The 243,793-nt window shown below is 31.0% G+C and overlaps 5 protein-coding genes and 1 non-coding gene across 6 annotated transcripts in view; all 6 read right to left on the reverse strand.

Moving 5' to 3' along the window:
* Window positions 1-32,734, reverse strand: part of LOC107439718 (prolyl 4-hydroxylase subunit alpha-1) — a 40,393-nt gene extending 7,659 nt beyond the window's left edge. The window contains exons 1-11 of the mRNA XM_087160899.1: window positions 32,568-32,734; window positions 27,811-28,014; window positions 25,576-25,727; window positions 19,113-19,277; window positions 14,064-14,224; window positions 11,580-11,631; window positions 8,853-9,062; window positions 6,945-7,126; window positions 5,714-5,784; window positions 2,996-3,149; window positions 64-126 (exon numbers count right to left, since the gene is read on the reverse strand). Of these exons, the coding sequence (XP_087017025.1) occupies window positions 64-126; window positions 2,996-3,149; window positions 5,714-5,784; window positions 6,945-7,126; window positions 8,853-9,062; window positions 11,580-11,631; window positions 14,064-14,224; window positions 19,113-19,277; window positions 25,576-25,727; window positions 27,811-28,001 (1,401 nt within the window). The 5' untranslated portion in view covers window positions 28,002-28,014; window positions 32,568-32,734. The remainder of the gene's footprint in view (window positions 1-63; window positions 127-2,995; window positions 3,150-5,713; window positions 5,785-6,944; window positions 7,127-8,852; window positions 9,063-11,579; window positions 11,632-14,063; window positions 14,225-19,112; window positions 19,278-25,575; window positions 25,728-27,810; window positions 28,015-32,567) is intronic.
* Window positions 32,735-60,137: 27,403 nt separating this feature from the next.
* On the reverse strand, window positions 60,138-60,265 carry LOC122271657 (U11 spliceosomal RNA). Its single transcript, XR_006226540.2, has one exon. It is a non-coding gene; the product is annotated as a U11 spliceosomal RNA (small nuclear RNA).
* A 5,794-nt stretch (window positions 60,266-66,059) lies between these two features.
* Window positions 66,060-146,768, reverse strand: LOC107445316 (prolyl 4-hydroxylase subunit alpha-1). The gene is made up of 14 exons (XM_087160900.1): window positions 146,627-146,768; window positions 138,207-138,401; window positions 135,901-136,052; window positions 132,856-133,020; window positions 128,309-128,472; window positions 127,309-127,360; window positions 126,250-126,413; window positions 124,741-124,914; window positions 119,988-120,052; window positions 105,377-105,530; window positions 102,399-102,458; window positions 99,933-100,001; window positions 67,965-68,061; window positions 66,060-66,599 (listed from the first exon to the last, which is right to left on the reverse strand). The coding sequence occupies exons 2-14, from the start codon at window positions 138,392-138,394 to the stop codon at window positions 66,529-66,531; spliced, it is 1,575 nt and encodes a 524-aa protein (XP_087017026.1). The 5' UTR covers window positions 138,395-138,401; window positions 146,627-146,768; the 3' UTR covers window positions 66,060-66,528.
* Window positions 146,769-150,542: 3,774 nt separating this feature from the next.
* LOC107437101 (prolyl 4-hydroxylase subunit alpha-1) lies at window positions 150,543-201,802 on the reverse strand. The gene is made up of 14 exons (XM_071182125.2): window positions 201,653-201,802; window positions 176,274-176,465; window positions 172,882-173,033; window positions 169,151-169,315; window positions 166,030-166,202; window positions 164,156-164,207; window positions 161,795-161,985; window positions 161,051-161,224; window positions 158,773-158,843; window positions 157,969-158,122; window positions 157,022-157,084; window positions 155,159-155,227; window positions 152,551-152,647; window positions 150,543-151,096 (listed from the first exon to the last, which is right to left on the reverse strand). Exons 2-14 carry the CDS (start codon window positions 176,453-176,455, stop codon window positions 151,026-151,028), a joined length of 1,614 nt encoding a protein of 537 aa, XP_071038226.2. The 5' UTR covers window positions 176,456-176,465; window positions 201,653-201,802; the 3' UTR covers window positions 150,543-151,025.
* On the reverse strand, window positions 188,620-189,231 carry LOC147810876 (uncharacterized). Its single transcript, XM_087162133.1, has one exon. It carries the CDS (start codon window positions 189,229-189,231, stop codon window positions 188,620-188,622), a length of 612 nt encoding a protein of 203 aa, XP_087018259.1.
* A 3,139-nt stretch (window positions 201,803-204,941) lies between the features above and the next one.
* Window positions 204,942-241,641, reverse strand: LOC107437103 (prolyl 4-hydroxylase subunit alpha-1). The gene is made up of 14 exons (XM_087160901.1): window positions 241,451-241,641; window positions 238,308-238,513; window positions 231,263-231,414; window positions 229,269-229,433; window positions 226,404-226,567; window positions 225,267-225,318; window positions 223,554-223,738; window positions 220,917-221,090; window positions 216,842-216,912; window positions 215,466-215,619; window positions 213,611-213,673; window positions 212,202-212,270; window positions 208,887-208,983; window positions 204,942-205,127 (listed from the first exon to the last, which is right to left on the reverse strand). The coding sequence occupies exons 2-14, from the start codon at window positions 238,493-238,495 to the stop codon at window positions 205,057-205,059; spliced, it is 1,605 nt and encodes a 534-aa protein (XP_087017027.1). The 5' UTR covers window positions 238,496-238,513; window positions 241,451-241,641; the 3' UTR covers window positions 204,942-205,056.
* Between the last annotated feature and the right edge of the window lie 2,152 nt (window positions 241,642-243,793).

Raw genomic sequence — 243,793 nt, forward strand, 5'->3', positions numbered from 1 at the left:
TAAAATGCATATTAGTTATTTTAAAAACTTAGTTAATTGATTTTTAAACAAAAAGTATCTTACGTAAAATATCCAGGTTGCCATTCTGTTTCCTGAGAGGCGGAACATTTCAATTCTGTCACCAACCTTGGGGGCAAAATATTAAAATAAAATACCAGCAAAAACATAAAATATTTCGATTCTATAAAAGTCTGATCATAGGGAATATCAGCTTCTAATTTTTTTCATTCACATGTATTTATTTATTATTATTATTTTCTTTAAAACTATTATTCAGATTGTCTTAAAATTAGTTCTTAACTGTTAAATAAATAATCTCAAGAAACTGAAGCATTAATATATTACTTTAGGAACTTCATTCGCTTCAAAAATATACAAATTGGAAATAACATTCGACATGTTTCAACCGTTCAAAAACAGGCGCCCATTTTCAAGACTTGTCAGAAGTGAATAGAAGAAACAAAAGTGATTTGAGGAATAAAACAAATCTTCTTTTCACATTGACGCCTGGCAAATCTTGAAAATGAGAGCTAGTTTTTGAGCAATTGAAACATGTCGACTGTTATTTCCAATTTGCATATTTTTGAAGCGACTGAAGTTCTTAATAAAGTTATAAATTTAAACTTAAACTGTATCAGCACCTGAGGCCGTTTGCGGCCCTTTTCTCATTCATCTTCAGCTTGATCTTTGTGGTGCTTCGATGAGATTGTGGAATGCAAATGAAGTAAAGGAGTAGGTTCTGACTGTGTAATTATACGCAGTAGGATGATAAGACTATATTGTAAAAGTATGGACTTTAGCTAAGCTGATATGAGGTAAATGAGGTTATGTATATTCTATTGATGTCGGGAGTATGATGCATCACTGCAATTTTGTGCTGCTATTGGTCTGATGTTCTGGTCCTCAGTTAAATTTTCTAATAAGAATATTACATTGAAGTAGAGCAAGAGGTGGCTTTTTCGTAGAATTTGTTATTTAATTTAGCTATAAGTTTGTCTATTGCATCTATTTTGAGGTATCATTTCTTACAAACCATCTGGCTTTTGTTATCCTTCTTAATATTTTATTAGGGCAGACTATTAATTTATTTAGCAGAGTTTGTGTTATATTTGTAAAGACTGGTGAAGCATAAATTAAGTTATAAGTATGGCTGAAAGCTCTTATATAGCAAGACCGAAAAGAGCAAAAACTGGAACGAAAGACATTTCATTTTAGAAAAAGACATTTCATTTCTACGAGAAAAATAAAATATTTGTAACTATTAAAATTTCTTTTATAATTTTAGCATTTATATTAAAAATGCCTCTTTCCCAACATAAAGTCGAACTCCATTTTGCTCCCTTAGTCTAATTTCAGGATGAATGGGAAAAAGGCCGTAAAACCTCAGACGCCCAGTTCCACTACAACGAACGAATGAACTCAACAGAAAGTAGATATTGTTGAATAGTTTTAAAAAAGGAATAAGTAAACTGGAATGTTAAGTAAACCCGAAAACTAGCTATAACTGAAATGGTTTTACTACCATCCTTTCCTCTTTTCAGTCTCGCTTTCACTCCTGGTTATAGGTCTAAACTGCTTTATTTTTCATTGATACAGGTTTACATAGATGTATCATTTTTATTTAGATTTCAGATTGTAGGTTTGATTACTACATTATTTGTAGCGATAAATGCATTTAATTATTAGGTGGAAAGATAAGCAATTTTCAGTGGCTCCAATCAGGACTGTAAATCAATTTTCTTTTAAACAATAAAGACCCAAATTTCTATTTTATTTTTTATCAAACATTAATTATAAATAAATTTTAGCTTTGGATGGAATGTGTCGAAAGAATGAAGGATATAGGTATGCTCATGAAAATCACGAAAGAAAAATAAACACGAAAAGAAGAAAATGATAACTAAGATGGCTGGATCAGGTTGAGAAAAACCTGAAAAAAATAAAGATAAAAGACTGGGTAAAAAGAAAAAAATCTGGGGAGAGTGACGCGGAACAAAATTCACCAAGGGCTGTAGAGGTGAAAAAGAGAAAGAATTATAAACAATTAAAAATTAAAAAAATTTTTTATAATTTATTTAAAAACACAGTACTGTTTATAAGGGAATTGTCACTGTCTGCTCTTTTTTGGGTGCTGCTTTGTAATATATTCTTAATTTCAAATTTACCAATGTGACTATTGATTTTTACATGAGTTTTCCGTTGTCTTTTTTTGTAGCGTAGCTGTCGATTGTTATGATTTTTAACCCTTAGACTACCATTTTTTCGTTTTGTTTGGAATCCTTTTTAAATCTTAAGTTTTTTCAACAAGAAACATCTTAAAAATAATTATAAACAGTTATAGACACACGAAATCAGTTTCTAGATACTAAGGTCTCTTATGGCGTAGGCTAGTTGAACCTAACATTCCATCAGTTCAAGCTGATTCCAATACACCATTTTTTTTGTCGCTGAAGTAAGATAGGTAAGTGCATGGTTACATTTTTTCCCCGAAGCAGATACAGAAGACGGTATTTGTTTTTGATTTCTAAACTTAAGAATCGAAATTAAAACGTTTATTTTTAATAACAAAATGCATTCAAAAGCATTTCGACTCTTCAAGTTTGTCTCTTCTGTAATGTTTTTTTTTAATATTTGTATTATTGTAGTCATTAATCTTTTTTAAAAAGTTAAGTTGTTTATTTATTTATTTGCCCAGAAGGGATTAAGAATTTCAGACTTAGGACAGTTTAGGTAAAATATATATAAAAAAAAAATTGCACTTAACCTTTAAATATCAAAGTGAGAAATGCTAAACAGAAGCTTTAAAAACACCAGCATCGGAAATACCTAGTAAGTGTAAACCGAGCAATAGCCCATATATCTTTGCTGGGTAATTGCACCGTATTATCCGGTTCACCTATTAATAATAACCTAACCTATTAATAATAACCCAGTTTTTTGGTAAATATGATTAAAAAAATACAATAATTACAAATTATAAAAATACAATATTCACCTGAGCGAAATCAAAGTGTGGATCGTAATGGCCACCGATTCCGTAGTTGATGATGTGTATTGGTTCAGCAGTCCTGATGGAAATACCAGTGACATCTTGTATTCTTCTATTAATACGTGCTATAACTTTGTGCTCATAATCTTCTAAAGTACAGCTGAAATAAAGTATATCTCATTTTATATGTTCGAATGCAAACTGGTGAAATGCTTTGTAAAAAAGTTTTTGAAGTGTTTACAAAGATATTTTGCGATCGAATTAAACACTGCTGTGGAGTCATGGATCGACGAGTCAGATTTTATAAAGATGTGATCGACTTCGATTAATTAGAAGTTAGATTTTCAATAGTTAAAAGAAATCTTTGACCGTACACTGTCTATCATAAATTAGGAAAAAAGCACAAGTTTTTGCTCTGTAGCTGTAGAGGCTGTTGGTTGCGTCAGCTCAGATAGAATGAAAAACTGAGGTAGAAGGATCGAGGATGGGAACGAAGATCGAAGGAAGGAGGACGAACCGAAATAGTTCCTGCGCGGATGAATATCGGCGGAGGAGCATCAACCGGCGGCCAAGGCAGGGAGTGAAAAGGCTGAAGTCCAGTATTTAAGCAGATGACAGTTTACCTTCGAGAGAGGTTGTTGTGCAGCGTCCGAGACTTCGTCCCGATATCCCATTTCTTCCCGGTGACGCCCACCTGCAGTATGCGACATTTACAATCAAAAGTTTAAGTTTTTAATTGTTCTTTTTAATAACAACTTTTAATGTTTTTAAAGAATAACTTGTTAATTGGAGTTTGTGAAGTTTCGTAGATGGTTTGCTATCTTTCAATATTAAAGAGGATGTTTCTTTGCCATATTGTTTCATTTTTGAAAGTCTTACATTCCCATCACCGAACCATATAGTAGCATTGAATCATCACCTATTGCACCTGTAAAAGGGTGCACATGAACGTCAAGATCACATGATCTATACACGTGAGAAATCACGATTCCACGTGGAAACACATTCAATTCTGTGCGTTCACCCAAAGAGATAATATCCTACACAGTCACTGCCTCTTTGGTAGGTTTCTCTTTCACAGATGTTTGATGGCTGATATTGGGTTCCAGGTTTTCTTCAATTCAAAAAAACGTCTATTATCGCTTTAGAGGTTAAACCAGGACTCATCTGTGAAGAGGCCAGCCTCCATTGGTCAGCCGTCCAGTGGACATGTCGCTACGCAAATGTTCTTTTCTATGGTGTGACGAGATTGGTACGCAAATGGTTTCTTGCCTAGCGAACAAAACACGTTCGTGAAGTCTTCTACGCACAGAGACAATGACACCAATCTTCCGATGGATGGACTAAGAGAGGATCTGAGCTGACTCGGAGTTACAGTTCTATTCCTTCATGCGCATAATAATGATCAGTAATCAGCATTCATCGTAGCTGTCCTTTGCTGAACCTTCTGGTTAGAATACCTTTGGTTATAAATTATTGACGAAATCTATGAATCACGGAAGGACTTGCTTTTAGCCAACTGGCCATTACTTTGTCCTGCCTCTAGTCTTCCAATTAATCTCCATTGCAGTTCTTTTCGCAAATGATGCCTGGAAGTCATTATTACGAATTTTCTATCTCAAATTTCTAATTTCCGAAACACAGCGAAACTCGCTGGCTTGCGTTCAAATAAATAAATGCTCATCACAGATGACGTCATTCCATTGCAGCGCCAATGATTTGCATACTATAGTTTTACTTAGGAACACTCATTAGACAACATATTCAAATTTTATTGGGATTGACTTATTTTTGGAAGAGATATCACTATTTTTGTAATTTTTCCTTGATTTATGATTGCCAACTATTTAGACAAATATTTAAAACTGTCAACTTGGAACAGCTATGGAAACATGTTTGAAAGTAATTAGATACTTTTAAACTATCTATAATTGAAATTATCTAGGAATAGTCTACAAAAAGGAGCTATTGATGAAAAAAAAACAAAGAACTATTTATTTATAGCTTTTGGGACTAGTTTCTGGTCAGGACCAATGAAAATAGTCAAATCTCATTCAAATTTCTATTTTTACAACATGCTTTTTACTTGTTTAAACATGTTTGGATGCTTTGTAGCTAATCCAAATAGCTTAGAATACATTTAATAACGTTGGAAAATTTAAGGAAAGCAAACTAATATGTAGAAATTAACACATATTGTGTGGCCCGCCAACTTCTTATTGAGGCTGATCGGCCTCAGTTTTCCCTTTAAAAAGTAAGCAAATTGTTTTATAATCCTTCTGTTCAATTGTTTTATAATTAATAATTCAGCTATTAATTGTTATTGTATAAGAGGTAAGAGGTTATTGCTCAACTTTTTCACATTGCGGCCCTCCGGGTGATCAGTGACCGGAATTCTGGCCCGTGGGCTCTTTGCAGTTGGACAGCCCTGCTATATATGATACTCTAAGCCGTGAACGAAGAACTGCGTGATCACGTACATATGATAATTGTTCTGAAAAGGTTAAGAATGTCGAAATCATTAAAAAAACTCAACTTTAAAGTTGTTTCTGAAACTTTTATGTCCAAGTACAGTAGTAAAACATGGCAGATAGAGTTACTTGAACATATTGTAAATCGGTATGTATCACATAACATTAAGAAGTCTTTTCAAAATTTAAGGGTTTTAACTTATGCGTTTTTTGCGTAAGCAAATGAAATGAAAGTTATCAGTTGTGTACTCACCTTTTGCTTATTCTATCATTGGTAACTTCAATTTGACCAGTGATTGTGTCCTGAACAACTGCTCTTGCCAGCTGTAAATTAATAATACGTATTATTACGTATTAAGACAAAGTATAAATTGATAGTTGAATGAAAAAACTGAGGAACAATTATTTTGTTGCAGTTGCGCAAGTACTTAATCTTACCTAATTTTTGTGTCGAAAATTTCAAATTAAAAATTAATAATTTTTTTATATATTTTTTTTACAGTTAAAGTCACTGATTTATTTTAAAATGATATTTTTAGATTCGTTTTTGAAGTTATACTTCTTATGCGACTTCCAACAAGGTTGCGTTAAACGTTTAACGCTGCATTTTTATTGACCGGGAAATCACGTGGTAGGATTCAGTTTTCCCTCATTCATTTCCATATTGTTTTGGTTCACACTAGCATAAAAGTCATAAAAGTATTGTTTTTCTATAAATATTTTTTTAGTTTGATTTGATACACATGCAATTTAATAGGATAGTATTTTTTTTTTTTTCAAATTTAGTGGATAACAATTGTAAAATATGAGTGAAAACAATCCCACGGACAATGCGACGGATTTAAGGTTATGACAAGGTACGTCTCTTGTGAATATCAATTGATTGTTAAGTTTTCTCTTTTGAAGTTACATTATGACACATTCAAATACATTATTAATACAAATACATTTTCCATGGCGAGACGATGAGGCAACCACAAGCACTTCCACTGGTTCAAGAGGTCCACGAAGGAAAAATGCACAATATTACCGTTATTACAGAGCACGGAAGCGAGCAGAGCAGAAAAAAGAGTCGTTGAATAGAACTAGTGATCCTTCTACGACTGCTGATTCTTCTACAATTAACGTAGCAGGTTACGAAGTTTAACTTCTTCTACGCGGATGGACTCCACGCACTATTTTTTTTCTTAGTGTAAATGTTTATAAAGAACGAATAGATTTACATACATGCATATACACTTGCCTGCTCCCTTAAAAACAACACCTAATACCAAAAAAAAAGAACATGGGACCGTAACATATTGCAAATACATTATCGTCTCCTTCCTAACATCACACCCTACGTACTAGAGGGGTGAAGACACATAGTATTGACTCGAGTGAAGCAATAACAAAGTACCTGATATCTGTTAAGAAAATCTCATGCAACAGAAAGCAAACAACAACAAAAATGTTCCCCAGTGTAATTCTTTTAAAAATCATACCAATGGCGTTGCAATAGCTTTGGTAAGGTTTATCTCTCTTTCTGTTATGACCTCGTGAAAAATGACTATTCTTGGATCGAAAGAAAGCACTTCAACTTTAATGGGTCCCAATAAGAAGTAGCCATTTTTGTTGGTTTCATAATAGCAGTGCAACTTACTTTTTACCTCTTGCGTTTGAAGGTCTGAAATAAAAGTTATTCTTTAGAAATTATAAATCAATCATTTTTACTTTATATCAATAAAAAGAAAGTTTAAGCGATTGTAAGAATTAAATCCGTTTTGTTCTTTAATGTGAAACTGCATTCTTCGCCTTTCCGCGGACTACATCTACATTTTACAAAATAAAATTAAGAAACAATTTAAAACAAAAATAGAATAGAATAGCAATGAGAGGTAATACATATACTCATAATTTTATTTTTCAAGCAGTTATGGGTACAAGATACAATCATCCCCAAAACAATTTTGTTTCCATCTTGGTCATAGTACGGCGCACTTAGAGACCAAGACTTTGCTATAGGATTTGCTGTAATGGACCAGGACATATATATATATATATATATATATATATATATATATATATATATATATATATATATATATAGAATCCCTATTTGATTTCAATATTGGGAGAAGACTGGAGTGTTTATACTTTATTTGTATGAAAAAGGTTTACACCATTTATTTATTTCTAATCCTTTATATGTTTCCTAGATTAAAAAACACTTGAAAGTCATGAACAAAATTATAGAGATTTGATATAATTATTATTGATGAGAAATGGTGGAAGTAAATAAAATTTACTATCAGAACTTAATTTAACTTAGAACAGTTGACTGTTTCATTTCAAAATTAATTAATAGTTTCGCCAATGTTTAAATAAAATTGACAGTTAAAAAGAGTCAATGATGAAAACAAAATGATGGAAATAGTTTAGAAGTTTAAAAAAAAACGTGACAATTTTCCAGTTTAATGTTTAACGAATTTTGTTTTTAAAATGAGCAATCCTGGGGCTTGGTAAGCTTACAGGGCAAGTAGTGTCTTTAAAAATGTTAGAGTCAGAGTTATATAGATAAAAAATTTGCTTTATTGAAGAGAAAACGAGATCTTAATCATGAGAGAAGTTCAAACGGTGTTGTTGCAGGATTATGGATATCAGAAAGAGAGAATGATGTTTATTTAGCGTTAGAAATAATCCAAAGCAGCTCCTTGGATTTTATACTTTTTAAAGTGGTATTGAATTTTTTAAGTGGAAATCAAATTGAGAAAACATATATTTTACAGCCTTTTAACATTTCATTTCTTCTTAGTAAGAATAAATAAATAAGTGTAAATATTTTTGAAATTAAAATGGATTAAAGAAAAAAATCATATGGCTTATTTCATAAAAGTAACTTACATTTTAACGCCATTTTTCAATGGTAAGTATGTTTATCACTGCCAATAAGAGGCTATTAAAAAGTAAGGAATTTAATGAATTTTTTATTTTATTTACAAATGAATTTTATAAACATTACAAACTGCAAGAAGACCTATATATTTATATGACTTTTTATACATTTCCTAAACCTTTAATATGGTCATCTATTTTATTCAAACGCACTTCATCACTAGTGAAACTATTAACACAAAAATTGGGGGTGAGCATACTGACCATGATGTATGGGTGTGAAGAAAAGCTACACCTAACCATTATTCAGTAGCATCGTGAAAACTTAGCTATAATTTACTTAGGGATTTTTTTTCTTCAGGTTAGCAACCCTGTCAATGAAATTAAGACCAGGCACAATTTTAAAATCATGGTTGGCCGATTAAATAGGTAGTTAATCAATGGTATACAGGGATACATTTTATGTTTATTATTGCCATGCAAGAGTATATAAAAAGATATATTCAGCAAAAAATTACTTGCTTGTACAGTTTCTCCCCTGCATAAATTTTCATACGCATTAAGCATTTCTCTTTCAGTCCAGGGTCTACCTTCAATGTCAATCACTTTATTAGATTTGGGATCAGGATTTTGAGAACCAATTTCTTTTAAATTCTCCAAATATTGCCTTTCAGCAAACTTTGCTTGATAATATGCCAGGTTATCGTAGAGTCGAGTGTAATTAGGATCTGAGAAACAAACAGAAATTTATGAGCTGTTAAACATTATTTTTTTAATTACAATGAAGCATACCATTCTCAAAATTGATTTAGTAACTGTGCAAGAGAAAAAAAATTAGCAATTAAACATTATTTTCTTTAATTACAATGAAACATAACATTCTCAAAATTCATTTAGTAACTGTGCAAGAGAAAAAAAATTAGCAATTAAATTATATTTTCTTTAATTACAATGAAACATAACATTCTCAAAATTGATTTAGTAACTGTGCAAGAGAAAAAAAATTAGCAATTAAACATTATTTTTTTTTAATTACAATGAAACATAACATTCTCAAAATTAATTTAGTAACTGCACAAGAGAAAAAGAAATTGCCACCCTGAATAACTTTTGTTTCTAATGATCCAATTTCCACTAAATAAGTGCCAATCGTAATGGTTCAAAGGGATGATTTGAAAATGCAATTTTTTGGCTGGTGATATTTTAAGTTACAAAAGCAAACACAAAAGCTTATTTTCTCTAAATAAAAATTTTTTTTTTTTGAAATGGAGTTGAATTTCTGAAAATCAAATCTGGTCGGAATCTGGAAAATAAGGTCTCAGTAGTTTAAACAGGATAGTGATAGAAACTATGGGTCCTTTTATGTTAATTTTACTTTTTTCCTATTTCGCTGCGTATCGAAACGCTTTTAAGTGAATTGAAAAATTGCAAACAATTTGGTACCTGCAACTCGAGAAGAAAAAGTTCGCTAAAATCACATGTTTGTGCGTGGTATAAAAACTTTGCAGCTATTAGGCGTGTCTTATTATCACGCGGAATCAATTTTCAGATAAGATGTAATTAGATACCTTGTAAGTGACATCAAGGGTCGATGTCGAATCTGATTGGCTACTGAATCGTGGCATAAACAAATGCCACGATTTACCCACACATGACGTATCCAGTTATACAACTTTTTATCTAAATATAGTTCTATATTTTTGTTGCCCTTTCCGGTGACTTCACATTATTAGATACATCCGAAAATCATTAGAAGTTTTATTCATCATAATATAGATAAATAATACTCAGTTTCATTCAACATCGAAATTGATGCTATTAAAAACAGTCAAATTTAGCGCAATTAAGCAAATTTTCTTCATAAAACTAATATTTCAACCTGAAACTAATATTTTAACCTGAAACTTATTTTTTATTTCAATTATTGTTGATTTTATTGTTTTGTCATTTATAGAAAGATGTTTTACGTGTATTTATTTTTTTTAAAAAGTCGCATATTTAAAGTTTAATTTTTTAAGATTTAACAAATTTCGTTCAACTTTTTTATATTGCGAAAAAAATATTGCATTCTTTAAAATGATGTTTGGGACCATTAGATATCGATTAGATATCCATTTTACATAGATATCGATTGCGAATAGCTCCATCCCATGTTTTGAGGGTCAGGAATCTAAATCCGGCAGAAAAAAGAAAGAAACGTTAATTTATTGAAAGTACATTTTTGGGTGTGAATTCGTTACTTAAAATACCGTGCGTAATTATTAATTAACATATATTAGATCATCTATTTAAACTGTATTAAGATAAAGTCCTGACACATGAAACTCTGACCATTAGTTTAACAGCTATTCAAAGTGTCCCCGTTTTTTTTTTCCTTCTCTTTTTTTCGAACTGTAGTACCATTGTCTTGTTTCTTTTCCATCTTACTTTCAGCGGAAGTATCCTTTAAACTGGAACGTGGAACATATACACACATCGAGAAGATTATAAATTAAACATATGCTTCAGTCGTCTAAATTTGTATGACTTATAAGAAAACAGCTAAATACTAAAGCTTAAAAAAAGTAACGCCTACTTTTTACTAATAGCTTTCCTACGAATGAGAAAAGTAATCAACTTGTGGTAATTAAAATCTTATTATAAGGTAATTAAAGTTTAAATTTCTTAAGATTTAACACTCTTCGAACATAGATAAAATTTTAAAAACAGCCATAGAATATAGAAAATTTTTACAATTTTTATAAATTTCAGTGAGTATTGAGTATATTTTGAAGTATTGTAATTTTATAGTAAAAGCTCCTTCGTCAATTTTGTCTGTATCGACATCAACAACGTCAATTATTGCAGCACTTTCCTCTTGATGTCTATTAATCAATCATAGATGAATTATAATCAACGAATTATAGAAGAATTTTAAAATTTCGTTAACTCACTTATGCACCTCAATAATAACTATAATTTTTTTTATTGAAGTACATTTAAAAAACATTAAAACTTTTGCATTACCTATACGGAGAATTAATTTTTCACAGCTTTTCCATTGTAACTCATGAGATAATTTTTTCGATTTAATTGACTTTTTCTTTTTCTTCTTTTAATTTTACAACTACAATCTTATTCACGATTCATTTCAGAATCTTAAGAGAAAGCTAATGAAACATTTTTTACAAGTTATCACGAGCTTATGTTTTTTGAAGGTTTAATAAATTGAAATCACAGTTAAAAGCATAATAATAGAAACTCACCTAATTTTGTTATTTCTTGAGTTAAACTCAATCCATAAGAAAAGTTGCCAACCTGTTATTGAAAACATAGAATTTAATACATGAACAGTATTACGCATTCGAGAATATATATAATATATATATATATATATATATATATATATATATATATATATATATATATATATATATATATATATATATATATATATATATATATATATATATATATATATATTCAGAGCATACTTAATAATATAAATACATGAGAAAATATAAGAGTACTTTGTAGCTGTGTAATCCTTGTATTCCATAGTTTATGTATTCGAATAATACATAATGGTATGGGTGCATAATATCTCTGACACATTATTTGAATACTTGAAAAATATAAAGTCTTCATGAAAATATAGACATACTTTATAACATGATTAAGTTCATAACTTGACGTATTTAATTAATGCAAAATAATAAGAAAAAGTGAACAATATGAATATATAATAACATCAAAGCATAATTCTATGAACGGATGAATAGTATTATGTATTTTCGAAAATATAAACCTATTTAGTAAGTCATATATTCTATAATTTAACGTAAAGTATTCAATGAATGTATAACAATTCGAGAATATGATTTATATGCATACAAAAATATTGATGCAAAGTGAAAACTGAACTCCCATGAAAGGTCAAAGCCACATGTACGCATCACAGTTTTCTTGACATTGGGCTCTGGGGGTGTAAGAGATGTTCTGTTTGGGTGCTCAACAGAACGTAGAACTCTTAGTGTTTAGTCCCAAGGATCCTTGGTACCAATTTTATCGACCCACTGATGAAGGGAGGAAATGTTGAGTCAACCTTACCCGGACCAAGGATAGAACCCCAGACCAGCAACATTGAAGGATAAAGCACTACCGCTTAGCCACCAGGCTTCATGCAAATTTAGTAAAAATGCAAAATTATATGAATACATGAATAACATTATGTACTCAAGAAAATACAGACAAAGAAAATATAGATAAATTAAATTGAGAAAGCCATGTATTCAATAATTTATGTCTTCAATTTATACATAATGATATGAATACATAATAACATAAATTCATAATTATATGAACACTTAAATAACATTAAGTATTCATGAAAAACCTACTTCATACTACTAACCTACTAAACGTACTTCACATACAGAATACATGATGCACTCATTTAATACATTATAGTAAAGAAATGAATAATGTTTATACATCATAAAAACTACGCATAATTAAATAAATACATGATTACTTCCATGTAATTAAGAAAAAATAGACCTGCTTCGTAAGCTATGTATTCCATAATTTGATTGAACAAAAACTATTACGAAGAAATGAATTAAATGCACACATAATAGTATAAAAACGTAATTATATGATTGCATGAATAACATTCAAGAAAATATAGAGCAAATCGCAACTGAATGGAATAAGTAATGTATTCTATAATTTTATTAGTCAATTTATACATAATAATATAAATACATAATAACATAAATTCATATTTATATGAACTTATGAATGTTATTAGGTATTCATGAAAATATAAACCTACTCCATCCGGCTGAATAAGCCTATAATTTGATTTATTCACTTAGTACATTATATTAAAAAATGAATAATGTTTATACATAATAGCAACTACGCCATAATTAAATGAATACATGATAAATTTTACGTAATCACGAAAATATAGATCTGCTTCGTTAGCTATGTATTCCTTAACTTGATTGAATATATAATATTAATAAGAAATAAATTAAATGTGTGCAAAATAGTACAAATACAAAATTTTATGATTGCATGAAGGACATTCAAGAAAATATAGACTGAATCGTAAGTGGAACAAGTCATGTATTCTATAAATTTATGCATTTAATTTATACATAATAATATAAATACATATTAATATAAATACATAATAATATAAATATATAATAATATAAATATACATAATAATACAAACACATAATAACATAAATTCATAATTACATGAATATTTGAATATTATTAAGTATTCACGAAAATATGAACCTACTTCATAGACTGAATAAGCCTATAACTTGATGTATTCAATTAGTATATAATATTAAAAAACGAATAATATTTATACATAATAACAACTAAGGCATAATTTAATGAATGCATGATTAGTATTACGTATGTAAAAAAATATAGGCTTGATTTGTAAGCTATGTATTCCTTAACCTGATATATAATATTACGAATGAATGAATTATATGCATGCATAATAGTATAAATGCAAAATTATATGAATAATAACAACATATACTCCAACATATACTATTTTTTACGCTCAGTAAGCTATGTATTCCATAATTTTATGTACTTTATGATAGTACATAATAATGTGAATACATGAATAATATGTATACATGAATAATATGGATACATGAATAATATGGATACATGAACAATATTATGTATTCAAAAATATATTGACCTACTTCGTAAGCTGAGTATGCCATGTATTCTAAAACTACTAATTTATCAATCTCGTGTATCTCTTCTTCGTCTAGTCGGTTCAAAGCTTCATTCATCCACATTAACGAGAAATTAGACCAATGTATGGTGTATGCGTGCTTTCCCACTTCATAGCAATCTGCAGCTATTGAAAAAGCAATATTTAATGTTAAAGGAGGACACGCTGTGGTAATTTATAATTACATAATGAAGACAGATATGAAATAAGTACATTGCAAAAAGCTGCAATTGGAAATAAATTTTTGTTTTAGCTAAACACAAAATATAAAGTTTTTAGCTGAAACAAAAGCACATTTTGTCTAAATCGTTTCTTTTTCAATTTTCTTAGTCACTTGCATTAATCCGTAGCAATAAAATAACTAGAAATTTTTTAAATATTCAGTAAAAAATATATATACGTAATGACGATTAAATATGTAAATATGCAAATATGTAAAGAAAAAATTGTGATCACATTATTACGATCACTTTTTATCTACTAGTAAATTTTTTTACTTAGATAGAATTGTTTAAACGTCACAACATATCAAGCCAAGAGTTGGAAAAACTGCATTAATTGATGTTTATGCTCCTGTCGTCTGCTGAGGCTGGATTGGTTATCAAAATAAATGCACAGTGGTGAAAATAAAAAGGGTGGTAACAAGTTAGGGTGAACAAACAAATACAAAATCTCAGCATGAAAAACAATCAACTCCATGAAGCTCCAAAATTATCGTTAGAGCTAGGCAAAACTCTACCTAATTGCTATTAACAACCGTTAAAAATTTATAATAGTTATAAAAGTAGAAAATTTTTCGCAAAAATATATTATGACGTCTGAAAATGGAGCATTCGACAAGTTTTGAAATCAATAGTATGCTGATGTGTATGCTGATATATATATATATATATATATATATATATATATATATATATATATATATATATATATATATATATATATATATATATATATATATATATATATATATATATATATATATATATATATATATATATATATATATATATATATATATATATATATATATATATATATATATATATATATATATATATCTGAAATGTAACTACAGTTCATCAAAGTAAATTGTAGACAAAATACAAATTATTTTGTCTGCTTACAAAAAATGCATTTCTTTTGTCATTATTATACAGATAAAATTAAAAGGAGCGTGCAAATTTTTTCCGTCTTCTAAAAGCGGAATTTATTTTTATATATTTTTATATCTAAGCATTTAGCGGAAAATATTTTTAAAAAATTCTTCAAAAGAATTCTTCAATATCTTATATATATATATATATATATATATATATATATATATATATATATATATATATATATATATATATATATATATATATATATATATATATATATATATATATATATATATATATATATATATATATATATATATATATATTGAAGATATTGAAAAATTCTTTTGAGGACAGAAATAATCTGCAATTTTTCTTTAGAAAATCTGTAGTTTTTTTTTTTTTTAAATATTTTCCGCTAAATGCTTACATATAAAAATATATAAAAATAAATTCAGTTTTTTGAAGACGGAAGAAATTAATACTTTCCTTTCAATTTTATCTGTATAACAACTGCAAAAATTCGATTATTCTGCGAAATTTTGTAAGTTGGCAAAATAATCTGCATTTTGTCTATAATTTAATTTGCAGGTAAGATTTTCACATCAATAAATTCGCACAGCATTTTTAAAACTTTTACAGATTGAACTGCAATTTTATGACTTATATTTGATGCTACAGTCTAATTCAATTTTTTAATGCCTCATTCTCTAATATTGCAGTTATATTTTCCATAAGATGTAAAACAAAATTGGATTGCACCTATTTGTCCCTGTTTTTAGCTCCTGTATAATACTCATATGCTGAAACCAACCAACATAACTTCTAGAAAAATTCGAAAATTAAAGATAAATAAAATTAAATCGAAAATTAAAGTAAAATTAAAGATAAATAAAATTTTCAATAATTTCCAACATCCTCATAAAAGACTTGTCAGTACTTTTTTTACATAAAAAAAACAAGCAAACAATAATCGCAATGAGTTATAAAACCCAATTGTATCAATTATCTAGTTTTACTCAGAAGAAATGTAATCACGAGGTTATGCAATGAAATTTCTTATGAAGTAATGAATAAGTTTTATTAATTTTAGATAAATAAGATCAATTTTTTATGGAGCTATGAACATTTTTAAACCAATCTCATTTTAGTAAATACCATTTAATACGTTAAACAAATATGTTTTTGAAATGTGGAACGGAATTTGATAAATGCTAAAAGAAAAAGAAAACACATAAAGTTATTATTTTATCTTCTAAATACGAACATTAATAATAGCAAAGTTTCCTAAACTCTGAGATTCTAAATTTAAAATTCGAAAAGCAATATTTTGTGAATTTCATGCAACCAAACTTAATTTTAAAAAAATCAAAATAAAAAATAATATTTTTAAAAACCACGTTTTTGTAGTGGAGAATAATAATTAAAAAATAAAAATTTGAAAAACGAAAAACGTAGAACGCATGAAATATATAACAGTAATGTTATATTAGTGTTTGTATGTGTGCTCATGAGGATATGTGTATGTATATCTGTAATTGTAATTGTACCTGAATGTGGATGTGTATGTGGAATATGTTTGTGTATATGCATGTGTATGTGGATGTATATGTGGATGTGCATGTGTATGAGTAAGAAAATGTGTATATGTATGTGCATATGCACTGTTATTGTATTTCATGCTCCCCACGTTTTTCGTTTTTCAAATTTTTATTTTTTAATTATTATTCTCCACTACGAAAACGTGGTTTTTAAAAATATTATTTTTTATTTTAATTTTTTTGTAATCACTTCCAAAATCTCAATTTTTTCACTCACTGTACACAAAACTTTTCAACTGACATGTGACACTAATTTGAAATAATCGAATCGACAACAATCGTGAAAAAATTCAATTTTCTTTAATTTTAATTTTATTTGACATTGTATGTCTTCTTTCTCTTCATTTTCATGCATGGTCATCTAATTCTGAACTATGTGCCAAATTTGAAGTCTGTAGCTAGTCGGAAAGTTAGTTTAAAATCGATTGCAAAATTCCACCCGAGCAGACATACACGAAGGCAAGATAATATAAACGTGGTAAAAAGGCATCTAATACAAAATATCTGTTAATGTGGCTCGAAGCTTCGAAACAACAGTTCGAAAGTCAAACTTCGAATATTTTGCTTAAAATTTATGATTTTTTTTTCAAAATTTATTATTTATCACTATTTTTTCGCTCATAAAATCTTTCGAAATGTATTAAAAGAAATATTGATGTTTTTAACCATATCCTTTTTTGTTTGCATTTGCGACGTACTTTTGAAACTGAAAGATTACTGTTTTCGATTTTTCGTTTACCGTATCTCATAGACGAATTATAGGTTAGAGTAACTTTGTTGTCAGGCTAATCGTAGTTTATTATTTTTTTAATTCATGTAACGCAAATACTGATTTTTTCCATCAGAAACTCCTCCAAGAAGGTTAAGTTTGTCCCAATGCTTGTTCCAAGAGTTCTCTTGTCATCTTGGTTCGATTTAAAATTAAAAGACTACGGAGTTGAACATTGGTAGTCGCAATTTCAAAACTTTCAACGTCGATTGTGAAATAAAATAAAATATATACTGGGAAAATTATGAGGGGAGGAAATTTATTCTTTCTTTTTCGATATCGATTTCTTAATGTCAACAGTTTCTTAGACTTTCAACTGTATTCAGAAAAAAATTAAAATACTATAAAAGTATTTTACCATATGTATCAAAGAGCTAAATATTATAAAATTTATTATTCTTAATACAATAATTAAAAAATAATAATCTAGTTTAATTCGTTGAGTTTTTTTTAAAAACTTTTTTTTCCCATTTTTATTAGCTTACTTCTTTCTAACAAGGGAAACTAGGGAAGTGTGACTCGCCAATTTTGAACTAAACTGGTGGGATGTATGCCTTATGAGGAATAATTTTACGGGGCAACATTCGTTTCGGCCCATAGAAGGTCCTGTGAGAAATAAAAAATAATTCAATATATAGAAAAATCGTTATTTTATTACTTCAATGCAGACTATTAGTTATTGTAATTGTCTCATAATCTAATTAATTTGTAATTAATTGGGTAATTAATTAATTTGCTAATTAATAAATTAACTAACATTCGTTTTGGCCCATAGAAGGTCCTGTGAGAGATATAAAATAATTCAATATATAGAAAAATCGGTATTTTATTACTTCAATGCAGACTATTAGTTATTGTAATTGTCTCATAATCCAATTAATTTGTAATTAATTGGATAATTAATTAATTTGCTAATTAATAAATTAATCAGAAAATTAACAATTAATTAATTGTTAATTAATTATTAATAACTAATTGATTTGCAATTAAATACTCCAATTAATTTGGAAAGTTTTTTGAAAAAAAAAAATTTAAAAAATTCGGTGTAAATTTTTTTTTTTTTTTAAATTAACCTAACACGTTTTTCAGAAAAACTACAGACATATAAAATTTTCGAAATCAATTTTGACAATAAATATGCATTATATAGTACGTGAAAGTACCACAAAATTAATTGGAGTATGAGACAATTACAATAACTAATAGTCTGCATTGAAGTAATAAAATACCGATTTTTCTACATATTGAATTATTTTTTATCTCTCACAGGACCTTCTATGGGCCGAAACGAATGTTGCCCCCTAAAATTATTCCTCATAAGGCATACATCCCACTAGTTTATTTCAAAATTGGCGAGTCACACTTCCCTAGTTTCCCTTGTAAGTTACATATTTCTAAGTAAAAATGTCATTTTTGGACATTATTTAAAGAGTGGATCTCAAGAGGATAAGGTTTTGAATCCTGGTGCTGAGTACCTTACATAAGAGTTCAATAATTTAAGTGAAAATAAGCGAATTAAAAAAAGAGATACAGACACTTACCCGTCATTTCTGGAGATTTGTATAAGCCTTTTATATCACCATTAGCTAGAGTAGTGGCGTCCAATAAATAAAATTGCTGCAATCTCATCAAGGCTTCTGCGGCCCCTTCAAAATCCTCTCGGTTCGGAAAAAGACTTTTTCGCAAAAGAAGGTAAGTCAGTGCCTCTAAGACACAGAGAAATATTGAGATATAAATGAATTTGATGGCAACAGTATGAAAAATAGTAGGGAGTCCTTTATTAAGCATTTTAAATCTCAAAAATTGCAACCCAAAATTAACAATTTTATCTCTTTAGTCTCGAATGTCGTATTTGACCAGCATCCAAGTGATACCCTATGTGTTCGAACGTCGTATTTAACCCATATCCACGAGATGCCATCTCCTTACGAGTCCTGATTTAGTCGGCATACACGTGATGCTTTGTGTGTACGAGTGCCATACATTGCCGGTTTCCACACGATGCTGTGTGTGTTCGAGCGATAATTTAGCCTGCACCCAAGCGATGTCTTGTGTGTACCAGCTGCATATTTAGGTTGTATTCACGAGATGTTCTGTGTGTATGAGTACCGTATTTAACCAAATCCACTCGATACGTTGTGTGTACGAGTCCCGTATACAGCCGTTTGATAGCCGGCCGAATTTGCTTCTAATAGCCTGAGACTAATATCAATCGCCCAATAATGGAAACACTAATAAAAGTATATTTTGAATGAGCTTAATATGCAACAGGTTAAGCGTGCCTAACGTTTAGGAGTGTAGTATTTATTAGGTACATAAGTAAAATATTTATAACTAGGAGGCTTCGCCCCCTGCTCGTTGGCGCTCGCTAACCCTCGGAACTGCTTTCGTAGTTCATTTCGGATTGCATCGCAATCCGATGCTCGCTTTGCTCGCTCATTGGATACGTTCTTAACGTCTAGCTTTTGTATACTTTTTTGAACACTGAAGTACCGAAAACTTTTCACTGTAGAAAATTCTAAACCAGTGCATTTCAATATTAATTTGAAATTGAAAACAGTTTGCATATTTTTCTTAATCACACTATTCTAAATTTCAGTTGTTGAGAAAAGTAACTTTTGTAAGTTTTGTTTTAAAGTCTTTCCCACCAGAGGGCTAAAACCATGTGTTGTAAAACAATATGAATTAGTACTGAACGCCGGATGTAAAGCAAGATAATTTTGTGAGAAAGTTTTTGATAATTCGGTGAGAATTCACCCGATTAGATATATGAAACTCACTACGTGCTCTTGCGCGCCGAAGCCTATCAATTAAAACGTATTAGCGTTTTATATAATATAGATTAGCCATATGATGCTCACTACGTTCTCTTGCGCGCCGAATCCTATCAATTAAAAACGAAAACTGTTGCCAACGCGAGAAAAGAAATATCATCGGTTTTATTGATACATACGTATTAGCGTTTTATATAATATAGATACTTCACATGCATTCAGTGGCGTAGCTACCTAGGGGCTAGGCGGGGCAGTGCCCCGGGGCCCTCAAGCTCAGGGGGCCCTCGAATCCTTACCAGAAATCTCGATCGAACTGAAGTTTTGGAAATTTCTCCCATTTTCAAAATAAATATGACAGGTTGCAACCCCACTTTAATCATGACAACTCAGTTGAGAGAAATTCAAAAGTTATGCCTAGGGAATTTCCCTAAATTCTTTCTGTAGGTTGGCAGTGTTGTCAATTTGACGGATAGTGATATGTGCGTTTTATTATTCATCGATGTGCGCTTTATTGTGAATTCGAGTTAAGATTTTTTTTTCGAGAACGGTTAAAAAATTAATGCTGTATCAGGAGTAAGTAAGCAAATGTCAATAAAATTTTTTGTACTGGTCAATATAGTGGTTCAATTTTATTTGATTTTACCACTCATATTGATGTCCGTTAAGTCAATAAATCGTGTCAAATCTATAGATTTCGGCTACAGCTCATTGTATAACGCGAAATATCGTGAAAAAATGCAATTCACCTGCAGTAGGTACATTAATTCAGGTCCGCTGGCAGGAGATCGTTCATGGTCTCTGTAATGCTTTTCCTATCCAATAAATAAGCAGACCAGATTTTTAAAACAATAAAACTTAACTTTATTTAAAAAGAAGAGAAATAGGCATTGTTTTCCAGTAAGAGCTTCCAGCTCTTAGAATACCCTATTATATGAAGCATACATCTACCTTTCTCTCTCTTGCATCCTTCCGACAGGGTGACAAAATGCTCCAAGTGCGCCTTCAAAGGTCGCCAAACAGTTGCCAACCATTACAGCTTCCACCGTTAAATGTGCTAACACTAATGGGGATAATTTTTTTCCCGGGGATTCCCCAACGACACTTGTAGCGTATCATTGTGTTTCTCTTTCCTTTTATTTTACTTTTAACGTCGTCAGTGAACAGTGACTACCTACCTACTCGAGCACAATCTAATATTGTATTGTTTAAATAAATTAGAAAACTAAAATCATGGATAAAAAGAAGAAACCCAGTGGTGCATTTAAACGCAAACAACGCCAAGAAAGAGAAGATAGTAAACAAAAATTGCCCAAAATTGACAAGTTTTTTAGTCAGCCTTCTGCAAGTACATCTGGCCAAAATATTTCTTTTGATAGTGACTCAAATAATGTGGTAACTGCAGTGTTGGTTAAGAAGCCTACTGAAGAAGATTCGACAATTATTGCAGTTGGAGATACCTCCGCCGCCGATCATGTGGACGTGAATGATGTTTGCATGACACACATAAGAGCGGAGGGTTTGGAGGAACCATAGACCTCTACATTTTTGGAAAATGTGTACGACAAATCTTCTTATTACTTGGGAAACTTCACGAACAAGATATTAAGTGATAGCGAAAAAGGGGCTTTTACAGCCTTCAGGACCTTTTCCAACAGACATCAACCAGAACAATAGGTGTTTTTCAAAATCGTACTACGTTTCGTATTCTAAATACGGGCCAGTTAATCGTTTTTGGTTGTGTTATTCCAAAATACTAGACGCTGCCTATTGTCAACCCTGCTGGTTATTTGCTTCACAAAGGAATAATGCTTGGTGTACGGGAATTCGAGATTGGAAGCATTTATCAGGAAGAATTAAACTACACAGTTGTTCGAGTGGCCATTCGGAAGCATGTGCTGTGTATGAATTTCGGAAGGAAAAAAAACGATACTAATACTATCGACAAGGAACTTGAAAATGAAATTCGCAAAGAAACATCATTTTGGAAAATGGTTCTTCAAAGGTTATTCGATATCATACTTACCCTAGCAAAGAGTTCTTTGGCTTTGAGAGGATTTTCAAGAAGACTTACGTCAGAAAGGATACCACGGAAATTTTCTGTCCTTTGTAGAGCTTGTCGCTCGATATGATCACATTTTGCGGCAAGTTTTGGATATGCCCAAAGGTAATAATAATTATTTCTAAGTTTTTTTTATCGTTTTATTTTCTTTATAATTATTAACTGTTTAATATCAGGACTTTTTTGAAATTGTGTTTTTTTATGTTTTTAGGATCTACAAGATATCTGAGTGTAACAATTCAAAATGAAATGATTGAGAGCTTGGGGACCAAACTCGAAACCCATCTGCTAGAACAAATTAGAGGGTCACCGTTTCTTGCCATCACAATGGATACGACACAGGACATATCGAAGGTAGATCAGCTAAGCATTGTTGTGAGGTATGCAGTAATAACCAGATCGGAAAATGGACAGTCAATTGATATAGAAGTAAAAGAATTGTTTCTAGGCTTTTAAGCAGCCATCAAACACGGCGCAGTAGATTTAGTCAATCAAGTGACAACATTATTTATTGACAAAAATAGTGATTTAAAAAAATGTGTGGGGCAAGGCTATGATGGAGCCAGTGTGATGAGTGGTGTGTATAATGGTGTACAAAAACATATTAAGGATATCCAGCCTAACGCAGAGTACGTACATTGTGCCACTCATAATTTAAATTTGATGATAAATGATGCTGTAAGCAGTTGTGTGGAAATACAGATTTTTTTCGCAACGTTGCAAGACTTGTATATCTTTTTCGGAAACAGCATCAAACGTTGGGATCCACTGTCAAAATTCACTGGCGAATCGGACACCACTCTAAAGAAAAATAAATCCGACTAGATGGTCCAGTAGAGTCAATACGATATCTGCAATAAAACTTCGTTATTTTGATATTATCAAAGCATTATCAAAAATAGTTCTAAAGAGTCCTAATAAAGATGAGCGTAGTGAAGCAGAGAGTAGTAAAACAAAAATGCTAAATTTCGAGTTCGTGTTGCTTTGCGAATTCATGCACAGTGTATTGAACGACATCAATTATGCATCCAAAACTGTACAAAAATGCGACATCAATTTGGGCGAGGCGAGTAAAGTTTTAGCAGAGACCAAAGTAAAGTTGCAAATTTATAGAAATGATTTCGAATTATTCAAGTGCAAAGCTAGTGAAACTGCAGGAAAATATGGTATTGATACCCATTTTCAAGAAAAAAGGCAAAGAAAAGTTAAAAAACATTTTGATGAATTAGCTGCTGATCACCGATTTCCAAACCGAGAAAAAATATTTAAAATTGAGATTTTCAATAATGTACTAGACACAGCAATTAGATACCGTTTTATTGGTATGAGTGCAGTCTGTCATATATTCGATTTTCTAACAGCAACATTTTTATTACATGTTGATGAAGCAACTTTATTACAAAAGTGTGACGAATTCCAAAGAAAATATTCAGATATAATAGGCTCTAGTTTTTCACTTTAATTTATTAATATTTACCACCTAGTTTTACCTTCACTAACTCAAGCATGGACTGTTCACCGATTATGTAAGGAAATAATGAGCAAATATGGAGTGCTAGAATGAGACCTAACGGAAGTATTTACAGCAATGTTATTATTCTTTACAATTCCTGTCACTTCTGCAGCAGCTGAAAGGTCATTTAGCAAATTAAAAAAAATAAAAAAATATTCAAGAAATAATATGGGTCAAACTCGACTCCGACATTTATCGCTAATAGCAATTGAAAACAAAACCGCATCAAGCCTGGATTTAAACGAAGTCATTGATACTTTTGCGAAAACTGAAGCTAGGAAAAAATTGTAAATATTATTGCTATTTAGTCAGTTGGTAGGCCCGACCTTAATATAATAAACCCTTGAATCTTCTCTATTTCTTTTTATTAGCCAAACCTACACCAAGTATTAATTGTAATTTATGTTGTTACTGTTTAATATTTTTATTACCTGCCCTGCAGTGCGCAAAAAAGAGCTTACGTAGCTTAGCATTTTTAAAGTATTTGTATATTTCACATTTTTATTTGATAAAACCTAATCAGTTTACATAGCAGTGGGGCCCCATTTTTTAATTTGCCCCAGGGCCCTTGGCTACCTAGCTACGCCACTGCATGCATTTCGCGGAACGTTGCACCGTTCATTTCACACAGACCACCTTTTGTGATATCTAAATACCGATATCATTCTTCCGCTGCCATTCGACAACGCAGAGTAGATGAAGAGGCAATAGCCGCAAGGCAAATACGTCAAACAATACTTACATCGAGTTTCGAAATTCTAATTTTAAAATGAAAGATAAACAGAAATTTGTAGTTTTTTCATTAAAATATCGACCCCACTTTTTCATTTTATAATTATCGTACGTGCCCTGCATATACCTTAAGAAATGAGATTAATTGCAGGAAATGAAATTTGTTATATATTTTCAATCTTAAACTGATTAATTTAAAAAAACGATCAGCACATTTTGATAGCTATGCAAAAACATATATGCAATTAAAAAACATATAATTTTCACTTCAACGTTTAAAAATTACTTTTGTTGTACTTAATTTGTTACATAAGCCCTCTACTGTCTTTTATATGGTCAATTCATAACGTGGCTTAGGTTGTTGCAGAATGATTCATTGGTGAATGGGTGCATTAATTAAAGAAACCATATTTAATAACAAACAAATTTAATAAAAAAACAATAAAAATATATGATACGAAATGGGGCCATCCAATTCAATCCATTGCCTGCCACATAAGTGATTACAGAATTATTGTGAGTGATTACAACGCCCTCTTCTGGTCAGGCAGAAATTCGAAACATAGGTTAACTTCTGATATTATGCAAGTGTATTTTTAACACATAACATAGTGGTAAAAAAAAGGCTTTCCAAAGCATTTTACTATTTAAAATAATATTCGATAACAACTGCAGACAACAAGGCCCGATTTTAGCAATCACAGAAGATAGACAGACAGGTGGTCATTTTACAGAACTTTTGCACCCCATTATTATATAGGGTAAATTCGGTTCTTGAAAATATAGCCCAAGTTAGACAGTTGGTCTACTTAGCAGGTTTTTTGTACCAATTCTTAAGTTTTCCCGGGTGTACGAGAAACATGAATAAACAAAAAGTTGAAAATAGTAAACACATTCTGAAAAACAAATGATGACTTATTAATTACCTCGGCTCTTAGAATTATCAATCAATTTCATCGTAGTGTTCCAGTCTGAAGACAACTGCTTTACCAACAGAAATGCATTCACCGGATTGGATAAAAAAGTTACGCTGTCATTTTTCGCTGCATTATGCAGGTTAGCATACATTTGATTCAACCTAAATATAAATCTTTTTTTATTTACAGTGAACAACCACAGATTTTTTATTTCAGATTAATACGATATGCTAAATAATACAAAATTTCAGCACTCAGTTTTACTAGGCCAACTTGAAACGAGCCAGATCTAAAAGTAGCGATATTTTTAATCTTGAAAAAGAATTTTCACTCTATTTAGTATAAACTATGCGTTACCATAATTGTTGAATATACTGTAGCTCCCGACGACGATGAAACATTGACTAAGTCTCACGAGTATTATAGAAAACGATAAATTTATAATATGGTAATATCACGATCAATATTGACAATTCTAAACATTAAATATGATAATAACGAGAGTATCACTTATAACGATAAATCTCGAATATGATGTTATAATAAATGTTGCTATATTTTATTTAGAAAGTTGAAACATTGTTCAATGTAAAAATAATTCAAATTAGATAAATTGGAAAAACTTTCACAATATATAGAGAAGCATCATTATTTTGTGACGATGTGTAGCGATATTAATTGACCAAACAAAGGTTCGATTGAATTTGTTTGGCCTAGATAAGTTGTTACGCTTTAAGATTTTATACTATAGCACATTTCTAATAGGTTTAACGAATTACATGTCATTTATTTGAATTCAAATTTATTTTAATGACCTAGAATTTACTAAAAAGATGTAATTTTCTTTTAAAAAAAGTTGTTATATGGATTTGAATGATTGTTTTGAATTCTTAGAATTTTGTGTATTTGCAATGTACCTAAGTTAGTAGCGAGCGAAGCCAGCTTGGTTTGCGAAGCAAACCATATAAGATTGCGTAGCAATTTTCGGGGGTTGGCGAGCGTTAGCGAGCAGGGGGCGCAGCCCTCTAGTTAGTCTAAAATGTTTTGATCTGTTCATTCGTATTGAAGAAGCAGCCATACCACGAGAGAAACTTATCAACGCTGATCCAGTTTCCCCTCCATAACTAATTTAAAATTATGAGTACAGAAAGAGTGTGTTCAAACAAACCTAGAGTAGGCCAAACGCTTAAAAAAAATTCAATCGCTGTACTTTTTTATAGAGTTAAATTATTTAAAAATAAAATCAACTTACAAGCAAATTATTTGAAGAGAACTTCCCATTGCAAAATCCTAAGTTATCCTCTCATAATTTGTTTTTATTTCGATGTTTAGAAAATTTCGTTTCAGCATCTTTAACTTAACATGGCTTACTCTAGGTTTACCAGAACTAATTGTTTTATACTATAACTTTAAATTATAAATTATTTATGGAGATGAAGGAAAATTTTCAATGAAAAGTTTCTTGTATGGTCTAGCGCCTTCTTAAGCCCTTGACATACGAAGACGTCTGGGAGACATTTGTTTCTTATGTCAAAACAATAATTGACGTGTCTCAGAAGTTTTCAACACAGAGAAGCTATCTTGCTCCGGACAGCAAGTAAATATTTTAAAGTGATAGTTTATCAATTGTGATTCTTGGTTTAATAAATTCAATGTAGTAGATTTTTATCCACCACTGTTTCTAAATAATTTATAGGCTTATACAATTCACCACTTTGTTAAAGTTATGTCAAACTATACCTGTTACAAAGCAAGCAAAAATACTAAAATATTTTCAGGATTTAGTTCGTAGTTATTTACCGTTTTTTATATCATTATTTTGGAGTGTCCGGAGCAGTTGGCATCTCTGTGCATAATTCCGTTGCGAGTTGTTGTTTACGGTGCAATCAAAAATCATTTCTATATCAAGAAATGATATGTCAAGTGATTAATAGAGGTTGCTTCTTGTTTTGTCTTGCTTTTGGTGCGTGGGCCGCGAAGCTGCCCCTATCCCATTCATCGTGGAGTATTTGTCATTTTGTTTGGTTTCGTTGAGGTTAGCAGGCAATGTGATTGGTAATAGCGGTTTCTGGAAATTGCTGAATTCTTAAAAGCAAATATTTTTGAATTTTTAGTTGTTTCAAGCTGCTACCCGCTGTATGAGCCAATGGGTTAGGTGGTGTTATGTAATTTTTCCAATAAAATATTTGTGGTCAAATAATCCACATTAAAATGTTCAAAAGTAATAAATAAATTTTGACTTACTTCTTTAATTTATTTAGCCTCTTCTCTTCCAATTTAATATACTTGTCTAAAGACTCCACAAGTATTTTCTCAGTACTCAGCAAATTCTCCACGTCAGCCATGGAAGTGAATACTTCACAACTGATATTATTGTACAAACATAGAAATATTAAGCCAATACCCACCGACAACAATTTGAAGCACATCTCCATATTGTAAAAGTACCTATGAAAGAACAAAACAATGTCATATTATACATCATTTGGCAAAATGCAAAATTAACTCCACAAGCCACAGAGATAAAAATGGTGTTTAAAAATGTGTTTATTAACCCTTTCGCGCCGACTGTCACAAATACGTGCCAGCATAAAACCGTATCAACCAGGGTAAAAAGATAAAACTGGTAATCAAAGTAATTCTATAGCAGTTTATTTGTGGGCGGAGTTATAATTGCTTGATTTATTTAATTCACCATTATTTTGTTCAAAATAAAACTATTTAGTTATACTTTGAATTAACATTGATTATAATATATGATTATACTAACAATAATTAAAGAAAAAGCAAAGTAAGTCTGTCAAATTATAAACGACTACTTTTAAGTTACTGTTTTTTATTAAATTACATCCTGATTCTGATTTTGTACAAATGCTTTTCTGAATCACCCGTCCCCTAGGGGTTAATCACAATTTTTTTTTCACCCGAATAAAACCTAATGTGCTTTCAACTTCTTGTATTATTTACTACAAGGGAAATATGCAGACTGAGAGGTTAGAGTTCGCCTTTCAATGAGGTTAACAGGTTTGAATTCCGGCAATGGCTGGTCGGTACGGATTCCGCACCCGACTCTTCCCGACCTCAAAGCTGACGTAAAATATCCTCTGTGGTAGACGAATCACAGGTTAGAGTCCCCTTGCCATCAGGCTAACCGTAGGAAGTTTTCGTGATTTTCCTCTCCAAATAACTCAAATACGTGCTAGTTCCATCAAAAAGTCCAACACGAATGCAAAATTTCTCTCAATACTTGATACAGGAGTTTCCTTGCCTTCTGGAGTTCAAATTCTGCATTCTGGAGAAGTATTTCAAATGATTGCAGAAGTTGAAAAAATGTATTAGAGAAAGTGAAATAACCAAAACCAGTGAAAACATTAGCGGAAGGTCTTAGGAACAATAAGGAGCTTTCTGTACTCAAACTAACTAACAAAGAATAAACAAAATCTGATATTAATGTCGAAGATTTATTGCTCAAATTACGAAAAAATTATTGCGTTCAAAACAAAATTTACAGATATTTTTAAAATAGTAAATATGATCTGTTTTTTATTCTTTAACACCGTAAAAATGTTCCCTCGAAGTAGATAAATGTTTTGCCCTCAAATTTCTTAGGATCATTTTAAATTTATTTGTTTTTAAGTGTATTGTTCCTTAAACAATTTTTATACATTTTCAAATCATTATTTGATATTTTAAGATGAACTGCATTTATCGTTTTACTGCATCGATTGTTCGTAATGAATGATTCCATGAAAAACGATCAATCGTGGTTCTACAGAAGTTGTAAAGAAAATAAGACAAAATTCAATCACTTAAGTTAGTGACGAACACTTTTTTTTCATAAAGTAGATATTCTTATGTGAGAACTGTGACCAGGCAATGTAGGTGACTAGTCCCCCTAAACGTCCAAGTGGTATCTTAAAAGATGATCCGGGAATTCATTAGTTCTTTTCAACTCATCCATTAATTAAAGAAAAGCATATAAAAATATACATGTCCAAAGCAGTTTATGTCTCTGCAGTAGCTCCATGGATTCCTTAGTTCTTTTAAACTCACTATCCATTAATTAAAGAGAGGCGGATCAAAAATTGATATGTCTATATCAATTATGTCTTCTCTATCTCAGTGGAGCTATTAGTTTTTTTTTAATATTTACATTATTCGTTAATTAAAGAAATGCATATCGAAAACAGACGTGTCCATAGCAGCTTATGTCTTCACACTAGCTGCGTGGACTCATTAGTTCTTTTAAGCTCATTATCCAGTAATTAAAGAGAGGCATATCAAAAATTGATATGTCTATAACAATTATGTCTTTTCTCTAACTCAGTGGAGTCATTAGTTCTTTTAAACTCATTATCCGTTAATTAAAGAAAGGCATATCAAAAATGGATATGCCTATATCAATTATGTTTTCTCTCTAGCTCAGTGGAGTTATTAGTTCTTTTAAACTCATTATCCATTAATTAAAGAGAGGCATATCAAAAATTGATATGTCTATAACAATTATGTCTTTTCTCTAACTCAATGGAGTCATTAGTTCTTTTAAACTCATTATCCGTTAATTAAAGAAAGGCATATCAAAAATGGATATGCCTATATCAATTATGTTTTCTCTCTAGCTCAGTGGAGTTATTGGTTCTTTTAAACTCATTATCCATTAATTAAAGAGAGGCATATCAAAAATTGATATGTCTATAACAATTATGTCTTTTCTCTAACTCAATGGAGTCATTAGTTCTTTTAAACTCATTATCCGTTAATTAAAGAAAGGCATATCAAAAGTAAATATGCCTATATCAATTATGTCTTCTCTCTAACTCAGTGGACTCATTAGTTCTTTTAAACTCATTATCCATTAATTAAAGAGAGGCATATCAAAAATTGATATGTCTATAACAATTATGTCTTCTCTCTAGCTCAGTGGAGTTATTAATTCTTTTAAACTTATTATTCGTTAATTAAAGAAAGGCATATCAAAATTTACTGTTAAAATATATAAGCAGATTTACTCAACACTGTCCTTAAAAAAGACGAACAAATATAGTCTTAAGCAAGCAAAAATTAAAAAGCTACTTTTCAACCACCTTGCTTTTTAATTTGCAACTTAGCAATCTTATGTTTTGTCTTGTAACTACTCACTCTTACAAGACAAGACAAAACAGCCGATTATTTCATCACCTTTTTTTTTTTTTAACAAAATATATCAAATTTTATGTTTTGTTCTGAATTTTGGGTTTGGCCATTATCTGTTGCATTTTATGTAATCTGTCTCTTGTTTTTTTGCTTAAGTTCTCATTGCAGGATGAATGGGGAAAAGGCCGTTATTCGTCTCAGGAGCCCAGGCAGACCATAAATTTGGTTTTCTAATATATTAAATAACTAAAGCAGAAGTTTACATAATAAATAATAGATTAGTCTACGTATAAATTTTTCGAGCTTTTTACGTAAAAACAAATAAATGCATTTTTGCAACAGTAGTCTTTGGATTAATCTTGATGAGCAAAACAATCATAGAATATTTAAATAATATTGAAATCTCGATTCGGTTCAGAATCTCCCAGTTGTCTTATTATAAAACCAAATCAGCAACATGAAAAATATATATTCAAAATTTTATCACAAATAACGTACCACTTTTAATACAAATGCTAGTTTATTTATATTTATTACCTATTCAATTATCATTAGTGCTCCACATCTATCTCTTTAATGCTGAGATCAAACCAGTAAAACACGTTAAATACCTCGGCGTCACGATCTCATATAACTTGAGCTGGAGTACTCATATAAACGACATAATCAAAGTCTTCCTGCATAAAAATTCAAAGCTTGATCTAGCAAATAAAAGAACTATCTATATACAAGCGATTCGCCAATTCTTACGTATGCTTGCCCAGCCCTCACTACTATAAGCAACAACCTAAAAAAGAAGCTATCTACAACCGAAGGTAAATTTTTACGCACAATGACTGGCGCCCCAAGGGCGATTAGCAATAGATTACTCAGAAAAGACTTAAACATTGATGATATCAATTGCTTTATAGCTAAATTGACCACAAAATTTTACAGCGACGCAAAAAACATGCACCACATCAGATTTCAATAAATTGTTCGATATTGATATAATCCGTGATAATTCGAATTTCAGCCCAATTACCGCCTTTTTATGCTCAGACTGCATACTATCAAAATACTATTAACTTTATCATACAACTCTACTCAAGTGGATCTCCCCATTCCAAAGATGATTTTCCCTTCAACTAAAGATTTGCTTCTTTAAGGACTTGACTTGTTGTTACAACATACTACAACTTCAAAGATATTTAGGACCTCCTAGAATACGACAAAACAGAATCGATGAATCGGTTAGTGGCGCTTCGCGCCAAACGCCGAGATAACCCCAATATCCAGCATTAGCATTAGTGTATTCACTTTAACATTTTTCTTTAGGTAAAGGGCCACTCCGGCCTTAGGCACATTCTTAAGTTCAATGCGCAAACCAAGTGTAATAATGATTGTATTCACAGGTTTCCAACATTCCGCCCTGTGTGTTTAAAATGTATTTCAGTGGTAGCTAAGATTTCATTTTAAGTATATTTTCATTTATCTAATTTATTTTCCAATCAACCATCCGAAATGATTTAAATATTCATATGCAACGACACTGAGTTCCAGTTCCTTCGTGGTAAGGATTTTAAAATATTGGCAAAATTACCGAAAACTCAGAAATCTTTGATTTTTAAAAGTCTACCACTCCATAAAATATTTCACAAAAAACATAGTAGTTGCCAGACCTGCAAAACACCGTTAAATCATTTAAACGTAGCTCTTAACTTAACAGCGCTTCTCATTAGTTACATACTACTGTTAGTCCAGTGGGTAGACGGTTAAGAGTTTAGTAAACAAAAGATTATCAGCCAGATTAAGTTTCTTCACTTTTTATTAATTTTGAGATCATTCATTTGATAAGAAAGCATGAATTGTATCCAGAAATTACTTACCTATTTTATATAGTTATCCGATACTTATAAACAACCAGTACACTTTAGAGAATTTAAACTTTTCAAAAGCACATATTCACAAAAAAAAATCAATCCAGACAATAGCAATAAAGCTTAATCCTAAAAGAAAAACTAGACCATAAAATAAATGATATCAAGTTACGACCAGGTGCAAGCACTAAAAGCATTTTATAGGATTATCATCTTCCAATGAAAAATGAACAAAAGCCGAGATTATTTTCTACACGCATCTTAAAAATCTCTGTTGTACCTATTTTAACGAACTGGAAAATCAATCTAATCAATAAAATAAATAAACTCAGCTCAAATATTTTTCATAAATGTAGATATGTTTAACACGTTAAATGCCATGGCGGTCACCGGCACTGAGTTTGTTCGTAGCTCCACGAGGGTCACCGGTGACCGGCGAAGCCAAGATTAATAGAAACCCACAATTCGAGTAAATTTTTAATATTTTTATATTATTATCGTTACTAAAAATGGTTTGAAGAAATTAATGGAATGTAGAACACACAAAAGTAGTTTTATTTATATATGTTACCGGCAAAGTATGAAACACCGGCATCATATAGAATGCCTAGGCCAGGGATGGCGAACCAAGGGCACGCGCGCCATTTATGGCACGCCACATAATATTTTGGGCACGCCACCGATCACGAAGTTCACTGTGAAGCAATTTACCAATTGAATTAAAATTCACAAAAACTAACATACAAAATTAAAAAATTATTAACAAAAAAAATTACAATTAATGCCAAAAAACAATTAATTACCATAAAAAACAAGCTAACAATAAATAACAAAAAAAAAATTAACAGACCTGCTTAAAATAACATCTTACAACCTAATTAAGTTATTTGTCACCTAATCTGCAACAAGAGAAGTCACACTGATGTTACTTTAAGTTGAATTAAGCGTATAACTGAGACATTGCGAAATGTATTCTTTTTCATAGTAAATAAAGAGTTTCGAGTTGATAGTATTTAGTGTTATTATTTTCCCAATAATCATGAAGTCAAAACTGTTTGACGGCACGTCTGTGACCAAATTAAAAATTTTTTTAGAAAAAATGGCACGTTGGTGCATAAAGGTTCGCCCCCCCGGGCCTAGGCATTGTATAGAATATCGGATGTTTTTAGACAAAGTATGAAATTTGAGAAGTATTACATACTTTCCCTAGGCATTGTATAAAATTCCTAGGCATTCTATAGAATGCCAAATGCTATTTAGGCAAAGTGTGAAATAAACGTCCTGATGAGGTTATTATGTAAATGATGTGCATGTTACTGTGAATGGCCGAAATCGGTGGTTGTTGACTTTCACCGAGGAATGCTGACAATCACATAGTCGCTTTGGTGAATGTCTGAAATATTTATTACATCCGATTTGATATTAATTCATTCGTGGATATAATTACATTTATTCGATATTTTAATACTTACTGACCATAGATTAGAAGAAACATCAGTGTTTGGAGTATCGGGCAAATGTATACCGGGCAATGGCACTTGACCTTAAAAAAACATCAGTGTGGGATATACCGGGCAAATGTATACCGGGCAATGGCACTTAACTAGACCTAGTATGACTAGACCTTTGTTGAATGTCAAAAATATATTCTAGGCCTAGTGCCACTACCCGTTATACATTTGCCCGGTATATCCTACACTGATATTTTTTTAAGGTCAAGTGCCATTGCCCGGTATACATTTGCCCGATACTCCAAACACTGATGTTTCTTCTAATCTATTGTCAGTAAGTATAAAATATCGAATAAATGTAATCTATCGTCAGTAAGTATTAAAATATTGAATAAATGTAATCTATCGTCAGTAAGTATTAAAATATCGAATAAATGTAATTATATCCATGAATAAATTAATATAAAATCGGGTGACGTTTTGAATTTGTCATTTTTGAATGACATTTTGACGAATTTGAATGACATTTTGTATTTTATACTTTACCGGTTTCTCATTTGGCATTCTATAGAATGCCGAGGCAATGTGTGAAATATAAATCATTTCATACTTTGCCGGCTAATTTTAGGCATTCTATACAATGTCGGATTTCATACTTTGACGGTAACATGTACACAGAGATGCCAACTTGCTCCGGACAGCGAATGAACATTTTCAAGTGGTAGTTTTTAAATTGCGATTGTACTTTCTTGACAAACTTCCGAATTTTATTTTATGTAGTTTCTGCAGGATCGCAATAAAACCAGTCAATAATTGTTACAATAATAAAAAATATAATAAATAATTTTAATTAATAAGTAACATAACAAGCTTTAACGAAACTATAAGCTGATAATAAGTAATGGAATAAAAGTGTTAAGTTTGATCAAATTAATAAGTTAATAATGAGTAACATAATAAACATGGTAAGTTTTAATTAAATTTGTCAAGTCAGAAAAGGACAGTTATCTGTTTTTTCACAATCAATATTTAAAATTACTTTCATGTAACAAAATAAATATTTTTTTAAAGAGTAAATGCATTCAAATAATGTGCAAATGTGTTACATATTTTGTAATTTTGAATAGTTATTATTTTACTTAAAAGGTTTTTTTTTAAAAACTGTAAGTAACTTTTATAGTCACACCATTTTGGTGCTACTGAAACAATATATAGGCGAAATGCTAACCAGCTAGCAGTTTTTCCGCTTTAGCCTATATGAATTGAATGACTCGCATTTCCACATTGCTTACCACCTGCTAGTATATACAGTTCAGCGGCTTTACATTTCCTGTGTTTATTTTTGAAAACATAAATGGTACTAGTTTTTTTTAACTGCTAACTAATGTTATTAGCACTAGAAAGACTGAAACTTAATATATACCTATATTGCCCAAAAGCAGTCAAAAGACTGGATTGTGAAAGAATAACTAATGTGTAAAGAAATTTGTTCAAAATTAATTTTTTATATTATTTACAGTTATATAACAAGTTATATTATTTACAGTTATATAACAAGCATTAACAATAAAAAAAATTATATGTTGTGCAAAAAGTCCCAAATTCTAAGAAATTACGTCATTATATACATCATTGTTTTTCTAATTGAAATTAAAAAGCTGTCAAAATGACTTCCTCGCGTAGTCTAGTCTTAAACTTGCTTATAAATAATTCAAAATATGAGATGGAATATGACAAACTAAGATTAACATGAGGGAGATAAATTCTTAGACCATCACAGATTTTAGACACTACTACTAAGTGATAATGCGAGCTCTTGAAATATATCGACTTTTGCCGTCTAAAAAGTTTTTTTTAAGGAAATGAAGCCTATGCATTGACAATCAATTTGAAATAATATTTTTCAAATTGCGACTAAATAATTATGTAAGTAGCATGTATTAAAGTATCTCCATAGACAATTACATTGGAATCACATTTTTCAAATAACAACTAAGTAAGCAGGCTTAAAAAAAAACGTCCCACAACATCATTACAATATGTTTGCTACTTTTTTTTCAGTGTTTTTTTTTTTTTTTTTTGATGCATCGCCTATTATGTTTCAACACTCAAACTCCTAAATTCTATTTACTGAGTAGCAACTTTTGTTAATTATAAGATTTCACTAAATTCCTTGAGGCATTCTGGTGTTGCCATGGATCGCCACCAAGCCTACCTTTTTGAATCCTCCTTTTTTGCTGAGGGGTCACGTGCGCGCACTTAGAGTCTAGAGTATTCTCCGGATGCCCCCTGACGGTGGCGGGACGGGGACAAGCTTTGATCCCACAACAGCTCGTTGTGGACCAGAGAAGTCATGGAGGTTAAAGCTAAACAATTTCCATACTAACCGCTCGGTTACGGCAATGTAGTCAGTATGGCACACTGGCGGCCTTTATTTTGCCTACAAGCTGATACCGATCGAAGTTAAGTTAGGTTGGCTTCAAATGTCGCCTAGGGATCGAATCCCAGTTCACCATAATGACTGTTTAGTGTTTTAACCACTGAGCCATTTGAGAAGTATATTTGGGTTAAATTCTCAAAACTGATAGATTTTTTTAAATATTAAATTAATTTCTTTTAAAGATAAGGTGAAATTTGTAAAAAGTTTAGTTGGAGTATAATTAAACTATTGCAACAAAAAAAAAATAGTGGGTGGAGTTAAGAAGAAGTTAAACTTCGTAACCTGCGACGTTAATTGTAGAAGAATCAGCAGTCGTAGAAGGATCACTAGTTCTATTCAACAACTCTTTTTCCTGTTCCGCTCGCTTCCGTGCTCTGTAATAACGGTAATATTGTGCATTTTTCCCTCGTGGACCTCTTGAACAAGTGGAAGTGCTTGTGGTTGCCTCATCGTCTCGCCATGGAAAATGTATTTGTTGTTGTAGTTCATTTACGTCGCGCTAGAGCTGCACAATGGGCTATTGGCGACGGTATGGGAAACATCCTTGAGGATGATCCGAAGACATGCCATCACAATTTTGATCCTCTGCAGAGGGGATGACACCCCTGTTTCGGTAGCCTGACGACCTGCGCACTGCGAAGTCGTGCACTTTACGGTAGAACAGTTTAACGAGGACCAATACCGCACATCCTCGGTCCCTACGCAGACTAATCCAAATGGTCACCCACCCGCACACTGACCGCAGCCCGTGATGCTTGACTTCGGTGATCTTGCTGGGAACCGTCTCTTAACGATCAGTCCACTGCGGGACGAAAATGTATTTGTATTAATAATGTACACTACCGGTCAAAAGTTCGCGAAAATTTTGAAATCTACAAAGAAAAGGTCTAAATTCAAATGTTCATAGAACTGCGAAAAATCATTCAAATTGGATGAAAATTTGATATGTTCTAAAGTGAACCCTCTACAGTTAGTTACATATGATCAAATTGCAATACCTCGTTTTATGCGAACTGAATCCAGCTTTTTATCATGGATTGTTTTTATGGTGAAAAAATGTGTTTAGTTTGAACACTTGCCAAACTTGCAAAAAATATTTTTTGCACTTTCTGTTAATGGAAAATAGTTATTAGAACCGTTCTATGTAAGCCCTCAAAATTTCAGATCGATTTGATTTTGACGAAGTTATGGAATATTGAAAAACATGTGTACTTTTCTCGATTTTTGAGCATTCCACATATGCAGTCTTTTGGTCTATACATCTTCTACCAAAGGATTTTTTAATTTTAATGTTTTCTATATTTTCAAATAAATAATATTTATTATAATACAAATATTCTTATGCATTATTGTATTTAGTAGTGCTTATACATATTGTTTATATTTATTGCTTATATGTATTAGTTTTGTTATGATATTTTTACTTTACATTAAATTAAAATAAAAAGTTATAACAATAATTACATAAATAATTCTTAAAAAATAATAACAATAGCATAAAAAATTTGCATTTTTACTAAATTATTTTATTTACAACCGGTCAAATATTTAACATATTCTTATTCGTATTTTGTAATTAAATAAATTAACATTTAAATCTTAGTTTCCTCAAACCATTCACCTTTTGATATTATTATAGCCTTACATATGCGTGGCATTCGTTCAAACAAACCATTATTCGCATCAAGTGATATAGAGTTCCATTCCTGTTGTAAAATGCCCCATAACTGCAATTTATAACTAATCGTTGCAGGAACAAACAAATTTTAGATGAAATGTGACATCTATGAGATATTGTTTTAATTATATTCATAATAAATTCTTTGTAATAACAATAATTACAATAATGATTAAGAATATTTTTTTTCTAATAAATATTAATTACTTGAAAATATAGAAAACATTAAAATTAAAAAGTTCTTTGGTTGAAGATGTATAGACCAAAAGACTGCATAGGTGGAATGCTCAAAAATCGAGAAAAGTACACATGTTTTTCAAAATTCTATAACTTCGTCAAAAAGAATCAAATCGATATGAAATTTTGAAGGCTTATATAGAACGGTTCAAATAACTATTTTCCATTAAGAAAAAGTACAAAAAAAATTTTGTGCAAGTTTGGCAAGTGTTCAAACTAAACAAATTTTTCACCATAAAAACAATCCATGATGAAAAGCTAAATTCAGTTCGCAAAAAACAAAGTATTGCAATTTGATCATATGTAACTAAATGTAGAGGGTTCACTTTAGTACATACCAAATTTTCATGCAATTTGAATGATTTTTCGCAGCTCTATGAACATTTGAATTAAGACCTTTTCTTTGCAGAATTCAAAATTTTCGCAAACTTTTGACCGGTAGTATATGTGAATGCGTCATAATGTAATTTCAGAAGAAAAAAAACCTAACAATCAATTGATATTCACAAGAGACGTACCTTGACATGACCTTAAATCAGTCGCATTGTACGTGGGATTATTTTCACTCGTTTTTTACAATTGTTATCCACTAAGTTTGAAAATAAAAAATACTACCCTTTTAAATTATATGTGTATCAAATCAAACTAAAATATTTATAGAAAAACAATACATTTATGACTTTTATTATTTTTATCATAGTGAGAACCAAAACAATATGGAAATGAATGAGGGAAAACTGAATCCTACCACGTGATATCCCGGCCAATGAAAATGTAGCGTTAAACGTTTAACGCAACCTTGTTGGAAGTCGCATAAGAAGTATAATTTCAAAAAAAATTTTTTTTTGGTAACGTGTATTAATTGCACTCAGTTTAAACATTAAGTAAATAATGGAAAAGAAGTATTGTTGGATTTACAAAAATTCCAAATATCTAACAACAATCAAAACCTAAAATTTTTTTTTAAAATATAATTTCCAAATGTGACAAATGACAATAGATCATTGTTAATAAAATCATTGTTAGTCAATTTAACAATATAGTTCTTCCAGTTACATCAAAACTTCGTAAGACTTATTTACGCTTATCAACTTCTCTAAAAGTTATCTGCAACCATGCTCAACATTTTTCTGGTCCAACAACCTGGTGAAAAATGTAAGTGTAATATTTCTCTATCTTATCAATGGAACTCCAGTACATTAGTTATAAAACTACACTATTATAAAATTATACGACATAATGAATTAAAGAGCAATATAATATAATAAAGTAAAATTCTGAATGGAAAGTTTTTGTTTTATTTAAAAAAAAATCTGTTGTAGTTAAAACAATTTAGACTAAAAAACTTTTTAAAATTTATTTTTGTAAGGGTTATGATGTGTTTAAGAAAACCGTGAGCACTAGTGGGTAAATGAATAGCGACACTATTTGTAATACGTATCTTCGATAACGGCATACTTTAAAATAAATTCTGCCATGTTTGTCATAATGGAAGCAATAAAAATATTATAGTGAAGATCAGAAGTTATTATTTATGGGAGGGAAAAGGGAAAAATATAATGAAAATTAGGTGAATCATTAATAAGGGAGGCGAGATTAAAAACATCATAGACTATGATGTCAAAAAGAGATAAGTAATTATCAAAAACACGATCTTGCTTTTTCGAGCAAAGAAAAGGTTTTCATTTTTTGAATTTCAGATGCCTTAAAAAAGATTTGTCAAAACTTTTTAAATGTTTTAGATTGTGTGCTGATTAAATATCGAATTTCGACTACTTTTGCTTACACATTTTTACTTTGAGAAGAAGGCTATGGGGTATCGTATACAAAAAGAATTTATTAGAAAGGTATCATAAGTGTCATTTGCAAATCAGGCTGAATTTTTATCTAAAAAAAGTGTTCGGAATAAAATAATTACGGAAACACAAATATTGACAAAAAAATCTTCAAGTAAGATAAACAATAAAAACAATTGTTTTATAATCATTTTCAAATTTCTAAGAACAATCACACAACTGAGTAACTGAATAAACTTCTTCAATATCCACACATTGCTTATAAATTCTGATCAATTAAAATAAATATTTGTGCAACCAATAAGCGGAATATTTTCTTAAAATTAAATAAATAAACAGAACCCCTAACTGTACAATCAAAGTACTGTGCAATCAAAATCATGATTTAATAAATCATTTATTGATTAATAATTAATTTTGAAATGCATTCAATAATGTTTATTTTTCTCAATAAATATTCATATAATACTAACCATAATATGAAATTTTTTTAAAATCTTTAGATAATGTTCCATTAGATTCCTCAGACTGATTGTGTGAACGGAGTGCCTACCCGTGAAGCCGGCACTCCTTTTCTTCATCTGAATTAGTGCCCTTAGGGAATTGAGACACTCTCATTAATTAAAGGAAGATATAGCAAACTTAAGTTTGTTCTAGCATCTATCTATATTAGTAGGTTACATGGAGGTTTCGCTCGTTGGAGTATCCATAGTTAATGTTACATGGAAACAATTGGAAAATTTAAATACTTTCATTTTAAATATTAGGTTACTAGATTTAACATTTTGATTTATTTCTTTTTATCTTCAAGGATATTGTGATTAATAGGAATTAAGAAACATTTACTCATTACCTTTACGCAGAAGTTGATTATTTTTTATGGCAACTTACACCATCGATGCTTGTTAGATGTTGCTGTGGAAATTTTAAAAATTAAGTTGCAGGATTTAACATCTAGATTTCTTTCTTTTAATCTACAAAAATATTGTAATTCACAGGAATTAAATTTATTTTTTTTTTTTTTTTGCTTTTTTTCCAGCAACTTTTCAAATTTTCTCGGTTGACGTTGCCTTGAAAACTTTATATATTTTGATTTTAGAAATTAAGTTATTTCTTTTAATCTACAAAAATATTGCGATTTATATTATTGTGATAAATGAATTAACAAAATAATTTCATTTTACTTCCTCCGGCAAGTTTTCAAATTTTTTGGGTTGAGGCCACGCTGAATTGTATATGCTGGTAGTAACTTAAAGACTCTCATAATAGTAACCAATCAGCATTCGCTAGAAGTTTAATACTTCCAGCAAATGCCTTACAAAATAGTTATATAAGTAGTTTTACAAAAAGTTGCTACAAGATCATGTAACTAAAATGAAGATCATTAAATATTTTTAATTAAAGTGGTAGATTTAAACTTCTTTTTTTTATAGACATTATGCTTTTTTAAAGTCAAATTTCTTCTCGTTTTTCCTAGTCTGAGTTTAACAAAATGACAAATCTCAGTTGGGGGAACATCTCTTTCACCATATTAGAATGGCTATATGTTTCCATCATGGAGTAAAGAGAATACGTTTTAGCCAGATTCAAAGGAGATGCGCTTGAAGTCTTAAACACAGATTACGAGAAAAAAAAAATACTTTGCACCATTTTTACTATTGAACCCATTAAGAAATCTTTCCGCACAATTTGAATAGCGCTTTTAAAAAGAAAGTGTCGATTGTCAAACCTATGTAACGCTTACTTTATTCTAAATCCGGTTGTCGGTATTGATTTGCATTCTATGAAAAGTAACGCCTACTCAAAGTTTTCTCTGAGAAAGAATGTAATAAAAAAATACCTTATAGAATATGGGGGTAAACTAAATCCGGTTGTCGGTATTGATTTGCATTCTATGAAAAGTAACGCCCACTCAAAGTTTTCTGCGAGAAAGAAGGTAATAAGAAATATCTTATTGAAAACGCAGCACGAGTGAATAAATATTCATTTTCCTGAAATATTTTCGTATCGTAATCTATTGCGCGAGCTACAGCAGCCAACTCACCAAGTGAATTTTGAACTTGCAAGTATGTGGAGGAAAAAAAAACGTGTAGTGGTTTGCCCGGGGATGGCTACGAGTTAAACGTTTCGAGTTGCCCCCCCCCCTCTTTGTGTTTTTTTTTTCTTCTTTTTTTTAAAAAAGTTTTTCGTGGGACGCTCCCCGGAAGTTGCCGAGACTAGGCGATTATTCTACCGCTGATCTTGCTCAACCATTTGAATTTGAACTCATAGTTATCGAGTGAGTTGTGAATATTTACGTCAACAGTTTTGGTGGGCGTATTACGCAAATTGAGTTTATTATTTATGTTTCCTGATTGCTAAATAGCAACAATGTAAATATCATCCTACAATAGTGTTTTTTCAGTGTTTATAAATCACTGCCTTTCAGTGATAGGATAATGATTACAAACTATTACTGTGAATATTTTAAACCTGTGATGCATCTAGTACTTATAATTTTGCGAAACAATTGTGTGTTAATCTCGTTAATTCAGAGCATAGTGCTCAACAGTGTTGTGATAGTGTATTAGCATGCAATAGTGATAAAACCAGTTTTTTTGCCGTTGCACAAGTGGATTACATCTTAATTACAGACCACATAGTGCAAGCTATACAACTATTTTGAATTAACTAGTATCAGGTAGATAATGAAGTTTATTACTTTATTCACCTCAAAAACATTAAGTTTATTTCTCCGTGCAGTGTTTACTGCACACTGCAAGTTTCAAGAAAAAATAAACTATCATTACTACTTGCAATTTAATTTTGCAAAACCTTTCTGCAAATATATACAATATTGTTAGTACCACAAAAAACGATGATATTGTATCCAGCTGGGTAACAGTTACAGTTGATCTTATAAGACAACAATTAAAACACCAAATGGATGTTAATAAAACTTTATCTCTGCAATTAGAAGATATCGAAGCCTTTTTTGAAACAGAGATGGACAATTTACATCGAACTATCAACAAACTACAAGCCGATAATGAGATCGTGAGAAATGAAAACAGACATTTATTGAAAATAAGCAAACAAAAAGAACCAACAATCACAACTCCTAATACTCCCAGAGCTCCAATAGAATCATCATAAAAGAGAAACGAAAGCCGTAAGAAAGCCACAACAAAAAATAAAACAGATGATCAACAAGCAGTAAAAATAACAAAGAATCTGATGCTGATAAACAACAAGCCGCCTACGAAAGAAATAGATCCTCCAGCTGTAAAGAAGACAAACCAACAGTGAAAAAAAAAATAAGCTGCAACAAAAAACTTATATTGACAAGAAAACCCAATGTAACAAGCAGTATCAGACAACAAGCAGTGAAAATAACAAGGAATCTGATGCTGATAAACAACAAACTGCCTATGAAAGAAGTAAATCCTCCAGCTGTGAAGAAGACAAATCAACAGTTAAAAAAAAATAAGCTGCAACAAAAAACTTATATTGACAAGAAACCCCAATGTTAGCTCTGCCACTACGGGAGATGTAGGGACAATTCAGCAACCGTCTAACCAAAGGCGTGTCAACGTGGAGAAACGGATAGAAGCACCGGACCTGGGGGAAACTCATCAAAACAAATCAATGACGAAGAAGAAGAAATGGATGATACTGATGATTTCCATGCAAAAGGACAAATAAGCTGAAAATTCCACCTATTATTATCAAGGACAGTGATGTAAAATGAATAAATTTCAAACAGAAATTGCAAGAACAGAAAATAGCAAGCTTTGAAGGAAAATACATCGGTGAATATCTTAAACTGCACTTTTTCGAAGTTGATATGAGATGTCACGCAGTAGACATACTGGATGAATTAGAAGTAAAATACCACACATTCCAAATTAACGCAGAAAAACCACTCAGAATTGTAATAAAAAGCATTTCGATAGATATAACATCAGATGAAGTTCACCAAAATGTAATAAATTACGAATACGCGCTTAGAACTTTCACTCAAATGCAAACATATAGAAAGCAAGGAAGAATCAATCTTCCGCTGCTCATAGTCACCCTAGATAAAACTGAAAGCAGCAATTATTTAACCAGATTCCAGACTCAATTTTTTTTTATTTAACCAGATTCATGGACCTCTTTGTCTCAGTATCAAGCTACTGAGGGCGCAGTGATTTTACACACTGCCATCGATGCCAACAATTCAACCATGTTCAAGCATTCTGTCAGCAGCCTCCAAAATGCCTAAAATGCGGCCAGGAGCATCTGACCCATCTATGCCAAAAAGCAAGGGATACACCAGCAACCTGTGCAAATTGTGGTGAACCACATACAGCCAACTTTAAACAGTGTCCCAGATATCCAACTACCAGAATCATCAACAGTAATAGAACCAGCAACCTAAGCAACAGAATGCTCCTGTCAGCCCTTGCTTGCTTTATTTAGAAAAACTGGGCACCTTGGGCTCGCAGCGGCCCCTATCCCATACATCATGAAATATATATACATTGAGGTAAAACATTTTGAATTAAGCAACATTGGGGTAGCTGTATCTCCTGTCAGTTCATATACATATGCACATAGATGTATTCTGATGTCTGATACATATTCTGGTACCTGAATTAAAGAAGCAAGATCTCACAGATTTATAGCTCTTTGCAGATTTTATATAAGACAATGAAGGCAAGACAATGAACCCTTAATTTTGGGATTTTTTTAAACCTCTTTATGAATTTAAAAGCTATGCAAATATATAAAAACGAGACTTTACTTGGAATTACAACATATAACCACAATCCAATTAATGTAGAAAATTTCACATTTATTTCAGTCATAAAATTGAAAGTAAAGTTGTAAAATTGAAAAAAAAAATGCTTTACATTTCCTTTTTTACAAGTTGATAATAGAGTTTGAAAACATGATCATATGATGTTTTTATTCTTATTATTTTATCACTTTTTTGTTTTGCTTTTTTGTCTCCTTATTTCTTGAAGCTTTTTTCTGTTTGCCATATTTTCACGCTTTAACTTTTTTTTCAACCTCTATAAATTTCCCCATTTTTCTGAAGTTAATGCAAAAGGCATTTTTTTTTTTAATTCGACCGTGGTTCTTTCAAAGTAATAACTTTGCCCATCTCTACCTGCTACCTATCCTTACATATATATTATCGGATTAACAAGGGGAAAAAAAGTAACGTGTAAACATTTTAGCACATTTACTCAAATTCACAAAAATGCCTGGTTAACTGGTTTTTCCAATGAATTCCTCAAATGATGATTCTTGTGCAATTTCGCACAAAATTTAGGTATAGGATATAATATTATAGATAAATATAAATTCGTAATATAATTATTATATTTTTCGTAAGATAATTAAATATAAACTAAGTTATTTATTATTATTTTTGTAAAATATTTATAATCTACCTTTTCTGCCAAATGTCATGAACAATCAATATTTCTCCTTAAAATGTGAAAATTTTTTAAATTTTAATAGCATGTTCTTTGAAGATATGAGAAAACTGAAATTTTAATGATCTTATGTGTTTTCCTACTTACAGAATGAAGTTGGGCGCTTAAATTGAGGTCTGAGAAAAATAGAAAGTTAGGGTAACTTCTCATGGTGAACTCTTATTAGATAACCGGTTAAAAGTAACACTTCCATGTACAGAATTTTTCTTAAAATTTACCAAACGGGCATTTTATTGAAATGTAATAAATTAAATCTTCAATAAGATGTTCAGCAGGAATTCAGTAAACATCAGAGCCAATCGCAGCACTAAAAAGAAAAAAAATAACGGCATTCGCATAAATGCCAACTTTTAATCCCTTACGTTATCATTTTTCCCAGTGGTATTTAAACTTCATTTATAATCATATGATATCATCATCTATCGATAATCTTACATGGAAGTCATGTATGGATGTTGTAATATATGAAACGATAATCACTACCTGCACTAAAAAAAAAAAAAAAACTATCCTGGAATCATTTATCAAAATATTCCAATTTTTCTTTGATACAGTGTAAAAAAAAGCACTAAGTCCAAACAAAAATAGTTTTATCATAAATTGAAACCTAAAAGCAAATGCACGAAACGCAATCGGAATTTATTTCGTAATGACACCTGTACGCCTAGCCTTCTTGACTTATACAAAAATAGTTCTCTCAAGTATTTTCTTAAGAGCACTGGACACTTCAACCCCCTTATATGGTCTTCCTCTAACTACGACCCAGATGACCCTAAGTGCAGGAGACGGCCTAAGGCCATTCTCCATTACTATAATAATCTCCAAGACATCGTTTGATGATTTTTCTATCCCCCTGACTGGCTCCTCTATCATCATTACCCTTTTCCACCTTCTTGGGTTGGCCCAATACTTCGCGGAATTACTGCGGCTCATTCTGATTCAATTTACTAATACAACTACTAACAATGTTAATCACTAACTGCTTATTTTTCAATAATTATATATAAAAAATAAATAATGATTTATAATAAATAATTAATTTTTATTTATTTATTTATTTATTTTATATGTTATTACCTGTCTGTGTTATCCGTGTTCTATTTTCTTTTCCTTAATATTATTTAACTACTAACATTAAGTTTACTAACCCAAATAATTTTAATATCAATGGCCTTTGATTCAGTTTGTAATCATATAATTTACGGAGGTGGCCTTTTTGGCCAGGTACTCCGGTGCACCAATTATTAGTTTCCGCAGTTTGGGTTTACCCTCATCGTGGTCTGATCGGACTACTTACGAAAACCGTGTGGAGGCTTTCAGTTATTGGAGGCGTTGCATATGGTCCCAACATTCAAAAATACTTCTTAATGCAACGGATGGAACCTCTTTCCTGGCTTCCATAGAATATATTTTCAGAGAAAACGAAACATTTGGGAGTTTATCCCGAGGAGTCGATTATGCTCTTTTATGCGAGGAAAAGTAGCGCCCACTTAATACAAAAAACTAAGCTCGGCATTGAAGGGGGATATTAGGAAAGAATAATAGGAATACTTCCTCCTCCCCCATCCAAATCAGCTAAAAACGGGTACAAATATTTTCTTATTGGTTATTACTGTCTTCCTCTTCAATTGATTTTATTCTAATAAATAATAGAGTTCATAATTAATAATTATTGGCAATATACTATTTTTCCATTTTATTACAATATCAAGAGGAAGTTGTTTCAAAGTGTTCTCCGCATATAAGCTCCATATTATCAATGTTTCACAATGACTCGGATTTGATTATTTTTAACTGCTAATAGCTAATATACGAAAAAAATAATGAAAAATGTATCTGAAGAAAATTTTCTTATAAATACACTGACACGCCTAAGACTGCTTGCCCTTCCTACCCTTTTTAAGGCTAACCAATCATTGTGATTTTTTCCCACTCTGATTGCCTACCTGAAAAAAAAGGCGGTGTTAAGCTGTGAGATAACCAATCAAGTAGGCAGAAAAAGAAGTTGTGATGTAGAGGCTAGCTTAAATTCTTGATTAATCCTTCCACGATTGAATATCGATTTGAGAACTGATTTTTAAATTCTGTATTACGTTATTTACGATTTTGTTTGTTAATTATTATTTGCTAAATATTCGAAGTATTCAGAGTGTTTCTAATTCCAAACATCTTTATTCACGGCCTCTGTGAAAAAGTCCAGTGAGATTTGATCACACTTCACTGCAAGTGATGAGATTATTGCAACTTGATGGACTTGTCTCACCGAAATGGTAGTTGAGGCCAAAGCGCAATATCTTTACCTCAACCAACATGTCTTGTTTCCTGTTCCCCCGGATCGGCAGTTGAAGCTTGGGACCGGTCGGTGATAGTTTATATAATATCTCGTCTGAATTTCTTTAACATGTACTTATTTAACCAGTCTTTAATTAAATAATTGTTAATGTTATTAATCCAAGTCATTAATTCGCCCCATTTTTTCAGATGATTTGTTTTTTTAATTATTCTAAAAAGGAATATATTCTTGCATTACTAAATTCGATGAAGTCAATTAAGCCATTGTGGTGACCGAAACGTGTAATGTCTCCTGCAACCCGATCGAAATCTTTTTCAATCTTAACAATCATTAGTTATTCTTATTGTTAAATTTACTTCACTCGATTTCATGTTACTCCAAATAGATGTTTTTTTTTTCTGTGTATACACGTGCATCACTGGATATTTACACTGGATTATCGCACATAATTACAAGGTATGATATCTTATTTTTCAAATTTATTCTTGCATGAGTCATTAAATAATAAGTGGATGGTCTGTTAAATTTAATATTTAAATTAAATTTAAATTAAATTATTTTAATTTAAATTTAAAATAAATATAAAATTTAATTATTTCATTTTATTTCCTATTTGCATAAATTGTGTATCTTAAAAATGCGATTTATTATATTAACTTTAAGCGTGAGAAATTCTTTATAATTATTATAATTATTTACACTAAACTTATTTAGTATTAAACCAGAGCCGTTTTTATGTTTATAGGGGCCCTGGGCCTGACATTATCTGGGGGCCCTTTATGAGTAAATTTAGGGAATAAATTTTAATTTTGAATAATTAAAAATTATTTTATTTTAAGAGTTAAAAACAAAAAAATTAATTATAAAAGCTTATATACATTATTTTTAACGAAAATTTAAGGTAACAATACTTTTCGCGCTTTTTGAGAGGCGAATCTTCTATCACACCATCAAAATCAATTCCCTGTAAGATATACAGTTTGCTTTGCAGCTCAAATCCTGTAAGACTTAGAAACATCAAATTATGAAGGTGTGTAGAAACTATGCAAGGAGTTAGAAAGAATGCAAGTTTGATTATTAGTTTTTTTTTTATAATCGTTGAAAAACTGACTCAATTTTGATCCAATGTTTAACTAATTTAAATTTTGAAACCAGTTCAGAAGACAAGAAAACTCCTGGATCAGTTTCCAGAGGTATTGAATTGTTATGAGAACTAGGAGGAGTTTATGACCCCGACAGATTTAACATGCACCATTCACCATTTTATACATGGGTATTATTCGGCCGGCTGAATTCGAACTCCCATTCTCACGAGCAGGACTCCATAGCTCTACCAACCAAGCTATCGTGACCAAGTTATTAGTTTATTTTATAACAGTCATTGAACAGCCCACCCAATTTCGAGTTTACGACTACTAATGCTCAACTCCGTAGCCTTGTAATTTTGAACCCTATCCATCATACAAGAGAACATCAGGAACAAGTATTGGAGGAAATTTTTGCCGTCATGTAGGACGTTTTGATGGAACTAACCCGCATTTGCGTTACATAGAGAGGAAGAGCACGAGTACCTCCCACGGTTAGCCTGACGGCAAAGGGACTCTAAGCCATGATCGGCCTACCACAGAAAATATTTCACGTCAGCGCTGTGGTTGGTAAAAGATTCATATCGGCCAGCTATCACTGGGATTCGGTGCACCTCATTCAGAGAAGAATGCTCTATCCCTTGAGTCTATCTTCATTGAGTAATAACTCTGGGGTAGGTGCCAATTTTATTGATTTGCCTAAATTTAGTCATCTTCAAGAAGTAAATGGTAATTCTATCGTAATTTTTATAGAAATAAAATGGAAATAAACCGTTTTTCCTCATAATCTGCAATGAGTGCAGAAGCAAACACGAGGGTTAGTGACCAAAATAAACAGGGAGCGTAGGGTTCTAGTTTTTTTTAAATAATTGTTAAATTATTAGTTTTTAACATGCACGCTTAAAAAAAAAAAGGAAAAACTTAGACTGTCATCAGCTGGAATAGAACCCACGATCTCACAGTTTTGTGTTAAATTTCATAATCATCAGCCTCAAATATACACACCTCCCTTACGGATATTTTTAAATTTTTTTTTAAAATTTAATAAATTAAGTCATTTGGATACTTGACATTCTAGAAAAATGCTTTCCAAATTGCCATTTTTAACGTTTATAGCAAGTATCTTCAGTTCATTTAGAAGTAAACCATAATTCGGCTTATCTTATTTATTTTCAGCTTATGTATATACACCAAAAAAAAATTCAATACTAGGTTGGATATAATACAAGGACTGAAAATTTAACTGTCGGATATAAAACCTTATTTAAGATTGATAATGATGAAACGATGAAAAATCTACATCCCTTTAATTAAATATTTTAAAAATAGTCTGCTTTTAGATTATAATGTTCGTAATTACCTTAACTAACTTTAATCGTAATGTCGGGGTTCCGCCGATAGAAGACATTTATTATATATCAATGGAACATACTAAAGCTTTATATCAATTAGCAATTAGTTTTAGAATTACAATTTTATAATAATTATTTTTATTATGTAATGAAAGGTTTTAAAAGACAAATATTTGTTAATGCTTAATATTTAATCAAAGAAAAAACATAACCCGCATTGAAATCTAACGAATAGCCCCTGATAAATTTTATGACAAAAAAAAATGAAACTTGATTAATTTCCGGATTTTAGACACACCTTCTAGTTTTACTATTCAATCAAATTGGTATCGATGTCTTTCATCCCACCTGTCTCACTAGTGATTCAGCATATTTTAATATCATTGTTGTTTCGTTCTTACTTAATATTAATTTGTTTGCGACAATTATTTTTTTAATACATTTTTGCGAGAAGTTTAAAAATATAATATTGAGGGCATTAACTGAAAAAAAATTTTTTTTTTGTATGCTTCTTTCACTTATATCATCCACACCCACAAGCAACTGTTTGCTCTAAATACTGCGATAATATAAAATGAGATAGCCAAACAAAACGTATGGAGTTATTTAAATTCATGTTCAAAGGTATTAATTGTTTTTTAAATTGACATTTTCAGTCATATTTTAGGTATTTAAAACTGCAGCATATCACATGAAAGTATTAAATACATCATTTTTGCAATAAAGTAAAATAAAAATGAATTCTGATCCTTAGGGACAGATATAAAATAGTCTCATGATCGAATGATGGAGCATAATTATCTTTTAAACAAATCAAATTTTTTTTTTTACCTCTTAAACTAATAATTTGCTTATTTTCAAATAATTTATTAATACTCAAATTGCTTAAAAGATGATATGATAACGAGGTTTTTTACTTTATTCTGTCATTTATTTATATTTTTTTCATTTTTTTAAAAATTTTATTAAATTAAATCCACACGTTTAAAATAAAAACAAAGATGTCAAAATTTCATATATAGTTTCGATTTACAATTTTAAGAAATTGTTTCGACTTTGATTCGGAAATTTAAAAGCCTTATTAATTAAAAATTTGAGGAGCATTATTAAGTTTAAACTCAAAATAACAACAAAAATCAAGGAGTTAAAAATAGAAACAAATATGATCTATAAGCAGTAAGATCATAAGCAAACTAAATAAATTAATTTTGTGTACGAAATATAATATTACATTAAACATATTTCATATTTAAGGGAAACATGAAAAATTTGGTCAGGCAGGAGTGTGAAACAAATTTTTTCTTGTGTTTAAACATTTGTTTAGCTGATGATCATCTGATTTCAATGCTCTATTAAACAAAATACTATGTTGTTTCTGTCTATTAGCAGTAGGTAAAAGTAAAATAAAATTACATTTGTTAACTCAATTTCATCCAGAACAGACCAAATCAAGAGTTTTTGGCAGACAGGCCAGTCAAAGAGGGAATTGAATAGTGGCCCGCCATTTAAATAAATAAACAAAAATATTCCCAATGTATATATAAAAAACTGCACAAGTCTTTCACGTTTTCCCTAACCACAACCAAAATTGATATAATAGAAACATTTGTTTACCTCTAACGTGAAAGATTTGTCTTAATATCCTACGAAAATTTGATATAGAAATTCCAATTCATGGATTCTCTTACGATTAATTTGAAAAATAACAAAATAAAATCAACTACAAAAATTAAGTAAATTAAACAATTAGGCTAGTTGAAACATTTAGGATGCTCAAGTCAGTGACTCAAATGAATTCTAGCAAGACCCTCCCCCTATTTACAGCCCTAGAAATTTTTTCTTCCTAGAAATTTATGAGCAGAAATAAGACGAAATTCTGTTTCTGTGGATATCTGATATTTCCAAAGTTAGGGGGAAAAAAACCAAGGCAATATAAAGAAGCTAAAAACATTTTCTTAGAGTGTAAAGTGAGAAGGCTATTTGACAACTCTGTGGGTGATAGCTACGAAAGTGGTGATATTTTCATTAGCGGAAAGAGCGTTTTATAGCTCTTTTAGTTAGAAAAGTGAAGAGTAACAATTATTTTATACTTGTAAACACTTCGATTAGATTTTGAAAAACATCTGACAATGTAAGAAAGAAAAAAAATATATATATTATGGGCTTCAGAGGGCCTCAGCTCTGATTAAAACTTTAAAAAAAGAAGAAAAAAGTGGGGTTTGGAGCCCCTCTTAAGTTATAAATAATAAATGAGTTAAAATTAAAAAAAAATCAATGCAATGAAATTTTAGACTTTTCGGGGGGCCCATTCTTAAAAACGGCTCTGCTACGCACTCAACAATTTAGCAAAATAACAATTTAGCAAAACTAGGTTAATTGAACTCCATTCAGAAAGCTAAGAGTCCAAGATTAGAACTGTTGCAAGGCCTAGAACTCGGAAATCAACGTCCCTCTCATCTCCTCGCACGCGTAGCCGGAGAAGCTGCCGGTGTGCCGGTTCTAAAATCGTTATGGCTCTCTCGCCTCTCTTCTACATCGCTTCTCTGGCTGCGTTGAGCGAAGATTTAAACAGTTTAGCAGCTGTAGCTGATAAAATTAGTGATATTGCGAGTGTGAATCAAATTAACTCTTGCACTAAAAAATTTTCAAAATGAATCTAGCTCACAGTTAGAACAACAAATTGCACAGCTCAGCAGACAGGTTACTGAGCTCCCCACGCTTGTTCATTCACGTGGCAGAGATAGAAGTAGAAATCGAGATAACGGGCGAAATGATCGTCACGGCCTATCCCGCAATAGACAAAATAAATACAAAGATCTTGTGAACAACATGTGTTTTTATCACACAAATTTTGGAACACGAGATCAAAAATTTTTATCACACTGTGCATTTCATAATCAACAGGAAAACTAAGTTGGCGATCTTTGAATGACCGCGACCGCCCGGTTGATAGACTCTTACTGGCCGACTCCTCGTCTCATTTAAAATTTCTAATAGATACGGGAGCAGATGTATCGGTAATTCCCAAATCTTTTTCGTCTTCTAAGAAACCTGATAAGTTAGTTTTATTCGCAGCCAACGGTTCTCAGATATTTACTTACGGTACTAAATTGTTATCAGTTAACTTAAATTTAGGGAGAGAATTTAATTGGCCTATGACGTTACTCAGCCGATAATAGGCGTCGAATATCTCGCCAATTTTAATTTACTTGTAGATGTTCGTAATAATTGTCTTATCGATCGCCTAACAAATCTTAAGTCATCCGGTTGGTGATGGTTGTATATAATGTGTCTCGTCTGAATTTCTTTAACATGTACTTATTTAACCAGTCTTTAATTAAATAATTGTTAATGTTATTAATCCTAGTCATTAATTCTTCCCATTTTTTTCAGATGATTTGTTCTTTTAATTATTTTAAAAAAGAATATATTTCTTGCATTAATAAATCTGCTGAAGTTAATTTAGCCACACAAGGGAACATTTTCTTATAAATCATTAATTACTAATTTGTAAAAACATCTGAATCGTGCTCATCCAACAGTACTATAATATTGAAAGGCAAAAAGAATGCTCATCCATAGAAATCAACGACGTTGAAATAGGTAACAACGACACAGAAATCAACATCACTAACGGAAAAAAAAACGAAAACTACAACAAAGTAAGATTTTTCAGTTTGCATCTAAAAAGTTGTGTTTCGATGAAAGGCGAAAACTCTTAATGATGACTTCTGATGAATTGATGACTTCTTAATGAACTTGATCATTACTGACTTTCAACCATTTAGTGTGGTTGAATATGAAGGTTTTGAAAAATTTGTAAGACCACTGAATCCTTCTTACAAGCTACCGATCAGAAAAACTCTTTCCGTTAGTTTACTGTCAAAGAAGTACGAGCAATGCTTACATGAAATGAAGCAGGTGATGGCAAACATTAAGAACATTTGCTTAACTACGGATTGTTGGACATCATCGATATGGGATTCTTATTTAATCACAACTGCTCACTTCATCGATGATGAATTCAGGATGAAATCCATTCTGCTGGGAATGGTGGACTCTCACGCTGAGGAAAATTTGTTTCTGGAAATGGGGAGAATTATTGAAGAATGGGGTATAAGGAAGAAAATAAATTGCGTTGTTTCAGATAATGCATCAAATATGAAACTGGTGGTTGAAAAAATATCTCAAGAAGGAATCGGGTGCTACGATCACACCCTAAACTTGATTGTTCAGGAGTCGTTAGAGATTTTGAAAGAATTGCATGATAAATGCAAAAAAATCGTATCCCATTTCAAAAGAAGTACGACCGCCAGTGAACGCTTGTTAAAATGCCAAACTTCGGCAGGCTCAAAACAACCCAAAAAGTTACTTCAGGACATGCCAACTCGTTGGAACTCTACCTACTTCATGTTTGAGCGATTAATAGAGCTCCAAGATGCAGTGAAAACATCTATTGCTCTTTTAAATAAAGATCTTCCTGTCTTAACTTTTGATGAATGGGGAGTTTTAAAAGAAATGTGCAGTATTTTAAAGTCTTTTGTTGACGTAACAAAAGAAAGGAGTGGGGAAAATTATTTCACTGCTAGTCAAATCATCATCATTACGAATGGTCTGATTAGCGTTTGTGAAAAACGATTGAGAGATGTCAATAGTGAAAATTGTAGGGCAGTTTTGGAGACCCTGATAAAGGGACTGAAGGAACGAAATAGAAATCTAGAAAAACATAAAATTATTTCAGTGGCCACTATTTTGGACCCAAGATTTAAATGTTTGCCATTTTCAGACGAACAATCAATCAGTTTGGTAAAAAGAACTGTTCTAACAATGCCCATGAGTGAAATGAATTACGTCGACAATGCTGAATGCACAAATTTCGATACAATTCCCATCTCAACAACATTCGAGGAATTGTCGATATAGGGTGACTTTGATGGGAAAGTGGCCACTGCCCAGCCACGAGGAGCAATTCAATCTCGGGCAATTGTTGAATTGCAAAGATACTTGGACGATACGATTCTTCCACGGCAACAAAATCCCTTACGGTGGTGGAAAGAAAAAGAGAGTCTGTACCCTCATCTCGCTAAATTGGTACGCAAAAACTGTGCACTGGCTACTTTAGTGCCTTGCGAGAGAATTTTTTCTGAAAGCGGGTATATTCTTTCAGAACGTCGAACTCGACTTAGTGGCCGTAAAGTACAGCAACTCATGTTTTTAAACATGAACACTAAGTATATGCAAGCTTAAATCATAATTTTTTGTAATCAATTTTATTTTCATTTGTTTTAAAATTCTTATTTTTAATCTAATATTTCAATTTGACAAATATGTTTTTAAAATACAGCTTTGTTACTCAAAAACATTTTGAGCTATCTTGATTTTTTTTTAATACATCAAGAAAAATTAAATTTAAGAAAATATGTAATTAATTATTACTGAAGAATTAATATGTAATTAGTACTAGAAATCATTTCAAGTGGTTTGCAATATGATTTCTTTAACTTTTTTTTAATATTTTTTATAAGTCATATTAGCATATAATGTGAGCATTTTTTTTTCTGCATTTCTCATTCATTCAATTATTGTTTCTAAATTCAAAATTGTATATAATTTAAAATATATGTAAATGTTCAATTAGAGGTGTTTTTTATTAAACAATGATAATTGCTTTTTATTTTGAATTAATATGTAATTAGTACTAGAAGTCATTTTAAGTGGTTAGCAACTTGATGGTTTTTCCTTCATTTTATATTTTTTAAAAGTTGTATTAGCAAATAATGTAAGCATTTTTTCTGCATTTCTCCTTCATTCAATTTTTGTTTTGAAATTTAAAATTGTATATAATTTAAAATAATAGTGAATTTTCAATTAGAGTTGTTTGTAATTAAACAATGATAATTGCTTTTTCTTTTGAATTAATGTGTAATTTGTATTAGAAATCGTTTTAAATGTTTTTCTACTTGATTATTTTTTTTTTATTTTAGATTTTTTGAAAGTCAGTTTATACCAGAAATATTATTTTTTTAATTTGAAGGTTGGATCAAATTTTTACTGCAAATATAATTTGCTTTATAATGTTCTGAATATTTTGATATTTGGAATAAAATTATTATTTATTTTTTGTCATTTAAATTACTTATTTTTAATGGTATTCAATCGCACACATAATCGAATGGTTTTATTTTGTGCAATGGATCTCATTGTTTCAGATTTTTGCAAGTTTACAGGATCAGTGGAAAATTTTCCTTAGTACCATAAAGTTATGTTATAGTAATTTTTTTTTTAAAATCGTTCAATTCTAATTTTTATTAATACTTTTTATTTATTCATTTTTTTTTTTAAAAAAAGAGGTTTTAATGAAAAAATAATTGGTCTTTAGGCCATATTTATAAGCATGACAGAACGTTTCATTAGTATCAACGTGTGGTGAAAAAAATAAACATAATATGAACATAAATATGGTTACGAAATATTTATATCCTTTCCATATTTACTTTTTTTTTTATCATTTAGCAAACAATAAGCATTTTTCTTTACAATTGGTTCATTGAAGCAATATTAAACTTTTTTTTTCTTTTCTTTTTTTGTACTTATGCTTAAATAAGGAATAAAATAATGAGATACAAATTAGTGAAAACAGTATAAAATGGTTTCTTTATTTTTATTTATTTATTTTTAAAAGTTATAATACATTTTTCTAGTACAATAAGAAAGGTTGTAAAGGAAATTAAATTTCCCTTTTATTTTGAGTGAATAGGTTTTCTTTACTGGCGTAGTATACATGCAGGCAGAATCCAAAAAAATATATTCGGCCGTATTTTGATAAATGATTTGTAAGAAAAATAAACTTATTTTTTGTTTTCTTTTAATCTTTATTCCATTTTTATCCTGTTTAGTTCGAAATGCATCCGTACCCTATGGGACTCTGGATACATCTCTCTTAAGAACACCTTACATTCAAAATATATTTTAAAAAGAATTCAAGTGGAAATAATTGTTTTTTAAACCATTTTATAGTATTTTTGGCTTTTAAGTTAATAATTTTTCATTCAATGTTTCAAAAGCATCACAATAAAAGTTATGCCATTTGTGTCTCTTAAAAAAAATTATTATTATTATTTTATTATTATTATTATTATTTTTTTTTTGCTATTAACAGCTTTCACCAATAGTTTAAGAAGTAATAAGTGATTTCATTCAAACTGTTGTCAATGTTGCAAATTTAAAAATCTTTATTGAAGAATTAAATACTTGATTATAAAAAAATTTAGTTTTAAAATAATAAAACTAAAAGTTTTTAAATAAATAAATCCCATTCCATATCCATTTTATATTTAATTTCTCTATTTAATATATCTTTTCGCATAAATGTCAGGTTTTTCATGTAAGTTATTATGTTTATAATTGCTGGTATTCAGCAATATCTATTTGATGCAGTAAAATAGTATGACTAGGACGAAATTGTATAATAACCACAGAAACCAAATTGTCGTTTTTTAATAAGTAGCAGCGCCATCTATTTTTGACATTTTCAGATATAACTCAGAAAAAAATCAGGAAAAGTAACAGCAGCACTATTAAAAATGTATTTCAATAAGAAAAATATTTTCTCGAGGAGAATAACTTATGAAAAACTGTTCTATGCAGATAACTGAATAAACAATTAAAGCGAATTTTGTCACAACCATTAAATTAATGAAACTTTAAAAAATCAACTTCAAGCACTTCTGCGAAAGAGACATAAATTATTGCATACAATATTTCCTATTATTTATTTCTATAATTTTCGTTAAAAAGTCATTGAAATCTTAAGTAATTTTTTTTAAATAATAATCTTTAAAAAAAGAAATTACGTTGTCGCCTATTTTGTAGGGAGAAAGTCCAAGATCGATGTGAAAGCCATGGCAACGAAAAAAGCCAAAATATTCAGTTAAGTTTTGGTGCTTTGGAGATAATTTGTTTTTGATGTCACTTTTTTTGGTTTTGAATTCTAGGCAGTGTTTCAAAAAGTGTAGTACGCGCACCCCCAGGGGTACGGGAACAGATTAGCGGGGGTACGCGTTCTTATGCGAAATATCTTGCAACAAACGAAAATTTCAAAAAATTTTATTTAAAAACAAAGTTATCCATGAAAATTTACGATTACGTATTTTTCTATTGGCTATTTTTTGCAGAGTTAGCAGTTAATAATTAGTGGGGCCAACAGCCAGTTGCAATTTTTTATAGTAAAAAATACATACTTTTTTTTATTAGTGGTACACAAAAGTCATAAGTTTGGGAAACACTGCTCTAGGGCATTCGTCTACAATACAGTTCAATCATTACTCATAGATTCTTAATCACACATTTATGCATGCCAAACAAACATATTGATTTATTGTAATTTAATGAAATAAACATGAATAACTATTGCATAAGGCAGTTAAATTTTTTATATCAATTAATAAAACTAAGGAAAAGTGTTTTTCTCCCCCTTCCAAACAGCAAAATTTAAAAGAAAATGTTAAGTGGCGCCATCTGTTGGTTATTACAGCAGATCCTGGTATATGAAATTAATGCTACCAGCCCAAGATAAAATAAACGCAAAATTATGGAAATGTCGAAATTCCTAATCGTAACAACAAAAATTTTTTTTATGAATTTTTGTTTTCATATCATGCATTCTTTTCTCTCATAAAGAAGAAAAATTTTCATAAAATATTGAAAAGCTATGAAGAATTTCATGAATACGGTGATATTTTTTGTCTGACAACATTACTAAAAATTTACTTGTGATTAAGTTTGCAGTTTACTGTACATTTAATGAAGAAAATGAGTATTCTTTAAAACTAAATATCGAATTAATGCACTCATTCATCGTTTTTAAATGCCAATAACTCAACAACAAAAATTTAAAGATTAAACTTTTACTGTAATATCAATATGAAAATATTAGTAACGAGCGAAGAATTATGAGTTTTAAATTAATATTTTAACTGACATAAAGGCTTTTCTCATGTTATTTTAACATTTTACAAGAATTAAATAAGGTCCCATATTGATTATTAAAAAATCATACTACTATATTGCGTACTACGATATACATTGGTTATTAAAAATCATACTACTATATTGCACAGTATGATATACATTGGTTATTAAAAATCATACTACTATATTGCACAGTATGATATACATTGGTTATTAAAAATAATCACTTATAATAAAAATGACTACTCAGTATAACGATTAATTGTTTTAATTAACTACATTAAAAATTTATGATATCGATTAATTTGACAAAAAACTAACTATGTCAATTATTTATTAACGCGTTTAATCGATTAGTTTATATAAAATTTTGATAAATTGCATCAATTAATTAATAGAAAATATCGATTAAATCTATATCGAAATAATCACAGTCACTTTTGGGTTCCAGTAGCAGAAGTAACATTAGAGATGCTAACTTGCTCCGCTTTGCGAAATAGTATTTTCCAGCGGAAACGAAATTTAAGTTACTTTTAGTTTAATATTTTTTCCACCACTAAATATGAAAAATCATATAACATGCAACGTAAAAGCATTAATTATTTGGTTTCTGTTATTTAAAGTAGGCGTAACTATGTTTATTTTACAAGGTATACTAATTAATTCGTTATCACTTTATTAAAACTTTTCAACAATTAGCATTTCTGTTACAGTGACTGAAAAGTAGCTTCGCTCGAAGTTTTTAACTTCCAGCAAATGCTTTAAACATGAAAGTGACAAGCTTAAACCATTCTATATATTAATTATTATGAGGCGCCAGAGCAAATGGCTACCAACTGCCTCAAGACCCAAAAATTACGTACCCAGAATCTCTTGCTAGCGATTCTGCACAGCTCCGTTGGAACTGTGTGCCATTTAGCAGGCAGATACCCTTTTTTAACTAAAATAAGATTTGAAAAAATTAGAAAACTATTTTATTTATAAAAAACTGGTAGATTTAAATATTTTATTTTGTTATTTAATGGTATTTAAAGCAATAGTGCAAATGAGAACTTAAGCCACAAGTCCTGTTTTCCAAGTACATTTTTCATAAAAATCTACAAGGTTAGTGTAATTCGATATTTTCTTCTTCTCCTCGACTAGCCATTATGAATAAAAATAACTCATTAATTCCTTTTAGCAGAGAAAATAAAAAAGAAAATAACACCTTTTTATTGTCAGGATCACTTTACAAATACACTGTATTCATATTTTATTAAGCGCTATAATTTATATTTTATAAAACGATCTAGTTTTTTGATAAAACAGACTCAATTTTTTAATTTTTTTTACAAGAATTGTGTTTGCGAAGAAATAAAAATAATTTATTAATGAACCAATCACAAAAAATAACGTAACATTTTAATACTATGTTTTATTGAAACGCTATTTTGAAGAATTAATTCTATTTAACTTTTATTGTAAGAAAACATAACCTGTTTTATTTTAGTGATATTTTCTATGATATCAATATTCTCTATAAAAGAATAATGTAAGCTTTTTTATAAAGATTATTTTTTTAGAAATTAGCAAAGACATATTATTTACTAGAAAAAAAATAGAGTATTCAAAAATGTTATCACGCTTTAAAGTAATAGTTTCTTGTAAACGAAATAATCAGTATTTTTAAAATAAAGTTTGAAAGCGTTTGTTTCATTACTAGAAGCATTCATTATAAAAAAAATATATATTAAATTACTTTTCTGCATAATTTTATGAAATAACTTTTTTTTGGAATGAGATGAGATTTTAAACTTTGTGAAAAATTGATTCAATTCCTTAATATATATAAAAGTCGGTAAATACTTCATTCATTATGGAGGTCATAGATAACTTGATACCTTTTCAATATAAGAATAATAAATGCAATTAATAGAAAATTCACAATTTTAAAAATATATTTTATTTACACGCATTGCGTACAGGTTATAATGCAACTATCATACGTAACATAAATTTATAGATTCCTAAATACTGTTATATGAGTTTGGTAATTAAAAATAAAATTAAAAAATAACATAATTAAAAAATAACATAATTAAAAAAAATTTCAACCTTCAATTAAAAACTTCCTGTTGTCATATATTAATAATAATTATAATTTTTAGCAACTTTTTTGGGCACAAATTTTTAATTCTCGAACTTAATACTATCTTTTATATGAAAATATCAGAAAATTTATAAAAGAAAAACTATATTTTAAAATTGAGACATTGGCGACCACATAGGTTAGATGTATGTGCTGAGTTTAAATAAATTATATGTTATAAAACTCACATTTAAGATTTAGATCAGTTTATTATCAGGTCATAAGAGTGTTTTTTAATAAATAAATGTAGTGATTGTTTGATTTACAATTGTAAGGTCCTGGGTGTTTAATGTTAAGTTATACATTACTTTAGAAATAATATTTGAAATATGCAAAGCAGGGCGGCATTCATTTCAACTTAAAAATCATCAACTTAACTTTCAATAACTATAGATAAAAAACAAAAGTTTGATAAAAACTTTAAAAGAAATACTTTTAGAAAAATTCTTACTAAATAATATTTAAATAAAACACAATCACTTCGTCTGAGTGATTCTGTAAGAAATTCTAAACTTTGCAATTTTACAAGTTAGGTGAAAAGTAAATATCTACAATAGTGGTAGGGAATTAAGGAAATTCTAAATCTAAAGATTGAGTCCTAGAACGTAAACATCTGATCATTAGATCAAAAGTTAGTTTTAGATTTTTCGTTTATTGCTCACTGTACACTATAAGTGATGTTTTTTTTTCTTTTGAAATTTTGATTTTAATGCCCTTACTTCAATCTCCTTCGAGTTATGCTTACTTTATAAATTTAATCTCAACTTTATTTTTCTCTTCACTTTTAAACTGTAAAAGACTTTTTCTCCATTTGTAAATTGTGAAAAAAGTTATTAATCTGATTGCGTAAACAGTTAATTTATTAAAATTGAACATTCTCAATTAATTCCTTTTAATAGTCATTTATATTATTAATAATAATTATTTGCACGAAATTATAATAGAGGGAAGTTTGATTAGAAATTTAAAAGTTCTTGCTGCAATAATTAGGGAATTTCTATTGACAAATTCCAGTAATTTTTTTTCCGGAGCAAAATGCATTTTTATTTAAAATGGAACAGTACTGACTTAACATTTATACGATAAAACACTCTCTAATCGCTAACACCGATGACAGAAAAAAAATTTCGTTTTTTTTTTTTTCTTTTCCACAAAAAGTTTAGAACTTAAAATGTTGTTCTTTCATTATAAAGCAATAGCATAATATTCTCGTATCATGTAAAACTTGATAAAGAAGTTACTTATCTACCGCTTTACAGTTATAAAATGAAATGATTATTGAATTCTACTTGCATTTTAAAATGTCAATGTCTCCATCGTTCAATGAATTTTACGATTATTTTTATAAAACTGTGTATAATGAACATTTCAACTGAAATAATTAGTACAAAATAGCTGCTAATAATTCTCTTAAACATTTATAAATATTATACATTTATAAATTTCAGCTTTTCGCATTATTGCTAAATAACCTCTACGTCGAAAAATATTTAAGGAATTCCATAATAACTGAAAAGTAAATAAAACTTTAAAAAAATTGTAAATGGTTATCGAGCAGAACCATTAAGTTTAATTAATGAATATAGAATTAGTAGCAAAGTCACTGCTGAACAATAATTTTTTTTAAATCTTTTAAGTAAACAAACTTTATTGTAATAATCATTTCATTATTAAGGATTAGAGGTTATTGTGAAATTATTAATTTTAATAAGTGGATGAGTAGGTAAAGAAGTTCACTACTCGAGATACGCGTATACATTTAATGAAAGTTATGAAAATACAGAAGGGGGCTATGGAGGTAATAATATATAATTTTTTTTATCTTAGTTTTATTACGATCTTCTAAAAAACGCTAATAAACACAATTATGTTAACAAATACAAACGATTATGTCGGAGCTATAACAAAAAAATATGCAGAAGAATCTAATGAAGATCAGCTTATTTGAAACTCTGAAATGTGACACCCATATATAACTTGGTGAATGATAGATACGTGATACCGAAAACAAAACAAAAACATAAGCACACAGCTGCTTGGCGATTTGCGAGACGCTTGCGAGACTCTCCTCCCGCCGATAGATATTTTCGCCAACCCCTTTACAATCTACGGTATGTTTTGTCAATACGCCTACACTACCGGAAATCTCTGATTTTACATGGCAAAATTTTGTGGGCGTTTTATTTTTTCACCATTTCTAATTTTAGGGTTGATGAACATTAATCCGTAATTTGTGGTCAAAATATTTTCTAAATATTATCTTTTTTTGGTGGGGGGGGGGGGGGGGTAAAATTTGGAAATGACCGTATTTTTGAGTTTAACTTTTTTTCAGTCCAAAGTATAAAATTTCAAAATGCCTATTTGAAAACTCAATAAAAAAATACTCATATTTGAAATGCGCTTCATGGAATAGAATATTTGAAAATTGAATAAAAACGATATAAAGTAAATTTCCCATAAATTGTTTACCTCTAATGTGTGCGTACGGTAAGAAATCAAAAAGAATTAGGATTAAATGACGGAACTCTCAGTACTTTAACGGAGAAATACATAAGAGAATAATTAATGGAGGTTTGAAATTTATATATAAAAAATAATCACTTGCGGCATCTAGCTAATATATAAAAAAAATTTTTTTGAACCCTTTGAGAGGAGAAATCCTCTCCCTAATAAAATCATATTATATATGTTTTTTTTCTTCCATTTTTGATTTTGTGTCAGCTTTCACATTTCGTTTAAGTTTTTTCATTGCCCCGAACAATTCATTCCCAGTCTCTGAACAAAAGGATATTTCTCTTAATCCCCTATTCATGTATTGACCACTACGGCTTTTCATGTCCTGTCTTTCAGATTTTTTCTCTCTCTCGGCTGCTATGGTTTTTCTAGTTTAGTTTCAGACCTTTATTTTTCCTTTTTTTCGTTGGCATCCGTACGTTTTATATTACAGATCCTTTTCGTTTCTTCTCGATCAGCAGAGATGCCAATTGCTCCGGACACGCCGAAATAATTAAAAAATCGGTAAATAACTACAAAGTAAATTTTGAAAATATTTGACTATTTTTGCCTGCTTATTAAAACGTATAGCATGGTATAAGAACTAGAAATTGGAGAATTCTATAAGTCTACGAATTATTTAAAAATAGTGGTGGATAAAAATCTACTAAATTGAATTTACAAAGCCAAGAATCACAATTGATAAACTACCACTTTAAAATATATATTTGCTCTCCGGAGCAAGTTGGCATATCTGGATCAGGTCTGGCAACTCTTGAAAATGGGCGTCTATTTCTGAGCACAGGAAACATGTCCACTGTCATTTCCAATTTGTATATTTTTGAAGCGAATGAAGCTTTTAATCTAGAAACACTAAATACATTGTACATTAAGAAGTAAAAAAAAATTGTCTTTTACAATACCAGTGAGAAGCACTTAGCTCTGTTTGAAAACAGTAGTTTTCGAAAAATGGATGGTTGTAAGCAATGACAAGCTTCCTAAAACAAGAAGAAATTTAGAAAACTTCCGATGTATTCCTCCGCGTTTTTTATTTAATTACATCCTGATTCTGATTTTGTACGTATGCTTTTCTGAATCACCCGTCCCCAAGGGGTTAAGTCTCCTAAGAAGTTTTATTATTGGGATTTGCGTTTAAATGTAGAGTAGTTTTACCCTTTAAGAGAGTCTTTTGTAATTTATAAATTTTAACGGGTCGTGAGCCCCTAAAACGAATTTAAGGAAATTAATATCACAGTATAAATTAAGTTACCTTATTTGGATATATTTGTGCAAAATAACGCCGTTTGTTACAATTTGGGAAGTATCACAGTAAGCTTGCGGAGTCCTCCAAATTCATTTATTGTTTGTTTCGTTGAAAGATAGATTAAAAGAACGCGTTATATTGAAAAGATTACAAGTATAATAATATTGAATGGCGCGTTTTTTTCAAGCTCAGGCGTAAAAATCAGTCGGAAGTAGTAATCCGAGAGTCTTATAGTGACACAGTATAAAATTGCCGTTCAAAATAGAGAGTCTATATTGCACAGTATTAAATTACCGTTCAAAATAGAGAGTCTATATTGTACAGTATGAAATTACCGTTCAAAATAGAGAGTCTATATTGCGCAGTATAAAATTACCGTTCAAAATAGAGAGTTTATATAGCACAGTATAAAATTACCGTTCAAAATAACTAACAATAATTTTTATTGCCTTAATAATTTGAGAAAAAGAGAATTGTTACCATGTTGCTAAGTTATCTCTCGCTATTTCTCCCAATATTACCTGCAAACTTTTCATTTAATAAAAAAAAAAAATTAAATATTTTGTGTAGTGAAATAATGCTCTATAATCGAAATTTTTTAAAGAGAAAAAAAAGATAAATAAACAAATAAAAGAGAAAAAAATTAAAATTTAATCTAATACTTCGAGATATTGGAGTGAGTCAAATTATCTAAAAGCATTAGCGATACATTTAAAAAAAGGAACTATACTCTTGTTAAGTTCGTTACATTTATTTGCATATAATCATTATAATTTTTATCAAATAATTTGCAACATTTTAGTGTCACACTAGCTTGTAGAGATGTATTTAAGAATACAAAACTCATTTTATGGATGAATCAGTTTTATTTATTAATGGATGACGAAATAATGTTAGGGACTGTCCACAAATGATGTCCCGCTTCGAAGGTAGGGAGGGTTAGTTTAATCTATGAGTAGAGGGGTGGAATTGGATATCAAGAAGTTTGACAACATGCATATTTGTTTCGAATAGTAACATTTATAATACAGCAGATAATTTAATTTTATACAATTTATTTGCATTGTCTTTCCCTCGCTTCAATTTAAAAATAAATACACGCGCGGTGATTATTGTTGGTATGCTCATAAGTATTACGTATATTTGTAAATGTAATATAGTCTAGAGTAAGACTATATATATAGTAAGAGATCTGATCAATTGTGAAGATTAGTAACAAGGAAGGGAAAAAAATAAGGAATTGAAATATTGATAAGAAGTGAGGACATCGTTTATGGAGGGAAAATTTCCTACTAGATAAAAAAATAAAAAAACATCATTCAAGTTGATTCGTAGAAAATTTTCGAATAAATTCATTGCCATGAGCATAGAGCCGTTTGCTTGCAACTGAAAATAAAAGAAGAACAATTATAGGAGTGTGAAACAATATGAATTTAAAAACATTTATTGGAGGCAGTTCTTAAGAGACGGAGAAATTTAAAATTCAATACTAAATTCAATATTTTTAATATTTACGTTGAAACAAATTTAAGCTTATGCTTATCCAGGAATACCGATTCCTTGTCTCTTCAAAGAATTCTTTCAAATGCGAAAAGCTCCCAAAAGCTTTATTTTATTTTCATAAATGTTTTCCTCTTTAGGGTTGATAGAAATAGGCAAGGTTCCGGCAAAATACTTCTTCATTTATAAAGCAATCCTGTAAAAGTATTAAGCGCAAACCTATAAATTTTTCCACTATCCGATTTCACCACTTTTATAGTGTCGATAACATAAACTTTATTAATTTTTCAATATCGATGGAATGGATATATTTTAAACCAATGTTTACATAATTGTGGGAAAGCGTAAAGATTCTCCTACCCACAAAAATGGTTTTAAATAATCAAACTAACTTTTGGTAATAAGCTAAATGAATTTCCTTTTATGGATCAATATCAACCCAACAAATATTTTAACATAATATTACCAGAAGGATATGGTTAAATTATGGATAATTGTTAAATTAAATGCTGTATTTACTATACTGAGTTTGTCCCTCAGTGGACTGATCGTTAAGACACGGTTCCCAGCAGATCACCGAAGTCAAGCATCACTGGCTGTGGTCAGTGTGCGGGTAGGTGACCACTTGGATCAGTCTGCGTAGGGACCGAGGGTGGGCGGTATTGGTCCCCGTTAAACTGTGCTACCGTAAAGAGCTCGACTTCGAGCGCAGGTCGTTGGCCTACCGAAGCGGGGGCGGCATCCCCTCCGTAGAGGATCAAAATTGTGATGGCATGTCTTCGGATCATCTTCCGGGATGTTTCCCAGACCGTCGCCAATAGCCCATTGTGCAGCTCTAGTGCGACGTAAATTAACAACAAAACAAAACATACTGAGTTTAATAGAAAATTCGGAGCTATTTATAAGTTACTTCTGTTGTAAATACTATATAGGCAGTAAAAACTATTAAATAAATGTGTATGTGGTCGACGGCGTGTAAATGTATTATATTTAAATTTAAAGTATTTTATGAAGTGGGAAATGAAAAGTTTATTTATAAGCCGGGCATTAAAAAAACCGCTATTACACTAATTTAATTCCTCTTGGATTAAAATATTTCCGTAACTTTATTCTAAAGCTGTTTAAAAATTTTGTCTGTAAATATTTCTATTTTATTAGCAGCAATGTTTGCTATTTCAACTGATCAAATGTTTAATGAATTTAAAATTCAAACTATCAATCTAGTTTAAATAGAAAAAATAACAATTTTACCCCACTTAGAGCCAACCAAAACAGGACAATCCGCATGCCTGGTAACTTCATTTGCTGTACCGTTTTCATGAAAATTGTACCAAAGAAGAGCAGAACCCTGGAATCATATAAAGGAAAGTCTTATTGTTTAAATTTCAACAAAGATTCTAATATGTATACAATAAAAATGAAGGAAACTTATAACTTTTTTTAGCGCGTTGCTTCACACTTCTAATTTGAAGATCATTGTTGCGGCAAACACTAACTCCAATTAGTTTGCGCCACCCAAAGTATTCAGAATATGTAGGTTACTCTGAGTATGGCAAGAGAAAAAAGAGAGAACTGAAAATATCGTTGAATTGGCTTCTTAAAATATCTTTGGAACGCTGTGTTTTGTTTTGTTTTTTGTTGTTTTTTTATTTAAAATAAATGTTTTGTTTTGCCTGTTTTTAAACGTTATCAATCAATAGACAAGATGCCTCTCACAAACACAGTCAATCCGGTTAGGAACGACATTTCTGGCGCCCCCGAGTGGGCGGCCTTGTCTTAAGGATTGGTAAGAAAAGTAGGCGAAGATTTATTAATTTCCATTTTGAAGATTAAATATTTGACAATTTGAATACTTTTGAAAATTTGAAATATATATATATATATATTTTATTTGAATATTTGATACCATAACGGTAATTTATATGTGCTTAGAATCGATAGTTTTAGAAGCTAAGAATTTGATATTAAGATAGTAAAAATGGAAATAATAAAAAGAAATAAAACCGCTCAAAGAGCTTCATTTACTAAGGCCTACAAGAAACTAGAAAATTTATTAATTGGCGATAGTGTGACGTATGACGAAATTGAAACGGATCTTTGTTTATTTAAACAAAAGGTAGACATTTTGGAAATAACTCATAATAGTTATTTAGATAGTTTGCAAGATGAAAAAGAATTCGAAACTGAATATAATTCCGTTGAAGAATACAGAGAAAAAGCTTTGAGAATTCAATTAAAAGCTAAACGTTCTTTAGATAATTTGAAAAAGAACTCGTGTGAAAACGAAATTGTTACTTCCGAAAATAACGGCGAATTACCGAACACTAAATCTCCGAAAGCTTTATGTCAACGGCTCCCCGAAGTTGAATTATATAAATTCGGCGGAGACTTGAAAGATCGGTTAACGTTTTGGAACCAATTTAAAAATATTCATGAAAATGTTAATTTAACGAAAGCTGATAAATTTCATTATTTAATTCAGTCGACGAAGCTGAAATCGGAAGCTAGGGAAATTGTGGAATCTTTTCCTGTAACAGATGAAAATTATCCTTTAGCTGTTGAAAGTTTAACCGAAAGGTATGGCCGAAAAGATCTATTGATAGATTTTTATGTTAGAGAACTCCTGAAACTCGTATTAAATAATGCGAATAAGAATAAGAATGATTCTTTAAGTTGTTTATACAATAAACTGTCAACTCAATTGAGAGCATTAAACTCACTAGGAGTTACATCTGAGATGTGTGGTGTAATTTTGTATCCCCTTGTTGAAAGTTCATTACCATTAAATGTGTTACGCTCATTTGAACGCCAAAAAAAAAATTTAGAAAGCGAACAAAAACTATCCAGTCTTGATGCGATAATTTATTTTTTGAAAAACGAAGTACAAGCGGAAGAAAAAATAAAATTGAGTAGAACTGAAATATTTCATCCCCCCTTCGAACGAAGGAACTTGACACCACCGGCGAATCTGAATTTGAGAGATCGGAAATCGTCTGCGGCTGAATTAATTAGTCATAATTCAAACGATGATATCCTTTGTTTATTTTGTTTTAAAAACCACGAGACTCGTTTTTGCAAGAAAGCGTTTTATATGCCTTTAGAAGAAAAACAGTCTGTTATTAGAAGGAAGGGTTTATGTAAAATTTGTTTATTGAAAGGGCACCTGGCTTTTTCTTGTAAATCAAACATTAAATGTTCAATTTGCACAAGAAAACATTTAAAATTTATGTGTCCTGACTTAGAATGTAATCGATCGAATGAAAGAAAACAAGATAATAATGAAAGCAAAGAAAAAGAGACTGGCACCTTACATTCGCGCGTGCATGCAACTAAAGAAGTATTTTTACAGACTCTTGTAGTAATTATTAAGGGAAATAAAGCGCAGCGTAAAGCTAGAATTATTTTAGATACGGGTTCTCAAAAGTCTTACATTATGAAATCTACTGCAGAAGAGTTAGGTTTTGATTTTGAAAGGGAAGAAGAATTTTCGACCTCATTATTTGGGGGTAAGAAAACAGAAATTCAACGGCACAAATGTTATAAAATATATCTCGATAGCCTTGATGGTAAATATAGCTGTAATTTAGATGCATTGGATCAGGAAATAATTTGTAATAATGTTTCTAGTATTAGACAAGGGCCGTGGATTCATGAATTGAGACAAAAAAGGATATTTATAACTGATTGTAGGAATTCAGGACCTATTGAAGTTCTTTTAGGGGCTGATGTTGCTGGTAAACTATTTACGGGTAAACAAGAACAATTAAAATCTGGATTAGTCGCCATCGACACTAAATTAGGATGGACATTAATAGGGAAGGTTCCTCAGTTTGAAAACCATGATAATTTAAATATGACAGTTGTAAATATGCTTTCTCAAGAATTACCTGTTTCATTTTTATGGGATTTAGAATTACTTGGTATTAGAGACCCTGTGGAACAAAACACTAGAGCAGATACACAGAGGGCAGTTATGATTCATTTTCGAGACACAGTTTATCAAAATTCAGATGGAAGATACGAAGTAAGCTTACCATGGAAAAAGGATCATGCTTTATTACCGAATAATTATGAGTTGTCTCTTAAAAGATTAAAATCTACTAACAAGAAATTAGAAAAAACGGGATATGAAAAGAAATACCAGCAAGTTTTTGATGAATGGATAGAAGAAGAAGTGATTGAGAAAGTTCCACAAGAAGAATTGTCAGTTAAAAGTACACATTACCTCCCACATCGCCCAATTATTAAGGAAAAGTCAACGACAACTTCTTTGAAAATCAGACCCGTCTTTGACGCTTCAGCCAAGAATCCGAATTTCCCATCACTAAATGATTGTTTAGAGACTGGAATAAATTTTATTGAGACAATACCATCCATTTTGGCTCGATTTCGATTGTATGAAATTGGTGTTATTTCTGACATTAGAAGAGCATTTCTGCAAATCTCTCTAAATGAAAGAGATAGGAATTATTTACGATTTCTTTTGATTGATGAACAAAATGAACTGAAGACTTATAGACATCGTCGAGTTGTTTTCGGTATAACCAGTAGTCCTTTCTTATTGATGGCTGTCATTCATCATCATCTGTCCAAACAGACATTCAAGATACAATATTCTGAAGAACAGTTGGAAAAACTCCGAAACAGTTTTTATGTAGACAATTGCGTGACGAGTGTACAAGATTTAACTGAATTAGAAACTTTTATAAAGTCAGCTACAGAAATTATGAAAGAAGGTCAATTTTACCTAAGAAGTTGGGAAAGCAACCAATTATTAGATTGCCCGTCTGCAGCTACTGAAGCGCGAGTCTTAGGCTACGTTTGGGATAAAAACTTAGACTCGTTAAAAATTGATTCTGACTCACTGAAACTGGAAGAATTCGAAAAATTAACTAAGAGAAAAATTTTGTCCCTGATAAGCCGAATCTTTGATCCGATTGGATTTCTTGCTCCAGCTTTAATAAGACCTAAGCTTTTACTTCAAGCAACCTGGAAGACTAAAGATCATTGGGATTCGGAAGTTAATGAAGAAATAAAGAAAAAATTCAATTCATGGTTCAAAGACTTACATTACTTAAATGATATTAAGATCCCAAGATGGTTGGGAGTTACTGCCTTATCTAAACTCAGCTTCCATACATTTGTTGATGCAAGCAAAACAGCTTATTCAGCTTGAATATTCCTAAGAAGTGAATCCCCTGATGGCTCTGTAAATGTCCAGCTACTCCAAGCTAAGTCAAGAATAACTCCACTGAAAAAAATAACGATCCCTCGTCTTGAATTGATGGGAGCAACTATTGGAGCTAGACTGTTCAATTCTATGGACTCTGCTTTAAAACTCGAAAAAGGAAACATTGACACCTACTTTCGGACAGATTCGTCGACTGTGTTAACTTGGATTAAGAGGAAAGAACAGTGGTCAGTGTTCGTGAACAATCGAATATCTGAAATAAATAGACTGACATCACCTGAGAATTGGTATCATGTACCAGGAAGCCAGAACCCGGCCGATCTTCTCTCGAGAGGATGTGGAGCTAAACAACTTCTGAAGTCCAAGTGGTGGCTAGGGCTTGCCTGGCTGAAGAATTCTAAGGATGATTGGCCGATGACAGTAGCTAATGTTGATGAAGAGGAAGTTGAAAAGGAAAAACGAAAGACTGTTGTTTCGGCTATCAATGTAGACTCGGAATCCATTGCAACTACTTTAGCATCCAGAATTTCGAAGTTTTCTAAGATAATCAGAGTTGTAGCATGGTTGTTACGCTTCCAACCAAAAGCTAAAGATTTAAGAAAGAATGTTGATTTAACGCAAGAAGAAATAAGAAATGCACAAAAGACTCTTCTGCGGTCAGTACAAAAAGAGTGCTTCAATGACGAAGAAGGTAAAAAATCTTTGAAAAACTTTCAAGTGTTTTCAGATCATGAGGAGATACTTCGATTAAAGTCTAGACTTTTGAATGAAGATGAAACCCCTGAATTCATTGCGCCTTTGATTCTTCCGTCAAAGCATCTTGTTGTCACCCGACTTATTGAACAAGAACACCTGTTGAATAAACATGCAGGAACGTCCATTCTTCTAACAATCCTGAGAGAGAGATTTTGGATTATAAAAGGTGGAAGAACTGTTCGCTCCGTTATTAGGGGATGTGTCACATGCAAGAGACAAAAGGTTAAAAATCTTGAAGTACCATTTCCACCTCTGCCTCCGGATCGAACTAGATTATCGGCTGTATTCGAAGTGTCCGGTGTCGATCTGGCCGGACCTTTGATGACCAAGACTAATGAGAAGGTTTGGATCGTCCTTTTCTCCTGTGCTGTATATAGAACTGTTCACTTAGAGCTGATACCTTCTCTTAGCACAAACGCTTTTGTTCAAGCATTACGGCGTTTTATTGCTAGAAGAGGTAGAGTAGCTACACTATACTCAGACAATGGTACCAATTTCACTAGCCTCAACGCCTCCTTAAAGCGCCTTGATTGGAACAAAATCATGAAAGAATTTGAAGTTTCCCAAATCCAATGGAAATTCAATCCACCATCCACCCCATGGTGGGGAGGATTCTGGGAAAGATTAATCGGAATTCTCAAAGATCTTTTAAGACAAAACTTGGGACGGTCATCTCTGACTCATGAAGAACTCTCAACTCTTGTTTGTGAATGTGAGTCGATCATGAACAATAGACCTTTGACTTATGTGTCTGAAGAACCAGATTTGAGAGCTTTAACACCATCTTCATTCCTTCAAGACCTCCCTACTAACGACGTAGCCGACTTAGACAAAATTGACAAAACTAATTTAGACAAGAGACACAGATATGTTCAAAGATTGAGAGAAAGACTAAAAGAAAGATTCAGGATCGAATATTTAGGTTTCTTGCGTTCATCTGTTTCCAAGAGACTTGACCAAATAAATATTGGAGACATCGTCCTGATTGGCAGAGAAGACAGAAAACGAATTTTCTGGCCGTTAGGAAAAGTTATTGAGCTGTTCCCTGGAAGAGATGGACGAGTAAGACTAGTCAAATTGAAAACGGACAAAGGGACTTTACTAAGACCTATTCAAAGACTATATCCCTTAGAGGTAACTGAAGATGCCAGCGAACATTAAATAACTTTGAACATTTTTGGACGTTAAATACAGATTTGTATCTTTTAAAATTCTTTAAATTTTATAACATAACAATTGTATGTCTGCCATAATTTTAGTATTTTTTTTGTAATTTATTGTGTTGAGTTTTCTCCTACATAAAACTCAAGTGGGGAGAATGTTGCGGCAAACACTAACTCCAATTAGTTTGCGCCACCCAAAGTATTCAGAATATGTAGGTTACTCTGAGTATGGCAAGAGAAAAAAGAGAGAACTGAAAATATCGTTGAATTGGCTTCTTAAAATATCTTTGGAACGCTGTGTTTTGTTTTGTTTTTTGTTGTTTTTTATTTAAAATAAATGTTTTGTTTTGCCTGTTTTTAAACGTTATCAATCAATAGACAAGATGCCTCGCACAAACACAGTCAATCCGGTTAGGAACGACAATCATGCTCAAAAAACATAATTTTTTTTTAAATTGCGTATGACTTTCATATGAAATTTTGCGTCTGTTTATTGTTTGGAAGTGAAAACTATCATATTTTGTTGCAGATTTTCTGTGAAAACGTTTATGTTTTGTTACTGATTTTCAATGAAAACTATCATGTTTTGTTATAGATTTTCTATGAAAACTATTATGTTTTGTCACAGATTTTCCACGAAAACTATCATGTTTTGATACAGATTTTCCATGAAAACTATCATGCTCTTTTACAGATTTTCCATGAAAACTCCCGACAGTTTTAACCGTAATTTACTCGTCGCATTTTTTTTTCACTTCCTAAACAAACAAATAAAAAACATTTGATAGGCTATCTCGAATGTTAAATCCTATTTTTGAAGTAATTTCAAATAAATAACAAATAAAGGCACTAGTACACTTCATGCTTTTTCTTGTTTTATTATTATTTAAATATGAAGGACAGAGTGTCCACCGATCACAAAAAATGTTACGATTAGGATTATTTTCAAGATTTTTTGAGGTACCTAATTTTCAAAACACAATGATTCTTTAATTGATAATCAGAAAATACTATTTAAATATAAGAAGTAATTAACAGATCCACTGAAAGATTTTTTTAGGCAGTAGACACTCTGAAAACGACTATAGTCGACCGATTTTGAGCGATTAGTAAGCAAATGACGACTGAATGGTGGATTTTAGTAGGAGAAGTAGTATACTATTGTAGACGGAACTAGGCTAGATGCCAGCTTGTTCGCAATTGAGGTTGTTAAAATTTTATTTCCTGAATCTAAGCCTAAATGAATGTGTATTTAATTTAGCATTTTGAACAAAATTATATTCGTTAAAAGAAATTAATAAATCCCCTATGAAAACAAATAGATTCTTAGCAAGAATCCTCCCTTTGTGAAAAGGTATGGTCAAATGAATATACCCCCCAAAATATTGTAGTAATGTCTTCGGAAATATTCCAAAAACGTTAAGATAGTAATGCAACAAAAACAAATGACGTATAATGGCTCATTTACTCAATCTCATAAAAGTGTCACTTAGCCCGTTTTGCCCCGAATTTATATATTGAAATGTTACAAAAAGTGGTTTTATAGAAAAAGTGGTATAATATATTATCGAAATTAATTGGTTTTTCTACTGTTAGGGCATTTAAAAAGTCTTTGATAGATCAAAAAGTCATTGCTCCTTGTAATTCTGAATCTAATCAGAAATAATTAAATCATTCTGGTATCTGAGAATCTTTTAATTCACCCAGAAAAATGAAAATGCTGAAAAAAGTTTTCCACCACAATGAATGTCTTTGAAAAAAGGAACTGTCCTAAATATATGACGCTAGGCGTTAACCGGTTAACTGCTTCCTCCAATGAACTTTTCAAATAATGATTTTTGTGTAATTTTGCACAAAATGTAGTTACTTGATGTAATATTACTAATAAATATAAATTTGTAATAATATTTTGTTGATAATTAAATTTAAACTACGTTATTTATTATTACAAAACATATTTAATCTAACTTTTATGTCAAAAGTCATAAGAAATCAATATTTCTACTAAAAATGTTACATTCTTTAATAGCATGTACTTTACAGATATGAGAAAAATGAAATTTTTCTGATCTTAGGTGCCGTTTTTCATACGGAATGATGTTGGACGTTTAAAGTAAGATCTGAGTAGAATGGAAAGTAGGCGTTACTTTTCATGGTGTATTCTTACCAGATAACCGGTTCATGTACAGAATTTATCCTTAAACTTATTCTCGCATTTGCTAGAAGTGTTTAGAACCTTCCAGCAAATGCATACATTATGAATTAAAATTGGATTTCTTGCGAGCGTTACTCATTTCAACTAAAATTAGGATAACTTGTTATTTTTAATTAAAATGGTAGATATAAATTTTGTTTTAGAATATAGTGCTTTTGGAAAGTTTAATTTCTTCCTCATTTTTCAAAGTCTTAATTTAACAAAATGAAAAATCTCAAGTAAGGGAACATGTCTTTCGCCATATTAGAATGGCTACATGAAAAAAAAATCTTAATGTTTCCTGCATGGAGTAAGGTCAATACGTTTTAGACAGATTTAAATTAGATGCACTAGAAGTCTTAATCACATACTAAAAAAATTTGATCAATTTTCCTTATTGTAACCATTAAGAAATCTTTCCGCACAATTTAAACAGCGCTTATAATTCTTACCAAATGATGTTTGACGTTTAAAGTGAGGTACGGGTAGAAAGTAGGCGTAACTGCTCATGGTGCACTCCTACTGGATAGCAAGTACATAGTAACGCTCACTTCCATGTACAAAATTTACCAGTGGTGCATTTTATTAAAACCTAAAAATAAATTCTTAAAAAAGATTTCAGTGAACATACTCTTAAAATATCATTGTCAATCGGTAAATGCCTCCTGTACTAAACTTCCTTTGTAATTGACTGCATAACAGATAACTGCAACGTAAGATTTTTATTATCTAACTACATCTACATATCGTATCGATAAAAAAGCAAGCTCATCAGAAACGTGGATCCTATCAACAATTCGACAATACTTTTTAAACATTCTCTTTTAAGAAAATATTAATATTAGTCTACTAACTATTCAGATTTTCCAGAGTACCTATCCTAAAAAGGATATCTGTTCTTTCATCGAGATGAAAACGTGGAGGAATGGAAGAGTGGTGATGTGATAACCTAAGTTAAGTCTCTGTGGAGATCCCCTTGACTAGGGATTGGAGAAGGCTGAGCACTTGTTCGTTTTTCAGGAGGTCTTGTAATTCTTTTACGATGAAGAAAAGTCCGTAGGCTGATGACGCTGGGCTGTTCTTTTTCCCCTGTAGGCTCTTTCTGCTGTGGCGGGCCTCGCACCCAGAGAAGTGGGAAGTATGGGCTCTTTTGCAGTTGCAACAAGTTGCAGGAGAGTCTTTACTTTTCTTGCACTGATAGGAATAGGCACACTTCATACATCTGGGTTTGTCAGAACAAGAACTCTGTGAGTGTCCAAAGGCTTCGCAGCGAAGGCACCGTAGCGGCCGCCGTGAAATCTCTCGATGCTGACCGGAGGCAGTATAATCCTTTCCTCTTTGAAAACAAACAGATTCTTAGCAAGACTCCTCCCTTTGTAAAAGAGTTATGGACAAATAAGTATACCCCCTCCCAAACTATTGTAGTAATGTCTTCGCAAATATTCCAAAAACGTTAAGATAGTAAAGCTACAAAAACAAGTGACGTATAGACATTTTAGCTCAGATCATTTACTCAAATTCCCAAAAATGACACTTAATTGCTTCTTCCAATGAAGTTCTTAATTGATGATTTTTACGTTATTTTGCACAAAATTTAGGCACTTGATATAATATTATAAATAAATATGAATTTGTAACATATATTTTGTAAGATAATTAAATTTAAATTACGTTATTTATTATTATTTTTATGAAGTATTAATCTAACTTTTATGCCAAAAGACATAAAATATCAATATTTCTCCTCAAAATGTTACAATTTTTAATAGTAGAGGAGAAGGTGTAAAAATGGGCACAGGTGTAAATATGGGCACCCCTCCCTAGTATCTATGGGAGGTACTGAAGACTGGCGGCAAGGACTGTATATGGCGCCAGCTGCTAATATAAGATTGTACAGAGCAGTTCAAACCATTTTTTCAAGTACTGTGGATGCAGTGTGAGTTATTGTGCAAATTGGTGTTTATTCTGGACTGCAAACTTTTGAGAGGTATGTGAAATCGTTTTCTTTTCATGTACTTATGTTCAGTTAAAAATAATTTGACAGTGATATCCGGAAAGCGGAGATCTTAAGCTATTTTTTGAAGCACACCTTTAGTCACGCACGCTTTTAGGTTACTTGTGATAGTGGCCATCCTTCTTAGGTGGGGTTGGTGTAAATATTGGCCCCCATTTAAAGGGTGCCCACAATTACACCAACTTTTTTAGTGGAGTTTAGCACATCAGGCTCTAGTTATGCCAATTGATAAGGCAGCTGAAATACCTCAATGTTCCCCGGGAACTTCAAGTGCAATTTCTCCGTTCGACATATCTCCTATTCCCAACATTAAGAAGATAATCACTACTCGTGGACGCAAAGCAGCAAGGTCCAGCCTCATCACCGGATTACCATACAAGGATTAGTTGACCAAGACGCTTGACAAGTGCTCTCAAGAAGACGTCCTTGAGTTTTCCTGGGGTAAGAGACCGGCCAGAGGGCAGGGTGGGAAGACGAAAGGCCTTCAAAAAAAGAAAATTCGGCCCACGCAACGATACGATTCATCATCGGTCTCATCAGACTCGATGACCCTCCTCTTATCTACAGCGATGATGATACGAATCTGATAAATGTCAACGGTGAGGATAAACCAGACTCAAGCGATGCAACTTTCAGTTTTTGTGATGGAAAGTTCTCTGAAGACACTCGAGGAGAGGTGTGGGTAACATGCGCTATGTGCCAAATGTGGGCACTGTGCCGAGGGTGAAAGAGCCAGTTATGTTTGCGATTTCTGTAAATATTTTTTTTTTCCTGTTATAAATAAATTCTCTACCATTTTGTATTGTTTTATCCTGTTTTTAAACTATTTTTGGTGACTTTTTAGAAGAGGGCCCATATTTACACCCCATTTTTTCTGGTGCTTTTTTAAAAGATTTTTGAAAATCGTCGTTTTTGAAATGAAATAATTGATGTTAATCATTGTTTTGCCTTCTCGCATTTAGGAAACTTGTTATAGTTGTTAATGAAAGATAAAAATCTAGAAACTTTCAAATTGAAAGTAACTTTATCCAAAAAACAAAAGAGGGTGCCCATATTTACACCTTTTCCTCTATGTACTTAGCAGATATGAGAAAAATGAAATTTTAATGATTTTACGGGCCGCTTCGCTTACTAAATGTTTGACGTTTAAAGTGAGGTCCATGTAGAAAGTAGGCGTAATTGTGTACTGCTACTCGATAGTATGTACGAAGTAACGCCTACTACCTTGCGCAAAATTTACTAATGGTGCATTTACTTGAAATGTAAAAATTAATTCTTATAAAAAAAAAAGACTTCTGCAAGAACTCAGTTACATACGCTAATCAGCCAGCATCCACTAGAAGTTTTATGCCTCCAGCAAATGCCTTAAAATTTATGACTACCGGTTATCACTTATGACAACATAATAGAAAATACTGAAATAAAGATAATTTGATATTTTTAATCAAACTGGTAGATTTATACTTCTTTTACGAGCATTATAGCTCCTGTACTGAACTTCATCTGTAATTGACTGCTTAACAGATATATGTAACGAATGATTTTTATTATCAACAATATAAACGCAAGCTCGTCAGAAATGTGGATCGGACCAACAATCCGATAAGCCTTTTAAAATTTCATTTTCGTCAGCTGGCACCTGACCTCTTAATCTGTGAATATGCCCTAGGGCAGTGTTTCCCAAAGTGTGGTACGCGTACCCCCAGGGGTACGGGAACAGTTCAGTGGGGGTACGCGTTCTTATGCGAAATATCTTGCAACAAACGATAATTTCAAAAAATTTTATTTAAAAACATTAAAATTTACTATTGCGTATTTTTCTATTAGCTATTTTTTTGCAGAGTTAGCAGTTAATAAATAGTGGTGTCAACAGCCAGCTGCGATTTTTAATTTTTGCGCAATTTTTTTATGGTAAAATATTTATAATTTTTTTTCGGGGTACACAGTTTTACGAAAAATTTAGAAAGGGTACACAAAAGTCATAAGTTTGGGAAACACTGCCCTAAGGCAACGGTGACTACTGGCATAAAGTTCAAAGTGAATTTTTCCACAGATGGAAATCTGTGGTCGTCTTGGTTGAAGTAAATACGCGTCAAGGTCTTGGGAGCTGGGAGGAGGGATTGGAGTAATGAGACTAGCTCCTCGTGTTTTAGAAGTTTTTGTAGTTCCTTCACAATTCTCAGGAATCTGGTAACTGTGCTGGTGGGACTCCGATGGGACTCTTTATCGGTGCGAATTTTCTCCTAGGTCTGGATGGGCAGCCTGAAAAACAGGCTGTGTGTTGTCACACAAGTCGGAGGCTCACTCAGGGGCTTCGTGCACTGGTAAGAGTAATGCGTTCCTGCGCATTTCATGCACACTGGCTTATCTGTGCAGTTTTGCTGGGTGTGGCCAAAACCTTGGCACCTGGGGCACTGGATTTAGTGGCGACCGCCACGGAATCGTTCCATCCGGACGGGTGTATTCAGCAGTCGGTTCAGCTTGAAAATTTTCCGGTGCTCGGGAACATCGCTCAGAATGGCTAGGAAGAGTGAGGAGCTTGCATTCCTGGCCACGCCTCTTTCTCATCTGCTCTGTTCTGATTGGTCGAAGACCAAAGTCTGAGAGTTCGCTTTCGAGATTTGCCATCTCGGTGTCGATGCTAAGTCCACGTACGAGGGCTTTGATTTTCCAGCCGGTGGGATGCAGGGTATCTTTCGGCTCAGGTGAAGTAGCTGGGGGCTCGACTGTTGCCGGGGCTTCAGTAGTGTTTCCTAGCTCCATCTGTTCTAAATCAGGTTCCGCCGGTGTTGTGGGGATAATCTCTTTCTCGTGGTGATCTCGTCGTGATGATCTCGATAATCTCTTTCTCGCCGAGTTGACACCGTTCTTTCTCCGTTTTTTCTTTTTCTTTTCTTTCACAACAGTAGGAGGTTGTTGTGCAGCAGACTCAGAGGTGGGGATTGAGTCTGGCTCATCTGTTACATGAGTTGAGTCAACCGGGGTTGCAGTCTGAATATCCAGGTCTCGGACGCAGGCTCCTCTGTTGTGGGAGTAGAATCAGCCGTAGTCGTTGTCGGGATATCCGTAGTTTCCAAAACTGGGTCTGGAACATTTGGCTTAGCAAGGCTTTGAGTTCTTCTTCTAAGTAGATCATTCTATACAGACTTTCTTTTGTCGCTTGGCCTTCATCAAAGCTTCTTCTCAATTGGCTGGTTATTTTCTCTTGATTGAAAATCATACTAAATAAGTCATCTTTGTCCTTACAATACGAAGCTCTTTTTTGGGCTGCAACCTTCATCGCTTCTCTAAGGGCATTGTGATCAAACGCATCGTCATGAACGCTTCCACGAGAGGATCGGAAAACCTTCCCTCCGTGGCCAAAACTAATTGAAGACATCATAGCGGGAGCTCGGTTATAATACAGCCTAACTCGTTTAGATTCAATGGTCGACTGATTTTGCTAGTAATGAGCTATAATATTAAATATATCATAATTTTTTTTTATAAGATGTGGTAGTTTAACATTTTATTCTTAATTTTCTCTATTCTGTTAAGTAAATAATTTGCAACTGAAAGGGTAATACATTACAGTGATTAAAATCTTCATTTGCTTCATATATGTACAGTCCGCAAAAAAAAAAAGATATCACCCTGAATAACTTTCGTTCTAATGATCGGATTTTCACGAACTGAGTGTCAATCTTAATGGTTCCTGGGGGTGACCTCAAATATGCTAATTAGTTAGTGCTAACTATTAATTAAGTTACGAAATCGGACACAAAAACGTACTTTCTCTGAATAAACATATATATTTTTTTACATATTTGGAATCTAGACACTTGAATTAGGGGGGGGGGTAGACAAAATTGTAAAAAAAATGGGGTGTAAATTGGGTTGCAATAAAGGTTTATATATTTGGCGGTAGTCCAGAAAACCGCCAAAAAAAGTCGCCTGCGCAAATGAATATTTTAAGATAACCCATTGCTAATTCAAAAGAGGAATGCTTAATTTTACTAGGTTGCTAGGCAACCACGCTCTGACTGTAAAAAATTGAAATAATGTTTTGTGATTGCTCAGAGAGATTTTATTAAGCAATTAATTGTTAATCGAAAATATCTCGAAGTTTCTAGGCAATAGACAATTTTTAAGCTGATTTCTGTCCAAAAAGCAAAAATAAAATTATTTTAATCTCCTTTGAAAAGAAAATTTGAATCAATTTATAAATTATTTATGGTTTTCTAAGTTTTTAGAATTTAAATACATGAACTTTTTATCTGATATTATTTAGATTATGTTATTTTTGCTATGTTTATTCGAGGATTTCATACTACAATCAAATTAACATAACTTATAATAGCTATATAAAATTTTTTAGGGAATATCATTTTTACAGTTTTAATCGAGTCTTCTAGACATGAAAGTTTGAAGAAAAAAAAGGGCTTGAAAAATAAAATATAGATGGTATAGTAATTCCAATGCACATTCACAAGGTTTTCCATAATTTACGATATTTCTTTTTTCGATAACTTAAGTAATTGCTGAATGTTTAGTGGCATTTTAAAAACATTGAAACATGAAACATTATCGGATTACACAATGATAAAAGCTCATAATTTAGAACGGACTGTTAAACTGTGAGGAAAAAAATTAAAATTTTTTTTTAAAAATTATGTATTCAAACATATTTTACTTTCCATTCCATGAATGAAAAAAAAGTAACATTTTCTACGTTAACTGCGGTTATATGTTGCAATTCCAAGAAAAATCTTGTTTTTAGACATTTGTGTGGCCTATGGATTCCTAACGAGCATCAAGCATTCTGAAAATTAAGTGTTCATGCTCTGGAAAATTTAGTGTTTATTTAATGGTAAGAACTGTTCCTTCACTTGGTTATGTTACTACTTATTATTTAAACCACCAAAGGCTTAAAACAATATTATGTAAGTTATGTAATTTTTTTTTAAGTAATTTGTATTTAATAACAAATATGTCGACACCATCGTTTAGCTAAAATTACAAATTTTGAAATTTTTATGATTTTTTTTAAAGGCTAGAAAAGCTTAAGTGTTCCTTCACTTGTTAGTTTACCCTATAAGATGTTGAGAAATGTGCGATGTTGTGAGAGATGCTTAAAAATGTTGACTACGTATTTTTATTAATATTTATAAAATATATATTCGAGAAATTGATAAATATTTTATTCCAAATTTATTCATACGTATGTATATTATTGAAATTGTATCAATTATTGAGAAAAGAAAGCTAAAAAATAAAAAATAATCACATTAAAGAAGCACAAGCTGTTGTATAATTATATTCTATCAGAAGCATGCTTTTATAAAACTCGACATTCGCTGAATAAAATGTTTTTTATTCAATAAAATGTTTTATTCAAATTTCTTTACCAAATTGAAAATAGGTTTTTAGACGACTAAAAAAGAAAGATCGTAATTTATAGTTTAAAAAAAATAAAAATAAAAAGATTAGCAAACGATTATTAGCGAAAAAAATATGAATGAAATTTTACGCTACGCGTTAGAAGTCAAGTTCCTCGCAAGTTTATCACATTTTAATATTAATCGCCCCATTTAATTATTTTTTTATTGTCGCCAAATTATTTTTTTAAAAATAATTAATTTTAATTTTTCTCAGCTTCTAATAAATAAAAACAGTTGAAACTTTAAGTTTTTCAATTAAAAAATGTGTAGATTAATATGGTATAAAAAAATTCATACCTTATAATTCACAATTTTTTTATCCTCAATTTAAAAAATAATTAACAATTATTGAAAATTATTTTTTTCATGAAATTATCTTTGGGTAAATGAGTTTTATGACTGGATGAAATTTTCTTTGAATTGCTTTATTAGTTTTAAAAATATGACTAAAAACGTAAAAAGTGAAATTAACATTAAGGGGAACGAACTTTGGATCGCTCTCCTGACTAAACTATGGGGACCATAATTCCCAGATTGCGGCTACCACCTATATTTTGAAGGTTAAGAATCCAAATATGTAAAAAAAAAAAAAAATATATGTTTATTCAGAGAAAGTACGTTTTTGTGTCCGATTTTGTAACTTATTTAATAGTTAGCACTAACTAATTAGCATATTTGAGGTCACCCCCAGGAACCATTAAGATTGACACTTAGTTCGTGAAAATCCGATCATTAGAACGAAAGTTATTCAGGGTGATAGCTTTCTTTTTTGCGGACTGTACAGTCAGCAAAAAAAAAAAGATATCACCCTGAATAACTTTTGTTATAATGATCGGATTTTCACGATCTAAGTGTCAATCTTAATGGTTCCCGGGGGTGACCTCAAATATGCTAATTAATTAGTGCTAACTATTAATTAAGTTACGAAATCTGACACAAAAACGTACTTTCTCTGAATAAACATGTATTTTTTTTTACATATTTGGATTCCTAACCTTCAAAATATAGGGGGTAGCCGCAATCTGGGAAATGTGGTCCCCATAGTTTGGTCAGGAGAGCGATCCAAAGTTCGTACCCCTTAATGTTAATTTCGCTTTTTGCGTTTTCAGTCATATTTTCAAAACTAATGAAGCAATTCAAAAAAAATTGCACCCACTCATAAAACTCATTTACCCAAAGATAATTTCATGAAAAAAATAATTTTTAATAATTATTAATTATTTTTTATTATTTAATTAAATTGAGGATGAAAAAATTTTGAATTATAAGGTATGAATTTTTTTATACCATAATAATCTACATATTTTTCAATAGAAAAATCTAAAGTTTCAACTGTTTTTATTTATTAGAAGCTGAAAAAAATTAAAATTAATTATTTTTAAAAAAATAATTTGGCGACAATAAAAAAATGATTAAATGGGGCGATTAATATTAAAATGTGATAAACTTGCGAGGAACTTGACTTCGCGCGCGTAGTGTAAAATTTCATTCATATTTTTTTCGCTAATAATCGTTTGCTAATCTTTTTATTTTTATTTCTTTCAAACTATAAAATACGATGTTTCTTTTTAGTCATTTAATAATGTATTTGTAATTTAGTAAAGAAATTATGAATAAAACATTTTGAATAAAAAACACTTTATTCAACGAATGTCTAGTTTTATAAAGGCGTGCTTCTGATAGAATATGATTATGCACCAGATTGTGCTTACTTAATGTGATTATTTTTTAATTTTTGATTTTCTTTTTCAATAACTGATACAATTTCAATAATATACACACGTATGCATAGATTTGGAATAATATATTTATCAATTTCTTGAATATATATTTTATAATTATTAATACGAATGCGTAGTCAACATTTTTAATCATCTTAAAACTTCCCCCGGTGGCTGAGCGGTAGCACTTCGCCCTGTCGTTCCTCGGGCCGGGCAAGGCTGACTCAGCCTTTCATCCCTTCAGTGGGTCGATAAATAAGTACCAAGCATGATTGGGAACTAAACACTGGGGGTTCCGCGTTCGGCTGACCACCTGACTGGAACATCTGCTCCTGCACCCCAGAGCCCTAGGTCCAGAAAACTGAGATGGGCATAGTAGGCCTTGGCCCTCCATGGGCTGTCGTGCAGCTGAGTTTAGAGTAGAGTTTTTTAAAACTTCTTTACATCTTATATATCGCCTTAATCTTAAAATAAATTTGTAAATTACCTGTCTATGCGTGTTTCGCAGAATTATTTTTCTAACTTTTTTATTGAATTTTAATGCAATTTTTTTTAAAATTCTATTATGTATATTTTTTTCCAATAATATACTAATCAATTGTTTAAGTACTTTAATTTATGTTTTTCTTTAAAATAAAATTACTTTTTAAATTATTGCTAAGTTCTTATTGAAAGAAAACTTAAAATTATTGCCAGCTATCTGAGAATTAAATCTTGTTAAGAAATTAAGAATATTCTACTGATCACACTCATTATCATTCGAAGCAGAACAGCTGACTATTTACTAAAAATACTATTGTTTACGAAAAATGAAGATAAATTATTAATTTTATTTTTTTTAATACTTCTTATTTATTCGAGTAATGAAAAGTAAATGCGTATGTGCGCACAGGGGAAAAATTTAACAGATTGTTTTGTTCTTTAAATGAACAAAAAACTATGGGCATGCAATTTTAATTCAACATTCAAAGTTAATCTTGTGCGCTAACCCTTTTAAGTTACCCTTTTGTCTTAAAAAGTTGAAAATATTTTCTTTAAAAGTTGTTTGTATAATTTCTCAACTTTTGCACAGTTCAAAAAAATATTGCTATATCAGGAAGATGTTCGATATGCCTTGTTTTGTTAAACAACTACTAAAATAAAAAATTGCAAAAAGATTTGAAAAATGTGCTATTTTTAGAATCATCATCTCAAAAATTGTTCTTTTACTCCATTTGACTTTTTTCTTCTTAAATAACTTATAATCATAGTTTTAACACACGTTTTGAAGAAATTATGTATACAAATTTCTCCTAATATTTCGTAATAAAAAAACAAGAATATTAATGATTTATTTATACAGTGAAACCTGCCAAGTTGACCACACTTGTAAGTTTTACACCTGAATAAGTTGACCTCAATTATCAAGAACGGAAATTTTCCTACATAATAAAAAAGCAAAACCTTTGTAACTTGACCACCTGTCTATCTTGTATGTTGACCACTGAAATAAGTTAATTTTGTCTAGGAGTATTATGAAATTCTATTCTAAAACCCTCATAAATTGACCAGAAAAAAAAAATTCAGAAAATTTTCTGTCATTTCGCAATGTATGTTAATATTTCACTTGTTTGGTGAAATAGTGTAAAAAGCTAATCTAAACCTTTTTGTGAGTTGACCATCTGGGGAAACTGTAGGGAGTCAGCTTTTGACCATTTCTTTCATTCATTCATTGAAAACAGGTGTGTTAGTTGAAAAGTTGCTCTTCCAGTTGCAATAGTGAGCAAATAGGCTTGTATGCGTAGTAATAACAGAATAAATTTTAAAGTGTTAAAATAATTTTGTTTTGTTAAAGTTTTCAATGTTTTCGTGTTCTGATATTTTAAGAAATTATTTTTATTAAACACTTCACATGCATAACTAACAAAATAATTTTTTTTTAAAAGTTAGTTAAATATTAAAATTATTTCTGTGTAACAAATTGAAGTTCGTTTAGGTTTAAACACATTTCTTGAGATATTCATTTGGCCATTTGCTAAATCAAATTTTTAAGTCAAGTAAAAAAAAAAATTTTAATGTATAGCAACATGTAGGAAACGAAAAAGTAAACAATGTCCCACCCCTTCTATAAGTTGACCACTTGTCTACATTGGCCACTAAAACAATGCACATGAAGTGGTCAACTTACCCAAGTTTTACTGTAATTGTTTCATTGAACCAGAGTAGTTAATTGTTTTCGTAATAATCGGCCTTACAACTATTTAACTTAGATTCTTTGGACTAGGCGTCACTTCATGCATGTCTTTCGAGATTGAAATTTCAAAGATAAAATGTAAAAATTACAAGAATGCGTAAGCTGGTTTCAACTAACAAAAAAAAAAGGGACAAAATCGTTGGCAAAAGAAGTTATCTCATGAAAAGAGTGTCAGAGTTGAAAAATTATTGAAAAAACTGTAACAATTGTTACTCTTGTTTAATTAAGGGTATTATAAACCTAATTTTCGTTTAATCATGTTTTTTTAAAGAACTAACGAAAGGAGTGTGTAAATAACATCAACTCTTTTAACTGCAAACTAAGTTTACTTAATATCATTTGCAAATATTAAGAAGTACAAATTCTTGACTTGCTCCTTAAAATAAAGTTTTATTTTAATCGTAGTTGAAGAAGTACGGATATAGTTAAGGGAGGTATGCGACATTCGGAAAAAAAAAGTCGTGTGATAGAGATAGTTTTAAACAGAACGAATTAGTTCTTTTAATTGAAATGCTGACAATATCATTACAGCATTTTGGTTAACAAGTGCCATGAAAAAAGGTTCTGAACTTAAGATATGGATTTTAATATATTTTCCTATTTACATACCTCCTTGATCTCCGCACCGTTTTAATATTCTGTAAAGCATAAAATGAAATAATGTTGAATAAAAAAATAGATTTCAAATGAAATATTTTATTTTCCTTAATACAGGGTATCTGTTACATTTTAGATTTTCAAATTCATAACTTTTCATGTCTAATTCCAAGAATTTTCATGATTTAACGAAGTTACTATTTTCTCCGATAAAAACAGAATAATAAATTCAAAGAGCATTATAATCACATTATATAAAATAGGTATAACCAAAACACTGCAGTAAGAACGCACTTTAATACAAAACCCCTCTATTTAAGCTTTTAGCTCAATTTCCGCTTTTGGTTTCATATTTTGTAATGTGGCAATCTTTTTCGAAAATATTTAAATAATTCTTTAAAAATTTCACGTTCATGTAATAAGTTCATTTGAATTCGCAGCTCGCTTTATAGATTTCGTTTCATGTTTTATTCTGTTTCTTCTTTATACTTAATTTTCTGATTTCGCTTGATATTTTTACTTATTGTGTTCCATTATGTTTGTAATTTTTTTTTAAAATTTTTTTGAGTGCTTCTCAAACTATTGCATTGATATATTTTACTTTGGCTATATTGATACAATAATAGAAAGTACTATTTTTTTGCTGATATAATCGTGTAAGCTGATGAAAAGATTATATCTTTTATTTTCCGGATATTTTTAGAATTTTTTTTCCGGTTTCTTGCTGTTTTATTTTTTATTATTATTTTTCTTCCCCCCTTTTTTATTGTTCCGTAATTTTTCCCAAGTTTTTTCTACATTTTGAACTTATTTACTTATTTTATGAGTTCTATTTACTTGCAGCTTATGCGCAATAAATAAAACTTATTATTTTTCGTAATTTTCTTCGTGTTTTTTATATATATATATATATATATATATATAACGACGATATATATATATATATATATATATATATATATATATATATATATATATATATATATAACGACGATATATATAAATATATATATATATATATATATATATATATATATATATAACGACGATATATATATATATATATATATATATATATATATATATATATATATATAACGACGATATATATATATATATATATATATATATATATATATATATATATATATATATATATATATATATATATATATATATATATCAAAATGCTTTTAAAATGCCTTATTACATTTATTAAGTTTTACAATTTTATCGAAAATAAATACCGTGATTTCTATAAAATTTCGCGATTATGCATCAGAATAGCTATCTTTTTTCAGGTCCACCTTTGCTTGATCACTTTTTTTTCCTTTCCTAAGAAACTCGAAGTGCGGGGCAAAAGCATTTAACCCTACAACTCTTCATAAATTTATGATAACTTATGAAAATTTGGTTTTAATTCAAAACTGTCATACAAACTACATTAAAACAGCTTTACAAAAATAAATAATGTCAGATAAAAATTCAAAGATTCTATAATCTTGGAGAATCAAAAATAATTTATTAATTTATTTAAATTTCCTTTTTAAAGGAGATTTAAAAAAAAAAAAAAGCCCAGAAAGCAACATGAAAAATTCTTTTGGTTGCTTAGCAACGAGAAGCACTATCTTTTCCCATCTTGTCATTCATTCAGTTTCTTTATGGTTGTTATAAATTATTTCCCCTTCTATGGCGAGGTAATTTGGCATATTTTTAAACCATCGCCAGATATATAAATCCCTATTGCGACCTAATTTACAACCCATTTTTTTCGAAATTTTGTCTACCCCCCCTATTTTAAGGGTCAGGATTCCAAATATGTAAAAAAAAATACATGTTTATTCAGAGAAAGTACGTTTTTGTGTCTGATTTCGTAACTTAATTAATAGTTAGCACTAATTAATTAGCATATTTGAGGTCACCCCCGGGAACCATTAAGATTGACACTTAGATCGTGAAAATCCGATCATTAGAACAAAAGTTATTCAGGGTGATATCTTTTTTTTTTTTGCGGACTGTACATATTGAAAATAACAATCGACATGTTTCAAAAGCTCAAAAATAGGAGCCCATTTTAAATACTTGCCTGACGTCGAAGAAAGGAAATAAAAGTGTTAAAAATATAATACCTAAATTTGTCGCCGAAAACCGAAAAAATAAATGTGAGAAACAAGACAAGAAAAATCACCGTGCCTGTGAGAGAGAGAAAAAAAAGGATAGGAAAAATCACAATGGCAGAGAGGAGCAAAAATCAGGGTAAAATAATTATGGAAAGTTGTGCTGTGGAAACTATTGCTGATAAAAAAGGGAATCAGCATTCAAATAACAATAATAAAACAAGTTTCTGGGACATCATGATTAGCTGATATGTCTGGGGTGGAAATAATTTCAGCATTGTAGAAATTAAATTTATACCCAAGATTTCATTAACCCGTTTTGTCCCGAATTTAAAACTTGAAAAGATACAAAAAGTGGTTTTATGGAAGAAGTGGTATAATATATTATTGAAATTAATTGGTTTTTCTACTGCTATGGCATTCAAAAAGTCTTTGATAGATCAAAAAGTAGTTCCTAGTCCTAGTGTCTTGATTCCATTGGGCATCTGGGCCGCGAAGCTGCCCCTATCCCATTTATCTGGAATTTTAGAACAGTTTTGGTTGAGCAATGAGGTAAGCAGGCAATGGAGTTGCTTTTATGAATGTTTCAAGCTCTTTGCTTGAATAACTAAAAAGGAATCAAAAATAAATTGAGCAGCTTTCTCTAAACTGTGTTTGTTTGATTTTGGAGTTGTTCAGAATTGTATCAGCATGAGTAAACGTTATTTTCAGAAAGGTTGATGAAATTATTTGTTTTGATAGTTATGATATGAGGCGTCGGAGGTGAAATGTGCAGCTATTGGTCTGTAGTTTTTATCTTTGATATAATTTTCAAATTTAAAGATTTCATTAAAATTTGCTGTTTTACATTCTATGGCTTTATCGAAAAAATCTGCGTTTAGCTTGTATATATGCTGTGATAGAGTTGGTATTTTGAGGTCTGCATGTATATTGGTATTCCGGATGAACCATCTTGCACAGGTTATTTTTCTAAGGATCTTGTTTTGGCATTGGTTTAATTTCTTCAGTAGATGTTGAGGTATCGTTGTCCAGGCAGGTGAGGCATAGGTAAGTATTGGGCGGATCATTGCTGTATATAGTAGCTTCTTTAGTTTAAGTGACATATTCTGATTATATATTAATGGTTGTATGGCTATTATTGCTGCACTTGCTTTATCTATTGTGCTTTTGATGTGATCATTCCAGGTGAGTTTGCTATTGATTATAAGGCCAAGATAATTTGCTTTTTTAACTATTGTTATTGGTATGTTGAACATTTTTGGTTGAAGTTGTGGGAAGTATTTTAATTCTTCTTTTTTGTACTATTAATATTTGTGATTTTCCAGCATTTACTGCAGTTTTCCATTTTAAGCACCAGTCTTCTATTTCGTCTATATGGTCTTGTAGTTTTTGAAGAGCATGATTTGGGTTTCAGGATTTAATAAGAGTACCGGTATCGTCTGCGTAATATGTTATTATGCTATTATAATCGGTTTTGTTTATAGGAAAATCATAAGTGTATAATATGTATAATATCGGTCCCAGAATGCTGCCCTGTGGTACTCCGGCTGTGATGTTTCTCTTTGTGGATTTTTTGTTTTTGATGGTGATTTGAAATGTTCTATTAGAAAGATAGCAGGATAGGAGTTTGATTATGCCGGGTGGAAAATTCAGCTCTATGAGTTTATATATTGTACCAGTGTGCCATACTTTATCAAATGCTTTGGATATGTTGATCATCAGGAAGGCTATTGTTTCTTTATTTATGATTGCTCTGCCAGTATAGTCTATTATTCGGAGTAACTGTTTGGTGGTATCTAGTTTTCGTCGGAATCCATATTGTTCGTCGGGGAGGGCTGTAAGAAGTGGTTTTATTCTATTGTAGATGATTTTTTCGTATATTTTTCCAAGTATGTTAAGTAGACTGATTGGGCGATAACTCTCAGGGCAGCTTGGGTTCTTATTTTTCTTGAGAAATAGAATAACTGATGCATTTTTCCAGATTTGTGGGTCAAAAAGTAGTTGCTTCTTAGAATTCTAAATCTAATCATAAATAACTAAATCATTGTGGTATCTGAGAATCTTTCAATTCACCCAGATAAATGAAAATGCTGAAAAAAGTTTCCCACCACAATGAATGTCTTTGAAAAAAGGAACTGTCATAAATATATGACGCTGGGTGTTAACCGGTTAATGTGCAGCAATGAATGATTTTTCAGATTCTTGATAGTTGACAGAACAATCGCATTCCTTAAATTTATATTCTAAAGCACGTGTAGTTTGACAGACGAACGAAAGTGGGAATGTGGTAATTTGTGTCTGATATTGTAACTTAAAATATATTCTGTGCTCATTACTTAGCATATTTGAGGTGTCCACACGAACCTTAAGAAAGAGTCCAGAAAGGGAAGATCCAACCATTAGATCAAATTATTCAGGATGGTCCGTTTTCTTTTTCACGTATTGTACATTGTAAGTACAACGATGATAAGAGGAAGTGATTAAAAATAAAAGTAAAATAATAACTCAATACAGAAAAAATACAAATGAATGGAGGTTTTAGAACCCTCTTGAGCCTCTTCTTTCTCGAACGCTGGATCCGATGTGGCTTGGCATTGAGGCATACTAGTCCGTCACGATGTTTCCCCTGTTGCTGTAACAGCATCACTAAATCAACTGAAATCGGAGGCTTTTTTTTCTTTCCTCCAAGCCCTGGGCATGCACCTAGGTTATGAAAAACCCTTAACCATATAGCCCAAGACTTGGCCACTAATCCAGCTCCACTCCAGCCTATATAACATGATATTTAAAAATTTTTTTTTTTTTTTTTTTACTGAAAGTGTGGAATTTAAAAAGAAATAAGACGAAGAAAATAATACGACGAACAAAAATAAATTAATAAGAAAGAAAGAAAAAAAATAGCGTTAAAAAAACTAATAGAGATGAAAGTATTACTAGATATAGAGAAATCTTAATAAACAAATATATATATGTCTTTTTAGTAGGGATGTGTATAGACTTGATTGGATTGACGTAGCTCTTTTAGTTCGTGCAAGTAAGTTGGGCAGGAAGGTGAGAAGGCTCTGTGATTACAGTCCAGATTTAAATTGGAGTCTTGGTTGGGTGAGTTGACAGTTTATGCAGAATTCTTCTTTTTCTGTGCAATTTTCGATATTATGACCTTTGTATCCGCACTTCTCACAATAACAGTATGACTCAGTACATGTGTTTTGGTGATGACCTATTGTCTGGCACTTTCTGCATCTTAATAAAACCAGTATTTTTTTAATTGTGCAACGTTGTAGACCAGCGTAGAAATAATTAAGATTCAAAAGCTTGATGGAGAGTTTTCTGTTGACTCTTATGATGATGTGTCTCTTAGAATTATCTCTTTTATGTGGGATTTCTTTGGTTAGTTTGATGATATCATAGGTAGGGTCGAAATCGCCATTGATTTTTATCAAGTCAATAATCTCAGTTTCTGTGAATGTGACAGGTGTGTTAAGAAGAATTAGAGAAAACAACTTTACGTCTTTGTCGTGATATTGGATGCCTGTCTTTTGCAAGGTTGAGAGGACCGTTTCTTTATGTTGATTGTTATGAAACTTTAGTTCTAGCATCTTGCTGCTTCTATAGACTTTTTTCACGGGCAGTTTAGGTTCTTCCTGAATCAGCCTTTCCACAATATCAGTTGTGGAGCAGTCTTCATGTGATTTTACTATTATTGGTTTTGGTGGTATTACTACTCGTGGAACATTAGCATTGATAGAGGTGGCATTTTCTAATTTTTCGAGTCTTGCGTTGATGGTCTTTAGATTCTCTTCAATTTGATTTAGTGGGTTTGAGGAGTGAACATTTAATGAAAAGTCATCAAGTTTTATTCGTATGTAGACAATTTTCTTGTCCAAAGATGTTTGGAAGTTTCTAGAGTTTATCAAGTCATGAGTTTCTTGTTCCGAAGTTATCTTCCTTATTTGTTGAATTGCGTTGATACAAGCAGATCGTGGTTCTTGCGGAAGGAATATTTTCTTATGATTGCTGTAGTGGATGTTTTTCTCTATTATTTGTAGAAGGCGTTCTATATCCGTTTTAGTCTGTGACATGGTATTTTTGTTGGTAGAAGTTGGAGTATCACTGATCAGTCGTTGGTTACCGGAGAAGTATGTTCATAGACAGAAGTGAGATCAACGATTACTGAAGGTGATGTATTAGTATCAGGGCATTGTATGGTTTTATTATCTTTTCGATGAGAATTTTTTGATCTGGAAGGAGTTTCTGTGAGTGAGATATTATAGTCAACTCTTTGAAAGTTTTGTGTTACTCTGCGTTGGGATCTTGTTGATCTTGCAGGATATTGAAAATTGTCTGTAACTTGTAAATTAGCCATGAAAGAAGGTAGTCAATATGTAAGCAGAAAGGGTAAATAGAGGGCTTTAAAAACGCTAGTTAATGTAAAAATACAAATTAAAAGGAGTGGCGATGGTGAGTCAAAACCTGGCCCCTGAGAAAACCTAGAGTAGAAGTTAATTGAGAACCGATGCTCCATTGATAAGGTATGTCACCGCCAGAGAAAAGAGGTGTGGGAGGATAAATGCGTATTAGATGTGCTGAAAACCTGATAGAATGCAGGAAACAATAAAGGCGGGGCTAGGCAAAGTGAGGAAACTTGATTGGTTGAAGCAGAATGATCATTCATTAATGGATACACTGGCGATGGCATACAAGTACTAAAAGTTGCCTAATGAAAATTTAACTAGAAACATATATGATAATTTAAGACAGTTAACTATATATCAAATTTAGTGCTAAATAGATAAGATGCAACAGTAGATAACAACTGGTACTACGCTGGGAAAAGTTATATCAATAAATGTACTAATAAAGAGAGGATAGGCCATTGCTATGTTAACAAACAATTTCTAAGTGCTTAAAAATGGTGAGAGTAAACAAACCGAAGTATTAATAAGTACTACTGTTGATGAGTTGACCTGGGTATTCCATTGGTTGTTAATATCCAAAATCTTCTGGTAGGCTGATGCAAAATATTGTTTGATGGCCTTAAGCTATATATGAGAATGCAAATCTAACTTGAGCTTTTTTATTTGAGAAAAAACATTGTAAAAATGCAAAGAAAAATCAAAATAAAGCACTCGGAGACGATATTGACAATAATATAATAATACATAATTAAAAGAAAAAAAACACTTAGAGATAAATAAAATGGCCCTAATCTATGTAAAAAGAAATGAAAATGAACTAAGACAGCAAATGTATGATAGAATCAATATAATAAAGGTTTGTAAACAATGACTCTGGTATTAACTTAAAAACAGCATGGAATAGGAAAAGCTATTAAAATGAATAATGTCGATTATAAATTTAATTTATTAAAGAATTATGATATTGCGTGATTTAAAGCACTTAACTGTGTTTGCGATCATAGAGATTGTTTACATTTTGTTATGGGGAATAGAACACCATTAACATGTTAAAGTGATGTCTCTTTGAAATTTAATATAAAGTCAAAAGATGGGGGAAAAATTAAACACAGGGTGGCGGACAATTGAAAACATTTGGGGGAACAACATATAAAAAATTTAGACAGAAATAAAAACGCTAAGATAAAAATTTAAGTGTCCAAAGTCAGAGTTTTCAAAATAATGATTTAACATAGCGATAGCCTATACCTAGGAGCGTCAAAAAAATTTAAAGATACTGATGATTAGAGTACCAGACCACAGGAAAATAAAAAGTTAATATATTTGAAAAGAGAATCGCATGGAGGGTTGAAATGAAATGCTTTAAATTTGAAAAAGAGTCGATAAGTTATTGAAAATTTAAGCCAAAGATAGCAATGATTATCACTTGCAGTGGATGACTTGTTAAAATGGCGATCTGAGCCTAAATCAATGGAACATCGAAAATCTAAAACTTGAAAACGGAAAAAGGGGCCTCCCAGAGGCCGGAAAAGACTCACCAGGGATGCCTTGGGGTGTTACATGCTGTTTTTATTAAGAATTGGATAGAACAAATAGATATTTAACGCTTTTATTAGCGATTTTTTGGAGCTCCGAATGAAGATGTTGCTTGTGTGGGAACTAGATCAGTTCTCGAAATCGGAGGCTGTCTAACTAGTCGTCTTTAGTGGTCCCAGATTTCTAAGAGATCTAAGTGGGCCACAAACGTTTGGTAAAGCTGCTATGAACCAGACCATGCATGGAAACACGTGAGGCTAAGGGATGTCACGAATGTACTGCTAGGCCGTCATGGCGTAGAAGATGAATATTAAGACAATTCGTGGGTCGCATCATCTCCTCCTACATCAGAAAGCCTCCACACGGTTTCTTATAAGTAGTTTGCGCAGATTATTAAAAAAGCGAACCACTTGTGCGCATGAACCTAAATTCTATTTTAAAAGCACTCATTCTCATATGTGGTGGTTATCTTAGCATCAGCCCCGCCAGGGGCTTTAAAAGCACTTTGAGAGAAATTTATCATACATATTTGAGAATTGAATCTGTAGTAGTTGACGAGTAAATAAAACAAACCAATTATATTCGTAAATTTAAAAAAAATTTAGACATATATTTGGTACCACTTTCTAATTTTTAAGAGATTTCATATTGAATTGTTCTTTCACTAAATGATTTACCTTCATAGTGGTCTGATCGGACTACCTACAAAATACCGTGTGGAGGCTTTCAGTTATAGGAGGCGTTGGTTGTATGCATTCGCCACGAGGTCACCACTCTCATACACTAAGGTCTTCACTGAAGACGGCCTAGTCCCATTCTTTTGCAGAATAATTTCGTCTTGAATGACACCACTTTAAACGGAGTCGACGATGGGTGGGAGAGATGGCGTTGCAATGATTTGTGATGCCATCACATGCGTCACACAAACACCCCTTATATGAAGCCATAGTGCTATGACAGCTCAGTAGTACATTAATGACATCCTTCAGCCTACTCCTGACAGTGTTCCTAAAAGCCATTTTTCAAACACACAATTCTCAGCCATACTCAGCTACAGGAATTCATCGGAGATCTCCTTCCCTGGCCTGAACGATCCCCAGATTCGTTACCAAACGAGCATATCTGAAACCACTAGAAATGGCAATCTAGACAGACCCCGAGTTTAGTCGTTTCAGCAGTACCTTCAGATCAACTGTGGAATGAGATGCAGCCGAACACAATTGCATGTCTCAATGCCCAACCGGATCACATTATGCATTTGCGCTGGAGATGGTCCAAGATGATAATAAAACTACTATTAATTTGTATTTGCCCTTAAAATAAATGATCCTTCTTGCTTTGATCAATCACTAAATAATATTATTATAGTACTCACACATGGAAAATTTCCTTTCAATTTGAATTTATGAAGCAGAAAAGACTTGAATTTAAATCGAACTTCTTAATTTTTAATCTTCTGTTTTTTAAATAGAAGATACAATGAAACCTCTCGGGAGCGAGGTATTATTGTATCTTCTATTTCATTGTATACTCTCTGTTTCACTGTCAAATGGTCTTTAACCCTTTCGCGCCGACTGTCACAAATACGTGCCAGCATAAAACCGTATCAATCAGGGTAAAAAGATAAAACTGGTAATCAAACTATTTCTTTAGCAGTTTATTTGTGGGTGGAGTTATAATTGTTTGATTTATTTAATTCACCGTTACTTTGTTCAAAATAAAACTATTTAGTTATACTTTGAATTAACATTGATTATATAAATGATTAAACAAACAGTAATTAAAGTAAAAGCAAAGTAAGTCTGTCAAATTAGAAACGACTACTTTTAAGTTACCGTTTTTAATTTAATTACAACTTGATTCTGATTTTGTACTAATGCTTTTCTGACTCACCAGTCCCCAAGGGGTTAATGGTGGTAGGTCTTTCCTAGGGGTTACCTTCAGTGACAAAATTATGTCGGAGAATGTATTAATTAGAAAACAACACACTTAGAGAAACGTCCATGCCCAGAACTGGATTCGAACCCACAGTCATTGGCTTCGCAGCATATATGGCAGTACTTTTACTTTCGTTACTTGTACCGCCGGAACAAGTAAAAAGTACGTACTTTTACTTGTACTTCGTTACTTTTTAAATTTAGTACTTTTACTTGTACTTTCGTTACTTTTTTAGGGAAAAAGTACAAGTATTTGTAACGGAAATATCGAACGAAATCGTTACTTTTTTTCTAAAACTCGGTAAGCTTTCTAAAAAAAAATATTAAATTGAAAAAAAATGCTTATGTTTTTTCTTAATTAATAAAATTAATGTGAAATATACATGCATTCACAGCTAACTTCGTGTTTAAATACCTTCTGTTTCAACTTATACTGCACATTCAATTATTTTTTACTAGCTCAAAGATCACAAAGCTATCTGAAACCCTGTGTTTGCTTTGTTTATATTTGTGCTTTTAAAACGCGTCTCTAAAGAGTAAAAAAATCTTAAATCAATGGTAATTTAAATAAATAAAAATAATAAACTAAAAATTAAAATCAATAGATAAAATTTCTTTTTCGTGTAAATCCATAAAAAGTTTGAAATTAAAACTACAGTGGAGCATCGTTTATACGACGATCACTTATACGACGTTTACATTTATACAACGTTTTAGTGTGGTCTCAAATCATTCCTATTCATTTTAATGTAAAAATATATCGTTTATACGACGCACAGAATCGGTTATACGTCGGTTTTTAGATTTTGTTCACGTTTATTTTATTTTTTATTTTTTCTTGTGTATTTTAAAAAAGGGCGGAATTTGCCAACATGAATGATATAGAAAAGGGTGTCAACAAGAATGCTTGGATGACGACCATAATTTTCACTAGATGACTGAAAAAACTTGACAATGTTATGAAGAGGCAAAAACGAAAAATTTTGCTATTCCTCGACCAATGTCCAGCGCACCCATCGATACTAATTATTTTGGAAAATGTAAAAGCTTTCTTTTTTCCTGCAAATTGCGCAAGTGCGCTTCAGCCATTAGATTTGGCCGTGATTAGAAATCTAAAATTGCATCATAGAAAGCAGTAAGTTCAACTCGCTATTCAAAGCATTGTAGAGACTAATAGCAAGAAAATATAATTCAAATTGCTCTCTGCAATTTTTCTTCCTTGGTTATTGGTTTGTTTTGCTTTGTCTAATTTAGAAATTTATGTAAATCAACACGTTAAACATTAAAATTAACTGAAAACAGAGTTAGTTTCAGTTTTAGAAGTAAAAATCGATTATACGACGTTATCATTTATACGACGTTTTTCGGTGGTCCCTTCGGCGTCGTATAAACGATGCTCCACTAAAATTATATTATACGATTATATTATAAAATTATATTATAATATTCTTTCGAATTTAAAAATAAATTTAAATCCATAACTTTCAAAATTAAAAATAATTAAATAAATGACAACAATTTGGCAAAAACTTTAAAGAGCATAAGAATATTATTCAATAAAATTTTAGGTTACTTTGAATTTTCGATTTCCTAGAAATGTACTTTTAAATCGTTACTTTTTTTGCTTAGTACTTGTACTTTCACTTGTACTTTTTACTCGTTACTTTTTAAAATATGAACTTTTTACTTTTTACTCGTTACTTTTTTTAAAAATACTTGTACTTTTACTCGTTACTTTTTAAAAGTAACGTTGCCATATATGCTTCGCAGTCAGGCACGCTAACCGCTCGACCACCTGGCCGGCTATATAAGCAAGATATAACCATACATGTTTTGAAATACGTAATCCGAATTTTGAGAAGTGAGTAAAAATTAAATTATCTTTAAATTGAAAATCTAATACAATAAAAAAAAATAATTACTTTTTTTGGTTTGATTTCAACACCAATTTCTGTAAACACGGTTGATCCGCCTGATATTACGTCACTCAACTAAAAGGAAGAAAGAAAATAAAATGCGCTAATCGCAAACACAAATAAATAGATATCAGTAATAAAAACGAAAACAATAAAAAAAATAGACAGTATTAACTGTGAATGTGTAGAAATTTAACTAAAAAATATCTTTTTAGTAATTAGATTGTCGAAACAACATATGGGTAGCACTCAAGGCAAATATTTAAGCCGAAGCAAAAGTTATTTTTAACACGTTCACGCCGGGATGACCCACCAGTGGGTCACGCTAGATTTTCTCACCGGAGTGAAAACTGGTAACAATAAATTTCATTTTTTAGTTTTTTTCCGGGAATAATAAAAATCCATAACTACCAATTGTTTTTAACAGATGCAATTTTTATATTGAATTGCTTCTTCGAAGTGGCAAATTTCCTTACAGTGAATTGTTATTGCTGAGAATAGGTTAACTCCTCCCGAATATCATCTAATATTGAAATAGTTATTCTACCAATATTTTCACTTTTCCCGGCGTGAACGTGTTAATAATATTAATAAAGTCTTTAATATTTCTGAATTTTAATTGCAAAAATTTCTTCAAAAACAAATTTACTGCTGTGATAATACTACCACTTTGTTACTGAAATAAAGATACTATTTCACAAAGTAATATTTTGACTAATTAGCAGAGATGCCAACTGCTCCGGACACTCATAAATAATTAAAACAAACGGTAAATAACTACAAAGTAAATTTTGCAAACATTTGACTTTTGTTGCTTGCTTTATAAAAGGTATAGCATGACTAAGGCATACCTGCCAACTCTTCCGGAAGATTTTATTTTTATATTTAAAGTGGTAGTAAATATATACTATTTTTTCTTTTATAAACTTAATTTTTAAATGATTTTGATAACCACTATTCTTACAAAAATTAAGTACATATATTAATATGCGTTATTATCATGGTTGTCAACTTAGGGTTTCTCCAATACAACGTATTTGTTTGCTTAAAATTGAAGTTTTAATTCCATTTTAATACCACTGGGAAAAATGATAATGGAAAGGATTAAAAGTTGGCAGGTATGCTAAAGCACTATAAAGTGGTGAATTATATAAGCCGTCGAATTATTTAGAAATAGTGGTGGATAAAAATCTACTAAATTGAATTTATTAAACCAAGAATCACAATTATTAAACTACCAGTTGATAATATTTATTCGCTGTCAGGAACAAGTTGGCATCTCTGTGTATATAAATAAAACTATTTTTGTGTGTTCTATATTGCATTAATTTCTTCAAATCATGTTAGTAGCGATAATTATATAAAACAAATCAAAAATGTACTCAAATTATGTGTTTCTAATGATCTTTACTTCGCCAGTCACCGGTGACCCCCGTGACGCTACGAGCAATCTCAGTGTCGGTCACCGGTGACCCCCATGGAATTCAACGTGTTAATATATGTCTTACCCACTAAAATATAGCTAACATATGAACTATATCTTAGCTCAATTTTTTATTTCATAAAGTATTAATTAGGAAAATTATAGATTTTTATAATTTTCTTATTCACTAAACTATGCTGGATATTGGTGATATCGCAGTATATAGTGCGAAGCACCACTAACTGATTCGTCTATAATAGTTAATCGGTTAACGCCCAGCGTCATATATTTAGGACAGCTCCTTTTTTCAAAGACATTCATTGTGGTGGGAAACTTTTTTCAGTATTTTCATTTATCTGGGTGAATTAAAAGATTCTCAGATATCACAATGATTTAGTTATTTCTGATTAGATCTAGAATTGTAAGGAGCAAGTACTTTTCAATCAATCAAAGACTTTTTGAATGCCCTAACAGTAGAAAAACCAATTAATTTCGATAATATATTTTACCACTTTTTCCATAAAACCACTTTTTGTATCATTTCAATATATAAATTCGGGACAGAACAGGTTATTCCTGTGTTCACAAGTCATAAAATAATTAATATCTTATGCTGGGTTATTCACTAAAATAAACCTTATATATGAACTAAATCTTAGCTCAGTATTATATTTTAGGTGGTAGCACATATATATACATAAAATTCTACACGTAATAGAATTAGGAAGTAACGTAAAGGTTCTCTTTAGGATGCATTCTTTCACAAAAGAGGCATTTCAAAGTAAAGAATAGCTGTCCTAATATAAAAATCAATCTTTATAATGCATCTATGCCTCAAAAAGCATTCATAACATGATTATAATTAATAATAAGTTATAATTGAAAGAAAGTTAAAATAAAGAAAAACAGCTTACCATTAATAAAATACATATACTTTTAAAATAGACGGAGTAATCTAACAGTTGACAAAGTATAATAATATATTTTTAGGAAACATTTCGGCTACAAAAAACTTAACTGATAGGTGCAGAATATTTTAGAAAACTTACATACACCATCCAAGTAGCAAGAGGATATCCCATTTGAGAATCTACCTGCTGCTCACTCATCTAAAGTTATAAGAGTTTTGAAGTTATAAAATTTTTTATTAAATTAATAACTACTTGAATAAAAAATAGTAAATTAATAAAAAAACAACGAAATTAAATATAAAAATTCAATCACACATTGTTTTGATTATTATTACAACAACTTAAAAAGTAGCTTAAAGGTGCAAAATATATCAAGCATACCTGCCAACTTTTACGCATTTGGTACAAAATTTTATTTCTATATTTAAAGTGGTAGTAAAATGTACGCTTGCTGTATTTTCCCAAAACTTACAATATTATAAATTATAAACTTAATATATAATTTGACCACCACTATATTTAAAAAGATTAAGCATATATATTAATATGTTATACAGTATCATGCCTGCCAACTTATCCGGTTTTCCTAAAAGATTTTATTTTCATATTTAAAGTGCAAAATTCATGTTATTTCACTTAACTTTTTGAATTATGTTAATAATTATAAAAGAGTTTGACATCCACTACACATAAATAATTTCAACAAATATATGGAAAGCATATTAGACCTCACGATAGCAAATTTCAACCTGGTTAAAATATAAATACCTTTTTGAGTAAAACTGTTTTTCGGTAATTGTTTTACTACCACTTGGAAAATCCATTCTCGAAAAGAATGAATGTTGGCAGGTATGCAGTTTTTATTTTCCGTCTAAGTCTTTTAAAATTCAGCGTATGTTTCTGCCTTAAGTTGTAATTTAAATTCTAGTGTACTACTACCACTGGGGAAAATCATCCTCGAAAGGATAAAAAGTTGGCAGGTATGCAAATGTAGATAGTTTTGACCCTCCTGAAGTTGTTAGTCAATTTGACACCTGTAAGAAGCAATACTTTGAATCCGGTTTATTTAAATTCCGAACTGGGAGGAAACAACCAAATTAAAAACCTGGTAGTAAGTTTTTGATTAAAAAAGTTTTTTTTGTTAAATAGTTACAAAATATAACCTGACACCTTCACTAAATGCTTTGTAATTTAGTGAGATAGAGTAATTATCAATACATTATTTCTTTCTTAACACGTTCACGACGGGGTGACCCACCGGTGGGTCACGCTAGATTTTCTCATCTTGGCAGCGCACTGGAGTAAAAACTGGTAACAATAAATTTCATTTCTCATTTTTTTTCCGGGAATGATAAAAATCCATAGCTACCAATTGTTTATAAAGGATGCAATTTTTATATTGAATTGCTTCTTCGCCTTGATAAATTTCCTTACAGGGAATTGTTACTGTTGAGAACAGATTAACTCCTCCCGAATATTATCTATTATTGAAATAGTTCTTCTACCAGTATTTTCACTTTTCCCGGCGTGAACGTGTTAAATAAAATGACAGAAAAATATTTTTTTCACCACTTTTTATTTATTTGTAATAAATGCATGACGAGTCTCGTCAAATTGTACTCAAAGGGTTAATATTAAAATTTAGCCTAAATATCATATAACTGATAGTTCAAATTAGTTCCTTTAAACAGTTTAAAAGGTTTTCATCATATTCAAATGTTGCATGAAAGTTTGTCATTAATATCTTTTTCTTACTCGGATTAGAGATACAATTCGTAGTAACACTCTTTAGTATTTTCATTCTTATTTAGTATTTTCATTCTTTAAGAAAGAAATTTTCATTGGTTATTACTTTATGTCCTTGATTATGACAAATATAATTATTTCGAAAACGTCCACACGGTCATGGTAATAATAGAACATTTATTTTTACCGTAATACCGTAAACAACAGAGTACTCGAGCAGTTCCTCTACCTTTTTTTTCTCTATTCGGGGTAAGTTTCAGCCCTGATAATAATATGCTCATATTCAAATATCACTGCCTAAAATAATCGTAAAAATTATAATAAAAAAATCAGAACTTACCACTTTGTCTTTAAAATTTTAAAAAAGTGACATACTAGTAAACCATTTTATTTATAACTGATTTTTCGATATGTAAAATGAGCTCTTATTAATTTCAAATATAAGAAAGTTATCACGATTTACTTTTTCACGGATAAAATACAGTTTCATATGAATGTTATAACATTTAAAAAAATCTTGGTTGCTTTATACATTTAACTAGTTCCGAAAATAAGCTAAAATTAATTTTTTTTCTACGCTTTCAGATTTCAAATCAGACTTTACTTATTCTCACCTATTTAATTTATTGTTTGGTGCTAAGATTTCTTGGTTGGCATACATCGAATAATCAAGCGAAGTTAACATAAATGCGTAGCTGCCAACTCTTTCGGTTTTCCCGGAAGATTTTATTTTCATATTCAAAGTGTTAGCGAAATTCGTGTTATTTCACAAAACTTTTTGAATTATAATAATAGTTTTAAATCAGTTTGACCACCACTACATATAAATAATTACAACAAATATAAATAAAACATATTATTCCTTATGATAGCGAATATCAACCTAATTGGGTATAATATAAAAAAAACACAGCTACTTCCACTTAGTAGGAATAAAATTTACCATGACGCAATGCTAAATTCTATGCCACTATCCACATAAATCAATTACTAATCAAAAATCGAATATCAATTACTTTTCTTTATAATGCGATAAAATCTGGCGAGCAGTTATTTAAACGATCGAACACTTCGTTTGTTTATTTGTGGCTTGAAGTTAGGCTCGCAGAAAATGCCGTTCATGGGTTAAATTTAGTAGGAATAACACAACCTGTGACGTAGGCTATAGTATACCCAATTAAAATACAAATATATTCTTGAGGATGATAGATTTTCGGTATTTGTTTTACTACCACTTGGAAAATCCATTCTCGAAAAGAGTGAATGTTGGCAGGTATGTAATTGTATTAAATACAATCTATCCCAAAAAACTTCTAAAACTGAAAATGTAAAATATTTTTGGCAATATATTCTCATTTCTTTTCACTCACTGGTTCAAAATCTAGATGGGGTTCGTAATGACCTCCTGTTCCAAAGTTGACTACTTCCAGGGGTAAATCAGGGTGGCTGTTTGTTCCTATGATATCTTGGAGTTTCCTACTAATGGTTTTTACAACAGAGTGTTCTGAGTCTTGAAAAAAAGCGCTGGAATGAAAACATATAGTTAATTCCTTCGATCACTGAAGGTTTTTGAAAATATTTTAGCTAGTGGCAGCGAACTAAAACAACAGTTTAATGTTCACCAGTAACCATTTAATGCAAGGGGTTTCTTTCGCCGGTGAGATTCAAACTTCCGTTTTCACGAACATGAGTTTAACGTCCTACCAATTAGGTTTATCCCGGCCAACCCGAAGACCAGCACGGTTTCTTGTATATAATTTGTTTGAAAGCAACGCTTAAAAATCACAAATACAGGGATGCTACAGTCGGCTAATAGTGTAAGAAGCGGTGATTAATAAAAAAATTATGCAAATAATTACTATAACAGATTAAATTTAACAACTTTTTCTAGCATGTTTTATTCAATTTATAAATGAAGATTTTTGGTCGGAATTTGTTTGATTTAAATATGAATAATTTTCAATGCATATCATGGTGGTAGTTATAATTTAATAATTAAATAAAATGAGAAAAAAAATTATTTAAATTTTTTCTACTTCCTACATTTTTAGTAACATATGGCATCCGTGCAAATATGAGGTTTTTATTTAAAACCTATGTTGTCGAGCAATTTTAAAAACAACGTAAGTGCAGGGATGCCAATTGTTCCGCTTTTTGGAATAGTTTTAATAAAGTGGTAACAAATTATATTTAGTACAATTCGTTAAAAAAAAGGATAGTTACGCCTACTTTTTAATAGAGCAACCAGTAGATGAATGCGGAAAACTAATAATTGGTGCACCGGAGTACCTGGCCAAAAAGGCCACCTCCGTAAATTATATGATTACAAACTGAATCTAAGGCCATTGATATTAAAATTATTTGAGTTAGTAAACTTAATGTTAGTAGTTAAATAATATTGTGGAAAAGAAGATAGAACAGGGATAACACAGACAGGAAATAACATAAACAATGAAAGAAAATTAAATTATTTATTATAAATTGTTATTTATATTTTATTTATAATTATTGACAAATAAGCAGTTAGTGATTAGCATTGTCAGTAGTTGTATTAGTAAATTGAATCAGAATGAGCCGCAGTAATTCCGCGAAGTATTGGGCCAACCCAAGAAGGTGGAAAAGGGTAATGATGATAGAGGAGATGAGGAGCCAGTCAGAGGGATAGAAAAATCAGCAATGCGACTCAAACGATGTCTTGGAGATTATTATAGTAATGGAGAATTACCTTAGGCCGTCTCCTGCACTTAGGGTCATCTGGGTCGTAGTTAGAGGAAGATCAAATAAGGGGCTTGAAGTGTCCAGTGCTCTTAAGAAAATACTTAAGAGAACAATTTTGGATAAGTCAAGAAGGCTAGGTGTACAGGCAGATAAATGTTATGACGTTGCATTTTACAGGATACTTATAATTTTTGATAATTAGTGGTGTGAAAATTACTTAAAATGAAAAATATGAAACTAAAAGTAACTTAAATTTCGTAACCACTAGAAAATACTATTTTACAAAGCGGAGCAAGTTGGCATCCCTGTAAGTGGTTTAGGGCAGAAGGTATCAAGGCGGAAGAGAGCAAAAACTGGTACGAAAGACATTTCGTTCTAGAATTTTTTTCAAGAAAAATATAATATCTGTAACTACCAAGATTTCTTTTACAATTAAAGCATATGAATAAAATAGCTAAAAATTAGCTATAATTGTAGTGGTATCAGCTTTTCTTCTATTCTATAAATAGCTAATAACGAAGAAAATACACATATATCAGAATCTTAATTTTCAATTTTTCGTGTTTCATGATAAGATTTAGAGAGGAATAACCATGACAAATTATTTTCTTTCTCTTACTAATGCCAAAATTGAATTTCTAAAAACTGATAAAACAAAATTTTTTTTTAATATGTAGTTTATCATACAAAAATGCCAAATATATAAGAATCTCAATTTTGAATTTTTTGTCGCTTGCGTAGATTTTTCAGTTGCACGTCAGAATACAGTTTCGTCATTCATACAAATAGCAAAATATAAATGTTTTAATTCGACACAGGTTTCCTAACAATGTTAATTATGTATTGACAATTTTTTAAAAAAAGTATTGATTTCCAAATATTTGAAAAATTAATTTAAATCATTACAATAACTGAGGTTGAGATTTAAAGTTTAATTAAAACACAAAATTTTTCTTCTTAAGTAAAATTTTAAATCATAGCAATAATTGAGGTTGAGCGTCAACGGTATGCGTATTGACAAAACATACCGTAGATTGTAAACGTGGCGATTGCAGGTGGAGTTGGCGATGGATTACGCGTAAATGTGGTGGGAGAACGAAATTACATTAACCTAAGCAGTGTAATTCGATATTTTCTTCTTCTCCTCGACTAGCCATTATGAATAAAAATAACTCATTAATTCCTTTTAGCAGAGAAAATAAAAAAGAAAATAACACCTTTTTATTGTCAGGATCACTACTTTACAAATACACTCACTGTATTCATATTTTATTAAGCGCTATAATTTATATTTTATAAAACGATCTAGTTTTTTGATAAAATAGATTCAATTTTTTAATTTTTTTTACAAGAATTGTGTTTGCGAAGAAATAAAAATAATTTATTAATGAACCAATCACAAAAAATAACGTAACATTTTAATACTATGTTTTATTGAAACGCTATTTTGAAGAATTAATTCTATTTAACTTTTATTGTAAGAAAACATAACCTGTTTTATTTTAGTGATATTTTCTATGAAATCAATATTCTCTATAAAAGAATAATGTAAGCTTTTTTATAAAGATTATATTTTTAGAAATTAACAAAGACATATTATTTACTAGAAAAAAAATAGAGTATTCAAAAATGTTATCACGCTTTAAAGTAATAGTTTCTTGTAAACGAAATAATCAATATTTTTAAAATAAAGTTTGAAAGCGTTTGTTTCATTACTAGAAGTATTCATTATAAAAAAATATATATATTAAATTACTTTTTTGTATAATTTTATGAAATAACTTTTTTTTGGAATGAGATGAGATTTTAAACTTTGTGAAAAATTGATTCAATTCCTTAATATATATAAAAGTCGGTAAATACTTCATTCATTATGGAGGTCATAGATAACTTGATACCTTTTCAATATGAGAATAATAAATGCAATTAATAGAAAATGCACAATTTTAAAAATATATTTTATTTACACGCATTGCGTACAGGTTATAATGCAACTATCATACGTAACATAAATTTATAGATTCCTAAATACTGTTATATGAGTTTGGTAATTAAAAATATAATTAAAAAATAACATAATTAAAAAAAATTTCAACCTTCAATTAAAAACTTCCTGTTGTCATATATTAATAATTTTTAGCAACTTTTTTGGGCACAAATTTTTAATTCTCGAACTTAATACTATCCTTTATATGAAAATATCAGAAAATTTATAAAAGAAAAACTATATTTTAAAATTGAGACATTGGCGACAACAGAGGTTAGATGTATGTGCTAAGTTTAAATAAATTATATGTTATAAAACTCACATTTAAGATTTAGATCAATTTATTATCAGGTCATAAGAGTGTTTTTTAATAAATAAATGTAGTGATTGTTTGATTTACAATTGTAAGGTCCTGGGTGTTTAATGTTAAGTTATACATTTCTTTAGAAATAATATTTGAAATATGCAAAGCAGGGCGGCATTCATTTCAACTTAAAAATCATCAACTTAACTTTCAATAACTATAGATAAATAAAAAACAAAAGTTTGATAAAAACTTTAAAAGAAATACTTTTAGAAAAATTCTTTCTAAATAATATTTAAATAAAACACAATCACTTCGTCTGAGTGATTCTGTAAGAAATTCTAAACTTTACAATTTTACAAGTTAGGTGAAAAGTAAATATCTACAATAGTGGTAGGGAATTAAGGAAATTCTAAATCTAAAGTTTGAGTCCTAGAACGTAAACATCTGATCATTAGATCAAAAGTTAGTTTTAGATTTTTCGTTTATTGCTCACTGTACACTAAAAGGTGATTTTTTTTTCTTTTGAAATTTTGATTTTAATGCCCTTACTTCAACCTCCTTCGAGTTATGCTTACTTTATAAATTTAATCTCAACTTTATTTTTCTTTTCACTTTTAAACTGTAAAAGACTTTTTCTCCATTTGTAAATTATGAAAAAAGTTATTAATCTGATTGCGTAAACAGTTAATTTATTGAAATTGAACATTCTCAATTAATTCCTTTTAATAGTCATTTATATTATTAATAATAATTATTTGCACAAAATTATAATAGAGGAAAGTTTGATTAGAAATTTAAAAGTTCTTGCTACAATAATTAGGGAATTTCTATTGACAAATTCAAGTAATTTTTTTTCCGGAACGAAATGCATTTTTATTTAAAATGGCAGTACTGACTTAACATTTATACGATAAAACACTCTCTATCGCTAACACCGATGACAGGAAAAAAATTTCGTTTTTTTTCTTCTTTTCCACCAAAAGTTTAGAACTTAAAATGTTGTTCTTTCATTATAAAGCAATAGCATAATATTCTCGTATCATGTAAAACTTGATAACGAAGTTACTTATCTACCGTTTTACAGTTATAAAATGAAATGATTATTGAATTCTACTTGCATTTTAAAATGTCAATGTCTCCATCGTTCAATGAATTTTACGATTATTTTTATAAAACTGTGTATAATGAACATTTCAACTAAAATAATTAGTACAAAATAGCTGCTAATAATTCTCTTAAACATTTATAAATATTATACATTTATAAATTTCAGCTTTTCGCATTATTGCTAAATAACCTCTACGTCGAAAAATATTTAAGGAATTCCATAATAACTGAAAATTAAATAAAATTTTTAAAAAATTGTAAATGGTTATCGAGCAGAACCATTAAGTTTAATTAATGAATATAGAATTAGTAACAAAGTCACTGCTGAACAATAATTTTATTTTAATCTTTTAAGTAAACAAACTTTATTGTAATAATCATTTCATTATAAAGGATTAGAGGTTATTGAGAAATTATTAATTTTAATAAGTGGATGAGTAGGTAAAGAAGTTCACTACTCGAAATACGCGTATACATTTAATGAAAGTTATGAAAATACAGAAGGGGGCTATGGAGGTAATAATATATATTTTTTTTTTATCTTAGTTTTATTACGATCTTCTAAAAAACGCTAATAAACACAATTATGTTAACAAATACAAACGATTATGTCGGAGCTATAACAAAAAAATACGCTTTATATTTCATTTAATGCAGAAGAATCTAATGAAGATCAGCTTATTTGAAACTCTGAAATGTGACACCCATATATAACTTGGTGAATGATAGATACGTGATACCGAAAACAAAACAAAAACATACGCACACAGCTGTTTGGCGATTTGCGAAACGCTCCTTCAACGCCGATAGATATTTTCGCTAACCCCTTTACAATCTACGGTATGTTTTGTCAATACGCCAACGGTATAAAAGAAACTTTAAATGTCTCCATAAATTAAAAACTGAGTGGATGAAACAGGTAAGTGACATTTTCAGAGTGGTTTCAGTCAGAGTAAGAAGAAAGAAATTTTTTTTTTTGTAATATTTCATTTACCCATACCAAATTTGAAATAAAAATCATGCTAGCATACTCAAAACTAATGCGTATTAGTTATATTGAAATTAAAGTAAAAGCAAAAGCATTTACATTAAAAATACCCATATAGATGTGAACATTTTATGTTATTTCCTCTGATTAATGCATACCCCTTAAAATGTACCCCTTGTATCGTCCACAGTTCTTCAAGTTTAACTACCATATCAATTATGAAAACAAAAGAAAAAATAAAATTTTACTACAGCTTCAAATCTCCCTCCCCCTCGTGAATGTTCTTATCTTTAAAGTAATTTAAGAGAACCTAAAACTTTTTAAAAATAATTGTTAAACTGTTTTATTCAAAGATAATTCAATGAGCAAAGTATTACATTTATTTGTTATCTTTGATTATTTTATTTAATATAAGTTAAAAATTTAATTTTTAAACTGAACACAAGTATTTGAACGATTTTGAACTGAGATAGAATATTTCTTTAGAAATTTAAATTTAAAAATATGACCTTTTTTAGAAATTTCCTAATTTAAAAACGATTTTGTCGATTATGCTTTCATTTATTATGTATTTTGTCACGCATAAAAAAATGAAGTAAAATTATGTATGCTTTACAATTTTTTTAAAAATGACCGTTTGTAAACTAGATAAAAAATTTTTAAAAAAAATGAAAATTTTTAAAATTTATATTTTATACGAAACTTTCATTGGATGAACTAGTTTAATTATATGCAAAATGTCTTTATTTTGGCCAAATAGTACCACAAACAATCTATGGTAATAAAATGAATATTTTGCCTTTTGTGTTTGTCTGTCTTTGTGCATGTGTCCGTTTATGCTAGCATCTAAAATATTGGGCAGTGGGTAAAAGTAAAAATTTCATTTAAATATTTCGAGTGTTATTTAAAAATGGAGTCTCTTCATTAGTTTAAAACCAGATATTGATAAAAATTAAACTACGGACGATTCTGTTTCTCTAATATATTTTAAAGATCACATCTGATATTATTTTTGCGTCATTAAAAAAAGGAGTTCAGAGCACTTTCTTTAATATTGAATTATTTTTTTAATCGTTTTTTGTCCAGTGCTCACCTGGGGAATGAATGACCTTTCGTCATACAGGCATCTGAAGGGCAGTTTTGTTGGCCACTTTTTTAGGGGGACCATATTAGGTGGGTCAACATTGCCAAAGCCTCCTAGAGAAGTGGCAACAAGCCGTAATGTTTACATTTTCCGGTGCGTGTGACGTCACATAGGGAGTGCAAGAATTCTCACTGTGAGCTTGCGACATTGTATAAAGTTGTGATTTGATTACTCTGATTACTTTTCTTTAAAGAATTAAATTGAATTTCAGAGCAACTTTAATTGAAGTTACTCATCCGTATTCTAGTTTTTGATATTAGAAGGATGAATTTATTCCTTAGTTGTCTTTTTTAGAGCACTAACTGTTCTACCCATGTGGACCGTATTGGATTTATTCTAAGAATTTAAAGGTAAGTTAGTTATCAGTTTTTTCTTGCTTGTGTGTATTTAAGTTTATATTGTTCAATTACCAAATATTTATCCATGAAATTACTGTCGGTTTTAAAGGATTTGCCAAAAGTTTACGAACTATTTTCATAGTTCAAATTTCTTCTACAAGAAATTCGATTTTATTTTTAACAATATTTATTTTGAGCACGGATAGATGCAAACTTAGTTTTGTATCAAACCTGATTGGAACATGTGCTTCAAACCTAAATTTATAATTAAACTAATGCTCTAACAAAATGCTCCATTAGCCTAATAAGTTGATGGAATTATACTATGTTGTTGTTATTAAACTTCTGTTCAAGTAAATTATCTTAACTGTACATAAATTACTACAAGAATGTGAATGGGTTAGCAAACTACCCTATAGGTTATTTTAAAAGAATTGCCTACATTTTAAATTATATTAATGGATAAGTTACAAATCAATGGCTGCAATTGTCAGAAAACTTTCTGATTGCTCACAAACAAAAAAAAAGCTTATTACAATATATATTGACTAATTGATTTTTCTTAATATATTGAATTTGTAACTTATATGCAAATGAATGGAATGCAAGCACTTGCCCTGTGCACGGAAAATTCTCATGTTTCGCAGAAAATTTTTGAAGTCTTAAAAAATAATAATCATAATATATAATCAAAAATGTACTTATTTTTGAAGAGATTAACTTTTCCTCTCATACTTGGAAAGAAATCTCACCCATCACATAGGCAGGCCAATGCGATACATAAGAAAAACATTTCCTTTCACTAATAGCTCATCATGTTTAAAAAAAAATCTCTCTTTGTTTTAAAAGTTTTTGTGCTTATGAATATTAATAATTTGAGATTTAATTTATGCCCATGCTGACAGTCAGTAATGAAATATATTTTGTTTTCATTGCCATTAGAATTCATCAATTCCTTTCATTAATTAATAGCTTTTAATTTTTTTTTTTAAATTTTCAATTGATATCTGAAATAGTGCTTTGTGTTAATACAATAAATAGTGCTTTTATAAGTATTTTATTACGCTTTAAAATTTTTTGTTTGACACCATGATGGAAAAAGTTTTTGGCCCAACATCTGTGTGCGCAGAAAGCTTTTGGTTTTATACGAGTCTGCTTATATATAATTCAGCTAATGAAAAGGTGTGTATTCGAGTACAAATATTTTAAATAATTCTCACATCTTTTGTAACTTGGAAAACAACAGTTTTTCTGTATTGAGTGTAATTTAATTCAAATGCTGTAAATTTGAATATTTGTTTGTTTTTTTTCTTCTTAGATGCCTCGCACATGTTGTGTCCCAAAATGCCGTTCAAATTATAGAGGTGAGCAGTATACTACAGTATTCCACTTCCCGAAGGATGCAGACTTAAATTTAAAGTGGTAAAATAGTATACACAGAGAAGGTTACACCGTAACAAAAAATAGTGTTGTCTGTATCAAACATTTTGAAGAACGTTTTATTGAAAGGAACAATCAGGCAACTAGACCAGATGGAACATTATTAGTGCTACCAAGGAAGTGTCCAGTATTACTACCAGGAGCTTTTCCCTCTATATTTCCAAATCTTCCTGCCTATTTAACCACATCAGTGCCTCAAAAAAGAAAAACTCCCGAAGAAAGAGAGAATGAACAAATGAATAGAAATGAAGTTGAATTTGAGCAATGGATGGCGAAAGACAAAATCGATGGCTTTGAGAATTTCAAATCTAGTTTTAGATTGAAACTTCCAAAAAATTGGATTGTACTTTCAGATGAAAAAGACCTTTATTTTGGAAAATTAAATTTTGAGGTTTTCCCTTCAATAACTGTCAGTACCTGCATATCTAGTGATTTAAGTGTTTCGGTGTGGCACTTAAACTTTAAATTACCTCCTTCAAAGCTAGAGTGGTTGCTTGGAAAAGAACTTAAGTGTGAATTGTGGACAAAATTCGACTGCTTGATGAGCCATTTAAATAGTCTGACTGGTAATCTCGAACTTAATAAGCAAACTCTTGCCATTGATCTTTTAAAAGAATTTGTTTCTGAAAGTGATGACTGGTCATCAAATAAAAACTTAGAATTTTTAATCGAGCAGTTAAAACTGCTTACTCTCAGTGTCCCACGTTATTCTTCGGGAATGCTATTGTGGGCTTCAAAATTTTATTTCAACTTTCCCTCTGCATACAGACTTGTCCGCAATTCTGGGAAACTTGTTCTCCCACACCCCATTTATTTGAAGTCATTACTTCAAAATTTAGGTAGTTTGGAAAGTGGTGAAAACTCAATCCAATTGAACTACTTATCCAAAAAGTGTAGTGAACTTTCTGAAAATGAAAGACTGATAAATGTAACAATGGATGAAATATATGTTAAGTCTCAAGCTGTCTACAAAGGGGGTAAGGTAGAAGGTTATGCAGTAAATGCTGATAATATGGAAGCTACCACCTTACAATGCTTCATGATCAGTTCACTATTTTCTAAGAATAAAGATGTTGTAGGACTTTTTCCAATGAAAAATCGAACAGCTAGTGATTTGTTGCCAATTTTGCATAAAATATTAGAAATTCTGAAACTTGCTGGGTATGCGATTTTAACCATAATCTCAGATAATAACCGTATTAATAGGAAGGCATTTGAAATAATATGTGGTGGCTCATTGAAATCTAATATCGAAAATCCATATGATCCAGAAAAACAGATTTTTATTTTGTTCGACACAGTTCATTTGATGAAAAGCATTCGAAACAATTGGTTGAACAACACAGAGACTAATCAGACTTTTTACATTCCTGCTATGAAGTTTTTACCCTCCGGGCAAGCAATAAAAACTGTTCCTGCATATGCAAGTATTTTGCATTTAAAACAATTATATAATCAGGAAAAAGAATGTTCTGTAAAGTTAGCGCCATCGCTTACCAGAAAATCTCTCTTCCCCAATCACCTAGAACGCCAGGATGTCCAGACTGCATTAAAATTATTTGATGACAAATTGATCCCTGCTCTTCAAATGTCTAAATCAAAAATAGGCGAAGATTTAGTCGGAACCATGCATTTCATTGATATTTTTTCCAAGTGGTGGAAAATTATTAATGTAAAAACACCAGAAAAGGGCAAGCATAAAAGGGATTTATACTGTGATCCAGTTATCGGGGCTACCTGCCACAATGTTCAGTTTTTAGAAGAATTTTGTTTGTGGCTGCAGGAATGGGAGAATCTTCCCAGTCCATATTTTGCCAAGCCTAATTCTCGTTGTGGAAAACTATCTAAAGAAACTTTATTTGCTCTTCTTCACACAACTCGAACACTGATCAATTTAATTACACACTCATTTAAGGAGCATAAACCTAGCTATATATTACTTGGTAAATTTCAAACAGACTGTATTGAAGCAAGATTCGGCCAATATCGGTGTATGAGTGGTGGAAATTACCAGATTGGTGTTTCCCAAGTGCTGGAGTCTGAGCGAAAACTCAAGCTTCTGAGTTTGATGACTTTAAAATCTAATAAGATGGGGACATTTCAAATAAAGTCATTTTTGGAGGCTGTTAAGGATGCGACTGAGATGAAAAGTTCAACAGCAATATCTTCAGAATTTTTTTTAGATATTCTTTTCTTATCTGAAATGGTCCAAGTTAGTGAGGAAAATTTCAGTGTACTAATGTACATAGGTGGTTATGTTGCTAGAAAAACTTTGGATGGGTGCATTGATTGCAAAAATCAATTGACAATCGATAAAGAACTCTCGTATCAAGCTTCCGACGATATAAAACAATATCTTTCATCACTTGATCGAGGTGGTCTTTTATGGCCAAGTGACTTCACATTCAATATATGTCTGGCAGTTTTTAAAATTTTTCAAACTTGCATCAGTGCTAATTATGAGGATGCATTTTTAAAAGTGCCGAATCAACGGCAACTGTTGTGTGAGTTATCCAATGAAAAACTGCGAGACGAAATAGATTATGAAGCTCTTTGTGTTTGCAGTAAGCCTGTAAGTATTTTGTTGAATTCTTGTATTAAAACTATGAGTAACATATTACTTAATAATTATATTAAATTTAAGAATGATAGAAAAGTTGTTAAAAAAGATAATGCTAGAAAACTGGCTACTGTAAAAAAGTAAAATACATGTTTAGTTAGTAATAATTGTTTATCTGTCAGCATTGAGCCATATTTACATGTGAGAATTACTATTTTATACCTATTGAGTTGAGATACAAAAGTCATAAAAATTATTTTGCACTTTTTTTTTGCAATGTGCAGTAGCAATTCTGTTTTGATTAATTTTAAGCAAACTGTTATAGCTTTGTTATCAATATGACCTTACCATTTATGTTTACAACATATTAACATAACAGAGAACTCAATTTTATTTAGTTTCTTGTTGATTTAATTATGTATACTTTTAAACCTTGTAAGTTTGCTTTTGTTCTGCCAAGGATAGTATTTTGGAATAATTGAATTTTTGTTTGTTTTTTAAAAATGATACAAATTTATTTACTCATTATTTGATATTGATCCAATAGGAAAGCTCTGTGACTTAGACTTTACAATTCATGAGGAATCACTTGAATATATATTGCTTGTTTGAATAGAAAATATATTATATTGGTTGAATAAAAAATAACTAGCATTTACTTTATTCCACGATTAGTTGGTTATAATAAAATATACTGTTGATTTCTTTTTTCTTTGTATTGTATTTGTATAAGAATCTTATGATTTTTATAAACCCTCATTTTAACCGTATTATTTTTCTTTTTTGTATACTTAAATGTTTTAGTGGCTGCTTGTTTCGTTTATTTTACCACAACGACTGCTTATATTCAAAATGTTTTTACCTCATTGTTGTAGTTTCACGATGAATGGGATAGGGGCCGCTGCGCGGCCCAGGTGCCCAGTTGTTTTTAAATAAAGTAAGTAAGTAAGTTTCGTTTATTTTATTTCGCTGTCTCTCATTGTCCTGGTAACAATAGACAATGTAATAGCTGTCATTCTGTAACCTAGATTATTGATTTTAGTTATTATAACGAAGAGAAAATATTTTAGCAAAACCCTCAAGTTGATAATATTTAAGCTAATTGTGTGTTGCAATTTATAAATTATCAATTTAAAAATTATAATTTTTACTTGTCAACAGGGTATAAAAAAATCTGTTTTTTTTTTTTATTTTTTTTTTATTAAGATTTTGATTTAAATTACATTTTTTTAAAAATAAATTCATACATATACTTTTAAAGGGAATCATATTTTTTAAATTTGAAAATAAAATATTTGTTTAGCACATAGATAATGAAATGACTACCTAAAGTATTTTTTTTTTAAATAGATGACAATTTCAGGAGCATAGCAACAGTATTGACAAATCATATATTGACTTATTTTATTACAAATTTCATAGGAAAGGTTTTAGAAATACAGCTTTACAGAAATGTTAATCACATGCAATAACAATAATATTCATTTTTATTTATTGTTTAAATTTTGTTTTGTCGCTTCTTTTTCAAGAATCTATTTGTTATTTGTTGAACAAAAATGTCAGCTTGGCAGCCTTTTCCACCACTAATTGGTTTTTCATTTTACTATGTTACTTGATTTCTTATTTTGCCTATCTTATCTACTTCAAAATTATCATGAAAATATAACCAAAGTGGATCATTTTTCCTTCCCGCAGACATTTTTTACTAGTTTAAACTTAAACTATAGGCACATATAACATGTATTAACAAAAGCTATATTTAAATTTTTTTAAAAAATGTCAGAGTTTTTTTTTTTTTTTTTTTAAATTTTAATTAATGATTTTTTGAAAATCAGTTGATTTATGTGAATAATTTTTTTAAAAAAATCAATTGATATAAATCCTTGACACTCTGCTTGTCAAAGAATAAATAAGTGAGTTATTTAACCAAAAATGTTATTTTATCAATCAAAGAATTGGTTTGCTAATTTTTCAATCGATGCTCCTGTTAAAATTGTCTACTTTTAACAGATTAAATAAACTATTTATTGGAGTGAAAATAATGTAATGCATGCATTAAGTGCACAAATATTTTCATATATTCTATGCTAATTGTATTCTTTTAATCAAAATAAGTTTGTATTTGTACAAGAGTCTAAAATCTGCTCTTATTTCCCAGGAATGTATGTTTGTATCTCTTTTGATATTTATATATGTTTAAAGTTGATAATAAAGAATGATTGGAGAGAGTTCAATAAAATTTTAAATATCTGCTTCTTGTGTTATTTTGATTGATTTAGTAGTATTATAATATACAATTTTGAAGCTAGCAATTTGTGATTTTCATTATTATATTTTGATCTGTAAATGCTTTTAGATTTAATGTTATTTTTAACAATTTTAGTTTGAAAGGGCAAGAAAATAATCTGAACTGCTCTATCATTAATATAGTTTAGGGCATATATTTTCATTTATGTTTATTATTAAGTAAAATATGAAAAAAGGTGTGAGGATGAGTCGAAAGTAAAAAATACTTTATATTAAATGAATATCCCCTTAATTATTGAATGCATTTATTATTATTTAAAATCATAGTAATTCAGTTCATGATAATTTTTGTTCTTAATACAGAGAGAATAAAACAAAATATTTTTGTTTATTGTAATTATTTTGTTAAGAATAAAGAAAGGGAAGATAAATGAAATTAGCAGCTCCAAGAAAAAAATTTACCCCTTCCTGATTTAAAATGAAGAAGAGTTATAAAGCGAATTTCACATTCATTTCATTTTTATTATTAAGTAAAATATGAAAAAAGGTATGTAGGTGAGTGAAAAAACGACCAATTTCAGTGTAAAAGCACCCTCGCTTCTTCCTCAGCGATGCACTCCCTGAGTGACGTCACGTTCGCTATCTTACGGCTTGTTCCGCACTTCTCTAGGAGGCTTTGACATTGCTCCCACAGTAAAGACAGATAGTACAGAGAATGAAGGAACATTCATGCCTTGCCTTGGATTCGAACCAAGGACTTTTCTGATGTGAGGTCAGCTTCCTGACCACTACACAGTCTGGTCGGTCATATTACACATATATTACGTGTTCGGGATTTCAGAAAGATATGCATTTTATATTTATATTTGTTGCAAAAATTGTACTTTGTTGTTTTATTCTTTATTTAAAAGAATATATTGACCACCACTATATCTAATTAAATTATGTAACAACAGAAAATCTAATCGTAAATTTATGCGATTTTAAAACTAATGAAATGTTGGCTCACAAGACAATATAATTTTATTCAACATAACTATCAGAAACGTTTATGAGAAATTATCCATAAGTCAACAGAATTTTATATCATAACCACTTTGAAAAACGTAAAAACTTTGAAAACTTAGGGAAAAGTTGAAACATACCTCTTGCTGATACGACTACACTGTATTTTTTCAGAGCTTCTTATCGGAATCGGTGATTCTGCAAACTTTTTTTTTTAGAAAAAAAAGAAACATTAGTGAAAGAATTTAGTATGAAATAAATAATTATTCATCATTGATCCTGAAAAAATTTCAAATATTCCTCAATGTCCCAAATATATGTCAATTTCATATATTCCTCATTCTCCTAAAATAATTAAGTTCCACCAAAAATATTCAAGCTGCAACAAAATTTGTTCTATAAAATATTTTCCTTGTTTTTAAAAATTAATTATTAAATTTTTGTGATTACCTCAAAGATTTGGAAACGTATTTCACCTATAGAAGTCTAATACATGACCGAAGGAAGGTCGTACAGGCCTGAAAACGAGACGGAAAAGAGAAAATACTGGTAGAAGAACTATTTCAATATTAGATAATATTCAGGAGGAGTTAATCTATTCTTAACAATAAGCAATTCACTCTAATTAATTGTTTCTCGCTTCGCTTCGCTTTATTTAAAAAGAACTGGGCACCTGGGCCGCGCAGCGGCCCCTATCCCATACATCATGACATATATACATTGTGTTTAAAAACATTTTGAAATTTTGCTACATTGTGGTGGCAAAAACAAAAAACAAAAAATAAAATATATAAATTTACAGTTGATGATTTAGAGTTTACGGATTGATTATTTACATTTTTGAAAATTCTATTGTAGTATTTTGTAATATAATATAATTTTTATTAGAGTTCTATTTGAAAGTTCTGAGTTTATTTAGATAATATACTGCACTGGAGTTACTAGGTGGCAGCACTTGCTACTGTTGGGTTTCAGGATACTGGATAATCTAGATGAAGGAAGTTGATGAGGAATCTGCACATGATGAAGAATAATCTGGATGAAGAATTGAGGAAGTTGATGAGGAATCAAGATGATGGATTGAAGACTTTGATGATTTTTTACAGTGAGAAATGCTTTGTTGTAATACTGGATGAAGAAGACGATGCAGGTTGATTTTCGGATGATTCTGGAGATTTATTGGAAAAGTGATGTCGGCTGGGGTCAATTGTTTCTCAGCGAAGAAGCAATTCAATATAAAAATTGTATCCATTAAAAACAATTGGTAGTTATAGATTTTTATTATTCCCGAAAAAAATTAAAAAATGAAATTTATTTGATACCAGTTTTTACTCTTTTACGTCTTTATATATATAGGTTTTCAGCCCTGAGGATTTTCCGGAGGATTTTATTTTCATATTTAAAGTGGTGGCAATACTCAGGTTATTTCAATTAACTTTTTGAATTATAATTATGAATGAGTTTGACCACCACTACATATGAATAATTACAATAAATATATGAAAGCATAATAATCTTTACGCAAGCAAATTTCAACGGGATTAAAATATAAATATATTTTTGAATCAGATTGATTTTCGGTTATTGTTTTACAACCACTCTGAAAATCCATTCTCGGAAGGAGTGAAAGTTGGCAGGTATGCTAGCACTTGAATATTTTCGGTGGAGCTACGGGAAGTCCGCTTTTCGAAAATCAGCACGAGCTGTCCGGAGGACAAAATATATTGTTCATGTACCATGCGCAAAATAAAAAACGAATCACCATAAATAACTTTTGATCTAAGGATCATATCTTTGTATTCTGAGATTCAATCTTAATGGTTCAAGGGGATGATCTCAAATACGCTAATTAATTAGTGCGAACGATATTTTAAGTTATGAGATCAGAAACAAAAATGCACTTTCTCTGAATAAACATATCTTTTTTTCTACCTATCCTGATTTCTGACTCGCCAAAAATAGCCGGTAACTGTTACTTGAGAAATATGGTCCCAATGTTCAGGGGATCGATCCAAAGTTTGGACACCTGAATGTGAATTTTACTTTTTGTGCATTTTGCCATGTCTCGAGAAGTTTCAAAGCAAACTGAAATATCTGTATACACAATTATAAAATCCATTTATCCAAAAATAATTCCTTACAAAATATAACTTTTTGTAAATATTTATTATTTTTTATAATTTTATTTAATAATAGTCGAAAATTTTTTTCATTGCAAGGTATACAAAATTTTACATTGTAATTTTGGATTGTAATTTTAAATTGAAAATATAAATTTTACGAGAAAACCGTCGAAAAGTTCCTGAAAAAGGCATTTTTGAAAAACACGTGTTTTTAAAATTCAATATCACAGGAACTATTCGACCAATTTCGCTCAAATTTTGTATTATGTGCCATTTAAAATTAAATTCTTTGACATAGGGAAAACATTTGTGCAATTCAAAATTTTTTCGACCATTATTAATTAAAATAATATATATTTACTAAAAATTAAATTTCGACTGGAATTGTTTTCGGAAAAAAGAATTTTATAATTGTGGGCAAAATTTTTTCAATTCGCTTAAAAATTTCAGAAGATGAAGTGAAATACGCAAAAAGTAAATTTAACATTCAAAAGGGTCCAAACTTTGGATCGCTCTCCTGTCCAAACTATTGAACCATATTTTGGAAGTCAGAATTCTAAATACGTGAAAAAAGGTATGTTAATTCCGAGAAAGTAAGTTTTTGCGATAGATTTTGTAACTTAAAATGTTATCGGCTCTTTTTAATTAGCATATTTGAGGTCACCCTATTGAACCATTAAGATTGGGTCCTGGAAAGTAAAGATCTGATCATTAGATCAAAAAATTATTAAGGGTGGTTCATTTATTCGTTTGATTTTCAGTACATACACATAGTCTTATATGATTTTTAAAAATAGACACTTTTATAACCATTTATGCGACTATTTAGGGAATAGTCAAGGAAATATTTGCAACTCTTACATGGTTTATGCGCACCTGGAAGAAATAGAACTTAAGAAAGCGAAGATTTCTTAGTATTAGCTCTTCGCATCTAGAAATATTTATTCACATTATATAAGAATTCTAGTATTCGCAAATAGAAAACAATATAATTTCTTATACCACTTTTTCATTTTTCGATCTGGAAATCTGTGTAAAGACTTGTTTATATAATCATTACCTAGAACGATAACATTTCTGGTTAATGTTTGCAATAAAAGCCTAGATCTTTATGCCTAAAGCAACCAGGCTTTCAGTTCAACCGTGTAATATGATATTGCAATAAAATGCCACGAAAGCAAATTGCAAGGATAGTCGTCTCAACATTCAAAGTGGACATAAATATGTTAAACCTTATGACGGAGAGATTTTCCAAGTCGTGTGAACTTCCTCCATTACTCTACTTTCGCGCCGACTGTCACAAATACGTGCCAGCATAAAAGCCGTATCAATCAGGGTGAAAAGATAAAACTGGTAATCATAGTAATTCTTCAGCAGTTTATTTGTGGGCGGAGTTATAATTGTTTCATTTATTTAATTCACCATTACTTTAGCTCAAAATAAAACTATTTAGTTATACTTTGAATTAACATTGATTATATATATGATTAAACTAACAATAATTAAAGTAAAAGCAAAGTAAGTCTGTCAAATTAGCAACAACTACATTTAAGTTACCGCTTTTTATTTAATTACATCCTGATTTTGTACGAATGCTTTTCTGAATCACCCGTCCCCAAGGGGTTAAGGAATGAATGTAAGAAGCTAGAGCCGCGGTGGTTCAGGCGATAGAGCACTCCCCTCCCAAAGAGGTGAACCTAGTCCGATTCTCAGCGAAAACTGGTTTATATGAATTCTGCTTCCGGCTCGTACCGACCACAGTGTTGACGTATAATATTTTCATTGTTAGACGGATCATGTGTTAGAATCCCTTTGCCATTGGACTAAATTTGGGAGGTTTTAGTAATTTTCCATTTTATTTAGCGCAAGTGCGGGTAAGCTGCATCACAAAGTCCTGTGTGAAGATTAGGTTCCTCCAATGTTTGATACAGGAATTCCTTTGCCTAATTCCAATAGGTTCAAAATTACTAGGTAAATAATTAAATTAGTATGTTCCAAATTACTAGGCTACGGGTATTGAACATTGATAATTGTAAACTTAGAATTCGGTAGGCTGTTTAACCCCTTAGGGACGGGTGATTCAGAAAAGCATACGTACAAAATCAGAATCAGGATGTAATTTAATAAAAAACGGTAACTTAAATGTAGTCGTTACTAATTTGACAGACTTACTTCGCTTTTACTTTAATTATTGTTGGTTTAATCATACATATAATCAATGTTAATTGAAAGTATAACTAAATAGTTTTATTTTGAACAAAGTAATAGTGAATTAAATAAATCAAACAATTATAACTCCTCCCACAAATAAACTGCTAAAGAAATACTTTGAATACAAGTTTTATCTTTTTACTCTGGTTAATACGGTTTTATGCTGGAACGTATCAATGATAGTCGGTCCGAAAGGGTTAATGCCGGTTGTAAAATAAAATAAAATGTTGGAAGATAGAAATACCATTGAGTCTGTGAATAAGAACGCTTTTTTTCCAGCCAGGTGCGGGTCGCACGCACCCAATTGATGTGTGATGTGCCTTACATTCATTCTAAGTTTGTGACCGTTATTCTCATTATTTCGTAAAATACAACAATTTATTTTTTAATAAAACATATTTATAGTTGCACTAAAAAAAGAATACTAATACAATAAATTCTGGAAGAAAAAAAACGTTTAAAATATTTTTGTTAAGTATCCTTGTGTTTTGATAAGTATTAGGTGATGTATTGAATAAAATAAAAAAGAGAACCTAGTTGAATTAAAAACTGTTCAAACCTTTGGATAAGCTAATGCTTTTAAAATTTCCGCTTCTCCATCTCTCAAGACATCGTGATACATCACAAGCAATGGTTCGAAGTTCAGAACTTCAACTTTGGATGGTTGTAATAAAAAGTAGCCGCTATTTTTGGATGCAAAGTAGCAATGCAGTTGTGGTTTTTCGTTAGAGGTCTGTAAAGAAATGATTTATATACTTTTAGAGTTTTTGAATCATGCTGAGTCAAATCATGCAAACAAATAAGATGCAAAAGTATCGTAAGTTGAACAATTATCTTTCTTCCTAAATTCTATACCCTTTATATATATACCACTTTTGTAGAAAATTTCAAAGTGCAAGGTAATCTTCAAGTGAATGTGAAAGTCAAGTGAAAGTAAAACATGAATATGTTTCAAGAGGTTTATCTACACAAAGTAACAGTACCCCAAAATACTGCCTAGCGGTGGACACTCATTTCCATGGGGCATTGTTCCTTTCCAAAGTTATGTTTTGTCAAAGTTTGTGAAATTTTCGGGTTTTTTTTCTGAGAATCTAGGTTAACACGTTCACACCGGGTTGACCCACCGGTCCTAGTCCTAGTGTTTTGATTTTATTGGGCACCTGGGCCGCGAAGCGACCCCTATCCCATTCATCTGGAATTTTATAACAGTTTTGGTTGAGCAATGAGGTGAGCAGGCAATGGAGTTAACCCACCGGTGGGTCACGCTAGATTTTCTCTTCTTGGCAGCGCACCGGAGTAAAAACTGGTAGCAATAAATTTCATTTTTTAGTTTTTTTCTGGGAATTATGAAAATCCATAACTACCAATTGTTTTTAACGGATGCAGTTTTTATATTGAATTGCTTCTTCGCCGTGATAAATTTCCTTACAGCAAATTGTTACTGTTGAGAATAGATTAATTCCTCCCGAATATTATCTAATATTGAAATAGTTCTTCTACCAGTATTTTCTCTTTTCCCGTACCAGTATTTTCACTTTTCCCGGCGTGAATGTGTTAAACAACAGCACCCTAAAAAATTCCCAACTGAATATTAAAGTTCACTATAAGGACGAGCACTGAGGCCGAACACTTTCCTGGGTTATCTTTGGTTATAGTAGAAATAGCCATTCAAACTCTCAAAAAAATGTAAAATCTGCATTTTTTAAATGTAGCCTTTTTCAAAACAAAATCTCCCCCCCCCCCCAAAAAAAAACTAACTATACCATCTTGTTGTTAGTTGTATTTTCTAACTCGTGTAAAGAGAAAAATCAATGAGACAGCGTTGTTGCAGTTAACTTACCATCAAAGGAGAGAAAATGCATCTGCTTCAGCAAACACTAAAATGCTGTACATTTTCACTCCATTCATAACACAAATGAGGGTGTATCAGTTTACCAATTATTATTGTGTTCACTTTTAAAAAAAACTCGAAATGCATTCTACGACGAAAATTTTATAATACTCTAATAGTTTTGAGGAACCACTAGTCACCCTGAATTTAGGAAATTTTTTCAAAAGATTTGTATACCTTTATTTTTCCCCCCCGGCATAATGTGCTATACGCATTCATGGCCTTTGTAGCTTGCTCGTCATGGATAGAATCTTCCCAGGTTTCATCGATTGGTGCTTCCATACTTGCTTCCAGTGTACGATAAAATTTCAGATTGGCTTTGGCTTGAACGTGATTCGGGTCTACAATAAATGTTAGCAAATAAATATCAACCATAGGTGATAGTTTATTGTTTTTATCTACTAAATACACGAGTAGATTAAATTAGGCTACAACACTATTTTAATTATCAATTTTATTTATCAAATATGAAGTAGTGTAAAGTGGTATTATTTCAAATTAAAGCTATGTTTGAAAGTAATGTCAATTATTTACATGGTAGCTTTCTATAATTTATATTTTGTGAATAATTTGCATGGTACTTAAAAAATTTGGAATTTTTTTTTTATTATTCTTATTGGATTATAATTAAATTAAAAGGAGATAAAGTAGCCAAAGTGTTAGACTTATTGCATATGAGAGTTTGACAATAATATATTTATTTATTTATTGTTACTCATACGTATGTAAGTTTACGAGCTCACTGGAAAAGCGGCTTATAAGTTGTTGTCATTACAGAACCGTTGTGTTCAGTAATATATTATTTTTGAGTTAACCGAGACTGAAAAATGTTTAAATGATATGGGAGTTTATTACTTATTCAGTCAAAATTGTTGAAATTTTGTAAAAAAAAAAAAAAAAAAAAAAAAAAAAATGAGTTTTTTAAATTTCGAGTCGAAAGTGTAGAAGTTAACAATTAAATATACCATAATTAATTTGCTGTAGATTGGAAAATAAAATAAAAAGCATCTTCATTTTTAAATTGATTTCTGTAATGAGTCAATTTGTTGCAATGTAATAAATTAGGAAAGGACAACTACCTGCATCTTGCACTTTTCAAATAGTGAAGAGCTGCTTAGTTTAACTGTTCCTTTAGGTTTTGTTATTTATTATAAAAATAACAGCATAGTACTAAAAAGGGCAAATTAAATGTGACATAGCAAAAATATGTGTCAATAGTTGTCATTTGAATCTCACCTAATTTTAATATGTCTTCTGATACCTCAGCAGCAGCGGTATAATTTTTTATCTGAAAAAAAATGCATAAATGAATTTAACTTCAATCAAAACACAAATTTCTGAAGCGATTGTATTTTGCATTTGTGACATAATTTAATGCAAATCTTTTATTTCGCAAAAAAACATTAACATTTACCGAAATTGAAAGCCATTTTTATTATTAAAAAACAATGAATTAAAATAACGTATTCATATGATGAAAGCTCGTCAGGTTTCAAAAGTTCGTGGAGAAAAAAAACGAGGTCAGAAAATTATTTTTGTCTTTAGTATTGCATAAAGATGAATTTTTACCTGATGAAAGTTCAGGGTTTTGAGTAGTCATAATATTTTTATTAAGAAGTTGTAAAAAGAAAAAGAAACGGTCGGACCATTTTGATTAGATTTATAATTTCTAGTTTCTTTGAATTGAATATTACATATAATCCTATCGTATAATCCTATTCAGGAAATATTCTGACTTGTCTATATATGCATATATATATATATATATATATATATATATATATATATATATATATATATATATATATATATATATATATATATATATATATATATATATATATATATATATATATATATATATATATATATATATATATATATATATATATATATCATATCTCTTCATCTCACTCTTTTTGTGGCCAGATATTTTCCCTCTCTTTCCATATCTTTCCTATTGCTTTTCAATTAACTTAAAATCATCATGCACCAAGTATTTTTTTTTGCCCTTTTTTTTCCTTAAATTTCGAAATAATCTAAAACCAATAGTCATAATCATGAAGTTATTTAAAATTAATTTACGTAAAAAAAGAAAAGAAAATAGGACATTTTAGTAGCGTTTTTCATGTAAAAATCCATCAAATGTAAAAAAAACAATAGCTCTATCCCTTTTTTACTATACATGTTATAATAAAATGAACGGTATACAACAAAAGCATGGTAGGATACTTACGGAATTATGCACATTTGCCATATGCCCCAATATTTCAATTTTGTGCGAAGCACTGGCATTTCCTTCGTTTTCCAAAATATTCAAAGATTCCTGTAGCCAGAAAAGTGCCTGCTGCCACTTTTTAATTTCGTATGCCCGTCGTCCAAGAATGAAACAGTCTGCAACTACAATGAATGAATTTTATGAAGAGTGTAATTTAAGTTACCTTTTAAGACTAGTAGGGTGCTGTAATATATGCCGTGACCCACAAAGTGAATACATAGTGGTACTAGTAAATTTTTTGTCTAAAACCACACCACTATTTTATAAAATTTCAGGCGTAATTAGGTAAAATAAAAAACTATTGTTTTAATCAGGATGTTAGGCTCAAAATTTCATTGGTGCTTCACGGAGATTTTTGACTCGTCATCAACTTCATCGTCAGGCCTTCATGTCATGTGTCAGTCTTCAGTTGGAGCATTCATAGCACGTGAGTAGCTTTGTTCTTATTTTTTCGCCCAAGTTCTTGATCATCAATCAATTTGCCTCGCCGTCATCTGGAGCCCTGCGACTATGTTAACCCAACGATGTGCCCGTGGTGGGAGGCGGCGGATCGAAAGGTCCGTGCGGCAACCCCCACAGCTCCGTGATCCCTCATTGAGCCATTACAGTATAGAAGAAATCGATCAGCGAATTGCTACTCGTGTTGCTCTTCTTAAACTAGTGAAGGAGAATAATGCCTTTAACTCGGAGACACTCACTTCCTACGAGCAGGAACTCATCGACTTAGAGCAAGCAAGGAGTTTACGGTGTCCTGTGGAACCTCGTTCGACCACGCCCATGGAAGCGGAAAAGTCAAATCTGCCTGAAAAGACGACGGAACCCACAGAAACTATTTCTTCCAGCGAGCCTCAACTAGAAATTACCCAAATCGAGTCATCTACTGAGATAAGTATAGAAAAGGAGCCTGTTCTTAAAGTTTCCTCTCCCGAAAGACCGAGGAAGAGAAAAAAGAATAGCCGAAATGCCAGCGGAAACCAGGAGACCATTTCTACCCATCTTGAGTCAACACCTGAGATCACTTCATCCAAACCAGAATTGACAGAGCCTTCTACACCGACCAAGAACAATTACCTCCCGAGAAAACTTAAATTTCTCGTGCGAGGCCTTACAGTAGACATCCGAATGGAAGATCTTCGGAAAGATATATAGGACAATGGTCGACGACCCATCAAGATAGAGCAACTAAGAAAGAGGCATGACAACGGATACAAGCTCCTCCTCCTTTTTCTAGTGATATTCCATGACTTCCCAGAACATCGGGACTTTATTTTCACAAAGAATCTTCTGTCCTTACCAGTCCAAATCGAAAAATTTAACGGAGGGCGTTACGCCATCCAGTGCTACAAATGCCAAAAATTTGGACACACACAGAAAGCATGCTCAAGTGATCCAGCCTGCATGAAATGTGCAGGAGCACATTTTACCTACCAGTGCGTGAAACGTCTCTCCCTTCCGGCCAAATGCATCAATTGTCAAGGCGATCACCCAGCCTGTTTTACGGGCTGTGGTGCTCGTCCGAGGCGAAATCATCGCACCTTCACGCGTAGACCACAAGATGCCCCCAGCAGTGCAGTGAAGTTCCTAAGGATCATCAAAGAACTTCAGGAACTTTTGAAAGACGAGAAAATCATCTCATTACTTATCTCCCTGCTCCCAGCCCTCAAGACGTAGGTGAGGAGCCTCACCATCAAGCCTGCTACATCTTTCATGATGCCTTTCATTATTTTATCGTATTTCAGGTTCTTTTCCGAACCACCAATACAACTTTCTTATGTATGTCCGTTTTGGGATATTTCATGATGAATGGGATAAGGGCCATTTAGGCCTCAGATGCCCAGTTCTAAAACAACGAACGAACGAATTGTTTTAATCAGCTCTTAATCAAGCCGAATCAAAATGAGACATAGATTTGATTTAGTTATAGGTCACGACAGCCCGAGGTGGGCCTTCACCGTAAGCACTCCGAATACTTTAAAATGCTGTTTTAACTACAACAAGTCCTAAATCATTTTAAATACATAATATTGTATTTTTATATAACCTTTAAAACTCTTAAATGCTAATTATTCTTGTAAAAAAATTATGATTTTAAAGTGGTAACTGTAGATGACGCCTCAGTGGTAACACCGAAATGTGAAGGGTTAACATTCTCGAGAATGTTTCTCTATGTGACTTTTGTTGTCAAGTCTTGTCAGTTTAATACTTTGATTTTAAATCTGCCTTAAACCCGTTGACCCTAACGACCTAGTATTAGATTACATCTTTATGTTAATCTATATTCTCAGTTATTTTGGATTTTTAACTGTAAGGCAACTCTGAATATACTACTTACTTACAATACAAGCAATAATCGAAACACGGAAACAAAATTTGTTTAGTTGGATAACAGCATGTTTGCGATAAAGGAAATAAGTAAAAATGCTTCCAGACATTTGCGGTTAAAAGAGAAATGAATATTTCATAAGTTTTTAAAATATTATTTTACATAATTCCTTGCATTTTAAAATTATTCCAAAGTACAAATTACGCTCTTTATGCCAACTTCAGTATTTCTGACTGAAATTCTGTATTTTGAACTGAAAAAAATATTTTCATTTTTCCTTATTGTAGCATAGTAACCAAGTATTAAAACAATTTTAAGTAGGTTGGTAAATGACAGAAAGTTATAATCTTTCATATTTGGAGTGTTTAGTGGAGGAACTAGGCATCACCTCCTACATCAGAAAGCCTCCACATGGTTTTTTATAAGAAGTCTGCGCAGATTATTTAAAAAGCGAACCACTTGTGTGCATGAACCCAAATTCTATTTTAAAAGTACTTGAGAGATATTTATCATATGTATTTGAGAATTGAATCTGTAGTGGTTGAGAGGTAAATAAAACAAATCAATTATATTCATAAATTAAAAAAATTTTCAGATATATATTTGCTACCACTTTCTAATTTTTAATGGATTTCATATTAAATGGTTCAGGGATGCTAGCTGGTCCGCTTTCTGGAATAATTTTAATAAAGTGGTAGCAAATTATATAGTAAATTTCGTTAAGGAAGGATAGTTACGTTTACATTTTAATAGAGTAACCGGTAGATAAGTGCTTTAACGTTGCATTTTATATGACACTTATAATTTTTGATATTTAGTGGTGAAAAAATTACTTTAAATGAAAAATAGTAAACAAAAAGTAACTTAAATTTCGCTACCACTAGAAAATACTATTTTAGAAAGCGGAACAAGTTGGGATCCCTGCACTTTCATTCCAGATCTTTCGTAATGAGACTTTTAAACTGTTAACAAAATTACCAAAAATATAAAAAGTTTTGGCTTTTAAATGTTTATCACTCTGTAAAATATTTTATAACAAATATAGTAGTTGGCAGACTGGCGTATACATGTAGTGGAGTGGAAAATAATTGTAAATCAAATTTACAAATTGAAGAATAATATATTAAAGCACAAACTTAGCTAAAACTTTTTTTCACGAAAGCGTAAAAAGTTGGAAGTTCTGTGGGAGCATACTCAAAACTGATGAGGATTACAGGGCTATTATATTCCAATTTTTGTTTTATAAAATCAGTATTGAAGATTTCACACTGCGAAAAACGAAATAAAAACATATTTTTAGCAGGTGTGAATTCTTCAAAGTATGCATATTTTTCAAAATTTAGATACCACTTTAAAACGATAATCAAGTATAACCTGTCTGAAAAGCGATAATCAACAAAAAAAAAAGTGCCACTAAGATCAAGTTGAAGATGAATGGAAAAAGAGCCGCAAGCGGTCTCAGGTGACCAGCCCAGTTGTTTTATACCGTTCAGTTAAAAAAAAAAAAAAAAGATAATCAAATATAATCTGTCTAACTGGACCTGTCTATTGACGTGCAATGACTTAATCAAAATATAAACTGTGCGAAAAAGTAACGAAAAATCGAGGAGATATAAACTTAAGTAGAAAACTAAACAAGAATCAGCCTGAAAAATATTACAAAAATTCCTACAATGGGAAATTTCTTCAAAGTTTTCATATATATATAAGCCTTTTGTTACGAGAGTTGCATTTAGCCAACATCCGTGCGATGCCTAGCGTGCACGAGCACCGTATTTAACCGACCATTACGCAATAACCTGCATGTACGAGCTCTGTATTAAGTTAGCGTCTGCGTGATACTGTTTGATAACTGGCCCAATCTGCTTCAAATTGCCCTTGGCCAATATTCCATTGACCGAAATTGGATTAATACTGCTAAAACTATGTTTTGAATGCGCTTAATATGTAAGTCGATTGCATTTTTATTTTTTATACTTGCATAATCTTCAAATACAACACTTAAACAAGAAAATCCGAACATCAGCGTACTGACATTTAATGAGCATACTTCGCTGAGCGGTGCTCTGTTCAATGGCGTCACGCCAGCGGAGAGGACAGCTGTAAAAAAAGGCTTAAGTAGTTTACAATTTGAGAAAAAATTATGAATTTAGAAGAAAAATAAAATGACACAGCTAATTACCCGTGAGTTCAGCAGACAGTGTGGCTCCTGCAATCTGACCTCTAGCCATATCTAGAGTATTCAGAGAATAAAACTCCTGCAGTCTTATTAAGGCGTCAGCTGCTCCGATTAAATCGCTCTCTTCAGGATAAATCATTACCTGACTCGCTTCTTTTCTAAATAGATCTGAAAATTTAAAATAATTTTTTTCTTAAGAAAATAATGTTTATTTATCTCCTTATATTTAATGCCATTCCATAAACGCAAGTTAAATCTCTATTAAGGAGCTATATCACCCATTGAGGGGCATGTTTCTCAACGAGGGGAACATGCCCCCCCCCCCATTAGTGGACATTTTAATATTAAAAAAGTTATTATAGCCGGGATGAGTAAGAGGATAGATGGATTCTCAATGAAGTGTCCCGATTTCGAATCCGGGTTACAAACAGGTAAATTAGTATACTAATTCCAAACAGCACATTCCTAAGTATTGAAGGAAAAAAATTCCCTGAAATAAATGTAAAGAGGATCGAAGTTTCCATGCTGTTGTGTTAACTAAGGAAGGTTTTCTCTCTTTTGTCACACAAATGCGGCGTAGTTTCACTCCACAAATACTTCCACATAGGTTAATTTGCCAGATTGTTTGATGAAGAGGTTTCTTTGTTGTATTTTGGGTGGTATACAATCCGAGACTATGAAGACGGACATTAATATACCCGAAAATAAGTTGTGAATCAGCTGCTGTTCAATCGATGGTTATGAAATAATTTGCAAGAAGGTGATTATAACTTTTTTTATATGCTGAATAACTTTTTATAGGGCTTCATTAAACACCCTTTTTTCGTAAATTAAAAGCTGTACATTTGAGAACACAGGAACGTTTTTAAAGTGGAACTTTTTTTTATGGGGACAAGAATGTGAGTTAGGTAAGTTGGTGCTTGAAAGTAGAATGTACCATTATATACACCCTATTAGGAGGGATCACCAATTGGAATGTAATCGATCATTAGCGGAAACTCCCTACTTCAAATGAAAATGATTAAAATCACTAAAAAATAATCTGTTTTCTGGTATATCTATAAATTTATGCAATGCAGTGGGGGAGATCACAAATGTCCATCAATCATTAATAAAAAGCATTTTTTTTAAATTTAACATTAATGTTGAATCATAATGGGAATAACATTCTTCTTATTGACATTTTAAAAACAAGAATGCGCCGCTCTGGTTTTAGATGGAGAAAAATTAACCTAATTATTTTATTTCATTTTATGACTGGCTTTGAACAGCCAATCCAATTCTGAGTTTACGGCTATCGACTTTCAACTTCGTAGTCTTGTAAACTTGAACCCAATCAAGAAGACTAGGAGACCCCTGGAACAGGCTAACCTTCCCGGGGGACTTTTTGATGAAATTAACCCACACTTGTATTACATGGAAAAGAAAACCATGAAATCCTATCATGATTTGCTTGATGGCAAGGAATTTTTTCCCATGATCCGTCTACCACTGATTACATTTTATATCAGCACCGTGATCGGTGCCCTCTGAAAGCATAATTTGTGAAAAATCTTCCTAATCTTGATACAGCTTTTGCTTAGACATAAACACCCCAATTCTTCTACTTCGTATTGTAAACTTAATACTATATAACTTTTTTGCTCCGTTTTCTAGAAAATTGCTAACATCCTCCCACGTTTTCGATACAAAATCAGTTTTAGGCCTGTTTATAAAATCCATTTTAAGTCCCTTAAAATTCTTACTCACTACACCAGACGAAACACGCTTAAAAATTTAGATTAAGAAAATACGAAAGATATTTCTCTCATTAAGAATTCGATAAACGCGGTAGCATCGTAACAGATTAATGTAAAACTGTTAGAAGAAGTTCGAGGAAATAAAATATTCAAACTGATTTAAATATCCAAGCTTGTTTGTCAATTAAATGAGCCTTACAATTGATCAAATTAATTCCGAAAATTTGACGCTAAACTATAGCCTATAAAATTTAGATATCTAAAAAAGACTTATGCCTAAATTAAATTCGCTTATTTGAAAATAAAACTGAGTTAAAGTAATTGGTATTTTACTATTGACAACACTGGAGAACTCTATATACATGTATATGTGGGTGTGTGTGTAAAGACCCCAATTATAGTTATTCTTCATCCAGAAATATCTCATTTATCATAAGGGATGTGTCCTCATGAAGACCTTCACATTTTCCAATTAAAAGTTTTTCTATTTTATTTTATTTTAATTTTCTTCTTCTTCTTTGTGTTTATATAGAATTTTTATAATATATACATAACCAGCATTGTTTAAAATTCACTCGAGTGAAGTATATCATAAATGTTCCCACTTCTATGCTGCGTCGGGAGTGGTAGGAAGAAGTCCACAATACATTTCTGTTTATGATGTGATACGTTTTTGTCTTAGGAGTTATTTTTAACTTAGAATGTAAGTGTATATGTATGTATATAGATCTATATGTTTTTCATAAACTTGTACATGCAGACAAAAAATAACTAAGGTAATAAATACCATTTTGAAAATTATTTGTAACTGTCGAAACGAGACTAATTTCAGATTTAAAATCGCTACAGCTGAATTAGGTAACATCAAGTTCTTGCCTAAATACATTAAAAAAATTGTTCCCCACTGTAAATGCAAAATTAAGATGTTGGGAATAAGCTGACAAATCATATGGATTGACGTCGTAGAGAATTTAAACTTATTCAAAAATGATTAAGATATTTACGGATATATACGCTTTTTTTCAAGCTTATTTTTTAGAAATAGTTTTGCCATTTGCCTTCACATTTTGTGTGTGTTGTTTATAAGTTTTTTTTATTAAACTAAAAAATTTTATGTTTTTCCGGGGAGTACAAAAAGTTCTAACCGAGTTACGTTATATCATTTAAATATTAAGTTTCAAATTTATTAAGATAATTCTCATTCACTTAGTATTATAAAAGGTAGAAAATAACGGTGATTTATTAACAGTTACCAAAAACATGGATTAAATATTTTCATAATGGCAAACATTCTGTAGATAATACTTACCTTTGGTATAGGATGACTCAACTAACTGGTATGTTTCATACAAATCGGTCGTTAACCTTTTTATTAATAGGTATGCATTCACAGGATTCCATAAGAACTGTTCTACATTTCTTTTGGCCAATTCATGTACTCGTCCAAACTGTTCTCTTTTCCTTCAATAAAAACAATACTTAAATAATTTTTTAGCCGACACATATCTTTTTTTAAACCGAAAAAAGCATTTGTTTACAATATACAAGTCTTTTTATATTTTATTTTATAACCGTCGTTGAACAGCCGATCCAATTTTTGGGTTTACGACTACTAATGTTCAACTCAGTAGCCTTGTAATTTTGAACACAATCCAGAAGACAATTGGCCTTTGCAGAGGAGAAATTGGCCTTCGCAGAGGATTTTCTGATAGAACTAACCCTTATTATCTTTTAATCGTTGCATTTGTGGTACATGGAGAGGAAGACCACGAGAACCTCCCACGGTTAGTCTGACGGAAAGGGGACTCTAACCCATGATCCGTCAACAACTGAGGATATTTCACGTCAGCGTGTGGTCGGTGCAAGCTAGATGCGGAATTCGTATCGGCCAACCTTGTTTGGGATTCGAATCCGGTTCACCTCATTGGAAGACGAACGATCTATCCCCTGAGCCATCGCGACTCAATACATGAATCGTAAGGCTCCAAAGCGATTACTTTTCGGAATTAATTCATGTTTGTTTTTAATTTTTTGATTCGATATTCATAGTTGCCAACGTGAGAAAGACTTTGAGAAATGGAAATTAATCAATAAGACCCACAACGGCTCAGTCACTCAGTAACTATTTTGACGCAGATGGGACAGTGGTATCTCTTCTGACGCTCTAATTACAAATAAAAACATTTTTTAGTATTTTTTCAATTATAAAAAGCACTTAAATACTTATTAAAAAATCTGTTTGATTATCGGAATTATATTTGTACTAAAATATAAAATTCAAAAAAAAAGTAGTTCGAAAAAAAATAGTTTCATTCATATTAAAAAATTTATCGATATTTGATTTCGTAAATTTAAGAAATTTCAATGATGAATAACTGTTTCTCTTAGATCTAAATAACTGTAAATAAGTGCAAATGTGAAAAAAAAAATTTGAAAATGAGTCGTGTTTTGAAGATTTTACCTTTAATTCAGAAAAAGACGCTGGTGGTTCATGTTGATTTCATAATCATAAATTATTAAAACTCTAAATATAATATTTCTTCAGTTATTTTGATCTAAATTGATTAATTGAAACAAAAAGTGTAAAAAATAAGTTTTTTGAAAAATGTTCTGCATTGAACTGTTACTGTGAAGAACTAAGGTTCAATCATTACAGGTGGCTTGAAGTTTACCCAGCTTTGGATCGATACGTATGAGCTTGTCTGGGAAGTAAAGGTGGCTTGAGCGCAGTGCTGACCACATTGCCATAATTATGCCGTTGATCATGAAATTGAGGAGTCTTAACCTCCATGACCCATCTGAAGAATGATTTAATTTAATTAATTAATAATCAATGTTGAAAAAATATCTGAAAATTATGCTATTTTATCTACACTTAACAGCATAACTGCCTAACTATTAGCTGTTGTAAACTATTGTTTCAATTATTATTCTGTTCTGTTTTGTGGGTTTTTTTATGAATATTTAAAAGTAACAATTACACATGAAAATATAAATATGCTCCCATGAAGAAACATATAGGGAATGTACGAAAATTAAAAACGCTCTTCAGGATCAATAAAAGGCGATAATTATGAAAAGATATTATTAAACATACTTTTAATTTTTAAACGTTTATCTTTTATATTTATTTTATAACTTATGATTTAGATATTAATTGCTTTACTTATTTTATTCTTTATTACTTACTATTTTTCTTACAAACAATTAGCGATAGCAAGAGGTGATATTTGAAGTTCTTGAAAAAGTTGATTTTGGAACCATTGTATAACTTTTAAGTTCATTTTATTATTATTAAAATTATAAATGAATCATTATTGTAATATTTCATAAATCAAACAAAACCCTTTTTGAAAATCAATGAAAGGTGATGTCTAGCAAAAAAAGCTATCAATTGTGCTCAGGCATATACTCAATTATTTTAAAATGATGTTTATCAAATTTTTTTTCTATTTGCTTTACCTGTTTTTGAAATGGCATTTAATTGCTTAACAATAAGGCTTTCAATTAATAATCACCAAAGGTGATGTTTAAAATTTTTAAGAAATCAACCTCCAAATTATCGTAAATTTTTTTTTTTTTTGAGAAATAAAAAAAATCGAATGTAAATTTTACCTTTTTAATTGCTGTAATCTTTCTTCTTCAGTTTCAAGATACAAATCTAATGAATTTAGAACATTTTCTTCAGTTACTATCAATTCTTCTAAATCAGACACAGCTGTATAAAAATGTAGTTTAACAGTTCGAAATAGAAAAAAGAAAAGAAGGCACACATATCCTGCATGGGCATCAAATAATCTCATAGTTCAACTGAAAAAAAGAATTATGGGAAGAAATCAAGATTGAAAAAAAAATTTTAATTTAAAAGCAAAAATAGATTAAAAATGTTCATTGTCAAAAGTTATTGACATTATCCATTTACAGGAGAATTTGTACCCCTGATGCGCATAAGCGGATCCTATTAATAAATTAAATTAAAAGACGCTTAATAATATTAATAAATTAAATAAATTAACTTTAATAAATTAAATAAATTAAAAGACGCCTATGAAGGTGCTTTTCGTTAAAATGTCATGTTTTTTAATTAATTAAGATGCAAAGTTTGAAGTATAGCAGAACTTATAACACTTTATATATTTTTGAGCCGCTGTGGCTGAGTACTTAAGTCACTGAACTATTAAAAAACTGCGGTTAGATCAACAGTAGTGGCATCAACAGTGGTAGAACCTCTCCCCCAGCTTCAAATCGATGGGTATAAGTAAAGTGCGCACCATATTGCCTCAATAATGTCCTCAAAATTGTTTAGCCTTACCCCCCCCCCCCCTCTAACCAACGTCTCCTATAACTGAAAGCCTCCGCACTGTTTCTTATGGGTAGTCCGATCAGAGCACTATGAAAATAAACCCGTTTTAAAAAGAGAAATTTTGTGTAAAATCTAGTAAAAATAAAAAATGGTAGCAAATGCATTCTAATTTATTTTTTTTAAATTTATGAATATTATTGTTTTGTCTTATTTACTTGTCAAAAAATACAGATTCAATTCTCAAATATACATGATAAATGTCTCTCAATTACTTTTAAAATAGAATATGGGTTCATGCGCTCAACTGATTCACTTTTTAAATAGTCTACGCAGGCTACTTTTAAAATAACGTGTTGAGCCTTTCTGATGTAGGAGGTGATGCTCTAGCCCACTGCGGGATATTGCGATAATACCTTACTTTAATAAACATTTTTAACCTTTATGACCGTCTTGTCTGACGAAATTGGCTGTTGCGGGCATGATTTACTTAATGGAATTTGCACTGGTAATTTGTGATAAGTAAAATGTATAAGATGATTTACATAAATATAATCAGTTCACTTATATTCAATGACTTAGTTAAATACAATGAATGATAATTAATCTTCGATGTTTATAGGAACAATATTCAAATTTAAAAAAGAGATCTTAAGAGGAATATTATTTTGTAAGAGTTTGACTTGAATGTCACGTGCGCATATTTTGAATTTAATATCGGTATTAAATGTCTACTTAATCGCTTTTAACTTCTCTGATATTTTTATATGAAAGCAATGTATATTTTGTATTGGTTTCAAATAACAACAATAAAATAGTTCAATTTTTATATGATTTAAACGAAAGTTTTTTTAAAATAATTTTAAAAAGATGATTTTTACTTATTAAAACAATGTTATTCAATGCAAAGCATTTAAGAATCTATGAAATAATAGCAAGAATATTTAATGATCATTTTCTATCTTTTAGGAAAATATTATTAAAGCCTACAGTGCACAAAAAAGGGAACCTTTTGAATAAGTTTTAATCTAATGATAGGAATTTTACAAACTGAGACTCAATCACTATAACTTGAAAACTTTTGAAGTGAATTTTAAAAAAATTTGCGGATAATTTTGAAATTCGCTCTGCAAAACATAATTTCATGCAAAAATTAGTTTAAATATTTGTTTATTATTATTATTTCTATAATAAATAGCTGAAAAATTATGAAATTTAAGGTACACAAATTCTTACGTCATTTTAAAGAATGCAATTTTAACCCTTTGCTTACAGTGAACATAAATGTTCTATCATCATCCATGGTCAACATGCTGTATCAGCGGTGAGGAAAAGGTTAAATGAGAAAATATAAAATTTTAACGAAATCGAACAAAATTTGAACTGTTTAATAGCTTTTGAAAGAAAGATTGCATCTTAAACTAGTGACTTTTACTTATTAATTAATTAATTAACTTTTGTGAATATATAATTACTGTTATTCAAGAAGAAACTATTTCTCCCTCTAACGCATACGAGAGTCAAAAATCCGAATCCGTCGAAGAATTTATTTAATAACAGTCGTAAAACTTTTGTGTTCTAAGGTACAATAATTTTGTAAATAATTTTATAGTGTCTAGTTTTACATGGCAAGAGACTAAATGTCCCACACTGCTGCTACCCCCCACAGTTTGGGGCCAAAAATTCGAATTCGTTAAAAAAAAATATATATATTTATTCAGAATAAGTGCGTTTTAATGTCTGATTTCAAAACTCAAATTATCGTCTGCTATAATTAATTAGCATATTTGAGGTTTTCACCCTGGAACCAATAAGATCGAGTCCTAGAAGATAAACATCCGATTATTAAATCAAAAGTTATTTTCAGGGTGTTCCATTTTTCTTTGTGCACAATACATTTTTCCCTTCTGGAATTTCAATTTTAGTGGTTATACTTTGTCCTTCCTCAGAGAGTGCTTAATTTATACATTTATTCTCCATTTTAATTTCCCCTTCACTTTTACACTGTAGAAGACTTTTTCTGCATTTGTAAATTATGAAAAAAAATATTTGTCTTATTGCATATACTATTAATTCACTAAAAATTGAAAATTCTCAATTACTTCCCTAATTTTAATATTCATTTTTTTATTAATAATTATTTGCAAAACAATACAGAATGGTTTGAATAAAAACACAGTTGTTTGGCGATTTCCTTCAAAGTGAAATGCAATTTTCGCCAACTGAGTCGTACCCAATATAGATTATGCTTATACGCTACGCACCCATCATATAGGAATAAACTAGTGGTACAGCCATTTCACTTTTAAATGTTCAATGTAAATAGAAAGCTTTTACATATTTAATTATAAACTATCTACCACCGTTATTTACTTCTTTTTTGATAAAATGCAGTTCAATATGAATATTATATCTATAAATAATTGATTAGTTAAGAATATTTGCTACTCCAGAAATCAAAGTCGTTATAGGCTGTTTAAAACCTGATTAAAAACTTCCTACACTTCAAAACTATATTAATAGGAAATAACAGTCGTCATGTTTCAAGAGCTAAAAAATAAACACCCATTTTCAAGACTTGCCAGACGTGAAGGAGAAGAGACAAAAAGTGATTTGAAATATGAAAACAAAGAGTAACCAATGAAGAATGGAAGAATAAAGGTAAGAAACGAACTTAGAAAAAACCACAGTAGTTAAGAGAGGGACAAAATGAAAAACAGAGCAAGAAAACCACAGTGGCCGAGAGGGGCGAATCAAGATAAAATGCATTTAATATGAACCAATGTTATAAACAAGGGAATCAGCATTCATGTGAATAAAACAAGATTCCAGAGCATCAAGATTAGAAATCATCAATTGCTGCACTGCGCTGAAATTTCGGATGATCTGGATCATCTTGATGCCCTGGAATCTTGTTATATTCATATGAAATCTTATTCCTTTGTTAATAACATTAGTTCCTCAGCAACTCTCCATGGCGCATGGAAATGCAATTTACCTTCAATCGTCCCTCTCGCCTTGTAGTTTTTCTTGCTTTGCTTTCCATCTTTTTTCTCTCTTGGCCATTGCTGATTTTTATTGTCTAGTTTCGTTTCTCCCCTTTATTTTTCCATTTTTGTTATCAACTTTTTTTATATATATTTATTTCAAATCACTTTCGTTACTTTTCATTAACGTCTGTCAAGTCTTGAAAATGGGGGCCTATTTTTGAGCGTTAGAAATATGTCTACTGCTATTTCCTATTTATATATTTTTGAAGCGAATGAAGTTTTTAATCTTGAAATATCTTACAGATTCAGTTTCTTAAGATTATTACTTTAGTTCTAAGTTGGTTTCACTACTAGTTTTTTCCCCCTCTTTTCCGGGTAACAATCAGCCTTGCTTGGTTTAGCAAACTAAAACACACCTTTTAGTAGAAATGCGTTAGTATAAATTTTGTTTGGTATCGCTTACAAACTTTTCAACTAAGTATTAGTTACAAAAACCTAATACTCTTTGACAATTTACCTGTGGGACTCTTATTTTCACTAATAGAAAAAGTGCCTTTGCATGTAAGTTAGATAAAAATTTTATCACACAATGTATGTTATATTATATATATTTGTGATATGTATATCACAAAATGTATAATTTTAAATAATAAATAGATTTTGTTTCTTAGGAATATTCGGTTTTTCCAGTTGGTAAATGCTAAGATTGAAAGATTAGAGTTACTCGTCTTTAACATTCTGAAAAAGAGACATGTTTCAAAAATTTTCATATCGGCATTTAAACTGTGAAGTGCCAGATACATGCCGCAATTTGGATCTTAAATAAAAGTAGGAGGGGATTATTAAGTCAAATTTATATTGTTCTTATTAGAGCTGAAAGTCAAGATTGAATTTATATGATTGTATTGAATTTTAATTCCTTATTGTAGACTATTCGCTTTAATTGCTGGCTATTAAATTGCATATTTATGATCAGTTGCCATAGCAACGCGAAATAAAGGGAAATATAATGGAGGGTAGAGGAATTTCAGTCTGATAAATATAATAGAAGTTGCAGTTTTTCTGCAGCAGGTGTTCGAAAAGCCGTTTTACTCTTAAAAATTAAACGACGACCAGGGAAAAATCTTAAGCATTTTTTTTTCTCAAGTATCTGACGATCTTCTTAAAAAAAATTTTAAATAAGTATTTTATTAATCACAGCTTTTATTTCTGATGAATTTTTTGTAGGTAAAATGCAATGTTTGCTTCATTTATTTTGGCAGAAAACAGCAAAAATGAATTGAAAGTAAAATTTCTATAAATAGGAAATCGCGATAAAAATGATGGGAAAATAGAAAATTTCGTGCGTAGTAAAAGCTCCAAGTTAGAGTGTCAAATCCAAGAGACATCGTAATTATACCCTCTAAAATTTTTGTCCAATTTCCTTCATTGAATCGCCAGTGGTTCTTATTTTTTGAGGGGTGGGGGCTAAGGCTAGACTTTATAAGTAAAGCATATATTAAGACATATTGTAAACGTATTAAGACTGTTTTCTTTTGTACCGAGAAGAATTACATTTCTTTTTTCATTGTTTTATCATTAATAATCTTAAATTACGTTTTATATTAAAAATGCGTATTATAAATTACGTCACAGTCCTGGAGCTCAATCTAGTATTGTTATGAATTCGATTTTGGTGTATTAACATAAGCTGAAAATGAACCGAATTATGATTTTCGTTGAAATGAAAAAAATGAATTGCTATCAACGTTGAAAACTTCTAGAACGGAAACATATATTTTTTTATTAACATTCTAGTTATTTTAATTTGACTTGGAAAGCTCGATAAGAAAAGCTAATGCAATATCTTACAAATGCTTTTCCTTTTTTCAATAGTATGTTCAATGCATTGTTATTTGATAAATTAAAATTTTTTTTTAAAAAATGAGCTATTTTTATAGGTATTTGATTTTAAATTCCTGCCCTAGATACAATTTCTTAGAAAATCAGCGCAAAAAAATTTATGAACGTATTTCCGAACTTAGTTTTCGGAATGAAACTAATTTCCGATTCGAAATCCCTACACATAATTCGGTAAAATAAGGTACTTGTTTAAATGAAACAAAAATAATTAATTATGTTTCAACCACATTTTTACGTTAGTAAGCTAGGTATCATTTCTGGCATTGTTTCACTTGAAGTCAAAATGAGTGACCATTTTTTTGATTTTTAAACTAAGAAGACCAAGTGGTTTTTTTGAAAGTGGTTTTCATATGAAAACACCTACGTGAAAAAGTAATAGTACATGAACATATTTTCCATATCACGCAAACATTTCTATTACCTAACACTATAAGTTTAAACGAGCAATGTTTATTAAGTTTCAGACCAAAATACTTACGTTTATATAAAAAAAAATATCCCATGCTAGATTAAACTTGAAATAAATCATAGTAATGATGATGTCGTACTGTGACTTTTCTTTTTATTTGAAAAGAAGAACCACACTCTTATAAAAATGTTAGGCATTAAAGGGTTAAAGTTCCAAAGAAACATGCACATTGTTTGCTAATAAAAGAGTTTACAAATATGAAAAATGAGTTTATTATCATTTCTTTACTAAAACTAATATCACAAACTTTACTACGGCATTTTATTGTAAAAGAATTAATTATCAAATTATTCTTCATTTTAACACGTTCACGCTGGGGTGACCCAGCGGTGGGTCACGCTAGATTGTCTCATCTTGGCAGCGCACCGGAGTAAAAACTGGTAACAATAAATTTCATTTTTTAGTTTTTTTCCGCGAATAATAAAAATCCATAACTCCCAATTGTTTTTAACGGATGCAATTTTTATATTGAATTGCTTCATCGCCGTGATAAATTTTCTTACAGTGAATTGTTATTCTTGTGTGTTAAACCTCTGGAGCAGTACGGATGAGTAAATTTGATGCCAGTTTAATATTTTGTAGATCTTTTACATTTAAAAGTAGTAAACTTAAGTCCTTTTCATTGAATTTTTCGGAAAAAAGCTTCCTGTATAATTTTGTCTACTATGTAAGCTTCATTAAGTTTAGTTATCTACGCTTCAAGTCAATTATCTACGCTTTATGTAAAAATTTATTTCAGTGGTAGATAAGTTAATGTATTATTTTTTATTCATTTAAACTTATTTTCAGTACAACTAGCTATAAATGATTTAAAAGTTCATACGCAATTAATTTGTCTATGCGCAAGCCCTCCAGAGAAACGAAGTACAGGGGAGGGAAATACTTCTATACTAACCCAGGTCTGCCAACTGCTATGCTTTTTGCGAAATATTTTATAGAGTGGTAGACATTTAAAAACCAAAGCTTTCAGAATTTTCAACAGTTTTGCAGAAATGTTAAAAACTTCACCACGAAATATCTAGATTTAGACTGATGTTGAATACAGATTCTATTCCATTCAACTAAATAAAAAATAATACATTAAAACATGAACTTAGTTACCACTAGAATAAATTTTTACGGGAAGCGTTGAAAGTTGGCAGAATTGCCTTTTACAGTCTTTTAGAACAGTCTTTTAGAGATAAATAGTTTCGAAGATTTTATATGGCAAAACATTTGGCACAATTTGAAAGAACATGCTTGAAGATTTTAGAAATGGTGATAATGTTCGTTGTTAATTAAAAGTGAAAAAAGAAGGACAGGACAACACCAACATAAAGTCAGACAACGAAAACACATATGGCATTAGCATACCTGCCAACCTTTGATCCTTTCCATTATGATTTTTCCCAGAGGTAGTAAAATGGGATTAAAATTTCAATTGTAATCTAAAAAATACGTTGTATTTTAAATATCTTTAGCAGAACAACCATGCCTATGCCTATGTCAAGTCTTTACCTAAGTGTCGGCCCCGAAGGGGCCCTAACTCATTCGTCGCAGTGAATAAAATTTAAATGGTGAGCCTAAGCTCAAAAGCAGGGGGGGGGGTGTGGTAATATAAATCTCAGTTGGATACATGGGGTTAATACAATACAATAATACGATAATAAAAGAGAGATAATACAATAAGCGAGAATAAAATAAAAGAAATATGTACAGCTATTTACAAGGCAGAACAACCATGATAGTAACACATACTTATCTATATGCGTAATTTTTTAAAAAATAGTGGTGAACAAAATCATTTAAAAATTAAGTTAATAAAAGAAAAAATAGTATATATTTACTACCACTTTAAATATTAAAATAAAATTTTACGCCAAATGCGTAAAAGTTGGCTGGTATGCATTAGTAAGGTTAAATTGAAAGTAAAAAAAAATTTTTAAAAATATTATTAAGTTAAATTAGTCATATCAAATAAGTGAGTCAAAAAGGAAAATGAATTACAATAATAGATAAATTGGGGAGGCACAGTATTCTATTCTGAAGGAATGTCATCCCGGAGCAGGTGGAAGATGGTAATTGTGATAAGAACATCATCACATGAGCTCATTCAGAACACGTGCACAATCGGAGGGAAGTTCAGCTGCGTTAAAATCAATCAATAAATAAATTCTTACAGAAATTTGCTAAAAGTTGGCCGTAATTCTATTACCACAATGATGGATGGAGATGAACGAAGAACGCATACATTTCGTGGATGTAAATTAATAATATAACTTCTTCAGAAATAAACCACGTGTTACAGATACTGTCGACGGCAAATAAATGAATTTAGCTATACATTAACAACCTAATTCAGCACTAAAATGACAAAAAAGTGCTTTTCACATACCTTTAGTGTTTTTGAGTGAGAAACTTGGAATTATTAAGTCTTGGTAAGTAAAGAATCGAGGAAACCAATACTGATGAGTTAAGGTTCACAATGTATTTTTCAAAAATCGTCACAGCATTTCCATTTTAGACAGTAGAAATACACCGCAAGGAAGAAAATTAATGGTTTTGTGTTTTATGAGGTTTATTCAGTCGATAATATTTGTTTAAATAGAATTTTATTGCTGACAAGATTTTGGAACTGTAACCGTTGTGGAATATACTTATTTTTACAACAAAAAAAAATTTCTGATGAATTATTCGGATTAAATCGGATCAAACTCAGATTTTTCACCCCCCCCCCCCCACCCGAATAGGAAGGAAAGACGAAGTTTTTTTTTCAATCTATCTTCTTTTATAGTTTAATAATCGCTAAGTTTTGTTACTCTAACGTTATTTTAGTGCATCATATTTCTTCTCATGTCTTCAAAATGATTCGTTAAATGACAATAATTCTTTCAAAAAAAGTTATGAATTCTTATCTCAAAAACATATATTATATTGTGGAACTTGTATAAAAAATATTGTTTAATAATTAATTTCCTAATGATGAAAAAAATTTAGAATTGTAAGGTAAAAGAAAAATATGTATTTCGAATTATTAAGATTATTTTAAATGTAAATCCCATTAATGCCATATGACAGCAAATTTTTTTTTAAAAGTTAGTTTAAAAAATAGATATTTAAGAAATTATGAAATGACATTCTATTTTGTGAAAGTATCGTCAAATTGAAGCACTTCAGATTCTCATTCAAGTTAGCTGATAAATGAAAGAGAACTTTTCTACAAATACCGTCTATGACGCCTTCAGTGGTGTTGCAAATTATTTCTAATCAAATTTGCTAAATAAAGAATAACACTGCGGTGTAATTTCTTTCTGTTGTACGAGATTTTTGAACGGATTTTACTTTTAACGTCGCTGATTTCAGATGTGAAAATGGTTTCTCTCCGCAAACTACAGTTTTTGAGCAAGTTATTAATAGATTCGTGAACATTCTAAATTTTACTTAAGTGAAAACTGATTGTCCCTACTTCGCTGCTCCGCAGGAAGTAGTAGGAAGAATGCTATAATAAATCTCAGTTTATGATGCGATAAGTTAAGGTCATATGTTTTTTGTGTAAAGAGCTACTTTCGATGGATCAGACAAGTGCTTATGCATACGTTCTTTATAAACTTGGACTTTCAGACAGAATTTAAGTTTAACAAAACATATCATTATAAAAAAAAATTCTGCCGTTTTCCGAATGACACAAATTTCAGATTCGAAATCCTCGCAGGTAAAATAATGTACTTATTTAAATGAAATAAGAAAATTTTCTTCAATGTAATTATAGAAAATAAAGAAAAATTAATTACTTTTCTACCACATTCTTACGTTAGTAAGCTAGATATAATTTCTGGCATTACCTTATTTTAATTCAAAATGAGTGAACATTTTTCCTTTTTTTTCAAAAACGTGTTATTTAAACCAAGGAGACCAAGCCACTATAAGTGGTTTTCATATAAAAACACCCACGTGAAAAAGTGATAGTACATGAACATATTTTCTATATCACACAAACATTTCTATTACCTAACACTATAAGTTTAAACGAGTAATGTTTATTAAGTTTCAGACCAAAATACTTATGCTTATATAAAAAAAAATATCTCATGGTAGATTAAACTTGAAATAAATCATAGTAAGGATGATGTCTTACTGCGACTTTTCTTTTTATATGAAAAGTAGAACCACCCTTTTATAATAATGTTAGGTATTAAAGGGTTAAAGTTCCAATGAAACATACATCCAAAATGCACATTGTTTGCTAATAAAAGAGATTACACATATGAAAAATGAGTTTATTATCATTTCTTTACAAAAAGTAATTTCACAAACTATATTACGACATTTTATTGCAATAGAATGAATTATCATATTATTCTTCATTTTAAACCTCTGGAGCACTAAGGATGAGATATTTCGTAAGTCTTTTATATTTTAAAGTAGCATACTAAAGTTCTTTTCAAAGAAATTTCTTGAAAAAAAGGTCTCCTTTATTATTTTGTTGACTACATACGCTTCATTAAGCTCATGACTGCCAATTTTCTACCCTTTTTGTAAAAATTTATTTCAGTGGTAGCTAAATTAACGTATTATTTTTTATTCATTTAATCTTATTTTCCATACCACTAGTTATAAATGATTTAAAAGTTCATGCGCAATGCCGCTTTTTTACAGTTGTTTAGTGGTGGAGCATTTAAAATGTTGCCAAAGTTTCTGAAAGCTTTGGTTCTTAAACATCTACCACTTTATAAAATATTTTACAAAAAGCGTAGTAGTCAGGCCTTGTCAAGTTTAAGTAATTTGTTTGTTTTAATGAATTATTTTTAATTTGTGTGTGTGTGTGTCTATGCGCAAGCCTTCCAGAGAAACGAAGTACTGGGGAAAATATGAGAATACTTCTATACTAATCCAGGCGTTCCATCTACTACGCTTTTTGCAAAATATTTTATAGAGTGATAGACATTTAAAAACCAATGCTTATAGAATTTTCGACAGGTCTGCAAAAATTGTAAAAGCTTTACCGCGAAATATCTAGACTTAGACTGGTGTTGAATACAGATTCTAATCCATTCAAATAATCAAAAAATAACACATTAAAACAGGAACTTAGTTACCACTAGAATAAATTTTTACAAAAAGCATTGCAAGTTGGTAGCCCTGCTAACTCTTTGTGAACAATCTTTCTTTTAGAAGTAAATGTTTTAGAAGTTTTTATATGGCAAAACTGTTGGCATAATTTGAAAGATCATGCTTGAAAATTTTAGAAATGGTGTAAATTTTTAATGATGCAAATTTCGGATTGACCAAAATGAAGAGTGGTAGTTAGTAACTCTTTTCCAGTTTTTTTTCAGCAATTTTTAAATTATAGCGCTACTAAAACAGGAAAAGAGCTTTTAACTTTCTATGCTTGTTCTGGTCAATGCCAATTTTGTTTGCTTAAAAAAGACACAATTTCTAAAAGTTTCAACCAAATTGCGCCCATATTTCTGCCATTCATGTAAATTCTTCCAAAACATTTAGTGCAGAAAGAAATTTTTTTTTACATTGAATCAATATAAAAGTTTGTACTTTTGTTGTCTAATTTTTGTAAGTGTGGTCTGATATCTCCCCAACTATTTTCTGAAGTGCGAGAAATGCAGAAAGTTTATGTGTAAACGTCATGCTTCATGCGTTGTTTTGTAATTCGATTCTCAGATCAGATATTTGCAGCAAAAATAACAGTAGTTAAAACTCATTAATAAAATTGTTTGTTTTTTTAAATTGTTATTGATTATATATTTTTTTCATCATTTTTAAATGCTTGTTATATTGTGAGAAATTTGTTTTGCTCTTTCTAATAAACGTCCTTTTCCAACACTATATCAATAATTTATATTTTTAACATAAACATAAATAACATTTTTTAACATTAACATAAAGTCAATCTGACTCCATTTTATATATTTTACCTACTCGCATACCCTCTAACTGCTACGGAATTTCCGTAGTTTCAGAAATCTTCTTTTCAGACGGTAGCAAAATTAATGTCTTAATATTTAAAGTAAATTAATTTTAGCGTAACTTGTCCACTATTACTTATAAGAGTGCAGGCCATATGGCTAGATTCTTAAGTTCTGATAAAGGTCTTATGAGAGATCCATTTGCTTTAAAAATTTCTACTTTGGTTCGCTACCACTAGAAAGAATTATTTTCAAAATCCTCATAAGTTGGAGGGTATGTACTCGGAACGGGTGAGTCATAAATGCATTAACGCAGAATCAAAATTATGATGAGGAAAAAAAATCAAAAATCGAAATTTATATATTTGTATGTCTATTTTGACTGACTTGTTTTTGCTTTTTACTTTAATTCTATTATATAACTAATCAATGATAATTCAATTTGCAACTATATAGTTTTTATTTTGAACTAAGCAGAGGTGAATTAAAGAAATTAAACTATTATTACCTCAACGAGAAATAAATTGATGAAGAAATAGTTTAGTTACTAGTTTTATCGTTTTTATCTAGATTGTCGCCACCCTTTTAGAATGGATTTATGACTAAGTAATATTTCGAGCTTAGTACTCCAAAAAAAAAAAAAAAAAAAACAACAACTTGTGTTTGTAAACAGATTGTATTTTTCATATCGAATTAAAAACACCGTTGAATTACTTTTATAGTTCTTAGATGCGAAAGGTGCGAGATAAAAAATTTACCAATCTTCAGTAACTCAGCAAAATCTGTTGAGCTCAGAGCATGTCTTGAAGTTCATGTCTTCTTGTAGTCGTTGAACAAAAATGAAGATAAACGTCGTTTAAATGATGAAAACAATTACATGTATGGACTTAAACCACAAGGTCTGTTAAATTCATTTCCATATTCATGAATCCATTTATTGGCAACTGGAAATTACACAAGATTAATAAAACAGTTTAGTTAAAATGAATTAATAAAGACATTCTTTAATATTTGAATGATATGTAATTGAGCATACCAATGTACAAATTATGAGAATTTTGTTCGAAATTCATAACTTTTTATTCATTTATTTCCTCTTCATTAATACTTTTTCTTGTTAATTTATAGAACTTTTCAAAAGAGTTGTCAATGGATGATTAGATGCAGAATTTTTGGCAAAATGTTGCGTGCTCTTGATTGTATTTGGCAAAATATATTTTTTTCAAAGACAAAAATTGAAAATTTCCAAGATTTAAAAATCAAATTCTTAATTTGTTTATACCAAATACATTTGTAGCTATAACATTGAGCAAAATTGATTACATTAGAATGCATTCGAGTAAACAATTAATTATATTAAATTATAACTAAATTGCTAGAATCAATTCAATTGTAAGTTTCATACAATAACGAGGTGCTTTTTTACGGTGTTTTCTTCCAGTGCAATATTTTCTAATGTAGTCTTATCCAGCACTTTTTGTCTCTGTACTTTTTTTAGACTACCCGTAAAATCACCTATTTATAATTAAACATATTAATAAACATTTTAATAAACAAAATTATGTCAATTAATCCCTCTACTTTGTTTATCATAGTAGGATCCCCTTTTCCTGTTTTTAAATGTATTTTATTATTTTACTTAGATTTTAGATTGCTATGAGCCTTTTTATAATTATATCAATTAATATTTATTGATAATTTTTTAAAACTGGATAAACAAAACTATTCTCTGCTATAAATATTTTAATTATACATATTACTATTTTTAACTTGATTATTGAAGGCTTCCATTTTGACTTTAACGTCGACATTTAAATTATTGAAAAGTTCTTTACATTGCTACCAGCTTATACTTTTAGAAGATGTCGAAAAACACATGGTGAATTTGCCGTCATAGGATATATTCAGCTTTGAAGATACACTTTCAGATGCTCCTTTCCTTAGATATAAACTTAGCTCAAGTAATATTATTTCCAGAATTTTGCTCTTCTAGGAAGTTCAAGAAAATATAAATTATTTTCAAAAAAATTCAACAATAACATTAAAAACAAACAAACATTGCTTTGAAGTTATATTTAACTTGAACTTCAAAAGTCTTTTGAACGTTTAAACTACATATAATGAAAAACAATTATAGAAACTTTACAACTTTTCTAGATTATTAGTTATTTAGGTAATAGGAAACATCATTAGCCGTTCGGGTTTCACTAAAGATCTATAACTTAAAAAGCGCTTCGAAAATTTTGGGTCAACATAGAGGGCAATATTCAATTGTGATTTTTAAGTTGTGTAGGAATTGAAAAAATATGCATATTTATAATAACTGCATAAAAATAAATTCTAAAATTTATACTTTTCAGATAAAAGAAATATTGAATGTGCATATTTAATGTATTACCCCATTTAGATCCGGCTAATACTGGGCAAGCTGCATGTCTTGTATTTTCATCAACAGTACCATCTTCGTATACATTGTACCAAAATGCTGCTGATCCCTGAAATAATTATAAGAAATCATTTCGTTATTTTAAGCCAAGAGATACGAGCTTGCTTCGGACTGCATCGGGTCTATAATAGGGGTATGAAGAAAAAAAGTGATCCCCGAACATACCTATTTATTGGGAGAGGAGACTAATAATTCTTCGTCAGATTTCATTTACAACTGCATAATTTGAAAATAAAAGTCGTATTGATTCAACCACCATATTGATTAAACCACTTCATGCCACTTTCTCACTGATCCCCTCACTGATTATACCCTTAAAGATGTTACTTGCCTGGTTCTCTTACTTAACTCTTCAATTGCGTCGGTGTTTGCCTTTTAGTTTCGTGGATGATTTCGTAGCGTTGTTTAGTACACATAAATTGATTTATTTTTTCTTTCATCTGAAGAACGGGTGTACAGTTAGTAATAAATAATATTTAAACTTTACTGAGTATCAAAGGACCTCACGTGCATGTATGCAATGTGGAATTCGGATCAACCAGCCTTCGCTTGAATTCGAACCTGGTTCACCCGGTTGGGATGGCGAATGCTCAATTCCTTGACTCAGCACTGCTTTGAAATTCAGTTGATGTAAAGTGTAAATGCACAGTCAGTGGAAAATACTTACAGTGCTACCTGGTAATAAACATATCATCCAACCAGGGATAATCACCTAGCCTCGTTTTCCAGGGATATAGCTTTAAACGGGCATGGTAAAAATACCTTTTAGCTTTGACCCTATCCAGACACCATGGACAACGTTTGATCTGGGCAGAGCAGGTGGCAGAGCGATCAGCGTTCCTGATTGCGAAACTAATGGTTACGGGTTCGAATCTCGTTCACGGCATGGATGTTTCTATCGCTTTGTGTTGTTTTCTCTTGTGTGATACGTGAAAGTAGCCCACCCCATAAACGAATCCAGCATCTTCCGAAGAGAGGAACAAAAGTTCAGCACTTGCCGGAAAAAAAACACGTTTGATTTGGTACTTCTCTCTAAGATTTAATGTGCTTTGCTCCTTACTGTACATGCATGCTGGTTGTTCCCTCCGCACCCAGGATCGACCTCACTACTCACCAGGTTTCACTAACTGCGCCAACAGAGCACTCCTGCTAAGAAACTGTTAAGTTAGCGTTTTTATTTTGAAAATGATACGATATAGGTAGTGGAATAAATTAAATTGTTATAGAATATCACCAACCTATAATGAATAGAATTTTTGACTTTAAAAAAACTTATAAACAAATGCATGCTTTAAAAACTTTCTACAGTAATGGTAACACAATGCCTATGCGTACTAAATCAAAGAATTTCCACAATTTAATTCCTATTTTCCACCTCGGCTCGTTATCAATAAGAGAGCATTTGATACAGTTCTCCACCATTTTGCTTTAATCGGTCTTATCTTGTAGAGCGTAGTCAATTTACAATTCTTAGTCATCTCTTTCACGAACATAACCGCTACCGTTTTCAAATTAACAAGGTGAATACGTGTTTTAAGGACACCCAATGTAATAGAGCATGTTGTGTGTTGTTTTTAGGACAATGAGTAGAGTATAGACAGTGGAGTATATATAGAGTATGTAGAAGAGTTGTAATTTTTACAATATTCTTCTTCTTCTCATTGGTACGACAGCCCAAGATGGGCCTAGGCCTTCTCAACAAGCCTATGCCAAGACATTCTTCCCTTAGCCGAGGTTCTCCAGTTTATTATCTTTATAATTTGTAGGTCCTTTTCAAGGCAGTCTAAAAATCTTAGGTTTGGTTGTCCTCTTTTTCTTGTACCTGTTGGCCTTGCACAGAAAACGTTTTTGGTTGTCCTGCTATCCTCCATTCTTATAATGTGGCCTGCCCATTTAATCCCTTGAATTTTGATAAATTTAATGACATCAGGCTCTTTATATGCTTTGTAAAGTGCCGTGTTTGATCTTCTAAACCAGGTACCGTTTTTACTTATTCCACCAAAAATGCTTCGCAGTATTTTTCTCTCAAATCTAGCTATCATATTTTCATCTCCACGTGTCATTGTCCAGGTCTCACATGCGTATGTAAGTACTGATCGTATAAGACATTTATAGAGTAACACTTATGTTTTTCTTTTTATTAGGCTTGACTTAAGATATTTTCTTAGACCATAAAAACACTTATTGGCCATCGTGATTCTCGTGTGTATTTCTTGTGTAGTGTCGTTTTTGTTGTTAATCTTAGAACCCAAATAGGTGAAGCTATCAACGGCTTCGAATTTGTTTGCTCCAATTTCTAACTGTGTTTCTTTATAGCCAGCTTTTGTGAAGGGCATATATTTAGTTTTATCTTCATTGATTTTTTACAATATTGACTAGAGTATTTATGTATGATAATTTCTTTTTTTATTAGCAAACAAGGTGAAAATCTAACCAGAAAATATAGGCATTACTTTAATTTTTGCAAATACTGTCTGCAGTTAAAGTAATTTCATAATCAATGTTTGATTTCATAGGTGCATTTTAAAAATGCAGAGAGAAGAGAGAAAATAAAATTTACCTTTACTGGCTTCACTTCCACTCCAAGCGTAGGAAAAACCGTTGATCCGCCTGCCGCAACGTCAGTTAACTATTAAATTTACGGAAAAAAACAACTAGTTTAAAATGAATAAAATTTATGATTTTTATTAACATGTGGACGCATACATAGCATCGATTATTGTTATTTCTGACATTTGAAAGATTGACTTTAAAGATTTAAGACCATTTTCATGACTAAATCGATAGCCAAAAAAAATTATGTACTTAACATCGGGCGATCCCAGGGCTCTGTCAAATGATTGGTTTTTTGAAAAATATCGCAGGCCTTCCAACTTTTGGCAAATTATTTCATAGAGTGGTAGACATTTAAAAACCAAAACTTTCAGACCTTTTGGTACTTTTTCTAATATTTTAAACTTTTCACCAGGGTAGAGCTCATTTTAAGCGGCCTTGCATATGAACTTTAAAATTATTTATGTGTAATGGTGTGGAAAGTAAGTTCAAGTGAATAAAAATAATACAGTAAAACATTAAACGTAGGTACCGCTAGAGTAAATTTTTACAAAAAGCGTGGAAAGTTGGCAGCCCTGTGTTAAACAGAGTGGTAGACAATGAAAAACCTTTAAGAATATTTGGTAATTTTGGCAACATTTTAAAGGTCTTACCACCCGAGAGCTGGTTCAAAGTGGCGCTTTATACGAACTTTTGAATCATTCGCAACTTGTGCTGTGAAGTATAACTTTAAATCAAATTTACAAGACCAAAAATAATTCATTAAGCTATAAATTTAGCTACTACTAGAAGAAATTCTCTTAAAAAGCGTAGAACGTTTACAGCCCTGGATCTAAAGCAATGATCGGAGGAGAAGCTCAGGAGTAAAATTAGCCTTAACCAGTTACCGAGCAGCGTCTTTTTTTCGATTAACGGCCATGCCCGATGCTCACCCTCATCGACTACAGGCCATCAACAGTCTTGATTTCCTCCTTTGTTGTGAGGACCTGCTGATGCAAGCCGCATCCGATTATTCTCACCCCTGAAGAAAGAAAGGAAGGATCTATCATATACTCCCGTTGCTTTTATAAAAGTTAACTTATATTTTTCACTGATGATTTTCTTTAAATGCTCACTTTTATATGTTAATACTTTTCTTGTTAACGCCGATTTAGATCTATTTGTATATCTTCTCTCAGGCAAAATTTTTTCGTTTATTTCACGCTTGCTGCATTCGAAGCCATAATAATAATAATAAAGACATACAGCTCTATTCATTGCTTGGGGTGGATTGCCAATGCAAGTTAGAATGTTTTTTACTTATTGGTGAAAGTCTCACTTCATTAGAGGGATTCTTGAAAAGACTGTAAATAGCACCATTACCGGAAACAATATATATATACATATATATATATATATATATATATATATATATATATATATATATATATATATATATATATATATATATATATATATATATATATATATATATATATATATATATATATATATATATATATATATATATATATATATATATATATATATATATATATATATATATATATATATATATATATTGTTTCCGGTAATGGTCATGTAAATAACTTGCTTGAAAGAGAGAGTGGTGTTTTCGCTATTCGAAATAAGTTGCATCAATTTTATCCTAAATATGTCGTATGTCGAACTTAAACGCTATAAATAGCATCATAATGCAATATGGATTACTTTTCTCAGACAACCTATTTACTTGCCGCTATAAAAATAGTGTTCTTATTATTACCATTATAAAATATTTTTTGCATTTCATTTTGCAATTGATTTTATTTAGTTGTGAACAGTTATAACACATGAAAATAACGAAAAAGTTTAATAACTAAGAACTTACATAAAATATCCATGTGGCCAATCGATTTCCTTGTTCAGGCAGAAATGTAACTGAAGAATTAGGCTATAAAAAATATTTTAAAAAAAATCAAAGATTTGTAAAATTGTTCCAATAATCATAAGGCTTTGCTTCCCTGCAATTGGGAAATAAAGTTAATTTCAGTTTTGGACCCTTAAACCATTCGGGCCTGCTAAATTTCTGATCTTTTTGGAAGAACTTCTTCATGCCCATGCAACAAACACATTCATTGGTGGCATTTCCATTAAAGGTACTTTCAACAAGATTGCTGCAAGCCATAAAAAATATTTCAGGAAATAAAAATAGCAATTTGTAATTGGCACGAAAATTTACTGAGAAATTTGAATAAGGGGCAAGTGCTTTATCAAAAAAATACTAATTGAGAATTTGATTAAAATTTGATGAAAAGATGACGAAATCAAACATTAATGTGCCAATTTAGGGATATCCATGACAAAACGCATTAAAAAATCTCATTAACGTTAGAAGATAGCACATTCTTGAATAAATTGCACGCAATAAAACTTGCACTATTTAAATTAGACTTATAAATTTACTGCAATTCGCACAGCGCTGTATTAGCATCATTAAAATCAATAACAGTTTATTAATTTTATGAAGAAATCCGAAGCGTATGAATGCCTTTATTTAATTACCAAAAATAATATTTGATTATAGCTATAATCAAATTTTAACTCTTTTGCTCGTGGATCGAAATATTTGGCAATCATATTTCATCTTGTTTTGTCGTGAAATTTTCTGTAAAATGACTTTAAATGTATTCTTCAAATTTTAATTCCCGCCTTTTCAAGCATGTATTTTTACTGAATTAATGTAAATTGTTCTTTCTATCTGACACGAACATAATTATGTGTTTTTTACTGCTTCATCACATTTTAATTAATATTGAGCAATAAGTTTATACTCACAAAAGCAAAATCGAAATGTGGTGCATAGTGACCTCCAATACCGTAATTTATCACATGCAAAGGTTCTGCAAACGTAGTGCCTAATCCGGTAATATCTTCAACTCTTTGGTTGATTTTTGGAATGTCCCTTGATTGATAGTCTTGCAACCAAGTGCTATAATATTTTTAAAAAAAGTTAGTTTTAAAAAAAAAAAAATCAGTAAATTGTTTAAGTAGACACGGGAAACTATTTTTGATACATATGAAATCATGTTTAAAACTTGTACAATATTAATACCCATACCATTAATACTATAGTTACCTCTACGAGATAGTATAAATGCATATTTGCAGCTAAAGGCTCCACGAACCAAGTCACCGAATATACTTAAAATTAACTGCCTCCTCAAACTATTATTATTGAAATTAACCATTTACCTACTCTACCGTGCAATTGTCTTTTTGTTACTTGCCATTTACCTTGTACCAAAGCTTCATCCTGGCTCTTCTTTGCCTACGGGATAGAACATTTAAAGTAGTTGATTCAGAATTTGGTCGACTGATCTTATCCGGTTATAAAATTGAATATGCTGACAAATGTAATTTTTATATTTAAAGTGGTAGCTAATTAATGTTTTAAAATTTTATATTTGGTTGTAAAAGTTTGATTTAAAATGATTTTGACCGTTGGGCTTATTAATTTAAGACTGTGCCTGTAATTGGTATTTATTTTTGATATTTTTTCTAACCATAATTCAAACTATTTTTTTATTTTTTTGTACAAAGATTTATTCAAATATATGATATTCAAATATATTTACGAACCTCTTGCTTATTCTGTAGGTTGCATAGTTCCCTTCTCCATTTGTTCCTCCGAAAACACTAGCTCTGGTTAACTGAAAAAATATAATCAGTTTTCAATATTACGGAAACACATTTCAAAAGTTATTACGGAAACAAATTGCGGTCATTTCGCAATTTTGAGCTCTTGCTTGAGATAACATTATTTTTCTTCCCAACGTAAGGAGATTTGATTAACGTTAATTAGTGTGCAATTGAAATAAGAGGCCGGGATAGCCTGGTTGGAAGGACATTGGGTCCATATTCGTGGGATTGTGAGTTCTAATTCTGTCGATCAAAGAATCCCCGTGACAGGTGCACATTAAACCTGACAGGATTACTATAACAAATCTATATCTCTGAGGGTACTGCTTTGGAGATAGATCGTTCTCTGGTTCAGGTTAAAGTTACGATCTGTGGATGAATGAATGGAGTATGTCAAACGGGTTGTGACATTCCTGTGACTGAAATCGTTTTCTTTTCCATAGATGTCTAGATGGCGCCATTGAAAAACAAAGAGTTAAACTTGCTGAAATTCGCTTAGTGTCTTGTAGCAAGTGTGCTGCTATTGGCAAGTGGCATTAGTAACAACAACGGCAGCACTTGAAAATTGTCTCCCGATAGATTTTGGGAAAATGACTTAACAACTATTTTCTTTGTTTTGAAAATGCCTTGATCAATAAAATAGAATTTAAAAGTAAGTAAATAAATAATAAAACAAAATTTACTAAATATATTAAAACTTCAATTTTAAATTTTTTTGTCGCCTATGTTAATTTTTCTATCGCACGACAGTAGAAAGCACATAGTAAAAACTGTGGTGTCGTATATCTTCGAGCGTGATCTTAAACGACCTAAAAAATGGTGTGAAAAACACTTTTTTTCATGTTACACAAAATCAAGCTTTCATATGTATCTTCGAGCATGATCTTGAACAACACAAAAAATTATGTGTAAAACACTTTTTTTCAGGTCATACAAAATCAAGCTTTCATAAATATCTAACATGATCTTGAACAACACAAAAAATTATAATATTTTTTTCCAGGTTATCACAAAATCAAGGTATCATACACATCTTCGAACATGATCTTGAACTACACAAAAAATAACGTGTAAAACACTTTTTTCCAGGTTGCAGCAAATCAAGCTTTCATATATATCTTCGAACATGATTTTGAACTACACAAAAACTTATGTGTAAAGCACTTTTTTTCAGGTTATCACAAAATCAAGCTTTCATACACAATTTAAAGGGTGTAATTTGAATCTAAGCACTTATAATGAAATAGGCTTACAACACATTTTCACTCAACGAATTAACACCATCAAGCAATTATTTTCACTTACAAAAAGACTAACGTTGGCAATTTCGCCAGTTGCTTATTTGCAGTCGAGAATGTTTCGATTAGAGCTTGTTGTTTTCTATGCTACTATGCTTCAATATAAACAAAAATATCACCGTTATAATATGCATGTTTGTTTTTAGTTGTTTAATAAGGATAATTATATTTTAATTTTTAAATATTTGTGAATGGTACTGAATGATTTTATACTGCATAATTTCAATCTCCTTACGTTCTGTTAAGCCTTGATAGAATTCGTCTTAATATTCTCTTTGTGCAACGTGTAAGTTTGATTTTCAAACTAAATTTATTTCGAGAATTGGGTATGAAGGGTGTTTCGAAACTCATGCGAAAAATTCGAGGGATCGAAAATATCTGAACAAACAATTTTCACTATACAGTGTATGAATGGAGTGCAAGTGGTGAACCACTAGGGGGAAAATCAGTTCTCATTCTTAATTTAATATGAAAGAAAAACTTTTTTAACTTGCTTTAAATACTATTTAAAAAAAATTTTAAGTAATTTTGATCTTTTTGTCTTATTTTAGGTGTTTTTAATCATTATCTCACTAGATATTCTCAATAGTTATTGAATTTAGCTAATTTATCATTCTATAATATTTACATTTTAAAATGTAAGAATGCCAGACATGTTATGCCTAGCATGATATCATCTATGGTGGGTCATTTAAGTGACACGAGCTAGTTTCATCCGGCGGCTCGTAGTTTCGGGACACCCAGTATAATGGATAATTAACGCAAAAAGTATTCAGTATACGCATATATTTTTCAGAATTTAATCTGTTAATTTATTTTCACTTATTAATGATATGGAAGAATCTTTACTAATTTTAAAGTACTGTAGATATTTCAAAATTATTCTATAGTTAATATATACTATTGTTTAAAAAAAATACCTGTGGAAGAGCAATCTTTCTGAGAATATTTGCTTCTGTATCTTTTATAACATCATAATACATGGCAATTTTGGGTTTTAAATTTAATAACTCTACTTTAACAGGCTGCAGTAAAAGATAACTACTATTATTGGTTGTGTAATAGCAATACAGCTCACTCTCTTCCTTTGGTGTCTAGATGAAAGAAATATTACAAACATTAATCATAAGTTATAATGTTTCCAAATTTAATTAGACAATATGATTTGTGCAAAATATTTTGAAAAGTGGTTTACATTTATAAACCAAAGCTTTAGAACTATTCCGCAAATTTGCCAGGAATGTAAACGCCTCACCACAAAAAAATTCAGACAAAAGTGCAATTGCATATGAACTTTAAAGTCATTTATATGTAAATGAAAAATAAGTTCAAATAAATAAAAAAATAATACGTAAAACATAAACTTCAGTATCAGAGCCATAGTGGCTCAGAGTATAGAGTGTTCACTTTCCAATGAGATCAACCGGGTTCGAATCTCAGCGAATGCTCGCTCGATGCGATCGGCACCCGGCGGCTCACACCGAACAAGTGCTGACGTAAAATCTCCTCAGTTGTAAACGGATCATGGGTTAAAGCCCATGCTGTCTGGCTAACCATGGAAGGTCTTCGTGGGTTTCCTTTTCATGTAACGCAAATGTGCAATTATATGCAGATTATAAATAAATTTAGCACAAATCCATATGCTCATTAAAAAAAAAACTTACTTTTAATGATTCGCCTCTGCATAGCTTTTCATAGGCTTCCGTTGTAGCTGGATCTAATCCATCTTTGGAAACTTTGACTGGTGTGGTTTCATCCTGTCCTTTATTTCCATTACCATTCTTCTTCATTTCGTAATCTTTCGCACGACTTTTATACAACAGAAGATTTGCCATCGCTCGAGGATGCTCAGGATCTTGAAAAAATTTATTTTTATGAGATACAGAAAATGAACAGAGTTATTGCACACCGATATTAGTAATCTGCCAGCTTCAGCTGTTGTAATAATTTTTTTTCCTTGGGGTAATAAAATTAAAATTACGTTCACTGTTCTAAGAAGACATATTTTATAACTCGGTCAGTACCTAGGAACCATACAGTGGAGACCTGCTAATTTTCTACGCTTTGTGTGAAAATTTCTTCAAGTGGTAGCAAAGTTTATATTTTTATGAATCGCAGAAATACCTACTGTTCTGGATTTGACAAAATAGTTAAAAAAACAGAAGAGAACTACAAATTAAAATTTGCCAACTTTTTAAAAGGCTCACCTCGGCTTAGCTAACAAAGTGGCGTATCACACAATTCTTTAAATTATTTAAAAGTAGCAGTGAGAGAAATTTCCGTAATTGATTTTACTAAACCTAGAATCTTACATTAAGAGATTTCCACTATAAAATATCTATCCGCTGTCTGTCCGGTTCTTTGTTTTAAAGTTAATTCCCACTTCACTACATGAAAATGATTCCATTACTTCGTTCTCGCACTACAAAAGTTTTAATCCATGGACTGCCCGTTGACTTCAAAACAGGATATTTCCCTTGAATTAGGGAAATTGGACATTGAAACTCACAATGTAATACAGTTTAAGAGAAGAGTGAGCGGGGCCTATAGGCTCCTCCCACTTTTCCTCACAATCCTTAGAGAAACGGAAAATCACCGGCAAATATTCAGACATCAAGCGAATTCCCGTCCAAGTAGAAATGTTCTACTTGGGAAACGTTCACAACGTCGAAACGTTCCGAATGTTTTCGTGGCGATCGGGGACCGCTGCATTGTTTTAATTGCCAGGAATACGGCCACATCATTGCAATGCAATCCAGGTGCATTGCATATCCGTAAATGCGCGGATAATCCCTGATCCTTCGAGTGTCGAAAAGATAGACTCTCCACCTCCAAAGTGCTGCAACTGTGGCAAAAATCTCACCGCAAACTACACGGGATGCAAAGCCCGCCAGCAGGAAATGGCCCTCCGTGCTGTTGCTTCCGCATCAGCTAAATTAGCAGACAGACTGGTATCACTTGTGAAAGAGCTCCAAGACCTTCTAAAAAGTGAGGAAGTGCTTCGTCTTTTACAGAGGATCCTAGGGGAGAACTCTCTAGCTCAGTGATGATTTCATTTCTCAATCCAGTACTTATACTTTTCATATTAACATTGAACTCTAAATTTTAGACTTTCAATTTATGTCGTAATCAAACCTGTGTCAGTTAAATATAGAAATTTAATTAGTGAAATATGAATCAATTTAAGTTAATATTTATTTATGACAGCTTATGTATATATATTCAAATTATGTTTATACTTATATGTGTCAATTCAGATTCGATGAATCAGATCTTCCAATGTTATATTTACTTAAGCAAAGCGCTCGTATTTTTGTATTAGCTACCACAACGACTGCTAAATTCAAAATGTTATTACTTCAAATTCTTTGCAAATTTTCATATGTATGAGATAGGAGACGCTGCGCGGCCCAGGTGCCCAGTTTTTGTAAATAAAGTAACTTTATTGGAACTCACAAAATTCTCTGGGGATACTCGTATATAGTTGCTATTTACACTAATTACGAATAAAATAAATTACAAAAGCTTACATCTCCATCACAGTAACATCAATAAAAGTATTTTTACTAAAAGTTTTGAGCTCTATGAGGGGAAATTTAATTTAGGTTCATTCACCTAAATTAAAAGTGCTATTGCTTAACACGTTCACGCCGGGAAGAGTGAAATTACTGGTACGGGAAAAGAGAAAATACTGGTAGAAGAACTATTTCAATCTTAGATAATATGCGGGAGGAGTTGATCGATTCTCAACAATAACAATTCACTGTAAGGAAATTTACCACAGCGAAGAAGCAATTCAATATAAAAATTGCATCCGTTAAAAACAATTGGTAGTTATGGATTTTCATTAATCCCGGAAAAGAACTAAAAAATGAAATTTATTGTTACCAGTTTTTACTCCGGTGCGCTGCCAAGACGAGACAATCTAGCGTGACCCACCGGTGGGTCATCCCGGCGTGAACGTGCTAAATAATAAAGTTGGAAATACAATTAAAAATCAGAATTTCAATTTGTGTCATACTTACCGACCTGCAATAACTTTTCTGTTAACTCAACAGCAGCGCTGAAGTTGTTTAACTGTAATAAAAAATTCCTTTTAATTGACTTCGTTATCCCTTTAAGTCTCAACACATCCCAATTGAAAAAAACAAAACAATTTTAATGCAAAATAAAATATCGTATTTAGCACATAAAATGCATTTCATTATAAACTAAAAATTCATTGTAAAAAGGGTTAGTTGTATTTCTACATTATACAAAATGAATAAAATATATATTGTTGCATTTCTGCAACATTGCGAAAAATTGCGTTAGTATTCAGAAATCTTAAAAATTCTAATTCTATTCATTCATTTTAATTTTAATGTTCAATTAAAGTAATATTTTTGTCAGCAACAATTTGAACTTCAATTCTAAAAATCTCATCAGTATCATCATGGACAGAGCTCCCAAAAACAACGGATCACCCTGAATAACTTTTGATCTAATAGTCGGATCTTTACATTCTTCTTAAGAGAAGGTGATCTTATATGGTAATTAATTAGTGCAAACGATATTTTAAATTATGAAATCTGGCAAAAAATTCACTCTCTCTGAATAAACATACCTTTTTTTAAGCGGATTCGGATATCTGAGTCCTAAAATATAGGGATTAGGCGCAGTCTGGAAAATATTGTCCCAATAGTTTAGACAAGAGAGCGTTAAAAAGTTTCAGTGTTAATTTTACTTTTTGCGCATTTTACCATATCTCGAGAATTTCTTAAAGGAATTAAACATTTTTGAGTGTAATTATAAAATTTATTTATCTAAAGATAATTCCTGCAAAAAATCAATTTTAGTAAATGTTTATTGCTTTTTATTATTTTATTTAATAACAGACGAAAGATTTTGAAGTGTAAGATATAGAATTTTTTACGTCATTTTAAAGTATATAATTATGCATGGCAAATTTGCGCGAACTCGATTTCCTGAGAAATGACATTTGCAAAAAGTCGCGCATTTAAAAAAAAATTCATGCTTTTATAAAATTTCTAAAATACATGTTGTTTTCAAAATTTCTACGAATCTCAGATGTTGGAGGTTTGCGAAATGAAGTAAAAAGAAGTTCAAATGAAATAAAAAGAAATTTTTCAGCTTCTGGAGATCAGATAAAAGTCCCTATTTTACAAGTTTCTTGCTTTAATATGGCGTTAACTTGAACCCGCTACCGACTCTTTAATGTCCGAAAAAATGGACCATTATGGTAGCCGGTGTCTGATTACCTGGGTAGCCATCATGACTGAAGAATCCTCCAAATCTTTGTAAGAGTTTTACTGTTTATGAGAAACAGTTGGCCCAGAGTTGATATTAAATCCACAATACTCGACTTCCGTGGTAAACTCTTAGTTTTCTTACAGTTCCGTCCGAAGTCTCAATTTCCGTGGTAAACTCTCAACTCTTAAGAGTTTTGTTTTCGTTTTTGTTTTAAAAAAAGAAAAAGAAACTGACAGAGTTTAATACTTTATTACTTTATAGAATATTTCATAGAAAGTAACTAATGTAACTAATAAAACTGGAATTAGAGCACATTTTCTAGTTCGGCTTTTTCTTTGTTTACACTGAGAATCAACCTAAAAATGTTTCTTTTACAAGACCATTACTTTTTGTTGTTATTTTTTATTAATTAGTTTTTTTAAAAGAGTTATGTTTGTTTGTTTTTTTAAAAAATAATGAATTCTTCTACTATTTAAATAGGATAATAGAGTTTTATCCGGTTGGCAATCAAGACTACGTGTATGTACACTGAGTTATAATTGTTAACTACAATAGTTTAGCAAAATGTATAGCTATTGCAACTGAATTTCTAACTAAGTCGTTAATTGCCAGAGTATATGAATAAAGGAAATGAAAGAGTACAAACAGAAAAATGCGCGAAGGCCATATATTCATAAATGTCAGCTTCATTGGCAGATTTTAGTGGTTGAAGGTCCTCTTCCAATTTTAGCCGCTGCAATGATTCCTCCATCCATAGAAGAGAGCGGTTCCAATCTGCCTGTGAATGGGCGTGTTTTCCAAGTTCAAAGCAGTCTCCAGCTGTAATTAATAAAAAACACAAATTTCAAATTTAAGATGTCAAGAAATATTGTTGGTGACTTACTTATGTTCAGAATATACAGGGTAACAAAAAAGTATAGGGATCACTTTTGTGGTTATCTACCACTAAAGTTTTAAAACCTTTTTACATATATAGCATACTGATCTAAAGCTCTGCTATTAGACTTTCAACTGCAATACTATTTCATAAAATCACAAAAATGCCTTTGAAGAAATTTGACAAAAAGCTAATTGGTCAAGTACAAGTATTTTTAGAACTTCGATGGAGTCTCTGGATTATACAAACCCATTTTAAAAAGAAAGGAATTGCGATTTCACTCAGCCATATCAGTCGCATCAAGAATTCAAAACTGGGATCGATGCCAAATAATGCAAATCCAAAAAGAAGTGGACGGCCCAGAAAATTGAAGAAATCAGATTTGCAGAAGCTTGATAAGATGACATCAAAACCAGATCCACCAACACAGGCAAGCATGGCTAAAGCTCTTAACGTGAGTCATCAAGTTGTAAGCTATCAACTAAAACAAAAGTTGAAGAAAAAAAGCTATAAAAAACCTAAATGTCATCATTTAAGTGAGAGATCGGTGCAGATTAGGAGGCAACGCTCATGGCCCTCTACAAGCTTCTCCGGAAGGACAGATGGCGAAAGTTCATTACAACTGATGAAGCTTGGATCTATCTATCTGATACCAATGCTAAATGTAAAGTTTAATATCTTATCCGTGGGTAGAACAGGCGAGACTTGACACCACATCAACCACGGTGCCTCATCCCAAAGGTGCAATGGTTTGGATGGGCATATCCACCCACGGTGTGACCAAACCTCGGCTTGTGAAACCTGGGGCCAAAATAAATTCTGAGTATTACATACAGAAGATATTAAAGCCCTTTCTTAACCCCTTGGGGACGGGTGATTCAGAAAAGCATTCGTACAAAATCAGAATCAAGTTGTAATTAAATAAAAAGCGGTAACTTAAATGTAGTCGTTGCTAATTTGACAGACTTACTTTGCTTTTTCTTTAATTATTGTTAGTTTAATCATATATATAATCAATGTTAGTTCAAAGTATAACTAAATAGTTTTATTTTGAACAAAGTAATGGTGAATTAAATAAATCAAACAATTATAACTCCGCCCACAAATAAACTGCTAAAGAATTACTTTGATTACCAGTTTTATCTTTTTATCCTGATTGATACAGTTTCATACTGTCACGTATTTGTGACAGTCGGCGCGAAAGGGTTAAGGATGATTGCTGCAGATTGTACCCTAAAGATGATGCTGTGTTCCACCAGGACTCTGTCCCATCGCATGCATCTAAGGTCACCCAGAAATTCTTAACAGATCAGCAAGTGCAATTCCTGAGACCAGAACAATGGATTCCAAACAGTCCTGATGCTTCACCATGCGACTATTTCCTATGGGGACATCTAAAAAACAAACTGAATAAGCGAAGAATTTCTTCATTGAGAGGCCTTCAAAGAGCCATTAGACAAGAGGTGAAGAAAATCCCCCAGGAAATCATTTTGCGGGCTTTAAAATCATGGCCGAAGCATTGTAGACAAATCTATTATGCCGGAGGTCGACATATTGAGAAGCATCGCTGAATTTATGCAATAAAGTTTGGAAATAAAAACATTCTAAAATGATCCCTATATTTTTTTGTTACCCTGTACACTTTTAACAAATTGCACGTGGGTTACTTTTCCAAAAAATATATTGCAGGTGCTATACTTTAAAATTTAAAAAAGTTTTAGGCAAGAGTTTGAGCAAACTTATCTCTATATTTTCTTGCAAAGAGTGTTCAAAAATACTTGTTTATTTATTACCGGTCTTGAAATCTCTGAAAGCTTTAAATTTTATTGATAAGTATGAGAAATAGACAATTGGAAAGTATGAAAAATCACATAAACTAAACACTACTGAAGCTACAAAATAATTCTCACGAAGTATTTCCTGAATTTTTTTTTTAAATTATCTAAAAGTAAAGGCGCCGCTTCCATTGTTAAAGGGCAGAGTATACATTCTATTAAAAGTAAACAAGATATAAAAAATTTTTTTCACCACTTTAAATAAATTTTTTAAAAAACACAATCCTGGTTTACCAGGGCAGCTGCAGTCACTTTTTATAGGTAGAAGGGCTGTAAAGAAAATAATAAGCAAAAAAATTTATCCACGTGAATCCAGAGATGTCAACTTGCTCCGGACAGCGAATAAATATTCTCGAGTTATAGTTTATTAACCCTTTCGCGCCGACTGTCACAAATATGTGACAGCATAAAACCGTATCAATCAGGGTAAAAATATAAAACTGGTAATCAAAGTATTTCTTTAGCAGTTTATTTGTGGGTGGAGTTATAATTGTTTGATTTATTTAATTCACCATTACTTTGTTCAAAATAAAACTATTTAGTTATACTTTGAATTAACATTGATTTTATATATGATTAAACTAACAATAATTAAAGTAAAAGCAAAGTAAGTCTGTCAAATCAGCAACGACTACATTTAAGTTACCGTTTTTTATTTAATTACAACTTGATTCTGATTTTGTACGAATGCTTTTCTGAATCACCCGTCCCCAAGGGGCTAAATGTGATTCTTGGTTTAATAAATTCAATCTATCAGATTTTTATCCACCGCCATTTCTAAATAGTTCGTAGGCTTATATATTCACCACTTTATCATAGACCCTTTAAAAAATTAGCTAAATTATTCAAGTATTTGTAAATTTTAGCTTATAGTTATTTACCGTTTTTTTTTTTAATTATTTTGAAGTGTCCGGAGCAGTTGGCATCTCTGCATCTCTATAAATACAACCAGTTTAAAAAAGAGCAATTTTTATAAAAATCTAAAAAATATTAATAATTTGAAAAATTTGAAAAATTATATACAAATTGCTTTAAAATTTTCAATAAATTCTCACCCGTAAGATTACTGGATGGAATGGTTCCTTTTATTTGTCCTCGAGCAAGTGTAGCAGCGTCTAGTAGATAGATTTCTTGAAGTCGAATTAATGCTGCAGCAGCTCCAGATAAATCTTCTTTACTCGGAAAAGCCTTCACTTCGTTTGTTATATTTTGAATAACCTCTGAAATTAATTTAAAAAATGGAACCCTTAAAAATAATCTTGAAATTGGAAATTAACGTAACGCTCCGGAGCTCATTTTATAAAAAAATTATCATTTATAATATACTAGCTGAATACCCATTCTTCGCACGGGGTGAATAAAAAAAAATCAAAACTGATAGACATATACCAAACAGCAAAAGATGGAAGATCCAGATGAATGACATTTTTAGGGCAATTAATAAATTGGAGTGAATAACATAAAATGATTGCGTCAATATGGGTATGTTTAATTTAACAGAACTCTTTTTGTTTTCACTTTCATCTTAATTTAACTAATCCATATCAGTTTTTAGCATGATTCTTATCTCAAATTAGACAGTGGTAAATAAAACAAAGCAAAGAATGATTAATCTCACCTTCTAATAAATTGGTAATAAAATATTTAGGATACACCTTATTTTTTCGTTCTGAAAATATGTAAATACAATTAAATACTTAAATACATGCAATAAACTAATTTTTGATCAAATAAAGCTATAAGCTGGCAATTATCACTGATGTTATCTTTAAAATATGTGAAAACTTGAATCGTTTAATTTAAAACAATGGCAAACGCTTAACCAATCAGAAAAATCCATTTCGTTCTTCGCTCATCCCGCTAGAACGGTTTGTCGTAAAATGTTCTAAACGTCGACAGTGACCTTCCTCGTGCTTTAAACTATCTGCATGCCAAGTTTTATAGTTTTCGGTCAGATGTTTTAGAAGTCTATAAAAACATCCGCAGACATTCATTTTGATATATATAGAATGTATTGTTAAATTTGAAGGTATATACTAAAAGAATTCTCATTACAGGATAGTTAAGTCTTATGTAATTGCTTCAATCCTTTGCACTGTGAAAAAAAATCACCAATCTAAAAGTAAAAAACATTATGTATTAATTTATCGATTAATGTAATTATAAAAATTTATGTCTTTATAATTATTAACCACAGTACTATGTGCTTTTAAAAGATTAAAAATACTGCGTGTTGTTTTTGAAATTATTAAATGCTTACCTTGATTCAAACAGTATTTAGAAACACGTGGAGTGCAGAGCGCTTATTATCTTTACACATGGTAGTAACAACAATCAATGAAGATTATATTTAATTAATCAAAAATATGATTTTGAGCATAAAATTTACTACTACTCTAAATATTAAGGAAAACTCTCGTGGTGGAGATATGAGGTGGAGATATTTAATCTTTTGTGCTTCACTGACACCTATTTCAGAGGGCTACCAAATTAGAACTCTATATCTTCTATAAAACTAATTTCTATAAAATTATTCTATTGGTAACTATGACCTATGTTTATTTTTAAATGTATTAACTTTAATTCATTTAAAAATCATACCTGCCAACTTTCATTCTTTCCGAGAATGGATTTTCAGAGTAATTGTAAAACAATCAACGAAAAACAATCTGACTCGAAAATATATTTATATTTTGATCCCGTTGAAATTCGCTTGGGCATGGATTATTATGCTTTGATATATTTATTGTAATTATTTATATGTAGTGGTGGTCAAACTCATTTATAATTATCATTATAATTCAAAAAGTTAATTGGAATAACATGAGTATTGCTACCACCTTAAATATGAAAATAAAATCTTCCGGAAAATCCGGAAGAGTTGGCAGGTATGAAAAATACATCCGCACCTCAACATACGAATAATTCAAAAGTTCATATGAAACGTGGTGAAGCATTTTGAATGTTGGATGATGATCACTTCTTTGGAGTGCGGTCCTGTTTTATAATGTCTACGAAGCATATCGGAAGAGGTGGAAAAAGAGGGTGTAACTCTACCAGGCCAACCATTAAGTTCACCCAAGAAGAGTTCTGCAGTACTTCCTGCATTGATCCAATTGTGATGGAAGAAATCAAAGCGGGATGCCGCAAGTGCACCGATAAAGCCATTCTCAGAGACAACAACATAGACAGAAAGCTGAAAATTTATAGTGAACAACACGATGAGCTCCTGAGATTGAAGATCCTAATGCCCCCGACTAATTTTGATGAACTTTTATCAACTCAGAAAGCCTTTCTAGACTTCAGATACACGATCAAATACCTACAACAGTGCAAACTTAAACAGCTAGCTGAAAACCCTTCCAAGACTAAAGAGACCAGCTCAGATTTGCCTCAAAAAGTTTTTCTCACAGCTACTAAAACCTCTTGTGCTACATCCCAGCCTGACTCCACCCCAACCAAGCAACCCGAGCCTACACTCAACATTAAAGACTCTTGCAATTCCACTCCCATTACCTCACCGGCAAAGGAAAAATTCAAGATACTCTTTGCAGGCAATGAAGCTCCCGAACCTGCGCCTGCTTCTCCGGCGGAGGCAGCGACAGCACCCCCTGCTAAATATGTGAAATTCTTGTTTCGAGGTTTCACTAACTCAACTGCGTCTACAGGCTTAGAGAAGGGCTTAGAAATTTCTGGACTTTTTCCCACCAAGATTATCCCAATGAAGATAAAAACTGACGAAAAAGACAGACCACTAAAAGACTCTCTAAATTTTATCGTGATCTGTAAAGACGAAAATAACATTAGAGTAAAACTCAAAATACCACACAGGTCTACTGTCATCGACGAATCAGGATCGAGCTTTTCCGCGGTGGGCGTGGCCAAGTCCAGTGCTTCTGCTGCCAAAAGTTTGGTCATACCCAGCGCACCTGCAACAACGAGGCCCGATGTGTGAAATGCGCCGGGAAACATAGAAGTTACCTCTGCTCCAAGGACAGATCATCACCTGCAACATGATGCCCATACAGCTAACTACTCAGAGTGCCCTTCCAGACTACTTAAAAGGCCTTTCAAACAAGTCAACAATTCCAGACCCAAGGGAAAAGACGTCGCCCCAGCTGCTAGACTCTTATTACTCCTCACAGAACTGGAAAATCTTATTAGAAATGAAGAAGTCTTCAATTTATTGATCGGACTTATAAAATCCAGAGCTCCTGAAACAACATCTACCAACATAGCATAGACCTCCTGCCATCGGCTAATCAGCAACCAGTATTCACGAAACCACGCGCCCATGAACCTTTTTTGTTTTTTTTCTAAGATCACAGCTCGTTGTGGTCTTATATTTTTTCTACTTTCAGATCCACCAGTGACTGAATCATCATTTCAGAACTATCCAAGATCGATGAATGGGTTAAAGCCGCTTCGCGGCTGTGTACCCAGGTTCTAGCTATTTCTACCATTTTGAATGTTGGCAAAATTTCTAAAAATTCTGAAAGCTTTGGTTTTAATGTGTTTACCTCTTAATGAAATATTTTGCAAAAGTACAAGCATCCTGATTATACTGTGGCTTCGTAAGTCACCACTCTAAAAGATTCCTCGTAGGAGATATTATTAAAAATTATGTGAATTATATAAAAGCGTTGTACTAAGTAGGTTACTCAGAGTGCAAAAACTTAGAATTCTAAATAATTATTATTATTATTATGAATTATGATCGTTACTGGCTGATATATCAAAAATTTTATTTTCCTTTCAATTTAAAATAAAACATTTCATAATTCACCTCTACTTTCAGAACTATCCACAATTCTATTGGTTGTTTCCCAGTCAGCTGATAATCGCTTCACCAATAAGTATGCGTTAACAGGATTCGACAAAAATGTTTCGACGTCCTCATTGGCTGCATTATAAAGATCTGCATATTGCTGACTTAGCCTAAAGTATAAAAGAATTATTTTTCTGCATTATTGCAATAATTCAATCTAAAATAAATCTAATTATCGCTTATATTTTTCATGCTTAAAATAATAGGTAATAACGTCGGTAATTTATCCATTTAGTACAATGATAAAGATATATTTTGAATTGAAGAAAAATAAACAATGGAAAAAATTTTTGCAGATCACTTAAATGCAATAAATGTAAGAATATTTTAATAATTAAGTTTTAATGTTAGACAAAATAGCGTGCAAAAGTTAAATTATGAGCATAAACCTGTTTCTGATGCGTTTTGCATCGGAAATTTCTTTTCTTCAAAACAGAAAATAAAGTTGCAGCACATGTGTTTAATTATGTAAGTACTGCTGCTTTTTTCATGCCGGGACATTTTTAAATCAAAGCAATATTTGTAGCCTAGCATTTAATGGGTTGAGCAACTTCGCTTACATAATTTTGAGACATTCAGTAGTACGCTAAAATAGTTAAAATGGTTGTAAAATTTAGGTCAAAACATGTACTTCATCTGTCTCAAATTTGTTTCAACATTTAAACATTTTTTAACTATTTATTAACACTGACGATTTAATGATTTTGTCTGAATATTTTTTCAGAGATTTCAGCATATTGTTCTATCAATCAACAATAAGAATCAAGCATTCTTTCCTTCATTCCTTAAATCTGTACTAAGTTAACCCTTTGCACTCGAGAGGAGATTGCCAGTCACCACTATCAGTCAAATTACCCACCACTCTAAATCTAAAAATTTTTTCACCTTAATGTTTAGTTACCACTTCATTAAGTGATCTGAGGTATTATAAGGTAAGTTTGTAAAAAAATCTTTCAAAATTTTAGTGGTTGCGTCAAATTTTTTAACAGCTGAAAGAACTTCGAGTGCAAAGGGTTAAAAAATTACGGTTCCTACGTTCCAAAGCCCTGCCTATTTTAAGAACTTATATTCATAAGTAATCGCCTATAACTATTTTCTAGCTAAGAGGTTGTGAATTCACAAGTGATATAATTCATACCTGCCAACTCTTCCGGATTTTTCGGAAGATTTTATTTTCATATTTGAAGTGGTAGCAATACTCAGGTTATTCCAATTAACTTTTTGAATTATAATGATAATTATAAATGAGTTTGACCACCACTACATATAAATAATTACAATAAATATATATAAGCATAGATTCAATTTACTAATACAACTACTAACAATGTTAATCACTAACTGCTTATTTTTCAATAATTATATATAAAATATAAATAATGATTTATAATAAACTAGGAGGCTTCGCCAACCCCCGAGAATTTCTACGCAATCCTATGTGGTTCACGCCGTGAACAATGGCTCGCTGTGCTCGCTCGCCAATGAACACAATCTTCTAGCACAAAGACATAGTATATTATCATCAAAGTCGTAGTATTTTATCATCAAAGACATAGTATTGTACTTATGTAGAAGAATTCTATCAATGTTCTTATTGGCTCTTAAAAAAGTATATAAGCTATTTAGATTGTACATGGTGAAAAAATCAAAACATTAGCTAAATGAGAAACATATTAGCAAAATAAATTATCAAATATTGCAGTTATTCACCTAAATTCAACTAAATGTGTATAATAAATTAGTTAATGCAGGAAATTCTGAAAGTTTTAGAATGCATGGCTATTAGCATTAGCATGTGTAATAGTTCCAATTAATAGTTTCCGCATGCACAAGCGAATTTCTACAGAATCAAAATATAAATATATTTTTGAGTCAATTTGTTTTTCGTTTATTGTTTAACAACTACTCTGAAAATCCGTTGTCGGAAAGAGTGAAAGTTGGCAGGTATGATATAATTTTAATGGAGCCGATCACTTCGAAAACTGCACCAGAATTTATTTATGATTCTACTTACTTGTAATGTAGCAACTTATGTGGGACAAAATTTCTACAGAATCAAAATATAAATATATTTTTGAGTCAATTTGTTTTTCGTTTATTGTTTAACAACTACTCTGAAAATCCGTTGTCGGAAAGAGTGAAAGTTGGCAGGTATGATATAATTTAATGGAGCCGATCACTTCGAAAACTGCACCAGAATTTATTTATGATTCTACTTACTTGTAATGTAGCAACTTATGTGGGACAAAATTTTCGACCTAAATATAGCTACTAATTTGGGACGGAGGGAGTATTAACTTTCAACCCCACTCAGAGTATATAGAGCAATCGCTTTCTTATGAGGAGACCCATGTTCGAATTCCGTTGATAGCAGGCCAATCGATATCCTACTCCGAATTTGCTGACAAAAAATCTTCTGAATGATAAGGAATAATAAGATAGAGATCGCTTGACTTCGGGTTAATTGTAAGTGGATTTCGTGGTATTTTTTAACATAAAAGTGGAAAAAAATTATTCTCCGTTCGAAATTATTGATGATTCTACCTACTTGTAAAGTAGCAGCTAATGTGGAACAAAATTTTCGACCCGAATCTAGCTACTAATTTGGGACGGAGGGAGTATTAACTTTCAGCCCCATTCAGAGTATATAGAGCAATCGCTTTCTTATGAGTAGATCCATGTTCGAATTCCGTTGATAGCAGGCCAATCGATATCCTACTCCGAATTTGCTGACAAAAAACCTTCTGAATGATAAGGAATAATAAGATAGAGATCGCTTGACGTCGGGTTAACTGTAAGTGGATTTCTTACTATTTTGTAACATAAAAGTGGAAAAAAATTATTCTCCAGTTTTTTAAATAAAAACGCGCATAGTTATGTCCATTATCCAAATTACGCATTCCGTGCTTTGTCGAAAATTAAATGTTAACTTAATCAATGGGAAAGTATAAAGCATTTGTTTAAATAAATTTTGCTAATATTAGAAACACAAAATATAGATATAGGAAACATATGTGTACAAAACAGAAAACATGTCAGTTTGTTTCACTTGGTGGAAAACACTTTTCCAATGGTAGCAAAATTTGGGTTTAAATATTTTGTTCTTTAGTTTTGTAAATTTAAAGGAAAAAAAAATGATTTTGTGAACCATTGATATTAAATAATTTAAACATTTATGTAAATTGCCGCTTCTATTTTATGTTCAAGGGGGGGGGGGGTAGTTTCAAAAATGATCTCAAAATTAAACAAAACTTAGTGTCTTATACTTTATTAAAATATTTTGCTGTAAACGAGCAGTTGGCAACTAATAGCTATAATGGCTTTCAATTAAAAAAGTTTAAATGTCTTACCATTTCACCTTTTGTAGTCTTTCTTCTTCAATCTTTAAATAAGTGTTTAAAGAGTTTACAACTTTCTCTTCGGTTTGCAGTAATTTTTCTAATTCTGCTATTGCAGTGAAAAACTCGGACAGTCCTACATGAAAGCAACAGGAGAGGATGATTATGATAAGTTGGGGAAAATGACACTTCATGGCGTATTATCTGAAAAGAAAATATAAGAAATGAAGGATTTTACTTGAAATAATACAATTAATTTTGAAAATATTCAGTACGACTGCAATATTTAGTTGAAAATGCTTTTTTAATTATTGTGGTATTGAAAAAGAAAATCAGCTTTTAACTTCGTACACTCATTTTTATGAGGCAAATTTTTTTTTTATGTGTAGAGTCAGTATGAATGTGTTTCCATTGTTTTGATCATCCATTGTTTTGATTTGTATTGTTTAATCTTTTTCCCCCTGTAGTTCAGGTAGCCAAAAATCAAATCAAAAGGCAAATATTTATTTCGCCAGTATGGTAAATACTGGCAAAATAAATATTTACCTTTTGATTTGAAATCTTTGCACATAGCTTTTCAAAGAGGTAGAAAATAGAAGAAAATATACATTTTGCTTAAACAAACAAGAGAAATATCTTTTTGTTGCTGGGTATTAACCCTTTCGCGCCAACTGTCACAAATACGTGCCAGCATAAAGCCGTATCAATCAGGGTAAAAAGATAAAACTGGTAATCAAAGTAATTCTTTAGCAGTTCATTTGTGGGAGGAGTTATAATTGTTTGATTTATTTAATTCACCGTTACTTTGTTCAGAATAAAACTATTTAGTTATACTTTGATCTAACATTGATTATATATATGATTAAACTAACAATAATTAAAGTAAAGGCAAAGTAAGTCTGTCAAATTAGAAACGACTGCATTTAAGTTACCGTTTTTTATTTAATTACATCCTGATTCAGAGTTTGTACGAATGCTTTTCTGAATCACCCGTTCCCAAGGGGTTAAGGGGTTAACATTTATCAGAACTATGTTCTCTTCGCGAGATTGTTAACTGTACACGAATTTCTCCATTCAGTTTAAAGCTTAATAATAAAAGTTCTTACATTAATTAATACATAGTTATAACCAATTTGATAAATTATCACGTTGAATGCCATGGGAGGTGACCGGCGAAGCCAAGATCATAATTCGACACATAATTCGAGTATGTAACACATAAATCGAGTAATTTTTTATTTTTCTTATTTTATTATCGTTGCTAAAATGAATGCAATATAGAACACACAAAAATAGTTTTATTTATATACACAGAGATGCCAACTTGCTCCATACAGCGAATAAATATTTTCAAGTGGTAGTTTATTAATTGTGATTCTTGGTTTAAAAAATTTAATTTAGTAGATTTTTATCCACCACTATTTCTAAACAATTCGTAGATTTATATAATTCACCACTCTTTTTAAATAATATTTACTCAGATATGACCAGACCCTCCAACTTATGAGGATTTTGAAAATATTTCTTTCTAGTGGTAGCGAACCAAAGTAGAAATTTTAAAAGCAAATGGATCTCTCATAAAACTTTTATCAGAACTTAAGAATCTAGCCATATGGCCTGCACTTTTATAAGTAATAGTTGACAAGTTACACTAAAATTAATTTTTTTTAAATAGTAAGACATTAATTTTGCTACCGTCAGAAAAGAAGATTTCCGAAACTACGGAAATTCCGTAGCAGTTGGAGGGTATGTATGACTATAATTCTACAGCAGCTTCACAGCCACCACTCGAATCTCTTATTTGCCAGTGCCATTAGTCTCAATTATTTTAACAGACTAGATGAAGGAGTGAGATGCCCGACGACAAATCCTATCAAGTCAAGTTAAATAATGTTGTGCGAAAATCTAAAAAGAAACTAGCAAATTCTGTCAAATTTTCAAATTTATTATGTTGTTATTTACCGTTTGGCCAGACGGGCAAGCCATGTAAAATTGGCGTGGCATTCAACGGTTAAAAAATAAAAAATTCTTTTGTGGGACAATGGCAGGGAAGAATTGGAGCAAAATACAACGGACATTTATTTTGCACCAATGCTGGGTTGTCATGTGCGATTATAAATGCAAAGAGTGGTGCTTAATGAAATCAAAAACATTTTAAAAATGGTTAAATTGGCAACTTTTTAAAGCTTTTTTTTCCATTTTACAATTGAAAAGAATTTTTTTAGCATGAATAATTGGAAATTTAAGTCATAGTGGCAGATACGATTAATTAATTTAAGGTATAATAAATGAATAAAAATAAATTGAGTTTCTACCACTTTTTCTCTTTTTAGTCACCAGTAACATCCCTGCTCATGCAAAAAGTGCTTAAGGGAAAATGGTGGTAGCAGGTTTGTATATAAATTAAATGGATATATTATTCTGCTAGTTAGTAAATTTTTTAATAAACGCAATAACTGCTTGATTTGAAAAAAAAAGATATAAGAATTTAACACTAGGTTTACGGACGTTTCTTATATACCTATCTCTACGAAGACGCGTCACTTTGACGTATGATCGAATACATATAACAGCACTTACAGAGATACCAACTTGCTCTGGACAGCAAATATATATTTTAAAGTGGTAATTTATCAATTGGGATTTTTGGTTCACTAAATTCAATTTAGAAGATTTTTATCTACCAAAATTTCTAAATAATTCGTATGATTATATAATTCAAAACTTTATTTTTGCAAAATTTACTCAGTAGTTATTTATTTACCATTTTTTTTAAAAAATTATTTTGCCGTGTCCGGAGCAGTTAGCATCTCTGCACTTAGAAAGCATATCAGTATATATTTATGAAATATTCTAGTATTTTATTTTTCAATACTCGAACTAAGCAATTGAAACCTTCGAAATCTGACACTGTGAGATCAATTGACATTCTGCGTTTGTTCTTTCTTTTACTGTTTATCGTTTGTTTCATTTGAGATAACGATATCGGATAACGGATCGAAGTATTGTCGGTACATTCCTATTTATTATTGATGTGATGTTTGCATATTTACTCAAAATTTTGTCTAAATTACGAAAGCGTCAAATTGACGCATATCCGTAGAGTTAGGTATACCACATAGAGAATTTTAACATTTCAACGCTTTTGAAGAAAATAGACTTCAATATATATTTGCCACGATCAATGGATAAAAGTCATTACAAGAGACAAAATAAAAATGCAAACGGGCTTTGTAACTTTCCTTATAAAATTCGAAATGCGTCAAAATGACACGTCCTGTAATCCCAGTGTTAAGAATGTAGCTAAATATGTAAGAAGTGAAAAAAACTCAATTCATCTTTAATTTATTTAATTCATATAATTATTCAATCATAATTTATGACTGAGTAATTATATGAACTCATAACTACCACGATAACATACGTTGTAAATCATTTATATTTAAAATTAAAAAATTCATTATCACTTTCAATAAAAAACTAAAAATACTTGAATAAAAAAAGGCGGTCAATTTTCAGAGTTTTTTAAATAGGTTTTTGTTAATTATTAATCACCACCCCTTCGTTTTTAGTCGTCTGTGGAATCCCTGTGCACACCACAAGCTACATAATTTTAAATAACTAATATAGTTTGGTTGATACGAGCTTTATTCTTTCCGATTGTATGTGCTAAGTATAAAATGTTTGAGCTACCTGGGATTTAACAATTTGAAAAAGAGATCTTCTAAAATGGGATTTAAAGAGTTAAATCTTCAGAAAAATCACGTAAAAACGTGTTACTCTGATTTTTTTTTTCTTTCTAGAATCTTAGTGATGACAACTGCTCCGGAAGCGGCAATATATTTTAGAAAAATAGGAGCGAGAACTACCAACTAAAACTTGCAGATTTTCGGTTGAAGTTGCCTACTTTTTACCTACAGGCCGGCCAACTACTACGCTTTTTGTTAAATATTTTATAGAGCAGTTGATATTTAAAAGCCAAAGCTTTCAGAATTTTGCTAATATTTTAAACGTGTCACCACGATGTAGCTGAAACAAAGTTGCTTAGCATATGTACTTTTAAATTATTTATGATAAGTGGTGTGGAAAATACGTTCAATTGAATAAAACATATCATACTAAAACGCAAACTTAAGTACTACTAGAATAAATTTTTATAAAAGACGTTGAAAGTTGGTAGTCCTATACAATGTTCAACATGACTTAACTGAAACAAAATGGCGCATTACATAAACCTATAAATTATTTAGAAGTAGCGTTGACTGGATAAGGCAGATAAGGACGCTCCGCTATATCAGAACAAGTAGGCAGGTATGTATAGACAATTCATGTCTGCCAATTTTAGCAAAAATTTTTTTGCATTCATGCCAGATTCTTGTTTTTACAAATTTGACTTAATATATTTTTAACTACCACTACATTTAAAAGTTTAAAGATATGTAAGGAGTACCAGCTATCTGATTTAAAGTGTTGGGCAGCTTTGCTGCCCAGGTGCCGAATACAATCAAAACACTAGGACTTAAAGTGTTTTCACTCATGGCTACCACAAAATGCATACGTGCCAACTTTTAATCTTTTCGAGGATGATTTTCCCCAGTGGTAGTAAAAGGAAACATTCGTTGTATTTTGAGGCAACATCTGCGGATTAACACATCAAAATTCCTTATTATTATACATACTTAATTTTTTAAAAAATAGTGGTGATCAAAAAGATCATAAATTTAGTTTGTAAATGCAAGGAATATATAGAGAGCATACATTTTACTACCACTTTAAATATGGAAATAAAATTTTACGCCAAATGCGTAAAAGTTGGCAGGCATGATAATGCTAAATAATTCACGATGTATCAGATTTTTATTATTTTGGCGGTACACGTAACGTTGCCAAGTAACCTTGGCTTCAGTTTGTTGGCCCAGCTAGCATAACTAAAGAAGAAGTTTTACAGTGTTTCAAGGGACGGCGAAAGATAAATTAATTATTTGTGTCTACCACTAGGAAAAAGCTTTTTTGAAGTTAGTAACTGTTGGCAGGCATAAAATGTAATGTTTCAATCAGCTGGGATACGTGATCTTTTCTGATGAGAAACGTGTTTAGATACCTTTTATTAAGTAAAAAAGTTTCATAAACTCTTCAGACCTTAATGGAATACGTGTTCTATTTAAATAAGAAATCCGTTTCAATACGTCTAATAAAAATTCAATTAATTTTCATGATTATTTTCCGAATCGTCACAACCTATGTTAAACAACCAGCTGCAATACGTGATTCTTTTTAATGAGAATATGTTTTAGTATCTGAAATAAAAATATTCAATTAACTTTTCGTGATTTTTTTCCTAATACACGCGAAGCAGCCTCTCCGTCATCCAACTGGGTTACATAATCTTTTATAACCTTCATCGGGAAGGGTGCGAGTCATAAATGTAATCAGAATCAGAATCAAGATAGAAAAAATAAAAAGTGGTAGTTAAAATTTAGGTACGACTATTTTTATTTACTTTTGCTTTAATTCTAACGTATCGAAAAATGTTAGTTCAATGTGTAATATAATTTTATTTAAACTAAATAGTAGTGATTTCAATGAATTAAACTATTATTACCCCATCCACAAATGAACTGCTAAATAAATAGTTTTATTTTATTTATTTTTTTTAAACCTGATTATCGTCGCCCTGAACATGCATATATGAAAACTCATCAGCGTCCAGCAAGTAAATTAAAAAGAAAGAGAGAGAAAGAAGCGACTATACGAATGTTTGAAAACTTAATATTCTTAGAACAGATGTCCCTTCTCTAGCGGAAATGATATTTTTAAAAAGAGGTGAGTTTTCTGTTCTTCTTTCTATTTTTTGCTACCACTTCTTTAGTTTCGGCGGCCGATGGTCACCCTACATATATGACTCGCTCGAATAGAAGAGATTAACACGTTCACGCCGGGGTGACCCACCGGTGGGTCACGCTAGATTTTCTCATCTTGGCAGAGCACTGGAGTAAAAACTGGTAACGATAAATTTCATTTTTTTTAGTTTTTTTCCGGAAATAATAAAAATCCATAACTACCAATTGTTTTTAAGGATGCAATTTTTATATTGAATTGCATCTTCGCCGTGATAAATTTCGTTACAGTGAATTGTTATTGTTGAGAATAGATTAGCTCCTCCCTAATATTATCTGATATTGAAATAGTTCTTCTACCAGTAATTTCTCTTTTCCCGTACCAGTATTCTCACTTTTCCAGGCATGAACGTGTTAATGAGAAAGATATAGATCTTCACTTGAAAAAAGATACACCAAGAAAGTAATCTTGCAACATTTCTCAAGAAAAAAAGAAAAGAAAACATTTCCAAAAATCACATTTCAATCGGTTTCTTGCACAGTGTTGCAAGTTAATACCCGGTTTCCATAAAAATAATTAAATCTTATTTATTTATTTGGTTCAACATTTCCCAGGCAAGCTAATTTGCTCCGGACAGTAGATAAATATTTTTGAGTGGCCGTCTTTTATTCTATGATTCTTGGTTTAGTAAATTCGATTTATGCTCGACTCGATCTTTACCAGGGCTGACAGCCTATGTATACCAAGACGGATAAAAGCAAAAACTGGTACGAAAGGCATTTCATTCTAGCATATTTTTTCGATAAACAGTAAATTTCTGTAATTACTGAGATCATTTTTATAATTATATCATGTATATAAAACAGCTTCTTTTCTGAGAGAAAGTAGATAAAGTTTACACCTCTCAAGAACAAGTTAAAACTGAAATGGTTATATTACCAGCCTTACCGTTTTGTCTCCACCCATGACCTTTACTTCTGAATAGTTCAAAAGCTTATGTGATAACTACCTTCTTACAGTTTTAAGCCTTGTTGAGCCTTTTTTTTTTTAAATTGACAAATTTAACCGGAAATCTGCAAATTTTAGTTTGTTGTTCACTACCGTTTTATTAAAATATTTCATCGAATCCGGAGCAGTTATCATCTCCGATATCCATTCATACGTTAAACATAAACTGCAATGAAAGATAAATGAACCTCATCTGGTGTTAAAACTGTTAATTATTTGATTAAGCTTGAATTAATTTATTTATTCAATAAAGCGGACGCAAATATCCTGTCACGTTTTTTCAATTCTCTGCTTATTAAAGCCTCTTGGCAAGAAAACTTGCCTGTTTTTTTATCAGAAAACATAAGAATTGATTACATAAGTATTTCATTCTTAATTTTATCTTGGCAATGCAAGACATGTTTATCCACCATGATATCTAAGAAATATAAATTTTAATAAAGTTATTTATTATGCTCAATGCCCTTTTGTTCCCTGGACTCCCTTGATTCTTGAAACATTTTAGTAGTGATAGTAAATTAAGGTTCATGCTAAAATATATTTCTTATTTTAACATACCGCTTAATAGTTAAGCTGGAATTATCACGCAGATATACTTTTTTCGGAAAACAATTTTACCACTCCTTAAAATTTACAAGGCTCGTGAGAACCCTGTGCTTGGGACAGCGGATTTCGAGTGGTATTTTCGAGTGGTAGTCTTTTAATTTGAAATGTTAGTCATAGAGTGGTAATTACAATTGAGTAATTAAAGGGGAACTTCGCAGACTACTTATGAAAAACAGTGTGGAGGCTTTCTGTTGTAGATGATGACTAGTCGCCATTCACCAGATTACACTAGTCCTCTAGTCGATCTATAAGCCGCCAATCACCCAATTACCTCCTTATACCCAACGCCAAAAATCTTAGTCGTCCTAGGGCAAATTAGTTAGATGAGGAAGTCAGATGCCCGCTTCGCTGGCAGGCATTTCGCAAAGTAACATATCAAGTTAAGCACAATTCGCGACAAAATCTCTTAAAGTGGCGTATCACATAAAGCCTTCGAATTATTTAGAAGTGGAGAGTAAAAACCCTATAAATCGAAATTTTTAAACAAAAAATAAATACTTTAAACGACCCAAGTAGATATCTCTTCCTGTTAACTACCACTTTAAAATTGAAAAAGTATTTGGCTTGAACTGATGTTTGTTACGAAGTTTCGAAAATTCTCCAATTATGTCTGTAAATAAGTACCTATGTATATTTTGAAATCATGCCTGTATATAATAACCATCTTTAAATTGATTGTAGTACAAAATGTTTTAATTTATCAAGCAAAGCGCTTGACTTTTAGAAATAGCTACCATACTGTTGCTAAAATCAAAATGTCTTTAAATCAATGTATATAATATTATTTCGTGATGTATGGGATAGGGGCCGCTGCGCGGCCCAGGTGCCCAGTTTTTGCGAAATAAAGAAAGAAAGAAAGAAAGAAGAAAGAAGGAAAGTTTCGAAAATCTAAATTTCAGATTTTTTGAAAAAACCATAAATTGTGACACCGCAGGATTCAACAAAATTTTTACTTTTGAAAACTTAAGAGAAGACATAAACCTCAGGCCGATGGCAGCTTACTTTTGTAGTGACGTAATTTTATCTAAAATTCAAAATATTTAAATTCCTTTTACTCCAATTGCATTACCAGAAAGAACCACCCTAAAGATCACAATTCAAGACGAATGTGAAAAAGGCCGCTAATGGCTCCAGGCGCCCAGATAAATATTGATGATGATGATGATGAAGTTTCGAAAATAAAGGGCCGCAAGGCCTCAGACGCCCAGTTCCATTACAACAAGCAAACGAAAAAGTTTTGAAAGTGTAGATATTAATCTTTCAAGACATTGAACTTCAATCTGAGCAAAGTCAGCCCGATTTCATGATTAACCAATGCGATTATTTTCTCAGAAGTCGTGATCAGGAAGAACGGGTCAAAAAGATAAGTTTCAGCGACCATTTCAGGATTTGTTTTCCATCACGAGAGTTTCATCGTTTTTCAAAACTTGGATATTTACGTTAAATGCTTTGGTGGGTGTATAACGTAAACTGTGTTTATTATTTATGTTTCCCAATTTTTAAATAGCAACAATATGAATATCATTTCTCAATAGAGTTTTTCCAGGGATTATATCACTGTTTTTTCAGTCATTAGACAATAGCAACAAACTTTGTACTACTATTATTTTCAACTTGTAAAACACCTGGTACTTATTATTTCGAGATACAACAGTGTGATGCGCTCATTTCTTCTGAACATAGTGCTCAAAAGTGTTGTGAAAGTGTAACAGTGTGTGTGATGTAGTGACAAAACCAGTTCTTTGGCAGTTTTTACAATTGCATTACATTTTAGTTACAGACCATATAGTGTAAGCTGCACTACAACTATTTTGAAACAACCTGCATCGGGTACAAGCAAAAATTTATTATTTTATTAAATTGCAAAAATGATTAATTTTACTTTTTCGAAGGGAGATATGAGACGTCGTGCAATATACATACTGGGTCAATTAGAAATAAAATACTATACTTTCCAACTTAACGAAGAAAATCGCTCAGGGTTGTAATAAAAAGCATTCCAATCGATATATCATCAGATGAAGTTCACCAAAACCTAATAAATTACACTATACACCTAGAAATGTAAGTCAAATGCAAAAATATATAGAGCAAGGAAGAATCCATTCTTCCGCTACACAATGTCACCCAGGACAAAACTGAAAGCAACAAGGATATTTTTTATTTAACAAGATTGGACCTCGGTGTCTCAGTATCTAGCTACAGAGGGCGCCGTGGTTTTACAAAGTGCCACAGATGCCCACAATTCAGCCATGTTCAAGCATCCTGTCGGCACACTTCAAAATGTCTTAAAGCTAAAAGCATCTGACCCATCTATGCCAAGAAACAAAAGATACACCAAGAACCTGCGTAAATTGTGGTGGACCACATCCAACCAATCTTAAGCGGTGTCCCAGATATCCAGCTACCAGAATCACCAGCAGCAATAAAACCAACAACATAAACAACAAAAATGCTCCTGGCAGCACAATACATATGCAGATATCTTAAAATCGACAAACAAACAAAACAGCAATAATAGTCTACAACTGGATTCAGCTAAGCAAGATCTCTCCTCACAGATTTAAATCTCTTTGTGGACTTTATACAAGACAACGAAGGCTTCAATGTGTTCAAAAAAAATTCAAAAGGAGGACTACTCAAATCAACAACCAACAGAAGAGGATGTTTAAAACACCACAAAAACTAATACTCAATATATATTTCTGGAATGCTAACGGGGTACTTGAAAAACAACACGAATTAAAAAAAAATTTCTTCTTAGAACAGAATCCAGATATTTTAAAAATTGCAAAATCTCACTTAAATTCTACCCAAAGTCTTAAAATAGCCAACTACACAATATACAGATGTGATAGACGGTATAGAGGAGGCGGCGTCGCACTACTATCTAAAGACAGCTTAACTACTACAGAATACAGCTCCAAAGATCACAGAGGTTGTGACCAAATATCCATCCTGCTAAATCATAAAAATCAGAATATCAAAGTTGCAGGCATTTATAATTCACAGAAAAACAGACTGACAGAAGAAGACATAAAACTCCTATTCCCAGCCAACTTGCCATCTATAGTAGCCGATGATTTCAATGTTAAGCATGCAACACGGCGTTTAACAACTCCAACTGCACCAGAATACAACTTAAAAACCTCATCTTAAAGCATCAACTCATAGTCACTGCTCCAACTTTCCAACCAACATACCAAGCCTGCTAAACCATAGATCTGACACACTCGACTTTGCCATAACAAATTTGCAAGTCTCCTTGGTCGTCTGCTCACTAACCCATTTGTCGTCTGATCATTTACCGCTGCAGAAACATACTCATTAATCAACAATAAAAACCTTCCAACTTTAGAAGACGAAACTACAATAGATAACCATATCCAGAAATTACAATCTGAAGTGATAGAAGCCTACAAAAATTCCTTAATAGAAGCTAAACATACTGCACATCATTACCGGCTACCTCCAGAGATTAAAAATACTATCAGATTAAGAAATTATTATAGAAAGTGACATCGGAGAACCTCCGATCAAGTTTACCTTAATGGACTAAAACAACTTTATAAACAGATAAAAAAACAAAGCAAAAATACAAAAAACAACTCTGGCAAAACAAAGTCGCCTCTTTCTGTACCACCGACAATACTATTTGGAAAATAGCCGAAGATAAATAGACCAATAAATGGATCATCTGGCACAGCACGCGTAATAGAAGATGAAGCTGAAACTTTTGCACACTCACTCCAAAACCAATTTTCATCAAGTTCAAACTCAGATCAAAACCATCATAATTTAATCACAGAAGAAGTAAACAGTTTCCATCAAGAACATGCTATCCCAGAAACAATAGAGCTTACAAATAATGAAGAAATCTGAAACATCATCCGAAATTTAAAAAATAGCAAAGCACCAGGTGAAGATGGTATAAAAATAAAATGATAAAACTGCTACCTCCCTACTATATACAGAAAATCATACATATCATCAATAGCCTTGCTCTGAATTATTATCCTCAAATATGGAAAAACCCATCAGTCGTTTTATTTCTAAAGAAAAAGAAAAATCCAATCTGCCCTGAGAGTTACAGACCAAACAGCCACTTAAACATACTGGGGAAAACATGTGAAAAGGTCATATACAATAGAATCAAGCCACTACTTACAGCCCTCCCCGACGAGCAGTTCGGATTCCGCCAAAAACTGGACACCAGAAAACAACTACTTTGCAAAATAGACTATACATGCAGAGCTCTAATCAACAAAGAAACAATAGCATTTTTAATAATAGACATCTCAAAAGCATTCGATAAAGTCTGTCATACTGGCACAATATTTAAATTAATGCAGCTTAACTTTCCGCGTGATCTCATCAAATTACTTTCCTACTATCTTTCAAACAGAACCTTCCAAGTATCCATTCATAACTTCAAATCATCAAAAAGAAATGTCACAGCTGGAATAGCTCAGGGCAGCATTCTTTGACCGATTCTATATATTTTATACACTTATGATTTTCCAATTAATAGAACAAATTACAATAATATTACAGCTTTTTATGCAGACGACACAGGAATCATCCTCAAATCAAGAAATCCAAATACAGCATTACAGTAACTACAGGATCAAATACATGAAATAGAAGACTGGTGCGCTAAATGGAAGACAGCCGTAAATGCTGACAAATCTCAAATCCTAATCATAGAAAAAAGAGGAATAAAAATACTACCGCAATGCAAACTAAAACTGCTCAATATCCAAATACCAATAGTTAAAAAAGCAAACTACCTTGGCCTTATAATAAACAGCAAGCTCTTCTTCTTCTTCTTCTTGCTTGAGCTTGTCAGATATGTGGCACCTCTGCACATGTTGCATTTTGTACCATGCTCCAAGCCCAATTTTTCCTAGTTCCATTGTCTTGGGTCGCCTACTTTATTTATATAGTCTGACAGTCCCTTAATGGAATTAAGGTGAAGCTCTTTAGGATATGGATTGCCTAAGGTAGTGAGGCGCGTAAGGGCGAGGGCATCACATTCGTATAGGATGTGATGTGCTGATTCTACCGCTTCACGGCATTTCCGACATATTGGTTCTTGTTCGAAAAGTCCCAATCTATGTAGATGTTTCCTGAAATGATAATGCCCAGTGATGAAGCCTACAATCGTTTGAATCTTCAATCTTGGGAGCCTAAGAATTTCAGAAGCAATTTTTGCAGAAGGGCTGCTGATCATGCTTTTAGCATGTTTTTGTCCAGGAGAATTGCGCCAAACTTTGTTCATCTCCTGTTTTTCCCATTTTAGGACGGCCTTTTTTGTAGTCTTCATATTGATTCCACAGAAGGGTTCCGTTCCTATTGGATTGAAAGAGGATCCCTGTTTTGCGAGTTCATCAGCTCTTTCATTACCATCAATTCCCATATGCCCTGGTACCCAAATAAGAATGATTTTATTCCTTTTTGCCAGTTCTATTAGGAGATTCTTGCATTCCTCACTTGCAAGCTCACTTGGAATGACCATATCAAATATATAATCGACAAAGCAAATGCAGCAAGAACAATAATACAGCCACTCACCTATAACCAGAATGTCTCATTAAAACTAAGAAAACTACTTTATACATCAATGATCAGACCAATTCTCACATAAGCCTCGCCTGCCAGGACTACCATTCCGGAAAATCTCATGAAAAAAATCAATCAATGTCAGAACAATATACTTGGAAAAATCACCCGTGCCAGATGGTTCATCAGAAATACAAATATCCACAAAGGCCTCAAGATCCCGGCCTTATCACAGTATATTTATAAATTAAATGCAGATTTCTATGACAAGGCCCTAAAATGCAGTGCAGTGAACTTCAGCCAGATATTCAATTTTGAAAATTACAAAAAAGACATAAAATTAAGACCAATAGCTGCTCATTTTACATACGACCCCTCATATCACAATCATAAAAATAAATATCTAATCACAGATCCACTCATAGCATCAGATTCAGCAACAATACTGACAACTTGATCAAGCGTTTCCCCAAGTTGACCATCAATCTACTTTCAAAGTCACACATAGTTTCGATCAAGCTAGTTCCTTACAATTTCCATTATTATTATTTACTAAAGCAAGGTGCTTGAATCCCGCTAACGACCACCACATAGACTGCTAACCTTAAAGTTCTACCACAAATATAAGAAATATGATGGATGGGATAGGGGTGTATCTGATAGTGTGGTCCGTGTATTTCAGAGTGCTATTAAATAAGTAATAAATAAATATAATTTCTACCACTTTTTACATTTTAGTGGCCCGGACGTCACTGCATATCTTTTTTTAAGAAACAAGAATTCAGCCTCCACACGGTCTTTTATAAGTAGTCCGCGCAGACTATTTAAAGAGTGAACTAGTTGTGCGCATGAACCCAAAACCTTTTATAAAAGTAATTGAGAGAAATTTATTATATATATTTAAGAATTGAATCTGTAGTGGTTGACAAGAGAATAAGGCATACCAATAATATTCATAAATAAAACAAATTTTTAGTCTTATATTTGCTACCACTATCTTATTTTAATTAGATTTCGTATTAAATGACTCGTTCGGAAAGTGGATATCCTTCATAGTGGTCTGATCGGACTACCCATAAAAAACCGTGTGGAGGCTTTCAGTTATAGGAGGCGTTGCTTCAGCGTGATAAATGGTACCTAAAAATTAATAATATTTGTTTGTTATGGAAAAGAATAGTATCGATTATTTTTTTCGTTACAAATTAACACAATTTATTGCATCGTAAACGTATTATCTCCTTCTTCCCACCTCTAGGAACTCTTAGTAGGCACACAAATTAAATTTTAAAAAATTCTGGATAGAAATATATTATTAAATTGCATAAAAACTGTATCTTGTAAAGTGAAACCGATTGCGAAGTTGGAATCAGCGACAAAAAAATATCCGAAATTCCGGTCTAAAATCTAATGCATTAGAAAATTTTAAAAAATGCAAATCTTTATAGCGTGAATAAATGCACCTTTTGCTTATCTGAAGATGATACGCGTCTTTTCGCGAACAGAACTTTCAGACAGACCTAATTATCTATATTTGTGTTTAAAATTGAACCACATTTCAATTGCTGAGAAGCCTGTTAAAGCGCGATGCGAAAACAGAGGAAATTTTCAGACTTAAAAGGAGACTAATTATTAACCGATCTTCTGAACTCAAAATAAGTCCTTTTTATTATCAATTACTATCACAACTTAACCGGTTAACGCCCAGCGTCATATATATAGGACAGTTCCTTTTTTCAAAGACATTCATTGTGGTGGGAAACTTTTTTCAGAATTTTCATTTATCTGGGTGAATTAAAAGATTCTCAGATACCACAATGTTTTAGTTATTTCTGACTAGATCTAGAATTAAAAGGAGCAAGTACTTTTTGAATGCTCTAACAGCAAAAAAAGAAAAAAAAACAATTAATTTCTATAATATATTATACCACCTTTTCCATAAAGCCACTTCTTGTATCATTTCAATATTAAAGTCGGGACAAAACGGGTTAAAACAAAATTTTAAAAATATAAACTTCTTCTAACCATTTCAATAAAATAGATTGAATTCAAAAATATATCCCTTTCTTATTTTCAGTACCCACTAGCAAAAGGTATTGCTAGCAGATACCTTCAATATATGTAGAGCTTCATTATTTCGAATAACTCTCATACAATATTAATGAATATATCAAATATATTTTATTTTTTGAAACGGTAGTTTCTAAAATTTGAACGGCCTCTTTTTCTATCTCAACATTTGAAACGTAAGAGGAAGCAGTATTTCTTTATTTATTTAAAATTACGTTTCATAAAATGATTTAATAATTCATATATCTTAAAATTTTTGAAACGTTTTCACAAAATAACAATAAATTATAAATAATTATTTAAAGCTACTTTTTGCATCGAATAATCTTTGGGTAAATCAATTTTATAACTGTGTATAAAATAATTCGATGAGCTAGAAAATTCATCGATGTATTGCGAAACACGCAAAAATTAAAATTAAGGGAACTAAACTTTTGATCGCTCTCCTGACCAGAGCCGGATTTAAGCTTGGCGGGACCCTAAGCTACTAAAAATGATGGGGCCCTTATAAGTTCAATTCTATTTCTATACACCTAAAGTAAACTGTCATTATTTTTTATTGTAGAGCATTAACATTATATTATTAAAAAATTTGATAATATTACTTGATTGTTAAATATATTGATTGTGATGAGATTATAATGTAGAACCTTTCTTTTATTGCACATATTTTTTGAACGAGTAAAAAAAAAAGTTACATCAGAAACACATTTTAAGATCATCATAAATACATTTTAAGCACTCAGTAAAAATTTGGCATGCTGGATGAGCCATTATATATTTATCATAGTTTTTTTTTTAAATTCTGAATATATGTTTTATACAATTTTAAATGATTTTTAAGAATTTTTTCAGTTGTTTTTTCTTTACGTTACATTTTGCACCTCACTCGAAGGCGCATGCTCTATCTTTTGAGCTCATCTTCACTGAGTAATAACTCTGCGGGACGTACCAATTTTCAAATTTTATTGATTGGCACCAGTTTTTTTGATTTGCCTAAATTTATTCATCTTCAAAATGTAAATGGCAATTAAATCGTAATTTTTTGTAAAAAAAAAAAATTGGAAATAAACCGGTCTTCTTCTTAATCTGCAATGATTAATAGGAAGCAACCAAGAGGGTTGGTGAACAAAGTGAACAAGAAGTGGAGCCTTCTAGTTTCTCAAAGAATTGTTAAATTATTAGTTTTTTAACGTGCATGCTTTTAAAAAAAATAAGAAAAACATTTTTAAGTATTCAGAAATAAAAATTAAAAACTGTCACCCACGAGAACCCACGATCTCTCAGTTTTGCGTTAGATTTCATAATCGTCAGCCACAAATATACATTTTTATTTAGGGTTCGGTGGAGGGAAGTCTAAATAATAATTGGGAACCGCTGCCTTAGAGCATGGTATAAAAATCACTATTTTGGTCAATTTTTCTTTCCCAGTTTTGCATTTTTATTAAATGTGTGGTAATAAGAGCTATAATTTTTCAAACCGGAATTTTCAATAAACTGTTGCATTGCGAACGGAAAAATTACCAAATGAATAGTTATTTAAATTCATATTCAAAAGCATTAGTTAATTGTTTTTTTAATTGACAATTTCAGTCTTTTTTTTAGATATTTTAAAGTGCTATTTAAAATTGCAGCATATCACATGAAAGCTTTAAATATATCATTTATACAATTTTAAAGTAAAGTCTGATCCTTAGGAAGAGATATAAAATAGTCTCATGATACGACAAAAATACCTTTTAAACAAATCAAACAATTCTTTTCCCTTATCAAACTAAAAAAAAAAAAATTTTTTTTAAATTTTTTAATACTTGAATTATTTAAAAAATGATATGTTCCCTTCTAATGAAAACGAAGTTTTTTGTTATATCCATTCTTGTATTTATATTTTTTAAATTTATTTTTATTTTATTAAATTAAAGGCACACGTTTTAAATAAAAGCAAAGCTGTCAAAATTTCATAAATAGTTTTAATTTAGAATTTTAAGAAGTTGTTTCGACTTTGATTTATTAATTTAAAAATTTAGAAGCCTTATTAACTTTAAACACATAATTACAAAACAAATCAACGAGTTAAAAATAGAAACAAGCATGATCAATAAACAATAAAATCATAAGCTAACTAAATAAATGAAATTTGTCTATGGAATATAATATTACGAATTAAACATATTTCATATTTAAGGGAAACATGGAAAATTTGGTCATACAGGAAATTTAAACAATTCATTTTTTTTGTTCTTATTTAAACATTTGTTTAGCTGATGATCACTTGATTTCAATGCTCTGTTAGGCAAAATCACATGCTGTTTTTGTCTATTAGCAGTATGTAAAATTAAAATAAAATCACATCTGTTATCTCAATTTCATCCAGAATAGACACCATAAGAATTTTGGCATATAGGCCTGTCAAAGAGGGAATTGAAAAGTGGCCCACCGTTTAAATAAATAAAAAAAATCACAAAATATTTTTTAAAAAAACTAAATAAATAAATAAGAAATATATTTCTCTCCATATAGTTGAAATTACTGAATTAACCTTAATATTCATTTCAACAATGCTGCTTCAGATTTTTTACTTTTCATCAGTTAATAACTATTAGATTTAATGTTTCTTTACATAAAATTATCACATTTTTTTAGACACTTATTGCTCTGTTGGTTCTTTAAATACTCATCCTTCAGAACAAAATGGGTCAAATTACTCTTTAGTAAGAAGGTTTGACCCACTTCTTTAGCTCTTAAAAAATTTGGAAAACATATTTTTTAATTTGACGAAGTTTCTAATTTAAGTAAGAAATATTGATGTAAACAGGGGGGCAGAAAATATATGCTATTAGATAATTAATAATTTCAACTTTGAAGTTTATTATGTTAAAGAATTGTATAATTAAAAAACTGTGCTCACACAAACCTTCCATATTTTCAATAACCGCAACAAAAGTTGATTTAATAAAAACATTTGCTTACCTCCAAAGGCAAAAAATTTGTGTCTTCTTAACATCCTACGAAAATTTTGATTTAGAAATTCGCAGTTCAAGAATTCCTGTGCGATTAATTTGGAAAATAACAAAATAAAATGAATTACAATAATTAAGTAAATCAGTTGAAACATTTAGGATAATTAAAGGAAAAAAAAGCTCTTATAAAAAATTAGGAAAAATATCTAAATTTTGTAAAAAAAAAATAATAAAAAAAACTAGAATTGAATGAGGATCACTTTAACGGCAATGTGACAAGACCCTCTCCCCAGTTACAGCCCTAGAAATTTTTTGTTTCAAGCAATTTATAACCAGAAATCAGACAAAAGGGTGGTTCTTTGGATATTCGATATTTCCGAAGTAAGGACAAAAGGGCCCAAGGCAATTTAACCCCTTGGGGACGGGTGATTCAGAAAAGCATTCGTACAAACTCTGAATCAGGATGTAATTAAATAAAAAACGGTAACTTAAATGCAGTCGTTACTAATTTGACAGACTTACTTTGCCTTTACTTTAATTATTGTTAGTTTAATCATATATATAATCAATGTTAGATCAAAGTATAACTAAATAGTTTTATTCTGAACAAAGTAACGGTGAATTAAATAAATCAAACAATTATAACTCCTCCCACAAATGAACTGCTAAAGAATTACTTTGATTACCAGTTTTATCTTTTTACCCTGATTGATACGGCTTTATGCTGGCACGTATTTGTGACAGTCGGCGCGAAAGGGTTAAAGAAGCTAAAAACATTTTCCCACAGTGTAAAGTGAGGCGGCTATTTGGCAACTCTGTGCGTGGTAGTTACGAAGGCGGAGATATTTTCATCAGTCGAAAGAACGTTTCATTGATCTTTCGATTAGAAAAGTGAAGAGTAACAATTATTTTATATTTGTAAAAACTTAATTTAGGTTTTGAAAAAGTCTAACAATGTAAAAACATGCATTTTATATTTCAGAGGGCCCCTGCTCCCTATAAAACCTTTAAAAAAAGGAAGAAGAAAAGTTTGATCTGGGTGCCCTTGCCATCTCGGAGCCCCAAGCTACAGCTTATTTAGCTTATACGTAAATCCGGCCTTGCTCTTGACCATACTATGGGAATTGAACAGAATTCGAATTTGACGGAAAAGAAACTTAATAAAATCTGTACAGTTATATGGCTTATTATGTTTCTTAAAATATTGTCTGCTGCACTAATCAATTGGTGCAATTAATTAATGCAAATTTAAGTTTCGGTCCTTGAATCAATAAGATCGGTCCTGAAGCTTAATCCCGATCGTTAGTTTGTAAGTTATTCAGAGTTCTTATATTTTTGCTACAAAAACAAAATACAAACGAGATAAAGTTAAAACTAAACACCTTATGCAATAAATGCTAATCATGAGCCTGTTATAGTCAGCATTTATTACAAAATTTGAATTTTATTTAAATAGTATGCATATCCAAGTTTGCCACGGGTGACTAAAATTGCAAAAAGTGGTGTCGATTAAAATTTAGAATTTTAATGAAAGAGGCTGTCAAGTTCGTTTTTTAAACTTGATCAGTTTTCAAAATGTAGCTATTGATAAAAGAATCAAGGAACAAATTGCTTGTTCACTATAATAATTAATTCAATGTACTCACCACTAAAAATGATAGCGAATACATCGAGTAAATGCTAATTTTTATCAATATGACAATGTCACATTGTCGAAAAAGAATTTTTATGTATCAAAACAGTAGATAATAAAATATTTTTTAAAAAAGTTATATTTTTTGTTATTTACATCTCCCGTAAGATCTAATGATTAAAATTTTAAAAAAAACATCAGCCTTTCCCCAACATTTTCCATTTTTACGTTAAAAATAAATACCTTCCCAAGGAGTTGAGGGGAGAAATCAGATATTATACTTTTTTCTAAGCCTGGCAAAGATGTTTCATCTTCTGAGAACTAACGCCTCATTAGCCTTCTTCGAGTGATTTAAAAAAATTGTCTAAAAATAATCATTCAACACCGACCTGATGATTATCTACAAAGCATCCCCAAATAGCAATACGGCTTTTGTAAGAGCCTCTCTGCTATAAAACTAGCTATTAACCGGTTAACGCCCAGCGTCATATATTTAGGACAGTTCCTTTTTTCAAAGACATTCATAGTGGTGGGAAACTTTTTTCAGAATTTTCATTTATCTGGGTGAATTAAAAGATACTCAGATACCACAATTATTTAGTTATTTCTGACTAGATCTAGAATTAAAAGGAGCGAGGACTTTTTGATCTATCAAAGACTTTTTGAATGCCTTAACAGCAGAAAAAACAATTAATTTCGATAATATATTATACTACTTTTTCCATAAAACCACTTTTTGTATCATTTCAATTTATGAAGTCGGGACAAAACGGGTTAACATATTGGAATATATCAGCAAGACAAATACACATACGAAACTGCCCTTATGCTCATGCTCGACGTCGCTAAGGCGTTCGATGGAGTGTGGTATAAGAGGACTTATAAATATAATCAATTACATCTTATAGGCATTTCTAATCTTAAACTTGTATCTCACTAATCGATAATTTGGAACCAAAATCAATAATACTTTCTCTTCATACAGAATCATTAAAAAAGCGTGAGTCGAGGTAATATTCCTAGACACTTATTATACTTAGACTCTTTATTTACTGCTGATTTCCCCATCAATAATGAAAACCCCAACAACACTGCTCTGTGTGCCAATAACATCGCAGTTATCACGGAATCTATAAAAACGCAGCCTTGCAATTGATTTACTTCAGAAAAAAAATTAAAGACATCGCAGGTCTAAGCGGAAGACCAACCTATATCCTGATCAATACCAACTTATAGTTTTCAATAGAGGGGATAAAATACATAAAATTGTAACGCCCTCTTCAACAATAATATTAAAAAGAGCCAAATGTGCCTCCTGGGTTTTAAACTGTATATTTAATGTCAAATTGAAACTTAAAAAAGCTATTTACTTAATATTAACTTATGCTTTTCTTTTCACTTACCACTCTTCCTATCTAAAAAACTTTCTTCCACGCAGAATTCTGGGACGCCTCGTCGGTGCACCTTAACCCGTTTTGTCCCGAATTTATATATGGAAATTATACAAAAAGTGGTTTTATGGAAAAAGTGGTTTAATATATTATCGAAATTAATTGGTTTTTCCACTGTTATGGCATTCAAAAAGTCTTTGATAGATCAAAAAGTACTTGCTCCTCTTAATTCCAGATCTAGTCAGAAATAACTAAATCATTGTGGTATCTGAGAATCTTTTAATTCACCCAGATAAATGAAAATGCTGAAAAAAGTTTCCCACCACAATGAATGTCTTTGAAAAAAGGAACTGTCCTATATGTATGACGCTGGGCGTTAACCGGTTAATGCATTAGTTATAACAGCATCAGATCTGACTTGAAAATATATCAGACATTAACGCTTTTATGAACAAACTTAATGCTGCATCGAGCACAAAATATTTATTACCAAAAACTTCTGGGAAGTACAGCTATTTCCAGCACTCAAATTCAGATGAAATAACAGTGTTGTACAGAAAAACAATGACTTCACAATCTCAGATGAAACAATTAACCAACTTCAGGTCAGAACACTACTAGAGCCACAAGCAGACTATTACTTTATTCTGCGAGGTACACTCATATTAATTTTAGCTTGGCGACGAAATCCCGGAACTTCCGACACGTTTCAGGACGATTCAATTTCTCTTTATTTAAAAAAAACACACTTTAGAACGTTGTCTTTTGGTGAACAATTTTGATATACTGCGCTTTTGTTCCATGGAAAAAGGCGATATTCGGAAATGCCAACTGCTCCGGACCAACGCCTCCTATAACTTGAAGCCTCCACACGGTTTTTTGTACGTAGTCCGATCAGACCACTATGAAAGTAAACAAGTTTACGAACGAAGCATTAAATACAAAATCTAGTAAAAGTACGATAGTGGTAGCAAATATATGTTTAAAAATTTGTTTAATTTTTGAATATTATTGGTTTGTCTTATTTATTTGTCGTCCACTACAGATTCAATTCTCAAATATATATGATAAATTTCTCTCACGGACTTTTAAATTAGAACTGGGGTTCACTTTTTAAATAGTCTGCGCTGGCTACCTATAAATAACCATGTGGAGGCTTTCTGTTCTAGGAGGTAAAGTACGCGCCAAAATAATTAAACAAGAGGTAAATTACTACAAAGTAAATTTTGCAAATATTTGACCATTTTCTCTTGCTGGATGCTGGATATGGGTGAAATCTCGGCATTAAGCGCTTGTAACTAGAGATGGGTCGAAAGTAACGTAACAGTGACTGGAGCAGTCACTGTGACAGCCTGTTCCAACCAAAAAGTTGTCACAGTGACTGGAGCAGTCACTGTGACAAGTCACTGCTACTGTCACTGTGACAAAAATCACTGCTACTGTGACTGTGACAAAAATCACTGCTACTGTTACTGTGACAGATTTCACTGCTACTGTCACAGTGACAAATTTCACTGCTACTGTCACTGTGACAATTATCACTGCTACTCTAGCTGTTCCAAATGCCACAGGTATATTCACTGCTCCAAAAAACATACTGAAATACTAGTGAATATTGCCGGCCGATGCTCCAGCTCGTACCCTGCGAATGGAAGCATTTTCGTCGCTTCTAAATTCAAGCTGCTCCACTCTGAAAAATTTTGCTGTTATTTTTGATCAAATATCATAACGGAGTTCAGTCTCTATTTTAGTTTGAAGAAAAAAAGAAATTAAAAAAAGCCATGATTTCTATTTTTATTTTGATAATTTTTATAATTTAGTATTAGATAAATTGTTCGATAATAGAAAAATCTTAATAGTAATCTTAATACAATATTATATATTTGAACAAGATATAATTCGAATATATAATATTTTTGTATATATTCAACCGTAGCTTAGTTTATATTCATACTTGAAATCTAAAACAAATTATTATTTTTATTGATTTTTCTTCTTTAAAGGGAACTGAATTTTCGGTCATAAATATCAATTATGCAGCATATAAAAAAGTAGAAGAAGAAACAGATATTGTTTAAAGATTAGGATTTTTTACATCAAGTTTCCAGACATAGCAAACATTTTTATTTATATCTTAAGTCGTGAAAAAAAAGGAAAAATTTTATCTTCTTTTTTCCCCCTTAAATCGAAAAATTAGTACAAGTTACTAAATATCAACAATGTAACAATCAACAATAAGTAAAAATTTCAAGAAATATCTATAAATATTTAAAAGTACGTAATCAGAATTTAATATTTTGTAAGCAATCCTATACTCGGACGTAAAGTGTATAGTGGGTACAATGCCGCGCTAGTGTATGAAAGGTCTGAGGTTCGATGCCTCGGGAACGCAAGTGTCAATTTTTACATTTTTATTTATAGATTTATACCTATCAAAATTTTGCGGCTAATATTTTCTATTAAATTTATTCAAGCAACTAAATACTAAAGCAACTAAAATTTATTCAAGCAACTAAAAGTGATAATTCACTTTTGAACTATTTTATTTGATTTTCTTATCCTTTTTCCTAGGGTATTCGTCTATAATACTCTAGTAAAGTTCAATTATTACTCATAGATTCTTAATCACACATCTATGCATGCCTAGAAACTTATTGATAAATTGTAATTTACTGAAATAAATATAAATAACAATTGCATAAAGCAGTTGAATTTTTTATATCTATTAGAAAAATTAAAACATAGTGTTTATTTCTCCTTTCCGAACAGCAAAATTTTAAAAAAAATGCTTAGTGGCGCCATCTGTTGGCTCTTATAACAGATCCTGGTGTACGAAATTAATGCTACCAGCCAAGGATAAAATAAACGCAAAATTATGAAAATATCTAAATTCATAACAATAATCATAACAAAAAAATTAAATAAATTTTTGTTTTCATACCACGCATTCTTTTCTTTTATAAAGGAGAAAAAATCTTCATAAAAGTTTGAAAAGCTATGAAGAATTTCATTAATACGGTGATATTTTTTGTTTGACAACATTACTAAAAATTTACTTGCGATTAAGTTTTCATTTTACTGTACATTTAATGAAGAAATCAGTATTCTATAATATAAAATATTGAATTAATCTCATCATTCATCGTTTTTAAATGCCAATAACTCAACTACAAAAATTTTGAGATCAGATTTTCTCTGTAATATCATTATGAAAATATTAGTAACGAGAAGAATTATGAGTTTTAATTTAATATCTTATCTGAGATAAAAGCTTTGATTTTGTTATTTTAACATTTTACAAGAATTAAATAAGGTCCCATATTAGTTATTAAAAACCATACTACTAAATTGCGTACTGCGATATACATTATTAAAAATTATCTCTTTCCATAAGAATGACTCAGTATAAAGATTAATTATTTTAATTGACTACATTAAAAATTGATGATATAGATTAATTTTACTAAAAACTAATTCCATCGATTAATTTTACAATAAAAATATTATATCGATTAAATTAACTAAAAACTAATCATATCGATTATTAACTAAAACACTTAATCGATTAATTTATACCAAGTTTTTATAAATAAAAACGATTAATCGATATAAAATATCGATTAAATCTATATCGAAATAATAACAGTCACTGCTATTTGTCACTGTTACTTTTGGGTCCCAGTAGCAGAAGTAACAGTGACTGAAAAGTAGCAGTTTTGCCCATCTCTACTTGTAACTGATTCATCAATTCTGTTGAGACATAAAACTAAAAGGTCATATGTGATTCAAGTTCTAAGCTTAAAGTTCAGGTTAAAAGACCTTAATAAGGTGAGGCATGAGTTGCAGGCTGTAGAACATGAATTGGAACCTTTGTCATAAAAGTGGTGAACATTATAAACTAACGAATTATTTAAATATAGTGGTGGATGAAAATCTACTAAATTGAATTTATTAAACCAAAAATCACAAGTGATAATCTACCACTTTAAAATATATATTTGCTATCCAGAGCAAGTTGGCATCTCTGCAATATTTCATTCTTGAATAAATAAGTGTTTTAGCTTACATTCCTATGTAAATGATAAATATCAATAAAACGATTTTTTTTTTCTTAGCTTTCACATTGTTATTTTCAATTCTCGATTATATTCGAGTGTGAAAAACTATAACAGCATAAAATACATCGCCGCTCGAATTATCTCGAGTGTGCACAGTTTGACATGTTTAGCGCGCTCGAATTAACACGAGAGCGCAAGTTAAGGGGTTAAGATAAATTAAAAAGAAAAAAAATTATAATTGCAATTAAAAGAACAAAAAATAGCTTACCTTGGTTTAAAACTTTTTAAAAATTGATTGAAGTAGTATTTTCAACTTTGAGAGGAAAATGTCGACGAAATGAGATCAGATCGTCAGGAAACAATGAGAAGAAAAATGTGTTCTTAGATGACGACTAGCCAGGTGCAAAAGCAATAATGAGAAGCAATTTACCTGGTCAGCAAGAAACAACAGTTTTGTTATGACACATAGAATAATAGAATGTCGATTTACTGCCATTTCACGATTTGCCATCATAATAGCAAATTTGTAATTATTTTAATCTAACTTCACGTCGGCGTGCAAAAGATTTTGTTTAACAATGGTGACTTGTAAGTTGTAAGCAAAATGTTTACATTATATTTATTATCTTCAAATTTGAGTTTTAGTAAGCCGAAGTTGACTGATTTTAGTGTTATGTTTTGAGAAGGATTCCCTGAATTTAACAAATATACGCCCAGTTTATCTTTTTGTTCCAAAAATGAAAAAAGACAGTAGGTAGTTATTATTCAGCAGAAACAAGAAAATTCTATTTACCATAATACATTAATCATATAAATATTCGTAATTCGATATAAAGTTAAGGCTTTTTTTAAGTATATTTATAAGTATTTTTAACACCTGACTTATTCTGACCGGTCATGGCCTAGAAATTGTATTAAAGTGTTAAGTAAACTTTGATAATTGTATTTACTACGAAGATTCATGCATGTTATAACTAGTTTCAATTTGTAAATCTTGGGGTATAAAATTCAAAACTGATTTTATAAAAATAAATTGGAAGTTAACTTTATGGAAATTTAATTATTCTCGTCAAATTTAACTGTCACCACTCTTTAATTTTTCTAGGTTGTAGAAAATTTTGTATTTGGCGTACACTAATGTGTAGCTTAGGACTGGAGAGGTTAGACAAATATAAATAGTACCACTTTTCTATAAGATTAATTTAACACAGGCCACATCAGTGTTTTTGTACTTGGCAATGGGACCTCCGTAGCCGAGCGCTATCGCCCACCAAACACTGTGCGAAGTGTGGAGGTGGCTGGTTCAAATCCCTTCATAACCCTGGATGCTTTCTGCTTAACCCGTTTTGTCCCGACTTTATATATTGAGATGATACAAGAAGTGGTTTTATGGAAAAGGTGGTATAATATATTATCGAAATTAATTGGTTTTTCTACTGTTAGGGTACTCAAAAAGTCTTTGATAGATCAAAAAGTACTTGCTCCTTTTAATTCTAGATCTAGTCAGAAATAACTAAATCATTGTGGTATCTGAGTATCTTTTAATTCACCCAGATAAATGAAAATTCTGAAAAAAGTTTCCCACCACAATGAATGTCTTTGAAAAAAGGAACTGTCCTAAATATATGACGCTGGGCGTTAACCGGTTAATGTCCTTCTCTAAATAGTTCTATTCTTTTATTTGACAAAGGTTTATTAGCCTAAATTGAGCATGCAAGTCTGCAAATATATGTAATTTCAATGAATTATAAAGTAGTTGTCATTTTAGCCAATAGGGATTCCACGGGCGAATAAAAATGCAAAAAAGAGCTGACCAAAAATTTGCAAATTTTTAAAGCATATTTTTCTTTGTTTGCTATTGAAGTTGATTGCAAAGATGCTTTTGCTTTGTAGTTATTATTAACTAATTGAAGATACATTAAATTAATAAAATAATTCGAATTTTTACCACTTATTAATTTTTAATCTCCTTTTGCATAGCTGTGCTAAGCTCAAGATCACTCTCCAAAGTGACTATTCTCTAGTCAAATGGCAAATGAAAAAACATTGTAAACACATCTAAAACGCTTAAAATACAACAAATGAATTATCTGGTCCTTTTGCTTATGTTTAAAACATTTTAAGGAAGCATTAGTCAAAATAATTTCAAATCAAATATATTAAAATTAGAATCAAGTATTTGTCACATTTCGTCGAAGAATTGGCAGGAATGGGCAAACAATTACATCAGATATGCAAGGTACTATGATGATAACATGGAACATTTCCTTTCTGTTTCATGAGATTTTATAACAGAGCTTAGATACTTTCGCATCACCTGATTTTAAATCTTCATTCAGTTTCTCACTAGAAGCTTCAGTTTTTATGCAGTTTAATGATATATTCCTATCCAAGATTTTTTTTTATTTAAATTCCCTCGAGTGAATACCCTGCGTCTAAACATATCTGCTACTTAGAGAGTGGTAGGAAGAAGGTGATGATGCATTTCAATTTATGATGTGATATGTTACTGTCATATACAGTGATGATAACAGGTGACCCCATGGCATTCAACGGGTTAAAAGTAAATAATAAAGAAGTAAGCATGCACTAGACCTTATTCGATACTGCTTCAATGAAACCTTAATCATAGTGCTTCGATGCAATTCACATAGCTACCAACTCTTTCCGGTTTTGCCGGAAGATTTTATTTTCATATTTAAAGTGGTAGCGAAATTCATGTTATTTCACTAAACTTTTTGAATTGTAATAATTATTTTAAATCAGTTTGACCACCACTACATATAAATAATTACAATAAATATATATAAGCATATTAGTTCTTACAGTAGCGAATTTCAACCTGATTAAAATATAAATATATTTTTGAAGAAGATTGCTTTTCGGTAATTGTTTTACTACCACTTGGAAAATCCTCTCTCGAAAGGAGTGAATGTTGGCAGGTATGAATTAATCACCTGGGGACTCTTTCTCTCTCGCTCTCTGGCTACTTATTTTTAAATCTGCTCATCACCAGAGGACATTCTGTGCAAATTTCAGCCTCAAAACTCATTCTCGAAACTCTTAGAAGTATCCAGTACAGCCATAAACAAGGCAGCAATCCATTTCGATTATGTGCTGGAACATATATTAGACTTAGATTTGTTCTTGTTACTCAGCGCCAACCCTGGTGAGCTCTCACTGATTCATGACTCAAAGAAATAAAATAATGACATGGCTAGGCATATAGTTAAAGATATGGACTGCACAAACATTGGAATAAAATTATGGTAATGAAAATATAGTTGCACAGCCGGTGGACCTACCTTACCCACGGTTGTCCGCAACTTCTAGTGGGTTGCACTCCGGTTACACCAGTCTTATATATATGAATGGTAATAAAATGGAGAAATTTCTGTATACAATAATTACACTATTGGCAAAAATTTCAAATTTTCAATTCTGAAAACAATGTTTATTGAGGGCAGCTAGTTCGCATCCTATTTTCATAACATAATTCAAACCACACAACATTAAAAAATAAAATAAATAAATAAAGTAAAAAAGCACAAAAATTCTTACATAATTTTGTTCTTTTTATTATTCTTAGAATGCAAATTTGTGAAAAGTCTTACAAAGTTTTTACAGGTCGAATGTCTTTGTGGATGGCAACATTTTTCAATGATGAAGAAATTATTCGAATTGGCTTAAACTACAAGGTCTTTTAAATTCATTTCCATTTTCATGAAGCCATTTATTTGCAACTGAAAAAAAAAAAAATTATTTAAAATTAATTCACGCACATTCTAAAATTTGTATCACATATGTTAGTGACCCTTATAGCACAATTTATTATGAAACCTGTATAGTTCATATGAATTTGTGCCACAAGGTACAAGTTTATATGTAATGGTGTTGGAAATAACTTTAAATGAAAAAAAAATACATTAAAACCCAAACATCGCAACTAATAGTGAAAAATTTTACAGAAAGAGAAGTATGTTGGCAGTCCTGCATATGTAGTCAATTAAAAGCGAAGTGCTACAGGTTGACGTACCCCTTTAAGACTGAATTTCGTTCGTTCGTTCGTTGTTGTAGAACTGGGCATCTGAGGCCTAAATGGCCCTTTTTAAGACTGAATTTGCTCAATTGAGTTGGTTATATATCTTAAACCCAATAAATTAAAAGTGGTAATACATGTGTTTTAAAGATGCTCGGCTTAAAACTGTAAAAAGTGGTGTCAAATAAAAAGGCTAAAACCTATAAGACGAGAATAAAATTAGCAACTTTTGAAACATATTTCTTCCAGTTTACCTCAGGAATTTTTTCGCTTTTAATGTATATAATATACAATTTAAGCCACGATGGTAGTTACAGTTTAATAAATAAATGTTGTTTGATTAAGATTTAATTAACCTACAAAAAACTTCAGATAACTAATAGGCTTACGTGCTGTATATTGAAAAAGCATAAATAATTATATATTTTGCTACCACATCAAAATAAAAATAAAATTGTATAAAGTAAAATCCGACTGCTTTAATGTAATCTAAAATATGTAAGCTACTAGTCCTTTTCTCCCCTCAATAGAATTTATCTATAATTCAAATTTCTATGAAGTAAAAATCCATTCGGTCTAGGTATTTAAGTTTAAATCGGCTAGCAAGCAGGGCTAAAGAGAATAGAAGGGCTGGTTCACTCCTTTGAAGTATCTCTCGCCGCGCCGATCCTCCGACGTCACTTTGGCGCAAAGCTCGCACTTTTATTTCAAGAACGGAGCGCCTTACTAGCTCTAACTAATATTGGATCATTTCTTTTTGCGAGATATTCTATGACATTTGTCATTTTCTATAATTACTTTCCTCAGTTTTTGCAGTGAATTTACAAGAATTTAAAATTATTATCGAAATGCCAGTTTGCGCGATTGCAACTTGCAAAAATTCTGATACAAAAACAAAAGGAAAAAGTATAATTTTTCGCGTGTTCCCTAAAGTAAATGAACAACTATGTAAAGAATGGATTCCGAAATGACACAGTTAATATAAAACAGCAATACGTTTATTCTGTCGTAAAGAACTTTTATAAAAATTCATTATCTAAATAGAAACCGCCTCGTTACTTCATAAAGGCAGGTGAAAAGAATTAAAAAATGGATAAAGTCAAAGGAAATTAAAATGTAAGTAAAAAGTATAAATAAAATATATAGTATATAGTTGAAATTCTCCTAATTTCATAACATATTTTTTAATGTAGTTATTCTAAATATTTATGATTTTTTTAAAAATTATATTCTCTTCAATTTAAATATCTATAAATTATATCATCGTAAATTTAAATGTCTATAAACAATTGTAAAATTTCTAATGTCATTATGAACCTAAATTATCATTTTGTTTCAGTAATTAGCATTTAAGGTTGATGTTTCCTAATGATTAAGTATGAACAAATTGCTATTTACGACATATTTTAAAATCAGGGATTCTAAATTTAACTTATCCTTATAAAAGAATATGTAGATAAAAAAATGTGTCGATATATGCCTTCATTTTTCTTAATAGTTAAAGTTAAAACTGAACTTTTTAAAATAAAGTATTTATCGTGTCATTTTCACCAACTAGCAAACATTTTTATAAGTTTAAAATGGTATTTTTTTTAATATAATAACCAAGAAAGTTTTTTTTTTTGAACTATGTTTATGAACGGAAATAATGTGTTAATTACGTAAAGTTTGAAGGCTAATAACCAGAAAAAGTCTAACTTATTTTTACAAAGAGAAAGATGCAAAGTTATCATATCTTTGCTTGCGATCTCCGAGATCTGTAGACACAGTGATGTCATGAGAAGGGAAATCGTAGCTTCAGCTCTAAGAGCGGAGTGAACTAGCCCTTGTATTCTCTATTAACAGTATTAAACAGAGATAAAGGCCAATTTCCCATCATGTTTGTTTCATTTTGAATTTAGATTAAAATGGTCTTAGAATTAATGCAATGCAAGTCATTGTAGTAGCTAAAACTGAATAATTAAATAAATAAAAATTATTTGAGTGTTTACCATTTCTTTCATTTTTAGTTTCTCGTGGTATCCCTGCAGGTGTGAAAATGGCTAAGCGGACCATATTTCGTAATAAACAAATCCATATACCGATTTTATGTTAAAAACCTAACATAAGCGCTTGTGATTTTAAATACACAATTTTATTTAAAAAAAACTGCACAACTGCTATAAATTTATTGGCGCTGCAATCACAATCAGTGATTCTGTAGTCGAAATTAATCATGACACTCAAATAATTTATTGGCACAGCACATTAACCATTTATAATCAAGTATCTATTTCATGATTTTATTCGTCAATACTTATCTCTATTATTTTCTTTTAATTTCTTCTGATTAAAACAACTTCTAGAAAAAATAATATACGATGAAGAGGTAAAAGGCCTCTGCGGGTGGCTTAATGCCTCGAACAACCATATAAATACTGTTAATAGTTATTTTCCCCCGCTGCTTCATATAAATATTCAAAACATGTATTTAAAATACCTCGTAATTCCAGATATTTCGTGGTGAGACATTTAGCAAGTTTGAAGAATTAACCAAAATTCTGCTAAATTTAGTTTCTGAATTTTTACCACTTCATAAAATTCTTAGCCTAAAAAGAAGCAGTTGACAACCATGGTAGTGATGCAAACGTTTTCTAAAAGTAACTTTTATGTTCAATACATTTCTGAAATTTTAAAGCGAGTGAAATGCCTTTCTCGTAGAATTTACTTCACTATTATACCTCTTCAAGCTCATGGCGCTGCAGTTGTGTCTTTATAAAGATTAATTTTCTGCCTCTTAATAAAATTCTTTGACTAAAAAGAAGCAGCTGGCATGCATGGTGAAGGTATAAGCAATTTCTAAAAGTAATTCGAATGTCCTATCTATTCCTGAAACTGTAAATTTTTAAAACGAGTGAAATGTTCTTTTCCAAAGTCAATTTACTTCACTATCATGCCACTATATGAGCATGGAGCTGCAGTTCATTGTTTCTAAAGATTAATTACCTACTACTTTATAAAATTCTTTTCCTAAAAAGATGCAGTTGGCATACATGGTATTGGTATAAGTGATTTCAAAAAGTAATTTGAATGTCCTATCCATTCCTGAAACTGAAAATTTTTAAAACGAGAAAAATGTCCTTTTCCAAGGTCAATTTACTTCATTATCATGCCACTATATGCGCATGGAGCTGCAGTTCATTGTTTATAAAGATTAATCACCTACTACTTCATAAAATTCTTTTCCTAAAAAAAGATGCAGTTGGCATCCATGGTATAAGCAATTTCTAGAAGTAATTCAAATGTCCTATCTATTCCTGAAACTGTAAATTTTATCTTAAAGCGAGTAAAATAAAGTATAAATTATCAGCATAAAACTGTGTCATTGATTACAATACATTATTATTGCATATAAACTTTATAGAGCATTATAAATACATTCGAATAAAGATGAAAGATAATTAATAAATAAATAAATTGTTACCCCACTTTGATCCAGTTAAAACCGGACACGCTGCATGTATCGTGTATTCATTTCCGGTTCCATTTTGGTACAAATTATACCAAAATGCAGCAGCGCCCTGCAAGATAAATGGGTCTACAATTTTTTACTTTTTTTAAAGCAATTCACAGTTAATTAAAACGTATAGTCTCACAATCATACGTAGCCTAACGTATTTTAGGAAATTGGTGCGAGAACGTAACATTGCGTAATGATATTAAAAGACATTTGGCTTATACTATACTTTTAACCCTTTGCACTGTACCCTTTGCATTTAATTTCTGTTTTATCTAATATCACACTATAGCATTTAAATTACACAATATACTAATGTTATACAATTTTAAAATTCTTAAAATAAAGTGGTTACTAATGATTAAAGTACAAAATTTTTTGAACTTAAAGTGGTGACTGTTGATGGAGCCTCCGTGGGGACATCAGAGCGCAAAGAGTTAAAATATGCACTCAGTCACGCAATTTCAGATCAAAATGAAAACAAGATTTTTGTTTGTACATACATAATGGTAAAAGCAATCTTGTTTTATGAAAAATAATATTTCAAGAATGGAATAATTGAGTTACCAGTCTTCTTTTTTTTATTCAAATGAATAAAAAATAATACATTAAAACATTAACATAAGTACCACCAGATCAATTTTTTAGAAAAAGTCTATATTGGGTTGGAAATCATGCAATTAAGACCTTAACCATGATTTGAACTGCGTATTGATGATAGCTTATCAGCTGCCAACAGCCTTAACTTCCTTCATTCTACCTTCACCAACAGTACCAGTCGCCCTAGGGTGAAGCACAGTTTAGGAGATCACGTGCCCGACGGAATAAAACATTTTACCAATTGTACTTGCTTTCTAAACTTCGATTTTAGTTTTCTAATACTGATAAATATATTTCGCACAAAATGAAAAGAGAGGAACTGTGAGCGGGTTATTAGATATACTCGACAAAAAATATGTGAAGGAGTTCCTTTCCATACCTGCCAACATTCACTCTTTTCGAGAATGGATTTTCCAAGTGGTAGCAAAACAATTACCGAAAAACTATCGTCCTCAAAAATATATTTATATTTTATTCAGGTTCAAATTAGTTATCGTAAGGAATAATATGCTTTTATATATTTGTTGTAATTATTTATATGTAGTGGTGGTCAAACTGATTTAAAATTATTATTATAATTCAAAAAGTTTAGTGAAATAACATGAATTTCGCTAGCACTTTAAATATGAAAATAAAGTCGTCCGGGAAAACCGGAAGAGTTGGAAGCAATGCCTTTGTGATCATCTTCTGTTATAAATTTATGACATCCCTTTGAGCAATTTTAATTATGACATTCCTTGCTACTGAAATTGAAACAACCACGCGCAAAAACTACATATTAACAGACAATGTAATGCACTACTAAATCTCAAGCTTTATTTACATAAAATGTTATTTTATTTTTTAATTGTACTTATTTATTCGTTTTAGATGTCAAAAAGATAGACTGATAACTCAATTATTTCATTGTTAAACTATTTCTTTGAAAAGCAAGACATTTGTATCCACTAATATGCTTATCTATAATATTTACAGTGATACGAACTTGGCTTTGTGGTCACATTTTCTCTACTGGAAGCAAAACCTATGTATTTCAGTGTTTGATTTCGTTAGTGACATTTCATTTGAAGTAATTTTGCTCACCATTGCACATGAATTATTCGTAAGTTCATATAAAACGCTTCGTTCTCCCATTTATATCGTAGAAGCTTTATAAAGCAGTAGTTAAATTGGACAAAATTCAGTAACTTTTTACTCTAATCGCTTTTAACCCTTTCGCGCCGACTGTCACAAATACGTGCCAGCATAAGACCGTATCAATCAGGGTAAAAAGATAAAACTGGTAATCTAAGTAATTCTTTAGCAGTTTATTTGTGGGCGGAGTTATAATTGTTTGATTTATTTAATTCACCATTACTTTAGTTCAAAATAAAATTATTTAGTTATACTTTGAATTAACATTGATTATATATATAATTAAACTAACAATAATTAAAGTAAAAGCAAAGTAAGTCTGTCAAATTAGCAACGACTCCATTTAAGTTACCGTTTTTTATTTAATTACAACTTGATTCTGATTTTGTACGAATGCTTTTCTGAATCACCCGTCCCCAAGGGGTTAATTTGAAATTAGGTTGTTGTCACTTTCCCATACTGTTTGAAATCAAGCTGTTTTGTAAGGCAGAAGGTGCGTTTCTTGTTTTTTTAGTATCCCCATCTATAGCCACACACACACCTCACAGCTCGTTTTACAGGGAGTACCCAATCATACTCCATTGATTAATCCACTGATCTTAATTTTGACCTGAATCAGAAAACGATCAATCTCCAAATCAGTACCCCCAGAGGTATTGATTTGTTATGGGAAACTGGAGGCTTTTGTGACGCAGACAAAATTAACGTGCACCAGCCACCATTTAATACACGGAGATTATACGGCCGGAGGGATTCTGTTTCACGTTCTCACGAACACGGAGCTTTTGGCATCCCTTAATTATTTCTTAACGCATTCACGCCGGGTATTGCGCCTGAAAGCGGGACGGAAAATAGAAAATACTGGTAGAAGAACTATTTCAATATTAAATAATATTCGGGAGGAGTTAATCTATTCACAACAATAACAATTCACTGTAAAGAAATTTATCACGGCGAAGAAGCAATTCAATAAAAAAATTGCATCCGTTAAAAAAAATTGGTAGTTATGAATTTTTATCATTCCCGGAAAAAAACAAAAAAATTACATTTATTGTTACTAGTTTTTACTCCGGTGCGCTGCCAAGATGAGATAATCTAGCGTGACCCACCGGTGGGTCACCCCCGGAGTGAACGTGTTAAAAGGGACGTTTAATAGAATCTTCAAATCAAATTTTGCAAAACATTTGTGAGGCTTTTCTTTTATTGTGGTAAAACATTTCAACACGATTGTTGTTATCAAAATTTTTGGTCGTTAGATTTTTGTTTAAATAATATTTAATTTTCATTACAGATACAATTCTGTAACAGCTTTAAATTTTTAAAAAAATATTAGATATCTTAATCCATCACTGTCTTGCAATAACTTTTATTTTATTTTAAAAAAAATGTATGGGTCTCCTAACTCAGTAATTTTTTACTCACGCTAAACTTTTTCTATATTTTTAGTAATTTTTTGGAATTAGTTCCATATGAAAATATAGCAAGTGGTTTTGCCATAAGTTGTAACTAACGCGTCGTAAAAATTCTTTAGAATAAAAATTGAGTTACCTTCACAGGTTTCACTTCAACTCCAATTCGTGGGAACACAGTTGATCCTCCGGCTGGCACATGACTTAACTATAATAATAATAATAATAATAATAAAGTATAATAATAATGGAGTATAAAAATATATAGTCATAATTAAGAATAAATAAATAATGTTTACAATACTCAACTTATTTAATGATAATTATTTTTTTTTTCATTTTTCACATTATCGAATAATTTTTATTTAATAAATGCCTTGATAAAATGACTTTTAGGATTTTTAAGGAATTACATAGTTGCTTAACATGCAGCATATACACTTTATGCATATACACATTATTCCCTATACTAATGAATTACTTCCCATACTGCACACTTTATTCTCCGTTCCCTTCCTTAATCCATTGTCCTAATACACTTATGCAACATTTCGCACATTGGTTTATTTTACGTTAAAAGCCATTTTGCACGATATTCACTACAGTGATGTTTTTTTAGGATTTAAAAGTATCCACTCATGTGCACAGAGTGCAGCACTTTCTAGGGTCAGGGGACTAACACAAGTCCATAAGAATGTTCCGGTTGTTAAAATTTGCTCGTGGTGAGAAAAAATGATTTTATATGCAGATGTTTCTCATACGGATAAAGTGTCTATGAGACTGTCAACATGCACCGGTGCGTGTTAACTATCAATAATATCAAAGTCGTGGTGGCTCAAGAAATAGAGCGCTCACCTCTCAGTGATGTACCCGGGTTTGAAACTCAGCTATGTCTGATTGATACAAATTCCGCGAACTGCTCGCACCGACCACCATGCTGACTTAAAATATCCTCTGTGGTAGACGTATAAGGTTCAAAATTACAAGGCTGCGGAGTCGATTATTGGTGGGCGTAAACTCAAAATTGGGTAGATTTTTCAACGACGGTTACAAAATAGAAAACATCAGCAATATTGAACTTGCACAGTAATTTAAACCCAATTTAACCGGTTAACGCCCAGCGTCATATATTTAGGACAGTTCCTTTTTTCAAAGACATTCATTGTGGTGGGAAACTTTTTTCAGTATTTTCATTTATCTCGGTGAGTTAAAAAAATTCTCAGATACCACAATGATTTAGTTATTTCTGATTAGATCTAGAATTATAAGGAGCAAGTACTTTTTGATCTATCAATGACTTTTTGAATGCTCTAACAGTAGAAAAACTAATTAATTTCGATAATATATTATACCACTTTCTCCATGTGTATCATTTTAACTTCTTGTATCATTTCAACATATAAATTCGGGACAAAACGGGTTAAGCACTATATTATGTGTACATTAATTGGTTATAACTATAATATATGTTATAAAACAATATATTATGTTACGTTTAACATAGGGTTTATATTGGTAAATGTTTTAAAAACGATGCTATTTACTTACATAAAATATCCAAGTAGCTAAGCGATTTCCTAAATCATCTAGATATGAAATTTTTTCACCTGCCTAAAATACATTTTAAGTAATTTATCATACAAAAATGAAACTTTTTACAAACATTAATGCATCAACAGAGAATATTTCACAAATGTGGTTTACAGATCCAGCTAGAAAACATATCGAATTAAAATTCTGCAGATTTTAATTAGCGTGCTTAGTCATCACCTCCTACTTCAAAAAGCATCCACACGGTCTTTTATAAGTAGTCCGCGCAGACTGTTTAAAAAGTGAACCAGTTGTGCGCATGAACCCAAAACCTTTTATAAAAGTAATTGAGAGAAATTTATCTTATATATTAGAGAATTGAATCTGTAGTGGGTGACAAGTGAATAAGGCAAACCAATAATATTCATAAATAAAATAAATTTTTAGTCATATATTTGCTACCACTTTCTTATATTCATTATATTCTGTATTAAATGACTAGTTCGGTAAGTGGATATCCTTCATAGTGGTCTGATCGGACTACCTATAAAAAACCGTGTGGTGGCTTAGTCCGACATATTAGGTAAAATCTTATTAAATATCAGTAAAATGGAAAAATTCTATTTTTCGTTTAGAATTTCCAGAATATCAATCCTAAATAAATTAACTTGGAACTTTAATTCTGAGTGTAAATTTGATGATAAATTTTCAATGTATAAAAAAAAACAATGCTTTCACATAACATAACACATAAACATAAGAATTTTGATGTAAAAATGTATATCATTAAGATTAAAAGTAAAAAACTGTGAGTAAAACAAATTCTGCCTAATTCACTTTAAAAAAATTTTATTCTAGTTTGATAACCCTTACTATTTTGTCTTCGCAATAGATACAAGTAATTAAGTAACTTTTATATACAAGTGATTATATTTAACTGAAAAACTAATGTTGTGTTCGTTTATATTCTATGCTCAGAAACAAGCTAGGTATGTGGCAATTTTAATATTACTGCGTTTGTAGTGCTCTTGAAAATTTTTAAATATCGTGACAAATTTATAATAAAAAATTTTACAAATTTCTTAAATTGTAAAATTGTAAAATTGCTTTGATTTTAAAATTAAATATACGCTCTAGAAGATTTCACATCAAAATGTTTTAAAAGCTGTTTTTGGTTAGTAATAAGCCTAGTGTTGAATACGAATTAATGAAAGAGCATAATTTTCTTGCTTTGTCAACACTTTTAAAAAATAAAAGGCCGTGCGAATAATGCAATTAGAGTTTTTTCTCGGAGCCGATGTGGCTTAGGGGATAGAGCTCCCAACTCCCAATGAGGAGACCCAGGTTCGAATCTCAGCAACTCGTTAATACGAATTCTGCCCCCGACTTGCAACGAGCACAGCTCTGATTCAAAATATTCTCAGTGGTTCTCAGATCATGGATTAGAGACTCCTTGCCATCAGGTTGATCGTGGGAGTTTTGCGTGGTTTTCCTCTCCATGCAACGCAAATGTGGGTTAGTTCCATCAAAAAATCCTCTACGAAGTCGAATTTCTCCAACTTGATCCCGGAGTTACCTTATCTTCCAGATTGTGTTCAAAATTATTAGACTACGGAATTGAACATTGGTAGTCATAAACTTAATATTGAGCCGACTGTTCAACGACAGTTAAAATAAAATAAAGTATAATAAATAAAATAAAATAAACAAAATAAAAAAATAAACAAGATAAATAAAATAAAATAAAATGGTTCAGCATTTTAAAGAAAATTAACTTACATTGTACAAACCACATATTTATAATTTTTAATTATAATTTTATTAATACCTTAATTAAAAATCATAGATTGCAATAAATAAATTAATGACTTACACGAGCAAAATCTATGTGTGGATTATAATGCCCTCCTATACCATAATTAATTGCATGTAAAGGTTCTGCATATTTAACATCCAAACTTGAAAGAGCTGCCACTCTCCGATTTAATTTTGAAATTACCGGATGATCAGAATCCGATAGCCATGCACTGAAATAATAACAAAAGAAAAATAATAATAATAATCATGTACGAAGACTACATAACGAAAATTTCAACAATAACTTCAATAAAAATTTATCCAAAATTTGGCTTTTCAATTTTTGATAAATTAAATATATATATTTTTTTTAACACGTTGAACGCCATGGGGTCACCGGTGACCGGCGGAGCTAAGATTATTAGAAACACATAATTCGAGTTAATTAAAAAAAATTTTTATATTATAATCGTTAATAAAATGGTTTTGAAGAAATTAATGCAATATAGAACACACAAAAATTTATTTTATTCATATACATAGAGATGTCAACTTGCGCCGGACAGCGAATAAATATTTTCAAGTGGTAGTTTATTAATTGTGATTCTTGGTTTAATAAATTCAATACAGTAGATTTTTATCCACCACTATTTCTAAACAATCCGTAGACTTATACAATTCACCACTTTTTTCAGTTAGTACATGCGAAACTTTTTAAATAACTAGCAAAATCTGGCCAATATTTGCAAATTTAATTTAGTTTGGCCAGACGGGCCAGATATGTAAAATTAGCGTGGCATTCAATGTGTTAATTTTATCAATCAAAACTTTTCTGACTTAAATATATTTTCTCAACCCAATCTTCAATATGGAAATTACATATAAAATCGCTTTAAAATAATTATGTTACTTCATTAATGAAATTTTTAGTTAATCGAAATTTATCGATAATCGGCATGAACTGTCCGGAGGACGGAATATATTGAACATGTTCAGAGCAAAATGTAAGAAACGAACAACCGTAAATAACTTTTGATCTTATGATCAAATCTTCGTATTCTGAGACCCTATCTTAATGATTCAAGGGAATGACATCAAATATGCTGATTAATTAATACAAACTATATTTTAAGTTATGAAATCAGACACAAAAACGTACTTTCTCTGAATAAACATACCTATAACATTTCCTAATAACAACTAAATAAACATACCTGCTACATAAACATAAAATTACTTTCCACAACACTAGATGAGAATGATTTTTAAGTTCATATGAAACGCCACTTTGTTCCAGAGCTCTCTTAGTAAGTCTCATAAAATGTCGGTAAAATTACCAACAATTTTGAAAGCTTTAGTTTGTAATTGTATACCAGTCAATAAGAGATTAAAAAAAAAAAATGAGTAGTTGGCAGCTCTGCAGTAAGGGATTCTATACATAATTATACATACCTTTTACTTATTCTGTAATTAGCAGTGTCAGTTATACCACTCGTTCCGTTAACAACTGTTGCTCTGGTCAGCTAAAAATTGAGAGACATTTCTAGAATTAACTTGTTGCAGAAAATAACATACATAGTTATAACAATGTTAATATGACGTGAAAAATAATATGATCCGTTAGTTTTGTAAGTGATGTAAGGACAACTTTTGGAGAAAAAATGAGTTTTGTAGTTTTAGTTAGACTAGATATCCTCGTTTTATATCATGCATTCAATGGAGCATGATTTGTTATAATAAAAAAAATTATAGCAAAAAAAAATTATCAAAAAGTTCTAATAGCCATTCTCATAATCAACAAATCTATTTCTAATAATTAATGTTAAAACAACTTTCTATTTGCTTTTATAAATTATAGCATGTCATGAAAATAATCGCTCATTAGCATACCTGGTAACTTTTAATATTTTCGGGGATGATTTTCCCCAGTGGTAATAAAATGGAATTTAAATTACAAGTTTAGACAGCTGCTGTAGCTTGATAAAGCTAATACGTACTACAACATTATTACATTGTTCGTTGTTGTAGAGCGGGTGATCTGAGGCCTAAATGACCCGTAACATATTAATATATGTGCTTAATGTTTAAAAAAAAAATTGGTGGGCAAAAAGCTTATAAATTAAGTTTATAAATGTAAGGAATCTATAGAAAGCATTCATTTTACTACCACTTTAAATATAGAAATAAAATCTTACGACAAATGCGTAAAAGTTGGCAGGTATGCATTAGGTAATACTGTTTGTGAATAAAATCCTGAGTGTCAATATCTCAAACAAAAAAGTTTTTTTTTGGATCTTTAAAGTACTACTTTTTTTAAAAAACATATATTGCAAAAATACCAGCGGGTGACCGAGCTCCGCTCGGAGAAAACAGGTATCGAAGCTAACTCGAAGATTTAAATTTTCAATTGTGATTTATCAAAACAATACATGCCATAAGAAAATTTGTGAAGCCATTGGTGAAAAGATAACCGGCTAAAGTGCACCATTGTAAACTATCTAAACAAAGTTTGGAAAGGGAACTATTCTATACAAAGGTAAAAGTTTGAAAAGTCATAGGAAATAAAATGTAATTGATAACAAAAAATTATACAATTAAAGAAATGGTACAAAGTGAGCAGTGTAAAGATTGAAGTGTGTTGAAGTTCAATATTTTTGACACATTTATTTAGAAAAACCAAACATATATACATACATAAGAAACATATTATAAACCTATAACAGCATAAACATAATAAACATTAATCATCGATTGCGAAGTCTTCCATGTTGTCCAGGTAGTTTCTTGTTGGAGAGGCAGGTGCGGCTGGTGAGTTTCTCTTCTTCAGGACTTCCTTCCATGCGACGTTTCGGGTGTGGGTTGGATTCTCAGGAGGCAGCAGGACCTTCAACGCACTTTTACGCTTGACTCTTGAAAACGCGACGTAGAGCATTCCGTGCACGAAGACCGTCGTGAGGAGAAGCACGCCGACGAATTCGAATGTTTGGCCTTGTGACTTGTGTATCGTAATGGCGAATGCTGGAGTAACTGGGAATTGGTGCCGTTGCATAATTGCGCCAAGCTGTGATTTGCTGGAGTCGAGCGTGATCCTTGGAAGGTGTACTTGTCGGCCTGCGTGTTCACCGGTGATGATCTTAGCCTTGATGATGTTGTTGCAAAGTTCGGTGACAATCAATCGTGTTCCGTTGCACATTCCTTCAGAGACGTCCAAGTTTCGGAGAAGCATGATGATGGCGTTCTTCTTGAGCTTCAGATTGTGTGGAGGCAAGTCGGCGATGTTGATCGAGTTCAGGAATTCAGGAGCGAATTGAATTCCCCCTTCATGTTGATCCTTTACCGAGTCGAAACTTGTGTATGTCTTCTCTTCGCCTGGAAGCATAGCGATAATCTGCTCGTTGATCTTGTCCTTATCGTCGTTCAATGGTGCAAGAATAGCGCGATTCTTCATTGCTTCGTAGTTCCCACTTCTGAGGCATGGTCCGAAGATTTCATCGATGAGGTTACCACCAGAGCGAATTTCTTCTGGGACTTCTATTTCGCCGAGTTCATTCACTTCGAGTTCCCCGTCGCCGAGCTTTAGCAGGTATTTCGCGAATTCTTCTTCTTCGGGATCAACGCGCATGTTCTTTTCGAGCGAATAAGTCTTGAAGTGTTGCCACAGATGGCTTCTCTTGATCAAAAGGTCGAGTATTTCGCTTTTGTTGGCACGTTGTTGAACTGGACAGCACTGTCGGAAGTCGCCACCAAGCACCACGACTTTGCCTCCAAACGGAATGTTGTTGCAAATCGCGCGTAGGAGTTCGTCGATGTTGTGCAAGCCGTATTTTGACATCATCGGAGCTTCGTACATCAGACACATGTGGGCTCCTTTGAGTGCGTTCGCCTTCGGTGATCCTGGTTTGATGGATGATCTTGAGTCGGATGTAAGCGGGACTTTCAAGCCAAAGGTTCGGTGTGTTGTTTGACCACTCGGTAGAAGAATCGCTGCTATCCCGGTGTAAGCCATGCATTTCACTTTCTTAAGCCTTCCGGTAACGATGCGATACAGCGTGCTGTAGACGAATGTCTTCCCGGTTCATAAAAGACGATGTAAACTCCGCAGGAAGACACGTCATCTTGGTGGTTGTAAGCGTTGCGAGGTTTCACGATGCATCCTTTCAGCTTTTCATTCGTAACAACGGTATTCAAAACGTGTCGCAGTATTTTTCTCAAAACAGCATCGATGGGCAGCGGGTTGTCGACTGGATCGCAGACTAATAGTTGACGTTCTCCATAGCTTGCTTCGTAAATTCCTAGCATCCAGTGCTCGCCTCTATCCATTTGAGCTCTCTTGTGAATGGGAATGAGTAGCACGTCGAATCCTTGTTGAACGCCGTATAGATAGTTGGAAGCCTTGTTCTGGTCGCTGATATCGTTGAGAAGAGCCATTCTTTCATAAGCGCCATCCGCTGTTGTAACGTAGAAGCGTGCGACAAATTCAGGGTGAAGTACGGCAACTTTGACGGTCGGGTAAGCTTGTTCGGCGTAATGGAGAAGCATTCTGACAATGACGGTATCTTCTAGTTGTCCATTTGCGGGTAGAATTGAGTTGATCGCTTGTTGTTCCAAAATTCCGGCTCCTTGAAGAATTTCACGTAGAGGTGCGTTCTGCATGTTGAAAATGTAGCTTGAAATCTGATGAATGTTGAAATGTCGGACTTTGTTGACGGTGATTTTAACACAAAAGTTTAACTTTTCTCCACCTTGATAAATGTAAACTAATGCGAACCTTACAATTAAATTATTAATTCCTTCGTATATTATTGGTTTAAGTTGTCGAAAATTAATATTTCAATTGTAAGGTTCGCATTAGCATACATTTATAAGAGTGGTGAAAAGTATCTATAGCCATTATGGCGAACTAATAAAGTTTGAAAATATCCTATCTGTAACTCCGAACTGCTCGACCGTAGCGCTTCAAAACCGGCGCCAATCGATTCCTCGTGGCCAAAAACCCTAGACCCCCAAGTTTACCGGAGTTTATTAATTCTGGGGCGATTTTCGACTTGGCAACCATTCCTCGTATTATAGTATAAGATTTATAGCAACTTTAAAAATCACCTACGATTTCAATTTTCACAATTTTCTAATGCATAACTAGACAGACATAATTTCCCACTGTATAGGAATTTACGGCAATAGCGCAATTCAATAATTCATGCTCGAAGATTTCAGAAAATGTGTCCAGCAAAGGAAGTTAAAAACTGATTAGCTTTTCCATACCACTATAATTGAAAAAGCATTTTTTATATAACAAATTGCGTTATTCAATAACAATCTCAAACTCGTCGAAATTTAAACTAAGTAAATTAATTGCATTTCAACATGTATTTATGTTTATCAAAATCATTATCTGGGTAAAACTGGTATCTTTTCTAAAAACTTCAAGCATGATCTTTCAAACTGCGCAAACAGTTTTACCATAAAATCTTCTAAAAATTAAAAGAAAAATTGTTCACATAGAGTTAGTAGAGATACTTTGCCGTACCACCGGTAGTGCTACTGATTTAATAGTGTCTGCTTCATCGTCTCTCAGAACATCGTAGTACATAAGAATTCGAGGATTCAAATGCAAGACTTCTATTTTCGCAGGTTGCAGTTTAAGGTAGCTGTTACCATTATCCGTCTGATAGCAATGCAGGCGACTTTCTTCTTCAAGAGTCTATAAGTAATACACGAAATAACATTAAAATTAAAACGAAATCGTTGAATTAGTGAAACCAATAATAGCATAAGAGCAACAATCATATTTAGGAATCTTCGCTATCAGTGTATAATGCAGAGATTACAACTTGCCCTGGACAGCGGATAAATATTTTCGAATAGTAGTCTTTTTTAAGTACAATGCTTCTTTTTGGAAATAGGATTTATCGAGATTTTACTCAAAAATACTAAAGCGGAGCAGCTTGCTCAAACTAAGTGTGACTTGAATTTTTGGATACTGAAACGCTTGATATGACTGCGGTAACGCTTGATGGAACTTTCAATATTGTAGTTCTTGGAGCAAATGTTATAGGTCGATCTGCAGTTAATCTGTGATGAAGATATATGTTAAAGATTTAATTCATTTTGATGATTGTGATATGAGGCATCGGATGTAAAGTGAGCGGCTATTAGTCTGTATTTTATATCTTTATGGTAATTTTTAAAATTGAATATTTGTTTGAAATCAAATACAAAAACCGAGATTTTGTAACTAGATATGTATATTTGAAAAGATTAACTATAAAGGTGGACACGAATTTATAAAAATGTATATTTTATTTTCTAACTTCCGCTACCACTTTAAAAAAAATTTAAGGATACTACGAATCCTGTTTATGTGATACGTCACTTTATTACAGTTAAGTCGTGTCGGACATTAAAAGAAGAGGTTTAAGACCTTACTTAAGAAGTTGGTAAAATTAACCGACAATATGCAAATTTTAGCTGGATTCGAACCCGGTTCACATCATTGGAAAGCGAATGTTCTATTCTCTGGGCCAATACACTCTATAAGCTACCATTGTAATTAGCACACAATCCTGCATATCTATGTGGGACAATGAGTAAGCATATTTATTCCGCCTGAGGTGCAGAATCTGTGTCGCGCAAGTTTACTGTTTTTTCTTTCCTGATTGATTTTGCTTCATGAGTTTAAAAGAGAAATTTCATTATGAAATGTTTAAATTGTTTTTAAACAATTTCTCAATAGTTAACAATAACAATAGTTAACAAAAACAATGGTTAGTTCAATAACTAATAATAACTAAAACCACCGAAAAAAGTATTTATAGTAAAAGGCTTAAAAGCTGGCAGCTAAATAACACTGGGAAAACATTTTGTTTCCATGTGATATTATATATTTTCACGTCTCTAACTTCAAATCTGCAATCAGTTCCTCTCTTTAAGCTACAATTTTTATGCAATTTATAATGTATTCAAAACAAAAATTTCTGAAAATTCACTCGATGTGTTCGCTAAGACCCCAACTTTTCTACAGCGTAGGGGTTGGTAAAAAGACGTTTAACCCTTTCGCGCCGACTGTCACAAATACGCGCCAGCATAAAACCGTATCAATCAGGGTAAAAAGATAAAACTAGTAATCAAAGTATTTCTTTAGCAGTTTATTTGTGGGCGGAGTTATAATTGTTTCATTTATTTGATTCACCATTACTTTAGTTTAAAATGAAATGATTTAGCTATACTTTGAACTAACATCGATTATATAAATGATTAAACTAACAATAATTAAAGTAAAAGCAAAGCTAGTCTGTCAAATTAGCAACGCCCACATTTAAGTTACCGTTTTTTATTTATTTACATCCTGTATCTCATTTTGTGCGAATGCTTTTATGAATCACCCGTCCCCAAGGGGCTAAGATAACTTCAAAGATTCCAACTGCTCCGGACATGCCGATACCATTTTTAAAAAAAACGGTAAATAACTACAAACTAAATTTTGCAAATATTTGACTATTTTTGCTTGTTTTTTAAAAAATGTACCATGAGGAAAATATTTAAAAGTGGGGAATAATGAAATCCTACGAATTATTTAGAAATAGTGGTGGAATAAAATCTACTAAATTGAATTTATTAAACCAAGAATCACAATTAAAAAAACTATCACTTTAAAACAGTGTTTCCTAAACTTATGACTTTTCTGCACTCTATAAACATTTTAAGTAACGCTGTGTACCACTAAAAAAAAAAAATTTTTTTTTTACTGTAAAAAATTGCAGATAAGTTAAAACTCACAACTGACTGTTGACACCACTCATTTTAAATGTTAGCTCTGCAATAAATAAACAATAGTAAAATATTAATTGTAAACTTATAATGTCTAACTTTGTTTTGAAATAAAAGTTTTTGAAATTTTCGTTTGCTGCGAGATATTTTGCATAACAACGCGTACCCCCGCTAAACTGTTCCCGTACTTCTGGGGGTACGAGTACCACAATGTACGTTTTTGTAAATAATCAATCATGCTGGCAAATGCTCATTTATGCAAAATTTCAATAAATTATAGAAAAGCTTAGATGGGTCCATCTAAGAAAGGTTGGGAAAAAATTCTGTGGAATTTTTTTTAAAAGCTAAAAGAAGTTTTAAATTATTTTCTCCATTTGGAAACAAATGAATGTATTACTTTTGTAGATTCTCCCCGGCATAGCTTTTCAAATGCTTCAACAAGAATTGGAGAGAGATAATCTTTGGGCCATTCTTCATCTTCAGTTTTGTTTCCAGGCTTCTGGTTTTTTTGTTTCTCTTTATAATTTTCTCCCGCCTTCCAATACATGAGGAGATTTCCTGGTGCTCTGGGGTTAGTTGGATCTATAAGTTACATAGCAGAGTTATGGTGGTGCAGATTTAAAATAACGAACAGTTTATATATAAGGAAGAGAACTTTCAATCGCTTTATTTTTTGTTTCGTATTTTTTTGTTTCGTGATCGAGTCTTGCTGATGATTTGTTATGATAGATGAAACAGTCAGCTGAAACAAAGTAGTTTCATACCTGCCAACTTTTACACCACTATATTTAACCACTACCACTATATTTAAAGTGGTCGTAAAATTTGTCGAGACAGTTCGCATAAGCTTTTTCGAACTACAGCTTATGTTTCTACCAAAATTTGAAATTTAAATATCGTTTTACTACTACTGGGAAAAGTCATTCTCGAAAAGCTTAAGAGTTGGCAGATATGTAGTTTGATTATCCCTTATTTTGCCTGTTTTGCGATTTTTTTTTTATGCAAGTCACAGGAGAAACACTTTTGAAAACGTAAGATAATTATTTGGAATTTTTCTAGTTATAAAAACGCTTAAAAGTGCTCGAAAAACTAATTTGTTTTTTCATTCTCGTTTTGCTTTCGATTTTTCAAAGAAATAACTAATTTTTTACGACCATAAATGTATAAGACTCAGAAGATGTGAAATTACGGCAGTTACGAATAAAAATATTGAAATTGAAATGGTAGCTATTGAAACACGTTTAAATTTTTTAATAAATTTTTTGTGAACATCCACTTTAAAAATATATAAATAAAAATAAATAAAATAAAAATTTAGTTAAATTTACTTTTTCTTGGCAATTTACTGGTCTTTACTGGCATGAACTGGTCTTGGCAATTTGTCACCGGTGACCCCCATGGCATTCAGCGTGTTAAGAGGTGAATAAAAGATCAGATAGTACGATTGTCATATATCTAAATCCTGCTGGAAAATTTTTAAAAATTCTGATTGTTTTAAACATTTCTGTTTAAGTTCACTACCACTTGAAAGATTTTGTCGTGTACATTTCAAATGTTTGAACGTATGAATCTATGCCAACTGCTCCACTTTCTGAAAAAGCTTTAATAAATTGGTAGAAAATTAAATAGTAAAACTTGTTAAATTAGGATAGTTACGCCTATTTCTTATAAGTATCGACACGAAATAACTTAAATTACATTTCATATTAACTTAGAATTTTCAATAAGTGGTGGTGGAAAAATATGTTACAATGAAAAAAAAAAACTAAAATAACTTACATTTCTTTACCATCAGAAAATACTTTTTAACAAAGCGGAGCAATCTGGCATCTCTTATCAATGCAAATAAATTAACAATTGGTTTTACTTTACAGTCTGGTCTCTTTTTCTGTTTTAGGTTAAAAGAACAGTATTTCGTTAGAATTTTACAATTTAAAGACAGCGAATGTTTTTTGCCTATTACTTTATTTTAAAAAAATTGCAAATCTAAATATGGAACTAATGGAACTATAAATCTAAGTATGAAACTAATTATACATAGTAGTGGACATGAATACGAAAATCCATTTCTATTAATCTCAATTGTTCAAAAATATTTTATTTTACTTACCCAAATCTATTATTTTTTCTGTTATTTCAAAAGCTTTAGTGTAATTATGCACCTGTAATAGTTAAAACTATTATAATTTTGGAAACGAAAGTTTTATAAATCTTTGCAATAAATATCACTTGTTTTCGAGATTCTATCAACATTAAAAAGAAATCCAGATATTAACTTTGCATTACATAGAATATCTGGGAGTCAAAATTTCTAAATAGAATTCGGGGTGGTTACAGTCTGAGAAAAAATAAGAAGCGGCAACTAATATTTCATAAAAACGCACGGAAGTTTTAAAAGACATACCCTAATATTAAAATTTACCTGTATACAAGATCTCGCCCTTTGCCATCGGCTCCTATAACTGAAAGCCTCCACATGGTATTTTGCAGGTAGTCCGATCAGACCATTAGGAAGGTAAACTAGTTTTCGAAAGAGCCGTTTAATAGAAATTTAATAAATATAAGAAAGTGATAGCAACTATACGTCTAAAAGTTTTTTTAATTTGTAAACATAATTGATTTGTCTTATTTACTCGTCTACCACAAAAGATTCAATTATCAAATGTATATGATAATTATCTCTCAATAGCTTTTGGAATAGAACTTGGTTACATAAAAACCACTGGTTCACCAGACTACTTATAAAAAACCGTGTGGAGGCGTTCTTATGTATGAGGTGATACTTCTGCTACCGGTGACAGTACTTAAGGATTCAATGAAATACCTGACAACTTTTAATCCCTTCCATTATAATTTTTCCCAGTGGTATTAATATGGATTCAAAGTTTCAATTTCAAGCAAAAAATTAATTTGTATTTGAAAAAACCTTAAGTGAAAATAACCGTAATATCTAGTAACACATATTATTATATATGTTTAATTTTTTAAAGAATAATGGTGATCAAAATCATTTAAAAATTAATTTTACAAAACAAAATAATATGTATTTACCACCACTCTAAATATAAAAATAAAATTTTACGCAAAATGCGTAAAAGTTGGCAGGTATGCAATGGAATTAAAAAATCAAAAAATAATGAACGGAAGTATAGTGAAATCTCCAGTGAAGAAATTTAACTTAAATATGATATTGAGATACGCTACATGAAATTTACTTTGAATTAAACAGAAAATGAATTATTCTTACACTAAAATGAGCAAACGCCAAGTATTCTAGAATGTCTATCTCGTTTGCAGTTTTCAATGTATCTTCTTTTTTCAATCTCCGCAAGGATTCTTCCAGCCAAAGAAGAGCATACTGATAGTAGAACTCATGTAGAGCCTGTCTTCCCATTTCCAAACAGTCTCCGGCTGAAGAAATCATTAGCAGTTAAGAAAACCGAGTTTTACGTCTAATAGCGATCAAAAAATAAATTAGCAATAATATTGTAATTTTTGCATATAAGGCATTCCGTAATAACCACCTCCACAATATCTATTTTTAAAATATTAGTAAACGTAGAATAAAAAATATAATATACCAAAATAGCGTAATTCTGATTGAAGTAAGCGGAGGAATTAAAACTTTGCTTTGAATGATGAGTTCTAACATTTTTAAAACTTCTTTTTATAAATACACTAATGTTTGTGAAAATTGCGATACTATGTAAGAACTATGCAAATTGTACTTAAATTACGTGTAATGTAAAGTGAGGTAAGACGTGGAAATAAATGGAATTACACAGCAAATGCGCACGTACCACTATTGCGCATGTTTATTTGTATCACTGTCAGTATTATGAATAAATTTCATTAATTTTTGCAATTCCTTCAGGGCGTTGCAATTTTCAGGATCAATTTGCAGGGAATAGAGTGAACACTTCCCAATGAGCAGAGATCGCTATATTGGCTATTCCCTCTGTTGGCTGGTCGATAAGAATTCTGACCCCGTCTCGCACCGACCATCGAGCTGGCAAAAAGTATCATCCGTTGCAGACGGGTCATGGGTTGGAATCCCCTTGCTGCCGGGATAATCATGCGATGATTCTGTGGTTTTCCCCTCTATTTCACACAAATGCGGCTTAGTTTAATTATAAAAAGAAAATCTCCGGGGCTATTTTGTCCCACTATTTGATCCACGAATTCCCTTGTTTTCTGGACTGGGTTCAACATTACAAGGCTACAGAGTTGAACATTGACTCATAATTGAATAGGCTGTTCAACGCCGGTTATAAAATAAAACATTAGTGAGTTTATCTGGGGAAATTATTAACCCCTTGGGGACGGGTGATTCAGAAAAGCATTTGTACAAAATCAGAATCAAGTTGCAATTAAATAAAAAGCGGTAACTTAAATGTAGTCGTTGCTAATTTGACAGACTTACTTTGCTTTTTCTTTAATTATTGTTAGTTTAATCATATATATAATCAATGTTAGTTCAAAGTATAACTAAATAGTTTTATTTTGAACAAAGTAATGGTGAATTAAATAAATCAAACAATTATAACTCCGCCCACAAATAAACTGCTAAAGAATTACTTTGATTACCAGTTTTATCTTCTTACCCTGATTGATACGGTTTCATGCTGTCACGTATTTGTGACAGTCGGCGCGAAAGGGTTAATGGAAGCAACTTTTTTTACTTCATATTTAAAGCAAATAAACAAATGTAAACAGGAGACTCCACCCCCTGCTAGAAGTTTTCGACTATCCCCGGAGCTTCTTTCACAGCTCCTTTCAGATCCCCTTAAAATCTGAACTCGCTTTGTTCTCTCATTGGAGGCTTCTGTGTTTTAGTTTAGCCTTCTGTGTATACTGATATTCTCTTCAAATTGAAGTTCTAAAAGTGTACACACCAATACATTCTGAAAAATTATTTATGCCTTTTTTGATTGATATGCATTTGATTGATACCAGTCTAGTGCCATTCATAGAATTTTCTTAAAAATTCATAGAATTTTCTTAAATACACAATTATGAATTTCAGTATTTGGAGATACAATAGTTTAAAATTTTTTATTCGAACATTAACTCATAAAAAATAGTAAAATAGAACTAGCCGATCTTTATCATTCCAGCTTCAAAAAACAATTCTCTTCGACTACCGAATTTGATTTCTGGGAATAATTCCATACATTGAAAAATTTTAATTATTTAGTTAAGGGAAAAGGAGAGTTTAGCCCTATCTGTAAAAATCTATTCTATTAGTTCTATATCGTTATTAAACCTGTGCAAACTATTAAGTATAATTAAAACGAAAATATAGCACAGTTTGTTCCGGTTTTCCTTTCAAAGAAAAAGAATTTTTATTTAGAAATTTGAAAACATGCACATAAACGACAATTTTTCGATTGCTAGAATATTTCGATTGCTAGATTTCTAGATATAATTTTTTTTATTGATCTGATTGCCTCCGATCAATTTGGTTTACATTTTCTCTCTCAGTTGTCCCTAATACTTTACATATGCTACTCTTAGGTTATTGATGTGTTTTCGCCATTGGTGAATCATAAGGGGTGTGATGGGAGTTTGGATGTAATGGGACAAGCCTTTACTTACATTGCCATCTAGTTCCCCAGACATGATAGTACACGTGATAAGCTAAGCCATCGATGCTGCAAATATTTCCAGAACTTACTAGCCAGTTTGTGCAGTAGTACAACAGAGTATAACTAAAAATTATGTGGAAAAATTAGATCACAGACAAGACGATTGCGTGACAAATTGGGTCACTCTTCGAACAATTGTAACTATAAAAAAGAAACACCTGGTATATTTTTCTTTAATTCAGAGTACATATTTTGTAATTTCAAAAGTATAAATATTTAAAATTTGGTTATGTATCTTTGCAGATACTAAGAGAGTTATCTTTCTTTGCCAATACTCCGTACACTGAGAGAGGTCATTAAAGTTCAATCTATTTATTAGAAGGAAACTCGATTAAAGTATGCTATTTTTTCCCCTTGGTTAATTAATTTTTTTTTCATATGAAAATAGAGAAATAACGAAAAAAAGAGTATTTTTTAGCAATGCGATAACTCCCACGTTAAACATAATGTAATGTATTGTGTACCTGAAAGTTCGCTGGATGAATTGGTCCCTTTAATTTCTCCTCTTGCTAATGATGTGGTATTCAATAAAAATGTTGACTGGAGCCTTAATAAAGCAGACGCGGCACCACGCAAATCATCTTTAGAAGGAATATTTATTTTTTCTGGCGATATATCATGAAGCAAAGCTGTTAAAAAAAAAGAAAGATAATTTTTCATCTTCATATATACTACCAGTCTCGAAAATTTTTGTCACCATTTCAAATTCAATGATTTTTGAGGATTTTAAACCTAACTAACTTTAAAAATACAATTTTTATTTTATTCTGAAATAGTTAATTATTTTTTTAAAGAAGTGATAAATAATTGAACCACAAAAACAGATGATTTTGTCAATGGTTAGGCAGATGTGTAAACTAAATCAAAGTGGAGGTTACACTGAAAAATAAATTTCATTGCAAGTAAAATGAATTACAAACATATGTAAAACAAACTGCACAATAACTACTCAAATATTTATTGCATTTATACAAGTTAGTTGTGGTGATTTTAAATCTGAAGTTTTGTTTGGAAAGCTACATTTTTTTTTTATCGAAATGATATTTTTAGTTTAGTTCATTTCTTTGTTGGAATGCACAAGTTTATAAAGAATGTATAGGTTTATATACATGCACTAGTTGTTAGAAATTAAGGTAAAATTTCATAAACAACTATAATTTTCTCTAGAATAAGCCAATCCCAATGAAATTTGAATGTGTTGACAAATAAGAGTTAATAAGTAAAACGGTGATATGTAAATCAGTGGCTCTGCAATGAAATCACGTCATCTACCATGAGCATAAATTTGAATGTTATATATATATACGCTATCTTTCCAGTACTCCCTTACTCAAAAAATATTTACACTATGACTAAATAAGAATTTGTAATTTAAGAATTTTACGCTTTTATATATTTATTGTAATTATTTATATATGTTTGACCACCATTACACGAATATTTATATGTAATGGTGGTCAAACACATTTGTAATTATTATTATTATGCAAAAGGTTCAATGGTATAATGTGAGTTTCTCTAAACTCAGTGGCGCGACAGCCCTTGAGGGCCAAGGCCTACTGTGCCCATCTCAATTTTCTTGACCTTGGGCTCAGGAGTGCAGGAGCAGATGTTCCGGTTAGGGGGTCAACCAAACGCGGAACCCCCAGTGTTTAGTTCCCAAGCATGCTTGGTACTCATTTACGGACCCACTGAAAAGATGAAAGACTGAGTCAACCTTGCCCGGCCCGAGGATCGAACCACGGACTTGTGGCACGGCAGTACGAAGCGCTACCGCTCAGCCAAGAGTTTCTCTACCTACTTTTAAACTAAAGCCAATACTTAACATGATAGAAATTTCATTTTTTAACAAGACTCTGCCCCTTGCCATACATCGAAATTGATAAGTTTCATCTCCTCAACAAGACGAATATTCCAAATATAATTTTCCACCATTTTTTTCTTTTTTTTTTTTTTTTTTTTTTTTTTTTGCTGAAAAATTCTGGTATTAATGTTTTAAACTGCTCTTGGAACATCCTTAATCTTAATCCCATTGAAAATTATAGACATAAAATAGGAACAAAAATTGCGACACAGAGGCCTTGTACAGTAAAAGAGCTACAGAACTTAATAAGGTTTGTCATGATGAAATTTACCAGGGTTACACTCAGAATTCAATATCTTTTATGCCGGCCCGTTATAAAACTGCTGTTGCCTCTTGTGGAGAATCCACAAATTATTGAAGAGTTTCTCAAAAGCATATACACATTTAAGAACATTTAATTTTATTTCACTTATGTAGAATTTACACTAACTACAGCATTTTCATATCAATTTCTTTGTACCACTGTACAGTTTTTCAGCTGTCAAAATAATTACGTGTTAATAATTCTACACTTTTTCAAAGATGAAACAGTTTTATTTGTCAGCCACTCTATAGGAGTATGCTTTTATTTTCAGCAAATAAGACTTTCCTTACCGGCACTGTCAGAATTATTAGCCATTTCAGTTGTAACTTCCCAATCATCTGACAATCGTTTGATTAGCAAAAAGGCGTTGATAGGATTTGACAAAAAGGTTTCAGCATCTTTATCCACTTCTTTTTTGAATTTTCCAAACTGTTCTGATAACCTGAAATATTAAAAGATTTACAGAAGACTACTATCTGTTAAAACTTTAGTATGTAAATCGGCATTCGACGCAAAAAATACGATCGAAGAGTTTTTGTTAAAAGAGTGCTAAGCTGAACTCGATTCAAAGATTACATTTTTACAGATACCAACATGTTAATATTTTCAAATAAGCAAAAATTGTAGTAATTCCCAGGAAATAGCACAATACACATAATAAATATTCTGTTAATTAATTACTATTAACTTTTTATTTCGCTACGTGCAAATCGTAATGTTCTTCTCAAAAAACGCTTTCCAGAACCATTTGAATTGTGACTTATCATGATCTTGCCAAAAGCTCTTAATATCTAGAAGTAGATAGGTTATGAATAAGTGGGAAAAAATGGTTTTTCGATCGCATGGTTTTTAAGATTTTTTTAATCAAAATTCTCAAACTTATATTATTAATCAGAAAGTGGATTAAAATATAAAACTATAGAGACCTTATTTTCATTTTTTGACCCTGATAAAAAATTGCATTTAATAGCAGAAATTGAAACTCCAAATAATATATAACGAAATAGGGAAATAAACACTACAGTAACTACAGTAAACAGACTTAATTTTATAATTTGACCAATTTTTTTTACATTCCACAGATATAAGTTAAAATATAATAAATATAAATTTTTCGTGTATTGGTATTTCGTGTATTATACATCTCAAGTGTATATATATATATATATATATATATATATATATATATATATATATATATATATTTATATATATATATATATATATATATATATATATATATATATATATATATATATATATATATATATATATATATATATAATAACAGGGCCAGGGCTACTTCCCTGTTATCAGTGTTGTATTTAGCTTGAAATAATGCAGTCGTAAGCCATCATACGTTCTAAACAGGTTTATTTAAAGGTAGGCTGGTATTGATAACAGTTCACATCCACATTCCGCACGGGAGGGGGATGGACAAGACTTTTGACAATTCCGGAACCTACGTTTTATACCAACACAAATTTGAGGTAAAAAGGCACACTTCGTATATTCCTTGTAACCTTACGCATTAAGGAAAATCATTTACTGTTTCCTAATATGGAAGTGAAAGAGGGAAAGATTCTGAAAATAACTCTTCCTTTGAAATATAAATCTAATTATATTTCAATGGTATGTTTTCAGCCTTGAATTCCCAAAATAGAATCTCTCTACGCTTATTCTTTAACAAAGACATTTTATGAAAACTAAAGAGTTTTAATTCTTTTATTAATACAAAAGTATTTAATTTTTGTATTACATCCCACCCCCCCAAAAAAATTTTTTTGGTGAGCCAAAGTAAAAAAAAATTTAGAATACTTTAAATTTAAAATTTTTAGGTTGGTACGACTGTTCCTTTTTCCCTACTACAAACAACTTTTTTTCAATTATGTGAAGAAGAAAAAAAACAATTATTTACAATGACAAAAAAAAAAACATGATAATGCACTTCATCTGTTTAGACAACTAAACAGAAAGAAAAATGAAACATGTTTATAAACTATTCTACTAAAATTTTCAAAAAAAAAATTTCCACACAAAAACATACAACTTTTTATGGAAACGAACTGGACAAAAAGTGTCCTTTATTCAGAATTTAAGATTCTCTGTGGTTAAAAGGAGTTATATACTTGATGAAAGTCTGTATTCCCCGTTAAAATGGAGGGAAGCAGAATTTCAAGAAGCAGAGGGAAAATGAGAGATCCAGGTAAAAATTCAGTTATAAAAATTTCAGAACCAGTATATAAAAATTTTTCTCACCTTACTGAGAAAAAAAAAGTTCAACTTCAAAATGATGTAGAGGTAAACATCTCCACACGCGATTCGGATTTCCCCCAAAAAAAGGTTATACTCCTTCCGTTGAAGAGAGAAAAAAAAAATTCTTTTGTTTTAGGTACATTCATGATTTAATTTCAACATTTGTGGGTTGTGATATTTCCTATGCTTTGAAACATGTACTTTTTCAAAATTTTGTTTACTTAAATTATTCTTTTTATTTATTTTGTAATCAGTTTCCTGGTCATTCTTTCTTTTCCTGTTTTTCTTTTTGTTTTTGTTACCTTTTACATATTTTTTCGTCGATATTAACCTGATAATGAACGCATCCATTACCTAGATCATCTTCGAATCATTTGTACTTTTTGGACATTCTTTCTTTTTATTTTTTCAATGTTTACTTTTACTGAAACATCTTTAACTTTCATTTTTTCGATGCTTACTTTTACTGAAACATCTTTGACTTTCATTTTTTCGATGCTTACTTTTACTGAAACATCTTTTTCATCATTTTTAACCTTAACATTTTGAGAATTCTGCTGTCTAATGTGCAAAGATGTGTTGTCACTTTTAGAATTAGCAGAGATGATCAGTCTCTTACCAAATTGAGTAACAACTGGCCCGACTAAATCAATAAACAAACAAAAATCCCTGCAAGTCTACAACCCTACTAAAGCATATGGTAAATCAGTATCAAGTATAAAAACTTAGCTGAGTTAAAAATATAGCCTATCGTAATAAGGGAAACTCATAAATTTTGTTAAGTGTTAACTGTCCTTTTGTTTGGGTAACATATAAGTTTTCACATTTTTTAAATAGGAATATTTATTTTTGACCAAGTCCGAAAAAGTAAAAGAATTACAAATTTCTTTAAGTTTATTAGAAAACTCTTCATCGTTAGGTTAAAAAGAAAGTTTTGAAAAATTTTAAATTTTGCTTGGTTAAATCTCGAAAAATCATTAGAAAACAAAAGTTTAAATAATGACTTAATTTTGTTTGCCGTCACTAGTTCAATTGACGTTTGAATCAAATTTATTTATTTCAAAAACATTTTAGATGCATGATAAATACAATACTATATCATAATTTCATATAAAAAAATATATATATAAACACAAGAAATACAATCTAACTCTTAATAATACTCTATTCCATTATTCAAAATAAAATATTTAGATTACTACTCATATCTAATATTACTAAAATATTTAATCATAACATTGAGAAAGAAAAAAAAAGGAGAGAGAATAATAATATATCTACAGTTTTCAAAACAAATGTTTAAGATTCATTTTTAAAATTTTCTGGCCTTACAAAGTATCAAATCAAAATATATTAAAGAAAGCAAAAATAAAAACAATCGAAGATGAAATTAAAAAACGAAGATGGAGCTGGCTCGGACATATCCTTAGAATGCCCAAAGAAAAAATTTCATCTGTTGCGCTTACATAGGCCCCTGATGGTAAAAGAACAAGAGGAAGACCCAGATTTACCATCCAGCGCATGTTTTTGGGCGAATTAAAAGAATGTAGAATATCTGGCTGGGAGGAAGCAAGATCTATTGCTAAAGACAGGAGGCGTTGGAGGGATATGCTAGAGGCCTTAAGTGCCCAAGGCACGTAGAGGGTAAGTAAGTAAATCCTTTCCATTTGCCCCACTTTTCTTTTAACCTTCATCTATTTTTCGCTGAAGAGAGACACAAAATATATCATTTTTCTTTTTTTCTTCGCAACGCGCATATTCAATTTTGTTTTCACAACTTGAGTAGTAAGAATTGTAGGATCACTCGGTGTCGAATCACTACCATGGATGATGTTTCTTCCAACTTAGAGGCACTATGGAATTATAGGGTCATCGGATGGGATACACATCACTGGTTTAAGGGGACCATCTCCACCCAGTCTCTTCTGAAAACGGCGAGGGTAAGTCGTCCTTCCGTCCTTCTACATCAGCATTTCAGGCACGACGAGGTACAAGTAGTACGGGTGAAAAATCGCCCTTCCTTCCTTCAACGTTTTTTTTTTCACTGCAGCAATTTTTAATCGGGAAAACTTCAACTTTGCAGTCAGCCAGACTACGTTACGCTTAGTTTCTGCGAGATAAAAATGGGTAAACTTCCTCCGCAATTCACTATCCTGGCGTCTTGTAATGACAGGGCTACATCCCTGTTATCAGTGTTGTATTTAGCTTGAAATAATGCAGTCGTAAGCCATCATACGTTCTAAACAGGTTTATTTAAAGGTAGGCTGGTATTGATAACAGTTCCCATCCACACTCCGCACTGGAGGGGGATGGACAAGACTTCTGACGATTCCGGAACAGCTTATCAGGATCACATCATGATGAAAAGCACACGCAAAACTAGTGTTCCTACGTTTTATACCAACACAGATTTGAGGTAAAAAGGCACACTTCGTACATTCTTTGTAACCTTACGCATTAAGGAAATTCATTTACTGCTTCCTAATATGGAAGTGAAAGAGGAAAAGATTCTAAAAATAACTCTTCCTTCGAAATATAAATCTAATTATATTTCAATGGTATGTTTTCAGCCTTAAATTCCCAAAATAGAATCTCTCTACGCTTATTCTTTAACAAAGACATTTTATGAAAACGAAAGAGTTTTAATTCTTTTATTAATACAAAAGTATTTAATTTTTGTATTACACACACACACACACACACACACACACACACACATATATATATATATATATATATATATATATATATATATATATATATATATATATATATATATATATATATATATATATATATATATATATATATATATATATATATATATATATATATATATATATATATATATATATATATATATATATATATATATATATATGTATGTTTATATATATATATATATATGTATGTATATATATATATATATATATATATATATATATATATATATATATATATATATATATATATATATATATATATATATATATATATATATATATATATATAAAGGTAAATCTAAATTTACAGCACTTATATTTTCCCTGTTACTGTCTTATTTTTTCCATTTATTTTTGTATTATACTATATACTCAGTTTATAGAACCGTTTGAATTCGTTTCCAAGAGTGCAATATTTCATTTTAGTTTGGAGCACTACAAACAAAATTAATTACATGTTTGAAATAGTTATGTGTTATGATGCTAATACTAAAATTTAGTTCTCCTATCTCGGATTTACTAGTTCTCGAAAGTTATAAAAAGTGGCATTGATTTAAAAATGTTGCAAGAGAATAGTTTTTATAAAAATTTCAGTGCTTTAAATATTGCATATTTACCAGGTCTCATGCAGGTTTAAAGCAAGTTTTAAAGCAAGTTTTAGCTTCTTCATTAACCGTTCATCCACCAAACTCTTACCTGCCGTAATGCAGAAAGTGCCTTTATGAAAAATGTGGTAGAGGGTTCGCTTATAAATTGTAAGGTTATTTTATTCAATTAACAACCAATTTGATTACAAGATATTAAAATTTTTTGTTTACAGAACAGTATGCATCCAAAGACGCCAACATACGTCTAAAATTGTTAGGAGTGGTAACAACATCACTCAATTTTTAATTCCTTTAATTATTCAATCGTAACTACCCTCATGACCATGACCTACATTGTAAATAATTCCAATTTAAAACGAAAAAATTCTTTACACTCACCTTCAATAGTTAACTGAAAAAAATGTACTGGAAAAAGTTGCTAATTTTAATCTTTTTATATAGCTTTTAAAATTTTTAGTCAGATAAGGCGACCATGTATAAGATGCCAACTTGCTCCACTTCGTAAAAAAATATTTTCTAGTGGTAACGTAATTTAAGTTATTTTTAGCTTAGTATTTTTCATTTTAACCTCTTCAGAACCAATGTATCCACAACTTGTGAAAAATTAAAGAGTGGTGACGAACTTTTTTCAAGACAGCTGAAAATTTCATTAACTTAACTTATTAACCAATTAATTTTATACGATCAGTTTTGAATTTTTCAACTCACAATGAACGAAATGAAATTATGTTTTAGCAGATATGAATACTTTAAAGTATGCATGTTTTTCAAAATGTAGCTACCACTTTAACAAAATGATAATATCAGGTCTGAAGAGATTAACCCGTTCGCGCCGACTGTCACAAATACGTGCCAGCATAAAACCATATCAACCAGAGTAAAAAGATAAAACTGGTAATCAAAGTAGTTCTTTACCAGTTTATTTGTGGGCTGGGTTATAATTGTTTGATTTATTTAATTCACAAATACTTTAGTTCAAAATAAAATTATTTAGTTATACTTTGAACTAGCATTGATTATATATATGATTAAACTAACAATAAGTAAAGTCAAAGCAAAGCAAAGTTTGTCAAATTAGCAATGCCAACATTTAAGCTACCGTTTTTTATTTATCTGCATTCTGATTTTGTACGAATGCTTTTATGAATCACCCGTTCTCAAGAGGTTAATGTTGACGACGTCGATTTCCTTGGATATTTCACTTGGTCATAGTAAACAAATCCAACTAATTCGAGTCGATTTCAATTCACTTGCTGACTTAAAGTATGCTTACTCAACAGATGAAAAAGTTAAATTATCATTAGTAGGACAAAGTTTTCTAGATACATATATGACTATTGGAAACTTTGACGCCTTCTTTAATTTGCAATAAGAACCTCTTGACATTACAAAAGCTTCACCATTACAAAAAAAAGAAGAAGTCACCTACAGAGTTACTCATCGAAATTACTGGCCTAGCCAGTGTTTGCAAATCTCGTCGGTTACCTTCCGGTAAACTTAAAATCGCAAGCTAAAAATTTGAATTCATTTTGCAAAAGGAAGTATGTAAACCATCGAAAAGCTGTTGGGTCTCAAAAAGCCTCTTCAAAGAGTTCCCAAAAAATCTGAAGATAATTCTGTACAAGTGACTTGAATATAGGTAACGGTAACAACAGCTAAAATAAATATGCTTAAAATCTAAAAAACTTTTATAATCAGTCTTAAGTTAAAAAAATTTTAACTGTAAACCAGAGTATCAAATATTTTACCATTTGACCTTCGCCAATCTAACTTCTTCTCTCTCTTGATAAGCTTCTAACGCTTTCACAACTATGTCAACAGAACCCAATAACTTTTCCAATTCTGCAATGGCTGTGTAAAATTCACCTTTTGAATCTTTGAAGAGTAAACCAAGAATTAAAACAATAGAAACGGACATAAAAAAGTGATTCTTCATCTGTGTAGTGATCGGTACCTAAATTACAAATATGAAATATTATTTATGACAATATGAGTAACTATTCAATTTAGGAAACTAACTTTAATGTTTTTGTATCTGCAGTGCACTTGCTAAGGATTTTAAATCCTGTAAATTAGCTAAATAATTTCAAAATTATTTGCCATTTTTCGAAAGTTTTTGCCAATTGCAAATCTTAAAGAAATTTTATAATTAATTTTTTCCCATATAAAATTATTTTACGGTAGTTTATTTCAGGCTTATATTTTTTGGACGCAATTTTAACTGGTTATTCTACGCATCTACCGAAAATTACAGTAATCGAATAAAAAATACTGATTTGATTAGAGAAATTCCTTTTGACGTACTTTTAAGGATCGAGTTAAATATATATTTTTCTTTCCAGTGGAAAAAATTATTTTCAAATTCTTTCTCCAAAACACAATTTTATTTGTCAAATTTACAATTTTGACACATTTGGTGATGTGGCGAATGCTTATAGAGAGGTGCCTGTAAATGCATATAAAAATGCATACACGTTCTTTCTGAAGTTGTACCATCAGACAAAAAATAAACTATAAAAATGCCATTTTGAAAAAAATCTATAGCTTTCGGAACAAAACTAACTTTTATATTTGAAATCCACACACCCGATTTACATAAAATCAAAATCCAAACCTGCCAACTATTCCGGATTTTGCCGAAGATTTTATTTTCATATTTAAAGTGGTAGTAATTATATACCATTTTTTCTTTTATAATATTAATTTTTAAAAGATATGGATCACCACTATTCTTACAAAAATTAAACGCATATATTAATATGCGTTACTATCATGGTTGTCAACTTAAGTTTTCTCAAATACAACGAATTTGTTTGCTAAAAATTAAAGTTTTAATTCCATTTTAATACCACTGGGAAAAATGATAATGGAAGGGATTAAAAGTTGACAGGTATGAAAATCGTAAAAATCTAACAAAACAATTTTATTCCCCAGTGTAATTATTTGCTAAAATGGAGAGGTTTCATAGCTGCCAAATTTTACGTATTTCTTGTAAGATTTTATTTTGGGGTTAAAGAAGTAGCAAAATTTATGCTTTTCTATTCGTGCTTTACTTTTCGCGTATTTCATCATAGCTCGAAAATTTTTTAAGCGAATTGAGAATATTTGCACACAATTATAAAAGTCATATATCTAAAGATCGCCAAAATATAACTTTTAGTAAACATTTATTATTTCATACAGTCGAAAATTTTTTGAATCGTCAGGTATAAAATTGTTTACATCAGTTAAAAGAAAGCAATTTTAAATGGCAAAATACAAATTTGAACGAAATCGGTCAGATAGTTCCTGAGAAAGCGTATTTTAGAAATATAAGTTTCCACCTGCCGGCAGATGAAAGAAAACTGATTCCGGACTCCTTCATTACGTTGGCAAAATGCCGAAATTCTGCTTCCTCCTTCGCATGCCTGCGACACAAGTATTGCGAGCTGCAATACTTATGCGACATTGTTTACTGATCGCATAAAGGCACTGAACGTTTTAAAGACCGAAATGCAAGGTGTTTTTGAGGGCTAAGTGAAAACATTATGTAAGCAGACTACGAAGAATTGTTGTAGCAGATTAATTACCGAACGTGAATCTATGTTTTGATATTCGGTAATAGCATTTTGATTTGCTGCCAAATTGCTTGCGGCCACTAGCTAGTCTGTTTATCCGCCGGTAGGCACCTGCGAATCTAAGTTTTGTTGTCAGTCTTCTTTGGGCTAAATTAAATAATAACGGATTTACCAATTTTTGAAAAAATAATTAGTTTTTTTAAGTGGTTGTGAAAACTAAATGGAAAGATCAATCATTGACGAAAATAATTTTAAATTATGCCAGAGATAGAACACACCATCTTTTGATTATGATGCATACCCTCCAACTTATGAGGATTTTGAAAATAATTCTTTCTAGTGGTAGCGAACCAAAGTAGAAATTTTTAAAGCAAATGGATCTCTCATAAAAATTTTATCAGAACTTAAGAATCTAGCCATATGGCCTGCACTTTTATAAGTAATAGTGGACAAGTTACGCTAAAATTAATTTTTTTTAAATATTAAGACATTAATTTTGCTACCGTCTGAAAAGAAAATTTCTGAAACTTCGGAAATTCCGTAGCAGTTGGAGGGTATGATGATATAATTGTACATAAATTTAAACTTTCGCACCATGGCTGAAAGCCTTTATATATAGCAAGACGGAAAAAATGAAAAACTGGTACGCAACACATTTTATTATAGCATTTTTTCTGGGAAAAATAGAATAACTGTAACTACCAAAATTTTTTTTAAGATATATATAAATCCACTTCGTCACCATTATGAAACAGATATTGTTAAATAGTTTTAAAAAAAGAATAAGTTAACTCCTCCCAAAAACTAGCAATAACTGAAATGGTTTTACTACCAACTTTTTCTCTTTTCCGTCTCGCTTTCACCCCTGTTTAAACTAATATAAGTACAATTTTCATTAATGTGTCTGGGATGTGAAATAATTTTTTTATTTAATAATCATTGGCTAACCGTATTTTATATTTGATTGATATTTTCTTTTTTTTTTATAATTATCAAAGTGTTATGTGAATACATTAATATCAAAGTGTTATGTGAATACAAAGTGTTATGTGAATACATTTTTTTATAATTATTAAAATATTAATGTGAATACATTAATATTTTAACTAACTTTGTTTAAGAAAGGTTATTCAATCATTTTAATTCAATCATTTTAAATTAAATAGATAAGTTCAGGAAAGAAATATGATGTCATTTATTTTATTATCTCTTCTTAATATAAAAATAAAATATTTTGAAAATTCCGGATTAATTGGCATCTATGTAACAATAAAAACAATTTATTTAAATGTTTACCTTTTAAGATATAAAATGCTGCTATAAAATTAACTTACTTATTCAAATTCTAAACGTAAGTAGAAATTTTGGCACTAAAATGTCACCAATATTGTTTGTGCGAAATAAAGTAATGGTAGTCCACTTATTTAGACCTTTTCCTGTTTCGTCACAGTAAGCTAACTGAGGATTCTTCTATTGGAAAGAACATAACGTTTAGCAATAAAATACTTTTTACGATTTTTTGAAAACTAAAGATCGTTTAGTTCAGATGACTGATCTGCATTGATACGTAATTTAATGACTACTACATGGCAGATGATTGGAAGCTATTTCTTTTAATGTGTTTTTTTGCTAGATGAGGTATTAGGCGTTTTTTCCAAAATTGCAAGCAATGAAGCAGCATCGATAGCAGGAAAGCTTTTTTCTTATTTAAAAATATATCGTTTTAAATGAAAAAATTTTCTTTTTAAAATTTTTTTTCTTCTAATTCCTTCGCGGATCTGTTAATTTTAAAAGCGTAGATAAAATTGCTTCACCATATGCTTCTTCTGAGGATTCAATGACTTGTAAAAGTTTGAAATAAATTAAAGCATATGTACAGAGCTCAAAATAAAAAAACGGACCACCCTGAAAAATTTATGATCTAATGATCGTATCTTTATGTTCTAGGACTCACTATGCCTCAAATATGCTCGTTAATTAGTGCAGACGATATTTTAAATGAAATAGCCAAACACAAAAATGTACAAAAATAACGTTTAGTAAATATTTATATTTTCTTATTATTTTAATTATTAATAGTCGAAAAATTATCGAATTGTAAGGTATACAGTTTTTTACGTCATTTTTAAAAAGAAATTTCAAATGGCAAAGGGCAAAATTTGAGCGAAATCGGTCAAATAGTCTCCGAGTAATTAAATTTTAAAAACACGACTTTTTCAAAAGTTTGATTTCTCAGGAACAATTCGCTCAATTTTAGTATTTGTTGATTCAAAATCGTATTCTTTGAAATGATGCAAAAAATTTTATACCGTACAATTCAAAAGTTTTTTGACTATTTTTAAATAATGTAATAAAAAATATTAAATATTTACTAAGAATTACATTTTGCATGGAATTATCTTAGGATAAACGAAGTTTTTAATCGTGTGCAAAAAAGTTTTATGACGCTTTAAAACCTTCCGAGATATGGTGAAAATACGCAAAAAGTAAAATTTACATTAATAGGTCCAAACTATGAGCCGCTCTCCTGATCAAACTATTGGGATCATATTTCGGGAGTAAAAAAGAGTATTTAAAAAAGAATATTCAAATCAACTGTTTCGAATTTCTGACAGGTTAATAGCCTAACAATAGACTAACTTATTTTGCAGATTTTTAAAAATCCTTAGGGACTATTTATTTTGGACACAGCTAAAAATATGTGATTAAGACAAGCTAAACTATTTAAGAAAACGGGCTTGGTAACTTCTTAGCCTACTTGGTCACTTCTAAACGCGTTCAGTGCCACGCTTGCACATCTGGCCACGGTCAATTAAACAAACTAAATTTGCAAATATTAGACGGATTTTGCTATTTTTTTTATATGGTTTATCATGACATTTCATCATCATCATCAATATTTATCTGGGCACCTAGGGCCATTAGCTGCCTTTTTCCCATTCGTCTTGAATTGTGATCTTTAGGGTGGTTCTTTCTGGTAATTGGAATGCAATTGGAGTAAAAGGAATTTAAATATTTTGAATTTTAGATAAAATTACGTCACTACAAAAGTAAGCTGCCATCGGCCTGAGGTTTATGTCTTCTCTTAAGTTTTCAAAAGTAAAAATTTCGTTGAATCCTGCGGTGTCACAATTTATGGTTTTTTCAAAAAATCTGAAATTTAGCTTTGCAGTATGATGATCTAAAAAATCTATGTTGAGGTCGCGATGTATGTTTTTATTTCGGATAAACCATCTTGCTTTTGTTATTTTCCTGAGGATTTTGTTCTGGCATGTTTTGAGTTTTTTAAGGAGTGATGTGGAGATGTTGCGCCAAGCTGGAGATGCATAAGTCAGGATGGGACGGATCATTGAAATGTACATGACATTTCTGACAAAAGTTCAGAGATGCCAACTGCTCCGGACAAGCCAAAATAATTAAAAAAAACGGTAAATAACTACAAAGTAAATTTTGCAGATATTTGACTATTTTGCTTGCTTTTTAGAAGGTATAGCATGCCATAAGAACTATAAAGTGGTGAATTCTATAAGCCTACGAATTTTGTAGAAATAATGGTGGATAAAGATCTACTAAGTTTAATTTATTAAACCAAGAATCACAATAATTAAGTAAATTTTTAATAAATTTTCTGCAATTCCATAAAAGAGTGTAAATTTTATAGTTCTATATCATGTTAT

Source organism: Parasteatoda tepidariorum, chromosome 4, assembly GCF_982258835.1.
Source record: "Parasteatoda tepidariorum strain Cologne lab strain chromosome 4, Ptep-v5.0, whole genome shotgun sequence".
Taxonomy (NCBI): domain Eukaryota; kingdom Metazoa; phylum Arthropoda; class Arachnida; order Araneae; family Theridiidae; genus Parasteatoda; species Parasteatoda tepidariorum.

Bases quoted from the DNA above. Each gene is read 5' to 3' on its own strand.
- LOC107445316 (XM_087160900.1), bottom strand. From the start codon at position 138,394: ATGAGATTATTTGATGCCCATGCAGGATATGTGTGCCTTCTTTTCTTT. The intron at 120,053-124,740 runs GTTTGAACAGTT...TAAAAAAAAAAG, and splicing joins AAGCATTAGCTTATCCAAAG to TTTGCAGAATCACCGATTCC. The intron at 68,062-99,932 runs GTAATTATTTTT...ATATGATTCCAG, and splicing joins TTGAAATCAAACCAAAAAAA to GGTTCTGCTCTTCTTTGGTA.
- LOC107437101 (XM_071182125.2), bottom strand. From the start codon at position 176,455: ATGAAGTGTCATTTTCCCCAACTTATCATAATCATCCTCTCCTGTTGC. The intron at 161,986-164,155 runs GTAAGTATGACA...AATTTTTTCAAG, and splicing joins AGAAAAGTTATTGCAGGTCG to ATCCTGAGCATCCTCGAGCG. The intron at 151,097-152,550 runs GTAATACATTAA...TGTAATTTCCAG, and splicing joins ATTAGCCGGATCTAAATGGG to TTGCCAATAAATGGATTCAT.
- LOC147810876 (XM_087162133.1), bottom strand. From the start codon at position 189,231: ATGGTCATTCCAAGTGAGCTTGCAAGTGAGGAATGCAAGAATCTCCTA.
- LOC107437103 (XM_087160901.1), bottom strand. From the start codon at position 238,495: ATGAAGAATCACTTTTTTATGTCCGTTTCTATTGTTTTAATTCTTGGT. The intron at 225,319-226,403 runs GTAAGAATAATT...TAACTATTACAG, and splicing joins TGGCGTTTGCTCATTTTAGT to GTGCATAATTACACTAAAGC. The intron at 213,674-215,465 runs GTAAGTCATTAA...AATGTATTTTAG, and splicing joins CACACATAGATTTTGCTCGT to GCAGGTGAAAAAATTTCATA.